The following is a 259159-nucleotide window of genomic DNA, read 5'->3' as shown; positions in this document are numbered from 1 at the left end:
TTAGTTGGGAGCCTGCTGGTGAGACAGAGCTGACTGGTGTAACAGAGAAAGTTCACCTACAGCTGAGTGTGCCTGTGAGGAAATCTTCTTGGTTGAATCATTTGAAGTGGGAAGACCCACTGTGGTAGTTTGAATGTAATTGGCCCCCATCCGCTCATAGAAAGTGTGGCTTTAGGAGGTGTGGCCTTGTTGAAGTCGGTGTGGTATTGTTAGAGGAAGTGTATCACCGTAGGAGCAGGCTTTGAAGTCTCCTATACAAAAGCTACACCTAGTTCAAGTCATTTCCTGTTGCCCATGGATCAAGATGGAGAACTCTCAGCTCATTCTCCAGCACCATGCCTGTCTGCATGGTGCCATGTCCTGCCATGATAATAATGGATTAAACCTCTGAAACTGTAAGCCACCTCAATTAAATGTTTTCCTTTATAAAAGTTGCTATGGTCATGGTGTTTCTTCACAGCAATAGAAACCCTAAGATACCCACCTAAATGTAGGTCACGCTTTCTGGTGGCAGCCCACATAAAAGGATAGGGAAGAAGGAAGCTTTTGTTTTTTGCCTGCTTGCCCTCACTCTCACTGGAAAATTTATCTACCTTGTTGCAACATTCCTTCACTGGTGGTACAGCTACTTCTTCAAGATTCTAACCTGGATGGAAGACTAGCAACTCTCCAAGAACTCTGAGATTCCAGCACTGACTGGGACATGAATTGAACTCTGCTGGATCCTTGGACTTTCCCTCAGGTCATCACCACTGTTGAACTACCTGGACCACAGCCTATAAACCCATATCATAGATATTATATAGCCATAATCAACCTGTATACATATATACATACATATACATATATACATACACATTCATTATATTAATTCTGTTCCTTTAGAGGACCATGACTAGGACACCAGCTCAGATTCTGTTTCTTTATACTGAAAAGTCAGGAGTCACGATTCCTCTCCTTTGTAGATGAGTGGATTCTGAAGCATAATTCACATTTGCTTAGTAATGATATTTAATGGCTAAAAAGTTGTGAAGTTAAATAGGTTTTCTTTAGCTTTGTGCTCATAACCTAATTAAGTGAGGCCTCTCCCATTGATTATTATTAGGGGATAAGTAGGTATAGAGCTCTTACAGTACAGGTAGAGATGTATAATTCAAATCTACAAGTAAAATCTCCTGAGAAAAACAAATCATGTATTTCAATCACCAGACTCAAGACTACAGAGGCATGCAGAGATTTAGCACTTCTTTACCTAGGTCTAGACATCAGTGCATCTTTGATTTGTCTGATACTGACATTTATCAGCCTAAGCTGGCTTTCATCCTGGGCATTTGGTCCCTATGTATATCAGTTTCCATGGGAGCTTTAGTAGAGGGAATTTATGGTGATTTGAATGAAAATGGCCCCATTGGTCCACAGGAAGTGGCACTATTAGGGGGTGTGGTATTGTTGGAGTAGGTGTGGCTTTGTTGGAGAAAATATGTCACTGGGGGTGGGCTTTGAGGTTTCAAGTGCTCAAGCCAGGCCCAATGTCACTCTTTCCTGCTGCCTGGTGATCCAGATATAGAACTCTTAGTTACCACTCTAGCACCATGTCTGCCCATATTCTGCCATGCTTCCTGCCATGACAATAAAGGAATAAATCTCTGAGCTATAAGTCAGTCCCAATTAAATGCTTTTCTTGAAAAGAGTTCTTGTGGCCATGGTGTCTCTTCACAGTAATAGAGCTATGACTAGCATAGAGCTGCACGGGATCCTGTGATCATTTGACTTCAGTTTCAGTCTCTCATACTTCCAACTGCAAGTCGTACTGACTCATGGGATGTAACAAGTCAATTTAAGAAACAGGACTTGAGAAAAGAACTGCATTTTCATATCTGCAATGGACAAAACGGAGCTCCAGTGTTTGGAGATGTTCACTATTTTGTGGAAAGTGTTCTAGAATTTCCTTTAGCATGCCTTGGGTACAGGAAATACATGACATCTCTCTAGAAATTACTCAAAAACACTAACAATCTCAACTAACAAAATACCATGAAACACTTTTCTTCAAACATACACCTTCCCTGCACACACGCCTTCCCTGCACACACGCCTTCCCTGCACACATGCCTTCCCTGCACACATGCCTTTCCTGCACGCACACTTCCCTTCACACATACCATCCCTCCACACATGCTTTCCCTGCACACACACCTTCCCTGCACACACACTTTCCCTGAACACACATCTTCCCTCCACACATACCTTCCCAGCACACATACTTTCCTGCACACACACCTTCCCTGAACACACATCTTCCCTTCACACACACTTTTTTTCCCAGCATTTTGTCTGACTCAATATTGTCTGTCCTCTAGGAGAAAAACTAAATTAAGAACGGACATAATTTTTAGTAACAGAAGGTAGAGACCAAATACATTTTCACAGAAAAAAAAAACTATTGATCACATGACAGGCAAAGCTTCCTTAGGAGAGTCTGAGTGGGTCTGAACAACAAGACAGCTGCCCGTTTGTAGTGGACCCATCTGAATCCAGGCTGACTGTGAGATTGCTTACAGATATTTCCAGGGGTAAGGATTTCACAGAGGAAAATCTTTTGTATAATCCATAAAATCTGACCTCTGCAATTGTAGCTTTAGAAGAAAAAAAAAAAGCTAGGCAAATGCATTTTTCCAGGCAACAACTGAATAAAAATAAAAGTATTTATGAGGGACTAGATGGTGATGCTTTGAACTGCAAAGCCCAGTAAAATAAATGAGGTTTTTCTTGACCTCTAGTTTTTAATTGATTCAGAGGGGAAAAATACAGAGCTAACTGCATATGTGCATAATGAGGTATTGGAAGGGAGAATTAACATCCTAATAACATGTAATTAATGGTGTTGTGCATGATCTCAAAGCAAGAAGAAGGCAAGAGGTGACCTTTGCGGTTAAAAAAGTAAAAAGAACAGGTTGAAGCCTTCAGTGATTCTTTGGCTATATAAAGCCCAAAGCAATGAAGAAGAGTTCAGAGTTCTTTTTATAGGCTCATAGTTAATAGTATTAGAAGTCATATTTAGGTTAAAATACGAGAACTTCTGATATTGTGGCCATCATCATCTGTAGGTCTTCCTGGCCAACCTTGTGGAAGCGTTAAGAATCCACATTGAGGGGCTGGAAATACGATTTGGTAGTTAAGAAAATCAACTCAGAGTGGGGTTCTGTGCCCAGTGCAACCACGGGCTCCTGGGCATGTCCACCCAAAGGCCCATACACAGAGATAAATCCTTCCCAAAGGTGGGTTAATGTGTCTTTTCTTGAGTTTTCATCACTTCGATGCGGCACACCCAGTCTCTGAGGGCATACGACTTCTCCTATGGTATTAATTTCGGGGCTCACTTCTCAACTGGTAAATATGTTCATATCTTTACAACAACTAACCATTCTTAGTTCTCAGAAATATGAGTATACATCAGCCCCAATAGTGTCAAGCTTTTCACACTGTCCTGCAATTATGATCGCACGTATGAAATGTCTAAGAAAATTTTGCTAGGGAGAGGAACTTTTAGGTTGCAGTCCTGGTGTGATATGACCCCAGAATGATATATGTACCCCCCCCCCCTCAAGGAGCAGGCATCTCTCTCAGCACACTAAGGCCTGCCGTGGTAGTTCTCTGGCTTCTGTTCATCATTTAAAATGAGCAGGTAAATCAAGTTCTATTCCCACCAGGCCTCGGGCAGCATCCTTTGCTCTGCTTCCTGTCCACCGCTAGCGATTCGGGCAGCTGCACTGCCTAGCTCCGGTCTAAGGACTACCCTGTCCTGCCCTGGCTCCCCACCAAATTTACCCAGGAAAGGCCAAAACAAATAGCACCATTCATTGACAGACATTACAAAACACTTGTTGTTTTGCCAGCAGCTCCAGCAACTCACTCACCCCCAAGGCCTCCACAGGCGAGGTGAGTTGGCAAATAAATACTGGTTAGACTTTGAGCTCTCCGACCTGAGGATCAGCACTGCTCTCCCTGGCCAAAGGTGCAGGATAGAGTTCCCTTGGTGGTGCTGGCGCTGGTGCTGGAGCGGCTGTTTGAAACACTGTTTCATGTAACCCAGGCTCTGACTCAGATCCTCCTGCTTCCACTGCTAAACCATAGGGCTGCTCTGCCATGCCTAGCAAGAACGAATTTTCCCATTCGTTATAGAGCTTGCCTGTGGCCTCTGAGGAGCCATGGGGCTGGGATGGGGCGGGGGGAAGGGGGGATGACGACAGTGTCTTTATTATGTAAAAAAAAATGCAACTGAAAAATATAATTTAGAAAAATCATTTATCTTCGGGTAGGTAAATAAATGACTGCCCAACCATATCGAGAAACCATCAGCATGCTCCTCGCACTAGCCGAGTTTGTCTGCTAAAACCCACAGTACAATACTTTCTAATCATACAGCCCTTTAACTACGTTAGAGTAGGGAAGCATCAGACGGCTTTAGCTGCTGTGACGGAGAGGGTAAGAATGTGAATAAAGCCATGGTAGTTCACTGCCGGAGAGGAAAGATGAGGGCTTCCCGGAGGATGGTGGCGGGGGCTTACGTCTATCAGAACCTGCTTCCTGTTAATGTGGCTACCTGTAGACCTTTGTGAATAACCACATGGCAGAGCCTGTTATTCAGGGCACTTTCAGCACCCCAAATGACAGCTAGAACATCCACGGATAAGTGTGCATGCTCGTCAGCTAACTGCTCTGTGCCTCGGTGCTCTTTTCCGAAACAAAGGCTCGTCAGTGGCAGCGCAGGCAGCTGTTTTGAGAATAAAACGGTAACATTAAACTCAAGGAATCTGTGCCTCACAGGCACACACATATGCAGGCCGGCTACGACAAGAAACCACCTCTTTGCTCTGTGGGAGGACGACACGGGACCCATGAAACCACTGAGGTGTGATGTAACACAAAGCCAGCACCCTGCCCCCCCCCACCCCACCCCCCCCCCACCCCCCCCCCACCCCCCCCCCACCCCCCCCCCCACCCCCCCCCCCCCCCCCCCCCCGCCACCCCATGGCAGGTTAGGGTGAGGATGAGCCGGTCCCACTTGCTGGCTCAAGGCTCGCAGCACTATGAATGTCTCCATTCAATTACATTCAATTTAGCGCATGCTGATTTCTGCCCACAGCTCCCAAACACAGAAGCCCTTAAAGGAAACAAACAGAAGTCTGTTGCGCTAACAGATCCCTTACAAGGAGAAGTTGAGCGTTTTTGTTTCTCTTTTTTAAATTAATTAATTTCATTACTTAGTATTTTTCCCATACAATATATTTTGATCATGTCCTTCCCCCTCCTCCAACTCCTCCCAGATTGTCCCACCTCCCTACCCACCCGACTTCACGCTCTTCTTCTCATTATCTCTCTCAAAACGAAAGCAAAAGCAAAACAGGAAAATCAAAACAATCTAAAGAAAAAAAGACCAGTAAGACAAAAAAAAAAAAAAAAAGTCAAAACAAAATACACCAAAACGAAACAAAAACACCAAAACAAGCATGGGGTCCATTTTGTGTTGGCAACTACTGGACATGGGTCCTGATGTGCGGTTGATAAACCCAGCGTCACTCCACTAGAGAAAAGGGATTTTCCTTCTTCCAGTAGGAATCAGCTGCAAATAGCTCCTTGGTTAGGGGGTGAGGCTTTGTGTCCACTTTCCCTTCTCAGCGCTGGGACATTGTCTAGTTTAAGCAGTGTGGGTCTTGTGGGAACTGTCCCAATCGCTCTCGTTGTGTCTAGACGATGGCATTTGGAATCATCCACCACCTCTGGATTTTACCGTCTTTCTGCCTCCTCTTGGACTGGGTGAAGTTGGGATACTGCTACTTGTCTCCTCTGTGTCTCCTAGGCAACATCCCGGCCTGTACCCTCCCCATTCACCGTCCCCACTACCAGGAGTTCCATAAGAGTCTAGCTTCGAGTTGCAGGGCCCACACATGCAGGGTTGTCCTACTCCAAGGGGAACTGGAGTGTCCTGGTGTGAGATCCCGGATCACCTGTCTCTTAGTGTCTCTGTTAACTGCCATCTGCATGACTCTGTCCCTATATCTAATTATTCCCAGCCTCCGAAAGACTGAGAGTGACAGCTAGTTCCCTGGCTTCCACTGGATGATATTCTCAGTTACATCTGTTTGTATGTTCCTCAGGAAACACAGAAGGCACATTGGTGAAGGTCTGGACCCACTGTTCACAGTACCATAGAATACCCCCAGACTTAAAAAAAAAATGTGATTATGAACTTACCAAATAATTTTAAAGGATGCTCAAACCAGGGCTGGCAGGATGGTTCCGTGGGCACAAGTATATGCTCGGCAAGCCTGACAACCATGGCAGAAGAGGAGAACAGACCCTGGAAAGTTGTCTGACCTCCGTGAGTGTGCCAACACCCACACATGGATATTATATATATATACACAAGGGTAATAAAAATATTTTAAAAATACATTTACCTTTGTTATAGAGATAATAACATTATTTTATAAAAACAGAAAAGTGGCAAATATAAAGCTTTTTTTTCTACTAATTACTATTAGAATGTCTGTCTTGGGACACGAGAGATGGCTCAGCAGTTAAAAGTATTTGTTGCTCTTGCAGAGGACTGAGGTTTAGTTCCTACCACCCACACAGTGGCTCACAACCATTGATAACTCCAGTTCCAGGGGATCTGACACACTCTTCTCACCTCTATGGGCAAACAAGGTACGTACATGGTATACAGGCATTCACGCAGGTCCGATGTCATAGACATAAAAAATAAATTAACACAAAAATATTTTAAAGTGTCTCTCCTGTGTGCTTTCTGTCCACTTCACAGCTGGTGATTGGGATGGAAGGATGAAGCATTTATATTTAAATTATGTACACTTCAGCCCTCCACATTCATGCAGACACAACCTTAGCATCCGTCCATTCTCTGACGGCAGAGGCTGAGAGAGGTGGGAGCAGAAAGCCAGCATTAATCCCCCCCACACACACAAGGACAGTCACAGCGGAGAAAAAGCAGCCTCTTGAATCCAGGCTCCTCTGTGAGCATGGGAGCAGAGAACAGCGCGAGAGAGTGGCAGTGGAGATCCTTGCAGAGGCTGAAGGACATATTCTTGTGAAACACACTACAACGTCCAACTTCCTTATCCATCTTCCTTGTTAAAAAACTGTTCTCGAAAGAAATGCCTGCTGGGCAGCGATGAAACACCGTCTATGACAATACTCAGCCATCATTGCAATGATGAATTAACTCCTCCAGAACCAGCTGTGCTCCTCGCAGTAACTGTTGCCTTGCAAGATCCTCGGAATTATGACTATTCGGCAATCTTTCAAACGGAACTTAATCAACTTGAAAACCTCTAAGACATTCTTGCAAAGGCCATAAACAGTTTCTCACTTAGCCAGTCCTACAAGTGCGCATGTCGACCAGCAGTTCTTACAAACTCACCCTTAAAAGCCTGCATTAAAATGCACGCCTTGCTGGACACAGGGTCGCAAATGCATAGTCCCGATTACGACTGAGGCTGAGACAAGAACATTGCTTGAGGCCGAGAGTTTGAGCTTCTGGGCAAGATCGTTCAACTACAGATGAATAAATAATTTTAGATGTATTCTCTTTTTGTTTTCAAGGCTCGCTTGACACTGCAGTTAGTAGCTGTTTCATTGCCTCATAGCTCCAGCAAAGGATCAAATGAAGGTCCATCACCAGATGATGACACCTCTACTGTCAAGGACAATAGAGAGCCTTGTTTTCTGTGCCGGAGGCCAAACCAAAGTGAAGTAACCCCACTGAGGGACAGCTGGCAACTCTCTTCAGTGAGTGGAATCCAGGGACAGACCGCCCTGTGACTCCCAACTGATCAACCTCTGTCCCACAAGCACATGTGGCGATATGCCCACTTTTTAAAATATAAATTTAATAATGTATGTTTGCAGAGTTCTGCTCTCACTTGTGAAGGAGAATGTGTTGTTAAGGGCTCTCTCAGTTTGGCTCACGATAATGAAGAATAAAATGCCACACAATTCTAATCCAGTTAAGAAGCAAGAAGCTAACAACATATGTTTTAAATAAGTTCTAGAATATCTGCAATATCCAAAAGAACCTATTCTAGCTATATTCACGGGTGTGAAACGTCGGTTTTTAGTACTTTTTAATTCATAAACATCTTCTCTGTGATGACATACTTTTTAGCTCTCCTGCCCATGATACAGCTCATGTGTTACTATGTATCACACTACATATGAAAACATTACAGCCACTCACATGACTTTAATTAAATCTTGTTAAGATCACTAGTACCAGGCCTGGAGATACTACTCATGTAAAACACCAATACTTTGGAGACTGAGACAGGAAGATTGCTGCAAGTTTGAAGCCAGCTGGAGCGGCATAGTTCCAGGTAAACCTGGGCTGCTGAATGTACTGAATGAGACCCTGCTTCAAATGAAAGAAAAAAAAAAGGAGCGAGAGAGAGGGAGGGAGGGTGAGAGAGAGATGGAGAGAGGTCCGTACTTCTGCATGGCTAACAGGGAGGCAGCCCTCCTTGCTAAGTTAGCACTCTCTGCTCATCTGTCTGTTGGACTTTCCTCAGGGTTTGTCTCTGGACCTGACAACCCTAAGATGATGCTTGCTTCATGGAGCATTTAGTCCTGCTTCTAAATGAGAGAGAGAAGGGAGAGATGAGGGGGAAAAAAGTGTAGCTCAGAGATCAAGATAGCAAAATGTTGCTCCAATCCCCAGAAGATCTCCATGAGAGTCTCCTTGGACAAAGCTGTCTCAAGGCCACATTTTTCCTGCCGTAATGAAAGCTGAGATAACAAAGCACTTTTTGCTTTCTTTTATTTTAGCAATGTTTGGACTGGCCACATCACTTTGTAAAAGAGTGCTCTACTAACAGAGTACTAGGTCGGTGACAGTCCCTACCCAAATGTTGTATAAGGAGCGGTGGGCTGTGTCCCACCGCCCGGATAGCTTATATCCCAAAATAACCATACAGAAATTGTATTAATTAAATTAATGCCTGGCCCATTATCTCTAGCCTCTTATTGGCTAACTCTCACATCTTGATTTAACCTATTTCCATTAATGTGTATCGCCACTTGACTGTGGCTTACCAGCATGAGTCTAACCAGCGACTGTCTCACGCAGGAGAATCATGGCGTCTCTGACCTGGTGACTTCATGGTGGCTCTCTCTACCTGCCTTCTTTCTCCCAGCATTCAGTTCTCTTTTCCCCGCCTATCTAAGTTCTGCCCTATCAAAAGGCCAAGGCAAGTTTCTTTAATAACCAATGAAAGCAACACAAATACGGAAGGACCTCCTACACCACCCAAACACTCTACATGAAACATGTTCCCAGTACTTGCTAAATAGACATGGCTAACACTCACCTCTTGAAGCTATTTTCCTTACCTGTGAAATAATGACAATATTTTCCTGGCATGTGTTTGAAAGAGTATGGGAGATGATGCCCATGGATATCCAGTGTGATCCTGGATATTTTATGGATGGATGGTAAAGTCTGATTGCTGCTGTTACTCTGAGATTGGTGGTAAGATGACTGGTTGATTAGGGTTTAGGATTTAACATGCAATCACTGGAAAAATAAAATTTCAGATGAAGGATGTAATATTCCAAAGATTTCAAATTAGAAAAGACAGTATCAGGAAATACTATGTTGTTTAGTTTACCAAAACCATTATCCATGACAGTTTGGAAGTTGTTGGTAAGATGTATATTGGCCTGGAAAGGAAAAAAATGGTATGGACAGTGTGTTAAGGGTTTTGAATGCCACTGTAGATAATATGAAACCTTAAAGGTTTAGTTTGGGTTTTTTTTCTGTTCTAGGTTTTTTGTTTTGTTTGGCTTTTGGTTATATTGAGACATGATCTGAGAACTGGGATTACAGATATGCACAAACATGCTTGGCCCATCAAGTCTTGGACGTAGGGTGAAATCTGAATTCTGCTGTAGTTCAAGACCATCCTGCTGTGTGGGGATAGCTCAGTGAGTATGAATGCTTACTGTACCACATGCTTGAACATCTGAATTAAAACGCGCAGGCCTCCAAGTAAAAAGAGTCAGGCCTGGCTATTCCCCCATAAGTACAAGAGTCTTGGGACAGTCCTGGTGGCTAGCCTAGCTCAGGTTCAGCCAGAGACACTGTTTCAAAGGAAGAAGGCAGAAACCGAACAGGATACCCAGCATCCTCCTCCAGCCTCCTCAGGCTATCACGGCTCTGCACACTAGCATAGACATGTGTGTAACAGAAAGAGAAAAGACAAGGTCCACCCAGGAAGCAGAGCTTCTAGGGATCTGGAGTGAAACAAAAGCAAGAGACAGTGTGGGCGGATTTATAATGAAGCAAACATAAGAGGCGGGAGCACCATGGTAGTGGTAGCACCAGAACAGAAAACAGATTGATCTGGGAGTCATGCTTGAAGCATCAATTACTAAATCTGGCATCCAATCAAAGGCCAGGAATAAGGCCAGGCCAATGTAATGAGATGAACTTAGAGTTTCATGAGTCCTTGCCAGTGTGGAAGACAGAGAACGGCCAGTAAGGACAAGGCCCTCTTCTAAACAGTGAGGGAATGAAGAAGGCCACTGAAAGCTAAGGATGGATGATCATATACCACACATTTACTAATGCCTCAAAATAAGATATGTAAAATTCTTCTACTCTGGGGGGGAGGGGCTGTTTAATCTCTGAAAAGGAATTTCCTCAGTCAAATGAACCAATCTGTCATGTGACCATACCTAGTTCCATCTGTTTCCTCACTGTGTCCACTCAGATCAATTATTTCCTGTTGCAACTACATTAGCATAGAAATAGCCAGAAAGTATGCAGATGGGTTTCTGAAGGAAATTCTCTCTTAGTTTTCTCTGACTAGCACATTTATTCATTTGAAAATATTTGCCATTTTCCCCTTTTCAGAGGCAGGGAAAGAGGATGAAAGGCCTCCTGGTTTCTCTTGTGGTGTTGTGCAACCAAGGGATCTGGGCTGGTGGATAGTTTCAGCTATCACCAGTCACAAAAGAAATCCAGCAGAAAGGCAGACTGGGGAATCACTGCTGGGATCAAGGCACTGTGGCTTTATAAGAACAGTGGGAAGGATAACCGCCACATTGACAAAGCCATTGCTTCTCAGCCTCGACACCAGGCTTTCAAAGCTGAGCAGGAAACAGCTTGGGAAAGGAAGCACAACCACCAACAGCCCAGAATCAATACAGTCGTTTTCATCTCCATTCCTACCGTGTTGGTTGGTGTCTTAGCATTTCGAATAGTTTTATATTATCAAAATGCATTCTCAAGGCGGCAGAACAGAGCAGTTAGAATCCAAGACCTTCTCTGTGAAGAGTATCTCTGGAAATGATCTTTCTCAGATCCCCGATACAGATGCAGCACTGTCTAGGTATCATTTAGAAGTGAACAGTGCATTTATTTTAAGCCTCAGACACCCTTGAAGAAACGTTAGGTGTATTTTCTTCTAGTCATTTTCTTCATAGCTGATCCACTTGTCCATTAGGAAAAGCCACAGAACTTTACTTCAGTTTTTAATTTGGCACCTGTTTGTCCTCAGGCAGCGGATTACCAGTCCTATTAAAGAGACCCATTTCGTACTTCCACATTTTCTCCTCCTTGGACTGGGAGTGCTTACTCTACGCCATCGTATATTGTCTGACTCTCCAGGTACTCGCAGATCAGAGCATGTCTTGGGTCTCAAAAGAGACTTTAGACTTTCAAATGCTGATGAAATCTTTTGACGTTGGACTGGATGCATTTTGCATTAGGAGATGGCCATTAGCCTATGGGGGCTAGGGTCAGAATGGTTTGAATTGTCCAGTAGGAGCTTGTTGTTAAGTACTTTTCTAGCCGACAAACCTTCTCTCCCAATGCAAATAATCCCAATCAGACCAAATCAGACCGAATTAAAAGATGCCCATGTTTAATGGCTGCTAGCACTCCCAGGTGGCTCCAGGGAAAATATGAAGATAGAAAAAGGGAAAAGACGAGACAAAATGTTTATTCTCTGGGGAGGGGGGTGTTAAATAGCCTGTGGGAGTGGTCTTGACCATCCCTGGGGAGGAGTCACTGTTTGGCAAGTTTTCTCAGGGGTGGAGTCTGGACTGCAGCCTCTCCCAGGGGAAGGGGCTTGGAATGGAGTTTTCTGCCCAACATTTCCAACTCCTTGTATATATGGATACCAGGGGGCTGGGGTGAAGCCCCCAGCTAAACATTTGTGTGTTTAAACATTTGGTGCCCACGTGGTGGCACCTTCTTCCCAAAGAAGGTTCCAGAACCTGTCACATGTGGGTTTTACGTGGAGGAGGCAGTTTATAACGTCTAAAGGTCTTTAGCCCACTCTAGAATCTGGCTCAAGCTCTCCACTCCCCAATTTCACTGGGATGTAACAACCCTCAGTTTCCATCCTTGGAGCTGTACCATGCTTGCCATGGTGGTGATGATGGTGGTGGTGGTGGTGGTGGTAGTGGTGTGTGTGTGTTTTAGAGTTCTGTAAAGGAATAACACTGACAAAATGAATACATAGTAAGATGGGATTTATTGGACTGACATGCAGGAGGTGTCCTGGTAGCACAACAATGACCATCTCAATCCACAAGGCTAGATTCCCAGCAGTCCCAACCTGGTGCTGGAAGCGGGAAGAAACCCCCGAGAACTGCTGGTCTTTAGTCTACATCGGAATCCTGAAGAAGTTGGTTCTGATATCAGCAAAGGAATGCCTCAGCATCAGGCTAAACGAGTTTTCCAGTTTAACCCGGTGAAGCTGTGATTCTTAGCCTGTCTAAAACACCTGATGGCCTAATAAAGAGATGAACGGCCAATGGTGAGGCAGGAGCAAGGACAGGCGGGGCCTGCAGGCAGAGAGAATAATAGGAGAACCAAGGGAGAAAAGGAGCAAGAGAACAAAAAGAGAAGGACATCAGAGGCCACTCAGCCAGTCACAGAGAAAGAAATAAAGAAAGGTATACAGAAACAGAAAAGGAGAAAGCCCAGAGGCAAAAGGTAGTCAGGATAATTTAAGTTAAGGAAAGCTGGCTAGAAACAAGCCAAGCTAAGGCCGGAGATTCATAAATAAGAACACCTCCGGGTGTGATTTATTTGAGAGCTGGGTGGTGGGCACCCCCGAAAAGTCAAAAGACTAAAACATCAACAACACTTGCCATCCAGAGTGAAAACAAAGAGCTAAAAAGCAAAGTACCTTCTTCTGCGTCCTTTTACCTGGTCTGCCACCCGCAGGTGCCCTCGCTTTTAGGGTGGGACTTCCTGCTTCAAACACTCTCGTCAGGGAAATCCCCCACAGGAGAGTGTCCAGCAACTTGGATTTCCATTGACTCAAGCTGACAGGCAAGATTAGCCATCACAGGGTTTTATGAAACCACAAGCCACAGCGAGCCCTTCTCTTGTATGTTGCTTCCACCAGGTAGCCTGCCGACGTGACAAGTCAAGTCACTGTTTTACATACAGTATCGGAAAGAGACAACGCTGTTCTCATCTTCTGTGTTCCCCTAACCACACAGTCTACAAAGCTGAAAAGTGAAGGTTAAATCAAGGTTATCCAGCTAGCTATTAATTTATTAATGCTAAATCTAGTGTTCCATTCATTACTCTGTCTTTATTAGCTTAGAAGTCACGCCTGGCATGTAGCATAAGTTCAAAATTTGTAGAACACAGATTAGTGTCTAAGCCAAGCTATCATGGCTTCTAAGAAGCTTGTTCAATAAACCATTTGCTCAGAACATAAGGCAGGGAAAAGAATTCGAAGAACTTGGATTAAGGTTGCTCTTGGTGGTTCTCATTCTGACCTCCTAAATTAAATCACAAGTTGAAACGCGGCTGCTAGAACCCTGCCACCAGTGTTGCCTCAGCCAATGCAAAGTTTTCCCTGTCTAACGCCATCTCTGGCACATTTATTTTCAGAAAAGTGAGTCTCCTTTGTCAAATACTCAGGAGACACTTGGATTTCTAAAACTTGGTGTTTGCGGTCTTAAGAAATCACAGCGCCAAGCTCAGAGAAGCGTGGGATATCGCTGGAATGCCAATTAGCCCTCTTCCAATTAGCACTGATTTCAGCTAGTGCTGTTGAACTTCGGCTACAAATTAGGGCCTGTTCTTGGCCCTCTCAGGGACATTATAACATTTAATCTCGCCTCCCTTCAACCCTGATCCAGACATTGGTGAGGCCATCTCAGTATTACAAATGATGAAATGTCAGGATGCCGATCTTCGATTGGTACCCCTAAATCTATAACAACGAAGAGGAGGGGGGAGGGGCAAGGATAAGATAGCATGATTAAATTTTAGTACTTATCACAGGTTAGCTAATGTGTTTTAAACTTAACTAGCATTATCAGCAAGCAAATAAGTACACACTTAAATGAAAAAGGATCTCAGCTGGGCTGTGACAACTGGACTTGGAATGTTTCTATATTGTCCAACAGTTCATTGGAATTGCTTGTAATTAAATCATACAGTAGTGGAAACAGTGGTTAGATTTCTTTAAAATCTGTCATAGATACTCATTTTAATTTGATGCTGGGGATCTCTCATGGTCTGGGGGAAACTGATGTGATATTAATGATAGCAAATATGTTACTACACCCACATATGTCCTATGTATATATTAGCTTTTTTAATTCTCACACCATACTCTGAGTTATAGGATATTATCTCCACTCCCATTTTCAAGATGTGAACATTGCAGCACAGAGAGGCTAAGGAATTTCTCGAAACTTGCACAGCTCACACAAGACACAGGCAAGCAGTCCACCTTCTCAATGCAGGTTCTTCAACCCTACACCTAGACGACCATGAGATCTGGGATCTCTAGAGTCTCATCCATAGTCGAGGGGGTGAGCTGTCGTTTTGATAGTAATGCTTTGATATTTGGACTCCCAAGTTTCTAATCCTTCATTCACTAATTTAAAAAAAACTACATTCAACAAAAGCGTGCCATGCCCATGAGGATCTTCTGGGCACTTAGGATAGAAGAACTAACTTCTTGCCTTGGAAGGTACTAGACAGTAGGATGAGTATTTTTGTTCACCTGGGTTCTCCATGAGACAGTCTCTAATGCTATCTCACTAAAGGAAAGGTGTTATTTACGAGCATGACCTCTGTGGGTAGGAGACAGACCTGGGGGCGTGCAAGATGAACCATGGATGAACCAAGGAACTGTGCAGGAAGCCAGCCTTGACTCTGCTGTGATGCGTTCTATCCAGTTGGACACTGGGAAAAGCGTTCCTTGCCTGTAGCGCTAACAGACATGCTTGTTGCTCTTGAGCTTTGAGATGCTTCCTTCCTCCTCCTGAACTAATTTTTTGTTCTTGGATATTGGATGAAAAACTCTTTCATTTTTTTTGTCTTAGGGTGACTGTTGCTGCAATGAACACCGTGACCAAGAGCAACTTGGGGAGGACAGGGTTTCTTTGGCTTCTGGTTCCACATCACGGTTCATCATCAAAGGAAGTCAAGACAAGAGCTGAAACTGGCCAGGAACTTGGAGGCAAGCGCTCACTGACGAAGGGGCCATGGAGGGGTGCTGCTTAGCCTTCTTTCTTATAGAACCCAGGACCATAAGCTCAGGGATGGCACCACCCACCATGGGCTGGACCGTCCCTTATCAATTAAGAAAACGTCCTGCAGGGTTGCCCACAACTGCATCTTATGGAGTTTTCTCGTCAGTTGAGGGTCCCTCCTGTTGGGTACTACAGTCTGTCTCAAGTTGACATAAAATTATCCAGCGTACTTTGTTAAGATGTTTCTTAACTGACACATTTTCCCTCATCAAGACCACACAACTCATTGTAGCCTTTCCGAATGCCTTGACATTTGTCGTTGTCTAATGTTTCTCTTTCCATTCGCACCTAAATCCATGCCAGGTATCTACAATTTGCTTAATATATATTTCTTTAAAAAAAAAACAACAACTAGTCAAATGGTTTCAGGGCTATCACTTGTCTCTGTGGTTGTGATGCTCATTCAAAGGTAAAGAGCAACAACAATAATAGTAAATAGCGGCTCGGTGGAGAGATGGCTCAGTGGCTAAGAACACTTACTGCTCTTGGAGAGAACTGAACTCAGTTCCCCGCACCCACGTAGTGACTCACAGCTGTCTGTAGCTATAGTTCCAAGGGGTCTGACCCTCCTTCAACTGAACTCCATCATACACACATGCCAGCCAAACCCTCATAAACACGAAACAGAAGTTCTCAAAAGAAACAATAGCAAGGAGAAAACTTCTGGATTTTGAAGCCAAATGTTAATTTTGGAGGTGAAGTAGTCAGTAGGTTTCAATATCAAAACTTCCTTTACAATAACAAAAATAGTTCTAAGTTTGTTTAGCTCTCATAAATATGTTAAAAATAGTGCTGATAAATCAGACAGCAGGGTTTTATTATGGAACATGAAGATGAAATGCTTGATCTACCCCCCCATCTGGTAAAATTTAAATTAGAAAAAAACAGAAAAGTAATAAATTAGTTAATCTAGAAAAATATAATCTTTTTCTCTCATTTAGCACTAGAAATGTCTATGAACAAGACAGTACTAATCAAATTTCATAAGTATCCTTTAGGATTCCTAGAGCTAAGCATTTAAAGAGTCAATTTAAAGAATCATCACATGAGAGAAAAATCCCAAAGCCAGCAAAGATCAATGTCAACAGAACAGTAAAGTTCGGTGTGAGTTAACCTATACCTCATTTAATTAGAATACTTCAAAGTTTTCAAAAACTTGAAAACCAATATAAAGGTAAAAGAAACATGTCAAACATTAGTGAAGGAAACAGGGGCTGCGAAACTCAGTTCCAGAGGCAGAAACAGGAAAGACCGCCAAGCACAAACAACAAAAGGGTGTTCTTTGGAGTATGTATAAACCACCTTCCAGTTCCAGTTCACTCAAGCTCAGAAATAAACAGTGAGAACAACAACATGGCCAATGATTAGTCACAGGAAGTTCTGTCTCATTGTATGGTGAGCTCTCAGTTTTACAGAGGTGTTAATTGACTCTGTAAGCTTCATTGCTAAAATCAACACAGTGAGAGCCATTCCAGAACTGAAAACCAACTTAGTCAGAAATTAACGTAAGTAAACATTCATCAACAGTCTCAAAAGGTCTCTTTTATTCCAGATTTTTAAAAATTGTTCCTTTCGGTTGTCTTAGTCTGAGCCTAAGGAATTAGAGTCAAGAAGTTTATCTCAATAAAGTTCCTTGTGGTTTCTACAAGTTAGGGTAAATTCTTTTCTCCTCACAGTCTGTAAAATATGATGTTTTTGGCTTGCCAAGTGAGAAGTGAATGATTTGCAGTTAGTTAGCTCTCAGTAGCATATCAGAGCAGTTTTCTGGGACTATTTTCTGGGCATTGAGTTTGCTATCCAGTACAACCTTTGTCCTTTCACAGTGGGTCAGGCAGAACTCACAAAATGATATTTACTCCTAGCACGCAGCACACACAATAATTTGTGTAATTATATCATAATAAAAACAACAGCAGGGCCAGCAGGGTGGTGGTGGTCCATGCTTTTAATCCCGGCACTCAGGAGGCAGAGGCAGGCAGATCTCTGTGAGTTTGAGGTCAACCTAGTCTACAAATTGACTTCCAGGACAGCCAGGACTGTTACAAAGAGTAAGCCTTGTCTCAAGCACGCACACACACACAACAACAACAACAGAAAGCAAACATAGGTGTAGATACTTTCGTGACTGTGTGTTGAAATGTTATCACTTTTTTAAAAAGCAGGAAGACTCAGTAACATGGCGGGTCCTGAATACTGAGGCCTCTAGGAAAATTAGTTTTTATTTATGTATACCTTCTTTCAGTTTGCAAAGGCACAATTCACCAAATTGTAGGCAGAAAGCTAAAAGAAAGAAAAGAGGCTTTCTATGCACGCATAAAAAAGAAAGAACATGAAAAAGAGTATTGAGTTAGATTTCTCACTCATATTTAAATCTAAATCCTAAGATAGCAGTTCATTTTCATCCTTTCAAAGAAAGCATCAAACAAATAAAAATAACATCATTATGTGGTACTTCAATAGACGCTTCTATTGTTTTCCAGTTTGACACATTAGATATCATAGCCTATTTATTCATCAGAAAAAAACTCAGTCATAGCACCCATTTATGTTTTTCTCTTCAGTCTAGTTATTGTGTATTTCCTGTAAACTCTAGGTGAAAAGGAAAGCTCTGGAACCCTGGGAAAGGGACTGTGTCCTAGGCAGGATCTTAAAGAACCACTGACTCTCCTTAAGATTTCCTCTTGGGGCTGCAGAGTTGTAAGGATTTCCCACATCGATCACCAAGCCTGGTGGGCTACAAATCACACAGAACCCAGACAGACGGTGGAAACAGAAAACCAAGTCCCACAAGTTGTCTTCTGACCTCTACTCATGGTATGCCAGTGTGCGTGCCCCAGTGACAAAATAAATGAATTAATATAATAAAATGCTTTCTTAAAAAGCAATGGGGGTACATGCCTAGGCAGATCTCTGTGAGTTCAAGGCCAGCCTGGTCTACAAGGCTAGTTCTAGGACAGCTAGGGCTGCTACACAGGGAAACCCTGTCTCAAAGGAAAAAACAAACCAAAGCCTCTGCTTCCTGAGTGCTGGGATTAAAGGTGTGCGCCACCACCACCTGGCAGGCACCTGAATTTTTAAAACTAGTATAATTTATTTTTCACACTCACTTATGAGTCTATCTATAAATTTGATTCTTATACTCACAGTCTTCTGATTTGTTGGTTTCTGTGAGAAACCACTTATTTTTTCTTTCTCTGGGAATTCTCAGAATTTGTATTTATCTAATTGTTTATCCTCAACAAAGTGACTAACCCAAAGCCCTGCTCTTTTAAGAAACGTTGTAGCAATCACTGTAACGCTGTCCAAAGCTATGAACATTGTTTTGTCAACAAGGGCTAGGGATTTCCACTATCACAGACACGGGGAGCTTCAGTCTCTGGCCCTCCACTCTCTGCTGGAGGTCACAGCATGGAAACCCTCAAGCTCTCCTCTTGAGTTCAGGGAGGTGGTCCCTTCCAGAGGGAATGAATGCCTTTCTTTCTGATTTGTGCTTGCAAATAGACACACATACAAGAGACAAGATTTTCTACTCTCTCTTACTTGACAGAAAACACTATCATGTGCTTGACTGGAATGGGCAGACCGTGACCAAACTTTGAACCATTGCAGCCACCAGTGGATAATACCTCACCGGCTTTGCAATAGCCACACATACATACAGGGAGGACAGTCATTTTTCATCCTCCCTAATGCTGCGTGGGGACCCCCAAGCCTAAAATCATTTCTATTGCTACTTCATACCTTGCTCTGCTACTGTTATGAGTCATAATATAAATATTTGTGCTTTCTGGTGATCTTAGGCAACCCTGTAAAAGGGTTGTTTAACCCCAAAGGGGTCACGATCCACAGGCTGAGAACACTGATATGGTAGCGGCTGTCTCAGTCAGTTGAAAGTAGCTTTGTGGTTTGATGCCGATGTAGTTGGATGTGTTTCCCCAAAGACTTGCGGGATAAAGACTTCTTCATAGAGTCTGATGCTGTTGGGAGGTGCCCTGAGCTTTAAGAGGTCAGTCCTAGCAGAGGGAACTAGAATATTGTGGATGTTCCCTCGAAGAAGGATGTTCCTCTCGGAAGTGGTTCAGAGATGAGCTGGGTGCCCATCCAAGGTGGTTGAAGGAGAAAATCCAAGTCCTTTTAGAGCCAAGGTGTACCAAGGGAGCCCATAGGAACAAGTGGGATACTCAGAACAAATGAAAGCTTTACACTTGGGCCTGTTCTTTGTCCCCCGGCTTGCTTGGGGTTCCCTAAAAGGTAAGCAACTTTGCACAACAGGTGTTCCCTTCATGATGCTGTGATTCACCAAAGGCCCAAAGCAACAAGGCCAAATGACTCTCGGCTGAAACCTCAGGCCAAAATAAGATCTTCTCTATAGAAGTTCATGATCTTTGGACAATGTTGTCATGGTTGTGGAAATGGGACTAGTGCGAATAGCCAGTCATTTCTGTATCTGTGTGGCCCAATTAAGAAAAGGCAGAGATGGACTGGCAGACTGCCAAGAAACAGAAGTAAGCAAAAGGACAGATGAGAAAACAGGCAAACCCAAGAAATAGAGCTTTGACTGCAGGAAAGTTCTAGTGTGGCTTGGGATTCTCACAGGACACAGGAAGAGAAGTGTTAGGTTTAAACAGTTTTTGAGTTGCACTTCTTGAAATCGGCCATCGTTGGTTGTGGCTGGGGAGTCTCTTTGGGCACCCTAAAGTGACAGCTTCCAAGAATGCTGAGGCATAATGAAAAAATTGTGGTAAAACCTGGCTTTCATACAACTATCAAGAGAGTCTCAAAGAGATGGGAATTGTCACTGAAGAAAGTAACTAACAATTGTGTTTTAAAAGTAACTATCATCATCACCACTATGTGTTTGCCCATGTGTATGATATATGTCTGGCCATGATATATGTGTGGATATGTGTGCAGAGCACAGATGTGGAGGGAGGAGGGCAGCTTTGTGAAGTCATTCCTCCCACTGTTATGTGAACACTGGGGACCCAGCTCAGGCCGCCAAGCCTGTACCCTAACTTGCTGAGCCAAATGTGGTTTTAAGAGTGCACAAGGCGGCACTCAATAAATGAAAGAAGGCTGAAATAAGATGGCTAGATCAGATACGAAAGTGATTCATGTCCTTAGGGCCTGTCCTTTCTATTAGACAAACTCTTTACATCTCTGCCTAATAAAAATCCTCAAGTGAAAGCCAAGCGTGGCCACATACTTGGGAGGCCAAAGTCGGAGCACTGCCACTAGGTGAGACCAGCTTGGGCTGCACGGTACCAGGTTACATAACAAGACTTTACTCAAAAGAAAAAGATTGTAACTCCAAAGGTTACCATGTGACTTGATGACTTACGTTGTTTTTTCCTTTTTTAGCCAGTTTCTTTGTTCAGTCGGCAAGCATTTGCTGCGCACAGTAGTGCATTCACGGATCCACAGTGAATAGTGTATGGTCAAGAAAGGATATAACTGCCGCAGAGGTAAGTTATCATTCGCTGAATCTGTTAGATGATGCTCCATTTGGTTATGATAGGACACACCATTCTTTTTGCTTTATAGCCAAAGCTTCAAAATCTTTCTTACTAATTTAATATGTTTATAAACATAGGCATTCTGTGTCTTCAATTAACCCAAGCACTAATATTTCTTTGATAGAAGCTCTACACTGTTTATCAGAAGTTCATCTTCAACCTGGATGTCAGCTGTCACCGATCAGGTGATGCCAAAATGAAATTACTTAGAGTCACCGAGGTCAAAGATTAGAGAGCTAACCATAGCGTTAGAAAGGAATCCAACCGATGCACTGTCAACTATGGGTACAGAGAGTGTTTGAACACATCCCTTTTTCAGGGGATAATGTAGAATACAACTTGAGTTCAGGGAAACTCAGGGATGTCCCGACATGTTAGAAGAGGTAATTAAACAGGCCATGGAACTGGCTTCTATGAGCCCTAGGGTGAGAAAAATTCTGAATAGAAGCTGAAAGAGTTTGAGAAACCCCACGATTAAAGAACTGCAGCCAATTAGTGTACACAGCCCCAGGGGACCAAAAACTCCTCTTTGGCACCTGGAGGATGTACCGGCTTGGGGAACGCAGTGACCAACCTCTGTGACCCACAAAGGTGTGTGTTTATGGTGCAGCCATGAGCGAAGCTAGCCACGACCAGATCTTTACTCCCAAATACCTTGGGGCAACACAGTTTATGAGAGGACGAGAACTGAATAATGTAAGACTATTCATGAGCTCAAATTAAGCAATTATATGTCTGAACCCCACTACTGCATTAGCAAGATGGGTGACTCAGCCAAATGAGGGCTGTTTAAACAGATCCCGGAGCATTTATACCCAAGGCTGGAGAGGTGAAGAAAATGGTAACATAGGACAAAAAAAAATTCACGGAGCTATTCCCAGATTTCAGGCTTAAGCAAGACGTAAGCCTGCACTGGTATGCATTTTTGAGATCCAACGTTTTTTTTTTTTATTTTTCTTTTAAGTACAACTTATTAAGATGTATTGATATATTGACGGTATTTAGGTTCTGTTTTAAAGTCCATGCTTTAAAAAATTAACTAGACATAAACCAGCCATGGTGGCACATGCGGGTGAGAAACAAGACCCTCACTCGTGATGACAAATTAGAGATTAGTGAAAATGAAACCCCTTTTAATATACCATCTGTCAGAAGGAATACCAGCACAGAAAAGGCAAAATGGCTGGTGCGTTGATGTAAGATAGTGGTCCTTAAAGTTGCCAATCGTGGGAACTTCCTGCTCTCTTTTCTCCAGAGGCTGGTACTCTGGAGAGGGGCAACCTTCGCATTCTTCTAGAACAGCCCCTTCCCAAATTCCCCATTCTACTTGTTCAGCCTTATCTAAAGAACATTCTGGAGCTTAAGAGTGTTACTTTTCCTTCCTTTTCCTTTTCTCTGTTTATTGTGGGCTCAGTTCATAGCAGATGGCCCTGCAACTTTCTAGCACTCCTGAGACAGCCGGGTAACAGACAGCAGCTGGTGCAGAGCGGGGCCTGTGCCTTCTTCTCATCTGTGACTTTTGGATGGGCTCTGAGTACTGAAAATGGACCACAGAGCTTCGTTCTTACTTGTGTATGATGCCAGCTTTCCAGAAAGTGGAAACAGGAGGATTTGGACTTCAGGATCATCCTCAGTGACACAAGTTCAAGGTGAACCTGGCCTACATAAAACCGTCTCAAACACACACACACACACACACACACACACATACATACACACATATACACATATATGTATATATATGCACATATGAAATATATGTGTATAATCCCAAAAGGGACAAAGGACAAGAGACCCCTAAACAAGAACAATGGGAAACCCTATAAGTGTAGGGAGGCTGCACAATAGGAAAGCAAGAGCCCGCTCTTCTGGCAATGGTGTAGAGAGAAGCTGTGTAAAGGCAGAGTGTTTTACCGGGGTTTGACGAGTGAAATACCACTAAGAAGAAACATTGAAAGGAACATGCTAGTTACACTTGGTTAATACAGCAGCACAAATCCCCAGCCAATGTTCATAAATGACTTACGTCCATTCATACTCTGGAAACTCAACTTTCAGGAAGTTCAAAGGGAAATACTCTTGGGTCACCCCCAATGGTTCCCCAGATCTCACTGTGTTCACAAAAACGACCAGTGTTTACTAGCTGTCAAGCAGGGGAAATCCACGTCCTTCTCCAGCCACTTTTGCCGTGTCCCCATGACGCCTGCTTAACGCATCTTACTTACATTTCCACTCCAGGTCTACGGAATACTTCAACAGTGCTTCAACGTGAGCTGGGAGCCTCGTCTGCAAATAAGCGCCGGCTGCCTCTGGGTGCTTGTGCCCAACTGTGATGATAGGCCAGCTGTGCAGAAAGCTAAGATTATCCATCTGTATTGCCCATTTGGCCTTATGAATCTCACGTTAATTCCTGACAAAAACAAATATCTGGATATTGGCATTACATGTTTTTCACTGGCATAAGACCAAAGACGCTTAAATGCTAAAGAAAGTTAATCCTGAAGCATGATTAAAGCACATTTGACCCTGGCATTCAGTGAGAGTCACACTATATGTAAATCATGTAGAGATTGTCAACTTGACCTACATTCCAGTGACATTTTTTTTTTAGCTTAGAAAGAAAGTTAATGGACTGGCGAGGTGGCTCGGTTGGGAAAGTACAGTGTTTCAAAGCAGAGGCAGGAGGACCCCTGAGGCTCACTGGCCGGCCAGTTTTGCCGAGTTCCTGAGTGAGTTCCAGATTCAATGAGGGACAGTCTTTAACAACAACAGGAAAAAGGTGTGGGGATTGGGAAAGACACACAGGTTTGAGCCCTGAAATTCACATATGTGTGTACATGCCATGTACATCCTCACACACACATGCCCTCAGAGGAAGAAAAGGGAAGGAACAGCTAATGTTTTACAATCAGATTAAAATTGATCTCCTCAGATGTGAAACTCTTGGCAACTCTTAATTTCCTGTAAACACTGTTTTAGCTCCACACCCAATTCTCATATTATAGATTTTATTGATATAAAATTAAGTACTTTCTTACTTACCTGTCATTCATTTTCTTCACTATGGAAAACTATATTAATTTCTAAGTACTTAATATTTTTCTAAATATCTTGTCTAATAATTCCTAGAATGTAATTAGAAACTATAGCACCTGTTTTCAAATCTCTTGAATGTGGTGAGGTTTGCCTCCTAGACAGAATATGGCTGCCTTTACGAATACGCCATGTGTACTTAAAAACATATTGGTGTCTTGCTCTATAAAATGTCAAGTAGGTTATGGTGGGTTCTAGTGTTATATGGATCATCTATTTAATTTTTTTTTTCTTTTGCTGTTTGCTTTTGTCTAGTCCAGTGGAACCACTGGAAATATATCTCCCTGGTTTTGACCCCATAAAGTTCTTTTAGATGCCATATTTTAAAGAGAAGATGAAAACAAACAAACAAACACAAATCAAAAACAAAACAACAGAAGGGAAGGGCTAAAGGAAGGAACCCCCCTATAACTATCTTCTCCAGAGTGTAGAATAAAGAGCGAAAGAAATGACTCACTGATTCTGCATTGGAAAGTGACATTCTGGTTTTGTGGTTTAGGCTTTTTTTTTTTTTTCTTTGTAAGAAGCAGGCACTGGAACATGTTTACTTGACGACTGAATGCAACAATCAGGAAATAAAAAAAAAAGAACCTCAAAGGAAAACTATCAGGAGCAACCCCACACTTCAGAGTTCAAGGGAGGATCCCCTCCAGGGACAGGAACAAGGGTGAGAATGAGAAAGCCTCGCCCCCTCCCCCTGAGGCACCTTTAGCATCAGCAATCACACTCTCCTCCCTCCCCTTCCCAAGGAAGGTGAGCTGCTGTCTCTTGTTCTGCCCCATCAAGAATAAACACATTCCAGTTTGGCGCTTCTGTGGGCTTAAGGCAAGGATAGCTGACTCAGTAATCCTCAGGGGCTCCCACCTGGTGGATGCCATGGCACGGACATGCGATGTCATCATGCTTCTCCGTGCATGACTATTAAATGACTCGAACTGCTCATTTGCTCCTCTCTCTCTCTCTCTCTCTCTCTCTCTCTCTCTCTCTCTCTCTCTCTCTACTGCTATTATGTAGCCTCTGTCTGGGCATATCGAAGCGTGGAGCAAAGACCCGCAGAGTACTGTATTTAGTTCCTGCTTGGCTGTGTTGACTTCTCCCCTTGGTGTCCCCGTGATGGGACCAAGTGCTGGGTTTATTTTGACCCGATGGCTCCCCTTGTCCTGATTCCAGGCTTCTCTATTTATGTTCGCCGGCTCTCTACAACCTCTGGAACCTTCTGGCCAAAGATTCTACACAGAGGTAGGGACACTGCTAGCCTCATCTCAGCAAGACCCCAGCTCTGCTTTATAGTGGCATGGCTCCAAACTGCCTTGCCTTGAAAGCCTCGGGGCAGGGCACAGGTACTCCAAAGTTTTCACACTATCCCAGGGTTATCTGAGCCTTTCTGTAATTTCTCTTCAGAAGAGGAAAGAAGAGATTCTACATAGAAGAGATTATCCCCTGGCTTCTGACCGTTTTTCCTTATACTTTGCTTCTTCCTCTCTGGCAAGTTCTTGGATTCAGCTATGGCCTCTTTCTTGAGATAGCACATAGTCTGTGAGCTTAACCTTAAGGTATTGTGTTTTCTACTCATTGGAGAAAAGTGATAGGATATCGGGGAGCCAGGCATGTGCTCTAAGTTCAAGTCCCAGCATTAGTGGGTCCTGCAAGTGACGAAGCATGAAGGCACATCTCGTGCCAAGCATAGACTTTCTGTGACGGGTGTTTCAGTGTCCAGCATCCAGGAACACACTTGCTTTTAGCATCAAGGTAGAGATGTGTGTTGCCTGTGTGTGTGTGTTTGTGTATGTGTGTGTGTTAAGGGTGGGGATGGGGAGAATAGGCCGTTCTTCAGACCTAAAATCAGAAATGAGGAGAGTTGTATGAGAACTGCTTAAATGAAGATGTAGCAACATGCCTTGAATAGCTGCACTGTAGGCTTTCAATAAGTACGCCTATGAGTTCACATAACACTAGATCCAAAGTGCAGGAGACAGGGCAGCACCCAGAGCTCATCTTCCCGCTTTACTCAGGGCTGAAGACCACCAAGCACACAGCTATAGATGCATGACAGTTAGGACTTCAGTAGACTGCCCAGGAACCAGAAAAGGCTCACGTCCAAAGTCACAGAATCCCATGTGCTTAAGACATGGTGGCTCTATAAAGTGGCTATCAAAAATAGCTTTTTACATTTCCTTTTTTCTCCCCCCATGGGTCATGGGAGGAAGATACAATTAGTGTCTTTCCTTACAATTTGCAAGGATCAACGATTTCACTCTCAGTGTGGATGGACATTTTTACAATATGTTTTGCAAAAAAACCGATTTTATTTGTAAAGTTTATGCAGTATGCCCTAGAACTTCAATAATAAATACATACTAAATATTGGCCTTAATTATTTATTAATTGCTATTACATGTAAAAAATTTGTGAAGAAATATTAATAGCTTGGGGTGTATATTTTTGTTGCTGTTGTTTGTTTCATAAGACAGGTCTACTCTGTAGTCCAGGTTGTCATTAAAATCCTCATGTACTCCAGGCTAACCTCAAACTTAGGAGTCTCTTGACATAAAATCCGTGATGCTGGGAATGCAAGCATGTACCACCACACCTGATTCCAACATTAAATAGATTTTAGGATTTAAAAGTTGAAGTATTACTAAGAATAAGAAAGAATCAGAAAAAATTGATACACAATGAGAAATAGAAATGAAGACACATAGTTAAAAAGCCTGTGGTGGGCTCAGTATGTCAAGCATACCTTTAATTTCAACACTGGGGCCGGTGAGGCAGAAGGATCTCTGTGAGTTTGAGGTCATCCTGGTCTACATAGTATGTTCCAGGACAGTCATGGCAATATACAGGGCTTTCTCAAAGCAAAACCACAAACAAACAAATAGACAAAATGAAAAAAATAAAACAATAGCTTGAAAGAGCAATAGATTAGGACAGGCAGATAAAGAATCAAGGCTGAGCTAGGATATACAGTGAGACCATGTCTCGACTTTTTTCTTCTTCTTCTTGGTAATGGGAGAAGTAAAAAAATATTAATGAAAACAGATTTTAATGAACTTTCATAATTTAACATTACGGAGATGTCTTACTGTGGATGAATGTACAAAGTCAGAAGAAAAATAGTGTAGATTTGATAGTTATTAGAAACAGATGCCAAATCAGCCACATGATAGAAAATGCTTCTCATTTCAGCACAGGTGAGGCTGAGGCAGGAGGATTGTGAGATTGAGGCTAGTCAGGAAAGGAAAACCTGTTTTTGTTTGTTTCTTAAGTAAAACAAAACAGATACAAGGTGAAATCATGAAAAGTTAATAAGCTTCCTCAAATATCAAAATATGAAGATTAAATCCATATTGGGAAAAAATAAACTCAGCAAATGCATTTCATTCACTTAGAAGTAATTCTCTAACTTAGAAGTGATTATCTAACTGCCAATCAAACACACAATGAAAGCACTATAAATAAAACATAGTTGTATAAATAATGTAACAAATAACAATTATTATCATTACTATTTACAGTGCTGTAGGTGGAACCAGAACTCTCTAATATGCCAGCCAAGTCCTCTATCAGAGAACATTAGCCACCCTTATTAGTAAGCATGTCATTATCAGCCAAGGGCTCATCAGCAAAAGGAACATGCGTTTGTTTGTTTATTCATTATCACAAGGACGACTTCTTGGGTTCTTGGTTCTCAGCTCTGATATTCCTAAGGTCCTATGCTTTGCTCTGAAAGGCCATGCCCCTGGAAGAATTAACTGGACTTATTCTAGAAAAAGTAGGGTGTAGACACTGGCCTATTGAGTTGAAGTAACCAAGCCTTTGGTCCCTAACCTGAGAAAAAGGTTCGCTTGAGAAATGTTTTGTGGTGGCAGGATCCTGGGTGTAGGGAAAACAAACAGAACAACAGGCTTGCCTCCAGTGACAGTGGGGAGTCCTGTGTGTCCACCCTAAGTTCACACAGAGAAACCACTGTCTACCACAGCAGAAAGAACCTGTGCAGTAAATGCCATCCAACACAGCAAGCCAAGAACTAGCCCTTTTCTAATGGCCTTTGGCCATGTGCTCTACTCTCCAGTGAGAGATAGTGTTGCCCAAGATGGCCTTGCATTTGTGCCCCTGCCATGTGGCTCAGGAAAGGGAGTAGAGATCCAGGTTGGTTCACAAAAGTGAAAGAATAAAAACAACATCATTTTTTTAATCAATTTATATATCAGTTATACAAAGTGACTTCAGATGTATGTGTTCTGCCTAGACAGACATGGTGTGGTAAACACCATGCACAGGGTGCTAAAGCGGAAGGATGCTATTGCTCAGGATTAGAACATCCAGCAGCAGAAACAGCTGCTGACATGTGGACATATTTCAGCGTCAGAGAGGAACCTGCTTTACAGTCTACTGGTCCTCTGGTTGTCTCGCTAACAGTGATATTAAGAGACAACAGACAAAAAATTATTATGGCACATATACGTGCTCTTTGTTGTTTTGAAACATGTGTTGAATAAAACCAGAAACCAAAAGGTGTCATCTGTCCTAAACACCATGCTCTATGAAGTCTTCCTGCTTCATAGTCGAGCAAAAAGTTTAGTTCCTTAAATAAGATTCTAAACTCTGACAAGAATCTCACGGGTATCCGTACACTTGAGAATCATCAATCTATCAGACAGTCTTTGAAGAAAGAAGGTAAAGTGAAAGAAAAACTGAAACTCACCGAGACTCTTGTACAACACCCTAAAATAAAGAAACATGCTGACAACATGGTTTTTCATTCTCCCTCCCTCTCTCTCTCTCTCTCTCTCTCTCTCTTTCTCTCTCTCTCTCTCTCCTTCCTTCCTTCCTTCCTCCTCAGTCTCCTCCTTCTTTTAGGATTGAGACCTGGGTTGCAAATACTAACCAAGCGTTGCACTGCTGAGTCACATCTCAAGCCGCAGTTGAGTCTGCATTTCAAACCACTATACGGGCCAGGAAGACGGCTTCATGAGTAAAGGCAGCAGCCACCAAGTCTGAAGACCTGAGTTCCATCTCCAGGACCCACATGGTGGAAGTTGAGAAATGATTCCCAAAAGAGGCCCACTGATGTTGTGGCATGAGTAATCCCAAGCCCATATGTACCACGCACACACATACACAAACACAAATGAAAGCAATGTAATTGAAATATTTTTCAATACCACAATTTGTACTGAGCACATGTTGGCTCCCTTAGAGAATAATTTCTAGTACAGAATAAGTCCTCTCCCCACACTCTCAGCCCTTGGTTAAAGGAGACGGAACTGGAGATGTTTGGGGGAATGTAGGAGGAATGTGCCAGAAGGATTAATTCCTCAAGGTCACATAGATGATCTGTTCTGTGTCTTAAGATATGAGTATGTCTCTCCCACTCACAGCCTGATATGTGCTTAAAGAGAAAGGTACAGAGACCTCGGGGGGACTTTAATAATGAGAGAGTGCTTAGCTTTTGCTGCTTTTAAGATTATTGCTATACCTGCCTCTATAAAACTCTACAATGATTGACATTTAAACAGCTAGGACACCTGAGATTTAAGTCACTGGGTTCGAAATGCATGTTCCCAATGCTATCTGCTGATTTCATCTCACTGAGTACTGGGTTAGTTCATCTGTGTACACAACAGCATAATTACAGGGTCAAGGGGAAGAGATAGAAAAGACATTCTCTAAGCATACTTATATCCCATCTTACACTTGCTTCAAAACAAAACAAAAAAGTTCATTAAAAAAAAAACAGATAGAGGATCTGGAAGGGGTCAGGGTGCATACATACCATCTGCATAAAAAAAAACTTAGACAAGTTAGACACCTGTTTTTGGCTGAATGGAAACCCAGTTTTATTCCTGGAAGACATTAGTTAATAACTAAACAATGTAGGCAGTTATTGTGGGGGAGATCATTATCTTGAACCACAGCCTACGTTACACCAGGGCCGGCCTTGGTAGTGTTAGAATCATTTCTGCCATAAACATTTGCACAACTCGGATCAACAAAAGACCAGTTGTCTTGGTTACACATGCTGCGTATCAAAATCGCTCTGTTTCGCTCATGTGTTTCTCCAGCTCCAAATTGTGATTATTCATAATTATGCTAAATGCTAGTCATTATAAATTGGCAGGTACGTATCAGAGGTGGCATGACTGTGACTCACCTTCAAGGGTGCCTGTCAGCAAGACTCTTGCGGTGGAAGGAAGCACCCAAGTTGGAAAAAGTAGAGAATTATTAACCTTGAGGTGTCAGAATGCTTCTGCGGATGGCTGCACACTCATGAATACGTGGACCAAACAAGTTGGGCTTGGTGGGTTATAAAAAAAAATATCAAGATGGTGGGAAGTTGGGAAGGGTTTGGGTGGTGGGAGATCTGGGAGGGGTTAAATGAAGGCGTTAAGTGTAATTAAAATCAAAATACATGGCAGGCAGGTATGCCATTCTCAATCTAAGAAAAATATTTTTTAAACTACAAAACAAACAACAACAAAATAATCCTTGAGAGTCAGAATTTATGACTGATGTTAACTATTTTTGACTATTTAGAGTTAAATAGGAATACTTTTTTATTAACTATATAATAAATATAACTTAATATTTGCATAAATTTCCTTTGTCAAGGATATACATACTTCATGTGCCCCAGCACTATCTAAAGTTTTCCTTCTTTCCCCCAAAGAAGTGTCTCTCACATGTGTGGGCACATATATGGTGAACAATCAATTTTATGCTTTTACTACTTTGGGGGTGTTAAGGATCGAACCCACATCCTTGATCATACCAGGTAAGTACTCTACCACCAAGCACTATCTCTAGTCATTATTAAAAAATTTTGAGAAGGATTTTACTTCAGAGTGTTGTAAGAAGGTCGCTTGTTGTTTCCCTGCTGCTCAGCCCTGAAATAATCACAGAGAAACCATATTATTTAAATCACTTCTTGGCCCATTAGCTCTAGCTTCTTATTGGCTAACTCTTACATGTTAATTTAACCCATTTCTAAGAATCTGTATATCGTCATGTGGCTATGGCTTACTGGGTAAAGTTCCAGAGTCTGCCTCCGGCGGGCTACATGGCTTTTCTAAACTCCTCCTTTCTCCCAGCATTCAGTTTAGTTTTTCCTGCCTACCTCTACTCCCTGTGCAGGTCCAAGACAGTTTCTTTATTCACAATGGTATTCACAGCATACAGAGGGGAACCTCACATCATCAGGCTATACTAGAACTGACTATGGACCCAAGACTAGCCTTGTTGAAGAATGATTATGGGTTTGCTCATCAGTAAGATTAAGATGATAATGTTATTTTTAGTATGTTTTTGTGGTGATGAAATGAGATTATCTATAAAGCACTTAACACGCGGCCTGAATCTAGCACCTCGGAAAGACTTGATAATGACTGTTATTTTCTGCTCCTACTTGCCCGCTCTCTCAAGTGCTCAATCTCAACCGAGGGATCCACCCACACCACAGTACTCAGGGCAGCTACTTCCTGTCAGCACAGAGCCTATGGCCCAGGACAAGTCTGCATTCTTGCAAGATGTCATAGCTTTGAAAGTCAAGTGAACTTACATGGAATTTTCTTGAATAGAAATTCTCCATTATTTTTTCAGGTTTTCAACTATGGAGAAACAGTGATAAGCGGGGGGGGGGGGGGATATCAAACCTCTTTTATGAAAATAGATGTGCTTCCCTAAAAAACAACCACTTCTCCTCAGGAATCCTAAATGATTAAATAACCTAAGTTTGATATGACCAAGCCCAGGCTTCTACCTGCAGCGGCCTCGGACTCCTTATAGTTTCTAGAGGGAAAATTCTCTGTAGAGTTTGCATGGCAATTTTCTAATATGCAGGTCACTTTTGAAGTCACAGCCATAAGCAATCAGTGGTGATCCAGAGAGGTCGAGACAACGAATGTCAGAGCTGGAGGTGAGTGAAACCAGGAACAACAGACTGGAAAGGTGTGGGGCTTGGAAACGGCATAGAGCAGAGGATTTCCAGAAGGCAGTTTAAGAAAGCTTTCTTTTCATCAGCCAAGAGATCTGTAGCAATGGAAAGTCTTTTGAAATTTCATAATCCTTAGCTTTAACCATTGCTCAGTATTTGTACACACAGGTTTTAAAAAAAATCATTATTTGATTTTCTCTAAAAGCCTATGTTCAGAAGGTAAGAATTTCTTCTCATCTCTCTTGGGTATATTTGAAGCTCTCAAAATTATTGTCCAAATACCTGCTCCATTACATATTGTTAAAATTATTATCTCTAAGCTGGACCTGGACATTTATATGCATGATACATGGCTCACAAACATGCTTTCACATTTTTGTCTTAGATACCTTAGCAACAACTGCCATACTAAAGGCTTAGCTCTGAGGCTCTCCCATTTTGAACCAGAGTTCAGGGCTGGAGAGAGAGCGGAGCTTAGGGAAGGACACTTTCTATATGTTCTCATGCTTCTCAGCTGCCTGTCAAATCTTCTGAAATCAAAAAACTACAGACCACAGTTATGGTCTCACCTATAGCCTTCTTTTAACCATTGTGTTTTGCAAAATTTTATTAATATACCCAATGAATAGTGATCAATTAAAACAATTTGAATTGTATTTAGTTACTAGATTTCGGTAATTTCGGGTGACGGATACAGATGTGTTAGAGCATTTGCCCAGCATGTACAAAGCCCCTAGGTTCATCCCCAGCACCACAAAGAGGAGGAGTCAGAAAAGCAGAGAATGCAGAGGAAGAGAAAAAGGAGGAGGAGAGGAAGAGGAGAAGGGGGAGGAGGAGAAGGAGGAAGAGGAGGAGGAGAAGAAAAGAGATCTTTCTAGTTACTACACATTTCAATTTACAAAAATAGTTACTCTTGGGGTCCTGGAGAGATGAATTATCAGTTAAGAGCACTGGCTTTCCTTTGAGAGGACCTGGGTTCAGTTCCTAGCACCCACATGGTGACTAACACACATCTTTAACTTCAATTTCAGGTTATTAGATTCCCTATTCTGGTCTTCTAGGGGAGGCAGACATTCAAATAGTGTACAGACATGCATGCAAGCAAAATACCTATACACATAAAATAAAACAATAAAATATGGGGTCTAGGCACAGGAGGCCGAGGCAAGCAGATCTCTGTGAGGCTGAAGCCAGCCAGCCTGGTCTACAGAGTACATTCCAAGACAGAGCTACACAGAGAAACCCTGTCTCAAAAACAAACAAAAAAACAAAAATCAAAAAAACAAACAAAAAACAAAAATAAAACAAAAACAACACCACCACCAAAAACAATAACAAAAAAGGTATTAAAGTAAGTTACTAGTCCATGTTCTTTGCTAAAAAGACATAAACATTTAAGTAAGCTTTTTCATTAAATTGAGTGGCCTAGAGGTAACTAATAAATTGCCTATTGTTTGTAGTGAAAGTTAATTACATCCTTAAAATATAAAGAATATTTGAGCAACTCATAAATAAACGGAGGGGAGCTAGGGAGCTCACAGAGAAAGTAAAGGGACTTATGTAAGCCTGGTCTAAATTCAGAACCCCAGAACTCACGTAAAAGTAGAAGGCAAGGGCCAATACCAACACGCTCTGCCGATACCCACATGCCCTCTCTCTCTCTCTCTCTCTCTCTCTCTCTCTCTCTCTCTCTCACACACACACACACACACACACACACACACACAGAGAGAGAGAGAGAGAGAGAGAGAGAGAGAGAGAGACCATATCTGCACGCTTACATGTAAATAATAAATATTTTAATTAAAAAGTAAAATCACAAATAAGTAAGAGACACCAAAGGTCTTATCACCGCAAACTTGATGAGTCTCTGCCCAGGCAGCCTCGAGGCACTGTGTGCCTACTTCATTATCACTTTTCTCTTGGATTTTAAGATCTTCTTAAATCTTATTTGATTGTGCTATTTAAATTTGCTAAGGGATTTTTTTTTAAGAGAAAATTATGATTGGGGTTAGCTAACTCTATTGCTTTTGCTGAATAGCACATGTCTCAAAGGCAAGGATTTTAGAACGGAGGGTAGCTAGTGCAACTGAGGGCAGGTGACCGACCTCATGGTCTTCTGAATCCTACTTGGCTTCCCAGAAGTACTAGGAAAAGCAATCTGAATGAATTAATGTATTTTGTGAATTTTAAGATGCATGGGCCGTGGGGATTAGCAGAGCCACAAGTCTCACAAAACTCGCCATGCCTGGAAAGTGTTGGGAAAGCTCAGCTAAGCAGTGAGAAATACACATATTTATAATAAATCATGGGGTATGATGACAGCTTTGTCAGACACGGGAAAGAGAACATTATTATGGAGTTTTTGGGTGGACAAGTTTAGAAACTTACATGAAACAATAAATTAGAACGGAAAAGATAAATTCACTTAGGGAAAAATGAAGCTGACAAGCTTCAGTCCAGACTCGTTCAGGCAAGCAATGGATCTTATCCGTTTCCAGGTCGTCTTTTAAGGACCTCACTGGTGCCCTCCCTATGACTGAGGCTGGTTCAAGTACCAGAATGTTACTGTCAAAATTCTGGACTTGTTTTTAAGTTTACAGACAAAAATTAGTACAAGCAGTTTGATAAACAGCTCTATAATCTAAAACTTTAAGCACAAAGCTAGAAGAAGCACTAAAAAGTGATTCTAAGGTTGTTTTAAATTTTTCTCCATGTTGCTAGGGCTCAAACCCAGGGTCCAGCACATGCCAGGTGAGCACTGTGGTATTGATCTGACCTACTCCCTAAAAGGCAATTACAGCCCTAATGGTTCTTTATCCTTTGGTAATGTTGAACACTCTCACTCTTTCTCTCTTTCTCTTTCTCTTCTCTTTTCTCTCTCTCTCTCTCTCTCTCTCTCTCTCTCTCTCTCTCTCTCTCTCTGTGTGTGTCTCTCTCTGTGTGTGTGTGTCTCTCTCTCTCTCTCTCTCTGTGTGTGTGTGTGTGTGCTCACGGTCTCAGGACTTCACACATGTTAAACGTGTCATCTTTCACTAGCCTGTGCTCACAGACCTTTGCAGGGCTTTAACTAATTATTGACTAGAAAGACCAATGCACACGTCTTCTGAAAGAGTGGCAACTTAGTTCTCGTTAGTAACGATTGCCAGCTGAGCTATCTGTATTAGCAAAACACACAAGCAACACAGAACAGAAAATGCATGTGCCTAAGTGCCCTTCAAATAAAGACTGAAGCAATTCAGAGAATGACAGTTCAAGACAACAGATCCGGAGATCCATTTAAAACAATTCAATTATTTCTAGTTATGGTTGCAAATGTTTGTCTTTCCTATTACATGCAGTTTAGTGTACTGTATCGTATCCATACAGATATGTAAAGGAAATGAACAAACATTTCCTACAGAAAATATATAGTCAATATGTTATGAAAATGCATAGCTGATCTTCAATCATCAAGCGATTAAGTGATAAATCAAAATTTTGAATAGAGATCAGTACAGCCAATATACATAGAACAATTCCTTAAGAAATGAAAAATAAGACTGCCCGACAGCCTGCAACCCCTCTTTCAGCAATATTCCTCAAAGAGACGAAGTTGTCACTGTATGAAGACACCTGGCGCCATTCACAGCAGGCCAGACATGAAACAATCTAAGTATCAACAGACAAATGGACAACTTACATAAAGGAATCCTAGCCTGCCTCAAAAAAAAAAAAAATAAGAAAATCCTGCCACTGGCAAAACATGGGACTAGAGGGTACATGCAAAATGAAAAGGCCAGACATGTTTCTAAGTAAAATCTCACACACAAAGCAAACTGTGGAGTCTAAAACTCCATGCATTAGGCATGTACAAACTTGGCATGTTCTTTCTCCTAGTAACAGAAATCAAACACACAGAAGAGGCTGGTAGAATGGTGGCTACCACAAGCAAGGAGTGAGCTGGGAAATGGGGTTGGGTCAAAGATGGTCACAGTTAACTGGGACTAAGTCTAGATACCTAGTGTACAGAATGAGGTCTAAGAATGAGCAAACGTAGAGGAATGGGGGAAGAAAAGGGCTTGGGAGGGTGACTACGATCCCAGGACGTGATTGATACATGTATGACGATGTCTTTATGAAACTCCTCACTGAGCACAATGTGTACGGTTATTTAAAAAAAAAAAAAAAAAGATGGGCCGATAAGATGACTCTGGGGAAAAGCTCTAGTCACAGAGCTAAGGACCTGTGTTTCCTCCCCGAACCCACATAGTGGAAAGAAAAAGTTTATTCTTGAAAGCTGTCCTCTGACCTCCTTGCATGCATGTGCATGTGTGTGAGCACACGCGTGCATGCACACACACACACACACACACACACACACACACACACCTCTCAGCAAATAAATACTTAAAAAAAACAAACATGATATATCTGCAGGCTGACCTGGCAGGTAAAATACAAGATGCCCAGTTAAACAGTTAGATTTCAAATATGGATGAATAAAAGTTTTATTCTACAAACGTTCCAGGCAATGTTTACTTTGACTAAGCAGCTGTTGCTGCTACTTCTCGGAAGGTTGAAACATTGCTATGGTGTATTTTGTTGATCGGTAAGCTTCAGATTTCTCATCATTGGTTCATTAGTCACTGCTGGTGCCTTTTTCAGATGTAACAGGCTGTGGTGGCACAATTGGGAGGTGGAGGCAGGAGGATTGAGTTCAAGGTCAGTCTCGGCTCCTAGTTACTGTTCTGTTGCTGCAATGAAACACCAGGGCCAAGGCAACGCGTAGAAGATAGAGAAGATTTTATCTGGGCTTATGGTCATGACAGCACGACAGGAAGTGACAGGCATGGTGGCCGGAGCAGGAAGCTACATTTCACGTTCTTCACAGTAAGCACAAAGTTGAACAACAGACTGAAGGTGATTTGAGGATTAAAACTCTGAAAGCTGGCCTAAATCACACTAAGCCACACCTCCTCACCATCCCCAAAGAGCACCACCAATCAGGGACCACGTGTTCAATTGTCAGAGACTATGGGGGGCCTTTCTCATTGAAACTACCACACCCTGTCTCAAATGAAACAAGCACAAAGCCACAGGTAAATTCTTCAAAGTTATTTGACTCCTGGCCTAGTTGGCTGTCTTTATAAACGCCTTTACTAGAAATCTAACTAGAGGTAAGCTCTTACCACACTAGGGCATTTCCACCACGTAACAAAAATTCTAAAATTGAGGGAAAAAATAACTAATTTGTCTTCCATGCAAGAAGCTATGAATGCCCACCAGAGGACCTAGGATAACTAGAGAGCCCCACGTTTCACCCCCTGACTTGGCTTTCAAATAGAAGCACATACAAACACAGAAATGGTAATTAGGATACTTTTGGTGCATCTCTGTGGCCAGTGTCATCTGAAGAACGGAATTCACAAACAGATGGGTCATGTTTCAAAAAACAATATCAGTATATTCTACCAATTTTTAAAATTCCTCTGACTTTTTAAAAAGTGAGACATTGCAGAAAGAGTTGGCAGGAGGCTTTTTGGTGCTAAAGGAATGTTAGTTACACTTAGGATGCTCCATGTCATCAACAGAGGGGGACAATTACAACATGCCGAAGAATCACACCTCAAGTGACTAGCAAGACTTAATCCCTCTCCCAATCTGCAGCAAAGAGATTGGCTTTCTATGTGCAGATACAAGGCTATACTTGAGAAGTATTTCAAGCAAAAGGTGACAGTCATAGTTTACCTAACTGAGCCTCTCCAACGGGGCAAAAAGCAAAGAACTCCGATCAAACCAGATCAGACCGCATCAAAAATACCCACGTTTAATGAATGCTGCACTCTCAGGTGGCCAGGAGCATGGTGTGTGTGTGGGGGGGGGGGAGGGGGAACAGAGGGAGAGCACAAGCAAAACCCAAAACCATGTGTTCCTTTTTCCAGCAATAGTCTAAATACCCTGTGGGTGTAGTCCTGACCCTCCTCAGGGAGGGGTCAGCGCTTGGCAGGTCAGAGCTGGAGTTCAAGTACTTGACAATTCCCAGGCCAGGGACTGGGAAGACGACACTTCCAACTCAATATTACATCCCAGACTCTTTGATATCGGAGTGTTAGAAGGCTGGGGTCTCACTTTTGACAAACATTAGTGTCCCTGAGTCAATGCGGATCTTAAAGGGAAGGCAACTCTGCATCGTCTTCATTAGCATGCTCAGATTATCTTAATCCCATTTACACAGTTTCCTTGTGGAATTATGTATCAGTAATATGCCAGATCACTGTCTGATACTATTTGTCCCTAGCTGATTGAAGTTGTTCATTTATGATAACAGAAAAATCACACACAGATAATTCCGGAAAAATACGTGATGCTCCTGAAAACATACACAGAAACTCCTGTAAGTGTAAGCAATGAAACTTTCTTATGTAGAAAACCTCATCCTGCTCCATGTCCTGTTGATAGCTGATAAATCCTGCAAGCCCACAAAAATGATTCCAGGCAACAGCTACTTACATGGCGACTCACACACTTAGACCTTTAAGTCAAACTTCTCTGGGCTGAACACCTGCAAAGTGTATCACGTGTATTATCTCATTTAATTTCTTCTTTTAAAAATATTTATTCATTTATTATGCATACAATATCTGCCTACATGTGTGCCTGCAGGCCAGAGAGGGCACCAGATCTCATTACAGATGGTTGTGAGCCACCATATGGTTGCTGGGAATTGAACTCAGGACCTTTGGAAGAGCAGGCAATGCTCTTAACCACTGAGCCATCTCTCCAGCCCTATCTCATTTAATTTCTTATGAGGTCCCACACATACCCATCTGGTGCTTATAAAGCTCCCTTTTCCATGACATTTTCCCACCTCTACCACAGTCATTGGGGTAAAACAAGTAAAAAAAAAGGGGGGGGGGAAGAGTAATAATATATCTTGAAAAGCTTTTAACTCATGTTTGATACACACTAAAATCATACGAGGTAGGCTTGGGATTTGGGGGCCTCCTTCAAGCTAGTAGTATTCCATGTAGACATTTTGCAGGATATTTTCTTGCCTGACTGCCTTCTATAGGCAGACAGGCTCCTCCCTTGTTAGTGGCGAGAAATACACAGTGTTAAGCACTTCCATCTAATCTCTTACCGGGTGGACCTTGACGTAAATAGAGAGGGATGTGATTTAGCTTAGCCCTGCTGGCGGCTGTATCCAGAGTGACGCAGGTAGTTCTGCGCCCCTGCAACAGGACAGGCACAGCTGATAACGAACCTTCACCTTCAGAGCGCCTTTGTTCGTGACAAGGGCCCCGAAGGCTCGCTCACTCCAGAACATAGCCCTTCTGTGGCTGAAGTAGATCCTTTGCAACACGACAGGTTCAGGTAGCCAGGGCCCTTGATGCTGACCAGAAGTGGCCAAGGATATTCAGCATGCTCCTTGCTTGATATTATACTTTTATGAGTAAACTTCTCAAATGATCCACAGTTAGGGCAAGGACTGTAATGTTACTAGAAACTCAACAATAACAATAAAATTTTAATTCCAGTTTTGTTTCTTTACTAATAACAAAGTTCTGAGCCAGTTGTTTTGTTCAATTTTTAGAAAAGTTAAATGTGGTTAAGAAGATTTCTCTTTGCAGGCTGTTCAATGGCTCAAACTAGACACATTGTACTATATGAAAGGATACCATGCCATTAAATCTATAAATAAATACACTTAATGTATACATAAATATACACACATGCATATATGTAAATTTACAGTTCAAACTTTTTAAGAATTATTTTATGTATCTGAGTACTTTGCCTGCATGTAAGTATACCATGAGTATGTTTGGTGTCCATGAAGGCAGAAAAAGACATTGGATCCCCTGTGTTTGGAGTTATGAACAACTGTGAGTCACCATGTGGATGCTAGGAACCAAACTTGGGTCGTCTGCAAGAGCAACAAGTATTCTTGACTAATGAGGCATCTCTCCAGCCATTGATTTATAGTCTTTAATACAGTGAACTTGAGTACCCGACATAGAGGGGAAAGAGAACACTCAGAGACCATGGAACATTTCTGCTTTCATTATAGAGATAAGGAAATTAAATATTCCATAGCTGAGTGATTTGCCCAAGGTCACCACACAGCAAGAAGCCAGAGCTCTGGGCTTGGAACAGGAAAATGACTTTAAAGCCCAAGTCTTAACCAAGGTACAACATGTTCTCACTTGCAACATTCCTGATAGAAGAGCCTCTGCTGCTCTTATTGAATGCAGAGTCGACCTGCACCCAACTGTACTCTTTGCTGAGAACAGTTACCTTCTTAATGTCACCTAGAAAGTAAGGGGATCTCCTCCCAAATCTGCCTGGCTCCCCCATCTGAGTTTTTAAGCACTGCAAGAGTGAATTAGCCACAGAGGTTCAGACTCCCAGGAGAAATGGCAGAGGAGCCCCAGGAACCTCTCCGGAAGGAAATGTGCTGGGACATGTTGGGTGGTGTTCCTAGATCAGCCTGGCTCAGGGATGCTGTGGGACGAACAGGGACTGACAAGCAAGTGACAAAGCTCCTAAGACTTAGAAAGGGAGGTCGTGAAAACACTAAGTAAGATAGCGTTACGCGTTCCTGAGTTGGTTGATACACGGAGTTTACTACATTCTGTATATGTGAAAAGGTATTTTCCATAAAATGTTTTCATAATAAAAGCTTATATTTATAGTAGAGAAACGTAAGCGTAGAAGCACAACTCCCAGTTACAGTTATGTAGAAGGAGCAGTGGGCCGCTTCCCGCCGCCCGCCTCCCAGCTAGCTTTACCCCTGAAATAATTACATGGACATTGTATTTATTTAAGCACTGTCTGGCCCATTATCTGTAGCCTCCTTTTGGCTAACTCTTATATATTGATCTAACCCATTTTTAATAATGTATGTAGCATCATGAGGTGGTGGCTTACCAGGAGGATTCTAACCTGTGTCTGTCTCAGAGAAGAGAGTCATGGCAACTGACTGCCTCTGCTTTCTTTCTCCCACAATTCTGTTCTGTCTATTCCATCCACCTAAGGGCTGGCCTATCAAAAAGGCCAAGGCAGTCTCTTTATTAACCAATGAAAGTAACATGACCTTTCTCCATCACAGTTACCATGACATAAATAGTTCATGACAAAATCCTAAGCACCAAAATTTAGTTAACTATAACAAAATAAAATAGGTGAAATTTGATTCCATCTTTTGGCCCTTACGTTTGTTTTTAAGGGAAAAAAAAGAGCATCTATATTTGAATGGGGTTTAAATATAAATATTGGGGTATTTTGAATAGAACAGGCTCTTTAATATAGGGATTTACTCATTTTCACTAGGTATATTACCACCAATCAGTATCAGAATACTTGAATTCAGAAAATGAATTCATGTTGGTAAGAAAATATCTTAAGAAGGGTAGAGAATATACCATACATTATAACAACTCAGTGTTGCTGTATCAGAATCTGGAGTTGAAATTTGGGTGGGCAACAAAATCCTTGCCCAAAAGTACTCAATATTTCACATGTCTGCAAACTCATGTCCAAGCTTCGTGTCCATCCTAGAATGTGTAAATGTTGCCTAGACCATGTATGATTATAAAGACTGCTATTTATAAGAGACTGTAGCATACTAAAATCAGTCATTTCTTCTTTGGGTAGCCAAGATTCTTTGATACTAACATTTCTTTGATGGAAGGAGACACTACAGTGATTACTAGTCAACTTACTTTAGACTTTAACTTCAGTGTCTTTTTGCAACATAAGGGCACAGGGCACAAGTTCACCATCTAGTTCTCCTAGTCCAATAATGCATGCTATAGCATTCACATAAAAGCTTTTCGTATGAATGCAAAATTTAATTAATGAATAATTACTTTCCTGCAAATTCTAGGAAAATATGTTGATTTGTCTTTAAGAACTGCAAAATATGATGAGTTAAAAATTCAGTAAAACCGACACTTTAAAGAAACATCAAGTTGCATACTTTTTCATTTCTAGAATGGTTGCAGATGACAAACTACTATGTAGCAATTGCTTCCAAAGTGAAAAAATTTTATCCTAGAGGGAGGTTTTTTAAGATCCAGGAAGTAAACAGAATCTACAAATGTTCACAAAGTAAACAATTAACACAGCTGAGGAAGTCTAGGAAACTTATGGGACTCACAAAGTTCCTCCTCAAGGGTATACAAGCAGTAAAGATTACTAAGTGGAGGAGACAGTCCTACCTGACCGATTCACCTCCCTGCAAGTTGTTCGGGGAGCTTGAGATGTGCAGTTTCCATGAGTGGTCCCCCATGTTGGGGTGAGTGTTTTAGTGAGGCAGCTGCCTTTAAGTCATCCATGCTTTTGTAAGGAATCTCAGTAGACTTATTGGTTCACCACAATGGATGTTGCCTTTCGTAGAATTCCTTCCTGGTCTTCTACTGGTGCTACATTTTGGGGGGACTGGATGCTTGCTCATACCCTCTAGGAAAAGCTCCTGACACCCACCAAGGGAAGTCAAGTACAGCATGACAAGGCATATATACTTCCAAACATAGGACGAGGAAAGGCACAATTCATGTTTTCTTTTTGAAAATAGTATCATTCGACTCAGAAGTGATGACCAATGTTTGGAGCTAAAGCATTTGGGGAAACTGAGGAAGAAGAACTCTAATGTGAGTCAAACAAGGGCTACGCACTCAGTTCTAACCTAATGTAGATTTAAGAGTAAGAGCCTTTTTCCAAAACCAGGACTAATAAAGAAAAAAAGTAGCTTTTTTTTTGTGTGTGAAATCTGTTTTTCCCTCAGTACTGAGGATTGAACCCAGGGCCAGGATAGCACTCTATCATGGAGCTGCAATGAAGGATCCAATCACCAAGTGAGTGTCACACAAGTGGCTGGCCCTGAATAGCTTCAGCCATCTTTATTTATACATCAAAAACAAACATTTCTTTCCATACTAGCAAATAAGTTTTTCTTATACCCCAATGTGAACCTCTGGCAAAAACAAATATGTCAAATATATTTTTCCCAACTTTTACATCAAAACATCTTTAAATCAAAACAGCACTTAACATTTTGTTAACTTGGCCAAACACTGAGCCTGGCATATCCTGTCTTTACAGACCTAAAAGGTGATAAACATAGGCATACATTTTAAACAATCCCGTTAAAAGTATATTTACAGAAATAGGGGTGATCTGCCTCTGATCCTGTCAGTACTGAATTCAAACAGCTCCTGGGGTTCAAAGTGACAACAGGCATTGCCAGACAAGACACCTGAGAAGCATGGGCTCCCAAAGATTTTTGGGGAAAATAGTAGAGGAAGAAAGGGGGTTTCCAGGAATGATCATATCTGTCCCACGCATGATTGACAAAATGACACGAAAGCCGCCGAAGGAATCATTAAGATTATGACAGTGAGGTGAGCATGAAAGATGCGTGGTCCCAGCAATATTCTGTGTTGTTTCAAAGTCCTCTGGTCCTTGCCACGTGATACTGCCTCTGTGGGCTTTTGCTTCCTCTGGAGACCCATTAGACAAGCACTCATACACTGGTTCAAACTAGGTAGCGTGGCTCCCAATCATAGGTTTTTATGGAAATGGAGCATGAATAGCTACTCCTATATAAACTACATTTTAAAGTTGCTTTTATTAACATAAATTTTATGTGAATTTCATTCTGAAAATTTCACTCGTAGTATATAATTAAATGTAAACTTTACTATGTCAAAAAAATGTTCCTGTTACTTTTATTTATAGTCCTGTATTAATTTTTTGTATAGGTTTTGAAAAAGGGCATTAAATAAGATTACCAATAGAAAAAGGAGGGGAAGGAGAAGCAGATGTGTCAAAGGAAAAATGGGAATATGACCAATAGTGTAAAAGGAGCGGTGGGCCGCTTCTGGCTGCCTGGCTAGTTTTACCTGAAATAATTACACGGAAACTGTATTCATTTAAACCCTGCCTGGCCCATTAGTTCTAACCTCATATTGGCTAACTCTTACATATTCTTTTAACCCATTTCTAACAATCTGTATGTCACCACGTGACTGTGGCTTACTGGGAAGATTCTAACCTACGTCCGTCTCAGGCCAGAGCTTTATGGTGTCTGACTGACTCTGCTTCTTTCTCCCAGCATTCTGTTCTGTCTACTCCACCTATCTAAGCTGCTGTCCTATCAAAGGCCAAGGCAGTCTCTTTATTTGACCAATGAAAGTAACACATAGACAGAACACCCACCTACAGCACAATAGAAAAACATATCCCAGAGTTCCTGTGGCCACAGCTCTGTTGTTAAAAAGCCTGGATGAACTACAAAGTCTAAGGTAAAATTTTCATTACAATTGAACATAATTACAAGGTATCTCTAGTCTTGGTATATAAAATGACATGCATATTCATTCCAGAAAGTGTTAATCCTGGTGGCTGAGAATAAGACCACGACCACAGTTAATTTAATTAAAGTGAGCTTTAATTAAATACTGACCAGGTGGATGGACCCTGTTAGTTCTATGTCCAGGCTTCCAGAAGATGGCCTGAATCAAGAGCTTAAGAAGGAAAACCCACAATTCATTGTATCACCCATCAGATCCAGTCAGGGACAAGTATACATCCTGATGTACTTTCTGCCTGGGAATCTCCGGCACTCCTATGATCAAGCACTTCTGGTGCAGATGGGTCACACAAATTTGTTTAGGGGAGTAAAAACATGACTTTTTATTTCCCATAAACACTATCCTCCAGCATTTCAGGAACTACCTGTCCTTGGGCAAGGGGCTTGCGGATCAGAGGCATTTTTGTCTCATGGATCTCTAGGACACAGTAATTAAAAATTAAAATTTAATATTGACTCTCACAGAAACTATTAAATATGTACTTCCTTTAGGTTATAATATGCAAAAGTGAGCTGTATAGGAAGATGTTAGCCACTTTTGACCTGTGATTTTTTTTTTAATTTCCTTTTTCTTTCTGGATATATTTAGGACAGTGTCTTGCTATGTAGCCCAGGCTGGCCTTGAACTCATCTATGTGGCTTCAAAGATGTGACAACAAACTTTCCTTAGCTTCCCAAAATGCTGAAATTACAGATACAAGCCATTGCATTCAGCTTTTTAGTTGGATATGAAAATACAAATTTTCAAACACCAAATTGACATTGATAGTTGAATAGAAAGCATATTTTAAAAAGTAAACATTTGCCTGTTCTTATGTTCTTAGTCATTGTTCTATTACCGTGAAGAGATGTCATCCCCACGACAACTCTTAATACAAAAAAGCATTTAACTGGAGGTTTGCTTATGGTTCCAGAGGTTTAGACCATTATCATCATGACAGGGAGCATGTCAGCATGCAGGCAGGTGCTGGAAAAGTAGATTGACAGTCTCAACTTGATTCCCTACACAGAAAGAAAGACTCTGGACTTGGCCTGAGCTTTTGGAACTCCAAGACACACCCCTGGTGACATACTTTTTCCAACAAGGCCATATCTTTTAATCCTTCTAATTCTTTCAAATAGCACCACTCCCTATAGACTAAGCATTCAAATATATGAGTTTATAGAGGCTATTCCTATTCAAAACACCACATTCTACTCCCTGGCCCCCATAGGCATATAGCCATTTAATAAAGCAAAAAATGCAATTAGTTCAACTTCAAAAGTCCCTATAATCTATCACAGTCTCCAGACTGTTTAAATGTCCAAAGTTCAAAGTCTCTTCTGAGACTCAAGTCGTTTTTCTAAGGCAATTCTCTGTAAAACCAAAATAAAAATCAGATCACGTATTTCCAACATATAATGACACAGGATACATTACCATCAAAGGGAAGAAAAGGGCAGCAAAGAAATACTGGATCAGAGCAAGACTGAAAGCTAGCAGGGCCATCTTTACTTCAAACCACCACACCTATTGTTCTAAAAAGTTTACAAAATATTTTAAGAAGCCTTAATGCATTTTTTTCCAAAAATATTCTGTTGTGGAATATTTGTATACTATGTGAAGATGTGTTGCTCTGACTGATGTCAGAAAAAGTTTAACCATCAATAGCTAGCTAGGCAGGAGGGGATAGGTGGGATTTCTGGGGAGAGAGAAGAAGAGAAGAAATCTAGACATGCAGGAGATGTCAGGGAGCCACTGAAAAGATTGGACATACAGTATAGAACAGAGCCATGTGGTAGGATATAGATTAATAGAAGCAGGTTAATTTGAGTTATAAGAGCTAACTGGGGAAAAAAATCCTAAACTAATGCTAAGCTAACTTTCATATTAATAGTAAGTCTCTGTGTCATTATTTGTAGTCTGGAGGTCCTGATGTAAGAGTACTGATACAATGTTCACCTTGCTTGTTTCAGTATTTTTTCTGCTTCTTTTTATATAATCCACACAATTTAAGCATATGTTTTAGTTAAGGTTTCTACTTCTGTGAAGAGATACCATGACAATGGCAACTCTTGGAAAAGTAAGCATTTAATTGGTGCTGGCTTACAGTTTAGAACTTTAGTTCATTATTGTCATGGAGAGAAACATAGCAGCCTGCAGGCAGCTGTGGTGCTGGAGAAGTAGCTGAGAATTCTACATCTGAATCTGTAGGCAACAAGAAGAGAGTGACACTGGGCCTGGCTAGAGTTTCTGAAACCTCAAGCCCATCCCCAGTGACACACTTCCTCCAAAAAGGCCACACCTCCAATTACGCAATTCCCTATGAATCTATGGGGGTCGTTTTCATTCAAACCACCACAGCATATGTTTATTTTTTCTATTGTTACTCTACAGTGAGAATTTTCAAGCTAGCTGTATTGGCTATTCTTGGTTGTCAACTTGCTTTATCTGGAATGCACTACAACCTAAACAGCTAACTATAACTGTACGACATTTTTTGTTCCTTAAATAAAGCATTTGAAGTGGAAAGATTCAACTTTAATCTGGTCTCCACCTTCTGGTGGCAGCCTCTATAAATGACCCGGGAGAAGAGAGCTCCCTGCATTGCCAGTTTGTCCTTGTTCTTGATGGTAAGTCTATTCCTTCACTGACATTAGCGACTACTACAGAATTATGGCATATTCTAAAGACCAGCTTGGGCATTCATCCTCATAGACTGAATAACTACTGAATTCCTGGAATTTCCATTTGAAAACAGCCATTGTTGTAGAAGCTGGGCCACCACCTGTTAAACGTTCTAATAAATTCCTTTCATATAAGTGTACACACACACACACACACACACACACACACACACACACACACATTCTTTAAGTTCTGCTCCTCTAGAGAACTCTGACTAATACATTATCACTTAAAGATATTCACAGAAAATCTGACATTTGAGATGGTCTTGTGTAGCCCAGGTTGTCCTTAAACTCAGTATGTAGCTAAGACTGAGCTTTACAGTCTTATCCTCCTGACTCCACCTCCTAAGAGAATGAATGTTCCCTCCTTTTGAGGGCCAACTCGCTTTCCATCTCCTGCTTTCAGTCACTGGCCAGGGCCTTTGATCTCAACAGTCCTTCTTAGACTCCTTCCTTTAGGAATTCTGTTTAACAGTTTCCTCAGAATGTTGTTTTACAGCTTCCTCAGGACCAAAACATTCCATTCTGCTGGAAAACTTCCTAACCAGAAAAGTAAACAACTCAAGATAGCTTCAGGAAGTTCCTGCAACTGACCAGATTCACTAGGCTCTTCCCTGTCTGCATAATTAATACAAGTAGAGTCCCTCTCAGATCAAGTGAAGACAAGCTGTGCTGCGGAAGTACCTTCCGCTGCTTCAGCCAATAGTCCAATAGTCACTGAAGCACGAGCCCACGGTGCTGCGGGAGCGCCTTCCGCTCCATCAGCCAATAGCCGCTGAAATACCAGCCCACTAGGGCGTGGTATATTTCTCTTTAAAAGAGCAGCAAGCTCGGCCTCTTGGCTGATGGAGCGGAAGGTGCTCCCGCAAAACTGTGGGCTCGTGCTTCAGCGACTATTAGCTGAAGCAGCGGACAAGCTAAGCTTCAAAGACGACTCTAAGAAAAGCTGTGAAGAAGACTCCAAGACCAGACCAGCTGCCTAGAAGCAGAAACCAGTCAGGCTGCCTGGAGGAGGTTCAGAGCAACGGAGGCACCTCAAATGGATATTGTCCAACTTGCTGAGCTGCCTGTAGGCTGTGCAGTGTGCTTCAGGTTCTAGCTTTGTGAGCTGTCATGAATGCTTGTTGGAGAGAGGCTGCTTGTTCATCCCAGCTGCTCCAGTAGCTTAGTCTCGAAATAATCACATAGAAACTGTACTATTTAAAACACTGTTTGACCCATTAGCTCTAGCTTATTTGCTAACTCTTACATCTTAATTTAACCCATTTCTATTAATCTGTGCATCACCACAAGGTTGTGGCTTACCAGCAAAGTTTTAGCATGTCTGCCTCGGGCAGCTCCATGGCTTCTCCCTGACTTCGCCCTTTTTTCTCCCAGCATTCAGTCCAGTCCTCCCCGCCTACCTAAATTCTGCCCTATCAACAAGCCAAGGCAATTTCTTTATTAATTAATGGTAATCACAACACACATAGGGGACTCCCACATCAAATGCTGGGGTGGGTTTTGGTGATGTAGCTGTCTTTGACTCATTTTTGTTCCTGTACATAACTCCCAACAAAACTCACTGGTTCACCAATGTCTTAGTTACGGTTTCTATACCTATTAAGCACCATGACCAAAATGCAAAGTTGGGGAGAAAAGGGTTTATCTGGCTTACACTTCAGCATTGCTATTCACCATTACAGGAAGTCAGGACAGAAACTCAAAACATGGCAGGACCCTGGATATAGGAGCTGATGCAGAGGCCATAGGGTTGTGTTGCTTACTGGCTTGCTTCTCCTAGCTTGCTTAGTTCCTTTTCTTATAGAAGGCAGAACCAACAGCCCAGGGATGGCACCATCCACCCAGGACTGGGTCCTCCCCCATTGATCACTAAATGAATGCCTGCCTTACAGCTGGATTTCAACAAGGCATTTTCTCAACTGAGGCGCCTTCCTTTGATGACTCTAGCTTGTGTCGAGTTGACAGACAAAATCAGTCTGTAAAACTGACCCCTTCTCAACTTCACAAACAAACACATCACTATTAACTGCATTCCTTCTTTTCTTATTCCTCCCCAAAATCTCACATCAAAATCAAATAATTTTAAAAGCCCCACAGTCTTTACCAATTCAGACACACAAAAGGTCCAGCATCTTTTAAAGTATCCAAACTATTTTTGGATTTTGGTTTTTTGGATTTTTGGATTGTGTGGGTTTCAGCTGTTGGCTCCTTTAAAAATCAAAATTTAAGCCTCTTCTTCAAGAGGGAAGAACCAGGGCAGTCTCCCAATCTCAACCAAGCAAAACCAAATTCCAACAGTATAAGGATCTCAATGTCAAATTATCTGGGATTCACTCATCTTCTGGACTCCCCCAAAGGGTTTGGGTTAGTTCTCCAGCTCTGCCCTCTCCAGCACCCAGAGTTTATCTTCTAGGCTCTGTTTGACTCCACTTCATGGCTATTGCAGTTCTTGGTGGTCATCCCATGGTACGGGCATATCCAAAATGTAAGGGTCTTTCTCTCCAACTGGGCTGCACTTTCACCAACAGTCTCTCACAGGCTCTCCTCGTGGTGCCAAGCTTCAATTTCTTTGCATGGTCCCTTCAGTCCTGGGCCTTCAGCTGCCACTGATGCTGCACCTTCAACCAATGGCCTCTCCTGGCCTCTCAGTGCCAAGCCTCAGCTGCTCTCCACAGCCCCTTCATACTTTCAAAACCAGTACCACCTGGGTGACATTTATACCTGACTATGTCTGGCTGCCAGCACGAGGCACAACCTTAGTTACCTCTGGAAGGCAGTTCCTCTGTGTTCTCAGGAAACACTTCCCAGAAGATTTCACCACTGATGCTGGTTTCTTCTTACCGCTAATGTCTCAGCTCCAGCGACCAGCATCAGTTGTCCCAGTTACACAAAGGTTTCACTTCAGTAGTTCTGGTGTCTTGTTAATCACAGCTGATTCTTCAGCCCCAGCTAAGGACAGGATCCTAATTCAAACTAACAAAGGGCCACGACAGTCTTTAAACTTCTCTGATAATCTGCAAGCCAGCCTCCATCTTCCGTACGGCTCTGACCATTCTTATCTTTCAAGTTTCCACAGAACATCCCACTGAGGTCTCAACACGCAATGGCTTTTCTAGTCCAAAATTCCAAAGTCCTTTCACAGTTCTCCCAGAAACATGGTCAGATCTGTCAAAGCAACACCCAACTAGACTGGAACCAATACCAATTTGTTTCTATTGCTGCCATGAAACACCATGACTGAAATGCAAGTTGAGGAGGAAACAGGGTTTTGGGTTTTTTTTTTTTTTTTTTTGGTTGTTGTTGTTTTGGTTTACACTCGAGCATCACTGAAGGAAGTCAGGACAGGAACTACAACAGGGCAGGAGCTGATGCTGAGATCAAGGGGGGGGGAGCTACTTATTAGCTTGCTTTTTTAGCTTACTCAGCCCACTTTCTTATAGAACCCAGGACCAAGAGCCCAGGGATGCTACCATCCACCAAGGGCTGGGCCCTCCCCCATTGCTCAGTAAAGGAGAAAATGCCTTACAGTTGGATCTCAAGGAGGCATTTCCTCAGCTGAGGCTCCTTCCTCCAATGACTCTAGCTTGGGCCAAGTTGACACACAAAATCAGTCAGTACAACCAGATTGACTTTTGGTGGTATCTACGCTGTGGTCTGTGTGGGTTTCATAACTGGGTGAGCAGACGTGTGTTGCATCTCCCGAGGAAAAGTTTTGTCACACATCAAATGTCTTCAGTGAAACCCTTAGGGTTTCTTTCTTTTGCCTCTTCCACAAATCTTTACAGACTGTCTTTTGTGGCCTGAGCTCTACCTTCAGAAGACAGCGAGGAGCCTTTCAAATTCCTCTACGTGGGCATGACAATTGTGGGTGTCATTTTTCCTAACTTAGGTCACTTCGATTTGGACAGCACACCCATGGACCTGTTGACAAGGGCAGTTCTAGAAAGGATTAACTGAACTGAGAATGTGAGCAGCACTTTCTCTCTTGGGCTAAGGGCTCAGATGAAGGAAAAGTTGAAGAAAGGAGAAAGCCAGGACCCTACTGGCACATGCCTTTTCTCCTTTTCCTGGCCGCTGTGGCATGAACTGCCGTTTCCCATCACACCCTCCCTGGCATGATGAATGGATACCTCTAAATCCCCAGAACTGTGAGCTGAAATAAAATTGTCTCCCTGTTTTCGTCAGAAATGCTGGCTTTGGTTCATCTACCAATCCCCTGGGGCTAAGAAGAGTGGACTATTTCTCTCTGGGCAGTCTGCAAAACCTTTCTGAAAAGTCAATACCTGAGAGGAAGAATTAAAAAAAAATGATTGTATGGAATAGGAGGTGAGATTTCCACCCAGGAAATTAAGCAACATCTGGAAAGAGTTGAACAATTTTTCAGAGGGACTGGTGAAGGGGCCATTTTCCAGCATTATGTAAAAAGGTTTCTAGCAACCACGATTACTATTTTGCTGGGACGTTATGCAATTCCAAGATTACATCATGGATGGTAATAAATAAGAACACGAAGTATAGTCTGGTTTCCAAAAGCCGCTGAATGCATTTTAGTGACTTAATCCCAAACAAGAGGAGCGCTTTTGTGGGAGTCTGTTGTAAATCCTGGGCCTCTCCAAGAAGCTGTACTCAGAGTAATAGCTTAACATCTTAGGATCCTTCAGTTTTGCGTCCCCTCCATCTTCACACATCTCTGCATGCTTACAACAGCACAGAAGGCTGTGGAGACGCAGCGCTTCCCTTGATGTGAACCTACAAGGAGCTGAAACATTTCACTTGTGCAAGCAAGCCACTTGGATTGGCTCTCTGGCAGTGCATGGGAAGTTTGACCTTGCCCTCTGCCCAGGAACAAAAGGATGACAGGCAGAACTGGTGCCATGGAAATTGCTCTCAGCATTTAGGAAATGTTGGGAAAACCTTAGGCTTAGCATCAGCCTAGCTGGGCTCTAATAATATTACCGGTACGCCGTAACTTAAGGGTGAAACTAATTTAGGTGATTGATCCTGTGATTCAAAGTTGTAAACGTGTATGCAGTTTCGGTGTTACTCACTGTCTGTGCGACAGTTGTAAATCTGTTCATTTAGACTCAGGAGTCAGAAAGGCTTCAGGAACTTGTCGAACCTGTGTTATTGTTCCAAGTCTGAAATCCAGATCCAGTTCAATCACCGGCCTCATTATTAGTCAAACTGTTTAAAAGCAACTTTTAATGATATGGCTCTACTACAGTAATCCGCAGAAGCTGCCACGATCCTTACCTCCATTTCATACTCAGGAATGTACAGAGACTATAATCCGTACAGCCACGGAGGCGAAAGACTGCCCGTAACAGACAAAATGCCATATACTGGTGAGGAGTTGGCACTTTTTTTTTTTAAACTTTATTTAACTTTGTCTCATGCGCATTGGTAGAATGATGTCAGATTCTCTTGAACTGGAGCTACAGACAGTTGCGAGCTGCCATGTGGGTGCTGGGAATTGAACCCGGGTCCTCTGGAGGAGCAGTCAGTGCTCTTAACCACTGAGCCATCTCACCAGCCCAGTAGTTGGTACTTTTAATTCCAGAATTCGTTGGTAGTGGTTGCAATGAATGAGCAAGTGAAGAACCTTTAATTAAGCATGGGTTATAAACGCCAACTTAATTTGAACGTGTACCAGTAACTTGACTCCTTTCTGTTAGCCCACAACTTGAGGTATCCAGTGACTTTTTAAAATTTAACATGACTTTCTGACGTAAGCGTTTGGACTCATCACTATGGCTAACTTTAAATAACTGGCAAACTTCTAAGAATGAAGAGAGGATATGCAAATGTACCTGCTCGTCAGGAGGGAAAACTCCTCTGAGGAGCAGGCTTGCAGGAACGGAAACTACAGACAAGAAGCAGGTACTGTTTGCGATTTCTTAATTCCTGTGAAACTTCCAAGAGGCCACTCAATCTACGTTCAGTTCTTTCCTAGTTTACGGACTGTCATATGAGAACGGCCAGTCCTCAAATCACAGCTGTTGGATGTTTACATCATGAGAAGCATGCCTGGGAAGACACCACAAGCTTAAACCTGCCACCGATTAGAAAGATCATAATGTCAGAGGTGCCATTTACAGGATAGCAACCGCAGGGGTCAGTAAGGTTAAAAAAAAAAAAAGAAAGAAAGAAAGAAAAAAAAAAAACACCCTGCACTTAGAATGTCAGCCCGCAGGACTCAGTCCGCCAGCTGTCTGCACTTCCGTGACGGTCCAGGTCCTCATTCAGGTTTTGCCGGCCAGGTACACCTTCCCACAGTCCCTCACGGGGTTGCTCCAAAGCCATGAGCTGGCGGTGGGGACTAGAATGCACCACCCAGGAGTTTGTTCTCCAGCCTCGCCCGCGGTACCCTAAAGCCGCGTGCCTCCGGGCGGGGGGGAGAAGGGGAGGAAATTTTTCCTCGCTCTGCGTCCCCGCCCGCCCGCCCTGTCCGTCCCCTCTCCGGCTGGCTGCCCTGCTCGCTCCGATGCCGACCTCGTTAGCCTCACTTCTGCAGGCGCGAGGCGGCCGAGGCGGCAGCGAGCTCCGGGCAGGGCCATGGGGCAGGGTGAGTGGGGGCGCGGGCGCTGCGGCCGGGGACTTGCCACTTTCGGCCGCGTGCTCGCCCTGTACGTCCGAGCCAGCCGTGCGGGGGAGGAAGCGGAGCTCGGGGCGGGTTGCGTGCGGACTGAACCGGCCAGGTCCCCTAGAGCGGGGAGCGGCTTAGGAAAGCGGGGGCGCTGCGCTCCACAGCTCCGCGGGGAAAGTTTGCACGGGGTTCAGTTCCTGCGCGGCGGGCCGCCAGAGGCCAAGCACTGCGGGCGTGGCGACCGTCCCGCGCCCAGCCCGCTCCTCCTCCTTCGCATCGGGGCCGCTGCGCGCCGCCCCTCCGCCGCCAACTGGCTGCGGGCTGCAGCTGGGGCGGGGACCTGTGGCCTTCATCGCTGCGGGCGCCCTCGGGCGGGGACCGGCCCGCAGGTGGAAGCGCCCCGGGGAGGCGGGTCCGCCCCCGGCAGTCGTGGGTCGAGGCGGGCTCTGGGCCGGCTCGCTCCCGCCCTGACCCGCCGGCCTCTCCCACCCCAGCAGTGACGCGCCGCCTCCAAGCCCGAGCCCGCGCGGCGAGCAGCAGCGCGATGGACCGCAGCGCTCCGGATCCCGGACCCCGCAGCGCGCCCCGCACCCCCGCCCCGCAGCCCGCGGGCTCCGTCGGGTAAGCAGGGGAGTCCCTCTCCCGGTCGCCGAGGCCTCGGCGCGTTTCACCAGCCCGCAGCGCTCTCCCCGCGGGGTCGCCTGGCTCCCGGGCCGAGCCACACGCGGCTGGAGATTGCGTCCTCCCGGGTATCCCCGGGGTGGGGGGGTTCGGTGGTTTGAGCAGGCTTTGCGACCGGGGTGGCAAAAGGCCAGGCGAATGCCAGGCGTTGGGTGAGGAGTCCCGGAGCAAAAGTGGTAACAAAGGGTTCCTTGTTGAGGCTCTGGAGCTGGGGAGCGACACCTGTAAGTGCGCTCCAGGAAAGGAAGGAAAAGTTCCACTGGCCGAGTGTTCCGGCTCTGGAGGATCAATACTGTCAAGGTGACTGCAAGGAAGGGGTTTTCTGAAAGCCCACGGAGGGCGCTGCAAGGTGTGCCAGCTGTCAGCCCGGCTTGACAGTTCCGGGAGCAGGCCGGGTGCTTGCCTCTGACTGGGGGTGTGTGTGTGCCTCTGGCCAATTGGTGATGCCAAAACCAAACACAAAGTCGCATTGGCAAACAGCTATACTTTTTTTTTTTAATCGTCACGTGTCCGCGGAGCGATTGGAGGGGAAGGGGATGTCACATGGTGAGTTAATATTAAATGAAGCATGCCCTGCTGCCAAATATGCTCGAAATCACCCTGTTAAACATTTGGGTAAACAGTAGTGAGAACAGGTAGTCCTGCAAGGGCCGAGGAGAACTTGAGAGTAACCTTTGTCGTGGTAAACGGTCAAGCTAGTTGACCGTCCTAGTTGAAGACGTCCCGACATGAACCTACTTTCCCATAAGGCTCCCCAATTTTCATTTTTCTATGTTAATCAGAACGCAGAAATGCCACAATCAGAATATGAACATTCCAGAAATAGGAACATTAAGGAACCGTTGACTTTGTAAGCAATGAATGAGAGTCGTTCAGTTTTTTTTTTTTTCTTCCTGGTTTAAGAGTGAAGAAGTCATTTTTCCCTGGAACATGACAGGCGTTTCCTTAGGAGCAAGTCACAGCATGTTTATTCATCAGAGGCTGTGCGAGCATTGGCAGTTGTCTAGAGGAAACGTGGAAGACTCTCAAGGCCACATGACTAATCTAACAGATATTTAGTGTAATTCTTACGTAGGGGAAACATGCAGTGTCTGAATTCGTTTTTTTCTCTAAATTTTGACCTTCTCCATGCTACTGTCCCTTTTGCTGTAGATCTCCACCTTTTTTTCTCTTTTGGCCTTAGTGTTTCACTGTTTAGATCCTAATGTGTGTCCTTCCATATACCCTTTCAATGTGTTGCTAGGACGAGCCTAGAACAAGACCTGGAAACAGCGGGAGATTTGTGTAAGTTCATGATGGGCCACCTTTCACAAGACTGCATTCAACTCTCACAAAGTAACAGAGAGTTGCGTTGGTGCTTTTGGTAATAGATTACTTCTCTAAAAAATACCCATTAACACAAAATGCACTTAAGAATGCTCAGAATCATGATGTGCTTTGAAATAAAATGGGTGAGTTCAGATAGCACCGTGATGAAGAATCACACAAAGAGCTTCCTAGTGATAAGCCTAGAATACCCTAGGTTGTACACTTGAGAGCTTGGAGGCTGAACTTCATGAGTTCTCTGGGAGTATGCATATAACTTCTCAGTGAAACCTTTTGCTCTTTCTAAAACTTATAAATTTATTTATTTTTGAGTCAGATACTCTTTAGCCCATGCTGGTCTGGAACCTTATCCAGAGTTCGAATTCCTGTCTCTGTCTTCCAAGTACTGAGTTTACAGGCATACACCAGCACACCTCACAGAAGAAAATATTTTAAAGAACTTTTGCCTTTACCTTCTTCCAAAGTTAAGACATCTGGAGAAGTGCACCATTACACGAGCTGCAATAATACCTAACAGCATCCTTTTAAAAACGAGTTCCTAGCGGCCTGCCTTCTCCCACTTACTTGTCTATTGGCATATAATTCCAAGTGCTTGTTAAATTAGTTGGTTATTCCATCTTAACTTTGGATTATATATACATACATATATGTACATATGTATATATATCTATACATACACACACATCTTATTTAAAAAGGTTTAAACTGTGGAAAAATAGAGTATTTAGGAGGTGGCAGGGTGCAATTTTAATATAATTGTTGGTTTTGAAGGTAGGTTCCTTACTGTATAGCTAATTAGATCATGACTCAATAGCCTAATAGCTGGTGAGGCCTACTTAAAAGAGGTTCTCTGTTGTCTGTAATTTCCCAAGGTGCACGCAGTTGTAACAGGTTATTTGAAAGACAAATCAACGCAGCTACTGTTTTACAAAGGGGACCAGAGGAAACCCTCTGTTGAAGTTCCTGAGCCAATTAGTAAAATTGAACTTTGAGGTGACTGTTGATTGTGCTCACTGATTTGAATAAGTCTCCTGACCATGGTAAGATCTTAAAAAAACAAAAAACAAACAAACAAAAAATTCTACATTTTAACCAACCAACGGTGTTGAATCATTAGCCGAGAGCTATAGTTTAGTTATGGGTTTCTGATAGAGTTTTCTGATAGTTCTGCTAGAGGTGCCTTGTTTGGAAACTTGACCCCCCCCCCCCAAAACAGAATTGGAGGTGAAACCGTTAATAGGTGATGAGGTCATTAGGGAAGATTAATGGAAGGGGTTGGCTGCGGGTAGAGAGTACGATTGTAACAGGAGCCAGGCTTTCTCTACTTCTTTTGCTTCCTTTCTTATGGTCTCCTGCTGTGGTACCTGCACTGTCTGGTGCAGCCAGCGAGCCCTCACCTGATGACCTGATAGGGCTGCCTGCACTCAGGCTTCAGCCTGTACATCTGGAGCGAAACATGGCTCTTTTCTTCGAGAAGTACCTAGTCACAGGTATTACTTGGTTGTAACTTAAGACGGACTTCCAGTACAGTATTTACAGTAAAGTTGGTTGGGCTCCCTCTTCCAGCTCGCATTGTTTTTGTCATGTGTTAGCACTCTCAGGGAGTAGCATTATTTTAGCCAAACAAGGCGTAGCCCCTTGGCGACTACTGCTTCTTTGAAACAATAATTGTGATATTGCGTATGTCAATGGAAGTTATGGTAGGTTAAGGTTTATTTCCTCAGTGTTTTCATAGATTTAACTCACAGCATAGCATGGTGAAGTACCTAGGTGAGATGGGAGCCACCTGCTTAGAAGTGGAGATTGCCTTGTGACCACCTGCTGGTCCTCTAGGGGGTCTTTGCCCCAGTGGCCACACCCAGTGCATTTTACCCTGGCTTCTGGCTCACCTCTGTAGTCCCTCATCAGTTTTTTAGTTCTCTTTCTCATTATTGTGTATGAGTATCCACTCCACTGGTCATTGGCTGCGTGTCTTGTAGGCTTGGCTTTGTGACTTTGAAAATTGCTGCTGAGTTTAGACTTCAGAGCCTCTGAATTTCAACAGCTTTGATTTTACTTTGAGATTAAATGTTTGTTTTTTTTTCCCCATGGGTTTGTTTGTCTTGAGATGAGCCCTGCTAAGTGGAGGCTGACATCGAACTCGGGATCTTCCCGTGTCAACCTCATGGAAATTCTGGCTTTGTGTGTACTATGATACTATGTTAAAGTTTGCATGTTGCTTACATGTTTTAAACATATATACGCGCACACACACAATTTTAAAGCAAAATTGCAAGAAACCATTGATTTATCTCAGTTCTGGCACTAGTTCTAACAGACCAACCCAATACAGAATGTAATCAGAGTATGTGAGCCTTGCGGTAAATTAATGGTTTAAGCTGTAAACAACTAACTAGTTATGCTTTAACCAGCTCCCTGCTGATTGACTCAGCTGAGTTTTTTCTGTAAGCGCTGGGCAGTCATCTCCGTAGTGAATGCTTTCAGACCCTGCTCTGATTGTAGGAGCTGACCAGTTCTCAAATCTCTGCTCACATTATAGTATTGTGAATTTATCTAAGTAGTTTTCCTTCTGAATATTCATAGGTGTCACATAATATGTATCCAGATATGTGTGTTCGTTATCTGGCATCGTTTACCTCTCTGTGTCTGTTCTATAGGTTTCACAGAGATGAAAGTGAGCTGGTTTTAATTTGTATTGTGACATGAGTATTATTATCACTTGTTTCCTTGATTGGAAATGCTGGGTTGGTGGGTGTGTCTCTGAAGAGACAAGCCCTGTTGAGACACTGGTTGGAGAGGTTGAAAGGTTTTAGAGGTGAAGGTAGTAACCAAACATGATTGTCCTTTCTGCCGTGGACAGCCAGTGTTAGTAGTTAAAGTTTCTTTGTGCTCAGTCATGGGTGCAGAATATTACATAGAGCATTCCAGAAAGAAACTATTTGTAAATGTTAAGTCACATTTCTTTCTGAGTAACGTGAGGACATACTGTGCCACCTGGAGTTATTCTGTTTTACCAACCCAGCAGGTGAGTTTGCTTACATATGCATTGTCTCTGCTGGCTAACATTGATCGCTTGGTAGCCATCTTGGATGTCACATAAGCCGATAAAGCACAGTTGTGTTTTAGGGTCAAGGATCCATTATTTGCTTGGTGTATTAATGCTTGTTATTGTAGGATTGGCGAAGTTGAGGCAGGATGATAGTTATGAGTTCCAGCCAGCCATTCTGGGCTACAGAGTAAGACCTGGTCTATAATAATAATGATAATAATAATATCAGGAAGAAACACTCATTTTACTTAATAATGGTCCCGATATTCCAGAATTTATGATTCTAAAAATTTAGATATGCCATAAATAAGTTAATGGCTCTCTTGAGTTGCAAGTACAAGGTGATTTGAAAGACATTCTCCTCCCACAACCTTTGTTATAGTAATGCTCCATGTTCTCGTCGTTGGTACTAGCAGCTCACCATTCCTAGTTTATAAATTAAGCTCTCTGAGGTAGGGGTGTGTATAGGGAAACGTAGTATCGTAAGGGTTTAGAAGTAGCTCCAGTTTTGGACATCCACGGGAGCCTTGGAATGTGATTCCCACAGAGAAGTGCTTGCTTATTCCCTTGGAGGAATGGCGTCCAAGCTTTGTGTCTCGGTACTGAGGACCATGGTGTTAATCACTGAGAAAAGGCAGTGTGATTGCTGACCTCAGCTTGAGACTTTATCTTTGGGATCATGTGCTTAGGCTGGCATTCTTTACTTGCCCAGATAAGCTTTTATTTATTTATTTTTTTAATTTTTGACTTTTCAAAATGTAAATGTCAGAGTCCTACTTGACCTTGCTTTGAAGGATCTTACTGTTGTGATTCTGAAGCAAGTCTGGAATAGGTTCACAGACTCACTTTTGACTTCCCTGACTTCGTGGCAGTGGCGTTAATTGGAGGGCTGGGGACAATGAAGGAAAAACTTACTGCTTTCTTCTGCCTCTGTTTGGGTGCGTTCTTGGTTCTAAAGTTTGACTGTTGAATATTTAGCCTAAAGTTTCAACGGAAGAATCACCCAGGTAACTTCAAAACCAGTGCCCGCCCTTCCTCACACACCTACCTGTTCTGGTTTGATTGGCTTGGTCTAGGCCAAGGGCATGGTGTTGGCTTTGAGTGATTGGTTGACATCAACAGCTGATGCTGGGAGGGGAGCACTGCTATTTTTTTTTAAAGAACTAAGCTTGATTTTGAGTTTCTAAAGATTTATTCGCATTATGCATAATATTCTTTACTTTTAAAATGGTTTTTTTTTCTTTTGGTTTCTTGAGACAGGGTTTCTTTGTGTAAGCTTTGGCTGTCGTGGAACTAGCTACATCCATCTGCCTCTGGCTCCCTAGTGCTGGGATTAAAGGTGTGCGCCATCATTGCCTGCCTGTCCTTTTTGAGAAAGTGTATTAACTTCGCCTTATACTTGCTGAATTAACATCTATGATCAGAGAACGCCAGTAGGCATGGGAATATCGGAAGCAAGATCTGCCTCCAAACCTGTGCCTTTCAACAGTTAGCATAACACACTGAGTTTACAACTGTGTCATTTATTAATTCTGGTGTTATGATTAATGACTCAAAGAGGTTTTTTGTTTGTTTGTTTTTTGTTTTTTCGAGACAGGGTTTCTCTGTAGCTTTGGAGCCTGTCCTGGAATTACCTCTTGTAGACCAGACTGGCCTTGAACTCACAGTGACCAGCCTGTCTCAGCCTCCCAAGTACTGGGATTAAAGGCTTGTGCCGCCACCACCTGGCTCAAAGTGGTTTTTATTTCACATGGTCTCAAGTTCATTCTCATAGTTCTTTTCAAAACAATGTCTATATTTTATATATTTAAAAAGTACTACACATTCCAATGATTATAAAAGTGTGTACCATTGGAAAGGAGGTTAAAAACTTGGGCTGTGTGTTGAAGCCCACAGTAAACTATTTTTTTTTGGTAAGTTATGTTTCCAAACTCACAGTAAAGCTTCTACTCATAGTAAATGGCAATCCTTTGTTGCTGGACAAGGAGTTTATTTCTGTCCTGTGGCCGTGAAATTTATTTGCCCCAAAATTACAAAAGTAAGAGCGCTTACCAAATGAGAAGCATGAAATTGTTTAGTAAAACAATACTCAGTTTCTCCCTCAAAAATCTTAATTTCCTCTGAGTGAGGTAAGCAGGAAACAGTCACAATTTTGTAGGATGTATTTATACAGCAGTGCTAACCAAGCCTCCGTATACCCCACCCTACCCTTGTTCCCTCCAAGACCGGGTTTCTCTGTGTAGTCCTGACTGTCCTGGAACTCACTTTGTAGGCCAGGCTGGCCTCCAGCTCAGAGATCCACCTGTCTCTGCCTCATAAGTGCTGGGATTAAAGGCGTGCACCACCACCCAGCTTCTTATTAAGACTTCTTTTCATTTAAATTTTCAAATCTTCACTAGTTCTTACTTTTATATGAAACGATTTGGACGGGGGACACTGGGAAATTGGCTCCTGACTTTGCTGAAGAAATTATCTGTACCTTGTAGGAAAAAAAAGAAACAAGATATTAGATACCATCAGCTCTTTGGTGCCAACTTAACGTTCTGTTTATTCTTAGAACTTAAGATACTGTACCTACCGCATGGGTTTGCAGACTGTGGCCTGACAAATGGCGACTCTATATAGGTCAAGACAGGTCTCTATTTTCGTTTTTAAAATTACAGTAAACAATAACCACGATGTAACATTTACTGTCTTAGATGTCTGGATGTGTCCATTCAGTTGTATTAAACATATTGCTGTGTAGTCATCACCCCCATCTCCATATTCTGTTAAAGTTTATTTTCCTTTAGCGAGAGTGGTCTGCTTCCCCCCTTTGAGGCTCCCAGCAACCATTCTCCGTTTTGCCTGTGGTTTTGACCCTATTGACCGTCTCTCCTAAGTGGCTAAGTGGGATGTAAGGGTCTTTTGTGACCTGCTTGTTTCCCATGGCTTCAGTGTTTACATGTTATATCATGTATGACCACTTCATCCCTTTGTGTTGGTCAATAACATGTTCGTATGTAAAGATCCAGTAATCCATCTGTGAATGTTTGGTGTCTTCCATATTTTAGTTATTGTGAGTAGTGATGTTATAAATGTGAGTGTACAATTAGCACTTAGAGACCCAGCTTTCAGCTTTTAGAGGGGTGGTGAGAAGTGGAATTGGAGTCTCATACTGGCTGCCATCAGCCCGCTAGCCCGCTCTCCCTTCTTCCCTCCCTCCCTCCCCTCCCCTCCTCCCTCCCTCCCCTCCTCCTTCCTTCAAGATAGGGTCTCACTATGTAGTCCAGGTCAGCCTGGAACTCAAGATTTGCTTCAGCTTCCCAAAGCTGCAGTCTTTAAATGCCTTTTAATTGTTTAGAGACAAAGTCTTGCTCCGTAGCTCTGGCTTCTTGAAGTTTGCTATGTAGCTAGAGCTGTCATCTGCCTCCGTTTACTGGGTTTGCAAGCATGTGTTGCCATGCCTACGTCTTTTTAATTTTTTGAGGAATTTTCACAGTGTTTTCTACAATAGTTATATCATTTTACATTCCGATTAACAGTAGATAAAGCTTCTAATTTCTTCACTTTCTCACCAAGTATAATTTTCTGGTCATGCCTCCTGCCAATAGTAGCCAACCTAGTGGTATGACAGTGTGTCTCATTCTGTGTTTGATTTATAATTTATACTGGTTAGTGACGTCACGCAGCTTTCAGTTATGTGTCTTCTTTCGGCCCCTTCTCTACCTTCTTGGAAGAATTAATCTGTTCAAGTACTTTAAGTGGTTTTTTTTTTTAAATTTCTTTTTTGATCCTGGATATTCTTTGGATATTAATTTCTTGTTCTCTACCAGTGTTTTGGAGAAGCTGAACTGGCTGGCACCCATGCTTTCGCATACTGTGTTCACACTGCTGTTGAGCAGACCAGATCATGATCTTGTAGCCTGCAGAGCTGGAAAACATGTGCACATTCAGATGCTCCTTGGAAAACTTGGTTGACCCCTCCCCCCAGTTTCACCTATGAAGTGAAAACATGAAGTATTGATATTTTAATTGAAAAACACAATTTACTTTTAAATACTGAGCACAAATGTCAGTTGCCTCTAAATGATTTATATATTCATAAAAGAAAATATATCAGAGGTTCTGCAGAATAGTAAATTGGTTTTCCTTTTCAAATGAAGACTAGACTTGGCCTTGGCAAATGGATTTGAATTTTAACATTTAGAGAATATTGGATTAATATTCATTATCTTATATTGGCTGGACTTTTAGACGCCTGTGCTAGGGAAAGCTTCACAAATAATGGCAGATATGGTACGGTTTTCAGACGTAAATGTCCAGGAAGAAATGAACACGGTATCTAGTTTTTTTTCTAATTCATTTACATTTATGTATGTGTGTATGTATGTATGTGTGTGTGTGTGTGTGTATGTATGTATGTACATGTATGCGTGGACTCAGAGGTTCGCCTCTCCCACTGTGTGTGTTCCAGGAATCGAACTCACAATGCTGACCTTGGTGGCAATCACCTTTTCAGCTGAGCCATCTCACCAGCCCGTCTAGCGTTTTGACTCTGTACTTATTTTAGGAGTTAAGTCAAACTGTCTTTATAATTTCCAGCAGTATTTTTAATGTTGTTAAAGATATTTCTTAGCCTTGGGCCTTTTAGTGTTCCAACTTTAGTATGATAGCTATGAGACTTTTTTTCTTTCATGACACTGCTTTGCTAAATTCTTTCCCCATCTGTTGTAATAAAAACAAACTAAAAGTATGGGAGAACAAAGTTTCCCAGGACTATTTATAAAGGGCCAAGGGGCTCCAGTTTTGCGTACAAGCTCCCTATCTGAGGAATGCCTGCTTTGGAAAAGGCTCTTCAATGATTGGCTGGTCCTTAGGAAATGTGAGGCATGAGCTGGGGTTGCTGGTTTTTCACAGACTGAATTCACAATGCTGCCCGTCAATTTAAAGATTTAGGGATGGATTTCAAACATCTGAAAACTGGAGGTGAATTTTGAAGTATTTTTGAGAGTGCATTAAAGGGGGCGGTGGTCTCAGTTTTGAGACAGTAAAGAATGTAAAGGCAGCTAGATCGATTTGTAGCCTTGAGTGGACTTTAGGTAGTGAATACTTCTTTTCAAGAACCAAAGTCACCATGGCTTTCAGAGAGTCAATTGTGTCTCGCTCTCCACTGTCCTGTAGTAGGTGATATTTTGATTATTTCCATGTCTTTACATGATAGTGTGCTTCCTCAGGGAGCAAACTCATAGGCATGTTGTAGGAATTTGATCGGGGAAATGCTACTGAACTACAAATTTGGGTCAACTTCTCAACTTTGTTTATTGTATAGGAAATGTGGAGCCCCATGAAGCCTTTCAAGTGTGCGGCCTCCAGGTTGTGAGAATGAAGGTCCTGACTATGACCTGAGTCCCTCGTTTGAATTTCCTATATTTACCCTGTATTGCTTTAAATCGGACCATAATCCTGTATTTTTTTTCAAAGTTTCATTTATGGGATAAAATGACATGGTTATTCGTTATAATTTCCCCAGATTCGTAGAAAACATGTCATTTGGACATTTAATAGAGTCATTATTTTAAAAGAATATTTAAAAGAATTCGAGAAAAGTTGATGTTTGGAAAAGATTTTAAGATATTATTGAACCTGAACTTGAGTTATAATAGCTTGGGTTCATGCTATGGCTGTGCATAGTGACTCTGATCTTGTGTGTAGCTCGACTTTTTATCTTATAGTGTGCTGGCACCATGGTGGACAAACAGTGTTCCCAGTGTTTTTAGTTTGAAAACTTGATGCTGCTTGAGTTTCTTTTCCCTGTTGCTGTGATGAAATACTCTGATGGAAGCGATTTAGGGGAGAAGGGGTTCATTCTGGCTCAGGGCTCATCGGTACAGCCCATCCGCAGTGGGAAAGTCAAGACAAAAGGAAGCCGTCGTTTACAGCTGAAGAACAGAGAATGACGGAAGCTTGCCTAGCTCCCTTTCTCCTTTTGACTCTGTGCAGGATGTTAGTCTGTGGAATGGCACCACCCTCGTGGTACACCTCAGTTAATCAAGATTATCCTTCAGGCATGCCCAGAGGCTCCTCTTCCAGGTGACTCTCTACAGTTTATCCAGCTGACAGCGGAGATGAACCCTCACAAAGACCAAGTAACTGACCGCCTTTGGGTGTATATGCTAACGCCACATCATTTTCGCTTATGGCCTAATGTCATAGCTTCTGTCTGTATGACAAGATCTATTTCTAAGGAAGTAGTTAAGATCCTCAACCCTAGGTGAGGAATTTATGGCCCGTCCTGGAGGATTTCCATCTGTCTACTGTCTGCGTGCACACGAACACGCGCTATTATTTCTGCAGAAACAGAAGTCTGGAAGTGTTAGATGAGCCCAGGGGGAGCAGTGGTGGTCAGAGCCAGCGTTTTAACAGCTGTTGGGATTGTGTGTCAGTTCAAATAGTCTAGAAAAACAGGAAACGGAGCTGCTAATGGGAAAATGACCGGGACCCTTCCATTCTGGGCTCACTGGATGTGCCGAGCTTCCCAGACCAATCAAATCAACAGTAGTCAGGGTAATTATGGGAACCATTGAGTTCACTTTCTCACTTGTGAGAAGGGATGGGAGTTATAGCAGAGTGGAATGTCCGAGAAGCAGCCAGGTGTCCCTGCCTTGTTATTTTGTGCCCAGTTACCACTTGCTGTCTAAGAGGATGACATCTGTGTTTTCTGTCCTTTGGCCACTCTCTCTGCTCTCTGCTCTCTGGGGGATGACTGCAAAATTTCTGAGAAAAGCCTGGCTTTGTCCAGTGCCTTTGTCCTAGCTCTTGTTCCTTCCTATGTGTCATCCTACATACATCCTACACCCTAAGATGTGCCATTCTCCATCTCCAGAGACCAGTTAGATGCTCTTGATTTTTTTTTTTTTAACCGTGCTTCAAGAGAGAGAAGCTGGAAGTAGCAGAAAAGAATGTCTATAAGGGAAAAGAGGTGTGTTTAAAATGTTGATTTTTTTTTAGGGTCATATGCTACCAGAATTTATCTCTGCATAAATGCTTATATCCAGTGCATGAATGCGTGCTTGCTTGTGTGTATGCTGGAACATGTACACATGTGCTTATGCAGAAAAGCCAGCGACAGAGATTGACCATGGGTGTACATGGGTGTATTTCTCTATTGCTCTCTCTACTTTTTTTTTTTTTTTTTTTTACAAAGTCTTCCTCCCTGAGCCCAGAGCTCACCAGTTGGCCAGAATGCTGACCACAGAGCTCTGGGAATCTGCCTGCCTCTGGTCCAGCACTAGGGTTACAGATTTCTATCATACCACATCATGCCCAGCTTATATGGTGCTGGAGATCTGAGCTTAGCCCTTCATGCTTGTGTGGCAGGCACTTCCTCCCTGACCCGTCCCGTGACTCCCATGCTTTTCTGTTTTCTCTCTTTCATAGGTTCACTTTTGCTGCCCTAGTGTCTTCCCTATGAACTGTTTTTCCATCTAGGAAAGTGTGAGCTGTGCCGTCATTTCACAGAAAAATATTTAACTCAGGTGATCTAAAAGAGGAAGCATACTCATTTTCCCCCTTAACATCCTATTCAAGACAAATTTTCTCTCTCCCATGTATTTCCACCTCTAGTTCACTGCCCTTTACCATACTCTCTTTTTGAAATGTAGTCTGCTTTGGAAGGTCCGCTGTTCGGAAGGGATTCTCACCTTCCACGTACGCTGTTACGTGTTTCGTCGAACTGTATAAGGACTCCATTCATACAGGATGCTAAGAAAATGCAGCCCTGGGATTTGTGAAATCTGAGAACGCATTTCCAGCGTTTAAGATGAATGGTTTTGAATTTATTTAGAGAAGTTTTTAGGATTTCGAAGTCAAATTCATGATTTCAGGTACATTTTGAGGTGCAGAATTTTGGGATTTGCGTTTTACAGATGAGTGGACTACAAGCTTGAATTGATGGCGTTGCTAAAAGTTTTTGGGATTTATTGAATATTAGTAATAGCCTTTGATAACACAAATCCATTCTCTTTCTTGATGTGTTTCTCTGCCCTTTAAGCACATTAGAAAGTTAAAATTGGCCAGCTGTAGCAGCTCATGCCTGTAATCCCAGCAGTAAGGAAGGTTGAGGCAGGAGGATTTCTGTAAGCTCAAATTGAGCTATATGTGTAGTTTGAGGTCTACCTGTCATTCTGAGCGAGAGCATCTCTCCAAATCAGAGAAAGAGAGAAAGACAAAGACAGAAAGGGGAGAAGAGGCCAGTCGTCAACAGTGGGGTATTTGAAAATGGAATTTGGTCATTCATTGGTTCTTTACAATGACTCTGTCAGCTAAGTGGCTTAGAGACCACAGTTCTGGAATCCCACAGTGTTTGACCTGGTTTGGACGCAAAGGTGAAGTAAATCACTGATAGTAATAGCTTGGACCCCTACAAAGGGAAAAAGGATACCAGAGGCCTTTTGGTTCACAGACAGGGACCGAGTGGTGAGCATGTCAAAACTACTAATCTGTCCATTTTTACTGTGTGCTTCGAGAGATTTCCTCTCAAGGAAGCGATTTGTGAAAGTTCCGGCGCTTTGCGGATCACTCCTGTCGTTAGAGGCATCTGGGATGTTTTATGCGTTGGCGCAAAGGGCCCAGCCCTCTGTTGATTCTAGCGTTATTCATCATGCAGTGAGATTCGGGTGGTGGGCGAGGAACTTGTCCTGGTTTAGTCGGCACGGAGCTGCTGCACCATTGTGGCTCTAGGGCATTTTCTGGGAATGAGGCACAGCCTCACAGGCTCCAGCAGATCCTGTCAGGGACATGTAAGGAGGACGAAGGTGGTGTTGCTTGGGAGTCTAGAAGGGAGGTCAAACGCTGTGATGCTGCCAGGGAAAAGCTATTTTGGGTGATGCATGCATTTAAATCTCAGAATTTTAAGGTATAAAATCATGATTATTTTCAAAATTAAATGGTGAATGTTTTGAAATTTGCGGTAACAACTCTGTATACAACTTGATTTTTTAAAATCTGTATATCAGTTGTGTGTATTATTTTCTTTTCTTTAGTCCTTATAACTGGCTAACATTTTCATTCTGTTTACCTTAGAAACCGATTTCAGGGAGTTTAAAGGGGGAGAACTGTCTTTTATTCTACGTCGGTTAGGTGAGAAAATGTGTCTTTTGCTAAATGCAAATGTCAGGATGATCAAACTTGTACTTGAGATGTAGATGATAAAAAGGAACCAACAGCCAAGATCATATATTCAGAGAGTTGATGAATCAAAGACAACAGCGTCTGATGGTGGAGAAACACTTGCTTGGGCTGATGCTGGCTGGCCTTGTGACTAAACAAGCGATTCTGAGGGCTTTGATCTATGGCCCTGTTGTGAAATACTCAAGTGACATCAGATTATTTGCAATGCTTCATGCACAAGATTGTATACAACCTCTTCAAGAGCAACTTATGTAACTTTGGGGACATAGCTTGGTTCAAACCTGAAATGTCTCCCAGAGGCTCATGTTTGGTGAACTTGACTGCCAGCTGGTAGCACTCTTTTGGATGTTTTGGGTCTAGGTTAGTTGAGGTGTGGGTCACAGAGACTGGCCTTTGAGGGCTGACGGTAGCCTGTTGCTACTTCAGGTTCTAGTTCTTGTTTCATGATCCTTCCACAACTGGAGCCCCCGGTGCAGGGTCTAACTGCCTGGAAATCCCCCTGGCTTCTTCGTCCTACCAGGGACTAGGAAAAGCCATGAGCCACAGTGAGCTTCTCCCTCACAAATCAGTATTTTGTCACTGTAAGAAAAATGATAGGGCAGCGGGGCGCTCTAATCTGTAGTCAAGTTGACAACTATGCTGATGAAAGTGACTGCACTGGGTACATGGGTTGTATCACTATCTGGTTCTTGTTTTCCCAGTAGGCGGTATATTTAAATGACATGGAACGACATAAAACAGTGAGAACGCTCTTTTGAGCCCCTTCGTGACGGCCATGTGGATTGCCCCCTCCCAAGTGATAGGTATTAATATCAACACTCTTTGTGGGACAAAGTGGCTCTTACCTCTAATCCCAGCACATGGGAGGTTGTGGCAGGAGGAGTACAATGAAATCAGATCAAGATCAGCTTGTGAAAGAGTGGGACCGTCTCAAAAGCAACAGTAAGACAACTTTGAACAAGTATAAGCAAACATCATCACAAATCAAAGCACACTTGCAACAACAAAATGGGCATTTCCTGTCCCCCGTCCCCCGCCCCCCGCCGCCCCCCACCCCCCAGCCATACCCAGGCCTCATGCATGATCATGCCAAGCTCTAGTTTTACTGGTTCCTTGGGACCCTGGTAGGAGACTGTATTTTTTTTTTAACTAACTGTTAACATTTATTTTTTTCCCTTATTTTAAATATTGATTTTATCGAGCGCTACATTTTTCTCTGCTCTCCTCCCTTCCTCTCCCCTCCCCTTCAACCCTCTCCCATTACTCAGGAGATCTTGTAGGAGACTGTAATTTAAAATTTTCTCACCTGACGGCAGTGGCACACACCTTTAATCCCAGTACTCAGGCGGCAGAGGCAGGTGGATCTCTGTGAGTACGAGACCAGCCTAGTCTACAAGAGCTAGTTCCAGGACAGGCTCCAAAGCTTACAGAGAAACCCTATCTCGAAAAACCAGAAAAAAAAATTTCTCAGGTATACACAACAAACATAATTTAAAAATAGTAAGCAACACACTGGTTAATAGATTCTGGTGCTAGCCCACTAACAAAGTTGTCTTTAAAAATTAAAATTATTATTATTCTTTAAGTGTGTGTGTATTTATGTTTACATATGAATCCGGTGCCCTCAGAGAACGTGGGATCTCCTGAAGCTAGAGTTACAGGTCGTTTGTGAGCCATCTTGATGTGGTTTCCTGGGAACCAAACCTGGGCCCTCCGTTAACACTATAGGTGCTCTTAACCACGGAGCCCTCTCTCCAGCCCCAATAAAGTTGTCTTCTGACGGAAATAATATTTTACAATGAACGAGATGTAAAATTTCAGCCAATTAAACAGGATGAAGATCTTTAGAGTCATGAGCAAAAGTATCTTTGCGTATTGTTTTCTTTACCCAGTAATGCTGGTTTGTACCTTGCTTTAAATTTGGTAGACCTTAGTATGCGCTCCTTTTCTTTATAAAGTCCCCCACCACCACTTTATATCTTCCTGTTGGCAGGTGTTAGGTTTGCTTCTCCCAGCACACCCTGCCTTTTGCTACTAAGTGATCACGATAATACTCTCACATCTACTGTGAGAGAGGAAAAAGAAAGGCTGAGACTGTGTTCTTGCCTGCGACTTTTGCGTAAATATCAAATTTTCATGTCATTTCTGCACAAACTCAGACCAATAACAATTGGCTTTTAGATGGGAATTATTTGAAGTTGTGGAGACTTAAGTCATAAGTTGATGCTGGGGATGGAAGTAAAGGAGCTGCTTCTCTAGGAAAGTAGGAGAAACCCCGCTGTACTGTCCGCTGGAGTGGGTAGAGTACTAACTTACTTCTGTAAGCACGGACGGAAGGCTGTTGCTGAGATGCCGTCAAGTGCAGTATTGTAAAATCACTGGTGTAGATTTTCCATCATTCTTGAGAGTCTGTGTTAGCTTTGTGGTCCCTGTGGTCCATCCTCAGTCTGATACTCACTCTTTAAAAAGTGAAAATTCCTAGTGCTGTTGCTTCCATTTTATATTTATGGGGCAAAATTGACAGGACACATAGACAGTGCCGTTCTTCTTTAGGTTTAATACTTCTGCATGAGTCAGGCCAGGAAAGGAGCGTTTGATTTGTAAGTCAGGTTAGGAGGTCTGAAATTGAAGAAGGCAGGAGTGCCTAATCATTCTTTCTTGTGTCAAGGCTGGAAAATCCAAACTGTCGGTGGCCTTGGCATTTTGGTGCAGGATGCCTGTTAGCAGAGGAATAAGCCTGTTGACACAAACAACAATGGATTGAAACATAAGATAGAATCATGAATGGTCTATTTGTTCCGGCCCTAGAAAGAATGGACAAAATTGGGAGATGTTAGGAAGGCAAGAAATTAAATTGTGTCAGGCATGGAGGTGCAGGCCTATGTCTAAAGCACTCTTTGTGATCCAGAACTCCTAGGACCCCGGCAGGAGAATCTGACGGTTCAGGTCACTCTGGATTACATAAAGAGGTTCTATCTCAAATAACAAACCCGTAACAACTTCCATCTCCCCAGACGGCCAAATGATTACCTCCATAGCACAACCCTGTTCATCGACAGTTCTGAGGATTCTTTTCTCCCTAGATATAAGTGCTGCTGGACTTTTGGTTTGGTTTTTACCAAAATGGGTGTAAAACTACACACTGTAGTTCATAGAAACACATTCATCTGTAGTTTTTCCTTTCTTTTTTTTTTCTAAGGATATTTTGGCAATACACTGGCATTTTCTAGTCTCCTAAAATAAGATGAACTCCTAAGCCAGAATTGATCTTCACAGTCAACAACAGCAAAACAATAAAACCTTTGAGGGAAAGGTAGGGCGGAAAGGGAGGTGTTGACAGGCCTGGGTATGAGGGCGTATGTGGGGGAGGCGAGAGTAATCTGGATGCATTATATACATGGATGGAATTTTCAGTGAACACAATTAATTCAAAACAAAACAAAAAGCCCTTTGTGAAATGATAACCTCTGGACAGGTGATCCTGCAGTCCTCGCTGCATTTAAAAATGAGTCACATTCCCTTCATTCAGAGCTGCAGCCTGCTGACAGTTGGCTGGGGGAAGGAACCAGCACACTTGGCTCTCTGGCATTTAACAGCATTGGTTTTGGTTTCAGACCAAACTGGTCCATCCAGAAGCCATCAGGCACTTGGCAGGCTGCTGTCGTAGGGTGAGCTTGGGCAGAAGAGCTGGCGCTGGGTCTCTGCATTGTTGCTGGCTGACTCGGGCACTGTGTGACCCCCCCCCCCCTCCATTGTAGGAAAGTCTAGTACCACGGAATCTAACTGTGGAAATGATCGTGTGTACCAGGCATGTGATATGTCTGAGAAATTTCAAAAAGCTGTCCACGTTATTAGAAAGCAGCCCATTGCAATGTTGCCATTATTACTGGAACTAACAGGAAGCCAAGGAGGGCAAGCAAGGATGCCTGCTTTTCATTTTGCTTTCCCAGGAAGGAGAGGATGGGATTTGGCGAAGCTTCCTAAATCCACTGTGAAAAATCCATGCTGGGTTCAGGGTGCTTGCTTTTGGCCTGCGCTAATCTTGATGACGTCACCTGCTTTTTCCATGGAAGAAAGTGCTAGCAGAGTGACTACGAGATTGCCTCAGTGGCATCTGTATGGGAGCAGAGTAAGAGCTTGACACCATTGTGGCCCCAGGGCAAACACTGAAGAGAACATTCTTTCTTTAAACGGACTCCTGCCTTTCCTAAAGAAGAAATCGAGGCACGGGGTGCTGCAAATGCTGGGAAGTTGTGCCACTGTCTAGAAGCCAACTTGAGTTCTCATAATCACAAAAGCCCCTGCGACTCCTGAATCTTTGACCCCTAAGGCGATTGCGATGCGCTGTTTAGTGTTTGAGGGGAGCATGCACCATGCTTGTCTTGAGACATTAAAGCCGTAACTCTTTCTGCGCTCTGGATTGAAAACTTCAATTGTGCCAGGTGTGGCGGTGCACCTCTGTCATTTGGCTCCGGAGTAGCTTCGGAAGGAGAATACAAGCTTGAAGGGCAAGTCTGGGCAATTTAGGAACGACCCCGTCTGAGGGGTAAAGGTTCTGGATGACAGATCGTTTGACAAGTATACATGAGGCCCTGGGTTTTGCTGGACTGCGGAGTCGTTATTGGGACAAATATGGTTAAATGGGTGCCCGAGTTTCCTTTCTGTTGCTGTTTCTCTCTTACCAAAGCATCTTAGGGAGGAAGGGGTTCATTTGGCTTATGCTTCCAGATCACAGCTTGTTACTGAGGAAGTGAACTCCAGCAGGAACTGGGGAATGGGAGGATGTTTTAGATGGGTTTTCCAGGCCTGAACTCCGCTAGCCTTGTTCTATGCTCTGGGACCACCAGCCTACAGATAGTGCTGTCACAGTGGGCTGGACCTTCCCACATCACTTGAGACAGTCCCCCACGGGCACGTCCACAGACCGATCTGATCTAGGCAAATCCTGGGAAGTCAGGTGACGCTAGGCTGTGTCAGGTTGACTGCAGACGGTAACTAGGACCATGGATTTATATGTTCACTTGGATTTTTTTCTTTTGACTCATTTTTGTTTGTGGTTTGGTTGTTTTAACAAGACTGTATACTAGGAGTTGAACCTAGGACCTTCTGCGTGCTTGACAGAAGAGCCTACCACTGAGCCACAGCCCTAGACATTTTTTAATTTGTTTGAGACAAGTATCTATATACCTTTTTTTTCCCATTTTCTTTCTTTATTAGGGGGAGGGGGTCTAAGAAGAAAGTCTCATTCAAAATCTTTTGACACCATATTGACTTTTACATAGCATAATGCTATATGTTGTACTTAGGCATGGACTCCTTAGCCCTTACAGGAACTGGGTGATCGTGGTAAATAGACTTTAGTTTCTATGCTTCACAAGATCATTTGTCAAGCGGCACAGACTTTGACAGCTTCAGATGTCAAAAGAATATTTGCAAGATATTTTTCAAGTAAATGATGACCTCCAAATGAGTAGTTGTGAAGTCAGAATCCCACTTTTAAAAGGTGCGAGGTTGTGGTAACTTAGTTGATACTGGGCATGGTGACATACACACTGTTTTTTTTTCTTTTTTTGATTATTTAAAAAAAATATTCTACATGCCTGCTGCAGTTTCCCTTCCCTCTTTTCCTCCCAACCCCTCCTCTTCTCCCCTCTCTGGTCTCACCCCCTAATCCATTCCTCCTATGTTTCTGTTCAGGAAATGGCAGGTCTCCCATAGATATCAACATATCATGGCATATCAAGTTGTCTTAAGGCTAACTAACACCTCCCCGTGTGTACTAAGGTTGGGCAAGGTGACCCAGTACAAGGAGTAAGGTCCCAAAAGCCAGTAAAGGAAGTCAGAGTCAGCCCCTGTTCCCGCTGTTAGGTGTCCCAAAAGACCAAGCTACACAACTGTTACATATATGTAGAGTGTCTAGGTCAGTCATGCAGGCTCCCTGGTTGTTGATTCAGCCTCTGTGAGCCCCGGTCTGTTTATTCTGTGGATTTTCTTGTGGTGTCCTTTCTCCCTCTCTTCTGAGAATTCCCTGAAATCTGCTTAAGTTTTGGCTGTGGGTCTCTGCATCTGTTTTAATCAGTTACTGGATGAAGCCTCTTTGATGACAGTTGGGCTAGCTAGGCACCAGTCTATGAGTCTAGCAGACTATCACTAGGCATCATTACATTGACATTTTTTTCCCTCCAGTAGTGTTTGGTTCTGTGCTAGGTCTCTGGGTCATCCAGTCTATGGATTCTGGTGCTCCAGGCAGCAGACAACACACCTTTAATCCCAATGCTTGGGAGGCAGAGGCAGGTGGATCTCTGAATTCTATATGTCAAGTTTCAGACTAACTCCTAGGCCTTGTGTAATGAGAACCTGTCCCAACCTCTGCCCCCCTCCCACCAAAAAAAAACCCAAATCCATAACAACAAAAAAGACAGTGGTGTTGACGTCCCTGATACTGGTCACAGATGTCATGCCCATTTTCCAGGTGTCATGTTAGCTGCTTGCCATGTTCTCCCGTGCTTAGTGGTAACTTGCAGCTGACATCTGGTACCTTTTCTAAAGTGGAAGCTACAGAGTCACATGACCAGGCAGTGACAGGTCTGGAACTAATCTGCATCTTGGGATTGTTGTACATTCTGCCTTGGAGAACCACTTCCGTGCCAAGGCCAGAATGTAGCAGAGGTAACTTTAAATGGGACAAAACACTGAGTTGTTTTAATTTTATTTTTCTTAAATCATTTTTATTGTAAAATTAACATGCTTAATACAGAATATTTAAAGAACTAGTGACTTTAAAAAGAAAATATTTTTGCCTTGTGGAGGTGATAATGCAAATAACTGGCATTATAGCACTTCCCTGGTGCATTATAATCTTGCAAATTTACATATTTCATTTCAAGAAAGCTCCAGTGGTCAAATACTCTAGAGGAAGTTGGGTGAAGCGGTTTTATTCTCTGACTGTATCCTGGGGATAGCCACGTCTGTTAAGCAGGATCCTGATGGGAGCTACCATAAGCAGCATTTTACAGATTCATGTGTTGAAACACGGGTTTATACCTTCAAGTCCACATTCTTTCCGAAGTGGTTCACATAACTTTGTAGACAGAATGCATGCTGCTAGATTGTTTCGTGAGCAGTTAGGTTTTTTTGGCTGTGTGTGTTGTTGTTCATGTTTCCTCTAAGTTTATATTGTTCAGTTACTTAAAATTCACTTTAAAATTCTGTTTGAAATGTCTGTGTAGCAAGTCCTAAGGGTACCCCTGTGTGGTTTGGGGTTATTAGGTTATTTTTAACCTTTCACCTCTTGAGCCTTTGAATTGTTCCCAATGACATCATTAAGAGAAAGGGATGTAGTAAGCCTTACATTGAGAGACGGCCACTTTCCAAGCCTGATGCTGTGAAGGAACCACCCACAGGTTTAATTCCACAGCTAGAATCGGAAAACTGTTACGACCTTTAGAAGGCTCTGTGATGTCATCAAGAATAAGATGCCAGAGAAGGGGGGAAATCGAGGCAGTTAGCTATTGGAGGGAGTTGAACTGAACTCGGGTCTGAGTGCATGTCATTGCCTGCTCCAATCAGAAGTATCCTTTCTTCCGGGGTCGCTTGCTTGGTTTAGAGTTTTTTTGGAAAGAGATTCCCACTGTGTAGTTCAAGTGGGCCCAAGCTTGCCCTCTGAGTGCCGGGATTTCAGGTTTGTGCCACCAGCCCCGCTCAGATGTGTGCAATGCAGTACAGCCCAGTACAGCGATACTGCAGACTCGTGAGCACCTGAGGAGGTGTGGTTAACTTGGGGTGTAGGAGCCTGAAAGGCTTCTCAGCTCTTATCCTCCTTTGAAGGGCGAAGAAGCTGGTTCTGTGGCTAAAAATGGATTTGGAAGGGACAGAGTTAGATGTAGGAAAAGATGTGGGCTCAGCCTGTTTAGATGATAGTTCATTTTAAGAAATTGATTTTTTTTTTAATTAACGTGTTTACTGAAGACGAACTTTATCATATACTGGGTTGGTATTAGCAAGAACTGCACTGATTTTGTTGTAATAAATAATCGTTATATTCATAGAATAAAATCACTTTGGCTAAATGGAATAGCTAATTCTGTCTTCTTAATAATGTACACCTTTGGCTGGCAGATGGCTTTGGGGTAGAGTTGCTAGTTTTTAGGCCTGATACCCTCAGGTTCATCCCTGGATCCCACAAGGTGGCAGAAGAGAACCCATTCCTGAAAGTTGTCCTTTGACCTCCCCTTGTTGTATTGCATTCACACATGCTTGCGCGCGCGCGCACACACACACACACACACACACACACAATCTTTAAACAACCTCTGAGGCATGTAAACAATAATACTTCGTGTTTATATAATGAAAATCCAGATCTCTGAAATGCCAGTTACTATGAACATCAAATGGTTTTTTATTTTTCTGTATTGGATGGCATCATGTCTGGTTCGTAAGATAGAGTGAACAGGAATGGAGACCGTGTGAATGTCAGTATTCTTCTCCGATTCCCTGGTCTGTATTCTCCTAAGCTTTCTTTTTAATGGACTCTAGGAAGTTAGCACAGATTTTTTTTTCTTGGCTATAACCCATTATCAAAACTGCCTTTCTCAGCCTGGGTTTCTAAAAGCAAGTGTGGAGAAAAACTGGCCTCACCATGGAGCGCACACTGGAAGGGCCACTGAGGTGCCAAAGGGAAAATTCCTGGAGGGAATATTTTGTAACCCAGGAGGAGTGAGGTTCATTGCTATGGCAGTGAGAGATCATTAACTTTGGCTTGTTCCTTCCCTGCCAGGCTGGTTGGCTCAGTAGGCATGGGCCACGCTGCCAGTCTGACAGGCAACAGAGACAGTCATTCTTCATCTGAGGAGACTCTGGCAAGTCATCTTTATTGCCTTCAACTTGAGACTGATCTTCCTAGAGTGACAAGACACCTGAAGTAGCTGTAGGTAAGGAGAAGAACAAAGGATCAGTAGCAACTCCCTGAGCACAAGTTCATGGAATAAATGTCTACCGCTGAATGGTTGAAGTTCTGGAATAGCTACCATATCATATGATGTATGCCTGATGTTTTCAGGCAGGGTTACTCTCAATGACCAGGCAGGCCCCAAATATGCTGGCTGGCCACAGAACCCCAGGCATTAACCTGTCTCTACCTCTTGAACCCTGGGATTGCAAGACTCCTCGCTACCATGTCTGACTCGCGTGGTTTCTAGGGTTTCAGCGTTTACATGGCAAACCTCCTGTGGACATGGATGGGGGCTAAGCTCTCTCCCTGGCCCTGGCTCTCAGTTGCTGCTTAGTAAGTTCGTAGTTGAAACTTGGCTTGTGATCATGGGTTCCCAAGTATAAATCAGGCTGCTTTGTAACTCATTAATTCATGGAATGCGATTCTCTGTAAGCACATTTTTCTAGCCTGTAGCAATCATTAGAAAAGGCTCTACCCAGTAAGATGCAGAGATAATAGAAGTACACCTTGTCTGTATTAAAAAGCTTCATTGCCTTTCCCTGTAGGAAAGAAAACAAGCAACCACACAATTGGATTTGCTCGTTAGGATGCTTCCTCGTCAGAACACGTTGTCTCCGCGCCTAGGACGTCTTCTCTTATATAAGGAGTCTTTCTTTGGTGCTTTTACGTTCATCTGTGTGCACAGACTGGACACCACTCACTGTGAAGCTTCTTCTAATGAAGGTTAAATTACTGTTCTTGTTTTGTGTTTCTCCCATGGGTTCACGATGTTTAGGACTGTCTCAGGATGTTTAATAGTCATTTGTTTCTCTCACACACCTTCACAGGGTAGAAAGAGAGCTCATCTACATTTTCACATTCATCTTTTTATTTGATTATCCTCCCCCCACGAAGGTCTTACTCTGTAGCTCTGGATGATTTGGAACTGGCTATGTAGAGCAGGCTGGCCTCCAAGCAATAGAGATCTGCCTAAGGCATGAGCTACCGTGCCCAGCTAGCTGATGGTTCTAAAAAACTCTTACTGTGTGAAACCCATTGCTGCTGTCCGTCCTGTTCTCAATATTTTCCAGCCTTTGTGGAAATCATGCAGCTTGGTTTCTTGAAACATTTTAATTTTATTATGATTTTAGAGGTATTTCTGTTTATTTTCCGTTGTCTTACTTAAAATATTTGTATGTTATATGCAAAATATTCTCTTATCTTAAAGTGTCATCAGGTATCTGCTAGAAATAAAATGAAGGTTATTCTTCCTTTCTTTCTTCCTTTTTCTTTTCTTACTCAGAGATAGGATTCTCTGTGTAGCCCTGGCTGTCCTGGAACTCACTCTGTAGACCAGGCTAGCCTTGAACTCCCAGAGATCTGCCTGCCTCTGCCTTTCAAGTTCTGGGATTAAAGGTGTGTGCTACGACCACCCTGCTAAAGGTTATTCTTTTATTTATTGAATAATTGATCTTTTAGGATTTATTTGAAGTGATGCCTTAGCATACATTGAGTTTATTTTTGTTTATGTATTTGTGGCTTAGCCTTATTTAGTCGTCCACTCCCCTTCCGTTCAGTCCCAGATACTTTGCTTGAGGTGTCATACAGTATGTTTTATCTTTATGTAAAAATTTTTACAATGTGTGCATAATGTGTGCAGGAATGTGTCCGCCACAGCACATGGGGAGGTCAAACAGACAGCTTCCTGGAGTTGATATCTTCCACCTTTATGTGGGGCCCAGAGATAAAACACAGGTCATCAGGCCCACAGGGCAAGGACCTTTACCTACTGAGCCATCTTACTCACCTCTTAAAAGTATTTTTGAAATGCAGGGTAGGCTATGTTGAAATGATTAACATTCCGTTGTAAAGTTCCCTTGACACTTTTCAGACATTTTTTTTTTAAATCCCCAAATAAATTTAGATTTGGAAATGAGATTTAGTGGGTTGAACTTCCGTATTATTTCTGTGGTCTTGACTTTGCCTTCTCAGAAGTGTGCCGTATTCTGATCTGTTTCCTTCCTCAGACGTCTCCCCTCTCCACAGAACTCCCCATTACACTCCTCAGTGGTTTCTTTTTGTCCTTGTCCCTCCCTAGGACTAGCAGATGTCCTGAAGGAGCTTTACCCTCATGGTATTGTGGAGGGGTTTTCACCAGCGCCAGTGTTTGCTGGGTGGGAACTTAATAAAATCGCATTTATTCTATTCCGCTCCAAATGTACACACTCACAAGGTTGAGGGGATGGATGCTGGCCATCTTCTAGGCCTTCCGCGGAATTCTGGGCATTGGAAAAACTGCAGATCACTGGCTAGCTGCTAGATTGGGGACTTATCAAATCGCCGTCTGTGGTAGTGGCAGTCATAGGAATCACCTGCGTCACAGGCAGCTGTCAATGTTCTCAGAGTGTTGGTAAGTGACCAGCGAAGGAATGTCAGTGTTGGCACCAAAGTGATGGTACTTAGGAGTGGGGGGCAGGATGTGGACTGAATCCCACACTTCAGTGTTCTACAGGGTTAAGTTATTAGGTTCCAACATTACACTGGATGGCACAACTCTTTCTATAGTTTTTCTGCAGTTAAAAATCTGTCTTTGTAAGCAGAATATATAGTGGAATTAGGATTAATGCCTTCATTCAAGTAGTAAGTAGTAGCAGTAACTATGTACAATAGGTACCCAAACCTGATCAGTTACTAGGAAACTAGAAAATATGTTTATTTATTCAACATGTTGTGAAATTGTTTCATGTCAGAAATGGGGGGGGGGTAAACAGTAGGTATAAAAAGGGCAAGCTTTCCTTGTGGCTAGTATTGTTCTTTAAAAAAAATATGATGATGGGAAGCCCCGGGCGGCTCGCGGAGCAGCTTCTAGTCCGACAAGGATGGCTGTGGGTCCCTATAAGATCTCCAGGGTGGCAGCGCCATGCGGCCGGGGGAGTCAGACGGGCAGTTACGGCGGATAAAAGGCTCACAGGACATAGTATTATTTAAAGAAGAGGGAGACATTTATTGCTTAAAGAAGAGGAAAACAGAGAAACATAAGAAAAACATAGGGAAAAATAAAGACACATGTACACACGACACAAGACAAACACAAGAGAGAGAAAGGTAGGGAGGTCAGAAGAGGCTGAGGTGGGCGTGGTTAGTTCTTAAAGTGACCGCAAAAGAATAACAGCTAGAAATTTATTATTGGTTGGGGAAGTTGCCTAAGGAATGTGATGCTCATTATGGGAAGTCCAGTAATAAAGGCTGATTTGGAAGGCCTGAGGCATCCTGGGAGAGGAAACTCTTGAGCTGCCCTTCCTCCTTCCTTTCACCTCTTCCTCTTCTTCTTTTGCTTTTCCGGCTCCTCATCTTTTGAGACAGTAGCTCAGGCTGACGTCAAACTTGTGATTCTCCTGCCTCATGCTTTTGACTGCTGGAATTAACAGGTATGAGTCACTGTGCCCTGTTCTGGAGCTCGTCTTCATGGGGTGTAGATGCTGCAGCTGAGGTGTGCAGAGAACATGCTATGCTTTCAGTCAGCTGTTAGCTTTTCTGTCCCGGGGCACGAGGGGTCTTATGGTGGAGGGGAGGAGTGCTCGAAGTTTCCAGACTTGAAAAGGAAGAGAACCTAATTGGGTCTCAGGACATTAAAGCTGAGTGATGGGGGGGGGGGAGGTCCTGGAGCAGTTTATCATGAGGAAAACAACCTGGTGAGACTACATAAAATTAACCCAGTTGTATACATTCTCTATAGATTATAGGGGGCTGAAATACTTTACTGGTATTTATCTTGCTTGTGGAGGAGTAGAATTTTTTTTTAATCTGCGTTATGCTGTGTATTTACACACACACACACACACACACACACACACACACACACACACACGTTATTAGACTTGCATCAGATTAAGGAACTTCACATAGGAGGTCAGTACATTGGTTTTACACCAGTGGTTCTCAGCCTTCCTAATGGCTGCGACCCTTTAATACGGTTCCTTATGTGGTGATCCACAGCCGTAAAATTATCTTCGTTGCTACTTCATAACTGCAATTTTGCTACTGTTTTGAATCATAATATAAATATCTGATATGCAGTATATCTGCTATGTGACCTCCGTGAAAGGGTTGTTAGATACTCCCCCCCTCCACAAGCTGAGAACAAGTTTTCCATGTTTGTACATCATACTTTTGTTGGGGGTTCTGTTCGTAGATTTTGAAGTGGGTGATAGTTTCTTCTACCTGCTGGTACAGCCTGCTGAAGCCCTGATAGTCCCGTCTCAGCTGTGGTCTTCCCAGCAGAGGCCTGGAGGCTTCCTTTATGCCTCATTGGAATACATTTGCCCAGGCCCTGGTTCCTTGACTTTTTTTAACCACCTTTTCTTTTGACTTGGATTTCTGTGGCATCCTCTAACACGTCTTTCATCCACTACTAACCAGAAACACCCCATGCCAGCCTCACGACTACTTCTGTTGTTTCTGTCAGATCCTTGGTGTATATAGCCGAGCCTCATGTTTAACCTACACTCGGCAACTCGTGGAAGTTGTTTGCCTATTGGTCATACACGCTGGTCGGTCTCTCTTGTCATATCCCATCTCAAATGACTACTTGATTTCACCCCAAAATTATATTTGTATTATACCACATGGGTGACATGTTAAATATTATAGAGTTTTAGAATATAATCAGCTTTTAAACTTCTATTTCCTGTTGTTCTTAGTTGATATCCCTGGTTTTTCTTGTAATATTTATTACACCTACAAAGATATTGGCAAACCTGGGGTCCGTTCACAGGGAGCTCCTTTCCTGTCCTCTCCTGTCAAGGCAGATTCCTATTCCTAACTTTCCTTCTGGCCTCACCTCCCCCAGGCTCTTTCTGCCCACATTCCTTTCACACCTGGGAAGCCAACTGGAGCTTCCTTAGAAATCCAGAGAATTTCACTCTTCTCTCTGCCCAGGCCTTTTTCCTCTTTGTATGGAATTCTACTGGCCCAGCTCAGTTGTCCAGAGGCATCATAGGATTGTCAGTGTTGCGAGTTCTACATACCACATTCTTGAAGCTTTCCGGGATCCTTGAACCAATACTTTTCTTCTTCCTGATGGTCTCCAGGGTTGCAGGCTTTTACACAAAATGGCAACCTTCTTAAGTACAAAGGTCTACTCAGTTTTTTTTTTTTTCCACTTTAGCACTTACTTGCATTGATTTTTCCACGGGAGGCTTTCAATAATTGCATTGTCCATAATTAGGACTTTGATGACCTAAATACATTGTACTTTTTCCAAAGGAAGATGCAGTGAAAGAATTCATATTTTTGAAATAGCTGTCTGTTTTAGTTCCCCCTCCCTCCTTTTCCCTTGCTTTTACTTGCCAGGTAAAGGAATCTGAACATGTCCTCCTCCAAGTAGCCCTGGGACTTGTTCTGTACACCATGCTGGCCTTGAACTTAAAGATGCCTCTGCCTCCCAAATTCTGGGATTAAAGGTGTATGCCACCATTACCTGGCCTGCATATGAACTTTAGGATATGCTAAAAAAATGATTTGGGGAGAGATGATCCTATTATATGACAAAACCTTTCCTTGGGAGATGTAGCACACACATCTACTCACCCTAGATAGGGACAGACCAAAGTACAGATACCACCAAAGTTCGACTTGCTGAGCAAATGAGGTTTTTGTCGTTACTTAGGGGAATATGGGTGAGGGGTTGCTTGCAGGAGCAGAAATGACTCAGAGGCAGTGAGTTACCTTACCAAAGCCCTCAGGACAGATGACAGCTCACAAGCCTGGGGAATCTTGAACACACAGCCCAGCCTGGAGGAGCTCAACGGGTTGAAGACTGTCCTCTCCAAGTGACTCAGTGGTCTAAAACTCTTCCAGGCAGCTGGTCTGGTCTCAGAGCTTTCTTTGCGGCTCAACTCCACTCTCAGCTGTTTTTGCTTATTTTGGCAGCCAGGCCTAGTGAGTCTGGTCAGTTTCAGGTACTTCCTGAAACTGTATTGAGTTGTTTATCTTTCTGTTAAGAAGCTTCCTGCAGGACGGAATGTTTCAATCCCAGGGGAAGCTGTTATGTAACAGATCCACAGACCTTTAACTAATTGTGGTATTTGTGGTGGTTGTTTAAACATTGCTTGAAAAAATATCATAACCCTCACTTTTGGCTGTTTTAAGAGCTATGTCCCATGGCAGGGCCTTGATGTGCTTTAACGGGTTTCTCATGTGAGATTAAGGAAAGGATAAAGCCATGTTTTCATGTTGGGCCTCTCTTATTTCAGCGAACATGTCCTTCCCCACTACAGTCTCCTGTTTTATTTACTTAAGAATTCATTCTGCATACATTTCTGACCCGACCTCTTTGCTATGAGATCAAATCAAGTTCAGCTTCAGGGTCTGCTCAGAGTAGAAGTGATTTTAGCATAAGCCCTTCTCCAAACCAGCTTGTTAGCTCGCAAGTGCTTAAGTCAACAAAGTATGGCTAATCAATCAAATTAATAATAAAAGAGGCTAAAAAATAAACATTGGTTCAGAGTCACTTACGTCAGCTCCGGTCAATCGATGGAGAACTGATTCTGCTTCTGCTGTCTTTGTGGCGTAAAGGACAGATAATGAAGGAGCTTAGTAGAAAGCGATGGAGGTTAGGGACTTTTCTAGAGTTGGGGTAGTTTGCTTTCAATTGGAAGAGGAAACAACCTATTAAATACGTTTTTAAAACGTCTATGATTGCCTGGTTTTCTTTTAATTTTCTTTTCCTTTCTTTCTTGTCTCAACTATTTTTGGTGTTTGGTGGTTTTGTTTGTTTGTTTGTTTTGATTTGTTGTTTGATTGATTTGCTTTGTTTTTGTCTTCAGACCAAAATGGAGGTGGGAAAGAAAAATTGACAGAATGGTTATCTTGATGTCTTACTATTTTCTTCCTCATCAGTATACAAACTTTGAGATAAATGCGATTGGCAAATTCTTGAACAGTTTGCTTATTCTGTGTTTAAGCACTGTGTGCCAGGCTACGATTGGCCATTCTTTATTAGTACTTTATCAGATGTGAAGTCTTATGTGGGTTCTGTTAGCCACGTTCTAGCATTTGGTAATCTGCAAGCGCTACTGCTGTATTTGACCCTGTTTAGCTTGGAGAGGGAAACCCGAGACAACTAAATGAAGCATTGCCTCCATTGTAACTCATAGCTGATACCTACTGGTTTATCCATTTTATCCAAGTGAAAGATTATCTTCTTGTGTGCACAGGAGAGACTTCCCATAGGGAGTTTGACAAAGCTTTGTAAAAAGCAGCCTTCTGGGCTCCGGGTGGGGGCTCCCAGTCCTTTAATGATACAGCTTCTCTGACATGCAGCAACCCCAGCCTTCAGTTCCTCGTACCTGGTGACAGGACTGGGGGTAGGAGGGGTGATGGTAGGAGGGGTGGGAAGGGGTGAAGGAATTTAAAAAGCAAAGTTCTTGCTACCTGTTCTAATCATACAGACACAGATCTGAAACAAAATGGCATTTTTTTTTCTTGCTGGGTGGCCTTGGGCAAGTTATTTAAATCCTCATAGCCATTGTTCTCTTGCTTACAAAATGAGATTAAAGCTAATGTGTATGTGTATGTGCAGTGTGCATGAAGAAGGACCCACTATTTTCCATTCTCTCTCTTCTTTTTCCCCCTTGAACAACTCAGTCGTGACCGTATTAAATAAAAATCACTGAAAAAATTTCAGCTTTTCCAGTAGATTTTCTGATAATTTTCTAAGATACTCCAGTGGCCCGAGGAATGTTTTGGGTTCTGGAGAGCAAAGGTTGGGGTTGAAATCGGAAGCATTCTGTTTACGCTGTACTTGTGTCTCCCAGGTTTGGGGAGGGAGAGAGATGCTGTAGTAGATGAATTTGCTCACCACTTCTTACTGCTTAGTAACGTTGTCAAGGGAATACCAAGTCTACACTAAGCTGAGAAGAAATGAGGAAAAGCATCCCTGCGGATGTCGGGAGTCCCTTGTGTGATGGGATAATACTCTCTGGTGCTGTAGCTAACCCAAGTGGCCATGGTTTGTGGTAAAATCTTCCTCACGAGCATGTTTTATGCTATGATTTCGTGTCCTCTTTATTCCATGAGACCTCTTGGCAGGCACATTCTTTCTATAGTAAACTGAACATACAACCATGAAATCGTCATTGTTGATTAAACAAAGATCTTTCATGTCAGTGTGTGTATGCATATGTGCGTGTGTGTGTGTGTGTGTGTGTGTGTGTGTGTGTGTGTGTTTTAGCCTCTGGTACTGTTAGCTGCGCTTTAAAAAGCAATTGACTTTCAGGCAGCATCTGAGTCCAGTGAAGATGTAAAGGATCCATTCCAGGGTCGGCATTTCTGCTTGTCAGACAGACCATTTGGTGACACGCGTCACTTTCCGCAACCTAATTCTGGGAGAGCTGAAAGTTCAATTTTGTTTTTCTTTTAGAGTTGGAAGTTAAGTATTTTGGTCTCAAGTCCTCTAGAAAATTGTTAATTAAAGGAAAAAATAGTGAAATCTTTGAAATGAATACAGTATCACTAATTTACTTGAACTTAGTTAAATGCATTTTGTTTGTGTATATCACTTCATGGGAAAATATAGAAATTTAAGTTACAGTTTACTTTGTTGTTTAATGTTCAAGTGGCTTATTATAATGCTTAAAAGCATGGCAGTGCCTTTCCTTGCCCATACCGTATTAAAAGGGTATTGTGGATGTGACTTTAACACTCAGATCAGCTAGCAGTTTTCAGTGGCCTATTCTACACCAGGTGCTATACTAAACTAGACTAGACTAACTTGTGTTTTATTTTTATACAGCATCAATCTGGGGGCTAAGATATTTGTGAAAAATTAAGGGGACAGTGAGAATCTTGGCAGTCACAGGCGTGTAAGGCGGATGCACTGTCTGAAGCCATTCTCCGTCACCCAGCCTGGTTTGTGATCACCGAAGTTATATCCCGAATGCTCTTGTTTACACATCTGCGGAAAGCGCTTCTGTGTGAAGTGAAACTGCGTGGTTGATTTCAGTGTTGGAGAACAAACACGGAGCCTGCAACTAGGTAGGCGGGTGCTTATCACTGAGCGACACTTCAATTCGAGTTGATCACCATGTTTATTCCAGATTGTGAATTGTTAAAAGTATTACACAGATACAAACTAAGATTAAAGAATCCTGGAGATGCAGACAGAATATGACCTGCCCACCATACTGTGTAAATCACAAGTACCGAGGGCGCTGCCCACCAGCCAGTTCAGCTTCGAATGTGGATCCCAAATGTCTTTTTGTAGAAGAGAGGTACTGAATATCCTATATATATATTATTGTTCAGTTCTTCTGTAAAATAAGAATTCATAGTTGAAAGACATTCAAATGTTCTTGGCTGACCTAGTTTTTCTTACATAATTTCACAAGTCTCAGAAGCAAAATGGTTTTGTTGTCTCATTTGTGGTACTCGATGTTGATAAAAAAAAATAATAGCATGGATCTCAAAAGTACCTTCACCTACTTATGATAGCCAGTTTCTGTTTGCAGTGTGTGGTCCTGTCTACTGCTAATATGGGTATAACCAAGTGGGGACAGGAGAACCAAGAACATGCTGGGGGAATTTAGGTTTAGAATGAAAGCAGATGCGTTTGGACATCCCAGGCCTCTGAACTGTTGAATCTCAGAAAAGAAAATATTGCGACAGAGGATTCTGAGTATTACATTGTCTAGAGTTTTAGTTGGAGACTATAAGTGATTTTTTTTTTGCCTTTGAACTTTGAACTTTTGCTTTTTGTATTTTTGCTTTTGAACTAAATAAATTCAGTTCTTGATTTCAGTCTTAACGCGACAGTAGAAACCTGCAGGTAATTCTGGGAGCACCTTTTCTTCACATCCTATTGTTGACTCCATCCATAGGATCTTTCAGATAGGGACCTTATAACCCTGATGTTTCTGGAATACCTTTTAAAAACCAGGAGTCTTAGAACAAAGAACACCGGGAGGAAACCCGGTGAGTCCGTTTGTGTTTTGGTTGGGAAAGTTGAACCACGCCTACTGCACTGAGATTTTAATCCTCTATTTGGAGTCAATCTTTAGATGTACTCTTCTGTATTTTGCTGAATCCAGGATGGTAGCTGATCTTAGAGTCAATGTTACTTTTCTGATTTTCACATAGGTAGGGCTCTACAAGTTTTAAGCAGTTTTATTCATGTGTCTGTATATGGTGTGCATGTAAGTGCAAGGTTGCACAGATGCTTGTACGGCAAGCGTTTTCACCTGCTTAACCATCCCTCTGACTCAGGCTTCGCTGACTTTTGAGACACTGTTTTACTTTATGGCCCTGACTGACCTCAGACTGTCTATCCCTCTAGTTCACAGCCTTGCCAAACACATGCAGTCAGAGTCCCAGTGTCACAACTGGGGTTGGCTCATGGTTATTTACATAGTGCATTGCCACTTGGGATTTTTGTGGTGTGGTGTGCACACACAGGCGGGCTTTGAACTTACAACCATGCTTGTACTCCCCAGTGCTTGTACTGTAGACCTGTACCAATCTGTATCTTAGCTTTTAATGTTCATCTAATGGAATAGAAAGACGTAAAGGATTTGAACATGGAAGTGGGGGTACTGGAGATGGAAGGGTTTACGTGGAATGTGGGTAGAGACAGAGGGGGGAGGAAAGGGCTGGCGAAGGACCAGCTAACGCCGAGTCTGTAGGAACTCACCATATGGGAACCTGCTACTTTGCATGGTAGTGCCTTTGGAAAGAGAACATTCTAATTTGTCATGCTACATCATTCTTGACCAGCGTAACCTAGGAATATTTAAATGCAGTGGCCGTGGAAGGGATTACTTCCTCTTGCTCAGAGTCAGGTGCTTCCCTTTAGCTCCGCTGGCAGCCAGGGCCTCTGCTGGCTCTGTGCATGGTGCACAGCAGCACCTGCAGCGTGACATGACACTTCTGGAACCAGCCCTGCTCTCGTCTTGCCTTTGGGATTTTCTTTTAAGTAGATTAGATCTATTATGCAAGTTTTGGCTGCCATTTTCTAATTTGACTAATTCTAGACTTTCTCCCCCTTTTCATCCATTGGTTAACATGTCCCTGCAAGCCTCGTTAAAGTCAGAAGAACTCTGACAAATTGAAGCTTGAAGCAAGGCACCTGTTTTTCATGGTTCTTCTTTTTTCTTTAAAGATATCTTTTTTTATCCCCTGGGGCAGAATTGTCCCTTAAAACTCACTGTGAACCTTGTCTGAGAGGAACTGATGTCTGACTTCCAATTAGGGAAGTTAAATAAAATTAAACATGAATTTAGGATTTTGTTGATCTGTGGGATTACGAAGTCACTGGCACGTTTGGTGGGACTGATTGCTAATATCGTCACTTCAATGGGTGACTTGTTTAGATGCCTAAAAAACATTGGAGTGGATTTACTAATGGTCTGAGATTGCTGTAGTCCTCTTGTTGCGGATACGTGAACACAGTTGGGTTTAAATTGATTAATGACATTTATAAATGAATCAATTACGAGTTTGTTAGAGATTTTGTTCTTTAGAACTGAGAATGTAACATGCCCTGAGGGATAAAATTAATTACTTAGCAGTTAGTTATCTTCATTGTTTTTTTTTCCTCATACTGATTGGTACTAGGAGACCCCACTAATAGCTTTTTCAAAGCCAATCCTAGATATGAACTATTTTCCTTCAGCCAAAGCACCTCATCTTATAGAGGTTTAAACTACAAAAACTCCGGTGTATATCATTCTTCTCTTTTTTTTTTCCTTTTTCTCAGTCACCTGATTTCATGGGTGAAATGTCAGGTGGTCCTGAATGACTCCAGAAATAAGAGTTCTGGCTGTTTACACAGAAAAAAAAAATCACTAGATTAGATGGTTCATGGTGGATAAGTATTTCTTTTCTACTTAGGTATTTTAAAAATAGTTTAGCTGAATGTTAACAAATCCCACAATACTGAAATATATACAGTATATTTTCATTTTCAACTCTGATTCTGCGGATCTTTGGCAACATATTTCTGAAGGTTTTATAGTTAAAGTAAGGAATTTTGCCTTACAAGGGAAGGCAATAGATTGTAGATGTTGAGAATGTTTCATCTCTTTCGTGGGTTGGTATCTGTTGAGGATGGCAGCCTGTGATTGCACCACCCCCCTGTACTATGTGACAGTATGGTACTACTCCTGTATTGCACTTGTACTACAGGACCATTCGTGAGCCAGGCAAGGGCCTGGAGATTGAAACACACAAAGACACACAGACAGAGACACGGGTCATCCTTGAAACAGGAATGCCCCAAGAATGCCCCCTTTATTGTGTCCAGGGCCAGCTTCTATAGGGATCCTTAACTGATAGCCACGCCCCAGCCCAAAGCACCAGAAACCACTCCCCCTGCCGTCAGGAACTCCTGAGGGTCTTGTGCTCAGAGCAGCTGCAGACATACCCCGTTGTTTACATGAAATTCAGGATCTGGGGGTTCACAGCTCCCATCATGTGGTAACCTTTTTTTCAGTGTTAAATGTTGCAGAGTTGACGTCCACTGAGACTATCTAGTGGATGCAGTAAGTACCACATTGTTTGGCTGTAAAAGGAAAGATCGTTGTTACTTTTCAAAAGTGTGGTGGTGTGGTGTGGGGCAACAAACCAGCTGTTGCTGGTTTAAATGATCTCAGTGACGATTTTCACAAATGGAACAGCACAGGGGATAGAACAAAATACCGTGGGCTTTGCTTTGTATATTAAAGACTCAACTGTAAGGTCTTCTTTTTTGTCTGAAAAAGCAGCCGTTCACTGTGTTCGCTTTCGCATGTGCTTGAGTGCTTTTAAAGTCAGGAGCCTTTACCCTAGAAAGCTGAACTCAATAGGAAGAAGTAAATAATACAGCCAGCAGCTGAAGGACTCGGTGTAAAGTTCAAGTCTTTCCCCAAGATGGTGCTAACAGAGCCCATGCTTAGATCTCATCGGGTTTATTTAACATTGGTTTTATTTGTTCTAGCGTGCAGAGGCTTGACTTTAAAGTCAGGGGCAGGTGTGCGTAGTGGTGATCTCGAGAAGTGCAGGTAGACTGTTAGCAAACAGGGGTGGGTTACTGGGAAAGGGGGTGAGGACGCGAGTCAAAGAATCCCAAGCTAACTCCAAGAGAGTCCAGTTATATTTCTTTATTATAAGGGGCAAACTCACGGAACAGGAATGAGAAGTCCAACCTCAGGTGTGTAATGCGGGAACCAGAGAAAGAGAGAACGCGGCGAGCCCTGGGCGGTTTTTCTGTGGGTACCCATATCCAAAAGGTCACACCCTAACCTGGTCCAGCCTCTTAAAGGTTATTGGCTGAAGGAGGTTCCCCATCAGCGATGGCTGGAAGACAGTGGCAGAAATCCTATCAGACCTAAAGTAGAACCACACAGAGCTCACTCTGATGGCCTCTATTCACTAGGATGTCCCCAAGCTGGTCTATGGCTAGCACATACACAGCGTTAAAATGCTATTTACTAAATTAAAAGAGACTAGAAGACATCAGAGTAGAGTAAAATGTGCTTTGTGTACTTAAGAAGCTGGTGAAGCTAATTATAGGCCATCCCAGAGGGAAACCTCAATTTATTTCCACAGATACAAATTCTTCAGTCCAAAGATATTATTTAAAATAAAGTTCAAATAAAAATAAATCAACGGCTTGGAAATAGTGGCCAGATTTCTCTAAACATTTAGAGTTGCAGAAAAGAAGTCAAAATGAGTAGGTATGAGAATAGAATCCTAGTATTAGTAACAGTTCCTGTTTAGAAGCCAGAAAATGTGTGATTTTCATTATGGAGGTTAAAGACGAGAGAACATGAACTCGGAAATTCAGCCCATTTTGTTGCGGAACAAAGCTGACAAGAAGAAGACGGTAGTGTATACGAAGAGGGGAGATATAGGCTGGGAGCCATTCATCTCCGGGGAAAGAAAGGAATTCAGAGAAGAATGAAATAGACTTGTTAGGTGGGTGTCAAGGTGTGAGAAAGCTATTTCTGCCGGGCATGGAGAGGGCTAGAGATGGTGAGCTCCTGCCCAGCCTGAGCTATGTAAAATGTTTCAAAATGAAAAAAAAAGAAACAAATAAACAAACAACAACAACAACAAAACACTAGATAAATGTGCTAAGGGGGTGTTAAGTTAGAATTTCTAGATCAGTTAGATTTCTAGATATATTCAAACAAAACATTAAGTTATGCATCAGCTGTTGGTTCAACCATAGGAAATTGATGTGAGGAAAGTTTATTGTGGGGCAGTGGTGGCGCACGCCTTTAATCCCATCACTCAGGAGGCAGAGGCAAGGGGATCTCTGAATTGGAGGCCAGCCTGGACTACAGAGTGAGTTCCACAATGGTCAGGGGCTACAAAGAGAAGTCCTGTCTTGAAAGGCCTGTCAACCAACCAACCAACAGAAAGCAGTTGATTGATGGTGCTATACGACCTTCAAAAGGCTCTGGAGTAAGAGTACATTTCTCCTGGCATGTTGCAAGGAAGTTGCACAAATTAAAGAAACCACCCTTTTTCATGAGGATTGTGTGAAAACCCTAAATTAAGTTACTCGTGGTAAGTAGGATTATTACAGGAATTCATTAATTGTTTAGTAAGTGACTGTTTAAATCCCGTGTTAATCAAATGAAAGATGTTGTGCTTGGTTTCTTGTCGTTTATCCCTTGTGTAATAAAATACCCTAGACTTCTCTGAAATGCATCTATCCTGCTGTTTCTCCCATTTCCAATAAGTGTTGAAATCGTTTCAATGCCCGAGCTTATGTTCTGAGTCAGTTTAGGCCTTTGGCAATAGGGTTATCTGAACCTGCACCCTGTTCCAGCTTGGCTCCTCCTGTGCACAAGGCTTCCTCTTTCACCTATGCCTAAGAGGATGTTTTTTGCCCAGGGCTGTGCATTTTTCATGCTCTGGGAATGTTGAGCTGTCTGCAGCCCTTTCTTGCCTCTAGCTCCCTGAGGTCTGCCCTTTGGGGCCCGCTCTCACATCTGCTGGGGCTCAACCATCACTCTTCTTTGGTTTTAATTGGGGCAGAGTTCAAGAATGTCTGGCGCTTTAGCTCCCTGGCTGTCCTCACATGAGTCCCATTATGATTAGATTAATTGACACCGTATTTTATAAGAAAATAGACCGAAGATAAAAGAATCGTCTGCCATGGTAGTCGAGAAAAGACAGAACGATTATGAGCATGTTTACATTAGGTGACCCTAGCCAGTGTTAGTTTTGTTTGCCCACTTTAAAAAAAGCCTTTTTATGATTGCTGTCATGCTTTAAAAACACTCAGGTGTTATTACTAATAGCACCTCCATTGAAAGGGCAAGGCATGCGGTAACAAAATACTTAACAGGAACATTACCTTCTAATTTTGTCCCAAAGTTTTCGGTAACGTTATTTTTTTGGCATGGGGGTGGAGGAATTGTACTGTGATGAGATTGTAAGGACTTGAGGTCTTTAGTTCCTGTCTGTAAGAGAGTGTGTGTGATCACACTGAATTAGGAATAATTCAGTTGTTGGGTTGTAGGGTGAGATGGTTAATGCTTGGGAGGCAGAGGAAGCAGGAATTCAAGGTAACCTTGTATACATTCAAGTTTGAGGTTAGCCTATACTACATGAAATCCCAAACCAGAAAATAAGACTAAACAAACAAACAAACAAAATATTCCCAACTCATATACGGGTATATTAATCTTTCATCTAGTTACCAATTTAGCACTGATGTTATTGCCTCATTATTACTTGGCTTTGAACAATTTTTGTTCATGTCTTCTTTGCAAGTGAACTTGTCTGCCTTTGTCCCTTTCCAGTGTTATCCTAAACTTGTTAGCAATAAATGAAATTGAATGTTTCTTAGAAAGTCAGGTAAACTTTTAAAAATTTAGATAACCAAAATTATGGTTTTAAAATGATAAAACCTCTTCATTTTGTTTTGTGTGTGTTTGTTTTCAGACAGGGTCCCTCTATTATATAGCCCTGGTTGTCTTGGAACTCACTATGTAGACCAGGCTGGCATCAAAATCAAAGAGATCTCCTGCCTCTGCCTCCCGAGGGCTGTAATAAAATGTGTGTGTCACCACTTCTGGCTAAAACTTGTTAGTTTTAAACTATTCAGAGTTCCATTTTAATTGTTGTGGTCTCCTATAACTTGCAGAAATGAAGGTATATATGTTTTGACTTCAGCCAACGCTGTGCAGTAGACTTCACTTAGTGAGCTTTGAGCTTCGGCACTTACAGAATGGCTCTGTGCATGACACCTGACTTTGACTTTGTAATTCCCATGTTCCTAAGGTGAGATAGAAGGGCAAAACAGGAGACTCTCCAGACTTTGTGGGTCAGCTAGCCTGGCAAGTGGAGTGCTGAACAGCAGTGAGAATCCCCCTCCAACAAGTTGAACTTCAAGCACAGAAACCCGAGGTGCTCTGACCTGCACGTAGGCGCATTGACACACACACAAACACAGGCACACATACTACACACATCATACACACCGTCCATGGACACACATTTCAAGAAAACAATGGCTTGGTTCTAATGACTAGATGTATCTTTAGGACTTTGGGTTATATCCAGCCCATTTCTGCTTTTAGAGCATACCTTTTTCTCTAGAAAAATATAGTACTTACAGTGTCCAGTAGCAGTGAACGTACTATCTAAGGTCCTTCTCCTGTTACGGATGCTTTGATTTTAGGAACAGGAATATGCAGGAAACAATGGGGGCAATCTCTACAATCTTGATATCTATAAAAGACTTAATTTTCAGATAGTCAACACAACGCATGGACTTCTTGGTTGTAGAGTTACAGGTATTTCAGGTCATGCATAGGGTTCTGTAAATCCCACCACCATCAGGGTGTACCATGGTCACATCTGCAGAAAAATATTTGTGTTCCTTTATAGTCAGAACTTTGCCCCCACATAACACCTGGTAAGTCCAGTTCTAGGCTGTTGCTATGATTGACTTTTAAAGTATTTCTTCAGAACGTCAGATCTCTCACATCCTCTTCCTCTTTCCCTCTTTATTTCATCCTTTCTTCACCAAGCCCCTTGAGAGACTGTCTCTTTTCACTTAAGATTAAGCCATTGAGTTCCAGTTTCTTCTTGTAGCGGTGAATTCCTTTACTGTTCAATCTAGTAGCTCATTTTCTAGATGACTCATTTATTCATTGAATACACTGGGGATGGTTTGCAGCTTTTGATCATTACAACTAGATCATTCATGTAACAGATTTTGTGTGTGTGTGTGTGCATGTGTGCGTGTGTGCGCGTGTGATACTCAGTTTTCATTTCTTCCGTGGAACCACCTAGCAGTACATATTATGTAATTATGCTGAATTACATAGTTAAATATATGTTGACTTTTATAAGACATTCCCAAACCACTTTTCAGGATGGTTTTACATTTTACTATACTGCATGAAATTTTATTTGCTTTGCAAACTCACCAAAAAACGGTGGTATTGTTCATGTTTATTTTTAGCTAGTTTAGCAAGTGGTGGTATTTTTTCTTGTTTCTTTTACAGCAGCTTTATTATTTATTAATATTATTTATGAAGTTTTAATTTTGTATTTCACATTAGCAATAATGGAGGCCCATATCTCTATGCTTTACTAGGATTTGACGGGATTGTTAAATATATAGATGGACTGAGGAACTGTTGCTATCTTGACTGTGTTGGCCCTTCTGATCCACATGTATGATAGGGGACCCTCATTGAGTGCGGTCCTCTTTGGTATCTACTGCCTTGTTATTTAAGCTTCAGAATCCAGATCCTCAACACACTTGTTAAGAGTTAGTTAACAAGTTTTTGAAGTTAGGACTGTCTTCTTCCTGGGTGCCGGGCCCCTACTTGTCACCTTGATCCCCTTTCAGCTTCTGCTACAGCTGAGCTTTGAGCTTAGAATCCAACAGGGTAACTGGAGGGGGACAATTGAATCAGGTGCTCCCATTCTGCCATTCCAGTTTACTCCTCAGATTTCTCACATTGTTCTTTCATGTGGTGTGTCTGTAGTGGAGAAACCAAGGAGAATATATTCACTCATTTCATATGAAGCCAGAGTCTGAACCAGTGTCTTCTGATGACTTAAATAGTTTTGAAAACATTAAAACATTTGTTTCTGTGAGCAAGCATTCAACCTCTATATTGAGATCTTGGAACTGTTTTCTCTTGTTTTTCTGACAAGAGAATTATAATGCAATTCTTTTTCCAGCCTGATAACTCAGTTATTATTTACAGTGAAAGTACTTATTAGGAAGATTGTTTTTGGCTGGAATAGTTGTAATTAAATGCATTGTTTTCTTAAAGAAGCGAAATCTTGGTGTTGTATCTGAACAACTAGTTTTGAGTTCCTTACAAACTTCCTACTTGAATTCTAATGAAATGAAAAAAAAGCAGTTTTCTTGTGTGTGAGAAATTTGATGTTATATAATTTAAAATTGAAAAGTAAAAATGCAGTGAAAGTGTAATTTTTCAAAAGGATTGGAGAAATGGCGTCGTGAGTAAAGGTGTATGCCAACAAGACCTACCTGAGTTTGAACCCCAAGACCCACACGGTGGAAGGAGAGAAACAACTCCTGAGGGCTGTCCCCTGGTCTACACATACCCACATACCCACACAGCACACTGAAATTTAAATATAATTAAACGTTTCCTAATGTACACGAAGAAACTTTTAGAAAGGCAGCTTTCCTCTAACGTATGCAAAGTCTGTGACTTATAACTGCTTCAAAAGGTCAACCTCTCTATCCAGAAACCCTGCAGTGAGGGCACTGAGGACCTTGATGTTGAAACTGGGTAAATACATTTCGTCCTACATTTGCTGGCCACTCTGGTGTCTCAGGTTTGTTTAGGTATGCCACCTGCAAGCCAGCATGGAGTTCTGATTCAGTGTGCAGTAACTGACGTTCTCAGTGGGTGTTTTACGTCGTCTGTCTCCTGGGATGGAGCTGCATAATTTTGGTTTCATTCAGGATAGCTCTGAAACTGAACATCTGTAGCAACATCTGTCAGGGCTGTTCCGTTTCTTATATGGGGATATCTAAGCAAAGGATAATTTGGTGTTTGAGATAAAGGAGGGCTAGCTGATGTGCTTTTACAAAAGAGGGTCAGAGTGTCCTTGTCTTTCTTTTTTTCTCAGAAGAAAACTATATCATTGCCCCCAAAGTTGTAATCAGTACTTTCTGAAGGACTGACTGACGTTTCTGTTTTGCCTTATCTTGATGAAGGCTAGGAGTCATGGGCATCATGTGGCTGTGGTAAAATGGGAGTGGAGATACTGAAGTCAGGAAGATCTGTTTGAATCTCAGCACATTGTCACTGACAAACGCTTAAAACCGTCCCTGTTTTCTAGAAGAAGCAATTGATTTCATTGGTTCACAGGAATATTTGGTGATTCCAGCCAGAACATTTTGGAAAAATAACTCCAAACTATGTCTAGCACATAGTTGTACAATTATATAGAGATAACACCTTCACAGGGGGTATCTACTGGTTTAATAGTGGCAGGACTGTAGAGGGGGCAACCAGCTGCTCTGTGATTGTCTTTGAGGCTGTCTGTACATGAGGCATTCTGTGTTGAGTGCTGGCAACTTGGTCAAGCCTGTGGCTGGGGAGGTCATAGGCCCTAGGAAGGAATCCTTTGCTTAGGCTTTGCTAAATGGACATAAAGCCAAACTGCCTTCTAAGTAATAATGTTGATACCCATAAGACCAGTGTCGTTCTCAGTTTGAATCAAGGAAGCTTGTTGTTTCTTTTTTTTTTTTTTTTGCCATGGATAGTGGTTAAAACAGAGACCACTATCAGAGACTCAAATCAAGAGTGCTGAGAATATGTGACTTTTGACTGTTCAGTCCTGAGTGGGATGTCTACGTGACTTCTTTCCAAGATCCAGGAAACATCTCAGAAGAGAGGGTGGAGTAATTTTAAGACCCAGAGGGTAAGGAGGACCACAGTAAAACACTGTCTTCTGGATGTAACACTGCTGTGGCCATTATAAACACATGGCAGCTATGGCTGCCTGCACAGCGCTTGCACTCAAAGGAGATAGGAAAAGTAGAAGAGGAGTTAACAGGGTCAGCAGAAGTGACAGTGGAATAAGTAATGGAAACGGGAGGAAGTATGATTTTAGCACAATATATACAAGTATATCAGTATAAAATAGTGTTAAAAATAAAAAATGAGAATAAAAGAAATCTTGCCTTCATGGTAATGTTAGAGCTGATAGGAAGTCCTTTAGTGACTTATTTATCTAATCAGCATCTTGGCGGGTAGCCAGGCTGGCCTTGAACTTAAGAGTTGCTTCAACCTTCAGAGTTATGGGAGTACGCTGACCAGCTCAGTGCTGTCTGCAAGATCCCTTGTTTTTGCTCAGTCTTGATGGATATTAAGGAACATGTTTAGCTTAGTTAATATGATGTACATTCTGGAGGTCTTCTGACTCCCAGGTCTGTTGATGTGTCCTGAGAGTTGAGATGCCTAGTAGGTTTGGGTAATGTCAGGGCAGGAATGTAGGCTCTTTTATAAGGTCTTTTATTTCTTAAACTTTTTGATGCATATGAATGCTATCTCAGAATGCCACCAATGCCTGAGGCCTCATCTTTATCATAAGATAGTGACATTAGGCTAGCATACGTGACATACTTGGGCATTCTGAACTCTAGGGTGAATTTATGAATTATGAAGGTGGTATACAGTTAAGAGAAATGGAAGGCTAAGATAGAATAGGTTAAGTAACAGTAGAAGATTTTCTCAGTACATGTATAACGAAAACTACTATTTGACATCTGAAGTAGTATGGTTTCCATAAGAAAACAGAATCCAGACTGTGTGTTCAACAGAGAATTTACATGAAGAGTCATTAGCTGCCTAAAAGAGTGATTATGATATCTAAGGAAACACTGGTACCCTAGGGAGGCGTGACACTTCCTCGGAGAAAGTACAACACACACCCATTGGACGATAGATGGTTTGGCTTAGAGCCGCTTGACAAGTAGACAACTCTCCAAAGAATACCTGGGGAATAGGCAGTCACCTGTCAGCGGTGTGGACCGTGGTGGTAGCCTAAGAGCTATAGACAAGCAGATGCCCTTCCCAGGGTGCTGGATGGTGGGGATGGGCAAGGCTGAGTGTGAGGGGGCACCTAAAAGAAGTGCTATTCCGTGACTTTCCAGCAAGGCCTCAGGTTGGCCTTGATACTAGCGCAAGCAGAAGGCCTTCAGAACACGCGAGCCTATGAAGGTTCTGGTTTCAAAGTCAAGGCAAAGCAAAAAAGATTACGTTTTTGTGCTGCCCATAACTGGGCCAAGGTCTGTCCATGGATGGTGCAGGCTTTGCTGCAGGTCCCATATCCACATCCCTCGTGCCCCACCCTGCACAAGGCTGGCGGTTGAGTAAGCCTCCCTTCTGAACCCTTTGCAAAAAGGTTGAACTGGCATGATGAAGTGATTGGAGCAATGCTAAAATAATTCGCTGGATTATCACAAGGTACTCCTTAAAGGGTGTATTTGGAGCCGAGAAGCTGCAAGTCGCAACAACACAGCGTCTTTTCGTTTTGAAACGGCGAGGGATTATGTCAGCGCATTGAACCTAGAAATGATGCAGAGTGCGAGCATGACTCAGTTCGCAGCCTTGCTCTTTGAAGTGGCGAGGTGTAGATCTTAGGATTTAGATAATATAAATCTCACCAACTGTACGCGTCGGACATGCTGAACTTTGGTTATCACACCCCTGAGATCTGTGCGAAGCTGCTTGGGTTTGCAGCAGTTGGCTGCAGTCTTGATAGTTGTCATGGTGACGGTCTTTAGGGTCTTTGTTTAGGGGGGTGCTGTACTTCTTTTTCTTCTCCTCAATGACTGCCTCCTCTCTCATCTAGCTAGCCTGTTAGATTGGTTTGCACCAGAATTAAATTTTATTTGGTTTATCCCGGCCGTCAAATGACTATTTGGCGTTAATCTTCAATTTTCCAAGATGGTATCTTGACCTTTTGTGAGTCAATTCTCACGTTGGCGTAGTGGACTCTCAAATATTCTTGGTTTCTGTTCTGTCCTGGAAATTTCCTCAAATGATGTCTACTGTGACCAGTGCTCACGTTTTGAGGTTTCAAGGTTTTCTTTTTACAGATCACAGCAGGTGCACACCACCTTCAGCCAGAGAGGGTACCACCCAGCTCCTGGTCTTGGCACTAAGACAGGAGTGCCTCTCCAGAAGGGCTTGTACTTATAGGTAGGAGCCTGTGAACGCTAAAGTACAGAAGGGACACGGAGGCTTAGGCCAGAGCTACAGTGTGTGCTGTCCCCGAACAGCTCACTTCCTTCCAGCTTGCTTTTAGGAATCTGGCAAGTGCAGTTTGTCCTTAATGGACTTCTGCAGTCTGTGTGTGCCGCAGGCTTTGACATACCCCCCGATCTTTCTGCTTTGTGGTCAGGTATCTGTCTACATAGCCTTCTGTAACATCATGTTCATCCAGTTCTCTGTCTACGGTGTTCTGCTCATAAGAGAAATCAGAGAGAGAGTTTTTGGTGTTGGGACCCGAGTGTGGGTCACAGAGATTCCATGTTTCTCCTGGTACCAGGAATAAAATTCTCTTCCAGTTTTTTCTTCTGGCCTCGTTCATTCAGCATTGGCTCTGTCACCCTTCAGCCATCTTCCGGATTCCGTTGACAGTAGGCACTGTTTCTCTTCACAAGGTAATTGGCAAAGATCTTATAATTTGTTTCCCAAGAGAGTAATAAAGTTTTGGCGAGCCCAGTGGGTCATTTCGTGGGTTTCCAAGTTGCCTACCTCCTGTGGTTTTGATCATTTCCTAAGTTTCTGCGTCTCTGGCCTGCATGCTCTGTTGATGGCTTCCTCCACAGGTGAGTTTTTCAGGGAGAGGTTCCATTCTGATTTCTGGAAGAGACTGTCAGCTGCTTTACAAAATATTCTAACGTTTAGACTTTTCCAGTTGTTTCCTTGAGATATTGCCGTATTCTTGAATCCTTTCATTGAAAGCACAGATCTAGGTAAAACAGTTTGAAGTTAAATATATGTTGACAAGATATATAATAGCTGGTGCCATGAATGAATGTGTCTTAGTTGGGGTTTCTATTGTTATGAAGAGACATCATGGCAAGCCAACTATTATAAGGAAAATATTTAATTGGGATGACTTACATTTCAGAGGTTCATTCTGTTATCATCATGGTGGGAAATGGCAGTGTGGAGGCAGACATGGTGCTGACTGACAGTTCTACATATTGTGCAGGCAACAGCAAGTGTACTCTGACACTGGGTGTGGCTTAGAGCATATATGAGACCTCAAAGCCCGCCTCCACAGTGTCACACTTCCTCCCACAAGGCCATACCTACCCCAACAGAACCACACCTCCTAATGGTGCCACTCTCTTTGGGGGCCATTTTCTTTCAGACCACCACAGAATGTAATAGTATGTTCCATGGGAAGGTCCAGTGTCTAGGGACCTCTCTTCTTGAGGCGTGCTCTTGAAATGCTTTGTGCTATTTGCCAAGTCAGCTAAACTTGTTCCTTATAGTTGGGATCCATATATATTGAAAAATCATATGTTTTCATCCTGATAAAAGACTAGCATATTTCCTTTAGAGTAATGGTTCTCAATCTTCCTAGTATTGGGACCCTTTAATACAGTTCTACATATTGTGGTGACCTCAACCATAAAATTATTTTGTTGCTACTTTTGTAACTGGAATTTGCTGCAGATATGTATCATAATGTAACTATCTAATACATGAGATATCTAATATGTATTCTCCTGTGAAAGGGTCCTTTGATCTCCCAGGTTGAGAACTGCGGCTTTAGAAGCTGGTGTTAAATGCAACTTTGAAATTACATATATACATTTTAATTTGTCATTTTACTAACTTCAAATGTCAAGCGCTTTATCTAAGTCTAGCCGTGCATTTTCAACATTTAAGTGCTTTAGGTATTACAGATGTATATACATTCTTAGGAGTTATAAAATGACGTCATAGCATTCCTACCCCTGTGCAGCTGTGGTAAAGATACTGTTTACGTCTATGGGAGAGTTATACGTACTGGGAGGTAGATATTGTGGTCAATCTAGAAACTCAAGGGTAAGAAAAGATTAGAGACCGTATACAGTAATGTGCTTAATAAAACATAATTAATGGATATAATCAATAGCAATGCCATGAGAATAAGTTATTTTTATTTGCTAAATTAAATTTGGGGGAAATTGCTTATTTTTATCAGTATGCACTTTGCCATGTAATAGCACAATAGTCTCTTGTCGGAGGATTTTGTTTGTATCCTCCAAGCCTTCTAAGAGCTTCAAAATATTACGTTGCTTAAAAAAACAATTGTAAATAATTTCCCCTTAGAACATTATTGCAAAGGAAGAGTTTTAAAAGGAACGCTTATAGTCGTAGTTTCTCTTTCAAAATAACCATATTTGATTACTTGCTATGTGGAACCCACTTTCCCTAGAGACGGAGATGAGAAGAGCCCTAGGAGGAAGTGGGTTTAGTGAAAACTGGCCGCCGTGATAAGCATTGCTCACAATTCACTTTTGTTTTTATTGGCTCCTGCTGTTGGCATTGACTTAAAGGGCTTTAAGATTCATATTCTTTTCTTCATAATACTAAGTCTCAAAACACTAGTACTTGCTGGGTGGGGAAAAGATTTGCAAGTTTGACAAGGTCTCTGCTCTGACATACAGGGCTGACCCAGGAGGATGATGCAGCCCGAGGAAGCTGTGGTATAGCGCCGCACCTTGGCCTGGTTAACTCTGTTCTCTCTCCTTCCTTCTCTGCTTTTGGCGTTGCTCGGCAGTGTGCGCCTGACTGAACGGTGGAACACGCCAAGTGGGATGAAATCTGCTGGGCCATCGCTGTGCCTAGCGAAGGGACACTGAAGTGTCACAATTCTAAAGATGGTACTGGGACTTTCTTCAGGAGTATCATCCTGATGTCTGTCTGCCCTCATGCTCTGTTGCATCCCCTTTCTGCAGTGCAATGGAATGAATTGCCTATGAGTGCACGCAGGGTTCTTTTTCCTCAGGACCCGAGCTACCTCTGAAACTCAAGGTCAGTTTCTTTCCCTGAGGTACACAGTCTTTCGACTCACGCCATTTTCTTTTGTATCTCTTGCATGAGTAATGGCACACATCATTGAAGGATTACGCACAGCGTAAGAACAGGCACTGCTGGCACCAGGATGAGGTTTGCTGGCACCAGGATGAGGCTGAGAAGGTTGGGGCTTAGTTCTCATCTCAGAGGGATTTGGTACATTACAGAGTCCGGTGATTCCTTGGTTTAACAAAGAAAGCTTGCCCTTGTCTTCTTTACGTCCCTTCTGTCATTTCTAAGTGTGTCTTACCTTGTCCTATGTTGGAAATCATATGATTTGGGACAGGTTCCTATGAATTATGAGTAAATGTTTAAATAGTTTATATACCATTCCTTCTGTCATTTCTAAGTGTGTATTACCTTGTGCTACGTTGGAAATCACATGATTTGGGTTAGGTTCCTATGAATTATGAGTAAGTGTTTAACTAGTTTATATACCGTCCCTTCTGTCATTTCTAAGTGTGTATTACCTTGTCCTACGTTGGAAATCACATGATTTGGGACAGGTTCCTATGAATTATGAGTGTTTAAATAGTTTATGTACAAGCTGTTTTAAAAATGCCATTAAAACTTCATAGTATTAACACATGCACACACCCCTGTAATCTAATTGAGAAGTGCTTTTCTAGTGGTGAGACTAATTCCTGCTATGCTTCATAGCAGCTTAAAAAGCAATGTTTTGCTAGGAGTGATTGTGCGTTCCTGTAGTCTCAGCTGCTCACCAGGTGGAGGCAGGAGAGTAGACCAGTGGGGGCAACTTAGGGAGACCCTGTCTCAAAATCAGTTACACTAAAAGGGACTAAAGGTATTTTTTGGTGATAAAGCATTTGCTTATCATGTGTGAGGCCCTGGGTTGAAGCTCTAGTAACAGAAAGAAAAATAAAGGTACATTTATAGTCTCACCAGCCTCTAAGGAACAGGCAGTTACGCTGGTCTCGATTGTTGAATGTCTTCTCCATTCTCTGACAGACATTGTTTTTCATGCTGTTTCTCACTCCCCTATAGGCCTGTAAGCATTGAAAAGGAATTCACATACAGCTTGCCATAGAAAGTATACTTGCTAAAGTCTCTGCAGGTAGACTGTTTTTAGAGCGTTAGTGATTTACCTTGTTCAGGATTTAATTTTGAGCACGGATATAAAGATGCAGTGTTACGATAATATTGTATTTGTTAACAGAATTGGTGTTAAACTAATATAAAACTACTTGAAGTTAAGTTTTGTTAAAAATGGAATTTGTCAAATTTATAACAGAGCAAATAAAAATTGTAAGAGTGTTTGGTTGTTTTGAACATCTAAGACAGTTTAATTCTTCCTTTTGAAAATCGTTCTAAAGCCTGGAACATGCCTCAAAGACGGACTGTCACATAGCAGAGCTTCTTCTGGGTAAAAAGAAGTTCCATTCATCTTTCCACTTTAGTGTGGAGGGCGCCCCAGAAGGAACAAGGTGCCTCCAAGGCTGACTCATGTTCTTGGCCTGTCAGGTCCCAGTGGAAAAACTGCAGGACCCCTGTCTCCTGGAGGATTCTGAGCGCTGATTATCTTCAGCAGGAGATAAGGTTGTTGTTCTTTGCTTTCCCCTTAGAGTAGGGATCCCTGATTAGGAGTGTAATGGAATTTGGGGGTGGGAATGTTTATGGGTGGGAGCCTTGGGTGTGTCCTCCAGTGGAATGTCTTCTCCGAGGAGGGATTCCAGGATCTTGGTGGGCCTGCGAAGGGAGTCAGTCCCGGCTCCAGCAGAACAGGTCACTTAATCTTCTCCCTAAATATTTATCATAGGCAGGAACCTGGGAAGGGCAGTGTCCGCAGGCAGAGTTTAGGCTCAAAAGTATTCTCTGCAGATGCAAAGAATAAGGAGAAAACTGTGGCCTGGAGAAATGGCTCAGCAATTGAGCCACCCTGACTGCTCTTGCAGAGGACCTGGGTTCAAGTCCCAGCACCCACAAGGCAGCTAACAACTTACAGACATACATAGGCAAAACACTAATGCAAAAAAGTAGAAAATTGTAAATATTTAATGCCAGAAATTTTATTGAGCCCCAAACACATTTATAATGTGTATTTTTTTTAAAAAGGGAAAAGTCTCTTCCCCTCTCAGAACATATAAATGCTTATGGCTCCTTATGTACAATTTATATAAATACTATATAATTGTTACTGCTCAATCTGAATTTGAAGAAACCCAGGCTTAAAGGTCCAGTAGTTGGCTCAAGGTTGGTTTGTGAGGAGTCTACATTTGTATACCAGTCTTTTAACTTGGATTATTTGTTTCTTAATCATGGTCTTGTCTTGAAACAGTAGCCATTTCTAATTATGTGATGATTGAAGCCCCAGCTTTGCTCTTTCAGGAGCTGTTGGGGACCGATACTGGACATGCTTGTACTGCTTTCTCGACCCTCATTTGCTGTGTGTCTGTCAGGGTGTGGTTTTCTGAATCCAGGCAGGATGACTTTCGATCCAGTGCAGGCAGGAACCCAGAACATCCCACCCTCAAATTGGCATTGTGAATGCTGCTTCACTGTTTCTGTCCTTACTCTTTCTTGTCAAGACAACATTTCACTGTGTCACTGAGGCTGGTCTTGAACTCCTGGACTCCAGGAATCTCTCTACCTCAGGCTTCTGGGTAGCTCGAGCTAAAGTACCTGGCAGTATGCTGACTTTTAAGAAATCAGGTCCTTGAAAATCAGGAGTTGATGGAGGATTTTTCTGTTGTCCACTTTTTGGTATCCCAACTAGAAGCGCATAAGAGAGCTTCCATTCCCTTGCTGGCAAATCATCTCTGTAGAAGACTGGAAAAGTCAATTTACCCGATGAACTTTCCTTACCAGTAATCTCTACCTTGGTGAATTCTAACTTTTACCTCGGAGCTAGACTAAGCTTTTGAGCATTGATTACAAGTCATCTTCTAGGCTTTGTGATTATATAATAGAGCACTTGGGAGCTGGTGTTGTAGCTTAGTAGTGGAATGTTTGCTTAGAATGTTAGAGGGCCTGAGTTCAATTCTCGGCATCATTCAACAACAACACCACACACACACAAACACAAACACATATACCCTAAAACCTGGGAAAATAAAGTAATTGAGCACTGATCTTATCTGTCTCGTATACAGTGTGTGTCATCGGCTTTCAGTTTCGGGAAATAGAAGGATGACGTACGCTTTTAATTATTTACTTGTTTATTTTGCTTGGTTTTAAGGGTTAGGGTCTCACTATATATATATGTATATTTGTATCTGTATCTGGGTCGGTCGGTCGGTCGGTCGGTCTATCTATCTATCTATCTATCTATCTATCTATCTATCTATCTATCTATCTATCTATCTATCTATCTATCTATCTATCTATCTATCTATCTATCTGTGGCTGTCTTGGAACTATGTAGACCAGGCTGGCCTAGAACTCACAGGAATCTGTCTGCCTCTGCCCTCACTAGTGTCTGGATGTAGACAACTGACACATGAAGAATTTCATGAAAAATTGTAAAAAGGCTGCCGGCTTGGGGGTAGCAGGGCTTTTAGGCACAGTGAAAGCAGTACCAACCCATGCAGTGATGCTGTTTATGTTACCATCCAGAGACATGTGCTGCCTTCAGCAGGTGGGGAAGGTGCTTCCCAATTAGAGTTATGATCCCAGAATCCCAGATGAGAACCACAAACCGGGGGTGGGGGTGGGTGGGGGGGTGAGGGAAGGGCACTCACAGCATCTCAGATCCTGTCTTTCATGCATCTCATGTTTTGCCGTTTTCACCCTCATGCAGTCAGTGATTAGAGTGTGGGGTTGTTCCTCAGAGGCGCAGTGCACAGGGGCCCTTTGCTGAACTCCCTTCCTTCCTGGTCTCTGGCCTGCATATCTGGTCAGCAGGACCCTGGGTGGAAGGGAACCTGGGACAGAGAATGCTGCAGGGTTTGGTTCTGTCATTCAGGAAGGCACACAGGAAGGAAGCTCAGGCTGGGGTTTTACCCCAGCTACTGAAAAACTCATAGTGGGATGAGCCCTTGCTGGTTTCTATAGCCACATTTCCTGACCTGTCTCACCCCCGAGCCATCATAAAAATGTCGCCTTTGGTCCTTCTTGCCCTGTCATGCAAAAGATTATTCAATTTCTGCTTTTCAGTTACAAGAGGTTTTATCCATGCGATTGGTATGTTCTCAGTGACAACACATTAAATGTGATTAATTTTAACAGTTAACTTAAAATTTTTGAGAAGCTAAATGTTCTAGCAAGTAGTTGAGAGGTGTTGAGATCTTTTAGTACCAAATGCCAGGAAAATTATATGTAATATATAAAATTGTACTTTATATGTTATATACCATATTTATGATTATATAATAACATATAATTTAAATGCATATACACATACACATATATATAAAAATTGAGGAATGTGTTTGAGTCCATGTATCTCTGGGATAATTTTTGGCAGCATTTTTTGTAAGGATGGGCTACACAGGATGAAGTATGTAAATGTATACTTACATGTTTATATTTATATAATTTATCTGAATGGAATGAAATCGAGATGTGGATTTTGCTGGAGACTTTTGATGGGAGTCATTCTTTCAGAGACACTTACAAGCTGATACTTCATGTTCTGAAGACACGTGAGAAGGAAGGAAGTTATTTCCAGGCCGAGTTGTATCCTTGAGTGTGAGTTTTCGATCAAGTGCCTAACCAACACTACTAAGTATCGCTGACTTCTAGAGAGAAGTAGAGAGTCCTCCAGAACATTCCCCATCTTGGTCAGTGATGTCCTGAACAAGCTCTGCTTTCACTTCTGAAGTCCCTTGTGTGGTCTGTTTTCTTCCCAACAGCCTATTTATTGCACAAGTGTTAGACCCTGGCGCATAATTTCACAGGCATAGATGAATGAAACCCTTTGTTCTTGATTCATGACAAAGACTATTTGTGTTTAGTTTCTTTCTTTATATTTTTATCTACTTCATCTGTTTCTCCTCCTGCTTTTGAACGTAGAAGAAAAAAGAAGAATGTCAAGCTTAAGGAAAACAAAGGAAGGAAGAGGAGGTGGGGAAAGGCCTGCTGGCTCTTGTGGAAGCATTACGAAGTTCTGTAGTTAGCCCTGTGAGTGGGAACCTCTCCCTGTGGAGAAATAGCCAGTAGTCTTAGCTGAGAGTCTCCCGTTGCCCTTGATTGTTTCTTCTGAGTAGCAGAGAGGTCATCTGCAGTGCTGTCTGGGCGTTGGTTAAAATAGGCTTCTCGGCTCTGCCTTTCTGGTGGGCAGTTAGGAAGTAATTAGCACTCTCACCTGGTTGGAAATCTGAATAGGGAAAAAAAATAAAATGCTAAAAATCAAGCCCTTTGAGAATCAATATTTGATCTAGTGATTAGCCTGCCCTTGACCTCCCTCGTAGATGTTTTACTGCTGTTCTTGCTTTTCAAAACACCCTTGTTTCTTGTACAACACTCACTCTTCTTAGGCAAGAGGAAATGCTGGATTTTCTGTGTGTTGCATTTTTTGCTTTGTGTCCCTCACTCTTGTGAACTAAGTATGAAAATCCCTGAGTTCTGACTACCTTGGATAGTGGTACCATCCAGCCAAACACCACTGACAACCTTCTTGCTTGCCATCTACTAGCTTGGTCATTTCCCATCAACTCCCACTTCCCCTCCCCCACCTCGCCTTGATTTTCCTTAGTCCTCTCCAACCTCTGCACTTACGTGATCTATGAAAATGGCGTTTGTGATCTCTAGTTCTCTATCATAGTCTATCTCTCTATATATATTTATCTTCAACATCGGCTCCTGCAAACCGTCTTTCTTGCTATTGCCTAGGATTAGCAGACCTTTGAAAAGAGAAGCTGATAAATTCCACCCCTATTCTCCTGGCTTCTGTGCCTTCCCCTTTGTATTTCCTGTATACCTTGTGCATTTGTTTCTCCGAGTGATCTAATTTCTTTTCAAAAAGACAGTCATCCCTCTATCTCTCTAGCATTTATTTAGCTTTATTTTTGTGTCTGTCACATGTGCAAGTAGAGGGCAGCAGACAATTTGTAGGAGTTGGTTATCTCCTTTCATCACTTAGCAGGCTTGGTGGCAAGTGCCCCTTACCTGCTGAGCCATCTCCCTGGCTCCTATACCGATTGATTTCTATGGTTGATCATTTAACTCCCTGCAATAGTTGGATCAATTTTAGGCTTTTCTTCCTTTTTAGACTAACCTTCGCCCAACATGCTGCCAACTGTAAAACCGAGAAAGCCTATATTAAAGTATCTCCCGTTCTGTTCTCTGGCTAATAGGGGGGGAACTGAGCCTGGGCTACCTGCATGTATGTCATGGAATTTTCATTTCCTGTGCAAAAGCTAGCTTTTAATTATCTCCATTCAGATTATAAAAAGGGGGCTGGAGCACCCAGGTTTGATTCCTAACATCCCCACAGCAACTGACAACTATCCGTAACTCCAGTTGCAGGGGATCTATCCTCTCTCTTCTGGACTTTTCACACACACACACACACACACACACACACCACACCACACCACACCATAGACGCAGGAGATCCATCCTACTTTGGTGCAGGAGAATTGTCTGTATTCTGTCAATCATGTATTTTAATAAAACGCTGATTGGCCCAGCAGGAAGTAGGCGGGTCAACCAGACAGGAAGAAGAGAACAGGAGAATTCTGGGAAGCAGGAAGCTTCCTCTGCCACTCCTGCGCAGACCACCAGAGAAGCAACATGTAACCTGCCCAGCTGAAAAATGTACCAGGCCATATGGCTAACATAGATCAGAATAATGGGTTAAGATAAGTCATAAGAACTAATAAGTAGCCTGACCTAATGGGCCAATCAGTTTTATAACTTATAGAGATCTCTGTGTGATTGATTTTCTTTGGGATATGCCGGTTGTGGGGTACCGGGAGGGACAGAAACCTCAACAAGCTGGCCCTCATGTTATACTACTTCTTCTGGACTTTCTTTCTCTCTCTCTCTCTCTCTCTCTCTCTCTCAACCCATTCCTCCTTTCCCCCCTCACACACATACACACAGAGTGAGGGGAGAGACATACACCTATAAAATAAAAACATAAACAAAACAGTCATAAAAGTAAGAAAGTTAAAAAAAAAAGACAAAGCACATTTCACTAATAAAGCTCCTAGGTATCATACACAGGGTCCCCTGGCTTTGGTCCCGTGCATTTCACCCACCCCAAAGGCTTGCAGTACCAAATGCCACAGCTGCATAATAATCGTCTTTAGATTTTAGACTTCATAGAGAAAAATGGTCTTTCCTTTCCTGCTTGTCACACAGGATTTCTGGAACTCTCTGGGCCCGTTTTCAGCCTTTCCCAAGCAGTTACGTAGCCAGAGCTGTGTCATCTTCTAGTTGGTTTGGGATTGGCTTACTGTAAACCATGGTGGTACAGTTGTTAGATCTTGTACCTCGGTGTGGGTCAGTCAGAGTCTGCTAATATGGGTAGTGCTTAGAATCACCCCCATCTAGCCCCCAGGTCTACAAACCCATTCGAGAGACATGGGACAGATGGATTGAAACCACTGAAAAGTTCTGCTATCGTGGCTGTGTTTTCATTCAGCGGAAAAGAATCATCACATTTTTCTAAAAGCTTACTTTTGGCATGAGTATAGAAAACCAAATCATAAGAGAAATAGATGGAATCAATAACGGAGCAATTCCACTGGTTGATATATCTGTCTGTCTGTCTGTCTATATCTCTATCTATCTCTGTCTGTCTGTCTGTCTATCTATCTATCTATCTATCTAGAAACCTTGTGTGGAAGTGGAGAAGGCATTTTGATAATAATGCCCCGCTATAGTGGTGATTAGATCTGTCCACTGCTACTGCTCAGGTCTTGAATGCACCCTCAAGGCTTAATCTCCTGTGCCGCTGCTGGGAGATGGTGGGACATTTGGGGTGGAAGTTAGGTTGTGGGAGCGTGACCTTGCAGGAGATGTCTGGATCCTGGTACCTTACCTCCTTTTCCCTCTGCATCCCGTCTGCCCTTAGGTAAGCTTCTTTCCTCCTCCATGTTCTCCCACCGTGGTGGATTTTCTTACACATGGGCCCAAAGCAGCAGGGCCAAGTGACTGTGGCCCAAAGCCTCTGAGGCAGAAGCCACAAATCAATCTTTCCTCATAAGACTTTTTTCTTCAGATCTGGGAGTCTTCTGAATGTCAGATATTTGAGTAAGAGATGGTAAATTTTATGCAAATCTGAAAAAAATCCTCCTGGAACACTTGTACTCCAAAGCATCATGGGTAAGAAATCTTGAGCCTGTGTTAGTATGTCTAAAACTGTCAAGGCAGTCCGTCAGCTATCTCGTTCAGTTACTGCGTTATGTGTCTAAGAGCATTTCAATACCTAATCCTTATTATACTTCATATGCACAGCACAGTAGTAGCTCTGGCCACGTGGTAAAATATTCAACTTCCAGAGCACAGGTTTGATATTTGCTGAGTCATACTACATTGGGTAACTTTTGTGTTTTCTGACGGGGGACTATGTTCTGGTTTGTTTTTCTCTTGATGTGATAATCACCATGACCAGAAAAGTAACTTAGAGAAGGAAAGGGCTTATTTAGCTTGTGATTCTAGGTCACAGTGCACCGGTGAGGCAAGTCAGGAGAGCAGGAAGCGAAGCAGGAAGCATGGAGGGATGGTTCCTGGTCAGCTAGCTTTCTTATATCCCGCTGGACCACTTGCCCAGGGATGGTACTGCCCACAGTGGCCAGGGCCTTCCTCCACCAGGTAGCAGTCAAGACAGTCTGTTACAGACACGTCTCCAGGACGGTCAGATCTAGACAATTCTTTAGATGAGGTTTGCTTTTCACAGGTGACTCTAGATGGTCTCAGGTTGACAATATAAATTGGCTGGCACAAGGTATTTCAGAGAATAACACAGACTTTGAGGTGACAGAATGGAGGCACGAGGAGGCCAGTGAACTAGTATTGAATGGACCATCAGTATAGGCTCTGATGTTTCCAGAGTAATGACAGCAATAAGGAAGAGTAATTTGCTGTGAACCAGAAGTCCAACTCCTTGGTGGTTGTTGGAGCTAAGTGATTAGCGTGAACGAGGTGTCATTCACTTGGGCAGTGTGACCCTTGAGAGGAAGAATGGTGGCTGATGATCAAGTTACACATTTGTGTTCAAGGAGCACAAGGGACTCAGGGAATGCCAGCATTGTTCTGTCTAGAGGGGTAAGAGAGGAGCGAACAAACTCTGCTTGAGAAGTGTGTGATTGAGCTAGATCAAGGAAGTTAAGGCAAGGAAGTAGGGGGAGGGAATCTTTAGAGAATGTTCCAGGCCTCCTGAGAAGCAGTGGTAGTTTAGGGAGTGAAGCAGCAGCCGTTAAGAAGCTGTGTGGGTTGGGGCTGCTGAGAAAGAACCCGAGAAATGAATCGACTGTGATGATGTTTCTTGGATATGAAGAAAATGGAACTGTAAGTTAACGATACTCATATTTAGACTCCGCGGTGTGATCTGAGATTCATTCATAGCCCCCCTCTCCCTCCTTCCTCTCCCCCTCCTTCCCCTCGGTGTGTATGTGGTCACGGTTTCATGGGCTTCTCCTGTACCACTTTGAAACTGAACTTCAGGATCCTTTCCAAGGCCTGCCCTGTGTGACCTGTCTCTGCGTGTGTGACCTGTCTCTGCGTGTGCTTCCCACCCGTTTTCTAGAAACGTCTTCAGTCCTCTTAGTCGTAAAATTCAGGTAGGACTGGGCCAGTCCTTGCCTCTAGAACATGGTGCCTTCATTTCTGCCCTCTTCCTTTGTATTTGGCGTGGCTGTTAAGATTTGCAGTAGCCGTGTTCTTTTGTGTTTGTGACAAGAGTGCATATTTTGGTGCATTCCCTTTGCTGTCTGGCAAGATGTGTTGTGTTTTATGTGACTAACGACAACTTCTAGAATTCGTATAAACAGAAAGGACACGAGAGCAGGAGAGATAGCTCCCTCAGTAAAATGCTTAAGAGAGCCTGAGTTTAATACTTGAATTCAGGTAAAAAGTTGCATATACCAGTGTGCCTGTATAATCCTTGCATCGGGGAAGTAGAGATGGGAACATCCCTGGGTTCTCTGGACAACTGTCGAGCTTAATCAGTCAGTTCCAGGCCATGAGAGAGACCCTGTCTAAAAACCAAGGTGGACAGCAGGCAGAGTGATGCCTAAGGTTAACCTTTGACCTCCACAAGTATATACCTGTGCTCACACATGCCCAAAGCACAAAATAAAATGACTCCTTGTCTTAAGGCAGGTCCTCCGAGTTTTCATTCAAGTGTAGAAAGAATTCTTGATTGATTTCTTTGCATGATTTCACTTCATGCAGGAGTGAGCTTGATAGTGGAAATATGTTCACGGTTGTGTCTCTCAGGTTGACTTTAACACATTACATTTAACTAAAAAAATTCAGATTTATTTTCTTTTACTGTGTTTCCACTTCACTAATATTTCCTCATGACCTCGGGTACAAGTTTTATTACTGTCTGTGTTAAAAGTCTCCTTGCTGGAAGACGAGAGAGGATTTCCTCTCGCTGTTTGCTTTATATCAAAGAAGACTTGTGATCCGTGCTCCCAAATCAAATTCCTATTTTTTTTTTCCTTCAGGACACAGTCTCAGCTGCCCTTTGTTAATTGTCTTTTTTTTTTCTTTTTTCTTTCTTTTTTTTTTTTTTTGACTCAGCCACTACTTGAAAACCCTCAGTAAATAGAATAGGGTGATGACTAGAATATCTGTCCAGGCTTTGTTTGTTACCATAGCAACCCCAGAGGTGATGTTGTCTCTTGTTTTTTGACCTCTTTGCTCATATGAAAATGTTTGGTTGTAGCTTCCTGCAGTAGCCCCTGCTGAGTTACCCCTGTGTCCTCTTGACTCATCATGAATGGCTCTGATCATTGTTTTTCTTTCAAGGAAAAAACAAAAAAAGGAGGGGGCGAGGAGATGGGGAAACCCTATTTAATATTTGAGTCCTTCATTCAGGGGATTTTCCAGAAGTTTCATGGTACTGCCATGACAACTACTGCAGCTTTAACACAACACCACCAACGGGGTGATCTGTAAAGAACAGAATAGAGAGTCATGCTCTTAGTCTGCAGGCTGGCCAGCCCAGGATCAAGCACCAGACCCCGCTGAGGTGGTGCGCCCTCATGTGGCTGAGCGCAGAGGGACAGCCTTAAGCCTTTTGTAATGACATCAGTCCTCCTGTAGACCAATCAGCTTCCTCCCAACTCCGTCAGGTCAGTATTCCATTTCCAACACCCGAGTTTGGAGGAAGGGGTCCAGTCACATCATAGCACTTTCGCTGTACACTTACCTCTGCCATTTTCAAAACCTTGGTTGACGCTTCTAGTGGCAATGGAATCCTTCCATGAAAATAATACACGTATTTCTGTAATGGAACATACCGTAAGAGGGGAAATAGGTAAATGCGTATGCCTGTATCTTGTGATGGCTTATGAATGTGGCCTCTCCTTGCTTGGCAAATGGAGGCTAGAAATCTTGAGTTTGAGGATGGAGAGATGAAGGCTGTCCTCGTAGAGGAAATGACATCAGAGCAGGCTCTTCCAAAGAGATCGACAATGGGTAGATGAGGACATACCATAGTGGGCTTTCCAGAAGCAGCTACACACAGTGTTTCGTGTGCATCTGGCGTTTCCATATACCAGTGTCACTCGTGGGTCAAGAACTTAGATTCAAGAAATATCTGTGCATTGCACACCAAAGGTTTTTAAATTTAGCAAGAAGTACTGACTGCAGACAGAAGGTCTGCAGCAATGTTTATTAAGAAACGCCTGTGTACTGAAACTGTGATGGTAGGATCCCCTTTAAAGATCTTAAGAGTTGTTTTGAGAATATAAAATATGTATGAGCAGAAACAGCTTTGCAATTTGTCCGTCCATGCGAATGCAGTGTGAATTCAGCGCTGCTGTGACGATTGTGGAATCAGTTCACGGAATGACTATTTGGTAAGGACAGAAACAAAGCCTACTTAAGTAAACTGGGAAAGTCCTTCTGCCCCACCCAGCTAGGAATTATCGGTAGGTGGGGAGTAACTTTTCTAACACTGACAAAGGGCCCAATGCCTGTGGGGCCTGGACTGGAAAAGACCCAGAGGCCTCCAGCCTAGAGCCCTTTAGAAGCCAGAGAGGTTCCAGGCTCTCAGGTCAAAGGCAATGGGGTTTAATAACCAGTTTGTCCCCTTGTCCCTTACCTCACAGAGTTGGGAATTTATAGAAGCCTGGACTGCCAAGAGGAGCAAGCAGCAGCAGGTCCCACCAGCTTGTATTAGAGCATTCATACAGGCCTCGGAATCGGGGGGGGGGGGCAGCTCCGTGGCTGCAGCTTCTGAACCTAGGGTATTGCAATCCTTAGATGTGACCGCTCTGGCGGAGGGTCTAAACTGTCATCCAGTAAGGCCTGACAGCTCTCTGGAACTCTTTGAGCAACCAGTCCACAGGGCGTCTTTCTCTTTCCTCTGCCATTGCAGCCTCCTTTGTCAGCCTCAGTTCCCCGCCTTCTCTTGACTTCCCTCCCACAACCAGTCCCTCTAGGTCCCCTCTGCCTCTGCTCTTGTTTTGCCCCACTCCTGGGCAGGCGGCCTCTCCTCATCACGCTTGTGGTTGTTGCTGCCTCTTCCATCCCTACCTTTGCCACCTCAGCCTGGGCCGTTACAGTTTCCTTGCTTTGACCCCTCAGCCCGCTCTGCTAATAATGGTGGCCCACAGTTGTTCAGAAAAGCCCTCTCAAAAGGAGTGTCTCCCTGTTGCAACACTAAAGAGAGCCCCAGATGCTTTTCAGATGACTCACCAGGGGTGGAGCAGTGTCACGGTGTTTCTATTGCTGCGATAAAACGCGATCGGCAAAAGAAGTGTGCGGAGGAAGGGGTTTATTTCACCTTCCAGATCTTATATAAAGTCCTTCATTGAGGGAGGCCAGGGCAGGAAACTGGAGGAAGGAACTGTTATCTCAACCCCAGAAAAATGATTAACTCAAGGAGCTTGCTTTAACTTATCAAAGTGGACCGGGCCACCAGGTTCTCCTAGCATCCCTCAGTCCCTACCTGTTAAAGGGTATGGCTACCATACCATGTCACCTGTTCTACACCTATACAGCCCATGGACTGGGCTACCCTTCCCTAGCCATTTTGGCTAGGACAGTTGATTGGCTCAGGCTGTCCTTTTTGGTCACTGGCTCCTCTCTTGCTCTCCCCCAACACTTTCCTAACATGCCCTAGCTCAAAGTCATGTTCACTCTGGATCCTCCTAGATGTCCCTCCTTCTGGCTATGCCCTCCCTTTTACCTATAATAAACCTTTTCCTCCACCACACCTGGGAGTGGCCTTGTCCTTCCTTTTTCTTTCTCTCTCTCTCTCTTTCTTCTTCTTCTTCTTCTTCTTCTTCTTCTTCTTCTTCTTCTTCTTCTTCTTCTTCTTCTTCTTCTTCTTCTTCTTCTTCTTCTTCTCCTCCTCCTCCTCCTCCTCCTCCTCCTCCTCCTCCTCCTCCTCCTCCTTCCTTCTTCCTCCTCCCCCTCCTTTTTTTTTCTTTTCCATTCAGGAACTGAAAGAGGCCCTAAGGATCACTGTTTACTGACTTGCTCCTCATTGCTTGCACAGCCTGCTGCCTTAAAGCGCCCAGCACTAGACTAGGGTTGACTCTGCCCACAGGAACTGGACCCTCTCACATTAATTATGGATCAAGCAAATGTCTTACAGACTTGCCTTCAGGCCGGTTCTACAGGGGCATTTTCTCTAAGACTTCTTCTAACCAGATGGCCCTCGCTTGTGTCAAGTTGACATAAAACTCGCCAGCACAGACAACCTGATGCTAAAGTCTAGAAAAAAAAATTAGGCAAGGGTATTTATTCTAGTCATGGCACCGCCCCTTATGCAAATGAGAAACCGTGTTCCACCAATTACAGCAGCATCTTATGCAAATGAGGGACAATCACAAGCCAGCCTTCCTTCTGCTCTGCTCTGCTCTGGGTGGGAAAGGCTGCGCAGACTCCTAGAGTTCTCAGAGGCTCAAGATGGCAAGTCTGGAGTAGGCTGTCTGAAACAGTCATGGTTGGGATGTGCCTTTAGGAGGTGAAGTTGTGCTTTGGCAGTAGGCAGCTGTGGTTGCCCTGTGGTTTACTCGGCATCAGAGGAGTGTTCAGAGTGTTGGGAGCTGGCATGCAGGTAGTCTTTCTGGCTGCAGCTTAAGTAGTAATTGGTTCCTCAAGTCATCCAGAAAAAAGAAAAGGGTCCAACAAGCTGTTAATTGTGATTTCAGCCTTCTTTGTCCCCAGTGTCTTCGCTTATTAAAAGGAGCGCTTACCGCCAAGGCTTGTTATTAACGTTAACAATGATTTGGCAGTATTTTACGGTGCTTTCATAATGTTCTACGCCTGCCCCAGAGCCCTAGGAGGAGGTGTGTTCTTCTGATTTCAGTCCGAGAAGACTGTGGTCCTCATGTACCTGCTGGTTTTCCTTCCTGGACTTAGGTCTGGGGCCACCTCCTGATGGAAGCGCCTCTAGGAAGAGGTGACAGTTATCCCCTGCGCATGAGATGTGCTTCATGGGTTTAACTTCATTCTGAACTCTTTGCTTATGACAGTAAAACCTGGGTGTGTGGTTTAACATCAGGGATAGGGAAGGTGCTTTTACTCCTGTGACTCTGGCCAATCCTGGCAGGTCTTGTGTTGCTGGTACCAGCAACTCCCTGGACTGTCTTTGTCGGTGCCCACCCGTGCTAAGAGATACATATATCCTGCCTTTTTAAAAGGCCAATGGAATCTGGCATCATTTCTATGGAATTGCATTAAAAATGTAGCTAGTATCACACACTGAAGGGCTGATCTCCCATTTATATGCCCATGTGAAACTCTTCCAAAGCAGTGCACACTAATAAACTATTGAGAAACTATTTTCAGATACCCCTGGATATTTTTATTTTCGAGGAGATGAAATTTTACTTTCATCATTAAATGTCATTTCATAGCATACTGTTTTTCTATTCCAATTATTACTATTATGAAGTATAAGTCTTTGAACAGATATCTACTTGTTATATTAATATCAATTAGTACATTAAATTATTGATATACCTTGCCATTTTTATTCCTCAAAACTGGTAAACTAGAGGTAACTGTAGGGGTATATAGTACATTGAGGAAGTTCCACACCAGTGGTGCCACATGGTATGGGATTCCCGCACCCTGGGTTAGGCACAGATCAGACCCAAACACCAGTTTTCACAGAGAGATTCTTTATTAAGCAGGAAGGAAGCAAAGTTAAAGGGGCTGCTTTCTGATTCAAGCAGAAAACAGCAGCAGATGACCTTGCAGGTGTCATTCTTAAGAGAAAAAGGGGAGGACTGTGTTAGAATGGGCTAGGGTGGGATGGTAAAGGAGATGGGGAGAAGGGAGAAGGGGTAGGGGACAAGGGAAAGTGGGCAGGGGCATTTGTCTCGGTGGGGACAAAGGACTGCTTCTGGATTAAGAGGAGACAGACGTAGCACATAGGCAGATTGTGGTTTATAAAGGTAAAATGGAAGACCCTGTGTGAGGATAAGGTATTTAATTTTAATTGGTCATGTTAATTAGGTGAGCCAAAGGGGGCTATTGATTGCTGGACTTCAATACTTTTGAGAGTCAGCCTCAGGAGGAGGAAGTGGCCAAATAAGGGACTAGACCTTGGGGGCTAGCTTCAGGAATGTAGTGTTATGGTTTTCTGCAAAGCAGAGTGTATGGGAGACGTAACAGACATATCTACTCATCCCAGATTGGGAGCCCATGACAGACTAAAGCCCACCCTGTGAGCCAATGAGTTCTATTGGGGTTACATAAGGGAATGTGGATGAGGGGTTACTTATAGGAGCAGAAATGACTCAAAGACAGCTACATCACCAAGGCCCACACAAGCAAGGGAAACTTTAGCATGCTCTACAATTTGCAGGCAGTTCAGGGGTTGGAGAGTGTCCTTTCCAAGTGACCCAGTTGATGTAAACTTCTCCCAGGCAGTTCGATTGTTTTCTGCTTCATTTAGGCAGCTGGTCTGGTCTCGGTTCTTCTTTACAACATGGCTTGTCTAAGATTTGCTCTCCTCAGTCTTGACTGCTTACTCTCAGGAGGCATGGGCCTAGTGAAGCTGATTAGTTTCAGGGACTTCCTGGAGGTATTTTGAGTTGTCTACCGTCTGTCTTGAGGAGCTTCCCTTTGGCGTGGAATGTTTTCAATTTGAGAGGAAACTGCTACATAACACTTTCTTCTCTAAACTATAACATCTGTTAATGTGCCTACTGTTTTGTGTTTTCATCTATTTTTTTTTTGATGTTATATGTTTCAAAGCACTGGAAATGGGCAAAGTATTGGAAATCAGCTGGTTAGTTTTTTATTGCTCAGTTTATGAAATTAAACATATTGACCCATTTATTAGTGATACTAACTTGGTCAAACTTTCTAGTCTTCTGGGTGCTTTCAAATTTGTCATTATGAAAGTTAATTTAGAAATGATGTGTCTAGACAGTTTTATAGAACATTAAAATATTAGTAAGCTACAGTGCCCATGAAAATCTTATCATAGTAAATTTAAGCAGTAATAAAAATCAGGCCTTTTCACGTGCTTTTCTAATACCAACAGTGAACTGACAGAAAAACTACCTCCCAAGATGTTTCATTCTGTATTCTGGAAGTCTTAAATGGCAGAATATCCAGGTAAAAGATCTACATCGAAATAGCTGGGGAGCTGGAAGTGCTGTCCACATTTAAGAAGTGTTCCAGATTACAAGATGCAAAGCTCTTGTCTTCTTTATGACTGGTTATGTGGGGAAGGAAGGTAGATTGATGGACAATAAAAGTCCTCAGCCAGTTGAAAATAAGCTACTGACATTTGTTAATTAGGGGAGTATGTTTGCAGATTCTCTAAGAAGGAAAGGTTTGCACCCCCGAACTGCCCATAAGGTGGCTGAATCTAAGTCATTTTTCTGTTTTTCTCTTCCTATGTGGGTTTCTTAAGCTTTTTTAGTTTTGATTTGCTTTGAGTCTTTGAAACAAAATCAGGGTGGGTGATTTAATTTGGAGCACTTTGGGCCCTGAGTCTGCCTTTATCACAGTGGATAAGAATGAGAGTTATAAAGTCAGGCAGCAGTGGTGCTAATCCAATCATCCAGGAATAATACCTCCTGATTGACAATGAAGTTCTTATCCTTAACTTGTCCAGAAGCATCTCTTCAGGGAGCTGAATACCTGTCTGTGAGGTTGTAGAAAAGAACATGAAGTCGCTGCTGGTGTTCTAGAAGCTCCGCAGCTTTGGACTAGATGATGACACCAAAGCTTTTGTGGCTCAAAGTTGGGTGTTCCCCTAACACGTCTACAAACTTGTTAGTTTCAATTTTATTTCCAGCCACCTTTGCAAAGTTTTCCCAGCCTTCCTCAGGAAGCAACTAAATACACATTGTAAAATTCAGAATATTGTAGAGGGAAACACATTACTCACTGTGAGTGAAACTCTGAAGGGATGTGTGTGTACTGAAAATTCTCCAGCTAGGTAACGCCCCTGGGGAAAACGGCACAACACAGGCAAGGTCTTAAGGAGTGTCTGTTCGAGACTAAGTGAAAGAGTAAACTAAGGGCTGGCATGATACTTATTCCATGTCCGGAGACCTCACAAGGTGACAGCAGGTCTCCATGAAAACACCACATTTCCCTTCTGTTGGCCTCTGTCCCTACCTTCTGAATTTCCACTTTGCCCAGCAAACAGACTCTGAGCACCGCCCAGGGCAAACATCAGTTGGCTTCTAAAAGCGGCACAAAGGTGAAAATGCGCCGAAGTGGGGTTGCTGTTGAATAAATAAGTGCTTTGTGGTGGTGTTGATGTGTGTCTGTCTGTGGAGCTCGTAATCCTCTATCCTGAGCACCAAGGAAAACAGTAATCAGGCCTTCAGTTAATGTGTACTCCTTCCTTCTTATTTTGAGACAAGGTCTTGCTTATGTACCTTAGCCTGCTCTGGAATGCCTGGTCCTCCTGCCTCCGCCCCCTTCCACTTGCTGGGATTACAGGCTTTTGCATGACCACACCCACGCCAGTGATTCGTTATTTTCCATGGGTGAACCAGGTTTAAGTTGGTCTGGAGGAAAGCTTTCACGAGAAAGCTCAAAACTTCTCCATGCAGCGGACCCAGGAGTGGTAAACAAGCAAGCTTTCATCCTTCAGTTGACCAATGAGTGTTACAAATTCCAGGGGAAGAACTGAATGGGATTACTTGAATAGCCATTTTCCAAAACGGCTATTAGGAAGACCCGCTTGTGTTCTTTCTGTGGCGTCAGGAAACACAGTCTTAACTATTTTTGCTGTGAGCACCGAGTGGAGGGCTTTATAGGAACTCTTAAGTTTTCTTTATGATCCCTTGAGTGACTATTAGTCCTACTGCATTGCCCAGTTGAGGATCCAAGCTGGAGTGGAGAGAGGCAACGGTTCGAGTCCACAACAAGCTCATGGCTACTCAAGAATCCTGCCCAGGGCAGATAGTCATCTGCTTCCTTCTTACTTACTCCTTGTAATTACAGCCTTCTGTTCTCAGTATAGTGATAGTTCTAGGTACACCGATGATGTATTCCTAGTCTATTTTTTATGGACGCCAGGGTGCCTGAAGATCTGAGGTTTACGCTACTCAGCATTGCTTGTGGCCTTCTTGGGGAAGCCCCTACCTTTAGATGCTGAGACTTCTTTTCTCGGCTGTGTTGGCTGTTCTTCAGGAAGGGAAGTAGAAGAGTGTCAGCATCCTCTGACCCTTTATCTTGTTCTGCTAGAGCCCAGCAGTCTCCCCGGGAGTGGGGCTCAAATAATGGTGAATGAGCCTCTGAGAAGGTCAGTCAGCCTTCCTGGTGGATCTGAGGAGATGCTTTTTGGAGGTCCCCGAATTTTTCATTTTGTAGTTTTTGGCAACTCCCGGGTACTGTGCGTAGGAGCAGATGGGAGGGATGAGATCCAGCTGTTGGCCTGGAATCTCAGTGCTGTTCTTCCAGGGACATGGAGAAGTGGGTTATGAGATAACGTTGAAGATTGACTTAGAAGTTCAGAGTTCCAGTTTCTTCCGAAAAACACTGACACAGAGTGCCATGGGCTCTCATCTGCTGTTAGCTCGGCGTCGGTCATACTACCCCAGCCCCCTGTCTCCTTATACCAGTATCTTTTCCATGTGGCCCCGTAGCAGGCTTTCTCTTGTGCCACCAACCAGCTCCCAAATCATGACACGGAAACTTCTTATTATTTATGAATGCTCAGCCTTACCTTATGCTTGTCCCACTAGCTCTTAGAGCTTAATTTAACCTGTTTCTCTTAGACAGTTGCAAAGAGAGGGCAGAAAGTTAGGGGATGATAATGAGGAAGGGTGAGACTTATCAGTGATGGAGCCACCTGGGGACCGGGAGAATGAATCCAGGGACAGTGTGTGCTCAGTAGGACCAAGGGGACAGTGGAGGCACGCTAGCACTCAACTGGGCAAAGCAGACTGGATTGCATGTAGAAATCTGATTCCAGACTAGTATCTTCAGCCGGGCAACTTGAAAAGTAGTCAAGTATGGAGGACTAGAACATGGCCCAGCTCTTCAAAGCACCGAGGGTCAGTGTTGATAAGCTAATGAAGGACCTTCTTGGAGATGCAAGGGTGCAGCCAGATGGATTAGGCTAAGAGCACCTGGGGCTGGGAAGCTGCCAAGTAGAAACAGAAAGCATGAATACCTTTAGAACAGATGCGTGTATTTGGTTTCCGTATGCAGTGATTGGCTTCTCCGTCAAAGTATATTAAATTATCTGCTTCATTCCTAATTGACTTTTTCCTTTCCGTAGTTTTTTAATGGTAAGAGCATTTCCTTAGCTCATTTCCAGTGTCGTTCACTGCAGGCGCCATGCTGCGTGTCCCGTCTCCTGTCCCACACTCATGCTCATCTTTTACGAGACGTTTGCTCTGCAGAGAGGTATAGATCAGAAATAAAAAGGGCTGATGAAGCACCTAATGTAATGACGTAAGTGTGCCAAGCTGAGTTTTCCCAGGCTCCCCATGTGAGCCGTGGTGCATGCATCTCCTCCTCCCCCAGGGGTGATCAATAAAATAAAAACTGTAAAAGCCAGAAAGGAAATTGCAGAGGAAGTTCTTGGTTGTTTTCATGTTTCCCTGTGCCAGAACTGCCGTTGCATCTATAGGGTAACAAGAGGTAACACATCCATTAGTGGAAGTAACAGAACGCATAATTTTGTATTATTTCTGTGACTTTAATTTGAGTAGCCTCCGTTTGATTTTGAGGGCCCTGGAAAATTCCTTAATTGTCGTAGAGTTATGTTTGCATTGTAAAAGACCTGGCTGTGAAGTTCACCCTTGCAGATTACGTGTCACTCACAGGGTGGCTTTTGTGGTAGGGGTGGAGTCCCCATGCTCCAGGCCCAGCTTCCGTTAACTTTCCACAGTGGACAGCGTGTTTGCCTTTACACCAACAGGGTAGCATCAGCCAGGGGCTTGCTGGGTCCTTGTCCTTTTGACAATCCACCGCCGACTTCTGTTTTCACATGGGGAGCTTTCTTCTAACTACTCTATAATTAGAAAGGCTTTTCTTTAATATTGTACAGATGTACTCCTCAGGATTAAAAGTGTTTAAACAATCTGATGGGACAGAGCTTAAAAATTAAGTATCTGTGTATATTGAGATCTGCAAGCATTTATTGCTTTATGGAGGAGACAAGATACTGACTTTTGTAATTTCCATATTGCCTGAAAAAGAGGTTTTGAATTTTGAGGGGCAAAAAACACTCTATCTCTCTCTGTCTGTCTCTCTCTGTCTCTCTTTCTAAAAAGGCCTTATGAAAATGTTATATGATCATTTTCAGAATGATTTTGTAAGAATCACAAATTTTCGCTTTGACATATTTGTCAGAGGTAAGAAGTGCCCGGTGCTTGCGTGCGTGTACACACACACACACACACACACACACACACACACACACACACACACACACAGGATAAGCACTGGGCTTGGAACAGAACAGGCAGGCAGGCAGTCCTGCATCCTCCAAAAGTAAATAGCTAACCTGGGGCTGTGTCTTAGAGACGTACTAAGAAGACTTGTAAGTATGTGTGGTTTTGAAACTTTCACCCTAATTTACTTTTTCCTCACCGACTGCTTTTAAAGATGCTTAATATTTCCTTTTGAACAGTCACTACCCTTAAATATTTTATACATGGGGACTCTCTTTCTAGGTCAGCATCTTGTAGAAAAGTCTGAGACAGTCACAGTTGTGTGAATTGATATTTCTCTTCTCGACAGCTTTGAATATATGCAGTTATGCGTCTGTGCTTGTTGAGGAAGTCGTAAATTAACAATTCCTTAAACCCTTGTGTACCTAACTGTCGCCGTTCCTCACGCTCGTGTAGACATGGTATAAAGTTCCTTTTAGATTCTGCCAGGCGTTTCAGTAAGATAGCTCTTACCTGGGTCTCTCATCGCCTCACAGAGTCTCATCGCCATCTCTGTGTGCACGGGAACCCTAGGAAGCTTTTGTTGTTTTCCTTTTGATACCGTGAAGTAACAGACTCCGAGTTAATAAGTTATTTGACAGAGAAATTGAAACTGCAGTGATGGCCCTTGTTTCTCAGCGGGCTCGTTTCCCGGTAGTAGACTGATGCAGAATTTTCTATCTTAACCTTCAAGGCAATGACTAAAAAGTGTTTGTGGTCAGATTTATTTGAATTAAAATTGAAAAGACCTGTAAGCGTAACTGGTGGATCAAACATTAACGCTGCCTCTGCGGACTTTGAGTGAGAACAGTTGTTGCAGAATTTCTCACAGGGCTTCCCCTGTTGATTTACAACTTTGTTTAATGTAACATCACAAGTTGGTTCCTCTCTGTGCTGTGGTGCCGCATTTTATACTATGTAAAAACTGAAAGTTTTTTTTTTTTGTTTTGTTTTGTTTTGTTTTTAAATAGACAGCTCTGGGGTTTGGACTCACGGTCTTGCATGTGCTGTGCTGTATCCTTAGATCCTTGGGTGCTAAAACTGATTCTCTTACTAAGGACCTTTACCACCCTGTCTCTGGGATACTTGCCTGGTATCATATAATGGTAGGGAATGGGACAGTATCTTTACTATGTGGGAGAAGTCTGAAATAGTATATCTGCCCATGGTAAGAATGTTTCTTTCCGTTGAAACTCCAAAGGTTTGAATTGGAAAAGTTGGGACTGCAGGTGAGGCGGCTCAGAAGTCAAGGGCCCTTTCTACCCTTTTAGCTCCTGGGTCTCAGCACTGACGCCAGGCAACTCCCAGCCACCTGGAACGCCAACTCAGGAGGATCTGCCACCCGTGCCTGCCCTTCTTTGGTGCCTGCCCTTGTGTGGTATATCTCCACTCAGACACGCACACACTAATAACAGTCAGTCAGCAAAAATCCTAATAAAAAAACAAAAGATGATGAAAAATGTGAATTATCATTGTCTTGTGATCTTTTATGTCGCTTTCCCCAAAAGATAGCTGATGGTCGTATGCAGAAGTCTTCCTAGTGCTAAGATTGGTCAAACCTTAATAATAAATCAGAAAAAAGGATTGCTTATGGGAGAGATTACAAATGTTGAGATTACAAGTTCGCTTGTTTCAAATCTAAAGTCTGGGCATCACACACATATCAGAGGCTGTTTCTAAATACTTTGTAGAAATCCAGCTTAACAGAATTGAATTTTAAATTACCCATAGAAATCAGTGCATGCAATTTATATTTTAAAAATTGTACTTCCAAAGAAATCCATTTACTTATAAGTATCATACAGATCAACAGAAAATGCATCTTCATATTATATTTAAAAATGATATAATATTGTTACTATTTAGCACTGGCTCATTGGTGAGGGTTAAGGAAACAAACTATTTGTCCATGTAGCGGATGAGGTCAGACGGTCAAGACTAGAAACAGGCCTATTTAATGATGTCATTAGTAAGGAAGAGGAAAATATGTTGGCTGTCTTGTTGAGTCCCATTAAGCCCACGTTGTTTGGAAAGCAAATTACAGAGCCATGCAGAATCAGGCAAAGAAACTGAGCAATGAAACCATTCAACACAAACTCACTGCACATTCATTCAATATTGAGAGTGTAATTGTGTTCTATGTTAATATTTGAAATAATTACACATTAGGCTTCAGAGTTAACTTTAAGCGTGTTTCTAATAGCACTTTGAAGTTTATCTCTGAATGAAAGATTTAAATCCTTTCCTTTGACTTGTAACCTTGTCAGAAGAAAACGGAAGGTAACTCATATGAAGATACCATGGGGTTGTGGATCCTTATGCCATGTAGCATGTACAGTTCAAAACACGTTGTCCCAGAATCAACCTTCTCCTTTTCATGCTGTGGGCTGGTACTGAGCTTTTCTCTTGTGTTAATTTCAGCGACTTACCAGAACTTCCAGCTGTCTGGATCTGGTTCGGTTCTGTTTCTTGGAATAAATTGGTTTTTGATTTCTGGCAGATCCAAACGGTGCACATGCACGCTGGGGGCCTGCTTTGCCTCAGAGCTACACCCACAACCTGAGCAACACGTGTGTTAGAGCTTTTAACCTTGAAAAAGCGTCTTCTAAACTCAGATTTCTGGTTGGTCTTTGAGGAATACTGCAGTCATCTCTGCCATAAGCGCCGAATCAAAACAGAACTATGTTCCCACGAGAGAACCTCTGGAAAATAGTTTCCCCTCTTGTTTAAACAACAACAAACTACACAGCATATAAAGTTGATGGCCTGTCACACGTGGTTTGTTTAGAATTACCGAAGGTGATTTTTATTTTCATATTGAATCTGAAATAGTTAAGTTGTTAAAGTTAGCTGTAATTCCTGAAAGTGACACACGCTACATATTTATCATAAAAATAATAAAATAAGCATTACACCCTTAAAGACAAATGAAGGACGCATATTTTGCTTTAAAGAAAGGCAGGAGAGTGTGAACATACACTTAGAAGAGGGTGAATCACGGTGTTCATTAAATTCTGAGGCAAAACATAGAAGGGACCTTTCTATAAAACCGTTATAAGCACACCTGATTTTTTGTTTGTTTGTTTTTTGAGACAAGGTTTCTTTGCACCTTTGGAACCTGTCTTGGAACTAGCTCTTGTAGACCAGGCTGTAGACCAGGCTGGCCTCAAACTCACAGAGATCTTGCTGGGATTAAAGATTAAAGGCGTGTACCGCCACTGCCTGGCAGCACACCTAATTTTTTTTTTTTAAGCACACCTGATTTCTATTCAACACCACAGTTGATGATGGGGATCTTGCCACCTGTCCCTTGGCGCTCATAGTAGTTACTGAACGCGTCTGTCTTCTGAGAATTCTTGGGTTAAAATGGCCGAGCGCTTTCTAAGAGCCCGATCTGTGGCGGCCACTGCTGCTCAGCACGACATACATCTGTGCCCTTGTTTCTAGATCCACCTCTTTCCTTGGGACATTTGTGAGAATCAGTATTCCATGTGCTTTGTGACTTCGGTTCTTGTTTCAAGGGAGAAAGAATTGCAGTAGATGTTTATAGTGGTCGTTGTGCTTAGCTGCCTTCTGTGGATACAATATGGCGGTTGGAAGGGCCAGCAGATGAAAACAGCTTAGTTTTCCTTTATATGGAATGAAATAGTTTTCATGAATAGTCATGAAAACATGGGTCTCTTGAACTTTGCTTAGGCTGGGCGTGGTGACCCATGCCTTTATTCCCAGCACTTGGAATCAGAGGCAGGCAGGATCTCTGTGAGTTCGAGACCAGCCTGGTCTATAGAGCGAGTTCCGGGACAGCCAGGGCTATTAGGCAACAAACAAGTAAGCATAGATGTTTCTAGTGCATACACATTAAGTGCTTTTCTTCTGGTGAGATTCACTTAGGTGTCCTGTCATAGGAACCCGGGGTCTGCGTCTGTTCCCTCCCATGTGCTGTTTGCTCTCAATGCCATACTCAGCTGGCTTTCACCTGGCCCAGGAGCTGATGGGAAATGTAGTCCCTGGATGGCATGGAGCCAAGAAGATGCCTCTGGAAGTGACTGCCCTAGGTTAAAAATCTAGATCTGGAAATGATGCCAGCAAAGAAATTCTTCTCTTGGGAATTTGTTCCTTGTTTTGTAAAATGTGTTGAAGACAGTAATTCACAATGTCGTTATAATAATTACTTTAGTATTCATAGAGGTTCCATTTTAATGAACAGTTTGGGACTTATAAGAACAATTATTTAATATTTTAAAATAGTAGACATAGTCCTTTGAATGTAGGGAATGTGACTGCTTCTTTACCCAAAGCCGGGGCAGGGGCTTAATTATACTTGTCTTGTGTGGTCTTCTTCACCTCCTGCTTCAGTTCCTGTTATGTGGGGTTACCTTTAATTTTGTACAGTTACTTTAAAAATAAAATACTTGACCTGTCTCCCAAGAATAGAAAATGTAATCTTAATTTTTCATGATTGGGTGAACGCATTTGAAATAAATTTCCCTGGGAGACTTGCCAGACTAATAGTATATGAAAGTAAAACGTATGACTTGGAATAAATAAGAGGAAGAGAAATCTGTTTCAGTGTGATAGAAATGCTCGGAACCCTGTTGGTTGGTTACATTTGGACTGCTAAAGACAGGTTTATTTTGTGGATGCTTCCTCTCAGTCTAAGACAGTGAAAAGTAATTTTTTGTGTAGGTTCTTGTCTAAAGTGGCAACACAGTACTCCACAGTAAATGCATCAAAACCCTGTCCTGCTGGGCTTTTAACAAGAACGATTTGTTTTTGAAAAGAACTTGGAATTGTATACATTGCAAAGTATATATTTGTGTGTGTTTTATACATATAACAATATTTCCTTAATTTTAGGCAAATGAAAATTGCATGTTTTTCGTGATAATCGGTTAAATCAAAGTCTCACAATACTTAGACTCAGTTGAACGTTCGTTTACTATTCAAAATCTGTTTATTTTGAATACTCAGAATTGTAATTTGCAGTAAGTCCTTTTGTATGTACTTGCTGTTTTTATGTTGCAGTGTGTGAGAAGACATCTTTGCCTAGTTTTCAATGGTGTGCTTGCCATAAAGAAAAAACAGCAATAATTACGGAAGCAGTAAAGCCAGGGCTTTTTTTGTAGACCTTGTTTGCTAATCCATATTCTTTGCTAATGCCCTTTGGGGGGAAAAAAAACACATACATGGTTTTCAATTTCATTGTCTTTTTCCAATGATACACTAGAAGTTTTACAATTCTGCATTGAGTCATTATATTCACTATGGGTTGGACAATATGTAGGAGAATGTGTTTTAAAGTATGTTTTTAAAGTAGTAAATGTATCTTGATCAATAAAAGCGTGTAAGTCATAGAAACTGTGACTGCAGACTATTTCATCCTCAGATAAAAAGGACTTTGTGTGTCTAGAGGAATCAAAGCGCTGGTTGCCAGGGAGATGCATCTGTGTATCTTGCTGCTTCCTCGGTGGTTGCTTTATTGAGGTAATCGCTGGCATCACTGCTGGCCTGTGTGTTCTCTCCCACGGTGTTCTCACCGCTGCTGTTCTCAGGAATGAGATAAGAGTTAGCAGGTTTTAGTCTGCAGGTGTTTGCATGAACTTAAAGAAACCAAGTTTTTGGTTATGATTCCCTGGGAATGTGTCAATGCTTATGGTTCAAATTCTGTAGCAATTGTATATGGTAGAAATACTGTAGAAGCCCCTAAGTGGATCATAAATTCCCTTACCTTGATAAAACAACCACATGTCTGTAGAGTCCCCAGTTGGGAGACTATGTCTAGTTTACATGTACAAGCCTACTGAATTTCATCCAAATTCTGCTTCTCTCCCCCTCTCTCTCCCTCTCCCTCTCGCTCTTGCTCTCTCATCTTTGGTTTGGGTTTTTGAGACAGGATTTCTCTGTGTAGCCTTGGCTGCCCCGAGTCTCACTCTGTAAACCAGGTTTATCTCAAACTCAGAGATTCACCTGCTTCTGCCTCCCAAGTGCCTGGATTAAAGGCACTTGTCACTGCCACCTGGCTGTTCTGTTTTAAGGACTTGACCTATGAAGACTGATTTTGCAATATCTTAATAATAATTGAATTTATTAAATATCATAAACATACAATACATAAAAGACTTCCTATAATGGTGAAATAAAATGTTTTAGAGAGACATTCTATGGTGATTATAACATGAATGATCCTTTAAAGCATTTATAGCGTGAATAATCCTTAAAAGCTTTGGGCTCCATGGAAGAAGACAGAAACAAAAATCAATGAAATATCTTCAAAAACAAATATGTAGATCCAGAAAGAACATTAGTGTTGCCTGGGACTTTTCAGGGATAGGTTTAGAACAAAGTTACCAGAAACGAACAAAATAAAGTCTTTTAGAAATTATGTATATGTGTGCACAGAGACCAAAAATGGGCTTTGGATCTCTTGAGGCTGGAGTTACAGGCATTGTGCCAGCTAATATGGGTGATAGGATCCAAAGTCCTCCAGTCCTTCAGCAGAGCAGTGAACGCTTGTGACCTCCGAGCCATCTCTCCAACCAAAAAAAGCCATCCTACACAAAACAAAAACACACAGATGCCAGAGGAGGAATGTTGACAATCCAATGCAGTCTCTGAGTTTAGAATAGGAAAAAGCAGGAGCCATCGTGGATGAGATCAGTTTTTGCAGTGCACAGTGGTTAACATTACCTGAGTTTAATTTTCATTTTCCCGTTGATGATGTTGAACATCATTTTGTGTGCCTAGTTGCCAATTTCAAACCTTTACTGTTCTAAATTCAGTTTTACTATTCCCCCCATTTGTGTGTGTGTGTGTGTGTGTGTGTGTGTGTGAGAGAAGAGGGAGAGAGAGAGAGAGAACATATGTGTGTGTGCATGTTTATGACCCTGCACTTGCCTGGAGGTCAGAGGGCAGCTGTGGACAGTCAGTGCTCTCCTCCGTCTGAGGCTCTGTAGATAGACCTCCAGTGGTCAGGCTTGCAATGACCTTCCTCATGACTAAAATTTTCAAACCGTTCCCCTCATTTTGTAATTGAAATACAATTGAAATTGCTTCTTACAGTTTGGCAGGGTCTCTGTTGATTATTGTTGTGTCTTTTGTTGGTTATAGATGTGGGGATTTTTCTCATTTGTGAGTCATCTTTTCATCTTCCTGACAGGGTCTTTCACATACCTAAGTTTTAAATTTTGATTTAAGTTGATTTACCAAGTCTGTAAAGTTGTTCCTTATTTTTAAATCTTAGATGACCTGTGCCTGAGAACCTGTGCCCAACCTGTGGCTCTGAATGCCTTCCCTGGTTTGTTTTCATGTAAACACTGAGAAGTTCATGTTTTAAATTTATAACATTGGGTTAATTTGTTACCTAGACTCTGCTTTAGATTTTAACAGGTTCTTTTCTCCTAGTTACTCTTTGTCAGGACTTTTAGATAGGATAATTATTCTAGAAAATTACTTCGAGGGGTTTGCTTTTTTCTTCTGTTGTGATTGGTTTGATTTATCCCAGCCTGCACCACTCCCCAGCACAGATTTAACACAATGTAGAGCAATGGCAGGATGCTGTTTAATATTTACCCAAGTCAATATTTGATTTTTGAGATTATGACTTTAATGTAATTTTTTCTTTCACTCTTTGGTTGGCTAGCCTATCTTCCTGCTTGCTTAGAAGATAGTTCATTCCTACTATTTATTACACATACACACACACACACACATTAGTAATTATAAATCTCACACTTATGTTTTGGAATTTCTTACCTATCATGCATTTGACAACTAATAAAATACTTGGACTAAACTTTGAATGACTTTGTATAACTATGACTTTGCTTGTTATACCAGAATATAATAAAAATTTGTGTGCATAATTTTGTCTTTGATCAGTACATTTTTCTTGCATCTTGCTCAGTGAAATAGTCACCTCTTTGAAACAGTGGAGGTAGATGCCGCATAAATAAAATCTTTTATTCTTAAATTTTAGTGTGCTTTTGAAAAACCTGTTCTTTTGTCAAATTAGTTCTCCCTGTGTTTCCATTAATACAATCTGCTACCAACCAGATTTTATTACTTTTAATTAATAATTTTAAATTACTCTTCTATTTTTTTAAAGTTTTTATTTCCTTATTTATGTGTTTTGCCTGAATAGTTATCTATATTCCATATGTGTGAGTTACAAATGCTTGTAAGCTGTCATGTGACTTCTGGGAATTGAACGGTGGTCCTCTGGAGGAGTAACCGGCATTCCTAACCACTAGGCTATCCCTCCAGTCCTGATTGTTACTGCCTTTTGAAGAAAGTTTACTTTGATATTATGGAGCTGGTTCTCTCCTTTCCTCCTTCCCTCTTTTATGTGTGTTCTGGAGATTGAGCTCCTTTGTAAGTCTCATAGGGCAAAGGCTTTTACCCGTGAGCCATCTTGCCTGCCCTACTTATTGCCATTTTAGACCGGCTTTGGACACTTCCTAACTTTTCCATATACATCATGGAAGGCATTAAACAAGGTACAAAGGACACTTATGAGGGGGTTGTCCCGTCCAGCCACTGCTGACATTTATTGCTCAGGAGACAGAAACGTGTGACTGAAACTTAATGATTGGAAGACAGTTCAGCGTTTTAGTTTGTGATAGAGAGAAATCATTAGTAGTTTGTGTACGTTCCCTGAGGGATGAAGGATGGCTTGTGCGAGAGCCCTGATATTCCGGGTGCTGAAATACAAAACAGTTGCGTGTGGGAAACAACCCATAAAATGCTCAGAGGCTTTCATTTATGCTTGTCAGTGGGTCATCTTTTCCTAGTATGTTTGCCCAGTGAGAGAGAGGCATTTGGCAATGGAACCTTTTCCAGATTGCCAGTTCCTGAGAACCCCAGAGCAGCCCCATATGTGTCTGACGACAGGCATAGCTCCCATTGGGGGGGGGGGAAGCGAGTGCTGTCCCTGTGACATTTAATTTGCAGACTGGCCCAGCCCCTGTGCGCTCACCAAGTTCTGCAGATCTCGTGTCTTTTTAACAAAAGTCATGCTCAAATCTTTGAATGTGGTAGGACCTGTGAGCCTCTAAAATGCTGTCTTTTAGAAATGCTAAAAGCTAGCACAGTGACCATGGACTTTACGACCCAGGAGTCTTCCTGCTCCCCCCCCCACCGCCTGCCAGGGGCAAAGCGGTCACTGTTGGGGAGGCTGAGGTTGCTGCACATCTGGAATCTGCTCTGCTGCATACACAGCAGGCCTTATTTAGTTTACGCGTGTTGAGGTTGAGGAGTTTGGTATTCATTTGTGGTCATACCCCATACTGGGTGTCTTGGGACACATTTCTTCCCTTCTCTAAGCCATACTAAAGTAGAATGGCAACCGCCTCATGAGATTAAATGTAAAATGAAAAAGAAAATGTCTGTGCAAGGCTTAATGGTGGATATTCATAGATTTTACTCTCTTTTCTCCTCTGTGACTTGGCCTGTGCTCATTTGTTGTTTGGGTTGGCTTAATGGTGGATATTCATAGATTTTACTCTCTTTTCTCCGCTGTGACTTGGCCTGTGCTCATTCATTGTTTGGGTTGGTTTTGTTTGACTCTTTAAACTATTGCTGTTGAGTGTCCTGGAATTAGAACCAGAAACCTTAAAACTCCGCTCCACTGGCATCCTTAGGCATCAGCCTTCCCCTGCAGAAGCTCCCCTGTTAGCCCTTACGACATTGGTGGTGTGAAGATGTGCTAACACATCTTGGGACACTTAAGACAGTTTTTCTTTGTGCTGGGTAGTTTTTTGTCAACTTGAACCATGCTAGTCATTGCAGATGAGGGAGCCGCAATTCAAGGATTGCCTCGATAAGATCAGGCTCTAGGGGCTGGAGAGATGACTCAATGGTTAAGAGATCTTGAGTTTAATTTCCAGCAACCACCTGGTGGCTCACAGCCATCCCTGATGAGATATGGTGCCTCTTCTGACCTGCAGAGGTATATATGCAGGCAGAACACGATATATAATGAATAAACCAATCTTTAAAAAGAGAAAGAAAGACCAGGCTATAGACAAACGTGTTGGGCATTTTCTTAATTAGTGACATGGTTTCTGGGGGGGGGGGCGCAGCCCTTTGGGGGCTTTCTGTAAGAAAGCAGACTGAGCAAGTCATAAGGAGCAAGCTAGTAAAGCAGCACCCCTCCATGGCTTCTGCATGAGCTCCTACCTCCAGGTTCCTGCTCTGTTTGAGTTCCTGTCCTGGTTTCCTTTGATGATGAACAGTGATAAGGAAGTGTAAGTCGAATCAACCCTTTCCTCCCCAAGTTGCATCTGGTCTTGGTGTTTCATTGCCGCAATAGGAACCCTAACTAAGACAACTCCTCCTCCTCTTCCTTTATTCTCCTCCCTTCTCCTCTCGTCCTCTGCCTTTCTTCTTTCTACTTCTGCCTCCGCCTCTTGGACCACACACATCTAGCTAGGGTAATTCCTAACACATTCAAGGGTTTCCTCTGGAGAATATTGGATCGCATTATTTTGTTCCGTATTTATGTCCTTTATTGGAATTTGTTGTTGGGACTTAGATGCTAATTGGGTAGGTGCTTGCTTTGGTGTAGAGCATACCCAGTCTGTACTGGGACAAGAGAGAATGAGAGGGTCTGAGTCCCAACCTTCAGGGAACTGTCATTCAAACCCTGAATAATGAACACGTGAATGCACGAGCAAGATGATTTCCAGTGGTAATAGGCATGATGACGACAGAGTTATGTCGTGAAGTGGCTTCCTGCAGAGGACTGGGGTTGGCATCTCCTTTGAGAGGTCTGAACACTTCAAAAACGTAGCGTAACACGCCCGACTGTGCTCTATGCACTACCATACAGTTGGTGAACCAGGCAAGGGCTGGAGATTGAAACACACAAAGACTCTCAGGCAGAGACATGGGTCATCCTTGAAACAGGAATGGCTCCAAAATGCCCCCTTTATTGTGTACCAGAGCCGCTTATATACGGATCCTTAACTGATAGCCACGCCCTCAGCCAAACCCACCAGAAACCACTCCCTTGCCATCAGGAACTCCTCAGGCTGTCTCAGAGCAGAGGAAAAGAAGTTGTTTACAAGAAATTCAGGATCTGGGGGTTCACAGCTTCCCAACACAAAAAAGGAGGGCGCTCTCTCTCTCTCTCTCTCTCTCTCTCTCTCTCTCTCTCTCTCTCTCTCTCTTATATTGATTATAAGGGCTTCACTGTGACTTAAACTTTTTTTTTCATGCATACAAGGTATTTTGAGCATCCTCCACACACATCCCACATGCCTCCGCATCCCTTCAGAAGAAAATGTCTTATCTAAAGTCAGAATGAGAAGGAATAAATGATTTACAGGACAGTGTTTGGGAGTGTTGGGGTGAGGAAAGCTGTGGAAGGGCCTCAAATGTGAAGGGGCTGGGTCTGGTTCAGAAAGGGAAAGACAACACTAGCCCAGATGCTCAGCGTGCGCTTGGAAGGTTAGGAGGTGTGCGTTGCCCTACCCCTGACTCTGCTGATAATAGCTTGGAGAAGGAATTTGGCCTTTGGAAGATTTTAGGTGCTGTTGCTGGTGTTCTGAAACCAAATGAATCAATTCCAAGCGGACTTTAAGGCCAATGAGAGCGCTTTAGGGTGCACTGTTAGTGCAAAGACAAGCCAGTGGAGGCCCAGAGGTGTGAAACAGACTGATTGACATATTAGGAAATGATTCCGACTATCGTGGGAAGAATGGATTCCGAGGGAAAGGAGAGACAGCAGGAGGTGTCCCAGCACTTGAGAGGATGACTAGATTATACAGATGGCAACAGAGGATCTGGAGCAGGGAACATAGGTGCAAGATGGGATTTAGACAAAAGGCCTGTGGGATTTGGTGACAGACTGCAAGTCAGCAGAAGAGGCTAAGAGGAGTGGACTGAGGAGTTTTGCTTGCATTACCTGAAGGGTTAATGGGATTCATTCACAGAGTTAGGGAGAGGTTTGTATAAAAACGGACATGGGGATGAAAATTAATTTGGAGGTTATATAGAATTGGAGACACACATGGTACATCCAAGTGGGATCATCTTGAGATTTGGGGACAATAAGGAAGAGCTCAATAGACAGGTATGGATTGCAGATGTGAATTTGAGAGCCATGCGCACGTAGATAGTGTTGAAAACCATGGGGATTGTTGAAGTCATTTGGGAATACAGATTTGAACAGAGACTAGCTAAGTACAGAAAACGGACAGTAGGGTCTCTGTCATGGAGAGTACAGCAGCCGAGAGTATGGTAGTGGAGACAGGTGTGACAGAGAAAGGAGGAGGAGGAAGGCAGTGGATTGTGCTTTCACCAAAAAGCCCCCAGAGGGTCCCTGGTAGAGAGCTTGAACAGCCATGAAATGGGGCTTGGATTGTTCGGCTGAGACTTGGGAATGCAATTAGTGCCCTTGACAAGACAAATGTCAGCTGAGCCATTGTGGTAGGTTGCCTTCTATTGCCTTTCCTTCTTGCCTGTCAAAGCCACATTGACAGTCCTTCCAGTGGGAAAATCGTCTTGCTCTCTTCTGTTCATGATGTTATATCCACCATGGAACAAATTTTAACTAAATCTGATCTCCTCTCATTACACCTGGATGGAGAAATGTTAACTTTTGAGAGATCGATCTTCAGTGTATTATGAAGAGGCATAGGTTTTGGGCCCTAGAAACACAGCCAGTTCTTTGGAATGAGGGATTCACTACCTGCACTGGGAGACGCATGCTTGATAGCAGCTTGTGCTGGGAAGGTAGAAACATTGCTGCATTTGGGTTTTGGTTTTGGACTGCGGTGATTCAAAATCTGTCGTCTTGAGTTGTATTTCCATGCCTGTGTCTTTAATGGCAAAGCTAAATCTGCAAGAAATTAGGCAGCATAATAAAGCAGAGGTGCTACCTCGTTGAGCTGAGAAACTTCCCAAGGAGCTGCTGAATCTCAGATGGCTTTCTCACTTTTTCTCTGAAATGAAGAAGAGACATTTGATTTTAATGCTGTTATTTTGCTGAGTGTCTGTTTCTTCATCTTTTATGGGTCTCAGTTTCAACTGTCCTGGAGTTAGGATCCTACTGAGCACGGGATTTGAAGTGTTATAGATAAGGGGGAAAGAGCAGCATTAGTTACAGGATGCCAGCAGAAATATGAGTCAACTGACGTTGTGGTATTTTAAAAATGTATCACTGGGTGTGATGATGAGTTAGACTTCATTTAGAATCGCCTGAGAAAAAAGTACTTCTGGATGTGTCTGTGATGGTGTGTCCAGAACGGGTCAGCTGTGAAAGGAGGGCCCACCCTGATTGTGGACAGTACTGTCCCAGAGTCTGGGGACCCAGACAAAGTTACCAGACGTGAATACCCGTGTTCATCTCTCTCCTTGACTCCACGACTGTGGGAAGCACAATGTGACCAGCCCTTGGCTGCCACAGCTAGTGCCAGTTTTTCTACCGTGCCTGCACCCTGATGGACCCTCAGACTTAGGGCCCGAATAAGCCCGTCTTTCCTTCAGTTGATTCTCTTAGGTGTTTTGACACAGGAAAGTGATATGCTAGGTATTTGGGATTAGAGTTTCCCTTATGAAAATCATTACGCAGTACAATAATTTGGGCCGCTGGAATAACTCAGCTGGTACAAGCACTTGCTGCCACACTGGTATGAGTTCAAGCCGCCGGATTTACTTATTGAAAGGAGAGAACTGACTCCTCAAAGCTGACCTCTGTGGCGTGTTTGTGTCTCCCCACCTCTTTCTAAATAAATAAATGTAATTCTTTCAAATTCAAAAGAAATGATTCCACAGTGACTTACTGTTGTGCTAATTTTAAGGATTAATTTTCCATCTAGTCTGGGGAACTTTTATTTGTCTCAAATACATTTTTGTTTCTTCCCTTTTGTACATTCTTTTATCCCTGAGATTTGCCAAGGAGAGCTGCTCTGATGGTTGAGCAGAGGGAACCGCACTATGCCACTGGTAAAGATGAGCTACCGTGAAAACCCCTCGGTATTCTTCTTTAGAAGGTTTGGTGCCCAGCTGCGAATCAACCCTGTGATGAAACTCTTTTCTAATTGCTGAGTGCCGTGAATTTGATCCTGAGCGTCAAAATCAGTCAGCCAATGGGTTGTGGGACTGTATTGATAATAATTATCATCTTGAGATTTATATTTCTTCTTTTTATTATTATATGTGTGTGTCCACATGAGTTCAAGTGCCCAGGAAACAAGGAATAAGAGGCTGTGTGATGCCCTGAAGTTGGAGTTAATAGGTTATAAGATGCCAGATATGAATGAGTACCCAGCTCAGGTTCTGTGCAAGAGCAACAGACACTCTTAGTGGTCCTACCATCTCTTCAGATACGAAACTGCAGTTTCAGTACACCACCAGAAACTAGGGTCTGGAGAGATAATCAGCAATGAAAGCACCTGCTGGTGACTCTTAAAGGTTGGGGTCCAGATCCCCAGGATCATATATGAAATGCGGGGCGGGTACAGTGGCCTGCCTGTAATCCCAGCCCCAGAAGGCAGAGGCCGGGATCCCAAGAAGAAGCTGATTGATTATAAAGACTGCACAAATGAGAGGCCCTGCCTCAGTAATGATGCGGTAGAGCAATGGAGGAAGATTCCTGCCTTCAACCTCGGGTCTCTGTACAGAGACCTGTGTGCGCATCTCCATCTACATGTGCACACCCACACGTGCAAACATGCCTGCCTATGAACACCTCACAAAATAAATCGTAACAAAGACTCATATTTGTAGTTATTAAATACCTGTGTCTGACTGTCTTCTCTCTCTCTCCTTTCCCTCCCCATCTTTCTCCCTTCCTTCCCCATGACTAGAATTTTCTGCATTTAGGTAGCCTATAATCTCTATTTAGCCTTTTTAAACTTGGCTTGGGTGACATTGAGTTCTTTTGCCGATTCATGTCATGTCATCAAAACATGAACACTGGGAGAAGTCAGCAGGTTAAGCCAAAAAGCTCTTGAAATTTTCTGCTGATAGATGAAAGGTCATGTAAGTTAAAGTATTGAAGCTATTTAAGATTCAGGCCAAATGCAGGCCTCCTCCCGGTGGGTGTTCTTTTCATAGATCAGACTGTGGAGGATGGAGTAAGTGAACCGGAGAGACACACCCTCATTCTGTGAATGGGTCCCCTTTGGAGCCAGCGCTAACTGGCAGGACACCATAGGAAGTTCTGCTTTGCCTTCAGGGACTGAGTCACTCTCTCTACTCTCCAAAGCTCACTTCCAGCCTCCTCCCTACTCTCATTCAGCCATTTGCAGCTGCAGTCCTGACTCCTGTTCTTGGAGTCACCCATCTGCTTGGTGACCTTTTCACTGTGTATCTTTACACCTTCCTTTACGGGTTGTTCGACCCTGTGAGTCTCAAGGACTTAGTCTCCCAGGTTCCTCCATGTTTCCTTCCAAAGAGGAGACAAATGCTTTGGTTAATTGCAACAATAAAAGGGGGACTTGAAGATATTCTTAATCGCAGTTCTACGTAGACAGCAGCTACCACCAGCCTGTGGCTTGTCCTCTTGGTTGGCTTATGTTAGTGATTAGAGACGGACTTTCATCACAGACTCCAGGTTCCTTAGGATGCAAGACAGTGCTCTCACACACAATATCAGAACCGTGGGAATTTATTAGTGGCTCCAGTAAATGGGAGAGATGATTCAGGAGGTTTTACTTCTCTGGACTTTGAAGGGTTGTAGATAGAAAAAGCTGTGAACCCTGAAAAGAGTGGTACAAATGGACACCAGGAAAGCACCATATAGGGCTGGTTGGGTGAGCTTCAATCTGTGTATAAGATAGGACTGGCAGAGGCTTTGGGGATTAGATATATAGTGTTAAGAAAGGGGATTCTGAGTTCCAGAGACCTGAAAGAAATGTCATTGGCAGAAGTGGGGAAGCTTGGAGTCTTTCTGACTCATTTTTCTGCTGTTATAGGAGGAATTTTTGATCACTGTCCTTTCTGATTAGTTTTTGCTTATGTGTAAGTAGGCTATTGAACTAAGCATATTTCTTGATACTAAGCTACTGTATTGACTCCTCTTATCTTTTCAACTGATTCACTGCCTTTTTGTCCCCATTCTCTGTAGAATTTTACCGTAGTGTTCAATTCTAAGAAGTACTGTTTTCTTTTATGGCTCCATTTGCTTTCTCTGCCAGAAACACAAATAATTTCTAATCATTTCTCATATATTTATATTTCATCACCGAGATCCAGTGCATTCCCATACTTCAGAACTTTTTGCATCCCAGGAAAATGAGATTCTCTTGTGGTGACTCTCGGCGGAACTGTGCACAGGTAGCTTCGATCCTTTGCAGACTTAAGGCACTTTTGTACGTCCATCAACCCTGTGGGCCATGCCCTTGGAAACTCTCATTTGAATCATTTGTTCTTAGGTCTCTTGTTCTTTCTTGAATTAGGTACCAAAATTGTCTATTATAGAAATAATACTTGTGATACATGAGTAGTCAGTTTCTACAGATTAAAATTTAGAATAGGGTAGCGTTTTCTTTGTAGATTAAAAAAATCTATAGTAACCATTTTGAATTTTTATTTTGTTGCAAATTATAAAAGAAGCCTTTCCTAAATATAAATCTGATGATATAACAAAAAATTAAAGACTATTTCTTGGAATAACTTGTATACAAAGAAGTACTTTTGTCTGTCTATGGTAGTGTGTAAAGATGCTTGCATTTATAAGTTGGAGATTTTGGAAACACTGAGTTGGAGGATGGTATATTGTATCTTGTGTGGTTCTTATATTTTCTCAGGAAACGTGGACTTAAAATTTATATTTTTCCTGAAAGGAAATAAATAGTTTTCTTCCTCCCAAAGCAAATAGTTTTTGAAGCGCTATTTTTATGTGTAAAACATTTTACTGCACATACGATTGTGCACTGCCGGCCTGCTGCCCGCAGAGACCCGGGAAGGGTGTCACAGCTCCGGAACTAGAGTTATAGGTGGTTGCTAGCTGCCATGTGCATGCTGGAAGTGAATCCCAGGTCCTTGGGAAGAGCAGCCAGTGCTTGTAATCTTGGAACTAATTCTCTGGCCTTGCAATCATTTATTATTTTTTAAGATAATATTTTCAAACTTTAAAGTTAATTTTATTTAAATATTTAAAAAGTGATTAGTTACAGGTTTTTTTTTTCACATTTTATTTTTTAAAAGCTTATCACGCCTGTCATTTGGTTCTGTAGGAGTTGTTTTTAGGATGCCCAAGTAGCCTCATTGTCCTCTTGACATTGAAAGCATTCATTAGTACAGTTATTTGTGAAAATTCATTACATTCAATTTGTAATTTATGAAATAACTGTGTTACTCTTCTTGTTGTGGCAAAATGCCTATGAAAGCGACTTAAGGAAGTATAGTTCATCATGGCAGGGGAGGGGAGGCCGTGGCGTCCTTGGTCAGTCAGGAGAGGAATGTAATCTTGCAGGCTCCAGCTCTCTATGCTGGTTTTTTTTTTTTCATTTGGTTTCTGCTTCCAGCCCTTGGGATGGCACCATCCATAGAAGGATGGGTCCTCCTCCCTCAGGTAAATCTTTCTGGAAACACTTTCACAGGCCCATAGGTCTGTCTGTCAGGCAATTCTACACTTGATCTTATTTTTAACCAAAACACCAAGAAGTTATTCCTCATAGGTGATTTTAAGTCTATCCATGCTAACTGTGAATATTAACCAACTACAAGTCTATCCTATGTCAGCTTGACAATCAAACCTTGTTTAATCCATAACCCACACTCATGGTCTTCCAAGGCTCATGGCCATCTCATAACACAAAAGGCATTTAGTTCATTTGTAAGAACCCCCAAAATATTAATAATTCTAGCACTGTCCAAAAGTCCTAAGTGTCTTATGAGACACAAGGTAGTTTCTTAACTGTGAGACCTTTTATAATAAAATTGTTTAAAAACTATATTATCATTTTTTCCAATATACATTGGAATAGTGTAAATATACACATTCCAAAGAGAAGGAATAGAGGTAAAGAAAGGGAAGGCTGTGCAAATACACTAGGAAATTAAGCAGGTAAAACATCAAATCCCCAGCTTCCTGTCCCTATGGTGGCATCCTCTGAGCTCCAACAGACTTTACCAGACTTCAGTCCTTCACTTCTGCTGTCTACAGCATCCATAGCTTCTCACTTAGACCAGATCCCCTCCATGCCATGCCTGCAGCTTTCCTTAGTGGGCATCCAGTGGTACTGGCATTCCCAACATACTGGGTTCTTTGCTGCAGTTTAGGCTTTATCTTCACGGTGCCATGCAACAGTGTTTCAAAAGTAGGGAACCTAACTTTGCCTGGCCTCAACAGCTTCCTAAAACCATGGTATAAGCCACCGTGATTCCATAATTCTTTCATTTTACATGCCTGTAAATCCAGCCTCTTGTAGATGGTGTTCCCAAGTTCTGCTGCCAGCTCAAGATACAGTCTGGACTCCTCTTCCATAACCGCCTTGGCCTTTGTGTTCTGTGGCAGGCAAAACTAGGAAGATAACTTTTCCTATGTAATTGTTTATGAGCAGGGAGTCCCTGCAATAGGGGAGGCTGTCAGTGGCATTTTCAATTCTGGATCTCCCTTTTCAAATGAATTTGCATTGCTAGAAGTTGGTGCTGTCCGTAGGAGTCTTGCCCTTGGGATATCTTTCCTGGTACACAGTAAAGAACCCACAATTTCTCTTTAATGACATGAATTAATCTCTCACTGCTTTTAAAAATCCCTTTCAGTCTCGTCTACATCTTTCACCATACTCAAGTTCCTTTCCTTGCTAAGCTGCATACTTTGTAATTTTGACTGAGTCTCACATAAACCTCAGTAAATGTAGCAAGCAAATACTAGGCCATGGTCTCAATGTTTTGCTGCCTTGAAAATTGCTCTGTAGCACATCACAGTCCCCTGCCTGCAGCCTCACTCAGGTCTTCTAGAATGCAGCCAGATTTCACAGAACACAGCATGAATGGCCTTTCACCTGGTTCCTGATAGAGTCCTGTTCCTCTCAGAAACTTCTCCACAGCCTGAGTTCTGCTGCCTGTATTTCTGCAGGTATTCTGGTCTGCAGAAACTCTGAATGGCCCCTTCAGTTCTGCTCACGGCATTCTTGGGCCTTCCTAGTCTACAGCTCTTAATCCTTCTATATTTTACAAAGCCATTTTACAGGTCGGTGAGCCATAGGGTTAGGCAAGTTACTTTGTGGTTTTTATCATTGCAACGAAGTGTCTGACAAAATCAATGAAGAGTGTATTTTGGCTCCCGATTTGTCTATATAGTCCACCATGGCGAGGAAGTTGTGAGGTTGGGATTCTAGGGCAGTGGTGAGCGCCTGTGTTTCCTCCCTTTCTCCTTTCTATGAGGTCTGGACCTTAGCTTTCCGGTCGGTGGTGCCTACATTCAGGGTGGTTGTTTCCGGCCTCAGTTAAACTTGTCTGAAAATGCCCACCGGGTAATAGCCATGCCCCGATGTGTGTCTTGCAGTGAGACAGTTCATCGTTCACTGCTAGGAGGGGGCGGTAGCAGATACAGCCTCTTCCAACTTACTTTCTTCTTTCATGGAATTATAAATTCAAAGGGATGATCTGGTAATCAGGAAAAAAAGGAAGGAGATTGCTAAATTTAGAGATTCAGTTGCATGTGCTGCATCCATTCAAAGAAAGAAGTTCTGTGTACGTGTTTGGAAGCAGAGGGTAAGCTAAGATAGACTATAATGGACAGATAAGGTTTATCTGGATTGAGAAGTAGGGCATACTAGAGCGGAACGGACGGCAGACTCGGGAGCCTTTGTAAGGTCTATAGTACAGTGAGTAGTCCTTCCTGAAACATTGTTAATGTAGCCGCATCAAAGACGAGAAATGATGTTCTTAATGTGTTAGGAATGAACATTTGCTAAACCACATGAAGGCCAATATAGATTTTGTTGTCTTCTAAAAGTGTATATTCATGATACATAGATAGCTCTGGTTTTCATCAGGATGTTTTCGTACATGCATGGAACGCCATTCGCACTTGGCCCTCACCTCCTGTCCTCTCCTCTCTCCCCTCTCCTAGTCGCCACCGCCATTCCCATAGACAGTTGTTTCTACTTTTAGGTCGTGTGCACAGAAATGATGCTGTGTGTCTGTATAAAAGCTAGGGTCCACAGATGAGTGGAAACAGGCATTATTTGTCTCTCCAAGTCAGAATTCATTTAATATTAAAATCTTCGGTTGCATATCAGTTTTATTACAAGTGACATAATTCCAGTCTGCAGCCGAATGAAATGCTGTTATGTGTTCATATACCTGATTTCTGTATGCATTCCTCTTGATGGGCACCTGGCGTGATTTCACAGTGTGGCTCTTGTGAATAGTGGTGCAGTAGCAGTCCCAGAGGAAGGATCCCCATATGTTGACTTACTGTCCTTTGAGTGAACACCTGGGAGGGGAACACTGGGTCACACAGTCCATCTGCTCTGGTTTTTTTTTTCCCCCCCAGAAGCTTTGTACAGAATTCTGAAGTCGTTTGACCAGTTTACAGTCATACTTACTGTTTTCCTGTGCATCTTAGCATCATTTATTCTTATTTTTCTAAAATTATATCCACCATTCTGAGTAGGAGAGATGGACTCTCATTGTCCTTTAGATTGTTTACCTGATGGCTACGGATGAACATTTTCATGTGCTTATTGGCTATTTATAGTTCATGTCTCCTAACAAATTCTGATTGTCCTGGATGTGAAAATAATCTAAATTTAGACTTGGGAGTTTTATAAAAGTAGATAGTACTAGAAAGCTTCTTTGAAGATATTTTATTTTCCGGATTTTCTTTTTATTCTAGGAGGAAACCAAAAGCGAAGGCCCCCCTTCCTCCCGCTGAGACGAAGGGCATGGGTGTTTCTTCTTCTGAGGAGCCTGGAGAATCGACTGCTGTCACCGCGGAGCGAAATGAAAATATGGTAGATAAAGACATTGACCTCTCGGTGGTCCTGCCTGGAGACATTCTCAAATCTACTACTGTTCCTGGCAGGTATGCTGCAGTCGCTAAAATACCACGACCCCACTTTCCTCTGCCACCATTGAAACCTCTGTGGCATATGTCTTCATTGTTTTTTTCCTCTGACAAAATACATCTGCTGTCATTTTTAGTTGTTACCTTTTCTTTTTCTTAAAGTAAGTGCTAAAATAGTGAATCTCTCACAACGTTTTAATATCAAGACTATGTATTCTACCAGCTCAATTCACTGATTAAGATTTGGGATTTTGATGCATCTCGTTCTCTATTAATAGGTGTTAAAAGTAAGCCTCTCCTAAATATTCCATTTGCAAGTCGAGGCTTGAAAGCCGGAACCTGCAGCATACAGTCCTTCCCCTTCTTGTTTCCCCTTCAGGCTGCTGTGGTGGAAGAGTTATTTTGCTTAGAATGCCACATTTTCTTATTTACCCCAACAAATAGATTTGTATGCAACATTATGGATTTCCCCCCGTTCCCGATTTACTGATTTAATCCTATAAACCTTGGTGCATCTAGTAGAAATAGAAAATCAAACTTGAACTAGCAAGGAACCAAGATACGATTTAGGAGGCTGATGGTTTTGAATACTTAACACAAACGTTGGGAGAATGGATCAAAGCCCCTGGTAGTTTTCCGTTTCTCCCTGAAGTGGAAAGTTACATGAACTGTATACCTGACCACACTCACTTCTTACCTCCACCCTTGTGTTGATATCCAGTAGCATGTGTTAGAAATTGAAGCTGTTTGGCCTTAGCATAGCATGAATCTGTGCATGTGTGGCACAAGAAGTAAGCATTGTGTTGGTCATTGCGTTCTAATACTGTGGCTTTCTGTAAAACCCTCATTCAGCATAACCACAATTTTAGATCAATTAAAGTTTTATGTAACACTCTAATATTATAAAAATTGATGAACATAAAATAAATTCAGCCTTAGGAAATAATTCTTGACTATGTCTTACAGTCTCCTTAAATCTTAGTAAGTTTTTTTTTTCCATTTGTTTTTGTCGTGGCAGTAGTTTTGGGGTTTCTTGTTTCATCATGGAACCCTATTTATGAGGTTGCTATACTTGTGACTCTCCTTGGTGGACTCCTGTCTCTGACTGCACTCTTCTGGGGAGGACATTGCAGACGGTGACCATCACATCAGTGCTCTGACGTCATAGCTTGACTTAAACAGCCATGGGAATTGCCATAGCAGAGGCAATAAAGCGTATTTGCAGCAGTTAGGTTTTCCTGCTTTTCAATAAGGTGTACAGATAAGGCTGATTTCATCACTTGCAAGCCTTTCTTCTGGGATGCCCCAGGAATCGACTTGTATTTGACTTGAATTTGTTCCTCCTTTCCTTCCTAGTCTCATTTAGGACTGATTTTATGATGGTCCGTCTTCTTCATTTTTGGATCTGAGTTTTTTTCATATGTGACTTGAAGGTTCCGAATCATTTTTGCTACGTGTGTTCTTACTAGGACCATAGATCTGTTCACACCTTTCACCTTCTCCATTCCTCAAACCTGAGTAATTTTCCATCAGTCAACTTCTGTGTGTGTCTGAGCCCAGCTGTTGTTGATTTGCGACAATTGCTTATCTATGAAAACGTTTTGTGCCTGAATTGTTAGGATTAAATAACACATCATATATTGCTAGGATTACATGAAATGCTATCGCTGGTTGGCACATAGTTGCCCTGTTTTTTAGTCGTGGGGAGATGATGCTGAGGTTCAAAGCGAGCATCGGGGAAGTTCTGTATCACCCAGCCATACCCCCAAACTCTTTTGTATAGCTAGACTCTACCCCTTTATGGCTCCACACTGATTCCTCTCCGTTTGTGCAACAGTGGCAGTTCAATACGAAATCAAGGAACCGTGGAGATCGGGATATGTTAATTTCTCCTCTGAAATTAAGTAGGCTTGTCCTTCCCTGCCTTCTTTTATTTATCTTAAGCCTTACCACATGACTCTCTGTTCTTTGACAGGTCCTTTAAAAAAAAAACCCTCAGTACCCATTGAACTTATAAACACCACCCCAACCCTCCCCAGGACTTCCATCTGTCCGTTTCTCCACTCAGTTTATGTAGGCTCAAATAACACTTTATACAAAAACATCCCGATAGCCCAGAATCACCCGCTTCATCTCATTTCCACACTCTTGATTCTTCATGCAGTAGAACATTGTAGCACCCCGCCTTCCTGTGGATACCCACACCTGATCCAGGCGCGTGCTTTCCTGAACTCGGGCCCATGAGAATGGACGATTGTCCTGAGGGTTTAAAACAGACACACACAAAAGAGACCTTGCTCACTTACCAAGAGTAAATGGCAACTTTATTAAACTCAAGTTGGGTATTTATACCAGTGGGCAAGGGGGATCAAAAGGGCAAGGCCTCCTCCCATCAGGAGCAGGAGAAGGAGATTACTGGCCCCGGAGCCTCAGGCAGAATCAGCTGGGAGGGGCCAGGTGTGTGGAGCCCGTTGCTAGAACCTTGATTACAGGTGGAATCACCATAACAAAGAGCCAGGTTCTTCCTAAGCTATCCCCTCAAGCCAGTGCTAGTGCAGAATCTCCAGGGAGCCGGAGGTCACATGGCCCTGCGAATAGCCAGGAAGAAGGGAAAAAGACCTTGGTACCTACAGAACATAGTGTTTCTTGCTATGCTTTCTATATATTTATCTTAAAAATAGCAAAGATGCTTTTTGCCTTTAATGTGTATGTGTATGTGTGTGTGTGTGCATGCGCACGTGCATGTGTGGAGTATGTGTGCCTGTGTATGTTCCCGCCTGTACATGTGGAGGCCAGAAGAAAGTGTCAGATCCTCTGGAGCTGGGGAACCAATCTTGGGTCCTCTGGAAGAAGAGAATTAACTGCTGAGCCATTCTTTCCAAGTAGCAATCACGGTAGGAATGCCCTAAAAGGAAGTGTCTCTAATTCTTTAAAGATTTTGTTTAGGGTTCAAGTTTTGTAAGCTGAAATTTATTTGCTCTCAAATTTTAATGTAGCAGCTTACTTCTAATGGTCTTACCACCCAAGAGCTAACTGTGTGTGGTCATTTTTTTGAGCCTTACAGATAGAGCACTAATGATGATTTGAAATGTTGACGGTACAAAGCCACTGTGTGATTTTGAGTCTGTGATACTTCCTTGCAATACTTTTTAGGTATTTTAGAGTGCAGTGTGGGGCTTTTCCGAGTATCGTTTGGAGTACGGTAGGGGTGTGATGTGAGTGTGATTAAAACTGTCTTAACAGTTCCAGGAACCAATGAACCATTATTTTAAAAGGTGATAATAAGCACAGAAGTGTTCCAAATAGTAAAATATAGTCTATTTAATAAGAGTGTTAGCTAATGGGGAGACTTAGACTATCATATCTTTGTAACTGTAAAAGGGAAAATCTTATGGAAAAAAAAGAGAGACTGCCCCAAACTTCAAAGTAGAAATGCCTAGCTAGGAATTACATTTTGCTTCACGGCTTACTGTGACCTCGGAAACAACAGCTGACCGCTCTTGGCTTTTTGTGTTAAATGACCAGAGATATTTGATATAAAACCTGTGACTTATGCATACTTTGCCCAGGGCCACTAAGAACTAGTCAGACTGGTACAGGGCAGATCAGCAGCCGACTCAGGGCATTCACAGGGAGTAGAGTGCCACCTATTGGAAGTAAGTAGACTAACAAAAATGACAGGTGACACCATTGCGAGTCAGTTCATGTTACAAAGCAATTACGGATACCAGAACTCAAGAGTTCACAGGTAATTGTGTTTATTGAAAACTGTTAAGTAAAACCAGGTCTGTAGCCAGCACCTGGGAGCTAGAGGCAGGAAGATCAGAAGGTCGTTCATCTTCAGCTAAGTAGCAACTTTGTGATCAGTCTGTAAAACATGAGATTTTATTTCAAAAGGACAAGTGAAATGACAACAAAAAATCACAAGCATTCTTCCAGGCCGGTTTGGTCATTGTCTGAGTTAAGGTCTCTCTATTGCTGTGATGAAACACCATGACCGAAAGCCAACCTGAAGAGGCTTATACTTCCAAACCGCTGTTCATCACTGAAGGAAGTTGGGACAGGAAAAGAAGCAGGGCAGGAACTGAGAGGCAGGAGCAGATGCAGAGGCCATGGAGGGATGCTGCTTATGGGCTTGCTCAGCCTGCTTTCTTACAGAACCCAGGACTACCAGCCCAAGGATGGTACCACTCACGATGGCCCGGGCTCTCCCGCTCCCCATCAATCGCTAATTAAGACAATGCCCTGAGTGCGTGTCTACAGCTGGAGCTTCCAGAGGCATTTTCTTAATTGAGGTTCTCTCTTCTCAGATGACTTTAGCTGACATAAAATTAGCACCACAAGAATCCCACCCCCTTTTTGTTCCCTTTTAATTATTTCCCATGCAGCGACGGACCCTGGTCCTCAGCTATGAGTGTCCATGTGCTGCCAGCATATGGAGAACCGAGCTGTGTTCACAGGAGTCGCCTTGAGATGCTCCGTTAGTTTCTAGCAAATTCCTGCTTTCTCTGCTTTTCTGCTTAGCTCCAGTTTTCCGTCTGCTGTCGCCGTTCCTACTTCTAGTAGACTTAATGTGTAAACCTAAACAAGCAGGGCCTCTTTCGTGACCTTTTCACCTCACCATTGAGGAAGAAAAGCATAACATTTCCTCAGAGAAGCAAAGTAGTACTTAACAGAACTTTTAGTATGAAGAAAGGGCTCAGGGACAAGCTCTGATGTTTCTCCTGGTAATTGCAGACTCATTCAGGTTAATAGCAAAGACAAACCATTCCACAGCGGGGTGTGTGTGTGTGTGTGTGTGTGTGTTAGTAGATATATTCTTTTTTTGTTAGATTGTTTCTATTTGTGTTAGGATGTGATGATTTGTGTATGTGTGTTGTTGCTGTTGAGACCAACAGGACCTCGTCCTCTAACCCAGGTTGACTTTGAACTCAAGTGTCCTCTTGCTTAGTTTCTCTAGCTCTGGAAGGTGCAAGACAGTTGCAATAGGTTTCTTTTTAAATTAAAGGCGCTCTCTCTCTCTTTCCTCTCTCTCTCTCTTTCTCTCTCTCTCTCCCTCTCTCTTTCCTCTCTCTCTCTCTCTCTCTTTGAGGCATGGTTTCTCTGTGTAGCCCTGACTGTCCTGGAACTCACTCTGTAGTCCCAGCTGGCCTTGAACTCACAGAGATCCATCTGCCTCTGGCTCCCAAGTGCTGGGATTAAGGGTGTGTGCCCCCATTGCCCGGCCAGGGGTTTTCTTTTTTAAAATCAAGGTAATTATTTATAATTTGCTGTGGAAGTAGCATTAAAGGTGAATGATCAGGTAAACCACAGTATGAAATGATGGCTTTAAGAGGAAAAAGACTTTTTACTCTTCCTTTGTTTCTAGTGTTGGTTATGAGACCGTTTCACGGTTTAACAATGGCCTGTTCAAACGTTAACTGCCTTCAGGTCTTGCTGGTTGTGTTCGTCTCCTGGTTTCTCATAGCGTACTTAAGTGCTTCTTAAAGCCGTGGTGAGCTGTGTTCTCTGTCTTGGACACACAGTAGCCAGCACCCTTTCATCCTCTGTCAGTTCTTCACTACACAGATCTCACTCAGTTCTTGGTGTGCATTCGGAAGGCGGAGAAACAGTTCGACGCAAAGCGGTTTTGAGGATTTGTTGAAATTGCGTGAGATTCATTGTTAGAGACTGGGGGAGATTTAAAAACTTATCAGCAAGAATCTTACTTCTTCTTATGTTGCTTAAAATGCATCTCTTCACTCATTGTCATCGGTTCCTGTTTTCTAGAGTGTTCTGTTAGCACCCTCTACCCCTGAATGGTTACTAAGGGCGAGCACTCCTTTGCGCTCAGCCGTCCCAGATTGAATGAAAAATTACCTAGGCACCCTGTTGGCAGCTGACCTTGTTTAAGCATGGGCAAGCTTGACGGTCCACCTATGTCATTTCTGCAAGTCTGGCTGTTCTTGGAGCCCTTTATTGCATCGTGACCTGCATCTTTTGATGTCCAACTGGATCTTTAAAGTGCAGAAATAGAAGCTCTGACCGTCCCTTATCAAAACCAGGTTAGGATTACTACTACTCTGTGTCCCAGATACGGAAGGGTCCCAGAGGATGTAGGGAGGATTTGATGAAGCCTTTCATCTCTACGGTAGAGTTCTAACACAAAGCAGATAGGCTGTTCTAACCATCCGTTTCAACACCGTGGACACTACCTTGAATCATGAGGATGCTAAAATGTAGCTAGAAACTCTGGATTGGAGAGTCAGAAAGATTATTATAGCTGTTGTGTATAATATGATTTCTTAACCTCCTTTGGTTCAGTCATAGTGGAGGAATAGCTTTAATCATGGATGCAAGCTCAAATGAAATAATAAAGAGAAATTACATACAAAAGGTGATCATTTGTTTGTAAAAAAAAAAAAAGTTGGAGATCGTGTAGAGATTCCTTCATATCAAAGAGAGTTTCTAAAGACCTTTTTTTTTAACATTAGCTGTTTTAAATTTTTTAAAATATGCCTTCCAGGAAATCATTATATAAATGTCTATGTATTAATAATAATATAGAAACAATAATAATAGTAACATTGCATCTAGGTAGTGTGATTAATCAGAATTCACAGCGATGTGGAGATGAGGGGAGAGGAGGCCAAGTGCGCATGTCAGTGAGTCAGCTTCCGTTCAGTGCACATGTTCCTTAACCTCTTCACTAATTTGCTTTGAGTCTCAGATGCTCCTGCCTTGGGCTACAGGAAAGTGGTACTTTTCCCGAGGTAATCTGTGGCCACATCTGATTGCTAGCTGCTGTCAGTCACATCACATCAGGACAGTCATTCCTAAGCCGAAATTGTTGTCTTTGACCAAAGTTCTTTGGCACTTGGCTGACCTATTCTCATGTATGTTGAAGGACGACTTTATGTTCTGTGGGAGTGAATAGTCTAGCTATGACCATCAGATGTGGCACTTGCTTCAGGTTTGAGTGCTATCTGATCGTGTTGTGGCTCCTTTTGGCAGAGCTAGACTGAGATTCTTACCCTTCTGGTGGAGGAAGAAAGAGTCTGAGGTGTGTTCGTGTCAAAGGCTGAGGTTGCTCTTACATGTTTTAACCATTGACCTTGTCTGAAGGTATGCTTGGAAAAGATACCAGCCCTTTTTACTGTTGATGGCACAACTTTGTAGAGAACAAAGCTGCCACACAAATTTGCTAAAGTTTTCAGTACGTATCTTTTTCTAAAGCACGTGGCTTTCCCGCCAACAACTGTTTCTCCATGCATCAGCCATTGCACGTGGAGAGCTCTCTCTCTCTCTCTCTCTCTCTCTCTCTCCCTCCCTCCCTCCCTCCCTCCCTCCCTCCCTCCCTCCCTGTGTGTGTGTGTGTGTAATATTGCTGTTCAAGCAGAATTGCCCAGGGGGAAATAGGAAATAACCCTGGCTGTTTCTCTAAACATGTACCAGCATTGCCTTCGTTCTGTGCCTCCATTCAGGTCCTGGGAAGAAAGATGGCTAAACTGGGGTCCTTTGAGGGAGGTGACCACATCCAGGTGTGCATGGGTCCTAGATAAGGTCTGGGTCAAAGGGGCCAGAGCCCCCATCACAATTCCTGAGGATTATGCAATTCCCTTGGTAACTTTATGTAAATTCTCAAGTGTTTTATTGACATGGGGAGCTGAATAATGAGTTTCCTAGCCTCATTTCCCTGGCAAGCTTTCTGAAATCCAGTAGCTAGTTTGAAGTTGAATTGAAATTAGAATTATTTCAATTATTCAATTAGAATTGAAATTAGACAGTCATTTTTATTGGCATTTATATTTCCCCCAAAATGAAGGGGGTGAATGGTCACAGATTTCCCTAAAGCAAAGTCCATAAAAGCCCCCGCTGACCATGAAATAAGGACTCAGCCAGGCTTGGTGACTCATACCTTTAATCCCAATACTTGGGAGGCAGAGATGGATGGATCTCTGTGGGTTTGAGGCCAGCCTGGTCAACAAAGTGAGTTCACAGAGAAACCCTATCTCGAATAACCAAAAAAAAACAAATTAACAAAACGGGAACTTAGTGCATTGTTATAATGATTTTGTCTTAAGTGTGAAAGATTCAGGATTACCAGGCATTTGAGAAAAACGTCATACAAAAGATTTTAAGATTTTATAATTTCATTTTCCTAAAGGGCTATTAAGAAAGGCAGGACCACAGTGTTCTGTTAATGTGAACAAAAACTTAATTGGGGCCAGATGGTGGTGGCACACGCCTTTAATCCTAGCACTTGGGAGGCAGAGGCAGGCGGATCTCTCTGAGTTTGAGTCCAACCTGGTCTACAAGAGCTAATTCCAGGACAGGTTCCAAAGCTGCAGAGAAACCCTGTCTTGAAAAACAAAACACAAAACAAAACAAAACAAAAAAACCTTAATTGTGTAACAGCAGGTTGTACCCATGGAAAGGGGACTCCCAAGCTGAGAAGTACCCTGAATGCCGCGCTGGGTGTGCAAGAATCTTGTGGAAGTTTTTCCTGCCTAGAGATCAGCCCTGTATTCTCCTGTCGGCCATTAATTGTTAAAAACTCAAACTCTTACTTCTGTTGCTTTACAGAAGGACCCATAAACTTTTTTTATATCAAGGGCCAGATAAAAGAATTAAGCTTTGTAGGCCATACAATGTACAGGACATGCCAACCTCAATCTGCCTCTGTAGCACAAAAGCAGCCTGAGACATTATATTAACAAGCCATAACAGTGACAAGCGCGATGCGCCCTAAAATTCCCAATTTAAAAAGCGGAAAACAGAAAGCAGGCACAATGGCACCCAGCTGTAGTCCTAGCACTAGGGAGACAGGCAGGAGAATCACAAGGCTGAGGCTGGCTGTGGGTACATAGGGAGTTGCGTCTGCCTAGGCTTCCAGCAGATTGTCGGGGGTGGGGGCTGCAAAGTATAGTGGCTGACATGTGGTCCGGTCTGTGAAATAGTGTAGTAGAGCTTTTGGAACAGGCATGGCACAATACCTGTGCAGTGACAGCAGAACCTAGGGAATACTGAGTATTCTGTGAGTAATGTAAGAACCCACAGGGCTTGTTAGACGTTTGGGGGTCCTCATATACTTGTTCACGAATATATATTACACATACACACACACTTTAAAACCCAAAAGGAGGTATTTTATTCAATTAGTGCTTTGGATGTAGCCTGTTCATGAGCTGCTGAGGACTGCAAGTTCTAACATGGTGGACTGTGTTACAAACCAAGCAACTGTTCTGGGTAAGGAAAGACTCTTACAATTTATAATGTAAAAACCTGACAAATAAAAATATGTAGAAACTCTCTGAACCAGTCCTAGTCTCTAAGATCTGAAAATTCTAACCACCACCTTTAATCTGCTCGGATTTTGTCTTCCTAATCATGAGGTGTTTAAGTTGCTCTCATAGCTCTTACTTTGTGGCTTTGCTTTATGTCCTGAAGACAAACAGGACCAGAGTAGGATTCTCCGTAAGTTTCACAATCTGTTGGACTCTAAGGATCATCCTTCCTCCTGTCTTACAGTAAGCCAATGATGGACTTGCTCGTGTTCCTCTGCGCACAGTATCACTTAAATCCGTCAAGCCACACAATTGACTTACTGTCTGCCGAAGAGAATCTCATCAAATTTAAGCCAAACACACCAATAGGAATGCTGGAGGTAGAGAAGGTCATTTTAAAGCCAAAATCTCTAGACAAGAAGAAGCCTACACCGATAATCCCAGAGGTAAGAATTCTATCATAGATTCTATCAGTTCATATGGCTGAGATAGTCAGTTGATTTTTTAAAAATCAATATTTATGGTTCATCATAAATGAAATAAAAATTAGATTTCTGATCTGGCTTTTTAGAATATGGTTATCATGTTTCCCCAAACCACTTTGTTATCTGCTGGTTATCCATTCTTGGGTCAACTAGAACTGGGGGAAGAATTCAGATATCAAATGCTCTAAAAATGACAGGATTGGCTGCATACGGATCTGACAGTAATTCATGTTTAAGTTATGCTTTGAAGTATTTTATATTTACGTGATATTTTAAAAACCGATAGATATTTAATATATTTGACTTCTATAAATTTTGTAAGTCATTAATACAACATAAATCACGATTTATTAACTTCTAAAGTAGCTCATTTTTCTTTTTTAGTAATTGTTTTTGTGTGTGTAGTATAAATGTTTCTGTTTCTGTGTGTGTGTGTGTGTGTGTGTGTGTGTGTGTGTGTGTGTAGTAGATTTTCAGGTGGACGTACAGAGGCCAGGAAAGGAGAATGAGTATCCTAACCTTATCCCTTTCTGCCTTGTTCCTTTGAGGCAGGGTCTTTCCCTGAACCTGGAGCTATTGTTTTCTAGCTACTCTGGCAGCAAACACCTGTGGTTCTCTTGTCTCTGACCCCACAAAACTGGGGCTGTAGGCACGGGTGAAACCATGCCTGGCTTGTTCCATGGATCATGATTGTACAGTACTCACTATTAGCCACTGAGCCATCTGTTCAGGTCCTTAGTTGTTTTTAACTTGTGAATTTTATTCAGAAAGTTTGAACCACGATAATGCTAATTTATTCTGTTGATATTCTTAACCATTATTTATTTGTGTGTTTGACCAGTACCAAACCCAGGACTTCATATTTGCTAGACAAATATTCCACCAGTGATCTCATGTTTATAGAGGTTACTTTACTTTCTCTTAAAATTATTCTCAAAAACTTACTGCATTTATGACTTTGAAAAATACTTCTGAGTTGTGAACATCAACATTTTTTACTTCATAAAATACTTTAAATTTTGTGTACTGACTTGAATACATACATTCTTATAATGTTTTCATTGCTTATAAGCATTTACTGAAATGTTGACAAAGATTTCATTATAAAACTTTGGCTTTAATATTTGATTGAACATTAAATATTAATGTCTGTCTTCTGTCTAGGTCTAAATGTCCCTGCTGTATGCAATACTATTGATCCATGTTGGAGCAATTTTATTATGTAGCAAATAGATTACCAGTCTCAGGGGCCCCTCGGTTATGTACAGGATTTTAGTTTTATGAATGAATATTATTGAGGATCTGAAAACTGGATTTTGTTTAGTGTAGCTACTTATGACAGAGGTCCATATTTAATGGGTTTAATCCAGTTACATCAAAATAGGGAGACACTTGGATGAGTGCCAATAATTTTGGAATTGGTAGTATATCTAAGTAAGGATGATTTTGATATTCTTTACTCTTACATTAGAGCTAATTGAGGCAATAGTAATATAAACAAGAAACATCAATGACAATCTGTAGTATTCTCTTAATTACAACTGACCATGTGCCTGGAATGATGCTAGGCTCTTAGTGTGGTTAATCTGATTGGTCCTATTAGAAAAATAGTACGTTTTTAAATACTTTGTATTTTTTTCATGAGCTATTGACACCCTATTACAAGGCAAATATTCTTTAAATAGAAAACAATATAAACATAGGTATTGTTCTTGTGCACATTTGATAATGTGAAAATAAATACTTTAAAACACAATGTAAAATATTAGTAACACCACATATGAGTCTTTGTCCTTGTTGGATATAATGTGCTTAATATTTTACTTTCAAGTATTTTAGCTGGGTGGCGATGATGCATGCCTTTAATCCCAGCACTTGGGAGGCAGAGCCAGGCAGATCTCTGAGTTTGAGGCCAGCTTGGGTCTATAGTGAGTTCTGGGATAGCCAGGGCTGTACAAAGAAACCCTGTCTCAGAAAACTAATAAAAATAAAACAGTTAAATAGAAACAAACTTAAAAGAATTTTGAATTTGCTGGGTGGTAGGGGTACATGCCTTTAATCCTAGCACTTGGGAGGCAGAGGCAGAGGCAGAGGCAGAGGCAGGCAAATCTCTGTAAATTCAAGGCCAGCCTGGTCTACAAGAGCTAGTTCCAGGACAGGCTTCAAAGTAATACAGAGAAACCCTGTCTCATTAAATAAATAAATGAATAAATAAATAAAAATAAAAACGAATTTTGAATTTAATTTAACTATTAAAGAAACAAATTGAGCTAGGCCTGGTGCATGGCTGTAATTCCAGATACTTAGGCTGCAACAGCAAGATCACAAATTCAAGACATACCTTGGCTATCGATTGAGTTCAGGTCCAGCCAGGATGACTTAGTGACACTCTGTATTAATATGAAAATTGGAAAGAGGGCCAGGTAGTTGAACACCTGTCTAGCCTGAATAAAACCTTAAATTCAATCCCCGGGATCATTTAAAAAAAGTTAAAAACAAGAAACTGAAAATTTTCTTTTCTTAGAATTTGTTTTAAAGTTAGGACATAGCATTAATGAGAAGGAAAATTTCCCAGCAGGAGAAGAAAAGGGTGGAAAGAAACTGTTTGCTGAAGAGATGCAAAGCCTCGAGTAATGCGTCACTCAGGGTAGTGCTGCAGGAAACGACCGTGGTGTATCTGTTTAATCCCCATGTTACAGAACCGATAGTTGTGGTCAGCTATTCTAGATAATCACTCTAGATGCATTTGTAGCAATGTCGTTTTAGTAAATAAATCCTGTTGTAACTGTGGCTTTAATTTACCTTTCAGAAAACTGTCCGGGTCGTGATCAACTTTAAGAAAACCCAGAAGGCCATAGTGAGAGTTAGTCCCCATGCACCGCTGCAAGATCTTGCTCCCATTATATGTAGCAAATGTGAGTTTGATCCCTTGCATACAGTGTTGCTGAAGGACTACCAGGCTCAGGAGCCCCTGGACTTGACAAAATCTCTTAATGACTTGGGACTAAGAGAGTTATACGCCATGGATATCAGCAGAGGTAAGTCGACTTTTCCCCCTTCCCCACTTAAACGATTTGTATGCGTGTGTTGTGTGTTTTGGGTAGTGTGTATAGATAGGTGCTCCCAGCTTCATAATGCCAGTGATTCAATGGATCAATCATATAGATGGAAAGAGGACAAGAAGAAAAAAGTTGAATAGAAATAAGTAAATCAAACCAACTGTGCAATTTAACTTCATAGCAGTTACTAAAATGGGAAGAAAAACTGATCCGCTTGGATCATATTTTATATTTTGGTAGCTTTTTTTTTATTTATTTCTTGTGGTCAGGTTTCACCAGGATGCTTAACTTGGGCTTAAACTTCTGAGCTCAAGAAACCCTCCTGTTCCAACTTATTTAGTAGTTTAGGATGACAGTCTCATGCCACCATGTCCTGCTTTGGGTGGGATTTAACTTACTTTCTTGTGCCTTTTGGATGTAAATAAAGTTGATACTCCTGTGCCAGCCCATGGCTGTTCTAATGAAGGGGGTAGTTTGTTTATGAAGACTTAATACATTTTTGTGTGAGACTTTGATTGAATTGTTTTCTTAGGTCAGCACCCAGGGTAAACTTGCATAGAAAATGGATCATAAAGACTTCCCCAAATTTTCTAGATAGCAGAGTTTTCGTTCGTACAAAGAGGGGATGCATCAAAATGTGGAGATCTCAAATGAGGTTGATATCCACCCCCAGCCCCCCATGCCTGGTAGACCAAGGCAGCTTTAGATATTCAGTGTGAATTTCTTTCATTCAGGGAAATGGGGGTGTAGTGGAAGACAGAGTTAATGCACGCTGCACAGAGAATTTCAGACATTACTCTGAGGGTGTGGTCCAGTGTAATCCTCGGACTGCTGTTTTGAGTCAGTGATGTTTAATAGTTAATGGTCATCATCATCACAGTCATTTCCCCTTTTTTACTCCCTCTTGCTGTAGCCCCCTCTGTCACTGCCTTCCGTAAGTCATCTCTCCAAGGTAAGATACATGAATCAGTAGAAGTTGTAAATGATAACACAGAATTGGACCGATTAAAACTGGGATTCTAATCTTATTTCCTTAACATTACTAACACATATATCCCGTAAGAGATTTTAACTGAGAAAATCTTAGGGGTTTAATTTCCTAAAAAATGAATTTATAGGTTCCCTCTATTGATTTCTGGTTCTAATTATAATAATTTCACTTCAACAGAGTTCTGATCAATGGTGTCATTCTAGAACTGGCTGTACTAGTATATAGATCTGCAATTCATTGCTTAGGGGGTGTTCAAGGGTTCCAAGTTCGAGGCCAGCCTTAGCTACATACATTTTTAAAAAATCCCATACATTGAAAACAATATGGGAAATATATTGTGCAAAAAGTGTGGGAAAAGGAATTTGTTCCTCTCGTGTGGGGGAAAATGATTTGGGTAGGAGCTTGCTTGGACATGAGCGTGGATGAATCCTTGGGTGATTCCGTGGAAGGGTCTGAGCCGCTTCTCACAGAGTGCTGTTGGGAAGAGGTGGGCGTTGCTCTTGAATCACAGAATTTTTTTTCTTCTGCCACCGTTTAATCTTTTGTGAGAATTTTATAATATCATGAAAATTTTATGTTAAAATTAGCTTTAAAGGCTTATAAAGGCATTTAACACTGTAGTATAAAAAGTGTTTGATGTTAAACTTCCGAAAGGAAATACATAAAATACTTAATAGTGATTTGCTTTGAGAGGTAGGTCTGTGAGCAAGTTTTTGTATTTCTTTATGTTATAGGATTTATAACGAATACATACATATATATATATTACTTCCATAGGAACGATTTGATTAAAATTATTTGATAATAGAATTTAGAAATCTTTTTTTTCCTCCATTAAAAAAGAATCGGCTCAGATCTCTGATCTGTCTAATTGTTACTACCCTGCCTAAAAACAAACCTTGTTAAACTGCATAGTACATGTTGCCAGGCTTTGCTCAGTAAGCCTACAGGAGCAAGTGTGTGTTGATTTATTCTTGGTGGCTATTACAGGCTAGTCTAATCAAAGGAGGTAAAAATTCCTATCTTAAAATATACCCTGGCAGAGACTCAGAAACTAGGCCCTTTAATTCTGACGCTCCCTTGGCTGTTAACCCAGGGTGGCAAGTTTCGAGGGAGGGTACCTTTATATGTCTGGATTCTACTTCTGGGATAGTCGGGAAATAGGGACAAATTGTCTTTGCTTCCTTCTAGAAATGGTGCTTATACTTGGCTTGCTCCTGACCATGTCCCATGATCTTCTTAGGCTCAACTTCAAAGTGTTTCATACATTGATTGCTAATGTCCCATCTAGCCTGGCCTTCAGGGTATGGGGTTTTTCAGAGGCTTAACTGCTATCAACAGAAACCACCAGGACTGGTCTTGTGGAGGCAGGAGAGCTCATTTTACAGTGTCAGAGTCCAGCCGGTCAGGTCAATCTCAGAGTCCAGCCGGTCAGGTCAATCCAAACCTGGTAGATGTTCTTACCCCTCGACTTGGTGGGGTGTCAGCAGAAGCCTTCAGACTGTGTGTGGAGGGACTTCTGGTCTCTCTCTAGAGTCAGGAGGTTGCAGTGCTTGAGCCAATTTCCTTAAGAAAGGCAAGGCTTCACGTGTACACAGCTTTAATTGAGGAGGGCTGACATGCTGTGTGTGTGTGGCGGGGGGGGGGGGGGTGCCAGGTGTCCCAGAGGAAGCATGATTTGACATATTCTGACCATTCCTGCTGAATGGATCTGTGAGTTCCCAAGTGATTCAGATCTGGGCACTTGATTCCTTAAATGTAAATGGAATGCTGGGCTTTGTTTTGTTTTTATTTTTATTTGTCACACCGCTGACTAACCTAGACCAGTGGGGAAAACCAGCTCAGAATGAAGCTCTTGTTTTCTCCTTCACAGAGGTGGTCTCAGAAGTAAAGCATATGAAGAACCTTTAGCCTTGCAGCGCTACCCATGCCCTCATGGTTCCCTGTTAGCCTGAGGAAGGCCCTTGCACAGCCTGTCCTACTTAGTTCGTGTTGGAGTTATTGATATTTCAATTTCTGAAATGCAGTGTGTTGCTGTGACCGATTGCACTAATTCGTATTGCGATATTAGCTGCCTTTCATACTTTTCCTTCTCGCTGCTGGGATGTAAAAACATTGTGACCAAAAGCAACTTGAGAAGGAAAAGGTCCTGCTCACAGTCTGTCATTAAGGGAGGCAGAGGCAGAAACCTGGCGACAGGAATTGAAGCCGAGGCCATGACTTTCTTCTACAACCCAATATCACCAGCCCCGGGATGACACACCACCCACAGGAGGTTGGAACTTCCCACATCACTTATTAATCAAGAAAATGCTCCACAGGCTTGCCTACAGGCAATCTGGTGAGAGAGGCCTTTTCTAAATTGAAATCTTCCCCGCTTTTCCAGATAACCATAGCTTGGGTCAAATTGACACACACTCCAAAAACAGAAACAAAAAAGAAAAAACCAAAAAATGTAGCCAGCTCCCTCTCTGTGCCTCTCTTCAGTAATTGGGACATTGTCACCATTTGTTTATTGCTTAAATACTTATTTAAATAAAATCATTTAAGATTGTACATTTACTTCTAAGTCCCATTTAAGCTTTCTCTCAAATTTTTATGAGAAGTGCTTTGTTTTAAATATCATTAAACTTGCACTATGATTTGCATAAACTTCTCATGTCTTTGTGGAAGAGATATTTTCCACAGCCCCCCCCCCACCTTTGAATTTATAATTCTTTTGCTAAAGTCAGCAAGTCCTTTGGCTCCATGGCTCCTCTCATAGTCTCTGTCTTCCAGGATTGGCTCCATGCACCCTGTGGGTATAGCTTCACCTACTTTGTTTGTTCCTGTCAACTGACTATAAAGCAGAGACTTGACAGGCTTGGGTGAGCTCATTTGTGGCAAGGATCCTTCAGAAGCACCAAATGATGCTTGCCTGTAGTTCCAGCACCGCAGGAGGTAGAGGAGAATTGTGTAAGCCGAGGGCTGCAAGGCCACCCTGAGCTGCACAGAGAGATCCCTTCTCCAGGAAAACAAAACACCCTTGTTAAATAGTGGTTTGTACTTCGACTTAGAGACACAGTAATAACATCGCTAATCATCAGCCTTCGCTGTGTGTGTTTTAAGGAACCGAGAAAGGGTGCTAGTCTTATGTAATCTTCCTTTTAGCTACCAGCATTTCTTTTTTTAATCTTGTGTGTGTGGATGTGGAGGGCCAGTGGGATAGCAGCGCAGGAGTGTGCGCTATGACATGCGTGGAGCAGATTGTTCGTTGTATGTGTTCCACCTCATTCGAAGCAGGGTCCTTACTGTTGTGCATGCCAAGCTTGAGGGCCCATGGCTTCCCGGGATTCTCCTGTCTGATTCCCATCACACAGTAGGAGTGCTCGGATTATAGATGTGTGTTCTTTCCTTCAGCCTTATGTGGCATCAGGGAATCCGAATTCAGTTTCTCATGCCCATGTGAAACGTTTCAATATATAGATACTAAATCGTCCTACATTATAGGATGGCTCCTAAGTCCTTTGGATGATTCCCACTAGAATGTGGTAACTTTCATCCTGACGTGACGAGTTGTTTGTATCTCCTTGCTTTATACAAACAGCAAATCAGCTAATTCAAAGCAGCTGTGATTCCTTTCAGTGGGATACTGTATTGGAAGTATACTGGGACACAGTGGCCTTTCTGCTAGCTTGGCCCTTGGTTATTGATTCTTTCTGTTGACATTAGGAAACAGGCTTTTTTTTTTGGTGGGGGGAGGCAGGATTTTAAAGAAAGATTCTAGATACAGCCTTGAAATTTGATGCTAACCATTTTAACTAATGTTCAATTTTAGCACTGTTAACCTTTAGGTCCTGGTAATTCTGGCCCTACCGGAACTACTAGGTTAAGAAAATAGCATTTATGAGACATTATTTGGCCCGTTCTTCTCTCAGTGCCAGGGAGAGATTGCTTTTGAACCCTTGCGGTACCAAAATCTGGGGAAACTCAAGTCCTTGATTAAGAATTGCCTAGTGTTTGCAAATACCCTATAACCCACCTACCCCCTCCTATGCGCTAAGTCATTTCGGGATTACTTGTGACACCCAGTACCTTGTAAATGGTCATTATAGTGGGTTTTCAATCAGGATGGATGGCAAGGAGAAAAAAAAGAAATCTGTATGTATTCAATACAGGTTTAATTTTTTTGGAGCGTTTTCCATGTGTGGCTTGTTTGGCTCCCTTGAAGATGCTTGCCTGTAGAGTGGCATCTGTAATTGTAACGGCTCATGTTTTTGAGAGTGAAATAACACTTCATGGCTGTTTAGCGCTGACAGAATCGTAGCTGAAATCAGCAGAAGGTCAAGCTGGGTGGGACAAGCATCATGCGTCACTGTGCGGTAGCCTTCTTACTTTGCTTCTGGAATGCTGGTCTTCATACAGCAGGCAGAGCTGAGTTTACTGTCTAGCTGTGCCTCGTGGCCCTGGCTGTGGGTCTTCAATTCCTTCAGCTTCCCTTCCCTCTGGTCTACTGCGGTGACTGTATTCTTTTGTCGCTTTGAGAATTGGATGAGGTATATGCTGCCTAGCGAGTGGCTGTTACTGGTAACGTGTATCACCAGAAACGCCTTCAAAGGGGAGACTAGAAAAGAAACATTGGAAATGAACGTTACACCCATGGAACAAAGAGGAAATGGTTTTTCATCTTTTTCAGAGTCCTGCCAAGTACTGCAGACCCCAGACATTGTGAAGGAGAAAGAAAACCGAGGGATTTTCAGCTTTTTCCAGCGCAGTAAGAAAAAGCGGGAACAGGTAAGCATTCTCACGCAGCATGTTAAGGTCCTTACCAAGTATTTTTAAGGTGGTTTTTATTTTGATTATAAACAGCCGTTGCCTTCTGATTCTCCTTTAGACTGCCAGCGCACCTGCGACCCCGCTAGTGAGCAAGCACCGTCCGTCTTTTACAAGGTCCAACACCATTTCCAAACCCTACATTTCCAACACACTACCCTCGGACACGCCCAAGAAGAGGCGCGCCCCACTGCCCCCTATGCCCACGTCGCAGGGCGCTGTGCAAGGCCAGGAGAGGCGAGCTTCGTGCGTGGTGAGATCCACAAGCGTGGACGACGCTGACAAGGTGTGCTGGGTTTATTTGTTTGTTTTCTTTTTCAGGTTGCAGCACGGAGGTGTCTGTTTTTCTCTATCTAACTTGTCCTTCTCCACACAGACTACTGGGAGAGAAACAGTAGTGGAATAATTACCGACATGGTTGATAGAGAAAGGTCATGGATGCTTGGGCCGTAGTTTGAATATAGGTCACTTTTAAGGAGCTTCCTTCCTCAACCTGTTGCGTGATCTGTAAATTTCATCTTGCTATACTCCGTTCTCCTCTACCCTGGTTGCATGTTTTAGGAATGAGATGTATATCTTCAGTATGAACCTTCTAAACAACCACATGGCTCTGTATGTTCCATTTTTGGGTTTCTAGCCTTTGGTATCTTCAGAGATTCTCTAGGGGAAATCCTAGTGTCTACTTGATCTATCAGTGCTATTTTTTTTTTAAAAAACAAGCCTTTTAATAGAATATGCTGCCATTTTACTTACATTGTCTATCCAGAGGGGATGATGTACATATAAGCCTTTATCTCTATTTACAAAAAATTATTTATTTTAGTATGGGTGTGTGTTGTGTGTGGCATGTGGAGATTAGAGAACTATGTGAGTGTATTCTGTCCTTCTAGCATGTCAGTTCCAAAGATTGAACCTGGGTCATCAGGCTTGGTGGAAAGCCCTGTCCCTTTACCAGCTAAGCCACCTCGCCAGACTACCTCAGTTTAAACTAAAAATATTTAATGCCAAAGTTTCCCTGAATATATGTTTTTATGAGATTGATTTATCTAAAAATATCCACACTTCCCTTGCTTTATTCAGTGGAGCATAAATGAGATTTAGGTAAATATGATGAGCCATAACACCATCTATGCTATTATTTATAGTCAGTTAGAGCCATTTAAATGACGTGAACAGCAAAATGTATTTTGAGTTACTTAGACACTGAGAAGTGCTCCAGTATTGAAGTTGAGGGATTTTATTCCCCCTGTTGGATGGTTAGCAACTCGGAGATATGAACTCTTTTAAAACTTAGTATTTTCTCATCTAAGTTAATACTGTGGCATAAAAATATCATCTTACAAAAACAGTGGGGTAATTGCTCCCAACCCCGAGAGAGTCACTTGCTGACAAAACTTGCAAGGTATTTATTCTGTATTTGGACAGTGGTTCACAGAAAAGGAGCGCTCTGTGTTTCGTCACAAATGTGTTTGGGAGCACAGTAGTTGGGTGAAAGACTCCGTTCAGATTCCTCAGATTCAGTCAAGGGTAGTGCGTGCTTGGGCTTGAGCAAGAACCAAACTGCAGCTGGGCAAGGAAGAAAGGACAAGGCTGGTCCTAGAGGCTCTCTTTGTGCTGTAGCTCCTTTATACTTCTTTACAGGAACAAGAACCTTGCAAAGATTATTTCCCACTTTAATTGCCTTAAAACTGAACTCTTATATGCTCGTGGAACTTTCAAGCTAGCCTTCCTTTGGTACAGAAGTTACGTCGTTTCCAGCCGTCTTCATTTAGGCCATCCCAGGAGCTTTCTGTGTGCTTCCATTTCCAAGGAGTTTGGATCGTCTAACTAGTGTCTGCCTCATGCATGTCTGAACCATGCCACCAGTGACCTCATGGAAAGAGAGCTGGTTCCTTTGATTCTCACCCTCTGCTCTGTGACCACCGGGTGCCCTGTGTTAAGTAAATTTTTTTGTATATTGCCTTTGGCAAATTACACATCTTTTTGCAATTTTCCGATTAGTTTGTCTTTTGATCTGGAACATCTGGGTAGTTCTTTGATGTATTGTTCAACAGGAACCAGAATTATTTGTTTTTCCCTAGAGGAGCTGAGGAACCATTTTTTGTTTATTCATTACCAAAATCCTTAATAATTAAGCCGGGACTATGTCTTTCTGTGTGTGTCTACTCATGTACACGCAAGAACTCATGCCTTCCTGCGCATCTCGACACTTACTACTTAGACTCATGGCCGGATTTTATGTGACTAATCACCCTTCATTTTTAGCTCTTTCTTCATCTTGATAGTCTTCTTTTTTTAAAAAAAGAAAAAAAACTATTCCTGTCTTTATCCATTACCCATTTTCTCTCCTAGTCATACCCTAGTCTATGATCTTAAGTCTACTTACTCTACTCTTTAAGAAAGGCTATTTATTTTGTTGTTGTTGTTGAATTCGTAAGTGGCTTTCAACCACAGTGGTTTGAATAATGCCCCTCTAAGAGTTGTATTGAGGTTCTTATTTAACCATGGTACAGTTTCTAAGGTTTAGATTTCACTAAATGGCCACTGGTGTGAGTATTTTACAGGCCTGTGGCTCCTCCCCATGCCCCATTGTTACTTGTTTCAGAATCAACCCATGTGCTTTCCTGTCATTTCTCCTCAAGGTGCCTTCTGGGAAGAAGAATCCCACCTCTCTGGAAGCCTGCTTCCGTTTTGCTTGTCTACATATGACCCTCTACCTCTCTTTATTAAGCCCTAATGCTTGTAAACATGATGTAGAAATAGAGGGCATGCATACGGATTTCAGTTTGGAGCTACCGCCACCTTGCTTTAAGTTGGGCCAGAATGCAAAGGCGAAGATCCTTTTAAGATGATTCTCACAGCATGGAGACAGAAGAGAAGGCCATGTGCAGACCCAGGCCAGGCTGGGAGTTCTGCTATACAGGAACACCGGAAGCCAACAGAGACTACAGTAGGCAAGGGCAGGGAGCAGGTCTCTCTGCATGCTCTGATTTTAGACTTCTGGCCTTCAGAACCTGTTTTAAGCCATGCGAGTTTTTATAGCATCCCTAGAAATCTACTATGCCTGCTTTGTAATTCTGATCTTCATCTTCTTGCTGTTAGATCTGAATACATGAATACTTACTGACTCATCATTGTATGGAAATCAGCACATTTGACATGCAATCCCGTTTTTGCCCTGTATTCAGAAGTTCAGAATCATATTGGTGTGTGTCTGTCTCATAGTTTTCACGTCTATTAGAGACCAGGCTTTCATTTATTCTCCCATTCCCTCTGTTCAAGTCATTGCCAGCGAAATTCAGAGTAGAGAGTCAGAAGCGAACCTGCTTACCTTTTCTTCACATTGCTCTCTGTGGCTGACTGGCACATTTGTGTTTCTTCTCTACCACTTCCCAAGTCAGAAACTGTATTGACGATCATTTTTTTGGGTCTCATGTTCATCTATTGACCGATCATAATTTTCCTTTTAAACTTCTATTCCTTATCAATTTCAGGACTCTCTAAACTCTAAGCAGTTTAATGAGTCATTGTTGCTCATGTAAAGTCTCACTTCTCATCCTTTCAGAATGGAATGATGCTGCCTGTGTCTTCTGTTGCCCCACTTCTCCACCGAGTTGATTCCTAATGAAGAATGTCCTAAGAATAATCATTACCTTCTCCGAACTTGTCCTGTGTGGTCTAATTTGTGTGGGGGCCTATAGATAGGATACTTATATAAATCATAATAACTCTTGAGTTGATCTTGTTTATATTCAAATACTCATGAAGTTCAGCAGAACATGTCTGTCTGTGAATGAATGTTGCTTATTTTGTTTTAAATTTTAAATAAAATATAAAATACAATGAAGTGTTATGCATATACTTGAACAGTTTAGTTGACATTTTAACAAATGTTATGTTTTTAGTCACTGAAAGTAATAACAATGAAATATGAAAACATAACTGAAAGAAAAAATATGAAAAAAAGCTGCTATTGCTTGTGATGCAGTACAAACCACAAGGGTGCGCTGTTTAACAGAAGTACAGCATTCTAATTTTTCCATTTTTACCCCCAAAGCATCTTAAGAAAAAAAAAAAGAAAATGTTGAAATGATTATATCATGTTATAAATTCTTATTTTGTTTGTTAAAGCGACAGGAAAGTTAACTAGAAAGATAAATATTAGTAATACATGAAAAAATGTTTATAATGGATGTTTTCATTTTAACCTTTGGTTCATTTTGGTTCCCTTTTAAGCAGTCACTGGTCTAGTGGTTACCGTTGTTAGTCAGTGCTTACTCTAAATGTTTCTGTTTTTGGAAAAAAAAAAGTATTAACCACGTTTCTTCTACTTTTGGCTTTTCGTAATTAATAATTTGTCTCATTCTTACAGGACGTTTCTCAGCATTGGCAAACTGTGGCATTTGGATAGTGATTCTGGAATTATATTACATATATGTGTGTGTGTGTGTGTGTGTGTGTGTGTGTGTGTGTGTGAGATTCTGGAATTATATAATATTTTATATATATGTGATTCTGGAATTATATACTTTATAAATGTGTGTTATTCTGGAATTCTAATTTATATAATGTATGATTCGGGAAATATACAATATTATATATATGCTGAAATTATTCACCTGACTGGCTGTTGGTCTTCAATATGATTTTGACAGTTGTTTGTGCTCTTCCCAAAAGTACTCATTAAAGATCCAAGTTAACAAACACTCTTTCCTGATCTTTGTGGGCTGTCTGCATCGCACGTTCCATCTCAAGACTTAAGTTTGACAGAAGCTCCATTTAAGTCAGGGCTATAATGTTGTTTATTTTACTTTCATAAAGTTTTCTGTGCACTTAGGCATGATTTTCAGCCCCGTGTAATTTTCTCTGTAAAGGTGAATGAATGTATTACATTCTATGAAAATGTTCATTTCAAAATGAATTTTCAGTTGGAAATTTCCTAGCAGTTTTTCCTGGAACCATCTGAATGTTCTGTTAAGCAGCCTTTTTCCCTAGTGATTTGAAATTTCATTTGTGATATACGGTATATGATATTCAGCCTTCGTTGGTGTATGTATGTACCGTAACACTCTCATTCTATGTGTAATGTACATAGCCATCTATAGTGGGGTTATCAAACACAATGGTATTGACTTAAATTGAAACTCATGCAGAACTTTGGAAACTAAAGCTAAGTGTAGGAATCTGATTCCTGTACCCTGTTTGGTGTCTGTTGAAAACGGATGGCCTTGTCTCTTAGGCTTCTAAGGCTTATTTATGTTTCAAGTGGAAGTAGAAGGGTTAAAAAGAAATGATTGGAAGTCTTGACCTCAGAATTCACAAAACCTTTGAAGAAGTTTTCGCTTTGGTGTAACTCCACTGCTTAGAGCCCTAGGCATACAGCCCTCAATAGCTTTCCCCTGCCACCAGCACGGTATTTGACCTCCTTTGGGACAGGGTTGTGGCTGAAGGCACAGAAAAGGCTCAGTCTCTCCCGGCCCTCTCACTCGGTCTCCGTTTACATGCTGCTACAGAAAACATTGAAATATTGAGAAACGGAGACTTCTTGCCATCTAATATTATGCAAGTGAAATTTAATACCCAGAGTATTAGTTTTAAATAGCTGACATATTTTAGGAGTGCTTCACATTCCTCTTTTACCCAGTTTTAGCTCTTTCCTACATAGTGTGGTTCAAAAGCAGATGCTATCCTGTTGTAAGTAAACAACTGTTTTTATTTTACTCGGTGAATTTTACTTCTAGTCTGTGCAGAGTAATTAAGGCATTCCCCGGTTGTAATAGATTATGTTTATAGATTTGTACTCATTAAGAAATATTCCTCTTCCTGCTTTTTTTTTTGGTTCAGGTTATCATGTACACTTTTATTTTCCCCTCCACTCTCCTCTTGGATTTATTGTACAGAAAGTGGACCCCACACATTTCTGTTGCCTAGGAACAGTGGTTACCATGGCATTTGTGGCTTGATATACAGAGTACATCTGGCTACACTTCCAGAACTGTGAGTGGGTTAATTCATCTGAAAAATGTACTGTCACACTATAATACTTCATCTTTGGCAGGTATAATGCACATTATTTCGTTATAAGTTTCCTAAGATTTATTAACTAATTAGCCACTGAAAGTAAATCTACCACACCTGCTTATGGGTTTTATTTTTAATATTCCAGCAAAGTTCTTAGAACAGAACTCAAATAATCTATACAAAAGCCCCTGTCGGTACTTTAAGTCCTGCTTCAAACCGATAAGCAAAGGGATCTGCTAAGTATAAAGTCTTCAACTTTAAAGAAAAATAATATTCAAAGAGCAAAAGACTGACCATTATTAGACGGAGTACACCTTTTTCTTCCTGTCTCTCAGCGAGCTGTAGACAGAGCACACTGTTCTCTTGTCTGTCAGTGAGAGAACAACTAAACTTGCCTTAAACTTTTCGCTAAGGTCTCAGCAGAGCACCGAAGTCAGAAATTCGAGGTTGTCTTAGCTACTCTCCTGTTATGGTGCATGAGTAAATAGACTTCGCTTCCTCTAGTAAGCAGCATGCGTCAAGAGAAACCACAGACAAAACGTAGCCATAAGTCTGTAAGGAGGGCACATTGGATAAAGCTCACTTGACAGCTTTGGTTTCCTGTCTGAATGGAAATGCCCCCCAGTTTATAACTTTGGTTGCTGCTTCCCTCTGGCATAGGTTCTGAGCTCAGTTAATCTGTAATTGGTTTGTTGTCTTCTTACATGTCCCTAAAACATGTCTGCCCAGTTCGTTGTAATTACAGGAACCTCTGATAACTCTATTTCTTCTCCTTTACTGTCAATCTGAGGCTGTACTTTCTTCTTCTTCATCTTTGAGCAGCTGAGCTCAACTCTCGTCTTTTGGCTTAAAAATGTTGAAGCTGAGGATTATCACTAATCAGCCTTGATTACATAAATAATATTTCATGAATGATGAGAGACAGGACTGTAAACACTGATTTGCTTTGAGAGGAGGAATGATAGCATAGGCCCTGAAATTTGTAGTAGTTTTCTTGGCACAGAAAAGGGCCAGTGAAGATGTAAATGGGAGGCTTCTAAACCCCAACGTGTCCAATGGGAGGCTTCTAAACCCCGACGTATCCAATGGGAGGCTTCTAAACCCCGACGTGTCCAATGGGAGGCTTCTAAACCCTGACGTGTCCAATGGGAGGCTTCTAAACCCCGACGTGTCCAATGGGAGGCTTCTAAACCCCTACGTGTCCAATCCATGTGTCCTGTATCATCTTGGTCTTTCTTCGTTGTCCCGTCTGATTCTTTTTCCTTGCCGTTTTATTTCCATCCACTTTTTCATCTCCACTGAACTTCTCCTTTGCTGAGGTTTCTCCTCTAAGGGATAAGATTTTGTAACTAAGTTTCCCAGAATCTTTGAGTTCTTGTGTTGCGACACGTTGTAATTCGGGCTTTTACCTGATGAAAGTGCTCTGTGGTCATCCATAACCAGGACCCGGTGCCTACTCCTGTGGGAATCCTGAGACCCAAGGAACAGTAGTAATGTAGAAGGCTTAATGCCTAACATCTCACTCTCTGCGGTTCCTGTAACACAGGAGTCCACACTAGAAGCACCTCACATTACTACAAAGAAATGGAGGGTTTTAAGTGTGAGAAAGGTATGTTCACTTACTGAACTTACTGACTAGAGGAATCGAATGTCATTATTAACCAATAATGAATTTTATACTAGATATGTTTGCTACAAATCTCATGACCAAATCAGCCTCTTGGAATTCCATGGGGGACCATTAACTTTAATCAGACACAGAAGCCACAGACTATTGGTGGTATTGCCACTTGGAACACCTGCTAGTTGAGGTAGCTCTTATCTTATTGGCTTCTATCATAGACTCATTTCAGGAGATTGGTGGGAGTGTTGGCAGAGTATGTGACTGCTTGCTTGGTGTGGGTTGAAGAACTGCAGGCCCCGTACCTACCGCCTTTTGCTGCCCCCTGCTCAGCACAACTGGCTGGTCCAGGATGTGTCCCTTCTGATGTTTCTCCACTCTTTCACTTCGATAGCATAATCTGAGTTGATCCTGATGAGGTAAGACCTCCCGAGCTTTTAGCAAGAACTCTGGATATGGCATTCAATAGAGAATATGGAAATAGAGTGCACAAAGTTCTAGGCGCTGCCTTTGCTCAGAGAAGAATGGAGTGGAGAGCAGAGGTTGGGTCTTTGAAAGAAGGTTTTCCGTAGTTCACCAGAAATAACGGTTTATTTTTAGACTGCTTCAGTGACAACAAGTGACATTTATCGTTCCATTCGATGTAAGGCCAATTGTGTTTATGAAGGTGTAAAAATTACACGTGAGAAAATAAATAGCAAAACCTCAAAGGGATGGGCAGCGTTTGTTAGACTTTACGGCGACTTTTCTTTATTTCACTTTCATTTAGACATTGTTTATATGTGACATCAGATTATACTGATTTCATTGTCATAGGAGAAAGACTGTTTACAGAGCTTACCCACTTTGCAAATTCAGTACCTCAAATTTCTTTTCTTTTTTTTAAATATTTATTTATTTATTATGTATACAATATTCTGTCTGTGTATATGCCTGCAGGCCAGAAGAGGCCACCAGACTCCATTACAGATGGTTGTGAGCCACCATGTGGTTGCTGGGAATTAAACTCAGGACCTTTAGAAGAGCAGGCAATGCTCTTAACCTCTGAGCCATCTCTCCAGCCCAGTACCTCAAATTTCTAAGTTCCATTTATTATGGCATAATAATGATCTTCAGATTAATGATATTTAAACTCAATTTGTCTTAAGTTGTTAACCAAGAGTTAACGCCATGGTATATTTGGATAAGCCTACTGTCAATCATAAGATACTTAATACATTTTTAATGCTGTTCAGTAGGTTAGCCAAGCATAATATGAATCTGTCCTATAAAAAGGAAATGCATTTTAAGACTAAAGATCATTTCAAATTGTTGTTTAAATCCCCTTTAAACCCAAACATGAAAATATTCTTGGAAGCAAATATAATCCAAGATTTCATAGTAGAACATTTAGCATCATTGAAGTTGGGCTGCTCTGTTTCTGACCTTTAAAGACATTTTTCCAGCATTCTTTCTGATTCATGCAGGATATACTTCACTGCCCCATGTTATGATGTACCCATGATTAATGTGTAAGCTAAGAGAGTCTCAAACGCTGGTCCTCAGCAAATCTGGGGAACTCTGCTTAATTCTGCCTTCTGTTAGCTCTCATTCCATTTGAGTGAGTAAAGTCTCATCCAGATGTGGATCCAGGTGGACTGTCTGCCATGATTTTTTTATCTGGCCTCACCGCTTTCTTTCACCTGCATCTTCTCATTTTCCTTGTAACATTTCCCTTTTCACAGGTCATAAAGTTTGTGTTTTGCTGTTTCAGGTGCAGGACTCTCCAATAGCGCCCAGCCTTATGGGTGGCTGTAACCAGGACAAATAATTGCGTAGCTAATGATTATCCAAGGCAGGCTCTCCTACGGAGTTTAGAAACCCGTTTTCTCACTTTGAAAACCCTTTCGACTTAACAATAACTTAGCCCTTCGTTTAAAAATTCAATCATAATTTGACTGAAGGAAATGAATTTTAATGCCAAAACTAAAGAGTTGTAAACAGTTAATTCGGATTAAACATACCCATGAAATTGTTCAAATGTATATCCTATAGTACACATTTATCTACTCATTGCTAAGATTTTACAAACTAGTGTTAAATCTTAACTTTTACTAAAGTCTTTGATGGTATGAAGGTGACTTAAGAGTTAAGATTTTCAGGCAGTAAGCCTGGTATAGGCAATAAGCTTACAATGGGTGCAGAACATGAACACTCTTGGGTTTCAGAGTTGATTCTGAAACAGATTCTACTTCGCTCTCACCAAATCTAGATGATTTTACATGCCCCCATTTTATATCCACAGCTCTCTTCCTCATCTTAGTAGCTGTTGTTTTCTTATTTACAAAGTAACATTCACAGCCTAAAAATAGACACATGTAGTAATGCCAGCTAATGTCTATGTAGCATGTACTCTTATTATACATGCATGATGCCTTTTGAGTAAACCTGTTTCTTTTTGACATAGTTTTCATGGTTAATGTGGTTACTTTCCGTACTTGAGAGGGCTGAAGTTTCTAAGCCAATAAATGGCGTGTTTCCTGGTTGAGCTCCCGATACTGACTCCAAATCCCCTTTGTTAGGAAATATTAGAGTGTATCATCTTACAGACTGAGAGAACACTCTGTAAAGCCTCTCTTCAGTTAGACAGGTTAATAAACTGAGTAAACTGGTCACCAATGAAGCTCATACTGTGTGTTTCTTAAGCTGTTGCAGTAGTTCTGCAAGCCCGCTTTGTAATGTTTTAATATTCTTGGCTTTGGAGCTTCTCCAGTCTTGTGTATCCACGTGTTCAACATAAATATATAACAGTTTTCTTGGCTGGACAAGCTAGTCAAGAAATACTGAAGTCTTCTGATTTGCATGCCCCTTTCCATGAAATCCTTGACCAAAGGATATGTTCAGTAGATTAAAGACTTCTCTTCTTTGGGGTTCTTGGGTTTTCACCATGTGTTTTAAAAAGTAGTTCTTAGTCAACATAAAAGATCTCCAGATTTGACTCTATGGCTTTGTCTTTCTTTGACTCTATCTTTACCGACTGTAGTTCTTTGCTGAGAAAACTCTTTCTGGTCACCGATCACCTCTTGTCTCCCTGTCTTATAAGACAATAAAATATATAATCTACTTTCTCAAAGGCTAACACTAATCTCATTCATCTGTCACTGAAACATGCATTCCTGTCATCTTCTTATTGCTGATCATCTAAAGTCACAATTCTTATTTGTTCAAAATTCCTGCCTTTGGGCCATTTGCACCAATTCTCACATTTGCATATTTTGTCACTAAAGTTAGTAAGTTTTCATCACACTTACCATGTAGCCTGTGTCTATGATAGACCTTTAAGGCTAGCCTTTGCACATAGACTGTTTCTATGATAGGCCTTTAGGTCTAGCCTTTGCACATACACTATAGTTATGATGGGCCTTTAAGTCTAGCCTTCATGATTTAGCAACAATCGCATTCTTCCCTAGTGTCCTCTTCCTTAGCACCCTTGATCCAAGTTACATCTTTAGGAATTTGTGTTTCTTTCTATCTTCTCTGCCGGCTAACAGTGTGACTTTCACAGAATAAGGCTATAAAACATTTCCTAGGATGTCTGTGTTTTCCCTGTCAACTGGCTTCATAAAAAGTACTGAAAAAATTTAAACCACTTCTAAAACCGCAGTCTATCTCATTTTGATGTGTTTTAAATTCCTTATCCCTAGAAATGCAAATACCAGGTGTAGAAATACTTGCTTGCTTTTGCGACCCCCAGCCTGATAAATGAATCTTTGCATAGTCTCTTTGAGTTACAGATAGGTTTGTATAAATTTTCGAGCATGTATAAAAAAGTTCCTTCCTTTTTTATTTCTGTCATCTACTTTGTTATATTCCTCTGCCTCACATTTAAGAGCTCTGGCTGTAACCACCTACTCTTGCCTGAGATCGGTCCTGTCATGACTGCTTTTATCAAGTGATGAAAGAGACCCCCTCAAGACACATTGATAAGGGGTGCAGCCTAGAGGTGAGAGACTGTTATTATACAATCACGGAAGCAATCAGTCATAGCTCCAGGAGCCTGGGACCAGAAGGCAAGCCACAGTGTCTCTTGCTCCCTCTTAGAGTTACTTACTGATCATCTACTGTGTTCTTACTGATGAACCCGGACGGCGGTGGGAATGGCATGTCACTAGGGCTTTGCCAAAAGAAGTAAATTCATCAAGAAATTACATCTGATTATTTCAGCTCTGGGGTAAATATTTTAAGAAGTGAAATGTCACGTTTTGTAGAATTTGAGCCTTCCTTGATGATCTCTATATTGGGTACCTTTTCTTACATAATATGACGTGTATATCAGAATCAGATTGCGTGTGAATTTTTATCATTTGCACGTATTCATTTGTTTTCTCTGCAGTACTTCATTTTTTTTTCTTCCAAATATCATGTGCCACAGTTTAGTTCTTGAAGTAGTTTTAAACACCACAGCCAGAGCCCTTTAAAATACACATGTGGAGGTACTCGCTCTACACAGGTATGTTCCCAGTAGTGTTGCTCAGTTACGGAGGCCTGGCGTGGGCCTCTGATTCGCTGTGGCTGAGGTAACAGATGGCAGTGAGCTACCAGGTGTCGGTACTGGGAACCAACCTTCAGTCTTCTGCAAGATCAGCACATGTGCTTAATGGATGGACCATCTTTCTGGGCCCCTAGCAGCTTTTTCATGATTATTTTCTGGGGTGGGTAAGGTTTGTTTGTTTGTTTGTCATGACAGTTGTTTACATCTTCAAAGAACAACAAGCTTTGTCGTGCCTTGAACACCCTGGTGACTTGAGCAGGCACTGCCTCCTGGCCAGGATGGACAACACTGCCTGCCAACCTCCCCTTGACTGACCTCAGGAGAATTTATTCTTTTTATAAGACACTAAATGAAGGTTTCCGAATACAGAGGCATCGGTAGAAGCTTTTTAAACTTTATATTCCACTGAAAGTGGTATTTAAACACTACCAGGTCCCGTGTTTCCTTCTCACTTCTTTGTCACGGGAGGTCCTTGACTTATTTCATAAGTCCATTAAGGATGCACTTGCATGGCCTCCCAAGGGGTCTGATTGCAATACTTAGTCAGAATTGACGTTAGTGGCTCTGAATCCAAATGTGGACTTGGGTGCACATCGTAGCTCGTTTCTTGCATGGCTGTGGAGAGGTCTCAAGACTCGTGGAGAGAGGAGGGGAATAGTGTTTGGTAAGGGCTGGCTTGGGTTTGGTGGTTGGTATTTTTCCAAGTGGTATGGTTGTTTAGTTATTGGCTACCTCAGAGAGCACGGCGGATACACTGTCCTATCCCCTTTGTAAAAGGACTGGGCAGAGAGATTTGTGTAGCCGAGTGTCTGCTGCAGTAGATGTCATTGCTCCGTCCCTATGAGATGTCTTTAGAACCTGATGTAGGGGCTAAATCAAGCCTTTTCTCTTTTCTTGCCTTGTCTTGGGAGGTTAATCAGGAAGAATCTTTTAAAATTCTCAAATAGTAAACTTGTTAAATTTTTCTTGATTAATAGCAAGGTACAAGGATTGAAATTTTTCTGTGAATTTGTTCATTACCTTTTAATGTACTTAATTATTTTGTAAAATTCAGTTGACCTAAGATAATGCATGTATTCCTAGTTCAAGTTCACCTCAGCTTCTTACTTACAATAATTATAAAACTTCTATGAGCTAGACATTGGTGTTTGTTGAAATACAGCAGTGGGCATAATTGGAAGAAAGAAAGTTTCTGCCCTTTTAGTCTTTTGGAGTGGAAATTGACATTGAACAATGAATCCAGCTCTGTAGTGTGCGAGAACACTATTAAATGCTAGTCTACCGGCATCAAGCTGGGAAGCAGGTGTGAGCTTTTGGGAGTCGAAGCTTCACTGAGGAGGCGCCACATGAGAAATAACCAGCAGAGAATGAGGGCTATGATCCTGTGTTATCAGGAGAGAGAGCTCTAGACCCAGAGAACAGCAAAGGGAGCCACCCTGAGGTAGGGACAGCAAGAAGGCAGTGTGGCTGAGCTGAGTCAGCCATCTTGGAGAAGGAGATTATTAGAGAGATCTTAGAGCCGTGTTATCACTTAGAATTTTTTTCCTGGGCCAACAAAAAAGCCATCAGTGGATTTTGAGTAAAGGAGCTCACTGCGATGTGCATCTTATCAAGAAAGTCCTTTTGTTGATGAGAAGTGGTATAGAATGAAGTCCATTTAGATGGTTCTCAGCGAGTCAGAGAGCGATAGATGGCCCAACAGACCAGAGGCAGTGTGGGTGGGGAGAGCGGGTGAGGCGGTTGGAAGACGGAAGCACAGCTCTCTTGCTTGTGAAGACTGTGAGGGAAGCAGCTTTGGGGATGAAGGAAGAGTGGTGGTTGTCAAGAGCCCAGGTGGAGACATGCTAGCAGCAGCTATCCTTAGGTAGCTAAGGTCTAGGGTGGAGACCTGAGCTTGGGATTCATGATTACGTCAGGAACACTTCAAATCCAGAGAACCATGGGGTTGCCAGGAGAATGAACGTAGACACTGAAATGGATTACACATATGGAGAACCCACAGGTGTTCTTCAGGAGATGAACGGCAAAGAACAGCAAAATGGAGTAGCTGTGGTGTGGGTCTGTGGAGAGTAGGGAGTGTGGCGTCCCAGGGGTAAAGCGAAGTTTGGATAGCGGTGTTCTTCTGTGCTTAGCGCCGCACAGGTCTAGTCAAGGAGTTTGTTACGTGACTATCACTTATGGTCAAGTTTGATGTTTTTTTGTTTTTTTGTTTTTTTTTTTTAGCAAAAGTGTTAATGGATCTAAAGTTTGGAAAATTTGAGTTTTAGGTACTCCGGTACAAACTAGGAGATTGAACTATATATACATGTCTGTGAAGTAGAGATGGTGAAGCACTTGCCCAGGGGGCATCAGCCATCCTGCTGGGTGATGCTTGTCTTAGGGTCCGCTGACAGTCACCTGCTGTGGGGCAGGCGACCTCAAAGGGATTGCCTCTCTCTTTCTCTCTCTCTCTATATGCCTGTTTGTCTGTCTGTCTGTCTGTCGGTAGATCTAGCTAGCTGAGAGAGAGAGAGAAAAGTAGACAGAGTCATATGTTTCAAGCTGCCTTTCAGCCTTCACGTGTACAGTGTAGCACACATGTATTTGTTAGACAGGTATGCACGTACACATGTACATACAGTACCCGCATGCACCAAGTAAGTGTAAAAACAAATTGAAAGAGCTGGCTCACATCTATGATTTTTTGGTACTAAGATATACATGAAAAATGTAAAAATCTACATGTCATATGGAAGTAGAAAGGAGGCCATGTGTGAAGGGGATGTGTATTCATGTGTGTATGCATGCTTGCATGTATATCGCTATGTATGTGTGTTTACATTTTTAAACCAATCAAATATTTTATTTGTTGTGGTTTTCAGCCCATGCTATTTTTAAATAGCATGCATGTATTAGCTACAATTATGATGTTCTTGAATAATGTGTTTTAGTTGATTCTTCTCCCCCATCCTGTCCTCTTTTTAGCCGAGTCACCTTCACCTCTCCTTATGGCAGCCTTTCCGGTCTCCTTTCCAGTTCAAACCATGTCGATTTTTCTTACATGTTTTTCATGTATGTCTTCATACCGAGAAACATAGATTGAGTCAGCTCTTTAATTTTGTTTTATATTTGTGTGTGTATACGTGTGCATGTATGCCTGTCCCACAAATGCATGCGTGCTACGTTGTACTTGTGGAGGTCAGAAGGCTTGCAAAAGTCGGTCTCTCCTTCCGCCGTGTAGGTCCCGGGAGTCTCTAACTCAAGTCATTGAGCTTGGCAGTAAGAGCCTTTACCTGTTAACCGATCTTGGGACCCTAAGTCAGCCCTTAATATGCACTTCTCTTCCCTTCCCTTTTCCTTTGTGTGTCCGCGTACGCGCACATTCCCCTATTCATGTGTGTGGGAGAAGTTAGTGGTAGGTATCTTTTATTCTGCTCCACCTTAATCTTTTGGATACAGGGCCTCCCACTGAATCCTGAGCTCATCAGTTGGTTTGACTGGCTGCCCAGGGGGACTTGATCCACTGGTTTCCTCTCCTCGCCCCCACACACACTGGGTTTACAGATGTGGGACACCATGTGTGGGTTTTAAGTTGATGCTAGAGATCCAAACTCAATGCCTCACGCTTCTGCAGCAGCACTACCCTTTGGCCCACCTCCCCAGCCCCTTCCCAGTGTCCTTTGCATCTAATAATTTTTCCAGAATTTTCTTCCAAAATTAGCTTTTAATTATGTCCCTTTGAAGTCTTGAACAGTGTAGTTTCTATGTCAGCCCCATCCTGGGCTATCTTTTTTTTTTAAAAGAAGGGCCATTTGTTTTGTTTCTTTATGTGTCCCTCTCCTTGTCTACCGTCTGTAACACGGCAGATGCTGCACAAATACTTTCGGATGAAGGCCTTTGTGGTTCATTTTTGTATTTGACATGTTTGCCGTGGAGGTCAGGGCCGTGCCTGAAGTTTGCGCTTGATTGCTAAATATAGGATTCTTTGGCCATTTTGTTTCCTACAGAATTCCACGGATGGGATCATGATGAGGACAGGGTCACTGCAGCTCAGTAGCTCCTCAGGAACTTTGTCTCTGAAAAGAACAAAGCGAAAAGCACCTGCCCCACCTTCGAAAACGCCTCTGCAGAACGATGACAGCAGCCCTGCGTCTGATAATGGTATTCTCTTGTGTACAGTACATTGGCTTTGGCTTTGTGTTCTAATACAGTCAGTAAAGCAGTGAGACATAACTTTTTGGTTTTCCCCTTTCTGAACAGGCTTTCACTATAGATCCATGGCTAGCCTAGAACTCCCTAATCAGACCAGGCTGGCCTCAGACTCAGAGATCTATCTGCTTCTGTCCCTGAGAACTGAACTGGAACTTAAGATGTGCACTTTACATGCGCTCTCTCTTTCTCTCTCTCTCTCTCTCTCTCTCTCTCTCTCTCTCTCTCTCTCCCTCTCCCTCTCCCTCTCCCTCCCTCCCTCCCTCCCTCCCTCCCTCCCTCCCTCCCTCCTCAATCAGACCAGGCGGGCCTCAGACTCAGAGATCTGTCTGCTTCTGTCTGTCCCTGAGAACGGAACTGAAATTTAAGATGTGCACTTTGCATGCTGTCTCTGTCTCTGTCTCTGTCTCTGTCTCTGTCTCTCTCTCTCTCTCTCTCTCTCTCTCTCTCTCTCTCTCCCTCTTTCTGTCTCCACACATACACACTTCTAAAATAGCCTAATTATTATTGCTTAAGTGCTTCTGGAAAGTCTGCAATGAAAAATGGCAAAATTATACCACTTCATTATCGTAACGAGTGTGCGAACAGTGTGCATATATTAACTCAGAAAATACTGCAATTCCAGGTTTTACTCCATAGGAATGGGGATGGAGGGTGGGGTGCATGTAGTCATTTCACAGTTGTGTGGTTTAAGTTGATCCTTCCTGGATTAAATGATAGCAGAAAATTCCTCAGGAGTCATTTCTCATCTGAGTATGACTTATTATCGGTTCTCTTGCATCTTTCAGCCCTGCTTTCAGAAGATGGAGTTGCTCCAGACAGCGCTTTGGAAGCAGACTCTCCTGAGGTGCTGTCCAGCCTAGGTATGACCCCCATCACTGCACACTGCCATTGTGAAGGAAAGAAATGTCTTGACAGTTGGGGAATAAATCTAACCGGAATGCTCCTCGTATCGAGACATTGGAATTCTTTGGCCTCTTTTCGCACTTTCGGTCTATGAAACACATCCTTTGTTGCCTCTCCCGAAGATTAGACACCAGGATAAGAAACTGGCAGAGATAAAAGTTCCAGTTCTAGAGCTGGACCCTGAGTGCTCACTCTGATTTCCTTACGCGCTATCTAGTGGACAGTTAACAGCCTCCTTCTAGGTAAGCACACACACCACAGTGGGGAGATTCTTAAAGTTCAGCACAGTCTCTTTCAACAGCTGCTTTGGGTATGAATTCAGCATTCATACTGTCCTACTTTAATGATGAATTACTTTTTCCCATGCAAATACTTTCCACAACATAGCCCACATTGTGGGTTCTCCCCAAGTAAATGAGGTTAAAAATAATAAAGACAGTTCGATCTGTTTTTAATATTTCACTAATAACTACTTAGTATAGTAGCTTTTATAAGAAGGACTAGGAACGGCCTGTAGTGATGCGCATCAGGAATTGCAGCACTTGGGAGGCTGAAGCGGGGAATCCATAGTACCAGACCACCCTGCCTTAGGAAGGAAAGAATACCTCAAGTACGTTAGCATGGAGATGCTGCCAGATGTGAGTACCTAGATTGTCCCATTTATATTCACAAAGTTGAATGAGTTTGGGAGTCGCTGACATTGAATCTTGACTCTTACATGGTACTTAGGAATTTGAGATTTTTAACTTGTAGAAGAATCCTATTTATGGTTTAAGACATTAGTATTTTATAAATAGTACTGCTTTTTTTTCCCCTTAGAACAGTCTCAATAATACCATCTCATTCCACAGAGGAAATGTACCAGAGATTGTTGTCAACATAAAATATATCGTGAAATTGGAAGGTTCTGCAGTTTTGGAAAGATGGGCAGGCTCCTCAAACTTTGTCCCATGTCTGTTTCTCGCTTTCCCTTTTCAGAGCTACTCCATGGGCAAATGTGAGCTAACAGCACTGACGTCCCACTGCGTCCTGATGTCTGCTTGCTTTGTTTTTTAACTCTCTTGTCTAAGTGCCATTTCCACAGACTCTCCTTCTTTGGCAGATGGCTCCCCTGGCCCCCGGTTCCTAAGCCAGGAGCAGTGTACTGTGCCCAAGCCGGCGGATGAACTCTCGCTCTCTGAGGGCCCTGGAACTCCAGAGGCAGCTGTAGCATCCTTGACGTGTAGGTGCTCAGGCCCTGACTGGCTGTGGCTTTGGTATATGCAGAGGGAGGTGCCGTTGAGTAGAGATCAGATATTACTTATTATACTCTGTAAAACCTTTCATAAGTAAGTAAGTGTCTCTGCCTTTGTGCAGGTTTGAAATGCACGGTTTTCCTTCACTGTCTAAATAAGCAGGGCAAATCTGGAGAGGAGTCACTCAGTGGCTCTGAGGATCACTTTGACTTGTATTTGGTTTCCGACTGTTCGAAAGGGCTCCTTGGACTTGTATTATCTTCCGTGAACATAGGAGAGACTATTTCCAAATACTCTTTATTGAACTTCCCACGTGAGCTGTGTGACTACTCATTTTCTCTCAGTTATTCTCAGATGCTTTTTCTCTTTTAAAAGTAGGATTATTTTGTTTTAGGATAGAGCAACTTTATAATTGCATAATATTTGGATCTCCTTGTAAATGTACTCACTTTTTAATGACTCAAAAAAAAGCCCCTCATCATTTCAATTGAGTTGTTTAAAAATAGTACGCTGTCACATGCTCCTTGTGATAGTGTAGAGTTGTTTGTGGACTTTGGCAAACAGTTTGATGAGAAGTGTTTGGGGTGGTGGTGGAGATTCATGCCAGGCATTCATGGTAAGGGAGCAGGGGTCTCCCAATTTGCTATTATTAAATACCCTTTAATGATATTTATAATGGTATAAGTTTAAAATGAAATGTGAACATTCATTTTTCATATATGATCAACAAATATAGCCATGGGTATTTTTCAAGACAAATTTAAGCCAGGACCTTCAGTGTTACAGCTTCCATCATGGTAATTGTCTCCAAAGGGGAAATTACCCAAGTATTTCTAAGCTGTAAAATAGACAATTAAGTTTGAACTCATCCATAGTCATAGTATGGGGCTGACTAGAAAGAGGAGTGTGTTTAGGATTGGTTTAATAGAGCTGTATTTTTACCAGAGGCACAGGATCTGTCAAACAAATTTTCCATTTTGATGATGACCAGGAAAAACACATGAATCTAAAAAGATATATTTAAATGTTAAGTTTAATAGTTTCACAATTCAAATGCAGCAAACACTTTCCTTGAAATATTAGTTGCATTTCATCTTCATATGTTTCAAACTTATTAAATTCAAATTCCTTAACTTCTTTGTGAGTAATCAAATCTCAGTGAAGGAAAGAATCAGCTGTACTAACCACCAGCACTTTTCCCCCCTTTCTTTCTCTCTCTCTCTCTCTCTCTCTCTCTCTCTCTCTTTCTTTCTTTCTTTCTTTCTTTCTTTTTTCTTTATTTTTCTTTTGAGACAAGGTCTGTAACCCAAGCTGGCCTGGAACTTTCTTTGTAGACCAGGCTGGCCAGAAACACTTAGAGACCTACCTGCCTTTGCCTCTCCAGGACTGGGATTTAAGGTGTGAGACACCACTCCCAGCTCATATTGTTTTACAAAGATCAGAAGTTGACAGACGTTCCTGTCTAACACTAAAATTCAACTCCCGGTATGGTGTATGGGTGGTCTGTCCACTGGAGCAGTGGTATACGACCTTACTGCCTTCTCTCCAGGTTAAATTAAGCTTCACTCGGATACTGTCATGTAAATGGAAATGTTCGATTTGTTTAAGCAGAAGTCTTGAGCCTCATGGGTAGTTTGACTTTCACAGTTAATGTTGGCAAGGACAGTGAGCACTTTGCTGCTGGAATGTCTCCTTTCTTTTTGACCCTGCTGCCTTTGGTTGTTGGCAGTAAGAAATAATGATAGAAAGAGATTCTTGTAGGATGAGATATTATCCAAAACCGTTGTGACGGGCCGCACACATATACGTATCGGTATGGGATAAGATTTAAATATAGTAAGTGGTGGGGGCGGCTTTAGAACATTGAGTGTAACATACTTGATTTTACGTTAAGCTGAGATGAAGAGAAGTAATGTGAGTGTGGCTGCCCGCTTGTGTGTGTGTGTATACGTCACACTTTCTGGAACACAGAAGAAAGTGTCAGAGGAAGTTGCTTCAGCTAGATGTAGTGGATTGTGCCTGTATTTCCCAGCACTCAGGGGTAAAAGAATTTGAGGCCAGCCTGGGAAACAGAAGATTCTACCCTTAACAATAAAGGAAAAATGAAAGGAAACAAGCAAGAGACCCCAAAACGACAACAAAAGCTGAACCTGGGTCTGCTGCTTCAGATTTGTAATTCTAGCTACTCCAGAAGTTGAGGCAGGAGGATTGCACGTCTAAGCCTCCCTGGGCTACAGAGCCTATTCAAGACCAATCTGGGAAACTGACTGAGAAAAATATTATAAAATGGCTGTGCACATAGCTCCGTATGTAGCAAAGTCTTACCCAGGATGTGTAAAGTTACAGGGCTAGTATTTCATATCTAAGAGGAGAAAAAAAAATCTTGAGTGAGAATAAAAATGAATTTGCAGTATTTGATCTTTGTTTTCCTTTATTAAACAATACACTAAGCAGTTAGATAAGTGACTCTTAGTATAAATTGCACATTAGAAACTCTTAAAGAATTTTCACAATTCTTGACCCCCCTGCCGTAGGATTCTAACTTAGTAGCAGAATGTATGTGAGCATCAGGACTTCTAAAGGAGACCCAGGTCCTTGTAACTGCAGTCAGTGCTGACACCTGCTGAGGCAGTCTGAGGGCATACTAGTAGGCAGTACAAAACTGTTCTATTAATCTGAGTTTCAAATTGCTAGTTTGTTTAATTCACATTATTATCGCATGCCTCTAAAGTTACCTAATCGAAGGTATTGATTTCTAAATGCAGTTCTGCGACATTTGTAAGATTCACCTTCCGTGACAAAAGCCCAGAGTGATAGAACGTGGTTCTAGGATGACATCCGTGTAAGATGGTCTGCTTCTATGAAAACATCACCATTCATCATTAGAAAAATATTCCACTGTTAGTTTGGAGCCACGTTTTAAAATGCTAGCTAATTATTATTATAAACACCCCCTCCTTGCGAGATTGCCTATGATGAAAAGGGCCGGTTACTATTTAGGATTGTATCTGCGTTTCTTGGTAGCTGGCGTGAGCTCTGATTATAGTCTTGAGGAGATCGATGAAAAGGAAGAACTGGGTGAGCCATCCAAAGATCAGGCGGGAAGTGGTTCTGTGAAATCGCCTGACGTCCCTTCGGAATCTACTGATAGAATCAATTCGTTGGAGAATGATCCTGACTCAGCCCTCAGCCTTAGTGATGGAGAGGCCTTGCCAAGCTCCAAGGGACGAAGCCAAGAAGGCAGAAACACAGAGGGAAAGTAAGTAGTTACTAAGCCATGAGTGGTGGTGGTGGTTTGTGTGGTTAATGTTGTTGTTCTGAGAGAAAACTGGTATTTTCAGCTTAGCTATGATTGACCATTTTGTTTAGAGTCTATCTCTCCTACTATCTTTGGAAATCCTTATTAATAAGGTAGCAAGCTACATGTAAGTATGTTCAAATGAAACCCAACTCAAGAGTCATAGTACCCCCCATGTCAGGAAACCATCACATATAGTTAAAATGTTTCTGTTTGTTTGTTTATTATCTGTTTGACCCAAATAAAGCATTGAGTTTTGACTTGGTACTGAATGCATCTGAGGGTTTTTCACTACCTGGACCGTGAAAATGCTCCACAAATTAGAAGTAGACTAAGCCACCAGCGCTGTTTAGAGTCAAGTCTGAGATGCAAGCTGTACTGTCCACTTGATGCAGGAATTTTTTTAAAACGCCTCTAGTCCACTAATCCTGTGTTTGAATTTCAGTGTTGTGCATAAAGATGAAATCAAACAACCAACATAAGCTGTCTTCATTAGAGCTTTACCAAATTCGTGTGGGATTGTGTCCAAATTAAACTCTTTAGTCAGCAAAAAAAATTAAAAAAAGTCAGTGAGGTCAGCTCACATCCTGATTTAGGCAGTTGGTTCTGCCAGATGCGAGACTAAAATGTTCCCTTTTGTTTCCTTTTCTTTAAAAAAAAAATCGCTCCTGACAGCTAAGTAAAGACATTCATTTGGAAGACATTCATTTCACCAAGCCTCTCGCATCTTCCTTTGCAGTAGGGCAAGTGTACTGAAGCCAATGTTTCATGGCAGCATTTCCTCTGTTATATTTTTCTTTGCTCTCAGAGTTCTAATATTTGGCAGAAAAGGGTGATTATTTCAATCCATCTGTCTTTGAAAGAAGTATTGCCTGTTTTTTTTTTTCATGGTGTGTTTGAATAACCTCCACATATCGTATACAATGACGTGTCTTCCAGAGGGCCATATAATCCTGTCATAAATGATATGAACAATGAAGACACAGTATCTGACCGTATTAGAGACTTGAAGACATTGGAACCAAACCAAGAGCATGGTGAGTGTTAGAAACCAATACTGATGGCCAACACGATGTCATAGACTATCCTTAAAACATGTTGAGTAATATTTTTTATGCATTGGCTCCTTTCATATCTCTCATTTATGAATATTTTGAGAACTGTTACTCTTAAAGATACTGTCTCACAGTTAGTAAGTGGTGGACCTAGGATTTGAACATGGACAGCCTAATTCCAAAGTGGGCTCTTAGCTGTCATGTCTGAGCCTCATGATGTTGTTCCTCCTTTGGATGCTATTGATTTAAATCTCAGGTCTTAAAGTTGTGTTCTTCTGTGCATCTTTTCTGTGACCTGAGTTCTCTCCATTCCCCAGTGCATGTTTTTACTTCATACTCAAATTGCCACACTTCAGATGGAACTTGCCTGCCTGATGTTCAAGCCTTATAAGTAGGCAGCATCATTTGCCACCATTTCCCCATTCTTTTTCTTTTTTGTAAGGTTTATTTATTTCTTATGTATACAACAATCTGCCTGCATGCCAGAAAAGAGCACCAGATCTCATTATCAATGGCTGTGTGCCACCATGTGGGTGCTGGGAACTCAGGACCTCTGGAAGACCAGTCAGTGATCTTAACCCCTGTGCCATCTCCCCAGCCCCATTTTTCCATTCTTACACCCAAATTAAGGCAGTTTTATTTTGCTCATGATGTTATTGGCTTACCTCTGCCAATTGGTGTAGGATCATGCTGTTCTTGTAAAATGCTTCCATTGACTTCATCCATTCTGTTCCTATTGATACCTTCTTCTGTTTTAACTTTGTTACTTGATTACTGCAAGCCATGCACTTCAGTATTCCTGACTTTCCAGACAAGTCACACATAGATCAGGGACCTGAACCTATGACTTTGTAGCATATAACAAAATACCAAGGCACTTAACATCAACATAGGATTGAACTTCAAAACAGAATAATGCTCAGGAGAGAATTCAAAGAACGTGTAATAATACATTTTAAGAGAATGAGAGCAAAGGTTTATGAATGTTTATTGTCCAGTCTGTGTCAAGTGAAAAATTTGTAATAGTCATAGAAAATAGTCATAGAAAACAAACACAGGGACATATAATTTGGAAGGAAATAGTTCCAATGTTATTGTTGTTTTTGTTAGGAAATATATAGAGGAAATGGATAATGCCAAAATTATTGTTGGTGTTGGTTGTGTGTATGTGTTTGCCCTGCGTATAGTACAGAATTTTATAGCTAATGGAAATGTGCTCATATCTGATTCGTTTTTCCATTCTCAGTACACTTCTGATACTGTATCAAAATGCTCTAAAGCTCTTCTTGGTTCTGATTTTCATTTCATGCACCATTGTGGCAATACTGTGGCCATTGAAAACTATGATTTTATAACTGATTCATTTGGGAGTCAGTTTACTTATTTAGTTTGCAATGCTAGGGTTTTGCACACAGAGGGTGGGTGTCTGCCACTCCGGTAGATCCCAGTCTTCAGAGCTCTTCCTTAAACTTGGGCTCTGACATACAGCTGTAATCTCAGTACTCAGAAGGCTGAGACTAGCCCTGGTTAAATAGTGAGACTAGTTAAAAGTCAGTCAATTACTTTTTTTTTGCTTTGATAGTTACATCAGTAAGGGTTTGACACCTTTGATGATTGCTAGGTTAGTTGCAAGTATACCTCAGTAATATTTTCTGTCATGTCCATGGACTTTGTAGTGATCTTTGTCAATTTATAGGTGATTTTTAAAATTAATTTATACTACCCCTAAAGTATTTTATTATATTTTTCTTTTCACCACTTGCAGTTATCTAAATCACCATTTTGTCTCATTGTAGAAGTCAGTGTTAGTTTTGAATAGAGGGAAGAAAAGAAAGGGAACGCAATAGCTACCTTCTCCCTTATTGGCATTCCTCGGGAATGGTGCAGCCATTCATGGGCATTTGGTGAGCATCATCACTAGATGTAAATGAGGGTGGGCAGCTGATGAATTCAGTGGTGGGTCTAGGCTGTCTTCTTGGCAGTCATTGGGAATAATTGTGACATGTTGATGAGAAATAGTGATTAGTAAGTCAACTCATTTGAAATATGACACCTGAAATTCAGAGTTTTGATACCAGTAAATTAAAATTGCTTACTGGGGATTTATCAAAATAGTTTTCACACTTAATTGTTTTCTCTTAGAAACAGCCTATATTATTTTCTGTGTCCCATTACTTGCCTTTGTGTAATTACGAAACTGAAAATGGTATGTAGCACCTAAATCATCCAGCTGGAGGTTCGGTGAGACACATTGAGAAGCTGAATCCGCCTCCATTTTAACATATATGCTTGACAGTATTTTTTTTTTCTCTCAATAGTTCAAAATGAAATTATGGTCTGTGCCACAAACACAGATTATGTGAGAGACAGACTGAGGAAACCAGAAACCGCCAGAGAAGGCCAAGCCCCAGAGAAAGCCGTGGACGTGGAAGCTAGTGGACTCTCAGGCTCTCCAGTGTGTAGAACGGATCATGCTGCACCATCAGGACCAGATCAAAAAACGAATCAACCAAGCGTAGAAAAGACGAAGATGCAAGATGCAGCAATTCAGGCCAGCCCTGCCTGCAGCAGTTTTGATGGGAATCATGCAGACCATAATTTGTCTGACCTCAAGGTTGATGAGAGTGTGCAGACTTCAGCTAGCAGCAGATCAACCCAGCACTCGTCCTCAAGTCTCCAAGATTCTGTAAATGCCTCAAAGGCATCCAGGAGTCCCAGCACCCCAACACATGTCCCAGAGAGACTCCCCGTGAAAGAGGCAGCTTGTGCATCTGGGAACGATGGCCCTCTGTCTCCTGTAGACGGAAGTGACAAGATTCCAGCTGCTCTTTACCAAAAGAATTCTCCACTTTACAGACAGGACTACAGCCCCAAGCCAAAACCGTCAAATGAAATTACGAGAGAGTATATCCCTAAAATTGGAATGACAACGTACAAAATAGTGCCTCCCAAATCCCTGGAGATAGTGAAAGCCTGGGAATCGGAAACAGTGGAGGATAAAGATGGCCAAAAGATGCATGCAGTAGGGCAGAAGCATGTGCTTGAGAATACGAAAGAAACAGCCATGCAAACAGAAGAAGCCCTTGCTACTTCCAGAGGCTCCCAGGAGCCTCAACCTGACCTTAAACCAAAGCCCAGCCCAGGCACAGAGCGCCCTTTGCACAGGACTCTGAGCTCACCTACTGGTGCCGAGAACCCTCCGAAACCTCCCAGGGTGACTATGGACACTGGCGGCGTTCCGTTTGCACCAAATTTGGAAGACATAAACAACATTCTGGAGACAAAATTTCGAGCCCGAGCTTCAAATCCCCAGGCCAAACCAAGTTCGTTTTTTTTGCAGATGCAGAAGAGAGCATCAGGCCACTATGTGACTTCTGCAGCTGCTAAGAGTGTCCACACGGCTCCAGGGCCTACCCTCAAAGAACCAGCAACCAAAGAGGCGCAGAGAGACTCACGGCCCCCTCCAGAGCAAATTCTTTCTCCCTTAAGTGAAAGAACTCATTCTGCCCCGCTGCCCAATATTTCAAAAACTGATGGAATCATCCAGAAGCCTGCTGAGATATCTCTTCCTTCTGTAGCTCCCAAGCCTGTGGCTCCTCCTGCTGAGATCTCTCCTCCCCCTGTGGCTCCCAAGCCTGTGGCTCTTCCTCCTGAGACCACTCCGCCCCCTGTAGCCCCCAAACCTGTGGCTCTTCCTCCTGAGACCTCTCTTCCCCCTGTAGTCCCCAAGCCTGTGGCTCTTCCTCCTGAGACCTCTCTTCCCCCTGTAGCCCCCAAGCCTGTGGCTCTTCCTCCTGAGACCTCTCTTCCCCCTGTAGCCCCCAAGCCTGTGGCTCTTCCTGGTGGTCAGGGGGCATCACTAAACCTGAAGACCTTGAAAACTTTCGGGGCCCCACGACCCTTCTCCAGCTCTGGCCCCTCACCCTTTGCCCTTGCTGTGGTGAAGCGGTCACAGTCGTTCAGTAAAGCGCGTCCAGAGTCACCCAATGAGGACTGCTCTGCCCAGCCTGCAGCTGACAGGGAGGGTGAAAAGACACACACAGTAAATAAACCTGCGGTGGTTCCCCAACACGATGATGTTGATAAGGTAAGCCTTAGCTTTTCCAATACAGATAATCAGATTCCAGTATGACTTGGTTAAAGTAAGGGACAGCCCGTTTTATACCAATACTTTGGTACATTTGTGTATTGCTTCACTTTGAACTAAGATCTTTGGGAACAGACTGGATGTACTTAAGAATCTGACTTTTATACTCTGAGAATTGCAATGCACTCATATAGGTAGAAGGTCATTGTTACGTAGCTGTTTCGTTAGCAAATATGTTAACATCTGATTATTCATATGCATGTATAATTGCTGAGTGTAGAGCACTGACTATTCTCCTGTGCTTTGCTATTTTTTTTAACTGTTTGGATATTATGATTTACTTTCTTTTTCATCCACTTTTATAGCAGTATGTAATAGCCAAGTAAGTAGTTTTAATCGAAACAAATGGTGTCAGAGACTGGAGGGGCCCAATGTGTCTCAGTTGTACATTGCCTGTCACATGTGTTAAACCTAAGCTTACCAAACATACCACAGGTAACTTAACTGAAAATGGAAGCGGCTTTAAAATGTAGTTTTCTTAATTATCCATTATGTTAGTTCCCATAGTATACATGTAGATCAGACTTCCATCCAACCATGGTAGTTTTAAAAAAAAAGTTCCGTTGACCTGAATTAACAACTAAGCTTTCTGGGTCCCCATAAAATAATCTAAGGAGACTCTGAAATTCACAGTGTGATTCATGGTAATCCACAAGCAATCCTTAAAAACTACATCGTGTACTCTGCTCTGGTAGTGTGTAAAGAAGACTTCCATGTGTGTATGGCAGCTCCAGGAGCGCTTTCTACTGCTTTTTCAAACATTCCTAGACTAAAAGACCAGTGACCCTGATGCCAAGTAAATATTTTCTTTAATGCCGAGGCAGTATTTATCTTGAAGACTATTTCCTCATCCATTTGACATTTATGTTTATCGGTTTCATCCAGCATCAGGACGCATGTGCGATGGAGTGATGGGTTTTGGACTTGGAGGTAGAGCCTGCTTTTTCCCTGAAATGAATCACGTTCCTAAATGATAACAGCTTAATTTAATTGGTGCAGTTTTGAGACACTGCCTCAGCTTTATTGTTTAGTTCACGTAAAAAGTAAAGATAGGAATTTGACCGTTTGTAAAAGACATTTTTAAGATTGCTTGATATAACACTTCCAAGTTACAGCAGTTGCTAAATATTTGTTCTTAAGAGGGTTAATTGAATTTCTGAGTATTTAGTTTGGAAGTTCTAACATTTATTTTTAATCTAATGGGGGAAAACCCTAGTCAGTTCATGGTTCTTGTTGCTTCTAGAAACAAAATAAACTCAGGCAGTTAAGTGTAGTAGAGACATCACTATCCCCCTGTTAAATGGCACACTGGATTCTGAAGTATGAAATAGTTGGTATATTCAACAGCCTTGTACATTTTCCCGAATATGTTAGAACCTTGAAAATGGGTTGTTTTTCAGTTGGTGGAATTTTTTTTATCTTGAGTTTTGGCACTGGTAGCCAGTTCTGTGTTGCCGATATCAGTGTTCTTTGATTTACACACAGTAAAATTACCACTTTGTTCATGAAGCAAAAAAGAGGTAGCATTTTTCTTCCACAGCTTCCTCTGCTGAGAAAGGAAGGTACGGAGTTCATCTCCCCGCTGGGCTCCACCAACAGAGACAACTGAGTGAAGGGCGGAGATACAGACCTGTGTCTGTATCATTAACACAGCAAGTGTGGTTGTAAAAGGACTCTTGATAACACAGTTTGTAAAAACAGGCCTTTCTTCTCTTGGAATTCATAAAAAAAAATACCCTGCATTCATTTTTCGTAGAAAAATAAACCTGTACCGAACGAACAGAGTTCTCAAATGCTGACTCCAGCTGATGGCCCATCGTTCACCCTTAAGAGGCAGAGTTCTCTAACATTCCAAAGCTCTGACCCGGAGCAGGTTCGGCAGAGCTTGCTGACCGCAATCCGATCTGGAGAGGCTGCCTCCAAGTTAAAGAGAGTAAGTTTTCCCTAGCAGATGGTCAACAGCGGGTTTATTTTCACCTTGGTAAACGAATACTTGAGCGGGGGAGGGGGTCTTCTAACACTCAAATATGAATGGGAAAGATGCCAGAAATTATTCTTTTATCTTAGGAGTCATTTTTGAAGTATAAACGGAAGGATTTCAGAGTCTTCCCATACATAAAAGTGTGTCAGTTTCTTTCCCCAACTCTGTGGGCCAAGTTCAAAACATGACTGCATTCATTATTGTATATGTAGAAAGCTAACCTTGACTCTTATTTTAAGAAATTTTGTTAGCACCGTAAGAATCTCTTGAAATGCCCCCCCTTTTTTTTTCCAGAAAAGGTAGAGTTGTTTTACTAGTGGGAAGACTTATGTTCGCAGTCGTCTCTCAGTGGTCAAAGTAATTATTGTGTGTGACTTTTAAGGACAGTTACAAAAAGGGACCTTGGCTATAGTAAGTGGAGAGGAATCTAGAGAATGCATAGCAGAGCTCCCCCAGAGCCCATATTCAGAGTGCCCACCACACCATACGGTGCATTCTTGCTCAGCTATAGGAGAGAGAGCAATGGGGGCTCAATTCCTCTGGGCAGACCGTGAGCGTCACAGGAGGGTCTTGCCTCTCTCTTCACCTTCTTCCCCTGGGAGAGCGAGCACAGGACAGGATGACCGGCCGAGAAGCCCCTCAGCGTGAAAGTTCTGAGTCCACTGACTCAATTGGGGGTTTCATGTGTGACCAACCTTTGCCATGCAGAACTGTCCAGGGCAGTGTCTCTGCGTGCATGCCTGCATGCGTGCCTGTGTGCGCGTGCACATGTGTGCATACGTGTATGTCTTACTGTTATTCTAGAAGGGTTGGCACTTTCTCCTGGACAAGCACTGAGACAGAGCAAAACTGTAAGTGGTTTCAAGAATGATAGAAACATGAAGGAATAATTCAGAGGACTATGTATATTATATATAAGCACCAAGGCAGCGGAAAAGTCCATATAGATTTAAATATTGAAATTAATATGTTATCAGTCCTCATAAATTTCTTTGTCAAGGGGAAAATCTGCTAGTGTCAATAGGTAACCCATTCTCATTTATAAAATATTTTCTGTGCTTATCCAGGAAGTTACAGATGATCCTCCAAGCCAATTACCATCAATCTAATATTCCTAAATTCAGTAAATGTGAGGCACAAACATTTTTTTAGACATCGAGGGCAGTAAGGTGAATAAGTCAAGCCACTGCCTTCTTTTTAGCCTAGGCCTGAAAAGCAGCGTTGCATTTATCCACGGGAGAGCCTGGTGTCTACACAGTTATTAAATGCTTTAGGAGTGAGCAAGTGTATATACTCACCAGTTCCTGCGGACACATTGCAGAACGCTGTGCATTGGACGGCAGATGTGTTTCAGGCCAGCAGCAGGATACTTAACTGACAGATTCCTGGGCCTGATTTGGCAAGGCTTTCACATAGTAAACTCTCACAGCTTCCAGAAAGAGCTGGATCTAAACCAACAGAAAGGGGGCCTAAATGATGCGCCTGTAATTGTATCCTATTTAAAACTCATTACTTCAGATTCTATTGAGTAGAAAACTTTATCTCATTGAGTAGGAAGTTATTAACAGCTTGGAGCCTGGAGAGTGCCAACTCCTAAGATCTTTAATGAACATTTCATACATAATCTATTTTAGTTCACGGAAAGCGGTTAAATAAGGTAGTAATACACAGTCTCTCAACTCAGTGACCAGCGTTTCAGCTATAGTATCTATTTTTAAAAGTTATTTTTGTGTACTAAGACTTACATATAACCGCGCTCATGATGCATCTTTTGTAAAGTTCTAAATAAATACAACTCTAATTCTAAAAATAATACACAATAGTGTTTTTGAAGACTAGAGCGTCTTACTGGAACATTATTTTAGATGTTCTTTGATAGGTTCATGCATTTTTACACTGTATGTTGAGCCTGTTCCCCACCACTCCTGCTCATTCATTCCTCTGTCTGCCCGCCGTCTCTCAGCTTCATACCGTCTTCTAGACAGCTTTTGCCTTGCGCCTTTGAGACTTTCACGTGAGGTATTTTGGTTACATTCATTTCCTCACCCGATTCTTCCCAGATCTCCTTCTTGTCCCTTACCTAATTCTGCATCCTCTTTTCTTTCTTTCTTTCTTTCTTTCTTTCTTTCTTTCTTTCTTTCTTTCCTTCCTTCCTTCCTTCCTTCCTTCCTTCTTCCTTCCTTCCTTCCTTCCTTCCTTCCTTCCTCCCTTCCTTTCCCTCCCTCCCTCCCTCCCTCCTTCCTTCCTTTCCCTCCCTCCCTCCCTCCCTCCCTCCTTCCTTCCTTTCCCTCCCTCCCTCCCTCCCTCCCTCCTTCCTTCCTTCCTTCCTTCCTTCCTTCTTTTTTAACCCACCAAGTCCAGTTTGTGTTGCCCCAGTCTTCTCGGGGTGTTTGGCTAACTACAGATGTGTGGTTAACCCCCCACAGAGTCACACCCTTCAAACTGACTTTCCCATTGCCAGCAGATGTCAGTAGTCAGCGGCTCCTTAACTGAAAGTGGGGCCTCATGCAACCCGATGTGTCCAGAACAGTTCCCTTGTATTTGTCCACTACTTCTGACTCTTTGATTCTTTCAGCTTTCTCTTACCCAAGATCCCTGAACCGGGGAGGCGGAAGAGGGGTTGTGATATAGATGTCCCTTTTCTGGATGAGTATTTTGATTGTCTTCCATCTATACCTCTTGACCAGTCATGAGTCTCTATGAATTACCTGCCATCTACCGCAAAAAAAGAAGCTTCTTTCATCCTCACGAGAGATGCGCTAATCTAGGACTATAATGATAATCATCAGGAGTTGCTTTAATACTGTCTATGTAGCAGAATGATAGTGGCAGGTTTGTGCCTAGGGCCGCTTATGACCTGTCTAGCCAGAGGTTTGGGGGTTCCATGAAATGGTCCAGGTATGGGATTCACCTAAGGGAACAGGCTTTAAATCCAATCAGAAAGTGGGTGGTTACTCCGCAACACCCATTCCATTGTTGTAGCATTGGGCATGCCTTGTAGCACATACGGACTCAACAGTGACTTTGGCAGTGTGTACAAGTCCACCACAAGCTCCGGCCAGACCCAATCTGAATATGGATAGGGGAGTTGGCGCCATGATTACCTGTACCTTTGAACTTAAAATGCTCAGTTTAGTTCCAGGTATCAGCCTGGCCATGGCTCTAGTTCCTGAAGAGCAGGGAGCCTTCACTGGAGTAGCTACCTTGCACTAGGACATTCCGTTCATTGTGTGATTGTGGCTGTGAACGTACAGTGATATTTTCATGCTTCTCTGGGTTTTTTTCCATACCTTACTCCCATCTACTTCACAGGTAGCCATGGAGACTAGTTTGCCTTCATACACAGCTTTAATTAGCCTAGCACAATATTTTAAAATTGTGTCCGGTGTTAGGATTTACCCATGAATCAGCAAATTGTTCATAGAGAAGGGAGTTAAATGTTGGTCGACTTTGACACAAGAACTTTGGCTGCTTTTGGTGCTTTGTGTTGTTCAAAAATTGCTGAAAGTCAGGCCATTACATCGTTATAAATAGAATATGGCTTTGAAAAAATAGAGTCTAAATTTGTGTTTTATACTTCATATTGTAGATTGCCTCAGAATGTAAAATTTCTCCTTGACTGGATGAATATATGGAAGGAACAGGAAGTCTTTCACAGGCTCATTAACTTGTTGTTTAATTGCTTGCCTTTTACTCTTATTTTTTGTTGCTTGATTTGAAACAAAGGATCACAGACAGGTTGACAGTTTTCTCTAAATGCGTTCTGTGTAAAAAAAAAAAAATAGGTAGTGTTGTGTTTCATAGCCACAGTTCAAATTTTGTGATTATTCATAAGAATTTCTTCAAGCATCAAGGACATAAAATCAAGAGACTCATCTGTGAGTTCTTAAACATTAGTTTTTAAAAAGTGACCTTACTGCCAATCTGGAGACCTTTTTACAGAAGGATTTTGAGAACTGTAATTATAGCATGAATGACAAAGGCAATTTTCTCATGCAGAAAAGCTTCAGAATTAAAACTCGGCAGTGAGAAGTCATTACTGTGGCTTTGTATACTGGAAAGTAGCCAGGTGACTAGACGACTGAGTGGGCTTAGGGGAGCCACCTTGCTTTGGCAGTAGCTCTCCTTAGTGGTCATTTCAGGTGTGTGACTTCATCTGCTGAGGTTCATCTTAGTTGATTAAGCCCCCCCCCCAGAAATTCATTACCACGGAGAACCAAATCTTCATTTAGTATGAAGCAGGAACCAAAGTGCAAACAAAAACATATTCTGTCTCTCCTTTGCTCTACCCACAGGATCTGTGGCCGTTCCTCTGTCCATTCTTTCTTATTCAAAGATAGCAATTCCTGTTTGTAAATCCTCGCTGCTCAAATTGCAATGTAGAGAATGATTTTTTTGTAATATTTTATTGTATTTTACATGTGACGTATGTATTTACTAGTCATGATCCATATTTTTTTAATGTTCTCTAAGTCTTTTTAAAAAGACCTTAGAATTCAAAGACATTTGGAAAACTTTTTTTTTTTTTTTTGTGGGGCGGGAGAAGGGTCTCACTCTCTATGTCAGAGGCCTAGAGCTCTTCTGTCTCAGTGTAGTAGGAAGGCTGTTTGTTTGTTCCTAGCTGCCCAGACCCGAAATAATCACACAGAAGCTGTATTATTTACAACACTGCTTATCCTAGTAGCTTATGCATATTGCTAGCTCACTCTTAGATCTTAACCCAATTCTATTACTTTATATTTAACTAGGAGGCGTGTGGCCTACTGGCAAGGTTCCAGCTGGGGGCTTGTGTCTTTCTCCTCTGGCGGCTACATGGCTTCTCCCTGACTCTGCCTATTCTCTCTATATATCTTTTTCAGTCTGACTAGATTCTGTTAAGCTATTGACCAAAAGCAGCTTCTTTATTTATTAACCATTAAAAGCAGCGCATATACAGAAGGACTTCCCACACCACATCCGTGTCCCAAGTGCTGGGATGGCTGTGTCTACCGTCCTGCTTGATTGTCTTGAATGATTGCTGTTTTTTTTTTTTTTTTCTCCAGTGCTTTGCAAATAGAACGCTCAGGCATTGAGTTTTGAAGGTGGATTGAAGCTCCCTGTAAACCCCTCCATCATTCCTTTGTTCTAGGTATAATAGTCATGGGCTTGACTGTTGGCTGTAGCCCTTACCATGAAAAAATTCTTAAAGACCCAGTTTTGGTGGCGGACGCTTTTGTTTTTAAATATATAGAGAATTGGTAAGAGAAGGATTTCAAACGACTTTCTGGTAATTGGTACAAAATTGTTAAATTTTGCAAAATCCAAATTTTTTTTTCCTCATTTTTTTTTTTTTTCAAAGCACTTCTGAGAAGCCAGGATTCATCTAGCTAAAACTGCACCGTGACAGCTTGGCCTGCAGTCTGTTTGTGCTCTTGTCTTTCATGTTGGCTTGGTAATTTTATAAAGACGAAGATATGTTGATGGGTTATTTAACTTGTTTGTTGTGGAAATAGCAAGTCTCTCATTTTCCGTTTCACGAGAGAGTGGGCATTTATTCTTAATTATTTGTAAATCATTGAGTGATAAATACTGAATGCTAACATTTTCAGTTAGGCAGAAGTTATAATGTGATCATTGTTCAAAATTAGACAGCTGTCCCATTTTACAAAAACTGATGGGAAAAAAAATGTGTTTCTTCCTCTTAGGTTACTGTGCCGTCCAATACAATAGCTGTGAATGGGAAGTCAGGACTCAGCCATGCCGTGTCCTCTGATGCCCAGGACAGTCGCTAACATTGCCCTGCTGCAACACACTTCACTGACCAGCTTTCTTCCTACAAGGGATATCAGAAGATGTATATTCAGATGTACATTAATATATAAATCTGTTCAAGAATAAGCATTTGTGTTATGGATTTAATGCCAAAAGAAACATGGCTAGAATTTATAATTTATAATATTGTTTGGTCTTTTTTGTCATAACTAGGTAGTGCTGCTTTAGAAACTAAACAAGGTGTAAATGACTTGTTTTTTTTCCCCCACTGCTGAATAGTCACAGCTTAGTGATTTTCTTTCTTTTATTTATGGACATACTGTGTACCATGAAACACAGGTGTACATTGAGATTTATGGACATATTGTATGACAGAAACAGACAAGCACAGACTAACATTTACTGCCTCAGTGTTAGACTTTAATTAGAAGTAAATTATAATAAAGCCTTTTGGCTGAAAGATATCGAAAACTAGTAAATCAAATAAATAATGTTCAATTATTTTTATTGAAGGACCACTTCGTGTGAGACTTATTTTATGCATTCTTTAATTACAAGTGAGTGACAGATCTATAGGAAATAATAATATTACTTTTTAAGTATATCACTTTAACCTTTAGTAGTTAAATTGCACAAGGATATTTTAAGATGCTTTCTGTATATAATTATGATGGTGTTGCACAGATATTACATATTTTCTAATGCCAGAAGTCTTAAAATATTCCTATTAAAACATTGATATATTATGGCAGGTATTTCCCGTTTGGTATATCGGGATAATAGGGGCTAGTTTATGTCCACATTCAGAACTTTAAAGACTAGTTAGAAGTTTACAAGATGTTGATTTAATTAAAATAAAATGCTGTATTAGTCATTTATGAAGCTCAGATGCTAATTGTCTAAATAATAATATATATTTTCCTGAAAGCCAGACTGGTTAAGGGGAACAATACTTGATATGTACTTGGCTTATAGTGATCCTAGAGTCTAGAACACATTGGTGTTCTGAATTTCCTTAAGAATTTAATTGATCATTTATTCCAGAGACTGTTCAAACAGCCTGACACTGTTTTGAATCTTACTAAAGATACTGGGATGTCTGCCATTTTGACAAATATGAGTTCTTTTTCCATTTAATAAAAGCAAGTTATATATTTGAAGTCTGTTGTTTCCAGTGTGGTTTGTGTTAACTAGCATATTTGAATAACTTATATGAAGAAAATGAATTTTTTGAGATTTTATGTGTATGGGTGTTTCGCCTGCATGTCCACCTGTGCACCGTGTGTGTGTGTGTGTGTGTGTGTGTGTGTGCGCGTGTGCACGCAAGCGCGTGCTTGCGTGCGTGCATGTGTGTGTGCGTGGAGTGCCTGTGGAGGCCAAAGGAAGACAGTTGTGAGCGGCTAGGTGGGTTCTAGGACTTGAATCTGAGTCCATAGCAAGAGCAGCCAGTGCTCTTAACTGCTGGGCCATCTCTCCAGCCCTGATGAACATGTTTCTATCAACCATTAGCATGCACACAATAGCACTGCTTTCCATTCATCGGGCTTCCCAGGGAATAGTGACGCCATGATATTCTGACGCCATCACCGAAAATACGTAGGCTGGTTCCTGCTGCTGCTGTTCCTTGTTTGACACCCAAGAGTGAGAACCTTCTACACAGATAGTTAGGTTCTATCATTTTAAACCAGTAGAGGAAAGAGCAGGCATTTGAAAATGAATGTTTGGACAATTGTCTACTTGAGGAAAAGCATTTTTTTTTACTTCAAACTATATCATTAATGTATTTGTGTCCGATTGAAGGTTTTCAAAGTAACATCTGAAAAACTTTGGGCGTAATTGGTGCTTTCAGACTGTAGCATGTGAAAATTTGTTTAAAATATATGATGCTGTCATAAACGGTATGATGAATCTCCAACCTTTAAGATGTGAAATGTAAGTACCAAGAAGGCAAATAAGGCACATGGAGCAATGTGTTTTAGATATGTAAAGGGGTTAATTTGTTAGCAAGATTAGGGAATGTAAAAGGCTAGCAAACATGGCAATTTTTCACTGTTAATCAGAGAAATAGTAGACAGTAAGTAGGAAATACGTAGGTTACCATCTCAGCAAAGCTTGTAAAGACCAAAGTAGTAAACATCCAAAACAAGGAGCAACCATGGGGCGACGTCTGACTATTGCTACGAAACGTGCTGCAAATCAGAGGTCCCTTGCTTATACCCTCAGAATTATCCAACATGTAAAGGAGACATCAGCAAGATGTGACAGCCGTGTGTGTATCCTTGTCAGTGTTCCACGCTGGGATATATTCATCATCGATTCATATACAGTCCTCAATCAAGCTAGAGTCCTGGGTTAGCGCAGATACAGCAAAAAATAACAAGTGAGAAAAGCAAGTTGTAGAACAGGATGGGTTTCATGGTAACAGTTACTGAGAGTATAAACCCTAATAAATGACTCTGTGCATGATAGCTGAACATGTAGAACAAAATTAAAATATCCTCCCATGCTGCTAGTGGTTGATGAGTTACAGGAACCGAATGGGGAAAGCCAGTGGGAATTGTGGGAGCCATCAATTGTGTTGCCGTGTCTTATAGTAGAACCTGTTGTTGGAGAGCAAGGACTTCTTCCACCGCAGGTTTTAATCTAAAGAAAGTAGTTCTAGTCTTTTTATAGGTTGCATGGGTTGGGAGATGTGCAGTCTATGAGTCGTTAATTGAGGATTTTGAAAAGTCTTGCCCACGCTGCTCTAGAATTGTGTCACCTTCTCTCAACTGAGAAGTCTGTGACAAATTGTTTCCCCCCCCATTTCCTCAAGATGATAATGAGAATACAAGATAGGAATGACAGAGAAGCACCTTCAGATTCTCAATGTTGAATGTTGAAGAGCTATATAATGCTAAATCACTAGGCATTTCACCCTGATGGATTCTTTACAACATTTTAAGATTATAACTTGGATATAAGATTTTTATTAGTAATGTCTTGGGTCCCCGTTATTTCTCTGCCGTTCGTGCACACAGTTGGCCCATGACTTGGCAGGCGTTCTCTGTACAGATACCAGACCCATTATTACACCTGTGGAAGTATCTGGTTTTCTGACTAATACTAAGACAGAGGTGACATTGTACTGGCTCTGAGACATCGCTAACGTTGGTATATTTTGGTCACTGGACCTATGCTTGAGGTACTGCCCTGAGAGATCTAGGGTGGTCCTAATGGAAGGATCAAGGGCAGGGAGAAAGCAGAAGTGACTGCTAAGTCTGGCTCTCTGGCATGTGCCAGCCCACTCCAGACCAATGACATCACAGAGCGTCACCCAGCAGGACACTGAGCTGCTTCATAAGATCTTTGGTGTGGTAGGAGATGAAATGCACCATTTCAAACATGATCCGGTGACTGGAACCGTGTTCGTGGATGCATTCGGTCTGTTCTCCAGTCTCTTCAAAGGCTCTTCAAACTTATTTTATACGTTGACAAATAAAATACAAGATGTCCATGTCAATTTACATCTCTGATAAATGTCCTCCACTATGAGTAGTTCTGTGTAGTATCGGGGACACATGTCTTAATTCTTATCTGAAATTCCATTTTCACTGGCCATCCTGTATTTGACTTTGCCAAGTTGGTCAATACTATTATTTCTTTGGAAATATGGGAAGAGTGAGAAGCAGCAAGAGGTAAGGGGTCAACTAAAGAAAGCAGAGGACACAGCAGGTCGTGGCCCACCTGAAGCAAAGCACAAGCTTCCATTAGCGTAAAAGAGTTCAGCCTGTGAGGTACAGGATAGCTCCCCACCAAAGGAATCCCCGCATCATGAATAGGGAAATGTTCACTGATGAATTCACAGTGAAGAGAACATTTGAGTGACTGTCGAGAGGTTGTAGATAGCTACGAGCCAAGAGCAAATCATAAATTCTGCTAATGTCCCCATTATCTTCAGAATTGTTATGATATGGCTATTACTAAATGTATGTGGTGGCATGGAGCTATGCCTGAATGATTTCGAACTATTCACTATACTTGAAGTTATTCATAATAAAGTCAGTGGATGAGTTATTGAGCCCCACTTCTTTAAGAGAGGATGTGTCGTACAATCGTGTTATGCCACTGTGAATGTATTAAGGCTATCGTGGTGAAAGAGTTCCCAATGCAAAGGGTGAGTTCAGAAACAAACAAGCCTGATCTCGTTATTCTTTTTGCCAACTTGGCACAGACTAGGGACATCTGGAAAGGGGGAACTTCGGTTGAGACAGCGCCCCCAGCAGACTGGCCTGAAAACAAGAGACTGCAGGGGCGTTTTCTTGATTTGACAACTGATGTGGGAACACACACCCCACTATGAGGAAAGTTATGCCTGGGCAGGTCTGGGCTGTATAAAGAACGTGGTGGAACCTGGGCCTGAGAGCGAGCCAATAAGTAGCATTCCTCTGTGATCTCCAGTTCCTGTCTCCAGGTTCCTTCCTTGGTCTCCTGCCCTGGCTTTTCTTGATAATGGATCCTAAACTGTGATATGTAATAAACTCCTTCCCGAAGTTGTTCTTGGCCATCAAGTTTAGCACAGCAAACTAAACTAGGGCAGTCCCCTGGCTCACGTGATCACTTACTCTTCTGCATTCCCTACTGGAATGACACAAAGACCCGCACCTACTGCGTGCCGGTGCCACGTTCCTTTCTATCTCGTTTTCCAGAACAGTGAGCCAGGTTAGCTTACTTTATTTCAATTTTAAAATTGTTTATCTTTAAACCCAGCATGCAAGATATTATGCTATCAGGTATTTTTTTCAACTAATTTAGCTTTATTCTTTATAAAGTATCTAGTCTTTGATATTTCTGCTACAGTAGCAGACAATAAACTATGACGTCAACATTTCTCAGTCACCCCATATGCTACACTTTCAAAGCGTGGGTGGCTGAAAACTTGTAGTAGATATTGTGCTACATCCTTAATGAGTATGAATCCAGTCGTTCCTATAAATGTGCTCCATACTTTGAAGCGATGGTTCTCAACCTTCCTAATGCTGTGATGATTTAATACAGTTCCTCATGTGTGCTGACCCCCATCCACAAAATTATTCCATTCCTACTTCATAACTGCAGTTTTGCTACTGTTACGAATCATAGTGTAAATATCTGATGTGCGGCCCCTGTGAAAGAGCTATTCGACCCCTATAGGGGTTGAGACCCACAGACTGAAAACCACTGCTTATAAGAAGTGTGGCCGTGACCTCAAGGAGTTCGGAAGCATTTTCAGAGAGGAGGCGCAGAGGCAGAAATGTGGAGTAACAGTTTTATGTTGCAGGAGATATTCCATAAGAACCCTTAATGGCTCACAGTCGCTAGGAAGACATTAGGATAGATGGATAGAAGCCAGTGGTGTGGCTATGGGAAGGAAGGTATTGAATCTGAGAGTGTGAGTCAAGCCTGGGGATGGTGTACAGAGTGAGTTTCACTAACACAGTGCACACTGTCCTGGGGTGGGATATTAGCTGGTGTATTTGGAAAGCGCACACACTGACCACTTTCATTCTCCTAGGAACATGACAGGTGATTAGGAAACAGAGATGGCTAACACATGATTCTAGCAATCGAAAAGGACTTAGATAGTTCATGAAACGGGATCATGAAAGAAAGTTGCACTGGCAATACAACTTGCCCACCTTCTCATAGCTTGTCTCTTTCTCTTTGGTATTTGGAAGAGGTTTATATATTCTTAATGCTAGCCCATTATTAGGTATATGACTTTTAAATATTTTCTTCATATTTATACCTTCTTATATCAAAATTTTAGGTAACTCAAATTACAGTAACTGGAAATATCAATATATTCTTTCACGATTAAGGTTTTTTTTTTTTAATTGTCTTTAAAAGATTCTTCAGCACTCTTGGGTCAGAAAGGGCATTTGATCACATTTAATTCTGACAATTTTTAGATTTTCTATCTTAAAATTAAGGTCTGATGCCTGCAGTCTAAGATAGAAATCCATTTTCTTTATCTCTAGATGAAAAACCATTTCTGAAACTCTGACGTTTAAATAGCCATGATTCTCTTCAGAGATCAGAATGGCGCTTCTGTCATGGGTGATAGTCCCTAAATGTGTGCCTCTTTGGGAATTCATTTAATCTGTTCCATTGATTAAGATAAGTATATCTTAATTTATACTGCAGGAGTTGATAAATATTGTCTTAATTACTACCCTTATAAGGACTCTTCATATCTTGTGGGGCGGGGGGCAAGGAGAACGCACTCCTTCCCTATTAGAGATGTCTTGACTATTCATTAGTTTTTTTGTTTGCATAAGCTTTAGCACATAATTAAGCTTCGTGGTGTAAGACTATGGATTTTCTAGAAGAGTTAATTTATCTATTTAGTACATAGAAGAGAAGGTCAGTGTCAGGGAATAGAGGAATCGCTCTAATTTCCTAAACCTGTTGGTCACTGATTCAGCTGCTATAAATACTTTGGAAAATGAGATGGACCTGAAGAATAGCTAAGATTTGCATGTATCTTTTTACTTCTTTGGCGCTAGTTGCCAGTCCTCCACATCCTACTCTTAGAAACAGACATCTGTAGTCTTCATCAATGGGTTCCCTTGACGAAGGGCTTCCTGTCCAGCCTACATAGTCCTGGCAAGACATTAGAGAGAAGGGTAGGATCAGGTCAGGGTTCTCAGTGTGCCAACCCTCCTGCTGGATGTCAGCTACCTCACTGTGAGCAGGAGCTCTATTGAGTCTGCCTTTCTCTGGCAGTAGCTGGCCTTTTGAGAATCCTTTAATCTCTTTAAACCCTCTTTGCCTCTTTAGGCTAGGGATGTTTTTTTTCTCTTCACCCTTGCTAGTCCTTGCCTGTTTTCTTGTCCGATAATAGCTATGTCACTGAACTGCCTCTCTAACACTTTTCACCTTGTCCTTACAGGACCATTGTTGATATTGATAACTCAACGTGCTCACCTATTTAGGAGTATCCAAGGGTCCTTTAGAAACTTTGTAATACTTAAAGCACACACACACACACACACAGAGGAAAAGAAACAGATCAAATGCCAATTGACAAGAAAATGAGTATTTGAATGTTGTGGCACATTTCTCAAATATAACATTATACAAACGAGCAAATTAACTAATGATTGCCACAGTCAACAACACAGATATGCTTGGGTAAGCAATGTCAAAACCTTTTAAAGTAAGATAAAAAGTGTGTGTGTATGAAAATAACCTATTCTATATAAGAGTTTTATTTATTTTTTGCTTGAAAAAAAACCCTGAATTCTTCAAGTAAGTAATGATAAACACCAATATTGCAGAATGATAGACTTGTTTTCCCTGTAAGAGAAGGAAAATTGTTCCAGGTAGGTGATGTGTTATTCTCTCTTAGAAACTGGATACTGAATTCAGGGGGAATCACTAACAAATCAATTAGTTAAAAAATATGTTTATAATTAGTCTGTTTCATCTAAAATTTTGAAGCTAGCTTAGAAAATCTAGACTTCCAGGCTACCAAATTTAAAATCTTTTTACTACACAACCCTCTGAAGTGTTTTGTTTGGTTTTGTTTTTGTAACATAATAATAAATCATAGGCCAGAAACAGACAAAAACAGACATTCAGAAATTAAAGATCATTTGCCCAAATCTAAGTCTGAATGATGGGAATTCTGACCAAAAGCTTTGGCAGTGATGACTCAAGATGAAGGGAAAGAAAGAGATGTAGAGCTGGGGAGTCGTAGGAATCTTGGTGGGAAACAAGGGAGGACCAAGTGTGAGGTCAAGAATGAGATCCAGGGCAGGTTCGCCATCTCAGAAGCTTGGGATCAGTGTGAGACTTCCAGTCCATGAGGATGGTATGATGGCTTGGAAGTCGCTTGATGTCATGTCAAGAGCTAAACTTTAACTAAGTGACTGGATTCATCTCAATTCCTTGAGCTCTTACTGAGTTTTTTGTGTAGTAGGAATTGCACCTGTCTTCAACTGGGACATTTCAAAGATTTTTAATGACACTTCCAATAATGGATTATACTTCTACAAAGTCAATTACGTGTATCTAGTTGCCATATATATCTCAAGTTGTTTAGTGTGTGTGTGTGTGTGTGTGTGTGCATGCAATACCATTAAAATATGTAAGACATGCCAGCTTAAAAATTGAGACTCTTCAAAATTGGAAAGTAAACCATCAATGTTTTTAATACCAAACATTCTTCAACTCTCAATACCCTTCTTTAACCAACACTTGTCTTGAATATGTAAAAGGTAGCCTATTTCTTTCATTCAATAAGAATAACCAATCTTATTAGTGAGTTTGGGTGACGTTAATGCCAGAACTCTGTTTATACAATGATTTTTCGACTTTATTTCCTATTTTTATCACATCCTTCAACTGCAGTATATTTCAGGGCTGTCTATTTTTAGTGCACTCAAGTACCATGCCATGGAAAACGTTCACACTTCTCTATATAATCCTAGCAGTCCTGGGCTGCACCTGCTTGGCTGATCTGGCCAGTCTCGGGAAGTCTTCTAGTTAATGGGGTGAGCATGATGTTTCCTTTCAAAGAATGTCTGTGATAACACCAAGAGGAGTAGCATCAACGTTGCTTTTACTGTCCCAATTGATTTTCCCTTTTACATAATGTTTTATTAATTCTCCGTGAATACAAAGTCTCCTGATCATATTTGCCCTTTAATCCTATTCCCTAACCCCAGTTTTTCTCAGATCCACTTGCTCCTTCCTCACTCAACATATCTTTGCTGTTAATGCTTTTTGGTTTGGGTTCTGTTTTGGTTTTTAGAAGAGACCATCTTACAACAGATCTCCTGGTCCCCTGTCTCTTACAGTCTTTCCACCTCCTCTTCCACAATGTCACAATCAATGTTCCCTGGGTCTTCCCTGTAAGGTTGTATTATAAATGTATTCCCAGGAGCCGGACACCCCACAATCAATTGACCTCTTCATTTTGACCACTTGTGGCTTTCTGTGATGATCCCCATCTGCTGCAGGAGGAGGTCTCTTAGATGATGGAGAGATACGCACGGATCTGTGGATAGTACGTTCAGTATTTATTTAGACACTGCATTTATTCTGGTTTAAGAAAATGGCCATAGTAGGCTCTCCTCTGGGTTCCCCAGCATTACTAGACACAGGTTGGTGCCTAAATCTACAGTGCTTGGCATGAAGTTCCTCCTGCTGAGTGGGTCTTAAGTCCAGTTAAGTACCTGTTGGCTCCCCTCAGGATGGGAGTGCCACTGTTATTCCTTTTGAAATATTTTACTGTGCTGGTCATTGATCAGACTGATGAAACTGGCTTCTAAGACTGACAGTTTCTCCGTAAAAATTAGTGTCTAAATGAACTGTCTGTGGGGAAAGTCTGTGTTTATTTCAAAATTAATTTTAAAACTTTACACTTCCAATACCTTGGACAGTTGACCGTATACCAGAATGCTGAGTGTGTTTAGAGGTTTATATATTTCAGGAGACTTCGAGGCTATAGTGGTCGAGCAAATATTACAAAAAAAAATGAGTCTTATGCTTTTCTCTGTGTGTTTTTCAGTAGTATATAAAAATTGGCACAAATCTGTAATCTTAGAACTCAGAAGGCTGACACGATAGTATTGAGTTCAAAGTCAGTTTGGGTTAATATATAGACCATGTCACAGAACAAACAAACAAACAAACAACAAAACAACAATTAAAGTTTGCTTATATTGTACATGTTCCCTAAAATATCTGTGATAATATTTACCTTAAAATTAATGCCCATATTTAATTAAATATGTTTCACCACTAAAAGTGCTAACAGTATTCTGAATTATTGAAAACTGACCCCAGTGTACTTAACTCACACACCAACACTTACAAGCAACCATTCCCAGTTGAAGAGAAACCATTGTCTACAAAGTACAGTGTAAGCTGAGGTACAGCAGTTTGAAGTTGGTCTTTATCTGGTTAATATCTATGCAGACTATCCACATCATTTCAGTTGTAGAAGGCTGAGAAGAGGGTCTACACAGAGCGACTGTCATTGCGGTGTGTGCTGTGGAATGAGGCAGGGCGGTTACAGAGATGGAGGTCTCCTCCTCCTAACTGTCAGCCTGTTGATGCCCTCTGTCGCATCAAAGCAACAAGGAAGCCTGCCTTCAACAAGCACTAGCAGCTGGTCTTTTCATTTCCTCCCAGAACTGCTTGTTTTCAAGACAAAAGTCCCCGGAGTCTCACAGAGACTATTGCCTGAAGCAATGAATTTGAATGAAATGAAGGGATGCTTTCTTAAGACTTTAAATGGCCATTTACAAAGGAGAAGCAAAATGGAACTTCTTCCAAGAGTGCTTGCCCAGCATGGTGTTCTTGATGGTAAATTCTCTTTTGTTATTAATTGAGAGGATGTGATCTACCAGAGAGATGCTAAAAATGTGGAGACTCATTGACCAGTTGTAACAGTGTGCAGCATGGCTTATCCTTGATTGTAGGAACTGAAAAGCATGCATAAATACCTAGATTGATAACGGAAGCAACCATTACCCTCTGTGCAAATGGAAGCTGTAGAAGGGCTTGGACTCCAGGGATCCAGTTTTTAGTCCATTTATCAGGGAGACTTGGTCTGAGTTATTTAATATGGCAGTAAATTTTCATTGTCGGCTTGGGCAGACTTAGAACCACTTATGACATCCATGAGACATCTTGTCTATGTGTATCTTTGAGGTTATTTCCAGAAGGTAACCTGTCCGATTAGGACTATTTCTGAACGTAGGTGGTACCACCCATGAGCCAGAGGGGAGCAGAAAAGGAAAAATGAAGGCTAAGTTCTGGTTCCCTTCTTTCTCCTTTTTGATGACCATCAAGTGAGGTGACACCTGGGATCCTTGCTCTCACAGCCATAATGACCTTAGGCATGGGGCTGTGCAACCATGGACTGAATTCTCTGAAACTGTAAGACAAAACAAATCTTTCTTTCCAAGAGTTGTCCATACCAGGTATTATTCACAGAGACACAAAGGTCTTCAATATAATTCTCAGAACTTCAAGTCCTATATTCATAAATGTAAAGTACTTAGGGAAACCATTTTCCTTTACCAGAAAATCTATACGCTGACGATGTTTCACTTGAGCGCTGTGATTTTAATAATAGCATTCTTAAGAAGCCAATTTCAAGGTAGAGGCTGCACCTTCTTTCTCAAAGTCTGGGTTCCCTGGGAGGGACAGGATTTCTCTCTCAAGATTTAAAATGAGTGCGGTGAGGTGACTTGTGTAAAGGAGCTCATTTGAGAGGTACCGAAGGGACAGCGACTCGTCACTGCCAAGTAAGTCACATTTAAATTCCCTCAAGCCCTGAGAAATAATGTGAGGGAAAAGAGCAAAAATAGCGCAGTCATTCCTGGGAGTAAGTTGACTCCCAGGCCTCCGGAGAGCAGCTCAGCTGCGTGTTCGTCTGTATGCAAAGAGAAATAATAAGGATCATCTATATTTGGCACGTGGCACTTTTCAATGCCCCAGATCAATCATGGTATGCTGCGACTTTCTGGAAGGAGGCACTGCCATGCCCACTGCCTCATGCACAGCCATAGACACCCGCTGGAGATTCTTCTCTCTCCCTGCTATACAGAAAATTGCAAGAGCTCACTGCCACACCAGACCAACCAGAGTATAACGAGAGGCAGCTGGGTCTGATTGAAACCATGGCGAGAATTGAGATGGACAGAGCTGCAGGACGAGAAGGCTAATGAGTCCATAGTCCTGCCCCTAGGCACAACTGTCCCAAAGCATTGCGGTCGAATGACAGCTCAGTCTATTGGAAAAAAAAATCTTTCTAATGCATTTCGGTAGCATGTCCCATTGTCTCAATGTCTTTAGTCTCATAAGGTTCTGGAAACAATATAAACCCATACTCTCTTCTTTTAATCTCCATGTTGACAGATACATAAAATAATACATTTACAGAAATGTCAAAGATGATGAGAGCCTTATAGTTAGATCATAGACAGGTATGACATCAGCCACCTCTCCTAAAGCTCTGCTTAAGGACAAATCCAGAAACAAAGCTCAGCTGTCGCCAAGGTAGGCTGTGGGATAACAGAATCTTCATAGAATATCTGTGCCTCAGTCTATCTGTCTGGGAAATGGGAAACAAGCCCCTTTTATAGGTGTCAGTCTTTGCTCATTTTTCCGGGGCCTTATGAAGGGATGGGAACGGAAAAGTCTCTGGTGGAATGTGGTTTCAGGTATAATAATCTTCCAGATCTATGATTTGCTTTCATCAGTAGAATTCATTTAGCCTGAGTCGTAAGATAAAATTTCACCTTACATTTCATAGATCATGCCAGAAGCTGACCAACTATTTGAAGCTGAAAGATAAATATCAAAGAATGAGTTCCTACACAGAAGAAGTGAGGAAGTAGTATTGGCACTCTATCGCATGCCAATGGAGTGATGCTTCTTTGTTTACTAACACGGTTTGTTCCACAGTCCAGTTCATGGATACTGTCTTATCTAATGCTCTCCTTCGCTTGCCAGCTGATTTACACTTCTGGGATGTGGGAAGAATGAACACACATATTTGAGTGTTGTGGAGAAAGGGGAGTGGATGACTGAAAGCTATGGTGCTTTCCCACAGATGTTCATCCTTGTGAGTTCCCGTTCAGAGCTACTCTCAGCTTTATCGACCTCACATGAAAGGTGAGAATATCCATACCTGTTTCACACTTGATTTGAAGGATGCAATGGGAAAACATTGGTAAAATCACTTAGGACCTAGAAAGATCTCGAATAATATTAGCTACCCATGGATCTGATCAGTCATACATTGTTTTTATCCCTCTCTAGTTCTTGTGAGTTACAAGAAGTGGCTGAATAAGGGGCAAACTTGCCTACTCTGAGGAGGAGGCTAGGTTTCTGTGTCCCGTTGGCCAGAAGGTATCAGATATCCTGGACATGGAGTTGCAAGCAGCTGTGAGCTACTATGGAAGTGCAATGAATTGAACTTGGGTCTTCTGCAAGAGCATCTTAATCACTGAGCTATTATCTCTCCAGTCTCCCCATGTTCATGTTTAGGCTATTAGAAAACTGCTTTGTGAATTAGCCCAAAAATTCCAAGACGAGTCTTTTACTTTAGTGAGCAGCTCGCCTTGAGTCAGTGTGAGGAAGAAATACTAGTATCTTCACAATTTGTTAATGTGTTTCAATAACCTGTTATCAAGTAAATATGTTCTTGTACATAAAATGAAGATGAATATAAAAATATTTTAAGATGTCACTTCTAATTCCATGACCCAAGGCCAGCCATTGACAGCACTTAGGTACATGAGCTCTTCCTCTGAAATATTTTGACTGTTCACTAGCTGGCTCTTGGCATGTTATTTAGTTTCTCTAAGCATCTGTTGCTTCCTCTAAAGACTGGTGCAGAGTCTGGGATCACTGTGAAGAGCGCTGAGGTAATGTTTAGAAATAGTCCATTGTGGGGCCCATAATGAGCTGTCAAAGCCAGCCTCTGTTATTTCCAGCATTTCTATCATTCTGCTGTAAATAGAGAAGCTACAATTTAAGGAGGAAAAGGAAGGCCACTAATAAACCACTGTACCTGGGCTTCTGGAGAATACACACTCCAGGAAGTCTGGTTTCTCATGTGTCAGTCGAGAGCAACTGAATGTGCTGGATACTGTGGAGTGACAGCTAAGTCCTTACAACAGGCTGATAGGCAGGTACTACCATTGTTTTTTACTATTCCCATTATACAGACTAGAACATGGAGCCAGCAATTATGTGACAAAAGCAAGATTTGATTGCAGTGGCTTATTTCCAAGGTCCTTTATGTGTCAATAAATCTAAGCAAGCTTAATATTTAGCAGGAATATTTGTAAACAATATAGTAAAAGTCAAGCATTGGGATAAGCACACAGTATGAAATTCATGGAAAAATTACCACACAGATGATTACCAAGATTACTGGCCTATCAACTTACAAAGACAGACACTAAAAAGAAATCCCACACTAGCTCAGAACTGAGTATAATAGAAGGTTATTTACTTAGGGGTAGACTCACAGATCACAGTCATCTGTTCAAATGGGAAGCAACAACAGAATCACAAAGCCAGAAGAGAGGCCTGACACGTGCTCTACATCGGCATTTATAGTATAAGAGGCCATGTCCAAGTGGGTGGGTAACTTAAAGGCTACTGGCTGTAGAAATTCCTACAGCACTTCCCTCTTTTGTTTAAATAAGAAAGTTTTAAGCCTAATACAAAATTATATACAATAAGAACAAATATCAGGTATAAAAATTAGAATTACAACCAGCATAAATAATATCAAGCAAGAAATAGGTGATAAATGTTTCAATAATTATTCTATCCGAAGGAGTTTAAATCTTGTATTATAAATAACTTGGCCAAGTCATGAGAGGAAAGTAACTACAACTAGCCAGTTTTCAATCCCATTGAAGATCTGAGAAGGGAAATAACATTACTTGAGCAAGCAGGGAGTGCAATCAAGCACTAGTTGCTCCTGTACCAACTGTTCTAAAGCCTGCAATTTATCTTCTGTTAACGGCCACTGTTTAACCCATATTGGTTTCTCAGTTAACCACTTTAAAAGTAGGGCTGTTGTTACCTCTAAAGGTTTGCTAGTTGCTTTGTGTTTATGTACAGCCTGAATGTCTGGTTACCTTTGTGTATAGTACCTTATAATATCCTTCCAAGAAATATGAGTTTCTGGGACTGCAGGAATGTTAATCTGGGTATTCCATTGCTGCAGCAGGTCGTGACCCCATAAATTCACTGCAATATTAATCACATATGGCCTCAGCCTTCCTCTCTGTCATTCTAGCCCTATGCATTCAACCCATCTTGTGCTTTGTTTCACTTGAGATGGGGTTCCAATTCCTAGTAATTCAACTTCTGCCTCTTGAAGAGGCCAATTTGGATGACAAGATTCTGGACTAATGATACTCACATCCACACCATGTCTATAAAACCCATAATTACAATGCCATCTTTACACACTCTTAACTTTGGTCTTTGATTATTTATAGAAGTCCGCCACAGAATATATGTTTTCTGTTTCCTATTGGAATTTTTGATTTACCCTCAATGTTTTTTCTGTCATACAGAACAGTATAATCTTTTACAGAAGGCTATAGATTTTTAAATTTTTCTAGTGAGACATGTCTTCTACAGTGACTGGGAATGACTGGACCACTTTTGACTTGGGGGCCTGCAAGAGGCCCCTCAAGGAGTTTCCTGATGGCATTGGTTGCCTTGTCTGTCTTTTGTTGATCTGCATTCATTATTTTAATGTCAGCCTTTGTCACACCTGCATGTTTCTGAAGGCTAAGTTCTCCTATTCTTGTCATTCCCAGAGGAGATATTATTCCTAGGAATACTTTGTCTACAATCCCTTCTCAGATGTCCTATTCTACCACAATTAAAACATTTGGCATTTTGATGTCTCCTCATACCTTTGGAATTTGCTTCTCCTACCCAAAATTCAGTATTATAGTCAAATGTCTCAGTGTTCATTGTATGCAGAATCCATTCATCCATTAGTGCTGATCTAATCTTTGAAGTCCCAAGTCTCTTTCTGCATTCTAAGTTGGTATTTTCAAAAGCCAGAGAGTCAATAAGTTCTTGTCTAGGATCTGGATCTGTTACTCGAATTTATAGAGCCTTAGTTAATCAATGTATAAAGTCACTAAAGGGTTCTCTTTGGCCCTGTTTAACCCTGGTACATGATTCAATTTATTTTCCCAGTTTTTGAATCCTGTCCCAAGCATTTAAGGCTGCTTTGTGGCATAGGGACAAGGTTTGTTCATCATAAACAAGTTTGTGGGTTAGCATAAATGCCTTCACCAAGAATTTGATCTTGGGAAGTCTCAAGTCCTTTTGCTTTCCTCTGTTGTTCTAAAATTTTAGCCTCTTCCCTGAAATAGCATTTAAACATCAGCGGAGGCCTGTTATACAGGACTACTGAAATTAGCTGAAGCTAGTCATGTGACATGGCTTTAATGCTAGAAGCCTATGTCTTTACCATCTCCCTAATAAATGCAGAATGCAAGCCACAAGTTACTATTGCTTGCTTAATTTCTTTTAGATCATTTATTCCTATAGGTATCCATCTACCTTCTTTGGATCTTTGGGCATTTAGAACTTGGTGTTTGTCAGAGTAGATTACAGAATAGGAAGCTAAACCTAAGTCATCTCTGACAGCTACTGGTGATGTTAAATCCTTTCCTTGTACTTTCTTTCCCTGCTCATCAGCTCCAATAATTTCTTTAGTCATTTCAAATCTTTTTACTACTGTCTTTTAGAAAGCGTGAATGTCCTGACCTGTATATATTTCTAGTGATTTCATTGAGACACCTAACCTCTGATCCTCATTCTGCACATGTGAAGGTCCAAGGTCTGAAGTTTTAACATCTCATCCTTGGACATTATTTGGATAGCATACAGATTGCATGCCTGGAGAGATAGTCTATCTTCTAACCTATCATAACTTTTTAACAAATTTTGATTGTCAAATTCAACAGTATGGTTTCGTTCAGATAATTTCTCAGTACTCTTTGACATGGATTCAATTTTGTCTGTCAAATTAATGTTACCCTTTTCAATAGTATCAATGTTTTCAAGTAACTTTTGATTTTCGATGATATTAATCCTATTCATTATTAGTCTGTAAAGACTGTATCATTTCTAAAAGTACCTCATTCTCAGCTCTGTTATCAAACCATTTTCTTAAGGATAAAATATGAAGAAAAAGCTGAGTCCCAATATCTAATAAATGGATGTATCACAATAATCATATAAGCCTTACAAAATACAATCCATAGTATTAGCAAAAAAGTTACTAAAATTTTCAATGGTAATATCATTTGCCATTATATAACTTTTGAGTTTATTAATTTATTAATTAATAAAATATTTATCTGTTATGAGGTCTGGTAAATAGTTTCAAGTGTAATAATCTTTTTTGTCCACAATGTGTAATGGTTGCAGAGTCGCCACTAATGGTGACACAATTGTTGGCACCAGGCACAGTCCAACACTGCTTTGTTTTCCCTGCTTAGTGCTGATTAAATACTGAGAAATATGCTTTGTTTGACAAATTAAAAGCAATTAAATCAATTCTGTACATGGAGCAAGGAACCCCGAATGCAGAAGCATGGAGCACAACCCGGAAGCTGTGCAAGTCTCCATGTGACAGCGTTGGGGGAAAATGTGTGTAAGGTTGGGTAATTTCCAGGTCACCTCATGCTCTTAGCTCCACTGGGGCGGGGCTTTTACAAAAGATTGCTTAGTAGGTAAAGGCAAGCTAAGCGGGCAGGGGTGGGAGTCTTTCTGGTCTGTGGACCAGTTAGGCCTTTAAGGCGGTCCACTGAGTAGTTGTGGAGTTTGGATCTACGTGGGTGCCAGATGATGACGATGTTAAAAAGAAATCCCACAATATCTCTTAATTGAGTTTAATAAAGGGTTATTTATTTAGGGGTAAACTCACAGATCACAGTCCTCTCTTCTAACAGGGAACAGCGACCGAATCACACAGCTGGAAGAGAGGTCAGATGCGTGCCTTACATCGGCATTTATAATAAAAGAGGCCACACCCAAGTGGGCGGGTAACTTAAAGGCTACTGGCTGTAGGAATTCCTACAGGAAATTTATGTAAAATTTTCACCATCTATCCAGTTGGCCACACATGCCTATTTGATCACAAGGTCTCTTATGTGGTTCATTTCTTCTGAACTTTGTAAGTAGCTAGAAGTCACTGGGGAGCAGGCAGTGTATTTGGAGAAAATGACTTATATTATTCTTGGAAACACTGTACTGCAAGAAGGAGTTTGGCATTTGGCAAGGCTGTGTATACACAGCTGTCTCTCAGATGGTGTGGCTTTGGAAATACAGGAGGACTTGTCAAATTCTTTGTTTCCTTTTCCTTCCAATTGAATTCCAGAACGTGTTTCTTTGGCACTACTGAATTCTCATCTACTTATTGATTCCTGCATAGTATTTCACTGAGTGGATGCAGACCAAGTTACATCTCATGCACCCTCACTTCTTTATTCAGTTAAGAAAAAAAAACAGGGGTGGGGTGGAGACATGCCTTAGAGGTAAGAGTGTGGACTGCTTTTGCAGAATACCTGAGTTTAGTTCCCAGTACCCAAGCTGAACAGCTCCCATCTGTCTGAAATGGAGGATCCCACATGGACACCTGCACTTATGTGCACAACCCTTCATAAACAAAATTTAAAATTAAATAAGGAAAGAAAGCTATCAAGAATCTACATGGGAAAAAGAGAATCTGAAGGAATGGACAAATGATGAAATCATCAGCTGTAAACGTTTGGAGAAAAATTGTGGTGTTAGATGTTGCTGGGGAACGTGTAAATTGGAGCAGTCCTTTAAGACAACAATTTGGCAACATTCATAGAGAACTATAAATGTTGTTACTGTTTGACACAACTCCCCCATTCCTGGGAATCTATCCTAAAGCAATAATTAAAATGAAGGAAAAAATGTAGAGAGAATTCAAATGTAGTGTTCATTATAACTGAAATCTAAGGAGTCCTATGGTTGTTCAACAAAAGACAAATAAATAAACAGCCATGAAATATTTTGCTCCCTCACATAAGGATAAACATGAACTTTCTAAAACAGAAAATTAAGACCTAAAAATCAGAACATTGAAGCTGTACTTTATCTTTGTACGTTCATTGTTCCATTAAAGATGAATGAACTGGGAAGCTACTTTGAATAATTGAAGCAATGGTTTTGCTTTATTGTTCACTGTTATTTATGTTTGTTTCCTGATACAGAGTTTTACCCTGTCTCTTTGGCTGCCTTTAGACTCAAGATAACTCTTCTGTATTGGCTTCTTAAATGCTGGGATTACAGTTGTGAACTACCATGCATGACTTTTAGTGCTCTTAGTGAGAATACAGACTATTTATTTTTTCCTCATGAATGCCTTTGAAGATTATGTTACAAAAGTACAATGATTTTTAAATAAAAAGGATATATCAATAGTGGTCAAGTTGTCTTTGTCCTTAGTAGAGGAAGCAAATCTTCCCTTGCCCTTGTCCACTTACAAAACTCTTAATGAAGCACAGCCCAAAGGAAAGGGCTTGTCATTCTCCTCCAAAGAGAGATGGTATGTTCACTATCCACCCCCGGGAAAAATGCACTGAGGTTGATGCATTAGATTTATGTCATGGCTTTGGTGTTACTGTCAGAGTAATTGGTGATCTTGCTCCCTTCCTTCACATCCCGCTGTCACCTGTGACCATCACCTCTTTTCCTTCACTGCTGTCTCATTATGACCTTTTGACCTTTCATTTCTAAGTGTTACTCATAGTTAATTCTCTAACACAAGTTTTATTCTTGCTGTGGTCTGATCTCTCTCTCTCTCTCTCTCTCTCTCTCTCTCTCTCTCAGCTTTTTTTTTTAATTAAAATTTTGCATACTAGTCCCCATTCTCCCTCTCCCTTTCTCCTGCCCCTTCAAGCAAGTCCCCCCTCCCGCCAATCCCAGTCCCCATCCACTCCTTATAGGAGGTAAGGCCTCCCTTGGGGAGTCAATAATGTCTTGTATACCAAGCTGTGGCAAGACCAAGCTCCTCCTCCCTGTGCCAGTGTTGAGCAAGGTATTCTACCATAGGGAATGGGCTCCCTAAAGCCAGTTCACGCACCCAGGAAAAGCCCTGGTTCCACTGCCATGCACGCTCCAACAGATCAAGCCACATAAATGTCACCCACATTCAGAGGACTTCGTTCAGTTCCATGCAGGATCTCTAGCTGTCAGTCCAGAGTCTGTGAACTGGTCTGGTGTCTTTTAAAGATGCCCTGACTAACTACATTTTCGTTTTCCATACTTGGAATAATTAAAAGTTCACTCAATTCCAGTTTGTAAACAGCACTTGATCATTTCCCAGAAGAGTAAATGATCATGGTTTTGTGTCACTGAGAATCTCTTCTTATTTCTGCTTTCTACTAAAATTTACATTGAATACAAAGGGGAATCCATAAAATTGCTAAACAGTTTTGCGTTTTACAGGGACACTTGCTTTTCCTTAGGAGAGGCTTAAGATCCTTTGATCAGAGCCTTTGATTTCACAGGCAAAATTCCCTTTCCTACTGTTCCCCCCAACTTACCTGTTATGCAAAGTGCAACTTCATTGTAATCTCCATATCCTTACTGAGTAGCCTCAAGGTCATTTAGACTCACTTTGGGATTTCTGTGAAGACACCCTCAAGCTATTTAAGATCTATAGGCTATGGAAGAGCTAAGAGCCAGTTTTGTGGCTTATCACTAGTGAGTGCACATTAAGATGTTAGCTTGTCTCCTGCACCCTCAGTCTACTCCATGCCTACCTCCTCTTTACTTCATTTAAGAACACTAATTGTTCATTTAAGATGTTTAACCCTTCCTGTTCTGTTAAAAGAAGAGGAGGAGAAAGAGAGAGAGAGAGAGAGAGAGAGAGAGAGAGAGAGAGAGAGAGAGAGCACACCAGGCAGAACCAGTGAGTAACCGCTGGCCAGTGGAACTGTACCCCTCCCTGGAGTCTGAGAGAGGTCCTTAAAGAGGAAATTAAAAAATTTTCTTAAAGAAATTGAGGAAATTAAAGAGTGTCAAGAAATAAACAAACATGCAGTTGACAAAAAACCAAAAAAAAAACAAAACAAAACAAACAAACAACAACAACAAAAACCTGTTCAAGACCTTAAAAAAGAAAATAGAAGCAATAAAGAAAATACAATCTAAGACAATTCTGGAAATGGAAAATCTGGGTAATTGAGCAGGAACTATAGAAGCAAGCATCACTAACAGAATATAAGAGATGGAAGAGAAAATCTCAGGAGTTGAATATATGATAGAGAAAATAGATTCATCAGTCAAAGAAAATGTTAAATCTAAAAAATGCCTAACACAAAAGAGCCAGAAAATCTGGGATACTATGAAAAGATCAAACGGTAATAATATGGATAGAAGAAGGAGAAAAATCCCTCCTTAAAGGCCCAGAAAATATATTCAACAAAATTATAGAAGAAAAATATTTCCAATCTAAAGAAGGACGTACCTATAAAGATAGAAGAAGTTTACAGAGCACCAAATAGACTGGACAAGAAAAAAATGTCCCCTTGCCAAATAATAATTAAAACACTAACCATAGAAAATAGAGAATATTAAAAGCTGCAAAGGGAAAAGGACACATAAGATATAAAGGTAGACCTATCAATTATAACTGACTTCTCAGTGAAGACTCTAAAAGCTAGAAGAGCCTAGACAGACCTCTTCCAGCCTCTAAGAGACCATGATGCCAGCCCAGATTACCATACCTAGCAAAATTTTCATTTACCATAGATAGAGAAAACAAGATATTTTGTGACAAAGTAAAATTTAATCACTATCAATCCAGAAATCCAGCCCTACAGAAGGTATTGCAAGGAAAACTCCGACCCAAGGAAGTTAGTTATATCCATAAAAAACCAGCAGTAGATAATCCCACACCAGCAGAACCCAAAAAAGGGGCACACACACGCGCACACACACCCACACCCATTACTACCACCACCAACCACAATACCAACAAAAAAATAACCAGAATTAACAATTACTGTCATTAATATCTCTCAGTATCAATGGACTCAATTTGCCAAGATCAGATAACAATTTAAATATATCAATTTAAACCCTAAGGATAGAAGCAGTCATTAGAAGTCTCCTAACCAAAAATGCCTAGGGCCAGATGATTTCAGTGCAGAATATTACCAGACTTTTAAAAAAGAGCTAATACCAATATTCCTCAATTTATTCCACAAAATAGAAACAGAAGAAACATTGTCAAATTCTTTTTATGAGGCTGAAGTTACTCTGATACCCAAACCACACAAAGACTCAGTAAAGAAAAATAATTACAGACAAATTTTTCTCATGAACATTGATGTAAATATACTCAACAAAAAATACCAGCAAACCAAACCTAAGAACACATCAAAAAGATCATCCACCATGATCAAGTAGGCTTTGTCCCAGAGATGCAGAGATGGTTCAACACACAAAAATCTGTTAATATAATCCACCATACATGATAAAATTTTTGGAGAAATTAGGGACACAAAAATATACCTAATTATAATAAAAGCAGCATACAGCAAGTCAACAGCCAAATGGAAAGAAACTCAAAGAGAGTCCACTAAAATCAGAAACAAGACAAGGCTATCCACTTTCTCCATATCTATTCAATACAATATTCAAAGTACTAGCTACAACAATAAGACAACAAAAGGAGATCAAAGTGGTACAAATTGGAAAGTAAGAAGTCAAAATATGGCTATTTGTAGATGACATGATAGTATACATAAGCAACCCCTACAACTGCTATAGCCAATAAATACCTTTAATGAAGTGGCTGGATTAGCAAAAAGAAAAAAAAAAGATAAATCCCTAGCCCTCTTATATACAAAGATAAAAGAGGTGAGAAAGAAATAATTGAAAGAAAAAAAACCATTTACAAAAGCCACAAACAACATAAAATATCTTGGGGTACCTCTAGCCAAGCAAAAGAAAAACCTGTACGACAAGAACTTCAAGTCTTCGAAGAAAGTAATCATAGAAACAGAGAAGATATCAGAAGATGGAAAGATCTCCCATGCTCATGGAATGGCAGAATTAACATAGTAAAAATGACCATCTTATCAAAAGCAATCTATAAATTTATGGCAATCCCCATCAAAATTCCAACACAATTCTTTATAGACCTTGAAAGAACAATACTCAACTTCATATGGAAAAACAAAAAATCCAGGATAGCTAAAATGATACTATACAATAAAAGGAACTTCCAGAATTATTATCATCCTTAATCTCAAGCTCTATTACAAAGCTATAGTAATAAAAACAGCACATCATGGTATTGGCACAAAACAGATAACTGGATCAATGGATCAAATAAAGACCCAGGCATAAATTAACACACTTATTGACACCTGATTTTTGACAAAGAAGCCAATGGAAAAAGAAAGTACCTTTAACAAATGGTGCTGGTATAAATGTATGTTGGATGTAGAAGAATGCAAATAGATCCATATCTATGACCCTGCACAAAATTCAAGTCCAAGTGGATCAAATGTTCAACACAAATTCAGTTACACTGAACCTGATAGAAAAGAAAGTAGGAAAGAGCCTTGAATACATTGACACAGGAGACAACTTTCTGAATAAACTACCAGTAGCACAGACACTAAGATCAACAGTTAATAAATGGGATATCATGAAACTGAAAAGCTTATACAAGGCAAAGGACACTGTCAATAGTACAAAATAGAAGCCTACAGAGTAGAAAAAGATCTTCACCAAGTTGGCTTCTGACAGAGGGTTGATCTCTAAAACGTATAAAGAACTCAAGAAACTAGGTATCTGAAAAACTAAATAATCCAATTAAAAAATCAGATATAGACCTAAATAGGGAATTCTCAACAGAAGAATCTCAAGTGGCAGAGAAATCCCTAGTATAATGTTCAGTATCCTTAGCCATCAGGGAAATGCAGATCAAAATGACTCGGAGATTCTATCTTACACCTGCCAGAATGGCTAAGATCCAAAACACAAATGACAATTTATGCTGGAGAGGATGTGAAACAAGGGGAATACCCCTCCTTTGCTGGTGGGAGTGCAAATTTATACAGCTACTTTAGAAATCAATATGGCTGGTTCTCAGAAAATAGAGAATCAATCTACCTCAAGACCCAGATATACCACTCTTGGGCATATACACAAAGGATGCTCAATCATACCACATGGACACTTGGTCAGCTATGTTCATAGCAGCTTTATTTATAATAGCCAGAATCTGGAAACAACCTAGAATGAATAAAGGAAACGTGGTACAGTTACACAATGGAGCACTATTTAACTGTTAAAAACAAGGACACCAGGACATTTGAAGGCAAATAGAAAAAACTAAAAGAGAAATCATCCTGAGTGATGTAACCCAGACCCAGAAAGACAGTCATGGTACGTTCGCATTCATAAGTGGATATTAGCTTTAAAGGATAACTACGTTACAATTCAGACCCAGAAAGCCTAGGTAACAAGAAGGGCTCTGGGGTGGGGGTGCATAGATCTCTCTGGGAAAGAGAGACTGGGTGGACTGGGGCTGTGTAGGGAAGGGAATTTGCAGGATTAGGTTAAGGGGTGGCTGGAGGTAGAGGGTACTGAAAGATGACTAGAAAGGAAGGGTATTTCTGGGTCACGTAGAAACCAGACGCAAGGGAAATGCCCAAGAATCTACAAGATGACCCCAGCTAAGACTTCTAGAAATGGATATGTAGCCTGAATTAGCCATTTCCTGTGATAAGATGCATGACTACCCCAGTTACCAACAGAGGGCTTTTATCTAGTAACTGATGGAAGCAGATGCAGAGACCCACAGCCAAATATTAGCCCGAGCTTGGGGAATCCTGGTAAAAAGAGAGAAGAAGGATTGTAGGAGGCAGAGGTGTCAATGACATCACAAGAAAACCCACAGTAGCAACTAACCTGTCTCATAGAAACTCAGAGTCTGAACCAACAAACAAGGAGCCCACATGTGACAGACCTAGGCCCTCTATATACATATGATAGTTGTGTAGCTTGGTCTCCTTGTAGGACTCATAACAATGGGAGCAAGGGCTGTTGCTAAAGTTTTAGCTGACTCTTTGGAACATATTCCTCATACTGGGTTGCCTTGCCTAGACTTAATACAAGGGGAGTTGCTTAGTCTTACTGCAATTTGATATACCAAGCTTTGTTGATACTCATGGAAGGCCTGCCCCAAACTGAGGTTGAATGGATTAGGGAGATAGGGGAGGGAGTGGGAGAAGAGGAAGGAGGAAAAGATGTGCTTGGAATGTAAAATAAATAAATTAATTAAATTAACAAAGAGTAATCTGCCTTGTCTCTATATGAGTAAGTAAACATAATGTATGGAGAGATTAGGAACCCCAAAGGCATGAAGTTATGATTATTTTGATGGTAAAAATGAGTAGCAATAAAGTGAATGATATGTTAATAGGCAACTCATGTTGATAATGAATTAGTGCAGAAAAATAACTTCACTTGTGTTATTTTGATTTATGGGTTTGCCCGCAATAGTCTCAGTGGTGCAGCATATGAATCCACATAAACTGGGATGCTATTTTCATCTTTAAAATGGTATATTGACATTAATTTACAACATAATCCTTAAGCAAATGCCTGTAACACTGACACTGAGCCAGTGAAGTCAATGAGACGTCTGTGATTCCCACGAGTCAACAATGGGGCTTTGCTTAATGTAGCGTTCAATCATTCATGTCTCATTTCTGTGGAAATGCTTGGAAGTTTTAAAAAATATCTGTGGTAAATTATTTGGGGGTCTAAAACATTTTATTGTTGCAAATTATAAACCTTCCAAAATATTTTTACAAAACTAATAATTTATTCTGGAAGGCTCCAATCACAAATCATGGTATTATTTTCTTTGTAGGATGCAAATTTTCTATCTTTTTTAGGAAAAATTGTATGAATATTGATAGAATATTTATTTCTGTTCTACCTCTGATTATTATTTATAGAACTCAAAATAATATATTAATATAAAAATATTATAGTAAGATATAAGATATTGATAATAATAAATGCTTAAATTGTGGCATTCATTTTGTTAGTAAGTTATATCATTCAAAAAGCTAACATGGTAATGTTTTACTTATAGACAATTACATTATTTTTACGTGTATATAAAAAATGGGCATAATTCCATGAAGGCAACAATTTGAAATTGTATCTTTCTGGCTGACACAAAAGCATATAAAATTTATAAATATTTTCCACCACAAAAATAGCATCTAAAATTACAACTTTCAAGATGTGTCTTTACAAAAATAAAATCTAAGGAATAAGATAAACTGCTAGATAACATTTTTATATGACTATCAACTTATTCTGGAAAACTACAATCCCAAATCATGATAGAGTTTTTATTCACCATCCCTTTTGCTGGCCACAATTTCTTTACCTTCAGTTGCAATTTCAGAGAGCTAGCATTCTTTACTCAGGTACAATTAATAAAATTTTCTGTGTGATTATTGGCATTGTGGGGTTGGGATATGATAGTGCCATACTGATTACAGTCTATGTAATGGTGGGAGGGTCAGCTGGGGTCACATTCTGACTTCATTATGACATGATTTTTTTGAAGTTTCTTCCACAATTCTCCAAATCCTATTTTTTTCCAGCTACCTTACCATCCAACCAATCTTTCATCCATTGAAATGGTATGTGTTCCCCATTCTTTTTATCCTTAATGCACAAGTAATCTTAAATCACTTCTCAGCGTCTTATAAAATTTCTTTTATTACAGTTATGAATTTTGTTGGTGAAGAGCTCAGATGAGGCAGAGTGGAGACTGAGTCTGTGTGTTATTTGAGGTCTATTACCCTACTAACAAATTTTGAAACCTGGAGATGACTTTGATTTCAGGTTGGAACCATCAGAAAGTCTATTCTCTCAAATACCTGGCACCTAGACTGGGATGATTCTAAATGTAGAATTAGGTACTGGAGCAAATATTCATGATTTCTCTTGGCAACCACATACCCCAACAAACACAAGACTGCTGGTAAAGACACTCAGGTCAACCCCTTCTGTTTTCTTTTTAAAAGTTATTAGTGGGGGTTCATCTTCATGGTGCAGCCATATGCGTAGGGCCTGACAATGCCCGATGCACTAAGGAGACTCTCTGGTAATTTTATAAAGGAGTATGTCACAAAACAATCCCACACCAGTTTGGAATTATGATTAATAAAAGGGTTATTTATTTAAAGGGAAAAACTTACAGATCACCATCCTAGACAACAGCCTCCTGCACGACCAGGAAAAGCGTCTGATAGCCAGAAGTGGGATCGAAAGCAAGAAAGCAAACCGAGGGCTGCCGCCGCTTTTTTAAAGTGAAAGATACCACACCCCTGTGGACTGGTATCTCAAAAGCTATTGGCTGAAGGAGCAGAAGGAGCTCCCTCAGCACCTCCCCCTTTTGTTTAAGTAATAGAGTTCTAAACCTACTACAAAATTATATACAACAAGAACAAATATCCTATTTTAACTAGCTTAAGTCTTGTATAATAAATAACTTGGCCAAGTTATGAGAGGAAAGTAGCTACATTTATCTAGTCTTTATCCCCATCGAAGATCTAAGAAGGGAAATAATGTTACCTGAGTAATTAGGAAGTGTAATCAAACAACTTCCAAAATATGCAACAAATCACAGAGACAACTGGCTACCTGGGCAATCACCCAAAGTCACTTTTGCAGCGTTGAAGCAACCAACTTTGGCTAAGGCCTAGAATAACTGACAAATTATTTTTAAAGCCAAGAAATTTTTAAAAACCGTCTTACCCTGTCTTGGCAAGATTTGACAGTTTTGTTTATTCATTTTTGGATACCATGTATTTTGTCAATAGTTGAGGTATGGGCAGTTCCTTACCCAGAGGTCAGTTTTGCCAAGAAGAAGACAAGCTCCAAGTGGAGTGTCTTTGGTGCTCAACAATCTCTTGGGAATAGATCGATGTTGCCAGGAGTGATTGTGTCTCACTACCACAGAACTCTAAGTTTCAAACTTTCTTAGTTAGTTATTCCTCCTTCAACACTTCTCTGCATCACTTTCCCTCTCTTTTCCCACTTACACATTCCTCTCTTTTACTTGACCTTCCCCTTACTTGTCTGTCCAGCCCAGCAGCCATTCAGTCCCAAAGAAACACACAGAAACCTACATTAATTATAAACTGATTGGCCTATTAGCTCAGGCTTTTTAAATTAACTAACCCTTACATCGTACATTAACCCATTATTTTTGTCTATGTTAGTCACATGGCTTGGATTTTATCAATGAGGCATTCTCATTTTGCTTCCTCTATGTCTGGGTGATGGATGCAAACTCAGCCTTCCCTCTTCTCAGAATTCTCCTGTTATTTTCGTCCTGCCTACACTTTCTGCCAATCAGCATTTTATTAAAACAATACAAGAGATAAATCTTTACAAGGTAAAAGACCACTGTCCCACAGCACCCCCTCTTATTTTTAGATAAGAACTCTGAATCTAATCTCCTTTGTTTAGCTTTTTTCTTGCCCATTATCCATAACGACTTGCAACCAACTCCCTAAATAAAGACAAACATCCATAATCCAATTTGGGGATATGTGGACAGAGTTTTCCAGGGTACTTCCTGCTGATTGGGGGCACTGATAATCTTATGGGGACCTAAAGAAAATTTTGAATTATGGTCAAGTCCTGACTGGAATATTCTATGAAACTTGATCATCTCAGCCAGCAGTCTTGAGGCTATTCTGGATGTAGAACTCAGACATCTGGGTCACCCACAACTATGGGAGATTTCTCAGGGAATCTTTCATGATCAAACCTGACTTTTCTTAACCCAGAATGAATCCACAGTCTCTCATTTCCTATGGAAACAAAAGCAAAATTTCTTCTCCAAAGTAGCATATCTTTTGACTTAAATTGTAAAATCAAAGCATTTTCAAAATATATATGTTGGATTAATCCAGCAGCATTTATAATCAAATGTCTTTTAGCAGCTATTGCTCCTTCTTCAGCACTCAAACAGTTCAAAGACAACACAATCATATACAGTATCCAGATTCTCTGTGTATTTTCCATCTTTATGTGGCTTTATTTTAAACTCTGTTTCTTTCCTTTTTCTTTTTAACTTTTGTTTTTTTTTTGAGACATGGTTTCTCTGTGTATCTTTTGCTGCCCTGGAACTCACTCTGTAGACCAGGCTGTCCTTTAACTCATAGATATCTGCCTGCCTCTGCCTCTGTCTCCCAAGTACTGGGATTAAAGGTGTGTGCCACCACACCCAACCTCTCTCTCTCTCTCTCTCTCTCTCTCTCTCTCTCTCTCTCTCTCTCTCTCTTTCTTCCCCTCTTTCTCTTTTGCTCTCAAGGACTTTATCCTTTTTCTTTTATCTCCCAAGCCTATATATATTTTTTAACACACTGTCAACTGTTTAGAGATTTTTTTTGTCTGAATCTAGCTTTACTGTATATCTCTCTTTTTTTCTGACCACATGAGTCTTTAATTTGCTAAACGATATGGCTAGTATTAAAGCCATGACTTTTACAGATGGATCCACCCCATTCCTTAGTTTTCTGAAAGTCTAGCTTCATGACAGAGGTACTGGTGGGAGCTATGTTTATTACTACAGCTCTATCAAGGTCCCTGCCTCCACCAAGAAGCATGCAGTCAGCTATTCATAAACACCATTTAAGTGTTCTGTAACAGGGTCTCTTAAAATAGCTGCAAGGTTTTTGCTGCTAACGATGAGTCAGGAAGCCTCTCTTAAATGACATATACACTTCACTCTAGCAAACAGAGTTCACCCGAGAAAATGCTGTTACCAAGAAGCCATACTTTGTCCATGTTGGTACCATTTGTTACCAGAGGTTTCTGTCCTACCCAACCCCACAACTGTCCAGTCTCAAAGAAACACACAGAGGCCTACATTAATTATTATCTAGTTGGCCTATTAGCTCAGGATTTCTTATTAACATTATCCCATTTTTCTTGTCTATGTTAGCCATGTGGCTTGGTATCATTTATCAGTGAGGCATTCTCATCTTACTTCCTCTGTGTCTGGATGACAACTCACACTTCCCTCTTCCCAAAATTCTCCTGTTCTTGTCACATTGCCTATATTTCCTGCCTGGCTACTAGCCAATCAATGTTTTATTAAAACAGTACAAATGACAAACCTTTACAGGGTACAAGACCATTGTCCTACAGCACTTACTGTGTTCACTCACCTTTTTCCCCTTAAGATATTTTTCATCCTCTGTACCAGTGATTCCTTTCTACTTTCCTGGATTATACAAGCACCCCAATTTAGAATTTTAATTCTAGGATTCACATTTAGGTTTGAATATGTAGCATTTGTCCTATTGGCTCTGGATTAGTCAACTTAGTATAATGTTTGGCAACTCTATCCATTTTTCTGTGAATGTCATCATTTTATTTTCCTTTAGAGTTGAATAAAACTTCAATGTATACGGGTACACACCTTCACTGTTCATTCATTGGTTGGCTGACATCTAGGCTATTTCCATATACTAAACATGAGCAGAACAGTTGTGAGCATCGATAAGCATGGATCTCTGGAGCAGGAAATAGTGCCTTGGCTATGTCTATGCCCCAGAGTGGTATAGTTGGATCATACAAGAAATCTCTCTGTATTTCTGAGGACCCACCACACTGATTTCCACAGTGGTTGTTTCAGTTTACTTGCGGGTCCTGATTTCCCAATCCTTGTCAGCATTCATTTTTGGTCTTTTGTTTCTTAATATTTGACATTCTGAGTGGGATAAGATTAAATCTTAAAATAGTTTTAACTCTTGTTTCCCTGACAGCCAAAATGGGTGAAAACTTAAAAAAATATCTTTCTGCAATTTATTCTTCTGAGAACTCTACTCAGCTATGTACCCCCCTCTTTGAGATGTTAGTTTTCTTGATGTTTAGTTTATTTTTTATTTCCTTGTATAATCTAGACACTAATCTCCTGTCTAATGTATAGCTGGAGAAGATTCTTTCCATTCTGTAGGATGCCTCTTAAAGCTATGAATGGTTTCCTTTTTGATATGGAAACTTTTTTAGTTTCATGAAATCCTGAGTGTTGAATTTTAGGCTTTAGAGAAACACTTAATGAACAAAATTGGTGAACTTTAACTTTTTGAAGTATCAGTGGATATTTTGAATGGGTCTGTGTGATCAAAGATTATTGGAAAAATCAGTCATCTCTTTGAATGTTTATGCATCTAATTTTTAATCAAACAAAAGTGGAAATTTGTATTTTTTTCAACTTGCTGTTATTTTTCTTTCTTCAACCCCAGCAATTTGTTATCAGGGAAGAGATATCAGACTAGAAAAGAGTCACCTCAGTCTTCTTGCAAGTGCATAGATGTTATGTACAGATATCTTTTCCTAATGGCTTAGGGTGGAGCTCGGTGGTAGAATGCTTGCTCACCGCTTGAAGGCCCTGAGTTAAAAAAAAAAAATCATTTCATGAGAATCTTAGCTCCAAGGTTGCTTATGAATTAATTTCAAACTTTCTGCTTAATTCTTCTCATCTGAGTTATTCCTTCAGCAGCCTAACTGTTACCTCTGAGGATGATCCAAGCTTTCCAATCAAATACAGGGTCTTTCCTCTCTTCTTGGAGGAAGAGGTGGTATGATTAAGGTGTTGACTGCCTTTCCTTTTCACAATGTCTTCGTTATTGGGGAGAAGTTTATGGAGAATTCGGGAGCCAGTCTTTTGGTGACCAATACTGACCGAGGACCAAATCTTTAAAGATTTTAGTTTGAGCAGCTGCCACAGACCTCTTACATAAATAACACAGTGCTTTCAAAACAAAGCAGTGTTTCATGACTTAAGAGAAGAATACTTGCCTTTTGGACAAAACTATATTTTGCAAAAACTTCCGCAGTTTGCTATGCAATTCACTGCATAATGGATCCAACTTTTCCCAACAGGATTATGACAGAGAATTCATGCAACAGACTGTTCATCCAGTAATAGAACTTTGAATTTTATTTAAGTCTCCTGAGTCATGTCTGAGTTAAGGAGACTTTTCAGAGAGGTGATGGTTTTGACCACTGGGTGTTTTCCAATCTTCTCAAACCAACACTAGACCAAAATAGAACTTCAGTCACTGAAGCTTGTGGTCCAACTGACCACCCCAAGCATACTGACGGACGAGTACTGTGGCTTCGGGGTTGTTTACGCAGCAGCACACACTCAGAGTTTGTTTTTCAGTCTTTTATACTAGTTCCCAAAATGATGACAGCTAACAGTAGTTGTGTTATCTCTCAGACACAACTGAGGATTATTGGCCAGCTGAAGATTTATTGCAAATTGATCATGGGCAAATATTATAAGCATGATAAGCTTGTTTGAAAGTGTTTAGTTTTCTCACGGTGCACCGTGACGTTAGAAGATTGTTCTGGTTTCAGAGGTCAGTAAAATGACCAACTTAATAAACAGAGGAAAAATATAAAGATCATAAATGTAGACTAATAATGTATCTATCTATCTATCTACCTATTTATGTTCAATTAGTTTTCACTAATGGTGTCTCAGTGGGTATAAAAACCACTCTCAAATGGTCACATGTCTAACAGGAGATGAAGATGGCCAACAAAAAATGAACTCAATGGTGATTTGGAGCTTGTTTGTTGTTTTTTGTTTTGTTTGAGTTTTTAATTTTTTATTAATGCTTTGACTATGTGTTTGTTTTTCTCCCTGCAGTTCTTTTGCTTATATGATGCTTTTTTATTTTATCTTTATGGGATTTCTGTATGACAAACTTGTCTCTTCGCATCTGTAAATAATTTTGTGCCTTTTCTTCGAATCTACTTTCTTTCTGTCCATTTGTTTTTGTTTGTTATCTTTCATTCTTTTCCCAACACCAGTGTGTTTGAGAGAGAGAGAGAGAGAGAGAGAGAGAGAAAGCAGGGAGGAGTTGGGGAGAGGAAATCATAATCTAAATACACTGTATAAAAAATCTGTTTTCAATAAAAAATAAAAAAACTATTTTTTTTCTCATAGGACCATGCATAAAAACAGAATCATATCTGTGAATTAGAATATATGTTATTTGACACTATAGACTCTTATTATATCTGTATTTACTAGAAAAGAAGCTAAAGTGTAAGAACTTGGATCCAGAGTGTGGACTCATGAGCCCATAATAGATTTTTGGAAGGAACTGTTTCAATGCCCTCTATCAACCAGGGTCAAGATCAGTCTACTGCGGTAAACATGCTTCAAAACTACATGTAACATTGAAGGTACCATTACATCAATCTCTGAGGGACAGGCTTCCTTACTGCCGAAGTGATTGTCATATCATTTTTATAGAGACCCTTTTAATAATTTGTTATTTTCTACTGCTTTTTTGGGTTCTTGTGAATTTTATTTCATAGTGTATAGTCCAACAACTTTGCTTTATTCTTTGAAAAATATCACTCCAGAGAAACATTTGATTATTTGCCTCCCACATCCGGGTCACAAGTTCTGCTTGAAGAAGCCCATCTTGGCTTCAGAACTTCACTCCATCCATCGCTATCTCCTTTACAAGTCCCTTAAGTTTCATTTCAACACTTTCTCCCTTCTCTGTTCTTTCAACTGAGTTCAGACCTTCAGCCTGTTTCATCTGCATTATTGAGATGCCTCTTCAAATTCTTGCTTCATACTTGAGCCAGACTGATCTTTACAAAACAAGCATTACATCATGCCTTTAGGAACCCAGCTATTGCCACCTAACTGTGCAACTCCAGCCAAGGTTTCTTATTCTCCACACCTCAGTTTTGTCAGCTGTAATCTTCAGACCAATATCTAGAGTATGGGAGTGACTGTAAAAGCAGAGACGACTTGAAGAAACTGAGGACCCCGTAGTAAACCCTAGAAAAATGTGACATGATTTTGAGGTTTACTATGTAGAATGCAGTCCAAATTCCTCTGGCGTGTACTCCACAAGACACAGTGTCTTCTCTGCTTTCCTGTCTCCTCTCTCCTTTAAAAGAGGTTGATTTTATGTGTGTGAGTGAGTACCTGCATGTATGGACACTGCATGCATGCTAGGTACCTGCAGAAACTAAAGGAGAGAACCAGACCCATGGGGGCTTGAATTACAGGGCACTGTGTTAATCCTTACACAACAGACATGTAGACAGCACAGCCTTGACACTGGAATCTGAATAGCATTTTTAAACACAGTTTGGAAAATCCTCACTTTGTCGTAAAGAAAAGACAGCCAGATGTCAGCTCTAACAACAATGAAGCAAAATGGAGTATTTCAAACTGTTTATACTATTTTCTTAAGTGTCTTCTGGCCATTTGAAGTTCATCTGTTGTGAATTCTCTGTTCAGTTCAGTACCCCATTTTTTAATTGGGTTAATTAGAGTTTTAGTGTCTAGTTTCTTGAGTTCTTTGTATATTTTGGAGATCAGACCTTTGTCTGATGAGGGGTTGGTGAAGATCTTTTCCCAGTTCGAAGATAGCCTTTTTGTCTTACTGACAGTGTTCTTTGCTTTCCCAGGCCCAAGGAGTGGACCCCAGATTGTACTCTGGGCAGCAGAGGAGAGGGTGCCTGATCTGGCCTTGGCCCATAACCATACTGATGAATATTTTGCATATCACCACAGAACCTTCATATGGCAATGGATGGAGATAGAGACAGAGACACATATTGGAACACTGGACTTAACTCCCTACGCCCAAATGAGAAGCAGAGGGAGGGAGATCGTGAGCAAGGAAAGCAAAATCAGAGGGGGCCTTCATCTGATGATGGATGGAGATAGAAACAGAGACCCACATTGGAGCACTGGAAGTCAGGACCGAGAAGGGTGCGTTCACCCACTGATACAAGGGGTCTGATCGAATGAGAGCTCACCAAGGCCAGCTGGACTGGGACTGAACGAGCATGTGATCAAACCAGATTCTCTGAATGTGGTTGACATGGGGGCTGACTGAGCCCCCAAGGTCCAAATGAAGACTAAAAAGCCATTGACAATGGCACTGGGTCTTGTTTCGTCTGCATGGACTGGCTTTTTGGGATCCTGGCCTGTCTGGATGCTCACCTTCCTGGACCTGGAGGGAGGGGGGAGGAACTTGGATTTCCCACAGGGCAGGAATCCCTGACTGCTCTGGGGAATGGTGAGGGAGGAGGAGAGAGAGTAGGGGGAGTGGGGGGGGAGCGGGAGAGTATTGGGAGGAGGGGAGGAAGTGGGAAGAGTGTTTTCGGATACTTGAATAAACAAGTCTAACGAAAAAAAAAATAAACTATTTTCTTAACGAAAATTCTTCCACTGCCGGAGATCTTGAGTGGCTTTCTGGTCAACCATCAGGAAATAATTCTGCACAGAATTAATGAACTTGGCTTCCATTTTGGGAAGGGAACCACTTTTCTCTATACTTTTTTCCTGCATTTTTACCTAAATGTCTTCTACAGAACTTGGTCCTATTGGTGTTTCATAGGTTTTCCCCTGTTTTATTTTTAAAACTCTTGAATTTTTCATCTTAATATTGATGGTTTAAGTTTGATCTTGTGTCTTTTTTTCTTTGTCTCATACAGAATTTTTCTTTGGAGCTTTTCATTATCTCATTATCAAAAATCACCATAATCCTCATAATCTTTGTAATTGTTACTATAATCTTCAACGAGTTTTACTTTTTTTCTTTGAAAACTTGTTACCACTTCCAGGGCCAGATTGCATCCCTGGTGTTCTTAAGAGTTCTGCCTCCTCATCTTTATCTTCTGACCGACATCCTCTTCCACAGCATCCAGGTGATGTGCATTAATATACATAGACCCTGAACAACACCTTACCTGGAGATCATAGGCATTGTCACTTCAAAACCCTCAAGGGCGTCTATTGATTATATAGATTTTTGCCATTGCTAGTGTTATTTTAATTGGACAAAAGGGCATCATCATAATTTATTATTTCTGTCTCAAGAATGCTCAGTTCTCCATATTCCCTCATCTTTAAGCATTTATGTTCTTCACCAAATGTCCTGAAGCCATGCTTGACAATTCCTGGTGCTCACTTTCATCATTACCTAACTTAGAGTGGAAATATTTGTCAGCCTTATGTTCACAATCAAAAGAAAATTCTGAGACATCGGTGGGTGCATGCCATGTTCTATGTGTCTTTCAGGAAGTGGAGGCAAGCACTTTGGTGGACTTTGCTGAAAGTGGACTTTGCACTTTGCACTTTTATTTTTGAAGTGACATGCTTTGTGTCACTTTGGTGGACTTTCAGGAAGTGGAGGCATGCACTTTGCTGCTCTGAACAGACTCGCAAGATGGAATTATACCGAGGGGTGAGTAGTTTGAATTGTTATGTGTGGTACTGCCATAGGCTCTAGGTCACAGGCCAATTAATCAAAAACTTAAACTTCCAGATTGTGAGTCACCCCCTCCAAAATCATCTTTTTTCTTTATAAACTAACAATCTCAGGTGATTTAGGAAAGTGACAGAGAACTGGTTAACACATGATCTAGAAACTGTTATTGCTTCTCAGTTTTTTTTCCTCTTTTGGTTTTTTGGGACCTGGTTTCTCTGTAGCTTTGGATCCAGTCCTAGAGCTCGCTCTGTAGACCAGGCTGGCTCAAAGTCACAGAGCTCCACCTGTCTCTGCTTTCCAAGTGCTGGGATTGAAGGTGTGCACCACCACCGTCCAGTTGCTTCTCAGTTTTAAAGATCATTATCTTTAAATGATGCATATGTTTCTATTTTAATAATAAACGAAAACCACCTTTGAAAAATAGAATTTTGCCTTTGTTTTATGAGTCTCTTTAAGAAATTCCTTATTTTGTTTATAAATTCTCTTTGTCTGTTCTTTACACTGGTCTGTTATTACTTTTAATAGCATTAGAAGTGTTGCCAGGATGATCTCACGACAGGAAGCCCCTAACCTTGCTCTCCCACAAAAACACTGCCTTTGAAGCACCAAACCGTCTTCAGGTCTTTTATGATGATGCCAAAAATAAGCTAGGAAGCTGAAGTAATAATCAAACATCAAGTCCACAAGGTCACAAACAGCTACGTGGACAGGAGGGAGAAAAGCCATTTTCTTTTTAAATAAGAAGAGGACTTGAAGTTGAGAGGAGGATGGGGTAGGGAGTACTTGGGGGCAATGGAGAGGGGTAGGAGAGAATAGAAATGATAAAAATATCAATATATGCTTTTCCAAGTGATAAATTTAAATTGTTTTTAAAAGAAACAGAAGCTGAAAAAGGATTATAGAGGGATGACTGTGGCCAAAGTATGTGATATGTATGTATGAACATATCATGAAATCCATTAATGAGTACAACTTCTATACCCTAACAAAAATTAGAGAGAAAAGAAAACAAAGACCACTTGATGTCATCCATTCAGCTTCTCCTCCAAGTTGATAGAATTTGAATTTGGAAGGAAGGTGAAGACAAATGGAAATAAATTAATTCCACATTTGTTGTAGGAGTTCGGACTGCATCCCGCTGCCCGGCTAGCTTAACCCCTGAAATAACCACACAGAAATCGTATTAATTAAATTACTGCCTGGCCCATTATATCTAGCCTCTTCTTGGCCAACTCTCACATCCTGATCTAACCCATTTCTACCAATCTGTGTAACACCACGAGGTTGTGGCTTACTGGGAAAGAGTCTAACCAGCATCAGTCTTAGAAGCTTCATGGCGTCTGTCACACTGCCCTTCTTCTGTCTACACTGCCCACCTAAGTGCCGCCCTATCAAAAGTTCAAGGCAATTTCTTTATTCAACCAATGGAAGCAACCCATAGACAGAAAAACCTCCTACATCACAAACTAATACAGGATTAAGTATAATAAGGGGTCCTTTATTTAAAGGGGGCTCACAGTTCGCAGTTCTCTGCATGAATGGGGAACAGGAATGGAATCCAAGTGAGAGAGAGAGAGCCAACAAGAAGGTGGGCATACATGCTTTTGGTACCCAAGACCACACCCAACCTGGTCCAGCCTGTCAAAAACCATTGGCTAAGAAGGTTTCCATTCAGAAAGGTCCAGTATTTGTCATCCACCTTTCAGAGAGAAGAGAATGTGTGTATTCAATGTTCCAAGCTGGCTGAAGATGTCAGAGAGACTGTTCATATTTTCACTAGCGTGGATACTTATATGGGACACTTACACATTTGACCCCAAACCTTAACAAACTATGATAATGCCAGAGATCCTAGAGTGTTCAAGAGTCACATTAGTCACTAGTGGAAGCAGGAGATTATGAGTTCCTGAAAAAGAAGTCAGTATTGGAAACGTATATGCAAAATTAAAGAGAAACAGCCTAGTCAAGGTTTAAGGAGAATCTTTACCCATGCTGATTGCTAAAGGCTTTCCCCTGAACAATGCCAATCTATAAGTATTAGAAGAAATGCTTGTTTTTAAATGCAAAAATCATCATCACTACCAACAAAAAAAATGGTAAGATACATAAAGAAACAAGGGAAAATGACCAAATTCAAAAAATTAAAACAAATCTTCAAAAATCGATAGCAAAGAGACAGAAACCATTGCATTTTTTATTAAAAATTGAAATAATTGTTTTTAAGAAACACAATGTTCCACAAAAGAAAAAGAAATCAAAGAAATAACTCAGAAAGTAAGAAATATTACAGAGTCAGAAACTAGGCAAAAGCAAAAATTTCCAGTAATTTTAGAGTCAAATAACAAAATAAACTGATTTTTTTTTTACTGCATAGTTCATCAAATAGAAAAAAATTTAAGGAACTTAGTAAACTATCATTTCATATTACTGAGAGGACCAAAAACACCAGACGACCAGAAAACGTGATAAAAACCACAGGGATTTAGGGACTTGTGAGGAAATTTCCAAACCAAAAAATAAGATTCAGAAAGTCCAGAGTGAGAAGAGAAAGAAAGGGAGAGAGCTCATCTGAGAAAATAATGCTAAAAACTCTTTAAATGTAAGAAAGGAAATTAAGGAACAATACTGACAAATCCAACTAGACACAATAGACAAAAGGGGTCAAAAAGTCAAAGACGACGAAAAATAAAATTTTGAAAACAGCAAGGAAAAATTTCCACAGCCTGCGACACATGTCTTATATGAGTAAAAATAGATTTATCAGAAAACATAACAGGTCAGCAAAATGGGATGGCATTCTTAAAGTGTTTAGAGAAAAGAAATGATAAATAAAAATACTATGTAGAAAACAAACCCATAAAAATAAATGGGAAATAGTGACTTTTTTAAGTTGACAAAGGCTAGTGAAATTTATCCCGAGAACTGCCTTAGGAGAATTACAAAAGTAAGTTCTTCCATTTTAGATGAAAGGATGTTAGATGGAAAACTCAAGCCATATTAAATAGAAAGTTTCCCCCACCAAAGAGAATATACAGACAAATACAGAACCCTGTAATGTTATACTGGCCTCACACAGATCGGGGTACAGAGTATAAGAAATAACTCTAAAATCATCCTAATGGATTCAAATTACAAAAGATATGCTTTGTGCCATTTATAACATAAAGTAGAGGGAGATGTGAAGGTCAAGTCTTATTATTAATATAAATTGTTACAAATTTATCATTTTTTGAGATATCATTTTTGGAGGACATAAGATGGAAAATGAACAAAGATTCAAAGCTAAAAATCAAAACAAAAGAATCAAAAATATCTACTAGATCCAAAAGTAGACAGAAAAAGAGATAAAATCACTCTGAAATATATGAAAGGACAACCACAGTGATATATTTTTTCTATCAACAATGACTTTAAATTCATAATTCATTTTTTTATTTTTTAATTTTGTTTTTGTTTAAGCTTTTTATTAGTCTGCCTCTTCTCATCTGCTGCTTTATGAAAACAGCTTCTAATCCACTAGCTTACTCTGGGGAGTTGGGTCCTTGGGGTGTGATTTTTAAAACACGCAGAAATCTGATTTTTTTTAAATTTAAATCTACTAATATCACCAACATTAGTGAAAACATTAAAAAATACCATCCAGAATTGTTCCGGGTTAAACTGTCCTCTTTTGATGTGTATTGAAGACCTACCTCTTGTTACTGGTGAGGGGCTTTATTTTGATCTTAGGTCTTTGCAGATACAGTCAACTTAAAATGAGATCACTGAAGTGAGGGTACAATCCAGCTTGTCTGACATAATAATAGATGAGAAGGGAAGTACACCTAGCAGGAACGTCTTGTTAAGACCAAGATTGGAGTGATGCATCATCAAGCCAAGAGCTATGAAGGTCAAGGATCATTTCTGCCTTTGGCTAAAGAAGAGAGGTAAGAAAGGGATATCACAGTGGAACTAAACTGCTGACAGCTGGAACTCTGATGTCTAGTCACCAGATTTGTGTGAGAACACATTTCAGTTATAAGCTTCCCTTTTTATGGTACTTTGTTCTTTCAGCTTTATGAAATTAATACCAGAGTTCATAAAGTTACCAATGATTCAATATACTTCCAGATTAGATCACCCTATGAATTTGTAAAAGCATTATTATTATAGCTATGCTTTTTTTCTACAATTTTACTAGGTACTTCGGTGCCATTATCAGCATCACTATCTCCTGAGCTGTGGTCACAAAAGATGGCTCCAAAATTAAGCATTCTCTCAATAAGCATTGTCAGATGCTTATGACTGGATGAAGCACAATAGGCAAAATTAGGAATATTAATGCATTTCCTCAAGAAACACCTTAATAATAGTTCTTATACAGTAGTATTAAGGAGAGATGATAGCACAGACTACATACTAACAAGAGGCCTCATCAAAGTGGCCATCGAAGGACAGAGATGTCATCTAATTTGTCTCACAGCTAGCGAATACCAGAATCGAGATGCAGACTCAAGAATATTTGTCTGTTAACCAACTCTGCACATCCTGTGGTTTCCTACCATCTCTCTCTTCCTCTGTCTCCTTCCTTTCTTTTGATCTGAAAATAGTAAGCATATTGCTTTGTTTTTCTTTTCCCTTCCCGTCTTCGTGTGTGTGTGTGTGTGTGTGTGTGTGTGTGTGTGTGTGAGAGAGAGAGAGAGAGAGAGAGAGAGAGAGAGAGAGACTTGCTGTGTAGCCCAGGTTGGCCTGAAATTCACTCTGTAACTGAGGCTGGCCTCAAAAATCTCAACCTTCCTGCCTGACCTTTTTGAGTGCTTGGATTACAAGAATGAACCAGTGTTTTATTCCTCTGTGGCTCTGAAGGAGAGACTTTCAGGCCTCTCCTCTGGCTTATAATGGTGCCAACATTCCTTGGTATCCAGCATTCTTGGCTTACTAATTCATCACGGAATTGCCTTCTCAGACTTCACATGGGGTTCTTCTTATGCAATTTTCTCTTTTATTCTTTTAATAATATTACTTCTTAAAAATTTCATGGATAGTTATATTAAACATATGAAGCATATTGCCTTCGTGTCAGGTAACAGTGGACCTCAATGGTGTTTGCCAGAATCTGGCTCTGGTCCCACTCTGCATTCATGGGAGGCTATATTTCCTAGATGCCTCAGTTATACATTACGAGACTGGTTCGGTGCAATGTGTGAAAGCACACGTTAGCCAGATTTTCATGCTCCCTTCCCTAACTAGGCACAAAGGAAATCATATGTTCTTGATGCTTGAGGTGTAATTGGTGGCACTCTGTGAGCTGGGAGCCCGAGAAACTGTGTGGAGCAGGACTTCTTCCATGCCATGATGGAAAGATAGCTTTGTTTTGCTGACCCCTGGAGACCTAAGTAAGAGTAACGTCTGACAATATGTATTCTGTCTATGCTAACTGGTCTAGAATGCATACTCTACAAATTTCTTTCTATTCTTCAACATTGAGAAAGATGGGGAAGTAGAAATAATCTTTAAGTTAATAGTATTAAGCCACGTATTTCCAGGCTGCATATAGGAAATCCTGACAGAAAGCAAAAGCTACAACGGAGAGCTGAGAAAGTAAGTTTCTTAAGAGGCGCTAGCACAAAGATCCCTTCATGGTCGGGAAGGCACTCACTAAAGATCATTTTTCTCATTCCTCCAAACCAAATTATTCCAGTAAAAAATAGCAGTAGGGCATTATTAAAAAAATACGACTCATATAAATGCTAAAACTTTCAGCTTGAGGCTTCAGTACTAATCTGAACACACCTACAGAGAGCTTTGATGGTCTTTAGTTCACATAGAAGACAGTTTGGAAGGGATCAGTCAACAATAGAAGTCTTTGTTTTCCCTACAAATTGAGATGGATGGAGAAATATGGCTGTTCATAGAGTTATAATGATTCTCAGATGGCAATACTTCTGCCGAGCACTCAGTAGCTCAGATGTTCAGTGTTGCCAACCAATCTCACTTCTGCTTCCACTCAATACACACTCTCTTTTAATCCAAACGCCTCAAATCAACAGGCAAGCTATGGATGTGCTTCTTCAGCCTATTGAATTTGCCTGAAATACTTTTCTTTCTCAGCAGACAAAGCCCTAGATCTGTCTCTGGTAGTATGGTAGATTGGATGAGAATGGCCCTATATACTCACATATTTGGATGCTTGGTCCCCAGTTGGTGGAACTGTTTGGGAATTAAGATGTGTGGCCTTGTTGGGTGAGCTGTGTCACTGAGAGCCAGTTTTGAAGTTTAAAACCCCACCCACCCCCTTCTTTCTTTCTCTCCCTGTCTCATGGTTGTTGTCCCAAGGAACTCTGGAGATATGGAGAAGATTTCACTGTTCTCTGGTTTTTATATTTTTAATACGAGCTGTAAGCACTCTGAGAAACAAAAAATGAGGTCTTTGCACTTCATCTCCGTATCCTCAAAATTCTATATGACAGTTTGTCTTTTGAATGATGCTTGATTGCTAGTTTATGGTGCTTCTGGGGGGTAGGGGAGCCCTTAAGAGATGAAGGTCACTGGGAAATCGTAGATTATTGGATGTGTACTCTTGAAGAGGATTGTGTATCCTATCTCTTCCTGTCCATCTCCAGTTCCAAGCTATGAGGGTGGCAATTTGCTCCCCACTTTTCCTAGCTAACACCTACACCACAAACCTGAAAGCAAGTAACTGGCTATCAGCTGAAACTGCCAAATCCGTGAACCAAAACTTACATTTTCTTGTTTGTTGACTTTTCTTGGGTATCTGTCATAGTAACAAAAGCTGATTGGCACACTAGGGCACAGTGCTGTAATAAATCAATAATTGATGGCTGATTGGTTTGTAGCTCTATGCGTAATGGTGTAAGGATGGGAGGGAACTTGGTGCAGTATTAATGGAAGAGATAGCAACCGAAATAGAAATCGGTCTCTGGTAAAGGGAGTTTCCTTATTTATTACTTATTTTGGGGCATGCTAAGATAGTCAGTACTTTAGCTTCGAATCCCTGCAAGGAAAGGTTGTGGGTAAGGGTACTAGCCTTTGACTAGTACTAGTTGGACTGCCTAAGGGAAGCAGGGGAGAGGTGGATTGATATGTATGTATCCAGTTGTGCTCAGCATTCACTTGGTTCATAGTTCTTGAGGGCTAGGCACTGCAGTAAGTGCTAGGCGCTAGAGGAGAAGCAGGTGGACTTACCTTCTGCAACTGAATGAGGAGAAGCAATAAGCGGTGAGGAACCTGAGCAATTGAGATGCCTGGAAAGAAAATAAAATGCCAATGGCCACAGAAGCATAGGAGGGTCGTTGATCAAAGGCTCTCTAAGATGTGAGCAGAGTAGAAACTGAAGTGATACCAGGGAGAAAGCTTTGCTCTAACACGGGGGGCAGAGAACATCCCAGCACTGTAGTCTGGGGTGAGCTTTGTATGTTTGTGTTTGAGAAACAGTAAGAGACCAGCGTGACAATAAAGAGAGGAGAAGAGAGCCAGGAGAAGATTGCGTGGGGTCAGACTGGACAGTCGACAAACGTCATCTGCACATGGGTTTCACTGAACTGAACCTGCCCCAGCTTGAGCTACAAATTATGGTGGTCTGTGCACATTTCATCTTCTCTAACATTCCTAGCTGGTGGGCTCAGGTCCACACTCTCCTAGACCATGGTTCTAAAGGACCCACCGTATTTCAAACAGGAGACTTTTGTTTCTTTGAGGGGTTGTTTGAGGAAAAACATGCCCTGGCTTAAGAGCCATTTCTCAAAAGCGCTCACCATCCTTTCATGTGGCTTCTCTGCCACGGTGTACGAGCCAGGAGGAAGGTGGGTGGGAGCTTGCAGAAGTTCGGTACATCTTTTGTGATGTGAACGCCGTGGTTAATGGTGATGGCACAGTGGAGATAGCAGCTAGGATCCACAATACTTTAAAGGTTTCAGAAGATGTTGAAATTTATTTTAAAACCAGGAGAAAACCCGGACTTTCAGATGGAAGAAACCAGTCACAGCAGGATAGCCATCTTCATGGGAATGCAGAAATAAGCATAAATCCACAGCTCCTCCCCTACTGTGGGAGTCTATCCCAATGAATGTCTCCAAAGGTAAAAATACCTTAAGACAGGCATGAAGCCAGTGAACGTTACATTGTGAACATCATAGCTACAATGTGCTCTAGAGTGGACACACTCTATAATTTCCCCTTGGGGTTGCTTGCTGCCTGGAGCTAAGACAAGGGAAGTAAACTCAGCCTACTCTCCTCTCCCAGCGAAACATAAAAGTTCATACTTTAACGTATGGTGTCTACTAAATTGTATCCCATTCATACTGTCTTAATGTTGAAAATCTCCTATGTCAAGGACCATTAGAAAAGCAAATTACACTGCAATAGCTGAGATGACTGTATGCAATTAATTATTTTCAATTTAAAGTTCATTATAACACCCCTTTTTAATAATTTAGCCTGAAATGTGGCTTCGAATATCTCTAAATGTGGCATAGGAACAATTTATTAGAACTGAGACTATTTGTCTAGATTTAGCCAACCTAGATTTATTCAAGATGAGGACACTGGAAAAATAAACCACGTTTGAAGCAACGTTGGTAAAAAGAAGTTTGAAAGCCAATGGCAACAGAAAGTAATTTCTACCCAGTCCATTGAAGTGCCTTGACCTAATCCATATTTACCAACTTCTCCCCTTCTAGTTATTTTCTTCATCTTCTATCATTAACTGAGACAGTGGGACTCAGTCTTGAAGCTAGCAGAAATAACCCCTGCGGGAAGTAATGACTACCTAGATTTCTGACTGTGCCTTCTCTGTATACTTTGAGGCCTCTCCCTCTCTGCACACAGGCATTCCTGCCTAAGGTTTGTTCAAGTCTTCACTTCTCAGACCTTTGTGTCTGGTAGTTTCCTCTACTTCATTCTTGCAAATATGGCTTTGCTGCTGAAGGACCCCAAATAAGTAATAGCGTAGGACTTCACACTATAGCCCATGTGACAGTCCCAGCTACCTCCTGCCTGGGAATCTGGGTATCCCCAATGGTGGGAAGTTCATGGAAGCAGAAACCAACTCCCAAAATTCCTACAGCTTAATTCACTCCTGAAGCTCTGCTGACACTCCCACCTCCTTACCTACCTACCTTCCTATCTACTTACCTACCTACTTACTTACCTACCTACCCACCTACTTACTTACCTACTTACCTACCTACCTACCTACTTACCTACCTACCTTCCTATCTACTTACCTACCTACTTACCTACCTACTTATTCACCTACCTACCTACCTACTTACTTACCTACCTATTTACCTACCTACCTACTTACCTACATACCTACCTATTTACCTACCCACCTACTTACTTACCTATGTACTTACTTGACTACTTACCTACGTACCTACCTACTTAACTACTTACTTACCTACCTACTTACCTATCTATTTACTTATCTACCTACTTACTTACCTACCTACCTACTTACTTACCTACCTACCTACCTACTTACCTACCTACTTACCTACCTACCTACCTACTTACCTATGTACCTACCTACCTACCCACCCACCTCCTTACCTACCTACCTACCTACCCACCCACCCACCCACCTTCCTCCCTTCTTAATTCCCTTCCTCCCTCAGTCCCTCCCTCTCTCTCTCCCTCCCTCCCTCCCTCTCTTTCTCTCCCTCCCTCCTTCCCTCGCTAACTACCACTTGAAGCCTCTTAGCATCCCCCATCCCTCTGTGCTCCAGCCGCTCTCTCCGTACAGCTACAGACCGTCAGAGACCATGACTGGATCTGCTCCACTCTGACCAAACGTCTGAGAGTTAGGGCCAATTCTTGTTCCTTCAAAGTTATGACAGGAGGTTTGATCCAGGGTATGGCTGCCTGCAGGATGTTTGGTTGAAGGCATGGTCACTGAATGTCCTGCCTAAACAACAGAATACTTAACTCAGGATTTAGTTACTTGATGTTTTGGGTACTGAAGAGGTAATTGCTCTGTTTGTTCTTTGTATCATGGTAAAGAAGTCTTTTACATCCCCCTTTTGGATTTGGGTATATAAAGCATATAGAAAATAAATGCTGGTGAATTCAATATTCACTGGGTTTCACTCCTGGCCCTATTCTGTGTCTCTGTCCTTTTCTTTTGTATCTGTGATTTTTTCCCCCTAACATTTCTAATCCACACACCCCTACCCTGAAATGTCCGAACTCACTGTGGCTGGACACCGGACCATTGCTATTCTCTAGTCTCTTAGCTTCCCAGAGGAACAGATAAGCTTGCCTCATGACTCTAACGCTTGGTTCATACTGCCTTTCAAATATTCAAATATTCTTTGAGAACTTCTGTTTGGTTCAGACTGTATAGAGAGGAAGGCTGATTATCCACTCTGATATCTGAGAAGATGATAAAATCTGTCAAACTTTCCTTCATTTACCCTGAAAGTTGTAGCTCATACATTAAATTTGAAATTCATCATAGGACACAAAAGGAATTTGGTTTTGTCTCCTACAAAACTGGAATACACTAGATTACCAAAAAGAAACTCTGCAGTGTGACTGAGGTCACTGGCAGTTAGCCAGTAGAGCTGTATATAACATGTCCAAGAAAATAGAGTTTTCAGGCATCCATATATATATGAGTTCATGTGTGAACCAAGCAGTTTAAAATAGAGAGTAAGGATTGAGATAAAGATAGCCCTTGCTTTCCTTGGCTAAGGAACCTGAAGCTGACACATAAACCCAGTTTATTTCCAGGACTCAGCACACAACCTAAAATTGACAGGATTGATGGGTCTGACCATTGCATAGGACTTCTTTGTGACTGATTTATGAAGCCAGTGTAATAATTTCTTTAGCTATGCTGGACATAAAACTGGGTGAGAAACTGACCGTCAATATTGGTCTTACCAGAGCCCCATGCCATTAGAATGAGAAGAAAATAGCCACATATACAGGTCTGTTGTTCTCCTTGGTTTGGACATTGTCCTGCTCTGGTTTTGCAACAATAATACACAAGTCAAGGGGAACAAAAACCAAATTAAAACTGGGGGATTGTTTTTCTACAGAATATAGGCTTTAGGGGTCTTTGTGGCAGCTATAAGTGGACTATAACAATAACATTGACTTTTCTTATGCAAATATTGCCGCCCTTTGAAGGTGCATTTCATTTTCTTTGGATACAACTTTCTTAGAACATGAAGCAAAAAGAGGAGTAAGGGAGGAGTATGTGACCAGCTCCCAGGACCACTTCCCTGTTTTCCTGGGTCAATCACACTGCTTGATGGCTGTTTTCAGAGGCTGCTGCAGATGTTCAGTTCCTGTAGAATGCTTCCTTAGGGTAGTGGTTCTCAACCCGTGGGTTGCATCCTTAGGGGAGCAAAAGACCCTTTTATAATGGTCGCATATATGATATCCTGCACATAGGATATTTACATTATGATTCATAACAGTAGCAAAATTATAGTTATGTAGTAATGAAAATAAGTTTATGGTTAAGGATCACCACAATATGAGGAACTGTATTAAAGGGTCACAACATTAGGAAGATTCAGAACCACTGCCTTAAGAGATTGCCATTTCCTGAATACCCTGCCACTAATCTGACCATTTTGTATTTGCTGCCTTTCTCTTTCCCTCTGTGCCCTTTTAAGGCATCCATTGAAATACTAAGGCTTGGATTTACTGACACTGCTAGTAAAATACGAGGCACAAATTTGGGAATTAAAAAAAAAATCAGTGACAAGGGAATTAGACCTAGCCATTGAAAGCAATACAAGATGAGCTGTTCAATAGCTTCATTTTGCATTACCTATTCAACATGCTTGGTATGATCACTGGCATACAGAGGTCTAAGAGCAGGTATGATTTCCATCTGATAAATACAGGCATGCTCACATGTGCTAGCCACACGCATGAAGACCTAGGCTGTGCTCTTAGGAAGAGAGAATACAGCTGACTCCTGGGCTTTTCTTCATCAAAGTGTCAGACTGACAGTTTTGAATTCTCAAATTTCTCCTTCCTACAATATAAGAGCTTTTCAAGCAGGAGAATATCTAACTTACTGGAGCATTATTGGTGTGAGAAAGAATTAAGGTGCCTCATTGGAGCGGTATAAGACTTTATAACCATGCTACAATTTCTAGATCAATTTGGATGATCTACCGGCGGCTGTAGTAGGAGAGGGAGTGAAGGCAATTGTCAATTATTGCACCTACAAGTTGAGCTTTTGATAAAGCTCAAAGGTTACTTAACAGATACATTCTTGGGAGAGAACCACTTGACAGAAAATAATTAATGGGATTCCCCCAGTAGACAATACACCGTTAAAATACAACTTTTGCCTGTTGGCTGTAGCAAGGGAAGTCTTTAGAAGACCAAACACTTAGTCTTAAATTGTGAAGGAGCTGTGAACTGCTGGTGTTTCAAGCTTGATAAAGCAAATACAATTCTTTCTAAAGGAAGCTAGTTCCAATTATTTTTTAGATCTAGGTCTCCAGTTATTTTTTAAAACTTATCTTGTAACTCAGTGTCAGATAAGGAATAAAAAAATAAATTATAATAAATTTATAAAATTTATAAAATAAATGAAGGAATAAATAAAAATAAATTATCAAGTGTTAAAGACAATTTAACATGAATATAGTTTGTCAGAATAAGTAAGTATTAGAAAAAAGTATATGTGTTTTAAGACAGGGCATTATGTTGTAGCTGGCTAGCCCAGAACTTACTGTGTAGACCAGGGCTGGTCCAGTTTGCAATGACCATTGTGCCTCTGCTTTTATATTCTAAAAAGCACTACTATTTTCAAAGAGATAAGAGGTGAACTTGAGATTTTCTGTCATTCTTTAAAGATTAAAAAGGGAATAAACCAATTTACATGCTGAGTAGGCTTATAATTATATAAGCTTAGCTGAAGAAAGATATGTTAGGAAAATAACCCAGCTAGAACGAAGTATACTGTGGGATGTCCTTCGGTATATGTGTTGCTTTTATGGGTTACTAAATAAAGCTGTTCTGGCTAATGGTTTGGAGAGTAAAGTCAGGTAGGAAATCTAAACCACTGATAGAGAGAGAGAGAGTAGTCAGAGTCAAGGAAAGGCCATAAACTGCTTAAAAAGAAGGACACTAAAACCTTACTGGTAGGGCACAACCTCACAGTGATACATAGATTAATAAAAATGCATTAATTTAAGATGTAAGAGTTAGCTAGGAATACGCCTAAGCTATTGGCCAAATGTGTTGTAATTAATCTACTTTCTGTCTGATTATCTGGGTCTGGGTGGCCTGGAAACGAATGGGCAGTCTCCGTTTACAAAAGTAAGGAAAAATTAAAAAATGAGTGATGCATTAGTCAGAATATAAAACATGGAAGTGTTGGGATAAAGTCTAAGATGTTTACTGGAAAGGAGATTTGGGGGAGGACATGCTGTTTAAATGATAATGGTTGAGAAGATTTGTAAACTGACAGAGAACATTAGATCACAGATCCAAGAGCACTTACAGGCTGCAAGAAGAAATAAAGCGAAATCCTCCTTTGGCATATTACAGTAAAGCTGCTAAAATGCAAGAAAAATAGGAGCCCTACAAGTAATGCGGTGAGACATAGATTTCTCTCAAAATTAATGAGCAATGAGGGTTGAGAGGATGTTGGTTTGCTGAGGTTCTTGTGTTAGACCAGAAGTTAGCCTATAACCCTCACCCGCCTAAGGACCACATAGCTTTCTTGGATTCTGGGAGCTGTAGGTCTTAGAAAATAACAACAAAGCCTCATGGGAAAGTACGGTAGCGTATGTGTTTTCCATATAGATCCCACCAACATGTGCATCCAGGCTGAAAAGTTTCCAGGTAATGATCCTGACCATCTATCTTGGTCAGTGTTTAAAATTTTAATAAACTCTTGTTTAATTTTGGTCAAAATGGTGAATTCTTTTTTTCTGGAGAATTTCAGGATTAACACTTGCTTAGTCATCATGAGAACCCAGATAGGAATCCTTAACACTTCCATAAAATTCCAGCACTGAAGAGGTAGAGACAATAGGACCCTGAAGCTCTCAAGGCAGCTAATCTTACTGAATCAGTGAGCTCCAGGTTCCATTAGAAATCCTTTTACAGTCCGGTGCTCCAATGCGAGTCTCCGTCTGTATCGCCATCCATCGTCGGATGAAGGTTCTCTCTGGTCTTGCCTTCTTTGCTCACGTTCTCTTTCCTTCTGCTTCTCGTTTGGACCTAGGGAGTTAAGTCCAGTGTTCCGATGTGTGTCTTTGTCTCTATCTCCATCCATCGCCAGATGAAGGTTCTATGGTGATAAGCAAAATATTCATCAGTATGGTTATGGGCCTAGGCCGTTTCAGACACCCTCTCTTCTGTCCAGAGAACAATCTGGGGATCTCTCCTTGGACCTGGGATCCCATTTATAATCAAGTCTCCTGTAAACCCTAAAATGACTCCCTTAGTTGAAATATATTCTTCCCTGATCCCATATCCATCCTTCCTCCCTCCCCCCCATCCCAGTCCACCAAGCTTTCCCCATTCCTCCCCTACTCCCTTCTCTATAACCCTCTCCCCTTCCAACAACCCCCCCCCCATGCACCCGAGGTTACCTGGGACTCTTGTCTATTTCCAATCTCCAGGCGGATAGCTACATGATTTTCATCAGGTTCACTTTCTTATTTAGCTTCTCTAGGATCACGAATAATAAGCTCAAAGACCTTTACTTATGGTTAGAATCCACTTATGAGTGAATACATACCATATTCCTCTTTTTGGGTCTGGCTTACCTCACTCAGTAAAGCGTTTTCTATTTCCATCCATTTGCATGCAAAATTCAAGATGTCATTGTTTTTTACCGCTGAGTAAAACTCTAATGTGTATATGTTCCACACCTTTTTTTAACCGTTCTTCTATTGAGGGGCACCTAGGTTGTTTCCAGGTTCTGGCTATTACAAATAGTGCTGCTATGAACATAGTTGAACAAATGCTTTTGTAGTATGTTAGGGCATCTCTTGGGTATATTCCCAAGAGTGGAATTGCTGGGTCCTGAGGGAGGTTGACTCCCAGTTTCCTGAGAAACCGCCACACTGATTTCCACAGTGGCTGCACAAGTTTGCATTCCCACCAACAATGGATGAGTGTTCCCCTCATTCCACATCCTCTACAGCATAGGCTATCATTGGTGTTTTTGAGTTTGGCTATTCTGACAGGTGTAAGATGATATCTCAAAGTTGTTTTGATTTGCATTTCCCTGATCACTAAGGAGGTTGAGCATGACCTTAAGTGCCTTTTGGCCATTCAAAGTTCATCTGTTGTGAATTCTCTGTTCAGTTCAGTACCCCAGGTCCAAATGAGGAGCAGAAGGATGAAGAAAATAAAAAAGGAAATAAGGACTGCGAGGGATGCGATCGCCCACTGATACAAGGGGACGGATCTAATGAGAGTTTACCAAGGCCAGTTGGACTGGGACTGAACGAGGACGCGATCCAACCAGATTCTCTGAATGTGGCCGGATTCTCTGAATGTGGCTGGCCCGGAGTCTTTCTGAAAAGCCATTGACAAGGACACTGGGACTTGTTTCCTCTGCATATACTGGATTTTGCGGATCCAGTCTGTCTGGACACTCACCTTCCTGGACCTGGAGGGAGAGGGGAGGAACTTGAACTTCCCACAGGGCAGGAAACCCTGACTGCTCTTAGGGATGGAGAGGGAGGAGGAGAGGGAGTGGGGGGAGTGGGAGGGTGGTGGGAGGAGGGGCGGAAATGGAAACTTTTATAATTTAATAAAATTACTTTCAAAAAAATATTATTGCTAACAGTCCCTAAACACTGGGTGAATCAAATACAAAATTATTTGTAAAAAAAAAAAAAAAAGAAAAGAAATCCTTTTACAAAAATATAAGGTGAATGGTCATAGAAGAAAATACTTGACGCACTCAACTCTGTGCTTGTATGCACACACATGTGCTTGTGTTCCTGCATGTGCAATCTTACATGCATGAACATGTACGCACATACACACGCAAAACAAAGGGAAAAAATCAACCCATCTATAATGACATTCTAAGAACAAAATGTTTATGAATAAATGTTAATTCATAATTTGGAGACTACAAAATAGTATTGAAAGTAACTAAAGAATACCTAAAGAAAGAAATATATTCCATGACTAAATATTAAAAGACAATATTATTAAGAAGAAAATGCTGGCCTGCTTGAACCAAAGATTCAACACAATTCCTATCACAATAGCAGTTGGCACCTTTGTATTAAGTGACTAACTGGTCTGGAAATTCAGGAGAAATTCAAAGGACCTGAAATAGCTAAGTAATCCTTCAAAGGAAGAATACAATTAGAAGGTTCATAATCTTGATGTCAAACATTGAAAATTTACTATAAAAATAATAAATAGTACAGTTGAGCATAAAACCAACATATAGATTAATGAATTAATATTAAGGATATAGAGATAACCTTCATGTTTTTTGCAAATTGGTTTCTTGACTTGAGTGTCATGGAATTAGCAGGTAAAACACATAGGGTTTCAATAATGATACTGGGGAAGTTGCCTACACGCATACAAAATAATGAAGTTTGGCTCTTCATGTCACATGATATACAAAAGTTAACTTTAAGATGTAGGAAAGACCTAAAAGTCGAAAATGCAACTAAGACTCCTGGAAGAAAAACAAGTGCAAACCTGTGACTTAGGAAAGGTGTCAAAACCTTGGCAGATATGCTACCAAAGCCCCAAGTGCCAAAATAGAACAATCCCATCAAAAGTAAACTTTCTGTGATTGAGAAATGCCATTAAAAATGTGAAAAATATTTTCAAATCCTAAGTTGGATAGAGAACTTTTGTGTAGAGTACGTGAAACATCATTGAAGGCAATAAAGACGGAAATAACTCAATTAAAAATTAATAAATAGAGTGGGTGCATCTCAGTGACAGAGCATTTGCCTATCAAAGTTCAAAGCCATGGCTTTATCCTCAGCACTGTACCAAACCAAACAAAACAATGACAACAACAACAACCAAACAAATAAGAACTAACTTCGAAGAATCTGAATACACGTTTCTCCAAAGAGAATACAGAAATTGCCAGTAGGCACACGAATAGTCACTTAACATCATTAATATGGTGATTTCAATGACAATGGTCCACCTATGTTTGACTGCCATGTTTGTATGCTTTGACCCCAGCAGATGGAATTGTTCTGGAGCTATTAGGAGGTGTGATATTGTTGGAGGAGGTATGTCACTGGGAACAGGCTCTGAGGTTTGAAAAGCCCACACCATTTGCAGTCTGATCTCTCTTGGCCTCATAGGTGTGGATCAGATGTACTCTCTCAGCTAATGCTACAGAGCACCTGCCTGTCTGTCTGCTTCCTTGCTCCATGCCATGATGTTCATGGATTCACCTTCTGAAACTCTAAGCAACAGTCCCAACCCCCGAATGAAATGCTGCTTTTAGTAAGTTGCTTTGGCCACGCTGTTTTGTCATGGCAATAGAAAAGTAACTAAGACAATTAACCGTGCGAGAAACACAAATTAAAATCAAAACAGTACAGCCTGTTCCTCACTGGGGTGGTGACAAAGAGAGGACAGTAAGGGCTAGGACATGTAGCCCCAGGACGAGGGAAATCAGAATGGTGCAGACTCGCTGGGGAATGTTCTGGCAGCTTTTCAAATGTTTAATCCCAGAGTTACCGATGCAGTAATTTCAAAGAAAACTGAAATCGTGTGTGTGTGTGTGTGTGTGTGTGTGTGTGTGTGTGTATACATTACAGACATGTTCTCTGTGGCACTGTTCATAATAGCCAGGAGACAAGTGGAAGCAAACCATAAGTCTGCCAACTGATGTGTCTACAAACATCATGCATGTAATACAGTATAAAAAGCTATTGTGCACATGCGCACAGAAATTTTAGGTCCTAGACTGCAAATAATTAGTCCAGGCCCCAGAACCTAAATTCCCATTGCATTCCATGGTTAGAGAATGTCTATCCATGTAGTGGGGCTTCATTCCAGTAGAGAAAGCATACAACCCGGAAGGGAGGTACAAAGGGAATAAATATCCAAAGTTCATACTCTTCCTATGGTTCAGGTCATGCTGTGCACTCTTTGAACAAGCCAAGCCGCATTTTGAGTGCATGGATGTACTTGATTGTAAGGCCCTGTCCCATCTTACTCCCTGGGGTGCATCTGGAGGACTGTTTTGGTTAATCAGCTAAGCTTCCTGCTAACTTCTATGCTCGTTCTGCCAGCCTGGTGATTTAGCCTAGGGCTTTGTTATATCTCTGGTATGGCAATTTCCCACCTGCCTGGGAGAGTTCCTACAAGTGCCAGTTTCTCTCTCATTGTCTGTCACTGCTCCCTCTGCCTCCGACCCCCTGCCTGGGAAGATACCCACACGGCGCCAGTGTTCCCCTCGCCACCCCTGGCTGGGTGGGAATCCCTTCACTGGGGCAAAGGTATATTAACTTTGGAGAAAGCTTAATAAATTGGCATTCGGCTATTTCTTGACGAATGACCCAGGTCTCTTTGTGTGTGTCTTTTGTTCAATCCCCGGGCCTTCTCCCAAGCTCGTGGGAGGTACGGAAGGTGCGCAAACCGTACTGGGAGAGGGAGGCGCAAATTCGGGTGGAACACTTGATCTGGTTTATAAAGTAGATCTTCTTGGGGGTTTGGGTAGGGTGAAAAGGGCTGGAAAATATACCTAATGGTACAAGTGGCTGAGCGGGGTGGAAAAACGGAGTAACAACCAGAAACAAATGAGAAGTAAACAGAAACAAGGAGTTAGTGGACCAAAGATATTACAGTAAAAAAATAATCTATTTAACGCAAAATGTCTAAGAGTTTTAGAGAAACAATTTTCTCAATGAATGCAAAACCAACTAAGCAAAGAGTTTCAGCTATTTACAAAAACATTATTAAAATGTAGAGATTCAAGGCTGATGCTGTGACTCAGCTGGTAGACTACTCACCTACCATACATGGGTCTCTGGCTTCGATCCACAAACTCAGAAAGTATGTACAGGAGGCTAATAAGTTCAAGGTCACTCTCGCCTACATAGGAATTTCAAGGAGAAGATAGGAAGCATAAGACATTATCTCAATAAAAAAAAAATAAAATCCTTAAAAATTGAAAATAAAGGTAGAAATCCAGAAAAAATGATAATGAAAAGTGTGGAAAAGATGTAATATTGAGTCCTAGCTTATCCACACAAATAATAAACAAAGATCCAAAGACAAAGAATTAGTAGGGATAGAGAAGAACTCTTCAAGATATTAAAATTTCCAAGAATACATAGTATTCTAATTTTAGAAAAGTTTATTAAAAATGTAGTACCTAAAAACAAACTCTCCAAATATATAAAGCAAAAGCTGAAGAAATAAAGAAAAACAAACAAACTAACAAATCCATCATATGTAGGGAAAGTTTTGATCTAACAGCTTTCAGGAAATTAAAGTAAAAGTTTAGAGAATTTAGGCACAGACAGTGCATTTGGTGTAACTGATGAATACTTAAAACGATAAATCAATCAAGGGCATAAAACTCCTCAGATACACAGACACTATAAAAATGAGCTATACCTGGACCATAAGTAAACTTACAAAGCATTTCAAAGGTATAGGATTGTTCAACATTTTATACTAAAAATTTTATACTAAATTTTGTACTAGAAAGAAGAAATCAAATGTTAGCAACAATGAAAACTGTAAAATATTTTGGACTGAATAATGGAAATAAAAACAAGTTAAAGCCTGAAGAATCTCAGTCATCCCTGGAGAGAAATGTAGGTTTTTAAATTTAAATACTAGAAAAAAATTAAATACCAATGATCTACAAAAAAAGCAAGTAAAACAAAAATAAAAACAACAATGACAACAAAAGCCCAGGAAGTTAGACTGGGAATACAGGTCAGTGGTAGATATTAACTCCCACAGGTCCTGGCATTTTTATCTCCAGCACTGAAGAGGAAAGAGAGGTAAAATGGGAGGGAGGGAAAGAAATAAACCAAAGGAAATAGCAGAAGGCGATGAGGGCAGTAACAGAACACAGCACACAAATGAGGTCATCCTTAAAAGGCTCACAAGTTGATCATTATTTTCAGTATATTCAGGAAAACAAGACAGAAGTCACCAGTATTAACTGTTAGGATTTGGACATGGGATAGTATACTAAAAACTTCAGATATTGAAAAAGCTTGGGGATGGGGTGCTGGAGAGAAGGCTCAGAGGGGAAGACCACTTGATACTCTTCTATAGGGCCCAAATTTAATTCTTAGTACCCACATTGGGCTGCTCACAACCCCATGTAACTTCAGTTCCAAGGGATCTGACACCTTCTTCTGGCCTCTGCAGGCACCAACCCAGACATAACATTCACACACACACACACACACACATTTAGATGAAAGTGGTAAGTTCTTAGAAAAGACCATCTGTTGGCATAAGAATCAGAATACATAGCTAATAAATATATTGAGATATTTATTAAAAGTTTCCCGCAGAGAAAATGATAAGGTCAGATAGATTTGTACGTACATTTTTATCAACTATTTATGGCGCAGTAACTGCGGTAAAAGAAGACAAGGGAACAGTCCCCACTTTTATGGTCTCCCATTGTTATCTCTCAGGATAACATGAGGATAGGAGAATTCAAGGCTGACATCACTCATAAATAGGGACAAATTCTCTCAAACAGAATATCAGAAAAACATCAAGCTATATAAAAAAGAATGAGTAGTATTTACTTAAAAATTTGAATGGAATGAATACCAACTTCGATGAATTTGCTCACCAGGGAAGTGCTTTGGCTAGAGTCAATGCCCATTTGCTATAAAGGCTCTTACAAACAGGGAAAGTGAGGAGCCCTCTTCCTTTATCTGATCAGACCTACCCTTGATAAGTTCATGAAACCATCACATTTAATATGTATCTTCTTGAGATCAGGAATACGATTATGATCTTTGCTATTGACATTCTGCAGTTTACTCAAATTCCCAGGCAGTGAATAGAAAAACTAGAAAAAAAGTACAAAAGATGCTAGGGAAAATTAGAAAGGCACAATTACCCCTACTCAGACAGGAGTTTGTACAGCAAAACCCTTTAAACATTTTACCGATAAAATTTCAGATTTTATATGTAAAGGCAATTATGTAGATAAATACCAGTATACCTGTTGTGGGATATTTTGATTGTACTCTGATATTTCCGAGACTGCCAATAAATTAAACCTTGAATCAGGGGACAGAGCCAGTGACTAACCCACTGAAATTAGCCATAGAGAGGCCAGGAATTTGGATAGAGAAGGAGGAAAGGGTGGGGCTACAGTTGGGCACTTTTTTTGTTTGTTTGTTTTGTTTATATGACAAGGAGGGCACCTGTCTCTTGCTGGTTCTCTGGCCAAAAACTAAGGTCAACTGGTGGCTTCTTGGCTTCTCTGACCTAGCAGGTTTTCACTCTCACATCTGACTTCCAAGTCTTTGTTGATAAACAGAATGATAGAGACTTAATTTCAACCTTCATCTCATTGCTGAGATGGTAGAGTTAGGGCGCAGGACTGGAAGGCCCTCTAGGCCTCAGCCTAAGTGGCTGGTTGAGCACTGACTCAGGGCGGGGGCGTGGGGCCACAGTCGGTCATTAAAATATCAGTAAATTTATTTGCAGCTGTTAAACTGACAGAAAAACTACAATGCCCAATTCAGTTACTTTTCTAACTATAAAAATGATAGAAACAAAAATTTAAAGATGTTATTCAAGATAGGAGAGTAAATATTAACTGTCACTGTTTGTGGTGTTTGTGGGCATGTGGTTGCACAGGCGTGTAATTCCAGCTACCCATGGGAATACAGAATGAATTCCAAGCCAAGTTGATAAGCTTAGTGAGACTATGCCTCAAAAAAAAAAAAACAAACCAAAAAACCAAAACAAAACATAAACCAAAAAACCAAAAACCAAAAAACCCCAAACAAACAAATTAAAAAAAAAAACAACAAAATAACAATGACAAAAAACACAAAAGAGTGAGCTGAGTCAGTCAACACTTAACCATGGATCAGGGAAGGGCTCATGAGGCCCTTCTTTTCCCTGCTGAACTACTGACAACTGACGGATTCTGGGGGAGGGACAATTCCTAAGTTATATGTCAGAAGGTGAGCCCACTAGACTCCAATGGATAGTTCCGCACCTTTGACCACACATAAAGTTTATGTTAAAACCCAAGAATCCCAAAACAAAACAAAAAGACATAAATATGAGAGGGGCCCATGGGGGCAAGGTAGGATTTATTGGGGTGGGTAGGAGATAAGAGAGGGTTGGGATGAGTAAACAGGAATACATTACACCATTATATACGAGTGTGAAATTGTCAAAGAACAAACCTAATCAATAATGAAATTTTGGGGGTGGGGACGCAGGTCAAAGAATCCCAAGCTAACACCATATTTTTTTTTATTATTATCTCAGGTGTTTAATGTGGATATGAGAGAGAAAGAGAGAGAGAGAGAGAGAGAGAGAGAGAGAGAGAGAGAGAGAGAGAGAGAGAGAGCCAGCCCCTGGGCAGGCTGGTGGTTTTCTCTGGGTACCCAAAAGCTCACATCTTAACCTGGTCCTACCTCTTAAAGGCTGACAGAGGTTCCCCATCAATGAAACAATGGACGTGGATGCAGGTCAGTGGTTGAAAGCTTACTTAACAATTGCAACAACATCTACTCAGAAGCCATGGTAATCACTGCAACAAATGAAAGACATACATCAACAGAAGGACGCAATGATTATTTATGTTGGAGCTTGTTCTCGTTAGTTTTTTGTCAGCTTGGCACAAGCTAGAGTCATCTCTCAAAATTAGAACTTTAATTGAGAAAAACCTCCATTAGATTGCCTGTAGGCAAGTCTATGGGGGCATTTTCTTGATTTCAGTGTGGACTGTGCCCATTCCTGGGCAGGTGAACGTGGGTGATACTAAAAAGCAGGCGGAGCAAGCCATGGAAGCAAGCCAGGAAGGGGCATTTGTGGTTTATATTTCAGTTCCTGTCGCTGAGTTCCTGCTTTGAGTTCTTGTCCTGATTTACTTCAAGAAGCTGTAAGGTGAAATACCCCTCTCCGCCGAGTTGCTTTTGGTCACGGTGGTTATTACAGCAGTGTAAGCCCTAAATAAGATCGAATTCATTTACAACTAGGATTTCTAACCAAATTGACATAAGGATCAAATGCAACCTATAAAACATTTAAATCTGAAAGAAAGGTTATTCCTTTGGCGATTGTGACTGTTTATACTGAAAAAAAGAAAAAGAAAAAAGCCTTCCCACATCTTCTCATCCTTACACCAAAATGAAAATCAAAACAAAAACTTCGACATGAGTGTATCATATTTAAATGCCAAAGCTAAACAATAAATTTCTGAACTACATGGGTGAGCTCTCTATGCAGGATATTAAAAATATAATCATGAAAAAGACTAATTTGGCTCTATTGTATTTTATTTTTAATCTTCTGTTTCTTTGAGATACTAGAGATTCTGCAAGAGTCGTGGCTCATAATCCCTTTGTGGGTGGAACAACCTTTTCACAGGGGTCACATGTTAGATATCCAGCATCTCAGATATTTACATTATAATTCATAACAGTAGCAAACTTACAGTTAAGAAGCAGCAATGAAAATAATTTTACGGTTTTGGGGGAGGGTCACAACATGAGCACTGTATTAAAGGGTCACAGCGTGAGGAAGATTGAGAACCCCTACTCTAAATTTTCAGGCCCTGAACGGAAGATGTTTTGAAATCTTGGAACCAACAAAGAGTTAGCCAACTGAAATACAAAGCGATGTATTACTGAGTTTTTAAAGTGGTAAGTTGCTGGGGCCAGAGGGCGGCTCAGTGGGCAAGAGCACTAACTGTTCTCTAGAGTACCTAGGTTTGGTTCCCAATGCCCATATGGCAGCTCACAGCCATCTGCAACTCCAGTGACAGGGGATCTGATGTCCTCTTCTGACCTCCAAGGCCTATACGCACTGTATGCCAATGCAGACAAAACACTGTATACATAAAATGAACAATTAAACTTTAAAATAAAACGAATAACCCATGATAAAAATTTGCAAGAGGTTTGGATTGAATCCAAATGGAAAATATGAACAAGACCTTACATGACTTCAATAGTTACTTTTTAAGTATAATCCTACCCCCGCTATTGCTATTGCATTCGTGAGAATTTTTGCTGTGAAAATTCTGATAATATACTACGTCAAGGCTGTGATGACAACTGTTGCAATGAATTTGGAGACCAGCGTTATTGACAGAAGCTGACCCTCACATTCTATGACCTCAAATACGATTGATTGCTACATGTACACCTTCCAGAATGTGCATGAGCACACCAAGGGTACACGATGAACTCTGGAGTAATGTGAATTATAGCGAAAAGCACAGAGAGACTAGGTATCCATCTGCATTATTCTAGGTTCATGCATTGTGGTGTTTTCATAGCAAAAGAAGTACAAGCCTTCTGTTACATACAAAAATGGAAAAGACATCACAGATACATCGTTAGGAAACAGAATCAAGGGCAAAATACCTAACTGATTCTGTCCATATAAAGGTCAAAACCAGACAACCTAATTGATCATGTCTAGGGGTGGATAGTTACAGAGTTAAAGTAAAACTCAGGACTAGTTACCTTGAAAATCTTACTAGGAGGAGGGATGAGGCAGTTGGAGCCCTGACCTGGTATATTTCTTTCTGGGGAGTGTCTTGTCTTTCCTTATATAAAGGGGACGGGAGAGTGGGGAGGATGAGATATTTTCTTCAAGGTGAAGGCTGACTATCGTTTCTCAGGGTAGGAGGTGAAGGGGGCAGGACAGGAGGGCAGCAGGGAAGAGGAGGCCCCAGTGTGTGTGTGTGTGTGTGTGTGTGTGTGTGTGTGTGTGTGTGTGTGTGTGCGCGTGCAGACTGCTTCCTCTGCAAACTGACAAGTTCAAGTCCAAAGGGCCAAAACTCATCCAGATCAACCACCATCCAATTCTCTGGTACCAACATATCTGCATTACTGTCCCAGAAACCTTTGTCAGTTATAAGGTGGGAAAATATAATAATCCCCCAACCCCATTTTGTACAAAAGTCTCTCTATAGTTCCAGCAGTGCCCTGGAACTATAGAGAGTTATCACACATAGTCTCTTATTTAGAAGAATTTCTTGTCATTTTTCTTTAAATGTATTTGGATAATTCTTGGTACAAACACTCAAGTTGTTAGTGGTAGTTAATTTGATACAAGGCAAAGTATTTAAAGGGAGGGGAGCAGAGAAAAATGTAGAGCTCAATAAAAAGAAAAAGAATCTTATTCTTAGAGATTTATCCCCTTTTCTCTTTCTCTTTCTAAGGCCTTGTAAATTTCTACCCAGGGGATTACAGGACCAGAGTCTGCAGGTGAATTCCTCCTTGACTTTCAGTGAGTGTAGGGATACTTGGAGACTGAGGACACGTTTACAATCTCATTTGAATCAGCAAAGGCTCTACCTTCCTTCAAATCAAGAAGTTATCCTGGGACGCCAAATAGAGTTCACTAGAGGATGGTGGTCTTCCCAGGGATTGAAGTCATATATCAACTTCTCTATAGTCCTTCCTCCACAAGATAAAAATATAGAGCTCTCTTTCAGAGAGAGAGAGAGAGAGAGAGAGAGAGAGAGAGAGAGAGAGACTCGTGTGTGTGTGTGTGTGTGTGTGTGTGTGTGTGTGCACGCATGCACTGGGAGGGGACAGATTTTAGCTATTGATTAACTGTACTGTGACAGTGTTCACACCCTATTATTATTATTATTTTTTTAGAGAGGAGAAACAGCTGCAAAATTTAAATAAAATGTAAAATTTAGGGGGTAAAATTTAGATAATGATATTGGTAAAGTTTATTTTTTCTTTCTTTAGCTGAAGATATCTACAAACACAAACTTCATTTTGATTTTTCTGGAAACAGCTTCAATATACCAGAGGACTTTGCCATCAAGAGCACTAAAAAC

The 259159-nt window shown here is 41.5% G+C and overlaps 1 protein-coding gene and 1 long non-coding RNA gene across 6 annotated transcripts; both read left to right on the top strand.

Moving 5' to 3' along the window:
* The first annotated feature begins 22548 nt into the window (after window positions 1–22548).
* Window positions 22549–23645, top strand: LOC125394740 (uncharacterized). Its single transcript, XR_007230310.3, has 2 exons — window positions 22549–22762; window positions 23352–23645. It is a non-coding gene; the product is annotated as an uncharacterized LOC125394740 (long non-coding RNA).
* Window positions 23646–53710: 30065 nt separating this feature from the next.
* Window positions 53711–198429, top strand: Cobll1 (cordon-bleu WH2 repeat protein like 1). 5 transcript variants are annotated; one of them, XM_085681031.2, is made up of 16 exons: window positions 53711–53735; window positions 54251–54377; window positions 143752–143940; window positions 153433–153634; window positions 156483–156711; window positions 157646–157684; window positions 162399–162496; window positions 162597–162821; window positions 178695–178848; window positions 179685–179759; window positions 180905–181024; window positions 184062–184296; window positions 185275–185372; window positions 187709–189477; window positions 191294–191470; window positions 197203–198429. In XM_085681031.2, exons 1-16 carry the CDS (start codon window positions 53726–53728, stop codon window positions 197287–197289), a joined length of 3834 nt encoding a protein of 1277 aa, XP_085537157.2. In that variant the 5' UTR covers window positions 53711–53725; the 3' UTR covers window positions 197290–198429. The 5 variants fall into 5 exon arrangements, with proteins under 5 accessions (XP_085537157.2, XP_085537158.2, XP_085537159.2 ...); XM_085681032.2 differs by lacking the exon at window positions 157646–157684; XM_085681033.2 differs by lacking the exon at window positions 180905–181024.
* Window positions 198430–259159: the final 60730 nt, after the last annotated feature.

The sequence above is a fragment of the Myodes glareolus genome, chromosome 21 (genome assembly GCF_982192425.1).
Source record: "Myodes glareolus chromosome 21, mMyoGla1.1, whole genome shotgun sequence".
NCBI lineage: Eukaryota > Metazoa > Chordata > Mammalia > Rodentia > Cricetidae > Myodes > Myodes glareolus.
The sequence above is the reverse complement of the archived record's forward strand: the minus strand, read 5'-3'. Positions and strand labels throughout refer to the sequence as shown.

Bases quoted from the DNA above. Each gene is read 5' to 3' on its own strand.
- Cobll1 (XM_085681031.2), top strand. The intron at 179,760-180,904 runs GTATGACCCCCA...CTTCTTTGGCAG, and splicing joins TGAGGTGCTGTCCAGCCTAG to ATGGCTCCCCTGGCCCCCGG. The intron at 191,471-197,202 runs GTAAGTTTTCCC...TCTTCCTCTTAG, and splicing joins CTGCCTCCAAGTTAAAGAGA to GTTACTGTGCCGTCCAATAC.